General features: G+C 43.2%; 2 protein-coding genes across 3 annotated transcripts; one reads left to right on the top strand and one right to left on the bottom strand.

Moving 5' to 3' along the window:
- The first annotated feature begins 378 nt into the window (after nucleotides 1-378).
- RBM47 (RNA binding motif protein 47) lies at nucleotides 379-158620 on the top strand. 2 transcript variants are annotated; one of them, XM_036257437.1, is made up of 8 exons: nucleotides 379-474; nucleotides 624-783; nucleotides 61827-61914; nucleotides 124994-125116; nucleotides 148845-150004; nucleotides 150848-151051; nucleotides 153646-153827; nucleotides 157627-158620. In XM_036257437.1, the coding sequence occupies exons 5-8, from the start codon at nucleotides 148876-148878 to the stop codon at nucleotides 157861-157863; spliced, it is 1752 nt and encodes a 583-aa protein (XP_036113330.1). In that variant the 5' UTR covers nucleotides 379-474; nucleotides 624-783; nucleotides 61827-61914; nucleotides 124994-125116; nucleotides 148845-148875; the 3' UTR covers nucleotides 157864-158620. The 2 variants fall into 2 exon arrangements, with proteins under 2 accessions (XP_036113330.1, XP_036113323.1); XM_036257430.1 differs by having other exon boundaries at nucleotides 150845-151051.
- Nucleotides 158621-203064: 44444 nt separating this feature from the next.
- CHRNA9 (cholinergic receptor nicotinic alpha 9 subunit) lies at nucleotides 203065-234647 on the bottom strand. The gene is made up of 6 exons (XM_036279674.1): nucleotides 234521-234647; nucleotides 226452-226568; nucleotides 226017-226162; nucleotides 224364-224518; nucleotides 207143-207675; nucleotides 203065-203659 (listed from the first exon to the last, which is right to left on the bottom strand). Exons 1-6 carry the CDS (start codon nucleotides 234558-234560, stop codon nucleotides 203118-203120), a joined length of 1533 nt encoding a protein of 510 aa, XP_036135567.1. The 5' UTR covers nucleotides 234561-234647; the 3' UTR covers nucleotides 203065-203117.
- Between the last annotated feature and the right edge of the window lie 1136 nt (nucleotides 234648-235783).

The following is a 235783-nucleotide window of genomic DNA, read 5'->3' as shown; positions in this document are numbered from 1 at the left end:
CAGAAACTGAGGGTGGGAGATGTTTTTAAAAAATTGCTCATGGCCTTGCTACTACTGGTGAATCTAGAGCCCACTTCTAGCTCTGATCACACCGTCTCCTCTTCAGAAAAAAAGCCATAGTACAAATGATAAGAATATTAATAATAGTAGCTAATGCTATGTGCCAAGCACTTGTTCCAAGCTCTTTGTATGTATTAACTCATTTAACCATCAAAAAACATTTTGGACTAGTTCTTCACTAAAGTAGCCCAAAGAGAAACAGTACGTTTTCTTTTTCTTTCTTTTTTTTTTTTTCTCAGTTGAATGACATTGCAACCCGAAATCACAACTCCGTTTTAGGTTCCTGGTGGTGCCTGCTTCCTCTTCTAGTTTGTTTAGTCACAGAATTCGATTCCTGTTGGCCGATTACGCGCCTGCAAACAAGCTCAGCGCTCCATTGAAATGCGTGAGGCTCCTTAACTCTTGTGTAAACAGGTAATGCGAAGGGGTGGGGCACAGATTGCGGGCTTCTTGGGGATGAGGATGGGGGTGGGAATTAGAACCAACTCCCCAGAGATCAGGAAAGCTTAAGGGAGGGCTTGGCTCCTTTTAAAAAATTCAGTGTTTTTTTGTTCCCTTTCTAGAAACCAGCTGTAACTTTAGGGCACAGCGCATTCAATTAAGCCACTTCTGAACCAGCTTCACCCAGGCCCCAGGCCCTGCTGCGAAGGCCCCCGGCAAAGGTCAGGCCTCCGTCCGCGTGACGTTCCTTCCTGCGCTGGTCCGAGCGGTGCTGGGCTTCAGGTAAGGCCACTCCGGGAGGTCCCCCTTCCGTCGGCTCCGCCGCGCTGCTCGCTCTGAGCCTACCTGGTTGCCGTCTTTCCCAGGGGCCAGGACGGGGGTGGGGTGCTGCTCGGCTCGCGATTCCGCGGCAGGTTCCTTATTCCTCAAACATGGTTCTGCTTGGTTTCTCTGAGCCGCCCGAAGGGGGCCGGAAGTCTGTTTCGGACATGTGTCCTCAGGTGGAGCAGGTGTCACTTCTGGGGGCACGTCTGGTTGTCTGAAATGGAAGTGACTCTTTGAGCGGGGAGAGGAGCCTGTCCGGGGAGGTCCCCACAGCTCCCATCAGGCAGATGTATTTTTTAACCTTCAGCAGAGGTATCTCGGCTCCTAGAACAACAGGAATGTGGCACTGGCCTTCAGCCAGTGGAGGCTCAGCGAGCAGGATAAAATTTCAGGGCAGATTTACGGGAAGTTGCCGGTGTTGAGAGTAAAAATCTGGTTTGGTGAGTTTAAGGGAAGGGAGTAAACGAGAGACAACCTTGCTACTGTGAGGCGAACGGCCTGGGCGGGGGAGGCGGCGGGAGGAGCGAGGAGGGAACCGGGAAGAGCCCGGAGAGCAGGCGCCGAGCGCTCCCCGTGCGCAGCGCCGGAGGCAGCGGGGCTCCCGGCCGCCCGTCTCCCGGGGTGCGGACCCCGCGCCGCTCTGCCAGCGAGGTCGCCGCGCGTGCAAGGGCTCGCTCCCGCCGGCAGCGCAGCCCCGCAGAGCTGCGTCCCGGTTCTCGCTCCTGCTCCCCACTTTGGAATGTGCATCTCGGGACAGTGAGAAGCCGGGCTCGGGGGTTTGTCCTCGTGGAGCGTGTCTCCCTGCAGGTTTCCAAGGTTAAACAGTTCTGACAAACTGCAATTCCCAGGGCCCGGGAGTTAAGCCTAAAACGACCTGTTGCTTTAAGCGGCGCGGTGGGGAGTAGCTGGACACTCCTTATTTTGGTTTTACATTAAAAAGAGGGAGGCCGAGAAGATGTGGTAGGTTACTTGTTAGCCGTGTAAATTGCTACCGGGCTGTGAATGAATGGTGTTAATTTCTGAAGTGGGCGACTCCAAATACATAACAAAGGTAAGGTGGTTTTTGGTCATCCTTCCAACGACTGTCCCTTCATCTTACATTTGGACCCTATTTTGGAAAAAAATGTTTTTCTTTTTTTCTTCTCTTTAGCCCTTATATCTGCCACCTTCCTTTTTTTTTTTTTTTTTTTTTAAATGCCCTCTTCAGTCTTTGGTGGAAAGCCCACCTTCCTTTTGACTCTGGTATATCTAGTGGGAAAGAAACGGGTTATAAAAAGATTTTAAAAGCGTCAGCTTTTGGAAAAGCAGAAAATCATATTCAGTCATCCACATCATGTTTCCTGTGGTGATGAAACCTTTTCCATACAAGAAACAGATTTTTGTCACCCTTAAAAACACATGATGGGGCCATCCGGAGGCACAGGTGACTTTTTAGACTCAGATTATTAAGGTGAGATTGAGGAAACAGGATAGCCACCTCATTTAAATGTTAAGGACGGTGGGAGGAGAATGTCTTGTAGTAATGTATTTCCAAAGGAACACTTAGTTGTTTAAAGTTAAAAAATACAGTCTGCATAAAAGTGTAGGACTGATGAACTATGACAGCTGACCAATCACTAGCCACTGAATAGTTAAGAAACCAGTTACAATAAAGGAAATGGAATTTTTCAAATAATTGATTTTTTTTTAATTAGGTAAAAGTTTATGCACTCTTGAGTACTGTTCCAAGGCACTGGGGATGTGGCTTCTTGAGGCTTATAAAAGTGACATAAAGATAGTGTCTTTAAGGTACTTCTTATAGGCCGTACTGCTTTGTAGAAAAAAAATCAAGTAGTTTTGTTTATTTCTTCTAGCGACTCACAGTTTTCTTTAGCAGGGATGTAGATTACAAATGTGTTCTTTAAAAGTTTTAATGATGGAACAAGAATTTTTTAGGGGAGAGAAAGCAAACGGTTGACAATACAAACATGAAGAGGTAGCCGCAGTTTTAAGCACAGTTGCAACTAGACCAAGAGCACTTGAGAATTTCAGGTGCGGATTCTAAAAGATGAAAGGTTGTCAGCAACCCCTAGACAAACCAAAGTACCCAACCGAGGCAATGAGATAACACTTTGTGGGAGGTTGAGTCGCTATTAATTTGAACAATAATCATCGTTACATTGATGATTTCGAAATATTGGAGGGGAGCAAAGCCAACCCAGTCTGAAAGGGAAATCAGGAGGAGGGAAAGAAATAAGTTTGGGGTTTTGTATCATTTCTTCTCCACCTCACCCTTCACCCTGTTCTGACATACATCCCGCTGTCCTCATTGGCTTATGTACTGGGTAATTTAAACAGAGATAAAAAGGTTAAAGTAGATGAGATTCTTTGCCTACAAAGTGAGTTTGTTTTCCAAATTCTATTCTTGATCTGGAGATTAAAAGTAAATCACGTCCCTAGTGATTGAGCCATGGGAAAGTACTTGACTATTTCAGACAAGTTTCCACCTCCACATTGCAAGTCCCTTCTGATTGCTCAGGACCAGGCCGGAGAATGGATGCAGAGGTGCTGGTGGGGGGAGGGAGGTCTCGAAAAATAGATCCAAGGTTCAAGTGAAACTGTGATTAGATTCCCAGAGAAATCATATTCCTAGGGAAAAAAAAAATCTTACTCTGAAGAGGGCTTTGATTTGGGATTCATAAGATTTAGAAAAACGATACATTTTTCATGACTCTAGAATTGTGTGCCAAACATTTATGAAGTTACAATGAAGGTATAATGCAGCTTAGAAAGTGGTTGTCAGAATGATGCCAAGTTAAGGTTATATTGGAACATTTCAGCTGCTGGCCTGATTAAGAGAGATATTTTTCCTCTTGGGAGCAGTCTCCGTGTCTTATGATGTTGATTTTCTGGTTTAATATCGTAAGAGGTGTGTATTAGTCAAAACAATCACCTGCTCAGAGTAATTACTTCAGAGAGCAACTGGAAAAAAGATTTTCAACAATGACAATGCAGATGACTTGTTTTATGAGATGGGGGCCTCTAGACTCTCTGGAGAAGAACTGTGGTAGAAATAATAATAATTAATTAATTGCTCAGTTGCCGCCTCAGTTTGTTGGAAGCTTCTCATGCTGGAGGGATTTAGGGGGAGATGGCACCCTGCCACTTTTCGTGTGTGGTCCTGAATTATCTTGTCAGTAAAACTTTACTCCCGAGACCATCTGAGCTTGATTTCTGATCGTTTCTACTTTTGTCCTTGCTGCTTTCCCTCCCGTCTGCCCGCATCTGTATGGGGGAGGGGAGACGGGAAGATACCCTCCCTTCGGAGTCAGTGTACCGCCTCTTTTCAAGAACCTCTTATATTTTGCCCTGAAAAGGGGGCAAGGGAGGAATTTTCCAGTGACAGTAGAAGGGGAGAGAGTGTCTGGAGGAATAAATGACCAAGAAACAGGTGAGTTGCCAACACTGAGTAATGCACAGTCCCCCAGAAAGCTGCCGCGGAGAGTCTCCATGCCCTCTAATATCCAAGGTGAGCTGTCCAGTGGAGGAATTTGAGGCTCATCCTCCCACTTTTTGTAACTCAGATGCTCCCAGTGCACTGCAATAGATAGCTGATTTGAATGAGTTAGAGATACCATCTCTTGGTACAACCAAAAGTAAACTGATTACAAAAGGCACAAGCCCCTCAACCTCACTCCCACTGTGTCTTTCCTCTACTTTCTGCAGTGATTTAAGGACAACTGAAGAAAAAGACAAAACCCACAGCTCAGTTTCCATACCTTAGGTGCATAATACGAGCATTCTTTTTGTTGTGAATATTCCGTTTCTGTCATCATATGAACTTAGTTCATGCAAAATGATTTGTGAAATGTGTTTCGATGTATATAGTTTATGTGTCTGTAAAATACAAAACATAAGAAAAACTGATACTATCATAGAAATCATTAACTACAGTTTGTAGTTGTTTTTTTGGTAAACCCTATCAGTTTTGGAGAGGATCATTTTAGAAATCAAAAGTACAATCCCTACCTTATTGAAGGCCATTTCAGAGCGATGACATCAGGACCAGTGCTACTGTAACCCTGAAAACTCTGTGATTTGGGAAAATAACAGCCGTTTGGTCTCAGCAGTTTATAAATAAAGTGTATATTTATACTTTCTATAAATAGCTATTTGTATTAATCAAGAAAACAATCTCCACTCTCCTCAAATCACAGTATTTGTCTTTGAGGATACTGTCTGTTTGTGGTTCTTTATAAACGTGGCAGCCCAGTGCTAAGACCAGAGTAAGTGCCCGGTGTATGTTGAAGAAAGAGGAGTTGTTGACAGTGTTAGCCTCCTGTTTGTGCTTTGCTTTATAATAGTCATTATTGCTAATATGGAAGTTTCCACCAGCTGGGGAGAAAGACAACCTGATCCCAGAAGCCACAGATAATCCACACATGGGTGAGCAAGAGTTAACTATATGTACCAATGGGCAGCGGGTGGGTGTACAATGAATGCGGAGCATTGTGCAGGTGAAACAGGAACAGGACGCCTCTACCTGACCAAGGAAATGCCAGCCTGGAAAAATTATAACAAAAAGCATTCAGCTTTCAGAGCACCGAGACCCGGCTCGATCACTCTTGGAAAACATTTCACATCGAGCCAGAAACAGAGAGAAAGCACTATTTAATAAAAGGAAGAAGATTTTTTTCCGGTGTTCAGTCTCTTAGATCAATTTGATTGCCCTTCTGAAAATGTATATTTGGGCCTTTTGAGACCAGGTGAAATATTCATGTTTCTAAAAGTAAGGATTCATGCCCATGATAGCACTGTGACTTTTGAAAAGATGGCTTAAATAACATTTCATTTTTGTTTGTTGTCATTTATTTTTTAAAATAGTAATATGGTTCTTGGTACACCAAGCTCTTGCCAAGATTAGGACCATCTTCTCAGTAGCCTTAAGACAAAGTTGCCTTTGTATGACTGCAACCGGGAGGCTTTGGTGACACAGAAAACTCAGTGGGGCCCTGCAGCTTATTATGAACAGAAAAGTCAGTGGCCCCATGTTTTGGCTGTTGTTTTGTACTCTCCCAGCTAATATCTGTGTTGTAGTTCTCCAAGCAGCTGATCTTACTACTTTAGACTTGCCAAGGAAGGAAGTGGTGGATGCGGATTTACCTTGGAGTTTAGTTAGATTATAAAAGGCCAGCCCTGGCCGGTTTGGCTCAGCGGTTAGAGCGTCGGCCTGCGGTCTCGAGAGACCCGGGTTCGGTTGCCGCTAAGGGCTTGTATCTCGGTTGCAGTTTGTCCCCCGCCCTGGTTGGGTCGTGTGGGTGGCAGCCACTCGATGTGTCCCTTTCATGTTTCTCTCTCTCTCTTTCTCTTCCTCTCTCCCTCCCACTCTATCTGAACAAAAAATGGAAAAATGTCCTCGGGTGAGGATGAAAAAATAAGGGCCAGAGCTGCAGCGTGCTGATGCAGGGGAGAGCTCAGCTCTGTGATTACTGTTCCCGGTTAATCAGCACAATTTGATCACATGTAGAAAGAAAGAAAATGGGGTTAGCCAGAGAGAAAATGACAGTTTTGGGGGGAGGGATGACTACTGGCCCTACATTCAAACTGCATGGCAGAGTGACCAAGAGCAGAGACAGCCTTGGTTCAATTCCTGTCTCTGCCCCTTATGCGCTAGGGGACTCGAGGCAGGTTACCTTTGGCTTTTTTTTAATCCTCACCTGAGGACATTTTTGCATTTATCTTCAGATAGAGCCAGAGGGAGAGAGGGAGGAAGAGAGAGAGAAAGAAACATCGATGTGAGAGAGACACATCAAGTGGTTGCCACCCACACGACCCCACCAGGGCAGGGGACAAATCATGACCGAGGTTCATGTCCTTAGCGGGACTCTCCGGTCTACAGCCGACGTTGTCACTGCTGAGCCAAACCGGCCAGGGTAAGGCAGGTTACCTTTAAAAAAAAAAAACAACTCCGTGACTCAGTTTCCCCAGTCATAAACTGCCTACTGACAGAGTCTTGTAGGCATTGAAGTAATTAATCTTTATTAAAAAATTCTTTTGTTAAACTCTACTTGGCATACACTATTATATTAATATAAAGTAATCTATTGTCTGAACAGAGCTTAGAATGGTGCCTGGCATGTCCTCCGTGTGATGTGTGTATAGACACCATGTTTGAATGCATTTCTGTGTTTGAGTTCTTTTCTCACTATTCTACTCCATGTACGAGTTGTCTTTTGTGACCTCTTCTGCTGGTTGGAATCCACGATTCTCTTCCTAACGTCACTCTTTGGCTTTGACCACATGGCCACTGCCATTGTAGGCAGGTACTGTTTTGCTGTTCATTTTGGTTTCTGCATTTTAGCTGTATGGAGAAAATGTTACTTAGAATCAGGGAGGTGCCTTTTCCTTCCTCCATACACTGTGTCTCAGAACCAAAAGAATGATGCTATGTATCTGCCAGGTAAGAGACTGCCAAGTGTGGGGCTGCAGACAGCTCAGATTCTGAAGATGGCTGATGCCAAGTAGAAATTTTCTGTGTGAAAGAGCTTAATGCACCACATTTGAGTAGTTCTTAGTATGTCTTTCATTGGTTAGTATTAACTAGTCATAATCATAATATACAATATAGGACTTTCTCCGAACTGCCACAGTGCCTTATCTGTGTACTTCTCATGGCTCACTCACATCACTTCTTACTTCAGATCATATACTGTTTTCCCTACCAGATGGAAATTACGTTCCTTAGAGGCAGGATTCGTGTCTGAATAAGATTTGCATCCCTCAACGTCCCTAGTTTATAGTTGAGTGCGCATAAAATAGCATAACAATGTCTTTGCCCAAATACATTACCATTTATTAGATAATTAATAGAAAAAGGTGTGTATGCTCAAAATTAGGGAAAATGAACACCCACAACAAAATCCAAGAGCCGAAGGACAACATAGAGGTCCAGGAGCCCCAGTGGCGTGTGTTCCTGGTGGGCTGGTGTTCCCTCGGCTGTGGAAAAGAGGTCAGGAAAGACGGTGGCTGAGCCGGGTGGAGAGAATTGCCTCTGGTGAAATCCTATTTGCAGAGCAAAGGGAACTCAGTAACAGGCTCTTCCCACTTGACGCAAACAATAGTTTGGCCTAGGGACCGCCTTTGCTTTTTGCCCTACGTGGCGGGTTCCAGGATCCACTGCAGAGTATACGTAAATTTGCCAATGAATAAACTACCAGCTCAGAAGGTCCTGGTGAGTGGAATTTGTGCCCCTCCACCCCCAGGAATGTTTTTCCAGCTTATTGAGATATAATTGATGTATAACACTGTAAGAATAATGTATACAATGTGATAATTTGATATACATATATAATGAAAAATAACTATTCTGAGGTTAGTTAATACATATATCACTTCACATAGTTAACTATTTGTGTGTATGTTGAAATTTTAAGATGTACTGGCTTGCCCTGGCCGGTTTGGCTCAGTGGTTAGAGCGTCAGCCTGCGGTCCGGAGAGACCCGGGTTCGGTTCCCGCTAAGGGCACGTACTTCGGTTGCAGTTTGTCCCCGGCCCTAGTTGGTCGTGCGGGTGGCAGCCACTCGATGTGTCCCTTCACGTCGATGTTTCTCTCTCTCTCTCCTTCCTCTCTCTCCCTCCCACTCTATCTGTACAAAAAATGGAAAAATATCCTCGGGTGAGGATAAAAAAAAAAAAAAAAGATGTACTGGCTTCGCAACTTTCCAGTATCCAATAGAGTATTTTTAACTATAGCCACCATGCTGCACATTAGGTCCCCAGAGTTACTCATTCTTATAACTGGAAGTTTGTATCCTGTGGTCACCCCCCACCCCCCCCACACACTCATCCCCTGGCAACCACTAATCTGTTGTCTAGTTCTGTGAGTTTAATTTTTTAAATATTTAATTTTTAACGGAATTTGTGCCTTTCAACGGCAGTTGCTCATATTCACAATCACTTGAGCAGCTGAGTCCAAGCCTGGGAAGGCAGGGGTCTTGGAATATTCTGGTACCATTCCCACTGTGGAACCCAGGAGTCACTCCCTCAGTGGGAACTGTGGGAGGCACACAGATCCTGAAATTAAATGTTAACATCCATGTTGTCACACGTCCTAGTAAGGTGTGAAAGGTCTTGCCCTTTTTCCATTGGCTATAGCTAGTGAATGGACTAGTCAGTGGAACTGTAGAATCTACTTAACTTTTTTCCTGCTTGCATCTCTGCCCTCACCTTCACCTCTGTTCTTGACACAGGATCCAGAGCAACTCTTTTAAAACAGAAGTCAGATCATGTCAGTCCTCGGCTGAAAACTTTCCAGTGCTTTTCCATCTCTCTCAAAAGCCAATGAGGCACTCACTCTATTTCTAGTCTAATTACCTCTTTAGTCTCAACGCCTGTCACTCACTTTTATTCACTCTGCTTTAGCCAGTTTCATGCCTCAGGGCCTTTGCACTGGCTGTTCCCTCTCCCTGAACCAGCTTCTCCAAATATTTGCATGGCTCACTCTTTCACCTCCTTCAGGTCTTTGCTCTCCTCCCCCTATCTAAACAGTATTTTCTCTTTCCTGCTGACACTCTCTATCTCCCCACCCTGCTCCATGTTTTAAGTACCGAATACTTATTAGTGTTTAGCATACTATATGATTATATGGCTCATTGTCTCTTCCCCACTAGCATGTCCGCTTCATTTATTGATGTATTTCAAGCATCTTAGTGCAGTCTGCTGAAGAGTAGGCACTCAATAAATATTTTTAGAATGAATGAATAAAACACAGGTTTTTACACAGCACAAGTATGACTAAAAGTGTCATATAACTTGTGTGTTCTACTCAAAATACAACCACGGACACACCTTTCTGAATAAGCATGGATTTCCTCCCACACCTCTCCTATTAAGCTGCTGTGTTTTCTCTGATTTCATTATTTTCGGTGCCACCTGGAGCCCTTGATGGAGGCCACTGACTAAGTAATAAGCAAGACAGGTTGGTGTGGGGATGGCGCAAACATTTAGCACTTCTCTGTGTTTCCAAATCAAAGCCTGATCTTTGGCAATCTTTGTGATTTCCAATTCTTACAGGGCTCCATTTTGAACCAGTCTTGTGAATTGCATGCCCTACAGATAAATACACTTAACCAACTCTTGTTACTGTATTGTTTATCACTTTTTCTATTGTCATTTAATTATAATTAACGATTGTTCTGAAAGTTAACTGTCTGGACAAGTTTTTTTTAGCTATCTCTTTTGACCTTTGAGATGTTGCCAAATGCCAACTGTTGCTACAGGATTCCATCTAGATTTTTCTTGATTGCAGAGCTTAGGTAGGTGTGTTTTTTTTTATCCTCACTCGAGGACATTTTTCCATTTTTTGTTCAGATAGAGTGGGAGGGAGAGAGAGGAAGAGAGAGAGAGAGAGAGAGGGAGAGAAACATCGACGTGAAAGGGACACATTGAATGGTTGCCATCTGCACGACCCAAACAGGGCTGGGGACAAACCGCAACCGAGGCATGTGCCCTTAGTGGGAACCAAACCCAGGTCTCTCTGGACCGCAGGCCAATGCTCTAACCGCTGAGCCAAACTGGCCAGGGCTCAGGTAGGTGTTTTAACTTGACCTGACATGAAACAGGAGTGCTGGTATCCTTGTCTGAGTCTTCAGTGTTTCCCCAGATAGCTCTGACCTCATTCTCTCCTTCTGTTTAATTACCTTGGTTTGACAAAATTATATTTCTTGATCTTTGACTGTACAGCTCCCTCTGTATGTCCACCTGCCTTATTTAGATCCAAAACTCAGCACTGGAAGGGGCTTCCCCAATGGTGGGTAGAATCTTGTGACTACTAGGCTTGGGGACCCTAGAACCAGTCATGAAGGTGAGTATATACTCCAGGAAGGTTCTTTGCAGTAAAAAAAAAAAAAAAAAGATAGTATATAAATTCTGCTGAAGTTACATGAAGATCCTGGTTATAGTTGTTTCTGACTTGTTAATCATGGCCTGTGGCTGATGTAGAATTATTGGATATTTTTTCATTTTTAAATTGATTTGGAAATTATTATCACAATTGATAGTAACTGAACAATTTATTAAGGAATTTAAAATAACTAAATATACTTAATGAATAGCAAATATTTAGAGTACTTTTGTAAATCATTTCATTGTCTATCATATGTACCAAATGGGAAATTAAAAATGAATAGCATATAGCCCTGATTGGTTTTGCTCAGTGGTTAGAGCATCGCCTGTGGACTGAAGAGTTACGGGTTCGATTCCAGTCAAAGTCACATACCTCGGTTGCAGTTTGGTCCCTGGCCCTGGTCGTGGTCATGTGGAAGACAACCAGTCTTTCTCACATCGATGGTTCTCTCTCTCTCCCCCTCCCACTCTGAAAATAAATGGAAAAAAATCCTTGGGTTAGGATTCTTTTTTAAAAAGTAAAAATTAATAGCATATAAATGTTACATTAGATCTGTCTTTAACAGTATGCTATGTAGAATGAGCTGGTGAGTTAGAAATTACTTATGAGTTAGAAAAATATATCAAAATATAGAATGAGTAAATAGGTACACTTGAAAAAATAAAGTTGATTATGAATTAAACCAGACATTGAAAGGACTACTTCTGTAATGTAGATAGACTCGACTGTTACTTATTGAGCAGCTGCTATGTGCCAAACACTAGCTACTAGGTATGTAGTAGAGAATAAAAGTTCTCTGCTGTCATGGGGCTTTCTTTGGAGATGGAGATGGGATTCAGCACTCTGAAGGAGACAACAGGTACTAGACAATAGTAGGTGAGACTCTTAACTGGAGTGGTTTTAGAAGGCTCCCCCAGGGAGGTGACGCTGATGGACAGAAAGATCCTTGCCACACGGGGTAGCATTCGTGAAGGTCCTAAGGCTGGAAAAAGCTGGGCATGTTGAGGGACATAAGTGCCGGGAACAAGGAACAGATGGGCTGACACCCAGATGTGGGCCCTTCAAGACCATGGAAGAGAGTTTGTATGTTGTTCCTTCGAGCCCACTGGAAAGCCATGGAGAAGGGCTTGCGTGTTAAAAGATAGCTGACTACTGGGTGAGCACTGGACTGGAGGGAGGCTGTCGCAGCAGACAAAGCATGAATGTTTGAGTTTCTTTTTGAGGGACCAGTGGAGGAAGAAAGAAGCTGGTCAAATGGATGCAATTTCTTTTGTACATCCATCTGCTGTTTTACAGCCTCGGTTAAGCCCTGGCAGGAGTTTCACTGATGGCTGGCAGAAATAGCAAGATGTAATGATAACCTAGATGGAGGGGTGAGGGAGAGAAATAAGAATTCTGACTTGAGTTACTGGGTGCAGTGGGGGAGACTGAAGGAGAACAGGTTTGAGGAGGGCAGAGCAAATCAAGAGTTCAGTTTTGGGTGTTGTTACTGAGATGCCTGTTAAACATCCCAAGGAGATGTCGTAGGTTTCCCTTTCGTGTCCAGCACCTCCAACAAGAACAGGAGGCATGTCCTGGCCGGTTCGGCTCAGTGGTAGAGTATCGGCCCACGAACCAATGAGTCGCGGGTTTCATGCCGGTCAAGGGCATGTACCTGGGTTGTGGTTTGAGCCAAACCGGCCAGGACATGCCTCCTGTTCTTGTTGGAGGTGCTGGACACGAAAGGGAAACCTACGACATCTTGGGATGTTTAACAGGCATCTCAGTAAAAACACCCTGGTCAGGGTAGGGCCGTGCAGGAGGCAACCAGTCGATGTGTCCCTCTCCCATTGGTGTTTCTCTCTCTCTCTCTCTCTCTCTCTCTCTCTCTCTCTCTCTCTCTCTCTCTCTCTCTCCCTTTCTCTCCCTCCAGCTCTATCTGAAGATAAATAGAAAAATATCCTCAGGTGAGGATTAAAAAACAAAAAGAACAGAAGGCTTCTTATCTAGGCAGCTATTTTGTATTTCAGTATTTCTCTCTTTCTCACTTGGTCCAGATTTACACATATAGATAAGGTGTGTGGCCTTTATTCCTTTATTTATATAATAATCTCAAATGGCAAAATAATATTTCAATGCTAATTGAGCATCTACCATGTATAGGAAACTGTGATGAGGGATGGGCTAAAGGATCAAACATTGAAAATCCTTCCTTCCTCCCTCCCTCCCTCCCTCCCTCCCTCCCTCCCTCCTTCTCTTCACTCCCTCCCTCCCTCCCTCCCTTCCTCCCTCCTTCCACTCCCTTTCTTCCTCCTTCCCTCCCTCCCTTCCTTCCTTTTTATTTAGTTTATTGAGGTGACATTGGTTCACAAAACCATGTAGGTTTCAAGTATACACTCAACAAAACATCATCTGCACACTGCATCGTGTGCCCATCGCCCCAAGTAAAGTCTCTTTTCATCCCCATTTATTCCTTCCGTTAAAAAATCTTAAGTATATGCCCAGCCATGGTGGCTCAGTGGTTGAGCCTCAACCCATGCAGCAAGAGGCCGCCAATTCGATTCCTGGTCAGGGCACATGCCCAGGTTGGGGCATGCAGGAGGTGGCCAGTCGATGTTCTCTCTCATCGCTGTGTCTGTCTCTCTCTCTCTCTCCATTCCTCTCTCTCTAAAATCAATAAAGGAAAAAAAAGATCTTAAGTATAGTTTGAGCCCCAAGCATCTTCTAATTCAAATTAATCCTATATATAATGTTGAAACGTTAAACGTATATCTGATATTTATAGTATATATTTAACATTAATTTATGTATTAATATAAATATATTTAATGATCTATAAAATAGGTTTCATTCAATATATTTAATATATTATATTCCATATATTTATATTCAATATATTTAATATAGATTACAAATTTAATATGTATCAAGGAACATATTTGATATTAAGACAGTATAAATCGTGCATGAACAAAAATTCACCCACATTACAAAAGACAAAAGAAAATGTTACAGGATGAAACAGTGGATATCCTTGTGAGGGATTTTCTTGAGTTACAGTCGCCCAGAGGCACTCCACTTTGTGCTGTAAATATTGACAATAAAAATGGATCCATTTAGAACATGCAAATATGTTTTTTCTTTTCCTTCCCTAACTTTACGAACGGTCTGCCACGCTTCTGCATGTTACGTGAGTGGAACCTGGAAGCCAGTACAGACTCACTGTAAACTATGGTGCGAGAGGCCGATTGATTTACCCGGTAAAAGCAGTTTTTGAGCTGGGGATGGTTGTGGATGAGGCACAGCCTCTTGGAGCTTAGCGGAGTGGAAGCTTATCTGTGTACAGTACCACCACGGTGAGCCCTGCCGCCGGCAGTGATTATTCTGAAAAGAAAAAAAATGACTGAACATATATTTCCAAATTTGTAGGAATAAAATGCTATATTTTGGTCTTAAGCACTGGAAAACTTCAGTTCACAAAAGTAATATTTTAAAAAGTCATAAGCCCTGGACAGTTTGGCTCAGCGGTTAGAGCGTCAGCCTGCGGTCCGGAGAGACCCGGGTTTGGTTCCCGCTAAGGGCACGTACTTCGGTTGCAGTTTGTCCCCGGCCCTGGTTGGGTTGTGCAGAAGGCGGCCACTCGATGTGTCTCTTTCACGTCAATGTTTCTCTCTCTTCCTCTCTCTCCCTCCCACTCTATCTGAACAAAAAATGGAAAAATGTCCTCGGGTGAGGATAAAAAAAAAAAAAAAAGTCATAAACCAGTCGGGGTGGGTAGACATAGGAGAAGAGGTTACGATGGGTATAGTTTTGTAATCATGGCTAGTATGTCAACACCAGTGGAGCCTATGAGGTGTAATCAAATTTATTGTCGCTTAATTGAGCCAAATGGTGTACTTTTTGGTTTTGCATAAGATGGGTAAGTTTCCAAAAGGATACATAGTACCCGAAGGTTTCCCATTTATTCAAATTCCATTTTTAATGAGAAAGTTTCTTTGGTGAGGAGCTGTTATAATGTGTAGCTACAATAATCTCAGAGAAAGGAGGAGGCTTCTGTCTGAGTAATTGCTGAAAGGCTATCTGTACCTAAATATTTGAAGTTGGAAGTTAAAAACAAAACAGTGATGACTAATAATGATGGCTGACATTGAATAAGCACTTACTGTATGCTAGGCATGGCCTTATTTAATCAGCAAAACCACTCTTAGGAAGTAGGTCCTACTGTTATTCTCATTTGGCAGCTGTGGGAATGAGGCACTGTCAGGTCAAGCAGTTTGACCAGGGTAAATAGTGGTCAGGATTTTAGGCTGTTGTAAGGCTTCCGAAGTGAAGTCTGGGAAAATCCCTGGACCAGAACCTCGTCTTCTTACTGAGATCTGTCACTGGCTTGGCAGACAAGTGACCGTGGACATGGCACTTCTCGTAGTGTGGCTTTCAATGTCCTTGCTCTTAAATTTGGATAGAAGGGAGGGGAGGTTTTGGACTAGACATGTTTGCACAGCCCCAAATTTCTCTAATTCTAAGTCTTTTTACTTTTATGGTTCAAATCTCTCAAAGATTGTTTTCATAAGGAGAGATCAGGGCAGGGGGAGGGAACTGAGGGGATGGGGTTAGAAGGGCAGTCACCTGGCACTCAGTCACAGGAAGGGAATTGCTAGGTTGGACGGCTTGTCCAGATCTTACAAAGTTCTTACAGACTTGATTCCTGAGTCCTATCAAGATGGTGAATATGGTTGGCATATGGGGTGGTTCTCGACCCGTGCTTCTCCGCTGGGGGAGATTGTCTTCCAGGAACATTTGGCAGTATTTGAAGACGTTACTGGTTGTCACCATCCAGGAGGGGCAAGGTGCTACTGGCATCTGTGGGCAGAGGCCAGGAATGCTGCCAAACATCCTGCAGTGCACAGGACAGCCCCTCAAATAAAGAATTATCTGGCCCAAAATGTCCACAGTGCCAAGCTTGGGAAACCCCGTTCTAGGCGAGTCTTCGCTTTCCACGTCCACTGCAGTCTTGCACAGCTTGAACTAGTAGTGTTCAAACTTTCTTTTGTTTTTATACTTACCTCTTTCTGAAGATCCAGAATCCGAGAAGGAATTTGGAGAAGGAGGTCAATGACAAAGTTGGATGGAACTCTTCTTGGAGAGCAGGTGTTCACCGGCAGTCCTCAGTTCAGTTCACTGTCCCCTTTCCATGGGTTCGGTGACTAATGCCAGTCACTTCGCTCCTTCCTTCCCAGGTTCTGAGAATTTTTCCTTGGGTCCTACTAATGTCACTAAAATACTTCCAGAATTTGTTAGACTTTTTTATTTAATTTAATTTAATTTTTTTTATTTTTATTTTTACTTTTTATCCTCACCTGAGGACACTTTTTCATTCTTTGTTCAGATAGAGCAGGAGGGAGAGAGAGAGAGCGAGAGAGAAACATCGATGTGAAAGGGACACATCGAGTGGCTGCCACCCGCACGACCAACCAGGGCCGGGGACAAACTGCAACCGAGGTACATGCCCTTAGCGGGAACCGAACCCCGGTCTCTCAGGACCGCAGGCCGACGCTCTAACCGCTGAGCCAAACCGGCCAGGGCTTTATTTTATTTTTTTGAGTGGTGTCTTGGTATTATAAATTTGTAGCAGAGCTGGGTTTTGAGAAAGTTTGTTAGTAGAATCTTTTCAGACCTAAAGATGCCTTTAGTTGAAAGCTTTAGTTTAAATAGAATGAAGCTGTTCTATGTTTTATCAAGTCTGTATCTTAAATTCATTTAAAATGAAAAACCTTTGTATTGTGCTTTAAACTCTGTGGAGAGAGAAGAGCCATAGTAAACAAATACATGCTGGTATAGAGATGCATTGTCAACAGCTTTGGAAAAACAAAAAAAACATTGAAGGATGGCTAGAAATGAACTCCATGTACTAGGCTGACATTTCCCTCTGAGGAAACATTTTGGTCAATATTTGATGTCCTGTAGATTTGGGAAAGAAAGATAAATGCATTTAGGTTTGTAGTTGATCCTGACTGAGGGGAAGCTGAGTTCACGTAGTTTCCATAAGAAATCTGTTACAACTAAAGAAAATGTTGTGTTACACCAGGTCAGGTCATTTAAGGTCAAAGAGCTCTACAAGTGTTCTGGTGGGTTAGGGCATTTTTTTCTGCCTCTTTTAGGCTTCATGGGATATACAACAGTCCCCCTTTATTCTTGGGGAATACATCCCACGACTCCCAGGGGATGCCTGAAACCTAGAATAGTATCAAACTCTAAATATAGTGTTTTTTTCTATACATACTCACCTTTTCACTTTAAGGAAGCACTTTATGGTTTCTCTTTGGCATATCCGAATTGCCAGCATCACTACTTTTGGGGGCATTTTTAAGTAAAATAAGTGTTACTTGAATACAAGCACAGTAACACCTAGACCTTCAGCATGATCACCAACATGACTACTAAGTGACTAAGGGTGAGAAGTGTATATGTTTTGTCAATATGCTGGACAAAGGGGTGATTCACGTCCAGGGTGGGACAGAGTGGGACCAAGTGAGATTTCACTGTGCTTCTTAGAAGAGCACACAATTTAAAACTTATAAATTGTTTTCTTTCCTGGATGTTCCATTTAATATTTTTGGACCGCAAGTGACTGTGGGTACCTGAAACCTTGGAAAGCAAACTGCAGATAAGGGGAGACTGCTGTGTTTTGGACAAGATAATTCGTGGAATTTCTAGTTACACTCCTTGAATGTCAGATCCAGGCCCTAGATACCATTATCTCTTCTCACCCATACCTTATGGATCCACGATTAGTGAGTTTATTTAGATTCTGGAGGACTTATCTCCACTTCTCCGCTTTCTACCTTCAGGAACAACTGGTTCTGTACTTCACTGCCTCTTGTTAAAGTGCTTACTTTTCTTCCCTCTAAAGCCAACTTCAGGCTTTTAGAGGAACTGATTTAACTGCATCCTGTTTCCCTTGACCCTTCATGCTTTTGACATGCGAGTCCTATTTCGTCTCAGGCTCCATCTTTCTGTTCTGGAGGCTACTTCAGGTGTGTGGAAAGCCAACCCACTGCTTGATTATCTTAGTTACTTCACAGATGATATTGAATATGTGTATATCTTATCCATGATATTTTTGACCTGATGGACAAATTGTCTCAATTAATCTGTGATTTTACCCAAGTCTTAAATAATGCTTTGAAGTTTGCTTCCAAAACTCTTCTTGAAGATTCCATGTGCTTTTTTGGCCTTTTGGGGAGTACTAACGCTATCCATTTTTTTTTCACTGAGTGTATACAGGTCCTGTATTAGGCATAGGAGACACTTAAGGAGCTCACAGACAAGGCGAGACATGTGAGCAAAATTTCTCTTTTGTGCTTGCTTTTTTTTTTAGAACACTTTTTTTTCTTTATTGATTTTTTTAGAGAGAGAGGAAGGAAGAGGGAGAGATAGAAACATCAGTTGGCTGCCTCCTGCATGCCCCCCACTGGGGATTTGGCCCACAACCTGGGTATGTGCCCTGACCGGGAATTGAACCAGTGACCTCTTGGTGTGTGGGTCGATACTCAAGTGCTGAATCACACTGGCCCAGCATTTAAAAAAAAAAAATCTATGTGAGAGAGACACATTGATTGGTTGCCTCCCCCATGACCTTGACTGGGAATCGAACCTGCAACCCAGGTACGTGCCCTTGACCTGAATCAAATCTGGGACCCTTTGGTCCAAGGGCAGATGCTCTCACCACTTAGCCAAACTGACCAGGGCTCTTTTGTCCTTTCTTAATGGAAGTGTTTATTCACCCATGGCTTTACTGAAAACCATTTAATTTGTGCCTACATTTACCTTCTAAAAATAAGAAAAGATCTGTTTTAAAGGAGTTAGGGCCTAGTACAAACAGAAGGACACATTAAAAATGAGTGTTGTAAGATATTCTAGATGCTGTTAGGAAGCAGTAGCCAGGGAAGAGGGAGGCATTCAGGGAGCTCCTAAGACCTTTAATAACTTAACATTTACACACATGTGTTAGGTGCCTGGTGCTGTTCTGAGCACTTCATAGAGGGTAACTCATTTAGTCTGCCTAAAATCACTCTGAGATACATACAGTGCTCTGATGTTACAGAAGACGGAGGCACAGATAGGTTAGGTACTATAACTAGGAAGGGCAGAGCCAGAGTTTGAACCCAGATTTGAGCTTGGCTCCAGTTAGAGGTGATTCTTGAATGAGTCTTGGAAGAGATTCAGAGATATGAAAACAGGTAGTTGGCATGGGGTGGGGGGTGGGGGTGGGGGATCCTTGAACCCAGAGAGAGATGAGGCTGAAAGGGTGTGGGGAGAAACCAGACCACAAGGACTTGATCTCATGGGCTAAGTATGTACTTTATAGAAAGTATAGAAAAATGGAAACTCTAGAAGGAAAAGTCACCTGGGCTCCCACCTCTCAAAGAGCTACATTCGCTTTTTGGTACTTTTCCTTTAAGCTCTTTGACCGTGTTTGCATTTTTTCACATAGTTGGCCTCAAACCATACTGCACTTCTATATACGACTGTCCCTCGCTTTGTCTCACGTAATCCTCAGAGCGTTCCTGTGATAGTCACTGGCCCCCCTTTGCAGAGGAGCACACTGGGGCTCCACCAAGAAGCTGCTTAGTTCACATGGAGCCCACAGTTAAACCCAGGAGTTCTAAATTGAAGTTCTGGTCTTTTCTCTGCCACACCTGCCTCCCCAGCAAAGGTGGAGATAAAAAGAAGAGGTAGGGCAATGTAGCCAAACATCGCAGGGAGCTCCCGTGTCATGTGGCACCTTGTTTTTCCAAATCAGTGGTGACAGCAGGATTAGCAGACGGACGGGAAGGAATGTACAGGGAAGACACCGCTCCATTCCATGGGGCCACGTTTGTGGGATTTCTGCTGCTTATATTTACTGCGTAGCACGTGCTCATCCAGTGTGGTTTCTGTGCCAGGATCTTAGAGTTGTACCTGCTTTACTAACAGTGGCTTTGGCAGGACAGTGATGATCAGAGCAGAGATTGTTATAGCTCCAACAATATCTAAATTCAGGATTTCCATGTTTGCCCGGCACAAATAAGCCAAGTTGACAGGAGAGAAAAAAAATCTAAGTCTAAGCTTGTTTCAATCTCAATGGCAAAAGAAAGGGCTTTTCATGCTGGTTTGCACACGGTCTTAATACTCAACAGGGGTTGCTGCCCCTCGGCCCCCGCCCCCCACCCCTGCCCCAGGCCAGGGCATAGGAGATCTTTTGCTACTGGGTTGGTACTTTAGAGCATTCACATTTAAGGAAATAAATGACTCTCCAAGTCTTCTTGTCCCTCAAATGGTAATGTTCTGTTTATTTTATTGACAAGCATTTACTAGAACAACAATTGGATACTGGTCATTCTGCTAAATTCTGGAGAATTGTAGGTGGACAGGACACTCTTCCTGCCCTTAAGTTACTCCCACTCTAGTAGAGATGGCTGACCTGTGCCCACCTGCTGCACCGTAACTAGGCATGTGATCGCAACAGGGAGCCCAGAGGAGGGGGGACAGTCAGGGGAGAGAGGTGGTCTTTTAGCTGGGTTGTCTCTTAGTTTTTTGGGGGGGAGATATAATTCACATAACACAAATTTCATCATTTAAAGTGTAAAATTCAGTGGTTTTTAGTATATTCACTAAGTTGTGCAACCATCACCACCATCTAATTCCAGAACATTTTCATTACCCCAAAAAGAAACCCGTGCCTGTTAAGCACTCACTTCCCATTTTCCTCTCCCCTACCCCCTGGCAACCACTCATCTACTTTATTTCTCTATGTATTTGCTTCTGGACATTTCATGTAAATGGAATGGTACAATATGTGATCTTTTGTGTCTGGTTTGTTTCAGTTAGCATTATGTGTTTTCAGGGTTCATCCATGTTGTAGCATTTGTCCGTACTTTATTCCTTTTTATGGCTGAATAATATTCCAGTGTATTGATATACCACAGTGTGTTTATCCATTCATCAGTTGATGGATATTTGATTTCAGCTGGATTTTGAATGAATACAAGGGTTTTTGCCAGGCATAGAGGAAGGGTGCATTTTAGGGCAGATAAAACTTATCAGTTAAATTAATGCACACATATGGTATGTAACAGCACTTACTGAATACGAGGCACATTTTGAGCCCTTTCCAAATACTAACTTTCTGAGTTCTCATTACAACCCTGTGAGGTGGCATATGAGGCACAAAGAGGCAGAACTGTTTTCCTCGGTTACCAACCGGTAAGTGGAGAGCGTAGGGGCCGAATCCAGGCAGTCTGGCCCTGAAGTTGATCTCCGAGCCACCCAGCTCTGCCACAGAGGCAGGGTCATGGGCAAGGCAAGCCCAGTCTGTGGAACTGTCTAGATAGGATTAAAGGGCAAGGTGGGGTGCAGGAGAGAGGACTAGATGAGGCCGGAGGCCAGGTGTCCTCCACTCAGCTGTAAAAGACAGCTGACCTCATCATTTCCTGGGAAAACACGGTCCTTAGTTCCCCATCTTTCTCTTTGGTTTCCCAACAACAACAATTTCCCACTACTTTTATAATTTCCTCCATACTTGTATTCCACCTATATCATTGTCTGATTAATATTTTCCTTTATCAATTCACTGTCGTGTTGCTTAAATATATTTATTTGAAGTGGAACTTTATCTCACTACCTTAACTGGAAAACTGCTATTTTTCTAATGTGTATTAAAATAAACCAAGCCATTAAAAGGAACTACCTTCACTCATTACCACCTAAAAGCGGCTTGCACACCCGCAGGGTGTGTCATACATACAGTATTGAGAAACTGGGGCTTGTAGGGGGGTAAGGTTCAAACACTGCGAACTGGGACCTTCAAAACCTGGCTTCTGCTTCTACCCCACTTCCCACACTTGGCACCTCATGTGGCTGTCACATCAAGTGGGCTTCCCTCCTCCCTGGGCTCATGCTTTTTCATCGCAATATATTGTTCCTTTGACAGTCCTACCTCTCTCCCTCCATCTTTTTTTAGGACCAGCTCAAATAATTCCTCCTCGTTTAAGTCTTCTCACAAGCTCTGGGTTCCTGCAGAACCTGGCTCTGAGATGTCGTCTCTTATGTTGCTGTTACTTGTTTAGTGTGTCCCTGTCAGATTGTGAGGTGTCTCGAGGCTGTGGACATTATTTGTTGAATGAATAAATAATCAGTGAGGGCCAAAGGGAAAAGACCTTAAAAGTGGTCTCGAATGCAGCATTCCTAAATCATAGAGTGTTTTGAAGCAAGCAACATGATCAGTGCTGTTTTTAACAAAATTAAGTGTGGTTGGTTGTGTGGAAGTCAAAGTAAAATGCCTGGAGCCAAAAATAGGATCCACTAAAACTGAAAACATACATAATGTTTGAGCCAGCAACTTGACTCTTAGGAATGTACCCAACAGAAATATGTACATCTGTTCACCAAAAGATAAGCCTAACAATGCTCTTTGCAGCATCATTGGAAAGATTACCAACTGGAAGCAACATAAATATTCACCAGTAGTGGAATGAATTACAAAAAACAACCTGTGGCCCTGGCCAGTTTGGCTCAGCGGTTAGAGCGTCGGCCTGCGGTCCGGAGAGACCCGGGTTCGGTTCCCGCTAAGGGCACGTACTTCGGTTGAAGTTTGTCCCCGGCCCTTGTTGGTTCATGCGGGTGGCAGTCACTCGATGTGTCCCTTCACATCGATGTTTCTCTCTCTCTCTCCCTCCCACTCTATCTGTACAAAAAATGGAAAAATATCCTTGGATGAGGATAAAAACAAACAAACAAACAAAAAACCAACCTGTGGTGTATTCCTTCAGTGGGATGCTCTCTGTCTAATGAGAATAAACAACTCTTACTGTATGAAAAAATGTGCTCAAAGCTCACAAACATAATGTTTGGTGAAAGAAGCCAGACCCCACAGAGCATCTACTGGCAGATCTCCATTTATGTAGAGTTCAAAATCAAATGAATCTGTGGAGTTAGAAGTCAGGATGGCGGTCAGTCTAGGGCAGGGGGCTATGAGGGACCATGACGGGGACTTCTGGGTGCTAATGGAACATGCGTGTTCAATTTGTGAAAATTCATTGAGAGTTACTCTCTGAACCTGTGCATTCTCTGTTCATATGCTATCCTTCAGTGAAAAGTTTCTATTTTAAAAAATGGGAAGAAATGAAAGGGATTAGCAAAAAAGAAAATACTTTTTTAATTAAAAAGCCTTGTTCCAGAAATAAATAAATAAATAAATGGTAGGCTCAATGGAAAGTAAATGAGAAGCTAATAAAAGAGAAACTCGTGGTGAATCTCGGATCCTGAGCTGCTGCTTCTCCCAGTTTCCATTTGGCTCAGCTCTCTTGGGATTTTTATCTGCCACATTTTAGCTGTAAAAGTAATAGCTACTAACAGTTGTGTTTTGTTTTACAACATTTAAATCATATAGAGTGATTCTGTTTCATGTTTAGAAATGAGACCCAAAGAGATTTCTCAAATTGCCCTAAGTCACAGGACTAGTAAGTGACTGAGCTGAAACTCTTTCCTCTAAGGCCCGTCCAGGACGCAGGGCCGCTGAGCTGGGCAGCGGGACTCTGAGTCTCCAGGAACAGCGAAGAGCAACAGGCTGGCAGTAAGTGCGGGGAGAGTGGTGGGCCATCTCCGTAATAAACCCATAATGGGAGTTTTGTAACTGCTTATTTGAAGCCCATAAACAGGCAAAGCTATTTTGGCCTGTAAATTCTATTAATTGTTCTTTCGCTGCTTTCCTGCTTGTGTAATTAGGGGTCTTCAGTACAAGTTAAATGACCCCAAGTTAACAAAAAGAGAGCACCCTGGTCTTGATTGAGTGGTGATGGAAAACCATTTGGCTGCTTTCAGCCGACACAAACTTTCCATGAGTGGTCGTGGAATTGTCTAGCATGTTTTCAGTTGGACCGGGCCGCGGGGACTTTCTGGTTGGACATTCCACCCAACGCAGGAATGTCTCTGCAGCATCAGTGATCATCATGAGCTGATAAATATGTGCGCTGAGCGCTTCCCACGTAAAAGATTCCTGTTCTACAGATGAGCAAATTGACTAGAGAGGTTAAGCAACTTGCCCTAAAACACAGTTATAGCAAAACAGATGCAGACACCCGGCTTTCTGACTCCAACTTGGGAGGGTTTCTGGCTGTGCTACTTCACCGCGTCCACCTTGGCCTTGCAGTCCTGCAGTGGTGGGTGCACTACTGTTTCCCTGAGACACTTCAGGCTGGGAATGGAAAACCCTGCGAGGAAGCTCTTCCTTAGACTTAGCTGGAATCTTCTTCCTCACAACTTTCACCCGTGGGGCTTAGTTTTGCTCTCAAGAGTAATACCACTTCAGCTCCCTCTTTGGGGTGAAAAGCCCCCCTCCAGAAACTTAAAGTGAGGGGTTACATTAGTCTGTAGTTTATCCAGAATGATTCGTGGGCTCCAGTTATTTCTTGGTGTACAACAAATTACTCCATATCTCAGTAGGTCAAACGCCCACCAGTGAGTCCCTATCCTTGGCTGGGAGATTCTTCTGTAATACCTGCGCCAGCAGGGATGAGTGGGTGATATTCAGTTTGTGGCTAATCCGGCCTGAGGATCCTTGGCAGGGTCAGTCTCGGGCCTCCCCATACGTTCTCTCCTGCAAATCAGTTGCACTTCTTACACGTCAGCTAAGCATTCCAAGGGTCAAAAGGACGTCAAAGCTGCTGTCTCTTCAGGCCTGAGCTTGGAAGCTGAAAGGGTCACTCTCAGGTCAAAGCAGGCACAGGGCCCACCCAGTTCAAGTCGAGGGACGTAAACCCCACCTCTCAGTGGGGGGAGTGCCATTTTTAATGTGCCAGGCTAAGGATCAGCCTCACTTAATCCCCGCGTTCCTGGGTTGGTACTGCCTATTTGGAGTTGGGAGTCCTCCTGCTGAATGTTTTATTTTTTCTATTTTGGGGCATTTGAACTTTGGGGACTTTTTTTCCTAATAATTATTTTAGTTCTACAGCATAATCTTTATCAGTACAATTATTTGCTGAAGTTAAGGATGATGAGGCCATTAGTATTACCGAGGCTAGATCCTCCTTCAAACCTCAGAAGAGGGGGTTGGGGTGCGGGAGGGGAGAAATAAACCACAGAACTTATGTGCATGTATACGTAACCATGGACATAGACAGCAATGCTGGGGACAGGGCGGGTGGGGAGGGATCAGGAGGAGGGTGTCAGTGGGGGAAAAAGAAACATCTGTAACAAAAATAAATTAATTAAAAAAATTAAAAATAAAATAAAAAAGGATAGGTCCTCCTTCAGACTGACGGACAGGACTTTCCGACATAATTCTTTTGCAGTAGAGGAGAGAAGGATGCTGGAGATTGGGCAGAAAAAGAATGTAGTTTCTCTTATCCAATTACATAATTTTCAGTTTCTCTGCCCCACAGAGCATTTGTGACATTTTGATTCTTTAAAACCGCATTTCAAAGTTCTGTACATTTGGTTAATAATATGTATACTTTGTTCCCCTCTGGAAATTGAGGCAACATTCAGGGGGTTATTCTTCCACCTATATTAGCAGAAGGGGTTAACTGAAATTATTTCTAATCTTTTGATCCTTGTCACACTGCTCTGCTATGCAATAATACACTAAAGAATTTCCGGGAAGCAACTGTCGGGGTCCAATGTAGCGCTCTGCGTTAATGAGTTTTGTGGAGTTACGTTAAACTGACCAAAAGGTGCTGTTCTGGGAAGCAGAAAACGTCGTATGCAACAGTGAAACCGAGATCCTTTGGATACGAGCTGTCAGTTCATTGTTGCCAGGTGCCCAGTTTTTTTCCTGCTTGAGGTCTTGAGGAAAATCTTGAATGGGGATTTAAAAGCTGAAATAATAAGTTTTTCATGGACAAATGTTGACATTTGTTTATTAATTAATTTTTAAAAATTTTCTTTATTGATTTTAGGGAGAGAAGAAGGGAGAGGGAGAGATAGAAACGTCAATGAGAGAACATTGATCAGCCGCCTCCTGCATGCCCCCCTCTGGGGATCAGGCCCACAACCTGGGCATGTGCCCTGAACAGGAATCGAACCAGCGATCTCGTGGTGCATGGGTCAACGCTCAACCACTGAGCCACACTGGCCGGGCTTAATTTATTTTTTATTGACATAGTCATTACTGCAAAAATAGACATGAACCTGACAACCTCATTTCATGTCCCCTTTACTTTGTTTTAGTGAAATATTTCAGACCTACTGAAAAGTACAGGGAATGGTACACCAGAACCCCTGTGTCCATGACCCAACATAAAGAATAAAACATTAGAGAGCTGATTGGAGCCTTTTGTGAACTTCACCCTTCGTCCCTTCACAGGAGTGGTTTCTACCCTCAATGCAGGAGTCATCATTCCCTGTTATGTTTTCTTGCCTCTGCTACATGTGGTGTATACCCATAAATAAACGTAGGCTTTTACATTCTTAATAGTTAGGGGAGAAAATAAAAAGAAGAATAATCTCTTGTGATACTTGAAACTTATATGAAATTCAAATTTCAGTGTCCATAAATAAAGTTTTATTGGCACACAGTATAAAGATGCGTTGCCTATGGTTACTTTGGTGTAACGTGGCAGATTTGAGTAGTTGGAACTGAAACTGTATGGTCAGCAATGCCTAAGATATTGACTCTTTGACCCTTTCCAAAAAATGCTTGCCAACCCGTTGTCTAGCTTCTGCACACACATACACAAAGTAAGTAAGCTGGCTAGAGACAGATTGGTATGCAGGTGTATGTGCCTTGGCCAGGAGAAGGCTGGAGTGGACAAAGCGCCTTTCTGTAATAACCCAGAAATTCTCCCTTCCCTTTCTCTTGTCTCAGGAGACCAACAATGATTGAACTTTCCCCTCCCAACCCACCCCCTGAATCACTAGATCTCATTCCTCTGCTTTAAGTTTCTTTTCCTCTTGTCATTTTCCCACCCTTAGGCCTATAAACCCAGCAAATTCCATGTGTCCTGTGACAGAAAGAACTGCTCCAAGGATAGCCACCTCTCCCTCCCGAAAGCTCTTGGCTTACAGTATGTGTTGCCTGTGTCTGATTGTGCACACTGAGTTCCCCTGTATTTCCCTTGTCTTCTGTCTCTTAAAATTCTGGCTCATGGCACATCAAGAGGTCACGTGCACACTGTTAGCATATAGATAGGTGGAGGTCAGGAAGAGGAAGTGAGCAAATGATCTTTTAAACAAAAGCTATATAAAGAGTTGAAGGTATTTCAGTTTATTTTGCAAAAAAGAAAATAAAAATAATAATGATACCTCTCCCTTTTTTCTTTAACGATGTATCTTCCCCTTTCCCAAGCCAGAATTATGCAGATAACTGCCCCAGTTGATTATTTCCTTTGCCGTAGTAGCTGGAGAGTGAATAGTGCGGAGCAGCCCGGGGTGCCCTGTGTGCCGTGCTGAGCTTTGTTGGCTTTGGAGCCAGGCAGTCGGTCTATCAACAGTCAGACCATGGAGTTCTTCTCAGAGAAGAGGGGAATGGCCATCTCCGGTATCTGCCAAAAAAGATAGAATACAAAGAATAGTAATACCTGGTCTTCAACCTCAAGGTGCTTTTTTTTTTTTTTTTTATCCTCACCCGAGGACATTTTTCCATTTTTTATACAGATAGAGTGGGAGGGAGAGAGAGGAAGAGAGAGAGAGGGAAATATCGATGTGAAAGGGACACATCGAGTGGCTGCCACCCGCACGACCAACCAGGGCCGGGGACAAACTGCAACCGAGGTACGTGCCCTTAGCGGGAACCGAACCCAGGTCTCTCAGGACCGCAGGCGGACGCTCTAACCGCTGAGCCAAACCGGCCAGAGCTCAAGGTGCTTTTAAGTGAGCATGAAATAAAGCAATGAACAATAGAAAAAAATGACAACTACTCCAGGCTAAGAAATCAAAGTTTAGTATGATAAAGGTTACAAGAGAGGTACAGAAAAGGTATTGGAGTGGAAAGGAGGGAGAGAGATTTCCATTCTGGGGACCATCTGAAGGGCTTCTTGAGGAGTGGCAGGAAAAACAAGGATTCGGATCAGTGGAATTTATAGCAAGGAAATTCTAGGCCTTGGGAACAGCACGAGTAAAGGTACTGAGGCAGACAGATAATCAGGTTACAAGCGGAGAAAAGGGCGTGATTCGGTTTGACCTGTTTGCAGGGAAATAGAGGGAGAGATGGGAAGGAGATGAGGATTAAGGTCTGGTTAGGCCAGGCCTGGAGGCCAGGTGGGGGAGTTTGGTAGCTATGATAGTTTATACACCCCTACCAGCAATATGGATACCTGTATAATGATAGCTTTTGGGTCTGAGCTCTGTCCTCAGTTCTAGAACACTGCCATGCCACAAGGCTTTGACTTTTCCTTGCTTGGTCCAATGTCACTCTGTGCCTATTTGCTATCTTGCTACAAAAAAACGTGAAAGAAACTGGAACATGCTGTTTTCCAAAACATCTCTGAAAGAGCCAATCTGCGAAGCATTGCACAATGGCCCTCATCTCTCCATTATCACTTTCAAATCAAGAGAAATATCCCTGACTATAGTGTAATATGCTTACTCTTCCACAGCTCTAGCCAAAAAAAGAGGCCAGAGTGGAAATTTCCATATTTGAAGTGGGTGGAGGAGGGGAGAAGAGAAAAACGATTTCCCGAACGATTCCCTTAGATTGGTGGGGATACATGTCAGGGTTTCAGGTGCATCTAAAGTGGCTTTCCTTTAGTCAGGTGTTATTTAAGATTTCTATTTATGAAGACTGTTCATTGAATACAAACGTTCTTTAATGTTTTTATAATAAATGTCACATATTGTTTTCATTGATACTAAAGTGGATGGGGAGGTTATTAAACTAGACTAAAGTCTTGTATGCCATTCACACTCCGGGTGTGAACTGGGGCATCTGCAATGTTATACAACCATCACTTCTATCTCGTTCCAAATGTTCCCATCACTCCCAAGGAGACCCTGTGTTTAGTTAAGAAGAGACTGCCCATCCCACTTTCCCCTAGCCCCTGCAACCACTAATTTGCCTTCTGTATCTATGGATTTACCTATTCCGGATATTTCATACACATGGATTATTCAGTAGGTGTCTTTTATGTCTGCCTCTTTTCACTTAGCAGCATCTACTGAAGTCTATCCACGTTACAGCAGGTAAGAGCACTTCATTCCTGCCTATACCACTTTTTCTTTATTCTTCCATTGAAGGACATTTGCGTTCTTTCCATGCTTTGGGCTGTTGCTTTTCAAGGTGACCACAACTGAGCTAAGTACCATTACCAAGTGAGGCAGTGTGTCTTCAGCCTGCAAACCGGGGCCCTTGCCCAGGAACAGGGCCTCTATCAGGACTGCTTAGTGACTTTAGCTAACAGGTTGTAAGTGGGCAAAATGAGGCCCCCAAGAAGTGCTGTGTTTGCTCTTCCATGTACTGTTGTCTTGCTCAATCTTTTTTCTTTTTTAAAATTTTCCTTCTCTCTCTTTTTTTTAATCCTCACCTGAGGCTATTTTTCCGTTTATCTTCAGATAGAGTGGGAAGTGGGGAGAGAGAGAGAAACATCGATGTGAGAGAGAGACATCGATTGGTTGCCTCCCGCATGTCCCTGACCAGAGCTGGGGACCAAAACGGAACCCAGATACATGCCGTTGACTGGAATTGAACCCGCAACTCTTTGGTCCACAGGCCGACTCTCTAACCACTGAGCAAAACCAACCAGGGCTGTCTTGCTCAATCTTTAACAATTGAATCAGTTGCCTATTTAAAATTTAAGATACACACACACACACACACACGACTTTCTGTCTTAGAAAAACAACACGCAGCAACTGCCCTGTGCAGTGGAGTGTGGGCGCCCCATTCTGCCCCTTGTGATTGGGGAAGTCCTCTCTGGAGTGTCATAGCCTCCACCTTTTTTTAGTGAGGCCAAAGGTCAGACCTTTTGAGTTGCTGTTTTTTCTAGTAATGAAGCTAGAGGAAAGTGAAAGATGGTCTCTACCAAAAAGAGAAAGAAACGAAAGTAGCTGCTTCCCGTGTTGCCTTCCTTGTCCCCACAGGCACTCAGGACCAGTGTCCTCCATCCTACCTGGTGCCCATCACCTTCCAGAATTAAAAAAACCGCAACCTGTTATTGAGATAGAATTCACATTCCATATAGTTCACCCACTGAAGGTGCACAATTCAGTGGATTTTAGCATCGTCACAGGTATGTACAATGATCACCACAGTCAACATAGAATATTTTCATCACCTCAAAAAGAAACCTTTTGGCTAGTACCCCTCTATCCCCCTGCCCTCAGACCTAAGCAACTGCTAGTCAAATACCAGAATTTTTTTTTTTTGGTATGTGCCCTTAGCAGGAACCCAACCCGGGTCTTTCTGGACTGTAGGCCGATGCTCTAACCGCTGAGCCAGACCAGCCAGGGCTACTTGTTTAATTTAATTAGCAATCCTAATTAATGGGACATCCTCCCAAACCCCCTGCCCTGAGCATCTCATTTAATTTCTATGGCTACCTTTGAAGGGTGTCATTATGCCCATTATATTATCAAAGAAACCTCTGAGGGTTAAGTAGGTGCTAGGGAATGTCTTTCAGTTGTGAGTGAAGGTACTGAGAATGCCCACCCCACTTCTCAATATTTTATTTAGTGAAATGAAGTTAAAAATAAACTCTAGCCCTGGCCAGTTTGGCTCAGCAATTAGAGCTTTGGCCTATAACCGAAGGGTCTCGGGTTCAATTCCTGGTCAAGGGCACTTGCCTGGGTTGTGGGATTGATCCCCGGCCCCTGTCCGGGTTGTGTAGGAGGCAACCATCGGTGTGTCTCTCTCACGTCGATGTTTTTCTCTCCTTCCCTCCCTCCCTTTCTTTCTACCTAAAAATCAATGAAACGATATTCTCGGGTGAGGATTAACAAAAACCAAACAAACAAAAATACCCTCTAAAACATGCCGGGGGGGGGGGGTATAATTCATAGCAGTGGAAGGAAAGGGCACTTCCTTTGTCTTCATTATGAGTGTCCATGCCCCTCACCCTCCCTCCCTCCCTCTCTGTAGCACCTCAGGCCCCGCACAGTCTTAACACATGTTTATCGAATGGGTGCATGTTTGGAACCACAGGAATGGGTGAAGGGAGTCAGGGCCTCTGGTCTCTTCCTTCCTGTTAGTCCTCACCCCTGCCCACAGCTCCTCCCCAGCACAGCCTGTGGTCCCTGCACCTCAGCTCTGGCCCCTTCGGACTCTCCTCCCAACTCAGCAGTGAGGATTTCCCCAAACACACCACAAGCACCCCCAAACTTAAGGCTGTGAGTCTTCGTCCAACTGCTCTTCCCTTTGTCTCTTTCCCTCTGCTTGTCTCACTAGATACGAAATCCTCCTCATCCTCAGCCCCAGTTCAAGTCCTGCTTGCTCTGCAAGGCCCTTCCCAACCACCCAGCGCAGCAGCCTCCGTTCTGAACGCTGTGAGCTCTCCGTGTACATCACAGCGTTCGTACTTAGGTTGGTAGCTCATATCAGAGCTGGAAATTCCCTTTGGTAAAAATATTCAGTCCAAACCCCCCATTTTATGGATGAGGACACTGAGGCCCAGGGAAGTCATGTGATATGCCCAGGGTCACACTGTTAGCTGAAGTATTTGTTCATTGCCTACACACAGCTGTTCTGAGTCTCCCGCCCATCCCTTCATGCTGCCTTCTTGCCTTCACCTGCTGCTGTATGTATGCACTGTTTTCTGGAAGGAAACTCAGATAAAAACCTTAAAAGGGAACTCAGATATTCCAAACGGGCGATGGAGGGGGGTCATCAGTGAGAGAGGGGCCTGATCCTCCTATCTGTGACTCTCTTGTTTCCGAGGACCACCTTATCCTTGGACAACGCTCACCAATTACTATTACCCACCCCACCTGTCTGTTCGCAGGCGCTCCACTCCCACTAGACAACTTGAGTCCAAGCTGGATAGAGGATGCTCGAGGGGGTGGAATAAACAGAAAGTTATGTGCAGACTACAGACTCTGATGAACTAGAGAAGGCTGTTCCATCTTTGCTGGTAGTTGGGCCTCTGCTCTAGGTCTCTCTCCCTCCCATCTCCATGAAACTGAGGTGGCTGCCCCCGCCCCCATTACCCAGGAATACCCTCCAAAAGTCTGACTCCACACCCAAAAGAACACCCCAAATTTCAGGAATTTCTGTTCCTGGTAGTCAAAGGCTCATCTTCCAGATTCTCTTCTTTTTATAATTACATTCTTTAGGGACACCCCTCCCACCCCCAACTACTCAACAGAGTTCATTATCCCAAACCTAAACTGTGAACCTGGAAGCTTACAGCACATTTACCCCACATTCAACATGTCAGCTGAGGAGTGGGAGGTGCCTTTATGGTATCTCCCTAACATGTTAAGTCCCTAAGATGTGTGCCCTCTCTTTCTGACGAATCCTGGCCCGCTAGCCTTTAGCGCAGTGCTAGGCATTTACTGAGCACTTGAACCTAGTGGATTGGACACATCAAGTATACTTTAGGGAAGGAGCTTGGGGGTGGGGGAAGAGGTGGTTGTGGGTAGAGATAAAGAATGCCACCATGCTCACCACCTTCCAGAATACTAAAATGCCTACTCCACTTTTGTTCCCCAGAATGTATTTATTTATTCATTCATTCACTTATTCAACAAATGTTTTTAGAGTTCCTGTTGTTTGCCAGGCATTGTATTTGGTGCTAAACATCAGCACTGAGTAAAAACAGCCTTGTGTCTGGCCTGAAGAGCTTTGATGGGTGATCTGTCATGATTTATTAGTAACAGCAGAAGCATGGTTAGTAAGCCATGCCTGATCACTGCCGAAATACTTCTGTCTTCTGGACAGGCCTGGATTTCCTTGGGTTTCGTTGTGAAGAATGATGGGAAGACAGGTGTTGCCCAGAGAAGCCCCACTGATGTGGTTCCTCTGGTTAACTAGACTACCAGTATGAAGCAGGAAAATAATAGGCAATTGTGTAATGTACGCACTTCTTTACACAAGACTTTAAAGGTCAGTTTATTAGAGCCTAATGTAATAATTAGCTATATATGGAGTCATTTAGTTGTTTCTTCTGCAATAAATGTCGCAGTTTTTGATGATTGCAAACGTGTTCTGGTGCTCAGTAATGAGAAGAGGATACGTAAGACTTAGGCACACAGGAATTTGATCTTTTTTTCCCCCCTTTCATTTTTATTTGGCTCATAAATTTCATTCCATACCAGTTTTTTTTTTTTCCTTGTACACAGTAAAATTTTTAAAATAAACAGCAGCAACTCTGTTTTTCTAGCTGAACTAACATGGAAACTCATAATCCTCTTAGTTTTCTTGGTTTTGCACACAAGGATTTGTGGGATAAAATCTTTAAGTAGTCTGGTCACATGGACTAGGTATTCATTTAATGGCCCCAAGTACAACCTATTAGGAAAGCAAAGTAATGAATTAATAATGTTCCTCAGTTGTTTTCTGGGCCTTCTCAACTGGAATGGGAGCGGCAGTTCGTATTCTAGTGGGCACTCCGTGCAGCTGTCTGACCGTTCCATTGGGAGCACGTGAACACAAGCGAGCAAACAGCTGCTCTGTCCAGAACAACAGCCACTAACCAGTTACTCGTGCCTTCCAAAATGTGGCTAGTGTGACTGAGCTGAATTTTTCATTTCAATTCATTGAGTTTTAAAAACTGAGGCGGTGTGAAGTATTTTTTTGTTAAACTCTATTGGGAAGCTTATAAGTATGTTGGAGCCACTTGGATGTGTAGCTCTACTTTTTAAATTGTAAATGTTTTATAATACCCATTATTTCTGATGAAAATTTAGCATCAAATTGGGATGTGCTATAAGCATAAAATATACACCAAATTTTGAAGACCTGGTTAAGAAAAAAATGCAAATGAACAATCTCATTTAGTAATTAATTTTAATTTTCTATGTTGATTATATTTTGAAGTGATAACGTTTTAGATATGTTGAGGTTAAAGAAAATAAATTAAAATTAGTGTCAGCTGTTTTTTGTACTTTCAGAATGTAGCTGCTGTACATGTGAAATCATAAGTGTCTCTCATGATGTTCATACAGAAGAGCTCTGGTCTGTTGGGTCGGAACAGAAGGTTCCGTGTCATGGTCCACAGGGTTCTCACCAGTTTACCTTGTGAGAACATCATAATGAGCTCCGCTGAAAACTGGAACAACAAAGTCTATGTGACATCGCAAATCATAAAACAAATTTAATAATTTGGTTTCTTAAGCTTGTCAAAGCCAGGTGGTCTTGGATACTTTTTTTTTTTTTTTTACAAAACTGTACCATATATTTAATTTTACTTATTATGGAAGAAAGTTCATAATTTAAACTTTGAAGTTTTAAACAATTCAGATGGTTAAGAGAGCCATTCAACACTATGGTTAAATGAATGTAGTTATAGATAACATTGTAAAGCATGTAAATAAGATTTTATGCTACGAACACCACCGTGCTTGTTTATAAGCTTAGGTTTTGGAGTCAGGAAGACCTGGGCTTGATTTTCATACCTGCCGTTTTCTGGTCGTGTATCCTTGGGCTAGTATTTTAAACTTGCCAAGCCTTGGTTTCTTAGTCTATAAAATGGGACAATAACAGTCCCTACCTAGTAGCATTGTTATGAGGATGAAAAGTTATAACCCACATAAAGTACCTGGCATATGGGCTGCGCTCAGTTGTTGATAATTGTTGTTGATTGTGAAGTTTTTGTTGTTGTTATTATTATTGGCCTGATAAAATTCCCAACACTGTCCTCAAGCACCCTATCTGCTCTCTTGCCGCTGTATCCGGACGCCTCTGTAAAGCGGCCATTCATTTGCAAGTTGTTAACATTATTTTAGTGTTAAAATTACTTGCTCTCCTTGTGCCTATACTTGACCTTGTGTTTTCCTTTTATCCTTTCTTGTTCTTTGCCCCATTCTGCAATTAGTCTTTGATCCCAAAGTTTCTCTTACTTTGTCCTGCCCGTACTGGGCACATTCCATCTCTATTCAAGCTTTGTTTATGAGTATGTTTTAAGCACTTACTATGTGCCTGACTCTCTGGTAGGTGCTAGGAGTACAAGACGAATAACAAACTCCTGCCTTCAAATGCTTACTACTAGTCCAGGGAGAGAATTTATAAATAAGGACAATAAATGTCACAGGTGTCCGGATAGAAGTTGAAAGAGAGTCCAGTGTGGGCAGGGACAGGACAGAGACAATGGCTTCCACCAGGTGGTGGTTGGGAAAGACTTCTTAGAGAAAGTGACAATGGAATGCTTTTGATAAATGAGCAGGAATTGAGAGTAGGGCTAATGTTGGAGAAGAAACAGGCAGAGGGCCCAGTGTAGACACAAGAAGCAGTGTGAAACCAGAATGACGTGTTCAGCAATATCAATAGTTTGTAAAGAATAGCTGGGTCAGAAAGATGGAGTTGGGAGAAAACGCTGGACTGCAGGGGGTGTTGGGGGCAGGGAACCAACCCCAGAGAACTTGGTGTGCTGTGCTAACTAGCTGGCAGCGAGTGACACAGTCGGATCCCAGTTGTGGAACCTTCACTTTGACAACAAGGGCTAGAGCTAGAGGTGGAACCCTGTAAGGAAGCGGTGGTGAGAATCTGAGTGAAGAGCCTGAACTGAGATGTTGGCTGTGGGGGTAGAAAGAAGGGGGATGAGACATGGAGACTCAAGGTAACTATGGTGGTGATGGATGTTAGACTGACTGTGGTATTCACTTCACATTACATACACATAGCAAAGAATCGTGCTGTACATCTTAAAGGAACACAGTGCCCGATCTGGTGAATTTGAGGGGCTGCGAGGAGAGAGGGCCAGCAGGCAGCTGGTCTCGGGCTGGAGCTCAGGAGAGAGAGCTGGGTCCCCAGCTCTGCAGCTGCTGTGGCTGCTGTGGCTTCTCCTTCTCACTCCTGTAGGACAGGCCACACCCCCACCCCACCCCCAGCCCTCTCCACCCACACACCTGAATGCTCCCAGGTTGTCTTAAACCACTTGCTGTTGGCGGGGTTGTGAGCTCTCTTTTGAGGAAGTAATTTAATCTCAGTGCTCCCTGCCCCTTCTCACCCTGTCACAGGCAGATGGTACCAATCAGGAAGGAGTTTCCTCCAAGAAACCAAACCAACCATCTCTGTGTGATGCTCTCTAATTCTGCATCTTCCCACGTGTCCCCCTGCCACGCTTAGCACTCTCCAGTGGCATTTCCTTGTCTGTAGACTAAGACCCAAACTTCTTACCATGGCTCCTAAGGCCCTTTGCCTCTAGATGCCTGGCCACGTCTCCAGCCCGGCTCTTTCTCCTCTGCCTCGGTCACCAGATTCCAGCTACAGACTCCTGTTCCTGGTATTAAACACAAAACAAGCAAGCAGGCCAACTTGTTCCTGCTGCAGGGCCTTTGCCTGTGTGTGCCTAGACTGTTCTTCCGTCAGATCTCTGCTAGGCTTGCTTCATTTCTTCATTCAGTTCTCCGCACGGATATCTCAGAGCGGCCCTCCCTCCCCACCCCGGTCAGGCTCCCTGCCATTGCCCTGCCGTGTCTTCCTCACGGCACTTGCCACTGTCCGAGGTGGTCGTGTTTACTTGTGTATGGTCCGGCTCCTCCCTCCAGGGTGTGAGGCCGTGGTCCGCACCTGTCCCCGCACCTCGCCTGGTCCTGACACACAGCAGGCACTCGAGGGATTTGTTCTGCGAGCTTGAATCTTGTCAAAACATCCCTAAATTAAGGTGTTCTTCTCCCAGTCACTTCAGCTCAGTTGTTTTGAAACAAACACTAGTGTCTGGAGTGACTGTATCTTTTTTTGGGGGGGGGGCAGCTCTATCAGTCAGGTTCCCAACAGGAAACAGATGTACACTCAACAGGATAATTGAGGAGAGACTATTAAAGGGATTATCAAGGTTTAGGGAAACCAAGAAGGGACTGTGAAGCGCCGCCAAAAACCCAGGGCACACAGTTCCTCGGAGGAGGCCTTGGCAGGAGCCACCTGCTGTCACCTGGAAGTCAGGGAACGCAGGGGATACATGCCCTGACCTCCTCTGCTCCCAGTCTCTCATCTTCTGCCTGTGTCCCCATTGGCCTAACTCGATGGGGGGCCGAGGGCACGGGAGCCAGGTCCACGTGGATCAGCCTCCCGCAGGGGAAAAGGGGGCAGAGTACAAGCTGAGAAAATCATATAATGTGTCCATGCCAATTATTTTGCTCCTTAATCGAACACTGTTTTGTATTGTTATTTATTTTATGTACTTATACGATTCCAGTGAGGGGAAGGTATTTGAGAACAGGGAACATGATTACAACTCCTTTAAGATTCCAGAATGATGTGATAGGGGATTATTCCTCAACATGTGTGAATTTTGAGCCCAATCGAGTAATGTGTGAACTTGTGTAATGAATATGGTTTACTTGTTCGAATGCATCATTTGTGGCCACAGTCATGAAACTTTATGTGTGTCCCGGGTCAGACAACAATCTCTGTAGGGATGGGGATGATTGATGAATGTCTCAGGGCACTCTCTCTGCCTCACTCACTCCACTCTGAGGCTGGCAATATTCCTAGTGCTAGTGACGCAGCATTGTCCTGTCAAGTAATGTATTCTAGGAAGGGGAAAAAAAGTTATTTAATTTGAATTTAAAAAACAAAGCTAAGTCCTAATATAATCTGTTCTTTACCATCTGTTGAGACCATCAGTTCCCACATGTAACAAAAAGTAATAGCCTCCTCTTTTGAGCTCCCGCTGGATACCAGGCACTGGACTCTCCCTGCCATGAAGCCCAGTATTCTCATGCAGTTTTGTATTTGAGATAGACGCACGTCGTCATCAGGAAAGGTAGCTTCCCTCCGAAGCCGCGGGCCAGCTGCTGGCTGCCTGCGTAGGTGCCCTCCGACTAGGACTGCAGGTCCTCGTTTGAAGCCTGCGGGGGGGAAGGGGCCGCTGTGGAGCTGGTCAGCGAAGAGGGCAGGACAGAGGGTGGTCACCAGTCATTCTCTTGCTTTGCTGTGCCGTGGGAAGTAAGCCACTCGGAGGAGCACGAGTGGTGTGGAAAGGCCAAGATGAGGCTGCTGCCGCCGCCAGTGAGTGCAGCCCCCCATTGGTTGATTCGCCGGGGGGGGGGGGGGTGCTGGCAACCACAATTTCAAGCCCCTTATCCTTCCAACTTGTAAATCAACTGTTACTGTGCTTGTGGCCATAGGGCCTCCACCATGTGTCTGAGGTTCCTCTTTGGGTACCCAAAGGTTATCCTGTGGTGTTCTCAGGAATTCTTGGAGCCCCGAAACCAGAAAGAAGATTTAGAGATTAGGTTCCAAATGAGGAACCCAAATTCATTAGTTGTGCAGCTTGATTATCTTTCATATGAGAGAAGGTATCAGAGACTTGGAGGAGGAAAACGAGAAAGAGACAAGGATTCAAGCATACAGGTAAGTCACTTGGATTCTAAGATTGTCTTTTTTAAAGTAAAAGTAACCCTGGCTGGTTTGGCTCAGTGGTTAAGCATCGGTCTACAGACCAAAGAGTTGCAGGTTCGATTCCAGACAAGGGCAGGTACCTGGGTTGTGGTTCGTCTCAGCCCTGGTCGGGGTTGTGCAGGAGGTAACTAATTAATGTGTCTCTCACATTGATGTTTTTCTCTCTCCCTCCTGCTCTATCTGAAAATAAATGGTGAGAATTGAAAAATAAAAAGCAACTCTGGCCAGTTTGGCTCAGCGGTGGAGCGTTGGCCAGCGAACCAATGAGTCGCGGGTTCGGTTCTGGTCAGGGGCACGTACCTTGGTTGTGGTTCATCCCCAGCCCTGGTCGGGGTTGTGCAGGAGAAAAAAATAAAAATAAAGTATAAATAAAGTGAAAGTAAACAAATTTAGGAAATATCATTGAGGTGAAATCATTTGACTTTGCTAGCTAAACAAAGTTTAATGGAGATAGATTGTTTAGTGGAGAGAAGCCCTTGATATTCAGCATGTTGGCATTTACACAGAATTAGAATTTGGGGGAACTCTAAAAACATTTCTGGGTTTTAAAAAAAACTACTAGATTTTGCATACGATTTTCTGCACAGTAATGATCAGGGTGGGAGAAAATGCTTTGTATTCCAGCTGGTCAATAATTACCCTAAAGTCTACTTTCCCAACACAGTAACTCCAAGGTCACTGGGGGAAAATGGCAGTAACGAAAGACCCGCAGGGAGAAATGCTTCGTAGGTTGCCCCGGAGCTGCTGCTGGTTAACGTGGATTTACTCATGTGTGTAGCAAAGTGCCCTGACTTGAACAACCTCCACAGAATGGGCCCAGGGAATTATCTAGTTCTCCCTGAAGTCAGATCTGATTTATCATGATTGCTTTTAAAAGTTACAAAATCTTAACTTCTGGACCATCTGAGCTAGTGGTCTTGTTTAATGGAGGGCTGTTTTCATTGGTTGCAGCCGTGCTGTTTTGAGCTAAGCACTGTGCACCTGGCATTGTGCCAAGTATTGGAAGGTCATCATCTTGTCAGTCCTCACGGCACAGGGTGTTGTCACACCATGTACATGTGGAGGAACAGGAACAGAGACCTAAGGCCCTCTTGGTACCCTAAGTAGCACGGTAACTCTAGAAGTTAAGGTGAAAGAGAAAATTATAGAAAGGCCCCTAAACATAAGCTTTTATGTAAGAACAATGACATTTAAGTAGGCTCTGACACTAGGTAAGGATATAGAAAGAAAAAGCTAAGAAAACTGAAAATGACTAGAAGGAAGTCAGTGGAGTCAGAGGGAGACCATTTATTCAATAAATACCTGTTAAGTGCGGGGGTGTGTGTTGATTTCTTTTCCAGGGAAAAGCACCAATGGTACTGCATCTATCTAATCGTAAGATTTGTGCTGAAGTAGGAGAAAACCCTAGAGCTTGAAAGTGTCTGTGATAAGGCTGAGATTGGGGCTTTTGGTTTCTTGTTTAGCTACATTCCTGTCTATTTGCACCTCTAAGGTTATTCCAGACCTTTTTTAAAAAAAAGCGTGAAACACCATAAGAGAGGATCAGGGAAGGGAACATAGGATTTTTTATTGTTTTAAAAAATTGGGACCCAGAAAGAGAAAATAAACAGCAAAGAGAAACATCTCCATTTTTTCATAGAATCTGACCAGGTGCCTGTTATACCATCTGCATTTGTCTGGACAGTCCCACGAACTGTTTCTAGAACTGTCTTCCTAAAACTATTAACTCCTGGGTCTTTCTGAGGCTGCCTGTTAGGTGCTGAGTCCAAAAGCAGGCTGTTGGTCAAAGCCCTCATTCGTGAGCAGGCACTCCTCAGTTTGAGGAAGTCCCTGTGGCTGCCCGTGTCACCCCGGGGTCACTAGCATGCAGAGAGCCTGAGTGGACGCAGTGATTGGAATTCAGCCTCTTTCCCAGAACTGAAACTGGTGTCATTTGTTGGCTCAGCACTCGAGGAAGGGCTGTTCCAGGAAGCAAACCCAGAAGGAACTAGAGCACAGTCATGTGCTCATGAGTGACCCCCTCAGGGTTTCTACTCCAGCACGTGACCCTCAAGCCACCAAACGCATGGGGTGGGGTGGGGGTAGGGGTGGGCTAAAAGTTAATGGTTCACTACAGCGAGGGGCACCTTATCTGATCAACTCTGTCTTTCTTCTGGAATGGCTTAAGTAACAAGCAGCGTCCAGTGTTAACTTGGGAGCCAGCCTGCCTGAACCGGAGAGTTATTTCATATCATTCTACCTCAGTTTCTTCTTCTGTAAAATGGGCATCAGAATAATAATACTTCATAAAATTCTGTGAATATTATGTGAGCGAACACACGCTCAGTGCTGATGACAGTGTCTGCCACATGGTGATTATAAATGTCCATCCAGAAGGAGAAGCAGCCGTCAAGTGCTAACCTTAAACACAAGTGATTTCTCATGATGACGTTAACCCATTGCGTTTATTTTGTATTATTTTGTTAGTTTGTGGAATGCTTTCCTATATATTATGTCCAGTGATCAAAGGATAGATAGTAGGTGAATATGTTCCACATTGATAAGAAATAGACTGATGAGAGTCTGATCCAGGAAAGATAAGGGGAAAGGCCTCCAATCTCAAGCAATGCATTTCATTGCCTGGGGTGCCGCCCCAGGAATTCAGGAACCGTGGCCCCACCAATGCCGATTGCCTGCGCTGTCTCTTAGCAAGCTGTGTGACCTCCAGAGCAGAAGTGTATCCCCGGCTCCTGTCCAAGAGGAACCTGGACAGGGAACTGGGTGGGCGTAACTGGGTGGGGATAGAGGAGGATGAACTGTGACAAGTCAGAGTCCCCAAGAGACTCTATCCTTCCCACTGGGCTATTTGCCAAGAGGCAGCCACCAGGCACAGAGAGCATCTGAGAGATCAAACCCCTTTTTTCCCTCCCAGAGCCTGCCCTTTGGAAGCTTGTTTGTTATGTGTGAGACAAGGCACAGAGAAAACCTTGAAGGAAACCAGATTTCTCTCTTCTGGAGAGAAGAATTCCAAATGGCCAAATGGCACTGTGCTCTTGGCCTACAGAGTGGCCTCACTTGTCCCCTCAGTGCTAAAGCCAGGACAGTCCCGGGAAACTCCGCAGGGGTGGACCACCCTGGCATAGAGTGGACCCTGATCAAGTGACCCACGGCAGATTCAGAGCAAAGCCGTTACTCAGATTCCAAGGCTAGGTGACTTGGTGAGATTCCTTATAGGTAGCTATGGCAATAGCCCCTTGTGAATCACAGTGCTGTGGGGCCAGGGCCCTCCCTAACCGCACCTCCCACCAACCTCAGATCAGGGTTTCCCCCTGGTGCAGCCGATACTCTAAACTATTCGTTCTAGTTTTTAATGGAAAAATAGTCTCATGCATTCTAGGATGTTTAGTAGTATCCCTGGCCCTCTACGTCTAGATGCCAGTAGCACCCACCACCAAAAATATGTTTAGGCATTGGCAAATAACTTCTGGGGTGGGGGAGAAAAAGGACCCCAGTTGAGAACCGTAATAGCTCCCACATTTTAGGAAAATGACCACCTGATCATCTTTGTTACCTGTCTGACTTACTCTTAATTTTGTGTCCCCCCCCTCCTAGTTTTACTTCTTCCAATATTTTGATAGCTATCTTGCTCTTTTTTCCCCTTCCTATCATATATGATCCTGTGGTTACTTATGAAATTCTCAAACAGACCCACAGAATCATTTCTTTAAAATTTTTTAGAATCTGGAAATTCTTTCTTGCCTTAATTTCATTTGTCTCAGTAGGATGGGTCCCCTGAGGTTGAGTCCCCTGAGGTTCACTGGAATCAAGCAAATACGAGGCTTCAAGGTTCTTAGAAAAAGTATAAAACCGATTTTTTTCAAAACTAGAAAACTTGTTTCTCTCATGGTACAAACTTTGCCCAGGCTATTTCTGAAGCAATGAAATTAAAGTTATATGCGGTCACTTTAGGAGGAGTTTCTCACCTTATTAGAGAAGATTTTATTTTATTTTTAATTTTTTTCCTTTATTGATTTTAGAGAAAGTGAGAGAGAGAAAGAGATAGAAACATTGATGAGAGAGAACATCGATTGGCCGCCTCCTGCATGCTCCCCATTGGGGACTGGGCCCACAACCTGGGCATGTGCTCTGACTGGGAATCGAACCGGTGACCTCCTGGTGCATGGGTCGACACTCAACCACTGAGCCACACCAGCCGGACTGTTGGAGAAGATTTTAAATGTCAGAAGTCTAATAACCCACAGCACCTATAGAGAGACTGCAGAACTGAACACCATCTGCACGATCGAGATTCTTCCACCTGGTCGGTCAGCACTATTCGTTCTAGTTTTTAATGGAAAAATAGTCTAAATACTGCTCTTCAGTTGCTATAACAGCTTTGTGGCAAAACATCATCTGCTTGACCTTTTAACCTTTAACAAATGAGTGTATGAACCAAAGCTGTCTAATACTATTTTTATAAAGTCTCGCAGAAATAGAAATTCTGATTATCTTTATTAGTAAACTGTACCAATTTGTAATGACCCTCCAAGTCAAAATTTCTTCCTTGTCTTAACCACTGAATATAATTTCCTTTTTATAATGTTGACTTTATTAGAACAAACTTTAATCTAAGTATAAAAATGATGCAGGTCACTAAAGAAACAGAGAGGAACACGAAGGAGAAAATAAAACTAATCTGTCATTTCACATCCCAGAGATAATTGTGCTGGAATTATACATCTTTTTATTTTATTTTATTCTTTCCTTTATTGATTTTTAGAGAAAGAGGAAGTGAAAGGGTTGGCCACCTCTTGCACACTCCCCACTAGGGTTTGGGCCCACAACCTGGGCATGAGCCCTGACCAGGAATTGAACCGGTGACCTCTTTTATTTTATTTTTATTCTCACCCGAGGACATTTTTCCATTTTTTGTTCAGGTAGAGTGGGAGGGAGAGAGAGGAACAAAGAAAGAGAGAGAAACATTGACGTGAAAGGAACACATCAAGTGGCTGCCCCCCGCACGACCGGGGACAAACTGCAACAGAGGTATGTGCCCTTGGCGGGAACCGAACCCGGGTCTCTCTAGACCGCAGGCCGACGCTCTAACCGCTGAGCCAAACCGGCCAGGGCTGAACCAGTGACCTCTTGATGCATGGGTTGATACTCGACCACTGAGCCACACCAGCCGGGTGAAATTATACGTCTTTTTTAAATGCATATGGTGTATGCTTATCAGGTTAACTGTTCTCCTGTTCAGTTCTTGCTAGGGGTAGAAAACACTCACAATTTTGTGGTTAATTTTAATTTATTGTACCTTTAAATGAATAAATAAGGAGTTTCATAGGAAAATTAAATGAACTAAGAATGCATCATGATGAACACAACACTTTTGTATTTAGTTGTTTTATTCAAATAAACTGGGCATGGGTAATAGCTATTAATTTTTTAGCTATCCTTTTGGGAATGTCTTGATGCTATGTCGGCAAATATGCTCGTAGCTTCTACTCCTCCCCTCCATTCCTCCAAAGGTAGACTATTAGGTGAATAGTTTTACAACTTGTTTTTCTTCACCTGGCAATATATTTTGGAGATTTCTAAATCTCAGCACATCGAGAGCTTCCACGTTGACTTAAAAAAATGATGACATAGTATTCCATTCTGCGTATTTACCATAGTTTATTTAACTAGTTCACAGTTGACGGTTATTTGGTTTGTTTCTAGTCTTTTGCAATTAAAAAAAAGGCAACTAAATTATTTTGTACACTGTTATTTTGCAAGTATTAAACATATTTGTAGGATAAATTACCCAAAGTACAGTTGCAAGGTTTAAGAATGAAAGCAGCCCTGGCCAGTTTGGCTAAGCGGTTGGACCGTCGGCCCGCAGACCGGAGAGTCCTGGGTTCAGTTCCCACTAAAGGCACGTACCTCGGTTGCAGTTTGTCCCTGGCCCTGGTTGGGGTCATGTGGTAGGCAACCACTCGATGTGTCTCTTTTACATCGATGTTTCTCTTTCTCTCTTCCTCCCTCTCTCCCTCCCACTCTATCTAAAGATAGATGCAAAAATGTCCTCTGGTGAGGATAAAAAAAAAAAGAGTGAAAGCAATAGTAATTATAATGGATATATATTAGATATAGTAATAATAATAGATACATACATAATAAAATACATGAGTGTCCTCCATAGGGGTTGTATCAATATGCATATATTTCCATCAGAAATGTAGCCCCACATCTTTCCCAGCATATTAACATGCTAATAAGTTGCTATCAACTTTTGGATTTTTGCCACCTGATAAATAAGAAATGATATTTCAATTATTTTCAATGTCTGTGTTTTGCAACTATCCACTCATATTCTCTGCGCATTCTTAATTGGCTTATCGATCATTTTCTCATTGATTTGTATAAGCATTTTACATATTACAGAAACGACCTCTTTGTGTTGTGAATTATGGATATTTTCCTGTTGATCATTTATCCTTTGATTTTGTTTGTGGTTTTAAGAAATATTGTATAAACTTGAAATTATGAGACTTACTATGGCTTTGGTTTATGAATCACAGTAAAAGGTCTTTCTCGTGCAAAGTTATGAAAGAATTCTCTTATGTTTTCTTGTAGAACTTTTGTGGCTTAATTTTTTCCACATTTACATATTTGATCCATTCGGGATTTATACTGGTATGAGATATGAGGTATGAATCCAACTTTGTTTTTGCTAAATGACTGTCTAGATGTCCCAACACCAAGTCCCGTCTATTGGAGTATACCTCTTTCATCGTCTATTAAGTTGCCATACATTTCTGGATTTACTGTTCCATCCCTTTGTTCCAACTACTCCTGTGTTGGTTTTCTGTGTGTTGTATAGTTGTCTGTGTTTTCTTGTTCTGTTTTTCTCTCCATCAGTTTGGAATTCTGACTTAAAAAATATATTTTCAGCATTTACCTTAGAAGTTTCTGGACTGCTTTTAAGTCTATTTACCTACTTTCTGACTTATGGGCTACTCTTGCCATGTTTAAATAGTATTTTTAATTTATTGAATCTTTGTTTATATTAAAACCCCATAACACATTATCAGGAAGGTTTTATATAGTCAATGTTTATTTAAATTTATCATTTTTATTGCTCTTTATTCTATACTGTATTCTCTGACTTCACCTCTGGACCGTTTTCCTTCTGCATAAAGAGTGTCTATTTGCACTAAACTGTCACTATTTACTTGACCGAGTATGTCATTATTTTCAGCTTCATTTTTGAAAGGCTTTGGATAAGAATGGAATTCTAAGCTCGTAGTGTTGGTTTGTTTTCCACCATAATGAACACATTCTACTGTTTTCTGGCCTCTTTGTTGGTGCTAATAAGGCAGTTGTCAATATAACTATTCATCTTTCGAAGATAATAACTGCATTTTGTATAATAAGCATAGTTATTATAGTCTGTCTAATAATTTCAATATCTGGAGTCCCCATGAGTTTAATTTTGTTTTCTATGTTTTTGCTGATTCTCACTCATGTTGTCTGGTTCTTTTTGACTGGATGCTGGATCTTGTATTTGAAAATATTTTTATGGAAATAATTTGAGGTCTAACATTAACTTAAGTTCCTCCTGGATCACACTGTTTATTGATTGGGGCTTTATACTATATTTTAATATCTGATAGTGCTAGTTGCCCTTCAGGCAGAAATGCCCTGGTTATGAACTTTGGGATTAACCTGTCTACTGCCCGGTCCCCCTTCCTTAAAAAATATAAACACTCCATTATTATATTTTTGGAAGTGAACACATTAAATTTATATATCAATTCAAAATGGCATCATGTGACGTTGCATCTTTTTATCCAAGAGTATGGGAGAGAAGACACTTCAGAGAAGAATGTTGTTCGGATTCTTAGGTATAAATTGTCTTCATTTGGGGATTTTAGAATCGTTCTCCAAGATCATAGTGGAAGCCAGTATTAAGGCCTTATTTAATATAGAAACAATTATTTTAGATTGCCTCATGTATAAAGCATGATAACTTTAGGAATGTTGTGATATTAGATTTTCAGCCTTTTGAATCTCCAAATGCTGGCTTTTGATTTTGTACCTTTTTCGTCTTGCCCCATCCCCAGTCATGGTGGACAACAAAAAGCCTTGACCTTTATCTTTATTCTACTGGGCTAGCCCTACATTTCTCTGTTTTTTATGGACACCGATTACACTTCTTTTGTCAAATGCATTTGCTGTGCTATACACCATAGTATGTGGTACCCTATAAGTATGCTTGCAATGCTGTTATAGCATCTTGGGGTCACAGTGTTGAAGAGAGTAGGATCTGGTGTCTGTCTGAACTGGCTTGAAGTCTTGGCTGGGCCTCTCTCCAGTCTTTTAACCTTGGGCTAGATACTTAACCTTTTGAAGACACAACTTTCTTCTCTGAAAAATGGACATTTTCAGAAATCTTCATCAAAGTGTTATTGAGAACTTTAAATGAAAAGAACTTACAGTGTGTTCAGTAATAGGCACATACTAAGTGCTGAATAAATTTTAGCTACAATGCATCTGAGGTTCAGGCACTTAAGTAACTTCTCTAAAATTCCTACATTGTTAGGAAGTGGGAGAGAGCTTTTGTTTCTTAGTCCAGTGTTCTTTCCATGGTGCCACCAGTGACTAACAAGAATAAAGAATAGCCAAGGTGTATGGTCCTTGCCAGGTAGGCATCATTCTTAACACTTATTTATGTTAGGCCAGTTTATCCTTATGAGCCAGAAGGTAGGTATTGTAATTATTCCCATGGACAAATGAAACTGAGGTATAAAGAGGTTAAATGGTTTACATACGACTAGTAAATGATAGAGCTAGGATTTAGACTAAGATGTTAGCCTCAAAACTGGCTTCGTAGTCTAGTTTCTAATATGATACAGAGCTGCTGGTCAGTGACATTCCGAGAACGAGCCCCTGGCTAACCCAAAGTTCTAGTTGGGGCTGGTAATACCTCCCACGGGGGCACTGCCCTATTTTTGAAGCATTTCTCGTCAACAGTGTGTAGTGTCCTCCTCCAGGTTCCTCTAGGTTTTCTTTATTACTTCTGTCTCCCTCCTCAGTCTGCTTATCCTTTTCATTCTGTGATCTTATTGTTTATCCTCTGTTTTTTCTTCATCCGAATCTATGTGTTTTGGGTTTACTGTGAAGAGGATGTGAGCTGAGGGGGGGTTCAGGGAGGCTAGCTTTAACTCAACACCTACTAAACGTCAGACACGGTATCAGGTGCTTTCATGTCCATGTGCTCACCCTCATTTTGCAGCTGAGAAAACTAAGGCCCAGAGCATATCAGGATAAGTCAGCCATGCTCACACCGTTGGAGTGCACCGGAATTCAGATCGCAGCCCAGGTCTGTTTCTCAAGAGCTACGTCTTCCCAGGGCTGACTTTGTACACACTGGTACAGCCATGCTGGGTTTTAAAGACTGAAATCTTTCTGTGCCTCTTGGTGGATAGCTGCTGCCCCAAGCCTCCCATGTGTCCCCATCACCACCAGCCTGGACTCCTTGGCCCCTTCCCCGGGAACCCTGATCTGCCCCTGAGCCAGCAAGTGAAAGGTTAATGTCCAGCGCGGTGGAGGCACCAAGGACCCGCTCCAGCTCCAAGGCTGGCGCGCAGATGTGTGCGGCGCCCTTGAGGTCCCCCTGCCCCTAACCACACTGCCGTGTAGTATCAGGTGTCGTGCTGAGCACTGCTTAACATCACTGGGACAGCTCAGGGTGAATGAGAAAATAACTCCACAGCTCATTAATGAAACTGCCGTTTGCGATCAAATCAGAACACTGTGGAGGCTTAGCGGAGTTCATCGCCTCCTTGGTAAAGTACAGGATGAAGGACGTAGCTGTGGACAAATGGATTTCCTGTCCTCACCAAGACTGAGGCGCTAAAGGGAGCATTTCCTCAGCCCCTGCCCAGTCCCTACTTCCAAACCTACCCCAGCCGTGCATGCCAGGGCCCTCTTTCCAGGCTGCCAGGCCCCAGACCCTTGCTCAGAAGCTTCACTGCCCCTTTCTGTGCCCCCTCCATTCACCAAGGAACCTCAGGCCTCCGAGGCCCACAAGATTGGTGTTACTTTTTTTTTTTGTGTGGTTTGTGCCCCTAGCAGGAACTGAACCCGGGACTCTCTGGTCCACAGGCTGACGCGTAACCGCTGAGCCAAACTGGCCAGGGCAAGATTGGTATTGCTTTTAGAATCATTTCTATTGTATTTGGGCAAAAAGATTATTTGGCAGGGCCTGGGGTTGTGAACATCATTTCTAACATTCTTTCTTTGGAAAAAGGCTTTCTATGTTTCAGAAAGATATTTATAACTGAAGAGTTCTGGAAGCGAGATTGGGATTGTTCTTATATTCACGAAGGAAACTATTTAGTCTCTGTGTCCCTCTTCCCCAAATCCTGTTGTTTTGTGGTTGATGACAAACAACAGATGCTACCTGTGCTGTTCATTTCTCTTTCTTTAAAGTCATACTTTCCTCAGTCTTCAGGGATGTCCTGTTCTCCTTGGGATGGGCTAAGTAGCAGTAACATAGACCCCGATATATCAGTGGCTCACCCAGTAGGAACGTATCTCGTCATTCCTGATGTGTGTGCGGGTTGGTGGGGCGGTTCATGCTCCTGAACTTCTTTGGACATCCAGACTGAGAGGCTGTGCCTCTTCCAGGCCATGGTGCCCAGGGATGCTGGGCATTGCTCTCCCATCGGCCAGAGGGCGAAGAGTGCTGGGAGATTTTTAGGGCCAGGCCCCCATTGCATCATCACGGCCACAGCATTTCCTCCCCATCCACTGTCCAGAGCCCAGTCACTTGGGCAGACCTCACTGGGGTGCGGGAACTGTGGCCTCACTGTGCTCCAAGAAGGGAGCAACCTGGACACCTTTACTTTCATGTCTTTCAAGTACATCTGCCCCTGACCCTTGCGAACAAGTCCTTCTGAAGGTTTTACTTAGAAGCTGTGCCACAGCAGTTCTATTGCTCTTTTTGTTTTAATTTCGAGAAGTAGCCTCGGGTGGCTCGGTCAGTTGGAGCGTTGTCCCACGCACCAAAAGGTTGCGGGTTTGAGTCCCAGCCAGGGCACACACCTAGGTTTCGGGTTCAATATCCTGTCAGGGTGCGTGCAGGAGGCAACCAATCGATGTTTCTTTCTCACATCGTTGTTTCTCTCCCTCTCTTTCTCCCTCTGCCTCTCCCTCTCTCTTTCCTTCTATCTTAAGTCAGTAAAAACATATCCTCAAATGAGGAATTAAAAAAAAGTAGCCTTGGTTACACACCCACACTGGGAGGAGTGTTTATTACCTCTGCATTAGGGAAGCCCAAAGGGTAGACCAGGTGGGAGGTTAGCATGTGGAAGAGTCCACCAGGTTTCACCTACTGGACACTCCTCTCTCCAAGAACCATTCTGCAGGCAGTGGGAGAGGCCTCAGGTCTGGGCGTGATGAACACTGACTGGTGGTGTGACCTTGGGCAAGTCACCTGTCTGGATCTGTTTTCTTATCTGCATCAACTAGTAGATAATCTAAGGTATTTCCCTGTTTTAAGAATTTGGCCTCTGGTGATCCTGCATAATTACAACACAGCCACACCATTTGGAGAGCATTTTATAGCTTTTACAGCCATTTAATCATTTTTTAAAAAATAAAAAAAAAGCACCACAGAGCATCAAAGTGTTCCTTGCTTAAATGTGATTTATGAAGCAAAAAGATTTATCTGGAGCCAGCCTCGTTGAATGGTGAACAAGTCAGAAGTCAGTAACCACACTAAAATTTACTTTTGATTTTAGCAACGGAGAAAGAATGCCAATCTAATATAACACATGGATTCATTCACTTTGGCTAATTTTTTTTTTTAATCCTCACCCGAGGACATTTTTCCATTTTTTGTTCAGATAGAGTGGGAAGGGAGAGAGAGAGAGAGAGAAACATCGATGTGAAAGGGACACATCGAGTGGCTGCCACCCACACGACCAACCAGGGCCAGGGACAAACTGCAACCAAGGTACATGCCCTTAGCAGGAACCGAACCCCGGCCTCCCTGGACCGCAGGCCAACGCTCTACCACTGAGTCAAACTGGCCAGGGCCACTTGGGCTAATTTGAACCCACCTGTTCATGCTGCCTGATCACTGAACGTCCCTCTCTTTGGGGTGCGGCCTCTGAAGCTTTCACTCCCTCCAAATAGGACTCTCACCCCCTGGAGTGGATTCTTTACTGATGTTGTCTCTTTTAAGAAGAATATTGCTTCTGAGCGGTCTTCTGTATTGAACTACTCCGCATGAAAAAATATGTTGTCAGTGAAACAAGTTTTTACTTCCACGAAGTAGTCACACACAGGAAGGAAGCATTTTTGGGGCAAGTTATGTGTATGTTACCGCTGTAAGGAGCAGCACAGCGTGCACCTGCGAAAACAGTGTGGAATGCTCGTTTGCCGAAAGCACTGGGCTGAGGGTTTTGTTAGCTTTCAGAATATCAGCATTAACTACCTAGCATTAACTGATTGTCCGAATATTATGTCATGTGGGATTTTATGGGATTTAATGGGACAGGATCTAAGTTTCTGAGACTTTACTAAGTAGGATTTTGGGCAAAAGAATATAGAAAAGGGGGCCTTGGTTTGAAAATTAAAGCTGTTGTACAATTCTCAAAACATTTTTTTAAAAACTTTGAATCCCAGCTTTCTCCCACTGCATTGAATATAGAGCCTCTGACTGGCCCACACCCACAATAGGCTGAATCAGTGGCCAGGGAACTATGGCTGACAGACTTGCCCACTGAGTGGAATTACCGGGACACTGTTTAAAATGGGAGATTTCCAGACCATTCCTTTGGTGGTGCCGGTGCAGCAGAGCCCAGGACCGGGAATCTGATGTTTAACAAGCTCCCCAGGTAATTGAGCAAGCTTGGGAAACACTGCTGTAGCGCAGGGGTCCCCCTGTTTCAGAAGGGGTCTCTCTGAGGGGCACTGTGGGCATAATGCTCCTGCTGTAAGGCCCAGAGGCAGAAGGTCTGGGCAGACACCTCGCTCGGCGATGGCTTGGAGCAGGCCCTCCGCTGACACTTGCTGACTGTTGAAAGTAAGGTTACTTTGGGAAATGAGCACATTCACTCTCAACCCCGGGTGGACAGGGAATGGCAAGTCATATTCGGAAGACATCTGGGTGAGCATGGAAGTAGAGCCGGGGAGGAGAGCGGTCTAAAGTTTAGTAGCACCCGCCTCCCTGGCCTGGTATAATCCCAGTTGTTTCACAGTCGGCTGATCGTGTCTTTCTTCCGAAGGGCAGTGCGTTCCGGAACTCCTCTCCCCATCTGTGCTTCCTGGGCACTGCCGGCTTGGACCTGTCCAGCTTCTCCTAGGCTCCCAAAGGAGGACCAGCCTTCCTTCTGATGGCCACACTATTGCTTTAATCACATTAATCTCCCAGTCTTGGGGCCAGGCAGACCAGGTGGTCTTTTTCTGTTGACTGCATATCTTTCCATCTGGTGGATCTTGAAGATGATCCCTCCAGGGGCTTGTTCCTGGATTGTCATCTGCTTACAGATTGTAAAATATACAATTGATTTAATACTAGCTTTAAAAGTAAGTAAATATATACATTGGCCATCTGAGAGATGTTAAAATGTAAATTTTGGTGTATTATAGAGTAGAAGAAACAGGTTTCAAGTTATATATAGAAGAGCGGACCATGCTTTGTGGACCTCTAATAAGTGTTACGGATTGAATGAATGAATGAATGAATAGAGATCGCTTTCTCCTAGTGAAAGGCTCTCTTATTTTAAAACAATGGAATCAAGGCAGAAAAACCAAGGTTTGAGTCTCAGCCTACCTCTTAGAAGCCCCCCTTTTTTAAAAAAACAACAACAAGACAATCTCCCTAAGCTTCAGTTTTCTTCACTGAAAGTGGGCTTGACAGTTTCCACCTTGTTTGGTGGTAGGGTTAGAACCAGACCATGGTCTGCTTTAATACAGTGTCTGGCACATAGCTCCTGTGAAAAACATGGCAAATACTGAAAGAAAAAGGAACAGCATCAACTTTTGACATGTGGTGCTCAGCAGTCAAAGAGGACAGAGGTCAGTACACTGTACAGATTATAGTAAACTTGAGGTGCACAGGGATGTGGGGAGGGTCACGGAGCAGGTGGGGCCACCACCTCCTGGCTGCTCAGGCTTGTGACATAAGGGTGGCACAGGGGGAAGCTGGGAACGCCAGGCATCTGTCATTCCATCCAAGCAATTGATTATTATCTTGAATTAGATTTAAAAATAAAAAATGGAACCTGCAAAGAAGGCTTTGAGCTCCATTGGTCATCTGAGGTTGGGAAGGAAGTGCTGGGCCATTCGAAGTCTCGCCTCTGAAACACCTGTGCCTTGGGGAACGGGGAGATGAGCACAGCTCAGAAATGCCGTGCCCTTGTATTCTGAGGGCTGACCTCCGTGAGTGCTTAAACATTTTAGGGCATTTCTGCACTTTATATGGAGTGCATGCAGATTCTGCAGGTGATGTTGGAGAAACCTTTAACTATCAGTAACCCTGGCCATGTTAGGAAATTCCTAACAGGAATCTTATTCTCGGGGTGGTTTGGCTGTGTTTTGACAGCAGCGTTTCGGCTGACTGGTCTGTTTTTTAACCGTTGTGCTTCTAGGAGGGCAGGTAGAAGATAAGAACAGGATAATGCTGAAAGTGAGTGCCGGGCTCTGGGGGAATACTTCACAGACCTGCTTGCTAGTTCATTAGCATCTATCATCAGTGATTTGACAAAAAAAAAAAGGAGGGAGGGGCGAACATTAAAAACTGCTTGAAATATATAGATTTGAAGGGAACACTGAGTTATCTACTGCATCTGTGGTTTGTTGGCCTGAGAGTCAGGGCTGGCATGTTTTGTGCTGCCAGCAGGAATGAGGAATTGAGAAATCAGGAACAAGTGTTCTTTCTACCCTGCAGTAAAGGGCCTGACTTGGCAAAGCGACCGAAATCCTACTTTTGTGCCACCAAGAGCCTTTCTGATTTGGGTGGGACCTGAAGGATGGCAGAGGGGATATTTCATGAAGCTAAAAAAGAACTTCACCAAATTAAGATTTTTTTCCTCTGCCTCTGTGTTGGTCACTCACATAAACAAAGTTAGAACCTGTGTCTTATATATAATATAATACTCTTTCTTCCCGGGCACTCAACTAATTTTTTAAAAATTCTAGACAAAATCTTCAGTGTTCACTTCAGACTACCTTATTTGACACTATTCTGCACTTTGGGGCTTCAGTTTCCACACCTGCAGTGATACCTGTTTGAGCACTAAAGCAACCATAAAGAAAGCATCGATGCCAAACACTGGTTAGGGAGCTTTGGGAAAGTCAAGACAGTAGGACAACTTATGCTCTGTGTGCCACTAATCTAGTTGGACAGGATCTAACCAGGTTAAAAGTTAAGTACTAAGAAGGATAGAGTGAAGTAACCACCCAGGGCTACAGAGATAACATGTCACTGGGCAGCACACTGAGTTTCCACCCAGAACTGCCCAGGCAGTAGGGCTTCCACAATTCAGAGGTGGGCGAGGACCGCGTGTGTGTCTGCTGGCGAGGTGCCGCCAACAACGCCTGGTGTTCTCTTGTGCAATTCAAGACTCAGTCATTCATTTGTTCAACAAATACTTATGGAGCTCCCAGGAAGTATCTGATGCTGTGCTGCGTGCTGGGGACACAGAGGTGATCAGAGTAAGAGTCCTGCCATCTTGGAGAGTATAGTCTGGTCAGGACAGCCAGACAGTCAACAAATGAACTCATAAGTAAGTGCTGGTCACGAATGCTATGAGAGAAGGCGTACACCAAGGCACGAGAGAGAATGAAAGGGGGGAACAATTTAATTTGGGGCGTTGGGAAGACTTTCCTGAGGAAGTAGTATTTGAACTGAGATCCAGAGAATGGAGTCCACCCTGAGTACTTGAACACTGCTGGGCCAAATTAAACAGCATCTTCTTTTACCACAAATAATTAGTTTTAGGCAATAGAAATAAAAGCCAAAACACAATTACCATTGTTCTGCGTTCTGGACATCAGGGAAGTCAGTTGGCAATGACCTGTTCTTCCATGCGCGCACAAACACCCCCTTTCTGCTTACACAGTCACCCTCTCCACCCCCAGCTCTCCCACCTCGCTCTGCAGAGTGTAGGAAAGGACGTGGCAAGATCACCCCAGATCCCTAGCAGGGATCCTTAGCGTTCCCAGGAGCTCCTGGCGAGGCGTTCAGGGAGGTGTATGTTTTAATCACCAAATGCTTTGTATGCCCTCTTCCTGAATGTGGCCGTGACCTCTTAGAAAGCCCACTGTGTGGGTTACCAGCCCCAAGCCCTCATTTAGCTGGGGTCATCGCTAGTCCCAATCAGTCTTCATGGGTGACAACACAAGTCTGCCCCAGCCGTTCACCTCGCTGAATCTTATTTCCTGGAGCCACATCAGAAAAATAGTTGAGGCAGTAATTGTTTTTCAGGTCACACCGACATCATCGATTGGAGAGGCAGGATAATGGGCCCTACGCACACCTGCAGATGTGGATTGCCTGAATTGCAATCCCAGCTTTGCCTACGTGTGTGAGCCTGGACAGGTTTACTGCTCTGCGTAAGGTAAATCTGAGACATCCGGGCCTGAAACCCGCTGGGTCAGATGTGCTTTGGAATCCAGACTATTTCAGATCTTAGAAAGATAGATAATAGGTTAAACACACTCCACGTGGCTTAATACCACTCCCTAGCTGGGTCTGGGGCAATGTCCTCTATTCAAATACATCACTGTTTCTTCAGCAAAGCATATGGGTACGCAGACCTCCTGGACCAAAGGAGGTCTGCAGAGAGTCTCATTTAGAGACTAGAGTCTAGTTTGGGCTGCTCACTGATTTTTTTTTTTTTTTTTTTTGATATTTTGTTCAGATAGAGTGGGAGAGAGAGAGAGGAAGAGAGAAACATCGACGTGAAAGGGACACATTGAGTGGTTGCCACCCTCACAACCAACCAGGCCGGGGACAAACTGCAACCGAGGTACATGCCCTTAGCGGGAACCGAACCCGGGTCTCTCTGGACCGCAGGCCGACGCTCTAACCGCTGAGCCAAACCGGCCAGGGCCTGCTCACTGATTTTTGAACACGACTGGGTTTTTCCGTTGTCGTATCTCTCTCACAGGTGAGGTGTTTGGGGCGGATTCAGTGAGGAGATGCAGGTGAAGTGCTGAGCAGGGAAGGCACCGTGCACGTGTAAACTGTTGTTACAAAGTGAACTTAGTTGTTATCGAACCAATAGGCTGACTATAAACTGATCTGCACCGTCGTTTTCTTCTGTTCTTCCTCCCAACAAATGGGCCATGACTGTGCCGGGCACCCTGCTAGGTGCTGCAGGAGAACAAATACGGGCCACTCCGGGCCCCTGCTCGCCCGGTCATGGCTCCCGTGGCCAGGCACACCGCCAGCTTCTGGTCCCCGCCTCTCTGGGTTTTTGTTTGCTTTGCATATCCCACGTTTTCCTTGGTATTTCCAGGCTGGGCCATTGGAGTTATGTTAGAATCAAACCAGCCCCCAGGCACACTCTTGTGCCTCGCATGTTGTCAAGCTGCACATTAGAAAGAGGGAGGACAGGAAGCAAAGGCACATGACACAAGTAACTGGCAGTGGTTCTGGGGTAGGAAGTCACAGCTGAGGCAGCAGTGAGCAGAAGTACCGTTCAGTGGAAGGAGCACTAAGAGCGGGGTTGAGGGCGGTTGTTACCCAGCGCGGGGTGCTGAACCCCTTCTTTAAGCAGAGTCCGTGCCGGGTCCCGGGATGACAGAGATCAGTGTCGAGCGTTTGCTGTCTCTGTGTGTGCCTGGAGGTACCAGCCAACCTCTCTGAGCCTGTGGACTTATCTTCAAAACACAAGGGCTGCAGTGGGTTATAACTGAGGCCCCATTTTACCTTCCCAAGCCTGCATCCCGAAGAATTACTCAGGAGAGCATGTTGTCAGCCACTGTCGGCCACTCTGGAGTCAAGTAAAGGGTGTGAGCTTTTCTTGCAATAGGAGAGACTTGAGGCAGACCTGAGTTAGGACTGCAGATAGTGTTGGAACATACTTTATTAGGGTTTATCATCTCCCCAAGCAGAGTTATCAGGCTCTGCTTCAGGAGAAAAAGCCCCTTCTCCCACGAAGCTCACATTTCAGTGGGGCAGAGAGAGATCATAAAAAGTGAAAAAAAATGAGTACATAATGGAATGTCAGATACTAATAAATGCAGAGATGCAAAAGAAAGACAGGACAAAGGAGAGAGAGTGCAGGGGGGTGATGGGGGCTGTTGTCAATGAATGGTCAAGGAAGACTTCCTGGAGGTGATACTGGAGTGGAGACCTAACTCCAGCTGGGGAGAGACCTGTGGCTGGGAAAGGAAATTGCAGGTGAGAGCCCCCGAGTGCTCAGGCAGGGAGGTGAGACCATGCGGGCCCAGGAGGACCAGGGCCCAGGAGGACCAGCCGGATCAGCCCGCATGCTGCTGGTGTGTGTGCCCTGAGGGGATGAGGGAGCAGGAGGGAGCTGGGAGGGGTTTGGGATTGTATGATTGTATTCCAAGTGAGAAGGGGAAGTGACCTGACCTGATTGCTAGACTAGGGGACAGTCCTCTAGGAGTGAACAGTCATCTAGGAGGGTGAGCACAGCCCTGCCGTGAGTTCCTTCAGTCCGTCCTCACGCTGGTCTGGACTGGATGCATTTTTAACATCGCAACAGCTGAAATACAGCATGTTTCGTCTATACCCTTATCTCTTCTCTCTCTATTTCTTCACAGAAGGCCTTGTATAAAGACGAATTGCTTTCTAAAGAGAAAACGTTGCCATTTTTTTCATGCTTGTGCCATTTTTTTACCGTCCTTTTTAGTGCAACTTTTGGAAGCTATGCTCTTGGATCCTCCCCCCCCCTTTCCTTCTCGTCTCCTTCCTTCTTCCCTCCCTCTGTCCTTCTTTCCTTTTAGTAAACAAATGCTTAATGTTTCACAGGACACCTGGATTCCCCACGTGCCCGTGTTCATACAGCCCGTGTTTTGAGTTGTATTCACTTGGTTGTTGTAGTTTCCTTTGTGCAAAGATACCTTGGAAATATTGAATAATTTTCACAGATGGTGGGGTTGAAATTTCCGTCGTTCTCCTTGCGCTCACCCTGTTTGAGACACATGCTTGCTTGTGATACAGTGTGTGCTAGAGCACGTTAAAATTAACCAGCAGTTTATTTGTTTTCTTTTTATTGATTTTAGAGAGAGGAAGGGAGAGGGAGAGAGAGAGAAACATCGATGAGAAAGAACATGAATTGACTGTCTCTTGTATGCCCCCCACTGGGGATCAGGCCCACAACCTGGGCATGTGCCCTGACTGGGAATCGAACTGGTGACCTCCTGGTGCATGGGTCGATGCTCAACTACTGAGCCACACTGGCTGGGCTTAACCAACAATTTAAATGGAAATAAAATGTCTTTGGATTTCATCAGCCTCAAACCATATATATTTTGTGGCTATTCTCTTAGTTATTTAAAGCTCAGCTGCGACACAGCCCGTAATGGCCCACGTGCTCTCTTGTGTGGAAGCAGCCAGCACACCCTCTCGGTTACCTTGAGAAATGTGTGGGCTGGCTGGGACTGCCATCCTGTTAGCCTGATAACTGCCCACTTTTGTGCTCAGGAAATATATGTCAAAGCCACAAGAGGGCAGCTTGTTCAGTGAAACTAGGGGTGGAAAGTGTTGTTCTTTAGACATAAGGTAATAAGGGTGAATTTTCAAAATGTTTCTTGCATAAGCAAGCTCTCGTACATTCCCAGCCAGCTTCATCCCATCAGAGCAATTATGTTTTTGGAAATTGAAAGTTTTTTTTTTTTAATCCTCACTCCAGGATATGTTTTTATTGATTTTTAGAGAGAGACAGAAACATCAGTCGGTTGCCTTCTGCATGCCCCTCGCCCAGGGATTGAACTCGAAACCTAGGCATGTGCCCCGATGGGGACTCAAACCTGAAACCTTTTGGTATATGGGATGACGCTGCAACCCACTGAGAGACCCAGCCAGAGTAGAAATGGAAAGTTTTAAGGCAAGTTCTTTCATGCAAATCTGTTTCCCCTTCTCTTTGGAATATAAATATCCATTTTTCTATGAATTCTCCTTCTTTCCATCTTCCATCTCTTCCACCTTTATTCAATCTTTGTTGAAGTTTAATTTACATATAATATAATTCACACATTTGCAGTGAAATTCGGAACACACATAGCCTTGGAATCACTGTCCCAATCAGACAGAATTCAGTCTGTCTAGAAGTACAGTCAGTCTCCACTTGCAGGTCCTACCCCTTCAGTCTTTAATCTTTGAGAAAATTTTACCTGAGACAAAGCATTTTATAAATTGAAAATCACGATCATGTACAAATATGAGGGCCCTTTCTAAGAGGCTGTGGGCGAACTCTGGAGAGATCAAGGAAATAAATAGAGGCTGCTCCTTCCCAAGACAATTACTGATGTCAGTTTTTACTCGGTGGTTGGGGTGGTTGGCTTCATCTGGCTCAGATTCATGGAGAGGGAGAACTGTTCATTGCACAGTCACTAATTATGCATTTGTTCTTTAAAGTTTATTTCTGCTTTAATAATTGTTAACATCTGCCATACTTAAGTACTCATTGGTATTAATGAGATCGAGGAATCCCTATGGGGGAAGTGCCATTATTATCCTATTCACAGATAAGGGAGCTGGTACAGCCACATAGGGCTTTGACGGATGAAGAGTGAGTAGGGTTAGTTTCCTGATGTGAAATGTAAGATACATTAAATTAAGAGCTTCTTAAGCAATGCATGTTCTCATTGATCAAAGTAGCCAGCTTAAAAAACTAGAGCTTCTCTTACACACATAGTGACCTTGGGCAATGTCACCCAGGGCCATGGTTGAACGCCATGAGGATTCCAATTCTGCATCTTTGACCTTGACCAGCAGGCATCCCTCTATCAGTCTCCCTGGTTCCTGCCTTCACCTTCTGATGGGCTGCTCTGCCCTGAGCCTCTTCTGAGTTGTGGTCAGAGTGCTCCTTCTAACGTGGAATTTTGGCAGTGTCACCTTCCTGATGAAAACTCTCCAGTGGTTTGCTGTGCAATCGAATGCGAGCGCCCGGTTCCTTGCCTTGTCCAGCGGCACACCATGCTACTCTCCACTGCCCACCCTCAGTCCAACTTGTCATTGTCCAAAAATGTCATGCCCTCTCTTGTCCCTGTACCAGGAACTGACTGTTCCTTCTGTCTAGAAAGTGCCCTCTCCTCGGCCGTCATCCCTGGTTTACCAGATAGACTGTACCTCATCCTTCAGAAGCTGGCTCACATTTTCCTCGAGCAATCTTGACAGACTTGGAATTGTCTTCTTCCCGCTTTCCACGGCCTTTCGCGTATTAAGCTGCTGTCACGTTGTTTTATGATGTTCTCGTTGCTTCTGTGCCCTGCTGATTTGTACCCTCCCAGAGGGCAGCAGCTCTGTCTCTTCAACTTCTAGCCTAGCTTAGTCCCTGGACTGCCTATCCAGACCGTCACCTAGCGAGAAGGCAGAGCAGACACCGTTTTATTCAGCACTGGTAGGCCCGGCATCTGGCCTAGGGCCTGGCCTGCAGCAGGTATTCAATCCATATTTGTTGAAAACGTGAATAGTGGGTACTTTTAAACATCAAGTGTTGGTAAGTGTCAGATCCACTGGTTTAGCCCAGAGATTGCAGCTGAAGGGTATTAAACCACGAATATATTTTGTATGGCCTCACAGTATTGTACACTTTTAAAATGGGATGGCTGTAGCTGGAACGTGTCTTCTGTTCACCACTGTCTACACCACCGCTATTATCCTGCTCTTTGCCTACTTCACTCATTTGTTGCCTGCTTGGTCCTGGCACGTAGGCTGCGAGGTGCAGGGAGAGGGGCAGTGTACTGTTGTTATGCAGAATGCCACAGGTTGGGTGTCCTAAACAAGAGGAGTATTCCTCACAGTTCTGGAATTCTGGAGGCTGGAGGTCCAGGATCCAGGTGTTGGTGGGTTTTGTTTCTCCTGAGGTCTCTGTCTTCAACTGGCAGATGGCCACCTTCTCACTGTGTCCTCACATGGTTGTCCCTTAGATCGCGTGTGAACATGTCCCAATCTCCTCTTATAAGGACATCAATCATACTGGACAAAGGTCCACCCATGTGACCTCATGTCATTAATTAACTACCTCTTTAAAGGCCCTATTTCTAAATATAGTCACATTCTGACATACTGGGGGCCAGGGCTTCAACATATGAATTTGGGGGGGACACTATTAATCTCATAACACGCAGGAACACGAACTCTCAAGTACTGTGGCCTCTGCCTTGTACCTGATGCGTGTTTTATGTAACACATCAATCAAGAGGAACGCAGGGACCATCAGAGAGAGCCGTTTGCTTACCAAGGCAGAACCTGGACCGACATAGCATGCACCTGCTCAGACACCTGACCTATACGCTGATCACCTGGATCCTGGGACCATGTTCATGTTTCTTAAACAACTGGCATTGAGTTGATACGCCAGGTAGAATTTAGGTGCTTTTCAGTTTGGAAATATATATCCTTTTGTTCTGTTCACTACGAAAACTGACATGTGGGCTGCAAACCTTCTTTGTCCAGGGTCCAGTGGACAGCAGAGGGGAAAGTCAGATGATGACATGGCACCGCCTCCATTTGCAATAAGCAAACAGCTAGGTCCTTTATTACCCTTGAAACTGGCATTCGTGACACAGGTTGGACTCAGAGAAGCAAGTCAAATGCCAAGTTTCTGTGGGTCAAAGTTCCTGCAAGAACTGTACGTTAATCAAAAGCTCAGCCTTAGTTAATTAGGCCGTTGGGTTGCGCAGAACCTTGGAACAAATGATTACTGAGTTGTCCGGCAGGCGTTAGCAGAAGTCAGTATTTTACTTCCCAGAGGTAGGTTGTGGACTCAGGATCTTTTTTGGAGAGGGCAGGAGTGAGACTCCTGTGGAGTTTTATTCATTCTTCATGGGGAACTAGCATAAGAAAGTCTTCCACACAGAGCTTAGCTAATCAAGTGTATTTACTTAAAGATGAGCTGAATAGTTATGGGATATTAATTATGAGCAGAAAAGCCAGCTATGTAGGGCTACCAAAGGTAAAGGAACATTTAAAATATTAACTGCTCACAGTGCTTTAAACAGTTTTGAGTGTTCGGTGATTTAATTTAATGTGCCTCTGCAGAAAGAAATTTAAATGCATATAATATTCATAGCTGCCTTTTGTGAATGTTTCCTTTCCTATGGGGCCCCAAGGGCTTCATATCTGTCGTCTTATTTATTATGACAATGTCCTTAACAGGTGGGTTACATGAGGCCCATATTAGATGAGTTAAAGGAGGCTCAGAGAGGTTGAGTAAAATGCCCAAGATCACCCAGCTCGCAAGCAGTAGAGCTGAGTTTTGAGCACCTGGGCAAAACTGGTGATCTTCTCTTTCCTGTTAACACCACCTCTTTATACATTTCCCTCTTCTCTCTTTGTCAGAGTAAGATTTTCTTCCTTGAATGTCCTTTAGCTAATATGAACCTGAATAGTATTTCTTCTTACCCCCTCCTCTGTTTTGTTTAATGGTCATTAATCGCATACTCTTGATGAGCGGTCTCTGGTTCAGTTGTGTTATCTTTTCCATTTCACAGTTCACATAACAGAGGACACCATCGAAAGGACACCTGTGTCAGGTCACGCAGCAGAGATCAGCCAGTCCTAGCTCACCGAAGAGGTTAGGTAAGTCAAGCGGGCTACATCTTCTCCTCAAATTAATGTAATCCAGGGGTGGAGAAAAGTAGGTGAACATTGCACAGTGACATTCAAATGCTAATCCCCACTTTTTTTTTTTAAACCAACACATATTGTTCTGCTTCTGGGTGTTTGCTTAATTTACTAAGCCACAGTGCTCTGTATGTTTATAGGGGTGTAGATATGTCTCCCAGGGATTCCACAGGCACAAACAATGACAGAGGCTATATTTGCATGACTTAGCTTAACCTCTTTTAATAACGACTTTTTCCTATAGTGTTTACTGCATTTTGTCAGCTCTAGAATGCATTCCCCGCCCCCTACACGGACATGTCTGAAATTGGGAGACTCAGACTTGGTGAAACACTGCATTCCTCTGATAACCCCAAATGACCAGCGTTAAGCGTTGTCTACCTCCTATTTTTCACAGAGTACAAATGCTTTTTTTTTTTTTTTAAAGGTGGGGAATGAATATTCTTCTGTTAAAGAGTGAATCAATAAAAATTCTGTACTTACCAAGGAAAGAATTCAGGGTTCTAATACTGAGAGAAAAACTGATTCCTTTCAGGGGCTTCAGGTGATGGTTCTGAGATTAGTAGCCCTGGGCCTCATAAACGGCACTGAGGGCGCTTGGAACAGCCGTGCGAGCTCACGGGCAGCCTCCTGGGCCACAGGCCCCAGAGTCAGACACCCTTTTTTATTTTATTTAATTATTTTTAACTCATCTTTATTGTTGAATTTATTACAGATGTTCCCCCGCCCCTTTTTCCCCATTGACCCTACCCCCCCCCCTTCCCCACACTGTTGTCGGTGTGCATTGGTTATGCATATATGCATAGAAGTTCTTCGGTTTATCTCATCCTGCCCTCCCTCCCCTCTTCCCTTTGAGGTTCATCGGTCTAACAACCAATTTGTAATTCTTAATTCCTTCATTTTTTTCACCCACCTCCCCAGCCCCCATTCATCTGGCAAGCAACAAAGAGTTCTCTGTATCTATGAGTCTGTTTCTGTTCTGATTGCTCCTTTTGTTTGTGGATTAAATTGTTGATAGATATGTATTTATTGCCATTTTATTGTTCATATTTTTGTTCTTCTTCTTCAAGAAGACCCTTCAACATTTCATATAGTACTGGTTTGGTGGTGATGAACTCCTTTCGCTTTTTCTTGTCTGGGAAACTTGATATGCCCATCGCAGAATCAGACACTCTTCTCCAAGGCCGGGTTCCCCTCCAGCAATCCACATCATAGGACTTGCGACTAAAATACTGTGCTGTGCCTTCAGAATGATCGGGCAGCATCTGTGTGTGAATGAGTTCAAGTCCACATTCATGTTACATGTGTGGGAAAATAGCATCTTTAGAGAGTGAGTGCCACAGGTTGGGCAGAATTTCCCAAGCCACATGGGCCTGGTTTTTTATAGGCTTGAAGATTTGCAGAACCTCCCTTTTGCAGGGCCTCATGGGGACAGAACACTAATCCTGAAATCAGTAGGGATACAGGTAAATAGGGTAACAAACATTTCCTGAGCACCTGCTATGTGCCAGGCTCTGTGCTCGGCACTGGGTAATGCAAGGTGAAGGGAGAAAGGATTGGATTTCTGCCCCCGGAAGCTGGTCTTGTAGTCAAGGTGGACATTAAATAATGAAAGAGTAGTGAGTGGGTTGAAGAAGTGTAAGGAGTTAAAGGACTTCAAAATCGGAGGCCTTAACCTAATCATGGTGGGCCAGGCAGCCGTCAGGGAAAGGTTTTTGGAATTCAAGTGGTATTTTAACTGAGATCTAAAAGGAGAAGTAATAGTTTACTAGGCAGAGGGAGACTGGGGGCAGGTGGTGGTGACTGTACCAAGTGAGAAAAAGCCTTTCATGAGGGTCTCAACAGGTGGTTCCAGGATTAACTGTGAACCTAACGGGGAAGGGACAGTGGCTTCAGATGAACAGAGATGTTGTAAGAACTTGGTCCAGCCTGGCCAGTGTGGCTCAGTGGTTGAGCTCGACCCATGTACCAAGAGGTTGCTGGTTCGATTCCTGGTCAGGGCACAAGCCCAGGTTGTAGGCCTGATCCCCAGTGGGGGGCATGCAGGAGGCGGCCAATCGATGTTCTCTCTCTTCAATGTCTCTATCTCTCTCTCCCTCTCCCTTCCTCTCTCTCTAAAATCAATAAAGAAAAAATAATAATAAAAAGAAGTTGGTCAAATTCCTGGAAGAATCATTAAAACCCCTTAGAAATTGCTTTCAAACTGATGATCAGATTTTTTGTTTTGTGGTTCAGACATAAATTCTTTCTTTTCTATCATCATTATTCCCCAGAGCTGGGTCCCAGGTCCTGTTTTCCTGCCAGTCTGAATTCTCTCCAGACCTGGTTCTGAATTTTTCTCACCTACCTCCAACAGAGAGGAGATCAGCTTCTAGTGAGAGATTGTTTTCATCAACAAATGTGTTGTTTCTTTTTCTCTCCTTTCTTGATGGCATCAGGGAAGGGTGATCATTGGCATGATTCCCTGCACCCAAAGGCCAGATTTGTAAAAATAGATGGTTTAATTAGAACAGACGGAAGCCAGCTACTTGACCCTGCTTCCGCTTTTGGATCATTATGAGAGTCTCAGGTTTCAAATCGTAGTGCTCTACGTTGACATTTCCTATCAAGAGTGCTGCTGAGCTGAGGCACGCCGACCGACAACTCCACTGACAGATTCAGAAATGTCTGAATGTGCATGTCCGCACACACCTGTGCACAGGACCCCACTTCCAGTGAATTGGCCATCTCAAGCTTGCTGGTTTCTTAATGTGGTGTGGTCATTTTTTTTAACTCACCCAAGCACATTTTTGCATTTATCCTCAGATAGAGCAGGAGGGGGAAAGGAGGGAAGAGAGAGAGAGAGAGAGAGAGAGAGAGAGAGAGAGAGAGAGAGAGAGAGAAACATCAATGTGAGAGAGACACATTGAGTGGCTGCTACCCACATGACCCCAACCAGGGCCGGGGACAAACTGCAACCGAGGTACGTGCCCTTAGCGGGAAGTGAACCCGTGACTCTTGTCCGCAGGCCGACGCTCTAACCACTGAGCCAAACCGGCCAGGGCAGTGTGATCATTTTTTGAGAGGTCTCTTGAGTGTAGGGCCTAACCAGAGCTAGCTAGGTTTTTTGTTTGTTTGTTTCTCTTATTTTATTTAATTTATTATTTTTTATTTTTTTGGTATGTGCCCCTAGCAGGAACTGAACCTGGGACTCTCTGGTCTGCAGGCCAACGCTCCAATTGCTGAGCCAAACTGGCCAGGGCTGTTTGTTTGTTTTTTTTAAGACAAATCTATTTAACAGACCTAAAAAAATTTTTTTTGTGTTGGGGAGGAGGTATTTACCACAGTCTGAGATAAGATTGGTCTCTTTTCCCCATACAGAAGGAAAGAGAATCACTGCTATGATTTTTTTTTTTTAATTGATTTTAGAGACAGGGAAAGGAAGAGAGAGGGAGAGAGAGATTGGTTTATTGTTCAACTTATTTATGCCTTCATTGGTTGCTTCTTGTATGTACCTTGACCGGGGATGAACCTGCAGCCTTGGCGTATTGGGATGACGCTCTAACCAACTGAACTACCCAGCCAGGGCCTGGCTAGGATTGATATGAATAAATTTGAACTTTTTAGTATGAACTTTTGGTGACCTCTTTGGCCAATTCTCTTAAAAAGTCAACGTCTAGATCATTACCTGATTTTATTCAAGCCACAGAAAACCTCCATGCAGATATGGGCACCAGAAGTCTGATAGGGAAGATTCCTAGGAAAGGTGAAGGGAAAAAATCATGGAGTTCTTGAGGCAACTTTAAATAAAATAGCAACATATATATATATTTTTATGGTACGTGCTCTTAGCGGGAACTGAACCCGGGACTCTCTGGTCTGCAGGCTGATGCTCCAACCGCTGAGCCAAACCGGCCAGGGCAATAAGCAACATATTTTGAACACTAATCCTTTCCTACTCATCATAACCTAGATTTCCATTCCAAGTAAGTTAATAAATTAAGAAGTGGGTATTGTTTGATCTGCACATTGAAAATGCAAGTTGCTTTGGAAGAGGAGGAAAGGTGGGCTGTTTGAGACATTTTCTATGGTGGGTTCTTCGTGCTTCTAAAGTGTAGCTGTCATTCAGTGGTCACAGATCTCTTAGCAGGAGATTCCCCCAATCCCTAAAATTTACCAGGAGATGTACATTTTAGAAAACGACCTTCCCATCTTCCCCCCCGCAAGAAGGCACACTGTAATTCACTGAGGACGTAGGCGAGCTTCAGGAGTTGCATAACTCCTGTGGTCCCTGTGCAGGAAACTTACCACAAAGGTCAAATGAATTGAAACAGATTCTATTTTGTTCAGTAGCCACTAATAGGGACTTGTCACAAAGTGACACCAGGATGCTGAAGGTAATCCTCAAAAGCAGATTCTAAATGTGATATTTCTGCTTTTCCTCCTGAACATAGAAGAGATGTTTTTCCATCATGTTACTTCTTGCTATTTACTTGGTACCATATAACTTATTACTGCACAGAGCGGGAAATAAAGGCCTGTCATTTAATTTGAATAAACCTACAAAGGACCCTTATATGAAAAGATATGAAAGATACTGGGGTAGATATATAAGGGATATAAAGATGATCCTTGCCCCAGAAGAGTTTAAAAATAAAAGCTTAGGCATCTAGTTAAGAAGAAATGTTAGCAATAAAACAGGAGTTAGAACAAGCAACCTCATAGCTCAAATATTTAATGGCACATTTGAAAATGCAGTGGAAGTTAAGGGATCCTAATCTCTATGCAGATTTACCAGAGAGTATACTCACCACCCTGTTGTCTGGGCCTCTCGCTGTTTTCTGATCTCTGATCTTTGATCCAGTTGAACAAAAGTGCTGATCCAGGTATGGGGCCTAGTGGTGGTGAGAACTTATGCAAAAGTAACCCTGTTTATAACGATCCAGGTATAATGACCACAGTGATATAAGCTGAAGACCTTTCCAAAAAGACTTGGTGTCAGAATAACTGGGCCCAACTCATCCATAGCCTTTGTGGTTACAGTCAACCATGATTTCATACCAAGGCATTTCTGTAACTAAGATGATCCTGAGGTCTGTTTTCAGACCCAAATGTACATAGGTTTGGGAAATTGGTTTTCACGGAAAATAACAAGTTTTCATAGGTAGTTTGCGGTTAATCACAAACTGGATGATTTGCCCTTTGAAAGTTATATTATTCACATAGACAAAAGTGTCATAGGCCACTGGGTCCTTTGACAACCTGCTCCTTGCTTGATGACTTGCTGTTTGCAGAACAAGCTAACCCATTTTCAAAACCGAAAAGTGAGCAGAGGCTGTGGGCCGTGTCTTCACCAACAACATTATGGCTGACAAGCGGATGTTCACCTACAAAAGGAGGACTGTCTTCTTAAAAGGAAGAGGCTTGTCCCCACCATGGGCAGGGGAAAAGGAAGTGTGGGCATCAACAAAACGTGTGTCTTTTGGCAGAGTATCAGGCCGATGGTGGCATTATGCTTTGTGGGAGGATGTTTGGTGCTGTGGAAAGCAAGGAGAAGACTCCAAGGTTATGAGGCTGAAATCTGTGGCTAAAGTGAGCATCAAACCTTTAGGCAAATTTCATGGGCAACACACGCAAATGTCAGTTTCTACGAACAAGGTCTTCACATCAGTCATTAGACATGCATCAGAGTTAGGCTGAGCTAAGGCCTCATCCAAGGCTGTGTGTTGCTTCACACAGGTTGCCCCCAGGTGTCAGCAGTTACTTCAGCAACTGCAGACAGAAATAGAACGTGTGACATTCACTTCGGCTATACTCCTGGGTGTCTACGCTGCCAAGAAATAACAGTAACAGAACAACCAGATTGCTTTAGTCAAAAATGACAAGAAGTCTGTGTCTGCAAAATAAGTGGGATCCTTTTGAAACTAAGACCAAGGTCAGCAAATTATAAGGGACATCTTAAGGAAAGCATGAAGTGGTTATTGAGGACTCAGGCTAGAGTGGAGGGGGGCTGAACACAGACTTTTAAATCTAGGCATGTCAGTACCTACTGATTTTGTCCATTTCTGTTTGTGCAGACAGCCCTCAAATGATTCTTAGAATCAAAATGTTGGAGTTAAAAGAAACCCTAGAGGTGATGATGAAAATAAATGATAAATAATGATAACATTAATTGAGCGCTTACTATGTATCAGGCACAAAAGAAATCTTTCACTTGCATTATCTCTTTTACTTGTATGTCCTTATTTAATTTCTACAGTAATCTCATAGAGAAGATGTAAGTCAAACAAGGAAACTGAGGAATGAAAGAGAAGGTGGCACTTGTGTAGGGCCGTACAGTTAGTGCATGGCAAAGCTGGTCCACACACCTAGGTCAGCCTGAGTCTACACTTTTTAACTCCTGGCCCCTTCGAGGGCCAAGTGATCCTCGGGAAAAGGCATGTTCATTGACCAGAGTTCACTAACTGGTGAGAGTCCCTAGGAGTTCTCTGAGGCATGTCTTTTTCAGTGAAAAAGACAAAGAAATGTATTGAAAATAAAAGATCCTATACTCCGAAGTAGAAACTGTATGTAGTTAAATATGCAAGTTATAAAGGTGGGTTCTGTGTTGGCTTCCAGTTCCCCTTCACTAAGGAATTGCCTGCAACTCTTTTTATCTTTTAATAAGTGTTTTTATTCTATTTTTTATTTATGTAGAGAGAGATTTGTTGTTACACCAACTAATGCATTGATCGGTTGATTGTCATATATGCCCTGATAGGGGATGGAACCAGCAACCTTGGCATATAAGGACAACGCTCCAACCAACTGAGCTACCCGGCCAGGGCTTTGTATTACTTTTTTTCAGAGAGCATAATTTGTGTTCTCTACCAGCTGTTTTTGTTTTTGTTTTGCCTATTGTCTGAGGAGATGGATGGGGCCTTAAAAACCTTTGGCTCATTGGAAGACACTGTCCCTGCTTGGCACAGTCCTATGTGAGAATAGATTCCCTGTTTACACGGCCTCGTACCTGTCCTGGGACCTACATCTGCACATCCTCCCTACAACCCTGCTCAGAGTATATAGTTTAAGTCCGGCTGGTGTGGCTCAGTGGTTGAGCGTCAACCCATGCACCAAAAGGTTGCAAGTTCGATTCCTGGTCAGGGCACATGCCCAGGTTGTGGGCCCAATCCCCAGTGGGGGGCATATGCAGGAGGGGGCCAGTCGATGTTCTCTCCCATTGATGTTTCTCTCTCTTCCTCCCTCCTTCTCTCCCTCCCGCTCTATCTGAAGATGAATGCAAAAATGTCCTCAGGTGAGGATTTAAAAATAATAATGATAATAATAAAATAAATAAATAAATACATATAAAAAAATAAAAAAAATAAAAAAGACCAAGGGAACATTTTTGTCTTATGATAAGCCCAGCTGTCTATCTGTGATGTTCCCTTAGAATACACATAGACATACATATACATGTATTTTAGTTCCACTTTAGGTCTTGAGGTGGGCTCTCAATAATCTCATCTGGCCCTGGCCAGTTTGCTCAGTATTTAGAGCATCCACCCACGCACCAAAGGGTTATGGGTTCGATTCTGGGTCAAGGGCAGGTACCTAGGTTGCAGGTTCAATTCCCTGGCCCTGATCAGGGCGCGTGTGAGAGCCAACCGATTGATATCTCTCTCACTTCTGTGTCTCTCTCTCCCCCCCTCTCCCTCCTCCTCCTACCCCCCCATAGAAAGAGGAAAAAAAACCCTTGAAGAAACCACATAAAAATGCCAATAGTGGTTGAGTTCGAATGATAGAGGTCTCGTTTAAAATTTATATTTGCTTTTTTGTGATTTATACATATTCTTCAATAAACAAGTATTACTTTCCTAAAGAAACACTGAAAACCATTAATGGAGTAGCCTCCTACTGGTCTCTGAATGTACATATGCATTACGCAACTTATTCTGTGGCTTGCTAACAGATTTGCCTTCCTAAAACATGTTTTTTTTCCAGTCCTTATTCTGCTCCTATTGCTCTTGAGAAAAGTCCAAACTCCTAGAATCCAAAGGTCTCCTTAATCTAGCCCCACCCTTCTGCCGTCCTTATCTCCACCGCACCCAACACCATCCTCCCTTCCTGCCGCCAGCATCCTCCCATCTGGAGCGGAGAGCTCTGTCCAGACCCTTTGCCCGTGCCCTCCACGAGGAGAGCCCACGCTCTGTCCTTTCCGCCTCACCTGTCCAAATGCCGTCTTTCCAGGTTCAGCTCAAGTGCTTCCTCCTCCACTCACTTTGTCCACTTGTGTCTGTATCTGGGATGGCAGATGTGTTTCGTGTTGTGTATCAGGTTCAGGCCATTGAAAACATGTTGCGTGGAGACTCCTGAGAGCCTGTCCTGCTCAGCGGGAAAAATTCTGTGATCAGTCGTGGTTTCTGCCTTAGACATAAGAGGGAGAAATGACAGACTGTGTCTTACACATTTTCCATCCAGACCTGTAATCCTTCTTTTAGACCTGTGAAGGCCAATATGGTAGCCACTAGCTACATGTGGCTATTTAAATTTAGATTTCTTAAAATTAAACTCAATTAAAACTTCACCTCCTTAGTTGCCCACATTTCAAGTGCTCAAAAACGGGGTGTGGCTGCTGGACTCTGTTGTACAGCAAAGGGAGAGACCCTTTCTGCCATTACAGAAGCTTTTGTTAGCCCTGTTTTAGCCAAATAGTTACATAACCATTCCGGATAGGATGCACTGTGTGTGTGTGCCTTGTTTTCTCAGTGAGAGCAAAGCACCTAGCCAGTACTGGGTATGTTGGAAATCATTTATAAGTATAGCTGAACTTTTAGTACTAATTTGGCAGTGTGCGTGCTATAAAATAGGTGGTAGAAAGAGAACTGATTTGAAAATCAAGAAACCAAATTTCTGGCCCCAGGTTCCCTGCCAGTTAGTATGTGACTTGGAATATCTCATTGAACCCAAGTAGGTCATAGTTTCTGTAAGTGTGAACAATTATAAATTAGACTATATCAGAGAATTCTTTCAGATTTGGAATTTTGTGGTGTATATGGAGTGCTCACTGAATTTAAACCAAACTGTGCACACACACACACACTCACTCAGAATAAAAGCTAGCAGGTTAAAAAATATTCTAGATAATTTTAAATACCATTTGTTTAATTTTCCAAATATATGACTGTCATTTGAGGACTTACTTCTCTGCTAGATCTATAGCTGAATTCTTTTTTGAAGAGGATCATAGCAAAGGTGAGATGACCCCATGAGTAGAGAACATCAGACTTGGGCAAGTGTGGTGGAGGATTAGGTAGCCTTCGTCAGTGAGAAGTTGATGTAACATCTACCTGATGTTTAACACTAGATTCAGCAGCCAGGCTGTAGGCAGAAGCCACTGCCAGTAGATGCTGCTCAGCCCTCGCCATTGGTCCAAGAGAGGGCTCAGCAAACTATGGCCTGCTTTGCTGTTTTTGTGTGTTTTGTATGTAGCTAAGAATGGTTTATACATTTTTAAGGATTACAAAAAAAGAAAAAGAAAGAACAATATATCACAGAAACTGTATGGCCTGCAAAGCCTAAAATATTTACTCTCTGGCACTACACTAGCCACTAGTGACCTTCATGTACAGATAGAACCACTTTTCAAGGGCAATCGCTTTCTGAAATGTCATCAGGGCCTGTGGCTCAAGCACAGTGAAATACAACTCCTTGTGACTGTGCTTTGGGGAAGCCCCAGACAGGGAAAGGCAGCGGCCTGGTGGGGAGCAGGCCCTTGGCTCTGTTCTGAAGGTAGCAAGTGAGTCCTTGGATCCAGAGCCTGTGTGTTCTGGTCTTGACTTTGGAAGTTTGATGAGTCAGTTCCTGGCTGTGTCCTCCTTGACATTCAGCTTTCACAAGAATAAATTCTGAAGGCCCTTTGAAGGGGAGACTTGCACGAGTCCTTGGCCTCCTAACTTTATCTGAGGCTGGAGCCCAGCCTTGCAGCTCAACGGATTGTTTTTCTCTTTCCTCCTGCAGACACCCCTTTGGGCACTTGAGGGATCTTGACTGAGTGGGCAGATAAAGGGCCTAACTGGAGGCTCGGGGCAGGGCTGGGCCAGGATCTGAACTGATACTGGAGCCTGTGCCAGGTGGGTCTGAGAGGAACTGCAAAGTTGGCAGTTTTAAAAGTGAAAAATGATTCTTTTCCTCGTCCTTTGAATACCCCATGGCCAGGTGTCCCGGCCGCTGGGTTTCCCCAAACCTTCTTTCTACCTAGGCCTGCTCTCTCCTCCCCACCAGCCTTGGTTTCTAAAATGCACCTTTTCTACAATGATCTAACTCTCCGGGTTGGTATCCTTTGTTTTCTGATGAACCCCCTTTTCTTCTCCCCTTGTCCCACTCTCTCCTCTCGGCTATTTCTCAAAGTTTGCAAGGATTTTTTTACAATCTTTTTATTATTATTTTTAATTGCCCTTGGCTTCTGTATACACAACTACTCTTAGTATAATCCAGTGTGCCTCATCTAAAATCCAAATTTACAAAACAAAAAAGATTTAAAAGGTAAATCTTTCTTTTGTTAAAGAAATTTCTCCCAGAGCTGGTCAGGTAGCTCACCAAGGTTGCAGGTTGGATCCCTAGTCAGGGCACATGTAGGAATCAACCAGTGGATGCATAAATAAGTGGAACAACAAATCAATGTTTCTCTCTCTCTCTCTCTCCCCCCTCCCTTTCTCTCTCTCTAAATCAGTTTTTTAAAAATCTTTCCCATATGAAAGATTAGTATATCTCTCTCTGCCTTGTATGTTTATCACTTTCCACATTACATTACAGCCATTGGAAATTGGGGAAGGAACCCTACTTGGCTGCAGTCTAATTCATTTCTGTATTTGCAGATCATGTGGCACAGTGAGGTGCATACCCTTGCCCCATGCTGGATCATAGAGCTAATTTACTTGCCCTGGTTTGTGTACTGTCGAGCCTGAGCTCCTTCAATGTATCCAGTGGCCTGGGTCATGATCATACGAAGGACAGGGCCCTGGCTCACTGGCAGCAGCGGATGCATTTGCTTCAGTTGGTACAGGTTCTTTTGGAGAAATTCCCAGCTAATTCTCAAGGATGGTTCTAGCTCAGCACCAGGCTCCCAGTGGCTTCCAGTTAACAGGAGTGAGCAGTGCCTGTGCACGTTGCTCCATTCTAGAATTCCCAGCCCAGAACAATGCTGTTGTCAGGCCCAGAGAAGCACCTATGAGGAAAGTCGGCCCCAAGTAAAAATGCTGATAGAATTCCCTCACACTGTACTTTACAGCCTTGGTTTTCCCCCTTGTTCTGGTAGCAGAACACACAGCTATGTGACACGGAAGATAAGCCATAGAACTTGATTTGCTAAAATTGGAGATGCAAATAGGCAGAGAAATCTATCACCTTTGGGAATCCCCGTCATTCAGAATTCAGTGCAAGCCGAATAGTTAAAAACTAAGATTTTGGTGTCCGAGCAGGTGGGTTCCAGTCTGCCCTTCCACCAATAATTAGCTTTACTTGACTTATTTGGGTTTCTGTTTCGTCATTGATAAAGTAGGGATTATAGTAGTACTCGCCACGTAGGATTTGGAGATGACCGAAGAGGTAACATATGTCATGAATTCAGCACTGGGCCTGGTACACAGCCGGTGCTTAGTAGATGGGGTAATTAGCGTTTCAGCACAAATGTGAGGGGCAGTGTTTCTAAAATGTTTTGGGCTCAGCACATCTTATCAGGCAGACGCTCAATTAGATATAAAGTTCAGATAAGCAATAACTTTTTTTGTTCCGTATCAATATGTCCCAAATATTGCATGGGTACTTATACTACAGTATCATTTGTTGTTGCCTGTCCAAAACTCAAATTTAACTGGATGCCCTGCATTTTTCACTGCTAAATTTGGCAACCCTATCTTTACATCTTAAAAATTATTATATCATCCTGGCTAGTTTGGCTCAGCGGTTGATCATCAGCCTAAGGACCAGAGGGTCCCGGGTTCGGTTCCCGCTAGGGGCACGTACCACAAAAAAAAAAAAAAAAAAAATTATTGAGGAACCCAAAGTGCTCTTATTTATGTGGGTAGTATCTAAAGCTATTTATCACATTAGAAATTCAAACTAAGAAATTAAAAATATTTATTAATTCCTTCAAAAATAACAATAGGGAAATCTTACGTTGATATAAATAAATAACATTTTATGAAAAACAATGTATTTCCAAATAAAGGAGAAGGTGAGAAAAGTGCTTCATTTATATTTCTGCAATTCTTTTTTTTCCCTAAATCTCTTTAATGACTGGCTTGATAGAAGTCAGCTGTGTTCTTATAGTTGCTTTGCCTTCGATCTGTTGAGATATGTTATTTTCATTAAAGTATGTATTGAAAGGTTAGCTTCACAAAGATGTATTGTTGGAAAAGGGAGGAGTTCTTTAGTAGCCTTTTCAGATAATTGTGAACATTCTTCTTTGACACTAAACCCAAACTGGAGAAGAGGTAGTTTCTTAAATGTCAGTTGCTCTATGGAATCTGAAACCGTATCAATGAACTTTTCATGCCCTGCTACCTTACAATCCACTGGTTTATCTTGTACTTTGAATAGATCTTTTACCAATGCATGGCATGATTCTGTAACATTATGAATTGGTCACTTGGAAAATACTGGTTTACCGAATTGTGACGATCTTTAAAATATTGACACATTTTATTATACAATATTAAAAAAATCACATTTGTTAATATCACAACTAATCTCATCAGAAAAGCCTTTTTTTATTGGCAAGCTGTCAAGCTCATAGTAGTGAGCTCAAGTTCTCCAAAATTTTAGCTTTTGCTTGAAATCTCTAATTTTATCATCGGAAACAAGTACCAGCAATTGTGTTCTTTGAAGTGACTTCATTCATTGTCCAGGAAGTGTCTGTGAAATACACAGTCTGAATCGCCACAGTGTGTGGGTCATTTGTGAAAACGATGTTCTACAACGAAAGCAGCTGTAGTCCACTCTAACTCAGACAGCCACACCGCTGACTTTCCTTGGCTGCCATCATACTTCGGCGTGTAGCAAGCCTTCTTTATCACGCTTTCCATTTCATCACAGAGAATATTAAGATATATGCAAAAGTCAGGATATAATAAAATTAATATTTTCCTGCTCCCTCAAGTACATTCTTAAGGAAAACTAGCTCTTAAAACAATAAAGTAGCCCTGGCCGGTTTGGCTCAGCAGTTAGAGCGTCAGCCTGTGGTCCCGAGAGACCCGGGTTCGGTTCCCGCTAAGGGCATGTACCTTGGTTGCAGTTAGTCCCTGGCCCTGGTGGGTCGTGCGGGTGGCAGCCACTCGATGTGTCCCTTTCACATCGATGTTTTTCTCTCTCTCTGTCTCTCTCTTTCTCTCTATCCCTCCTACTGTCTGAACAACAACAACAAAAAATGTCCTCGGGTGAGGGTTAAAAAAACACACAAAACAATGAAGTAACCCCTTTGCATGCCGGTGACGGAGAGCACTGCGCTTACTGAAGGTTCCGTGCCACTGCCTTACTGGGGCTGAGGTGCCAGCAGTTCACCCACCACGGCCTTTCACCATTAGTGCAAACGCCAATGCAGTGGAAAAGGCAAAATATTAGACTTATTACGAAAATAGTTATGGCCTTGCAGACCTCTGAAAGAGTCTCAGGGTCCCCCAGGGGGTCCCGGGACCTCACTTTGAGAACTACGGGTCTAGCAGGTGTTGTCCCAGCGAAGACAGTGCTGGACAATGTAGACTCATCATGTGTTCCCCTGGCCCGTTCCAGCCCCTTCTTCCTAGGGCAGTTTGGGGAACACCACGAGCGGCTGGGACCCTGCTTAGGCTGGAGTGGGTGATAAGCAGCCCTGAGGCCACACTCAGAGGCTCTCTGCAGCTCTGCCCAGAGAGCTGAAGGGGCTCCGAGTGACTCGTGCCAAGGCCTTCGGCAGGTTCTGGGAGTCTGCGCAGCTCCCAATAAAATCTTACCCCCCTGCCGCCTCCTCCTCTCCTATCTCCTAGTGTCCAAGGGAGATCAAAGTCCGTTTCAGAATCTGGAACCATCCTGCAGACCAAATTCATGCTAAACTCAAGGATATCCAGACTAGAAGTAGGCCCCGGGCGCTGACAGGGACTGGACAAGGCCCAGGGAGGTGGAGCGGCCGTCTCCAGAGGCCGGCCATCCCGCCCTGTCACCACTGTGTGCTGGAGTTCCAGGCCCTGCTCCCGCTGGCTCGCCCAAAACAATGGAGCCAAAGCGTAACTTACGATCGCGTGACGAAAGTGGGGGAATGCTGTTATAAAACTTTCATGCTGTATAGAAGGCACCGTTCTTTCTCAGGGCCGCAGAATTTAGTCTCTAAGCAGCATGACACATCATATTTGAATATAGTAACACAACAAGTACTGTATGTAACACAGTGCCTACAGGAATTTTACCACCACCTACAGTGTTTGAAGTCAAACGTCACATGTATGGCTACAGAAAAAAATGAGCACAAAGGCTTACCTGAAGTGGGGGATTCCATACTGCCTATGAATAGATTTGTTAATAGATTTCAAAGTGAACAGGACAGATTGTCTTTGGGATAAGAAGCAAAGGTGAGGGGAGGGTGGTGAGGAGGCCAGGGGAAAGGAATAGAGTAGGTGAACAGGGCCACACAGGTTCCCAGCACAGAGCATCAGAAAATGCGCAGGTGGCTGTTGATTCGGGCCACAGATGTCCCTGGAGTGGCCAGCTGCAGAGGGTGGCTCGGGCAAAGAGCAAGGAGAGGCGGGACCAGTTCACTGTTGTCAGCTGTGTGCCCTTGGGCAGCCTCTCCAAACCCGCCTCCTCCTCTGTCCAATTAAATTAAATGAGATACCACATGTCAAGTACCTGGTAATTGTTGACATTTAATAAATGATGCTTATTTCATAGTGTGACATGATAGCTTATTTGCTATCTTGTCTTTATAACCCACTTTTTTCATGCTCTTTGAATTAAAAAAAAAAAGGCAAAGGCAAAGCAACCCTAAACTCTCAGGCCCCCCACTTACACATGGAGTGTAATCCACTGAGCACTTGGGCTATGCAATATCTTCACATTTTTCTTCATTACAATTCAAATATGTTCCTTAACAGTAAGCAGGGACCCCATGCTGTGGGCGGAGAGGTGGGCGCTCTGGTGGTCTAGACAGCAGTTGATGTGCACACAGATACGTGACCCAGGAGAGGCACAGATAAGGAAAGACTCCTAGGCAGTGAGTTACCCCCAGTCATGCAGATGCGTCGCATCGGAGGTGTGCGCCTGTTGGGATTGCCTACGAAAGGCACACAGGGACAGCAGTAGCCAGGAGGTAGATTACAGGGGTCACGTGAGGTAGACTCGAGCAGCAGCATAAGAGGTAGCCCGACCCAGAGGGAAGAAGGAAGAGCTAAGAAGAGCCACCCCAGAAGGAAATACCACGACTGGCAGGAACTGATGAGATCAGGTTGGGACTGTAGGGACCTGACAAGAGGTGCATTTAAGGGCAGGGGGTCAGTGTTTGAGTGGCAGCAGGCGGTCCTGCCTGTCGGGAGAGCTGAGCGTCTGTCTCAGTCCCACCAGCATTGCCCCATGACCTCGGCCACTTGTTGAATCTTTCTGGATCCATATGCTAAGAACATCTGCCTTGCCTCCCTCCCTGGGTTTGATATGCTGCATAAAATAACAGAAGAAATGGGAGGGTGAGAGCTCCTCTTGACCACGTCCCTGTCATCTCTTAGGGAAGTAAGGCAGAAAAGGAAGGAGGGAGAGAAGGGGGAAAAGAAAAGGAGAAGGGAAGGAGAGGCCGGGATGAGGCTAGAGGCAGGAGCAGAAAATGTGCAAGCAGAGGAGAGGGCAGGTGCGGCTGGAGGCCAGGGAGGCCCCTCACCACGCCCGCCCGGAGGCAGAGGAGGCTGGTCTGGGATCCCACCCAGGGCAGATTAGTCAACAGACCGCAGGGAAGCAGGTCCATTGCCCTGAGTCACAGCACCAACCTGAGGCCTCTGAATGAGGAAACTGAAAACAAAATGGGACCCATACACGGAAGGTAGGGGACACAGGGAAACGACAACAACCCTTCAGATGTCCGGAAAATGGAAAGAACTGCTCTGAGCCGTGTTCTAGGCTGTACATTGGCACGGCTGTCAGTTCTTTGGAATATTTTCCCTGGAGGGGGTGGGGACAAGAGCATGGGTTTTCTTACCTGCCTACCCTGGCCTGAGTGTGACTCTGAAACCAAAGTTCATTCTTCCTTTTCTAGATGCCTTTGGTCTCCTTTGAGCAAGTAGGTTTGACGGGTGCTAAATAATTCTACTTTCTTATTTCTCAGACTGTCCTACCCTCGGTAGGTATGTCCTGCCCACAGGGGTCTCGGACGCCAGCAATCCCTGCAGTTTCTGTAAAACCAGGCAGATGATCCCTGGACACCCTCTCTTTATTTTGTTAACCCTGGTGGTACCAAGAGGCACCTGACATTCTGGGTATGCTAATAACTCGGTGCCAGCAAGTTTCTGTAATCCTCCAGTTGTAATTGTTAACTTGAATGGAATGCAAAACTTCTGGTTTGGAGCAGAGTTGGTTTTTAACTGTGAATTTACTTGAAGGATGTGGAAAATGGGGAGTACAGTTTGTTTATCGTGGAAGAGGGTTTACGAAAAGCTTTTTTGAATTGCAGTTGCTCTGATAAATAGACATATATGGTAAGTGAACAGTTACTGCTGTGTCTGCAGACTCACCGGTGAACTCGACGCTTTATTAACTCGCCTTCGACACTTTTTCAGTGAGCAAGCCCAGGCTTGCTCGGAGATTAGAACAATGAGCTTATCATAAGGCTGCTTTAAGAAAACGCACACACATACACACACACACACACACACAACTCTAACACTTCTGGTGTCACGGTTTACTTCTTCAAGTCCTGCCTGCTGCTTACCTCTACCCCTTGAAAGTTTGGGATTTTTTTCCCGTGTTAATAGAGCCCGCCTGGTGATTTGCATCCTGGTGATTTGCATCATCATACATCGCAGACGATCTATGCGACCATTATATTGTGTTCTCTCAATGGTGTTTGCTCTGAGGGTGGGACACGAGGCTGTTTAGTATCTTGTAAAACATTTACCAAAAGCACTGAGCCATGGTTTTGAAGGGCATTCCCTTGCCAGAGTGTGGGAGGAGAGAGCAGCCGCGGAAAGAGAGCTCCAGGTGTTTGCCAGGTACTTGTTTCGTATTTTAGTGTTTAGAAATGTTTAAAAATTCAGATTACATGTGATTGGGGTCCCCTTCTCCTGAAGGGGCCGGGACGGTGCCGGGAGGTACGGGGCGAAAGTGATTTCTCTGCAAACGACTGTTTTCTCAGTGTCTCAGAGCCCCGGGTAACCGTGCTCTTCGGTTTCAGGCAGACGTTGTTTGCAGTTTTACTGGGCAGGAGTGCGCGTCAGGGAGAGGGAGTCACCCCTGCCGGTGCCTGAGGTCTGTCAGCGCCCGGGCAGATGTCAGCGCTCGCTCCGGCAGAGTCCACGCCCGGGCGCGGTGCCCAGGAGGCGACGTGGAACCCTGTGATTTGCACTTCAGTGTGCCCCGTGACTCCTTCCATGGAAGGCTTTTGCTAAATGGTGGCTCTGGTTTCATGAAAATACTTCTAAACTTTTTTTTCCTTCCTCCACCCCAAACCCACCTCCTTCTGTTAAATTTCGACGAGAGAACAAATTAAGGTCAGCTTGAAAGACGGACTGCTTCTTACCTTCAAATCTGTGTTTTTAGAACGCATTCGGTTTCTAGGAATGACTTACGCTGGTCATAGATCGTTTTGGAGAAACTAATGACTCAACGCATCTTGGAAACACTGCGTATTTATTGTCTAGCTTGTTTTGTTGTAGAAAATATGAACATATATGATAAAACTAGAGCCTTGATCAAATGTTTGCCTCTGAGCAGTTATAGTAATGATATCCTGGGTACAGATACTTCAACCATATTATTAGTGGCTAAAACCCAAACTGCAAATAGGAAAATCTAGAAGAATAGTCCCGGAGTTGTCTGTGGTGGTCACTCCTGGGGATAGGAGTCGCACTGTCACACATGCGCTGTGGCAGACACTGTCTAATGGCAGGAGACGTAAAAAGGAAGGTGGCACTAAAGTTTAAGAGCCCACTGATTATGAAAGAACTTGATTTGGGTACAATTTTGCCCAGTGACACTGTTAGTAAGAGGCCAACAGTCTTTTCTCCTGACAGGTTCCCAGTCCTTACAAGACAGCCTGAAGAAATCATTGTTTTAAAATGAGAGGAAACTTCCTTCAGGGGAAAAACTTCTTGTGTGTTCAGGCAAATAGGACTACATCTAACAAACTGTGGAGGTCCAATGACATCGAGTGCCCTCGAGGGATGTTTGAGCGTTTGTTTGTGTGTGTCCAAAAACTGAGCCGAGTAGCCAGTCATTCCTCTACCTGACCACTGGAAGTTTGTCACTTCTGGCCAAGTAAATTAACTTTTTCTTACCGCTCAGATTTCGAAGTAGAGGTAAGGATACTTGCTGTCTACATGTCTGTCTCATAGGTGCAGTGATTTCGCTCAATCCTTGGACCAGTGAAGCTCGTACAGTCATGCCACTGTCTCTAACAGAGAGTGATGCAGTTTTCAGTTTGAAATTTTATTGGAGGAACAGAAAGACTCTGGAGAAAAGTCTAAAAATAAAGCACTTCCAGATGCTTGTCATTCCTCATTTCCCTTTATTTTACTGGGAAAACCCTCATGCAGTGCCATTTCTTTGTTTAGCTTTTTCGAGCGTCAAGTCTCAGAGATCTGTATGGAAGTGTAAGAAGCCGAGATCACCGAACGCTACACTGATGCCCCTCGTTACAGGGGTTCTTGCAGTTACACGATAGTTGGCTGATCGATCAAGTCACGTATCAAACTAAGCCCTGAATGACTTTGCCCGTATCTCCAGCATTTTACACTGTGCTGTTATTGCATATGGTATGGTAATAATGCTTCTCTAATCAGGCTGGTTTCATAGGCATATACTTGAGTACAGTCTCTCTACAAAGGTTGTTATCTGTTCTTCTGTCCTTTAAACTGTGAGTTCTTGATTTGTAATCTGTCATGAAGATGAACTCTCTGGGGACAATAATGGGCCCCAAATGAGGTGGTTTGCAACTTGCAGTAATGCCCAAGGGGTCAGGGCAGTTTGGGCTTGGACAGAGCTGTCACACAAAGGCATGGCTGGGTGACGGTCTTACAAGGTGATTTTGGAGACTGTGCCAGCAAAGCCACATTCATGTGAGCCTGGGGCAGAACCGTGAAGGCAGCATGGAGGAATCCTCAGAATGACATGTGCTATCTCGGGCTGGTTTTGTTATGGTGAAATAAACACCAAGTATGTATAGGTTGGCTGAGCAATTGACTACAAATCCGTCACTTGTCTAGCGACCTAAGGTCTTAAGTAAGGCAAAAAACAGTGCTCACCGCAGCCAAAATCAATGCCATGAAGTCCACCAGGGCCTCACTCGGTGCCTGTTGACTCTGGATTTAAACACCTTAGAATCCAGTTTCAGGTTTCTCAGTGCACAGTAAATCAGAACGCTTCCTCTTAGTTGGCTAATGATCATACATGGTTCACTTATTCAGTCGATATTTAGGTCTCCCTCTAGGGCCATATCTCAGTTCTTAAATGTCATTTCCTCAAGGTGGCCTTCCCAAATCCCCTAAATTAGGTCCAAAACATCCCCCTTTAAGATAGTTATCACACTTGTTTTATGCTAAAATGTAAATCCCCTTAGGTCATGAGTGTCTCATTCACCACTGTATTTCCAGTGCTCAGCACATAGTAGTCATTCAAAATATACGTATCAAATATATGAATAAATGAATAAAAGAAAGTAAATGAGAAGGACCAGGGTGGTTAGAGGCAGGTATGCAACAGTGGAAAATAGCCCCAGAGAACAGGGGAGGGGCAAAAACTACTGTCATTCAGTAGGGGAGCAGGAACCCTGAAGCCGTCGCCCCATTTCAGCCAATTCGACCAATAAAAGTTTCTAAGGATAACTTTGGTTCCCCAAGAAGAATGTGCTCAATAGCGCCTGTTTAAAATAATGGTGAGGACTACAAATCATTTTATAAAGATTTTTATTCAAGAAAGTTAACAGTTTTCTTACTTCAATGTTTAAGTTCAATTACTTAGAAATTTGCATATATAACTAATTCTTTATTCTTATCATTATGAGGTACCAGTGAATACATTTCTCATGTAAATGTAAAAAGAGACTGGAAGAATGCATAAGAGAAAAACTTCATGTAATAAGATTAAATCAAATAAGTGCTTTAAAAATATTATTTTAAACATTATATATTGAGGTAATAGGGCAGTAAAATGCACAGCTTGAGTATACAGTTTGATGAATTTTCATATATAAACATGCCTGTGTAACAACCACTCAGGTGTCAAGGTAAAGAACATTTTCAGTGACCCAGAAGGCTCCCTTGTGCCTCTCCTCCATGTTACACACACACACACACACACACACACACACCCATCGAAGATGACCCCCCTGTATCTGGCTTCTTTCACTCAGTGTTATGTCTGAGACATGTATCACATTGCTTCATGTAGCTGTAATTTATTTTTCCATTGCTGCATAGTATTCCTTTGTAAGAATGGACCACAATTTAATAAATCTGGGAGGAATTAAAAACATGACTATATGAGCTGAAAATCATTCTCTGTGTGTGCCAGCTCTTTAAAGTTAAATGATCTCATAAAGGGTGCGATGGAAATATCACCTGAAAGGGTGGAAGGAGAGGAGTCTATTTCTGGGAGTGTGTGTGCTGAGCGCTCTGCACGGGCTGTTCATTTAAACTGGAACCACTGCCCACGGAGCGACTGCCACTGCTTTGCAGATGAGGAAACTGAGCCTGAGAAAGATTCCTGATTTCACAATTGGGCTGAGTTAACCACACAAATGGTTAGTTGTAGCAGACAGACATCCAGTCCTGGCAAAGACGATGCCAGAGGGTTGCTGAGGGTTGCCACCTCACTGATGAAGACTGGGCTGGTATCACCAGTGCAGCCATTGACCTGACATTTCTTAGGTCATCTCTCTCTCCCCTGCAGAGTTTGTTTTGTTCTGAAAAGAAGTCTCTCCTGTGTGTTTTTATATTCTCATCTTTCTTTAGGAATATGTTTTTTTGTTTGTTTGTTTGTTTATAAATAATTTATTTTTAGATGTACATGGTCTATTCTAAAATCTGTATTTAGCAGCTTTTGAGGTTCTTTTTAATGATCAGGTTTTAATATCTGTGCATAAAGATGAATTTCGAGTTAGAATTGCTGAGAAATTTTCTGGAAGGCAAATGTCACGTCTTTCAAAGTGGGGTTAGAAGTGCTTTAAATTCTAACTCACAGAAGGCTCTGCATACTGACCCAGTACGCGGCAAAGTATCTGATTCAACTGAATATCTCAGAAATGACCAAAGTTTCAAAATGCCCTTTTCATTGCCACCTTCCTGGATATTCCATTCTACGAATACATACATTCACAATCCCATTCTATTCTTACTTCATTAGGTACCAGAGACTTGTTCAGAGTGTCTTTCTTAAATTTTAAAATGACAAAAGGGAATATATACCTTTTAGATTTTTTCCTAGTTGCTACTGAAAGAAGTTATGTTTTTAACTTTGCATTAATATCATAAGGCACACCAGTGTGGCCAGATCATCATTTCAGGGAGATAAAATGATCAGCCCACCCTTTGCCCTAAGGAAGACCAGAAAATACCCTGTTAACGTCTCAGTCAAATATTTCAAGTCAGAAATAGAAAAGAAAGAGATGCCCCGATTCTTTGCTTCAAAAGCTTTATTATTTTCAGTTAGTAAAAAGCCCCTTTCTTGAAAGCAGTCATCAAAGATTTGATTTGATTCTTGTTAACTTGATGAATAATCACAGGAAGGATACCTTGTATTTGTATACCTTTAAAAATACTTTCTCAAATAATCTTTATGGTTACCTTTACAAACATTCTGAGATATAAAATATCCTCATTTCAGATATGAGAAAGCTGAAATAAAGCAGCTCTTTTCCGTATGGCACTTACTTGTCTCACAAATGTGCCCGTCCCTGTGTCACTGTATTAACTGAGATACTGTGCCGTGTGTGAAATATCTGGCAAAGCACAGTGTCCGGGGCATCTGGGATCTGAGTTTCTTTCCCCCTCAAATAGGATTCCCTGGAAGGAAGTTTGCACATGTGAAGTCAAAAGGCTGAACACTGTCATGTGTGACTTTTTCTTTTCTTTAAGGATTGTGAAAGGCCAACATTTAAATTAGCCATTGTTGAAGTAAGTGCCACCTCCGTGTCAATCACAAATGCAAACTTGGACTCTGGGCAGAAACAAAGGCTTTCATTCTGCTTTTCCAATAAAATGGCTTATTGTCAAGCTCTAAGAAATGCCTACGCTTTCATTTTGAAATAAAACATGTTAGAGTAGCCCAGTGGTGTAGCTCAGGGGTTGAGCATCGAGCTATGCACCAGGAGGTCCTCGGTTCGATTCCCGGTCAGGGCACGTGCCTGGGTCACAGGCTTGATCCCCAGTAGGGGTCGTGCAGGAGGCAGCCAGTCGATGTCTTCCTCATCACTGCTGTTTCTATCTGTCTCTCCCTCTCCCTTCCTTTCTCCGAAATCAATAAAAATATATTTTTTAAAAAATGTTAGAGCAGTTCTTGTGTACAGTCCCTGCCATTGCTAAACAGTATGTCAGAGAAGGTAAGATTGTATAATAAAGGTATAAAATGTGGGCTTCTGCACACACATACACCCATAGACATGGTTGAACATAATCCCATTTATGACATGATTAGGGCTTTATTTACCACATAAAATGATAGTCAAGTATTTTAACAGGAATTTTGAAACAAAATAAAATTCCATAGAAAAAATGATCAGGCTCTGAGGGAATGGGGCCCTGTGGAAGGAACACGTGACCAGAGTCGAGGATTCGTCCACTCTGGGCCTTCCTCTGGACTAGTTCTGTGCCTTAGAGAAGCTTCTTGCTTTTAGCTGCTACCTCATCTCTCGTACCCTCACGTGTTGTTCAGGGGTGTTCTGTTGTTTGCATAGTGAAAAGTTTTGTTTTGTTTTTAATTCTAGGAAATAATGTTGATTTGGATATTGTACTATTATTATATAGAAAACTTAACTATCAAAAGATCCTAGTATCTATGAAGTTTATAGCCCAAGCCCTCTTTACCTTTGCAATAAGAAAAATTACGGAATCTTCTTTTTATTCTGAAAAATAAAAAACAACAACCTCTTTCATTTTTGGAATTTGTCTTCAGAAGTTGGCGAATTGCCCCTCCCCCCAGCACTCTGGTCAAGAACCTGCTGTTTGCAGATATCTCACCAATGGCCTGTTCCGGGCCGTAGAAAAACTGTGACCACAGTAGGAATTCGAGTGTAATGAGAACAAATTAGGTTAATGGTGATCATTTTTGGTGAGGAGAGATTTTCAACACAAAGAAGTAATCCAGAATTAAGAATTCTCCTAATTCATTATTCTAGTAACAAGTTCCAATCACAATGAGAGGGAAAATAGCAGAAAAATTTTTAAAAAGTAGAAACAGTCTAATTTACAAAAGAGAAATACTGGTGTATAACACGAGGAAGAATGTCAGCCTCACAAATAACCTACAAATTAAAACAACAGTGAGGTTCCTATTTCCCTGCCATGAAAGAATCTAATTTACTCATATGTGTCTGGGGGCCACACGGATTGGTATGCCCTGGCAGGAAAACCAGTTTGGCAATGCATATTAAGAAATTTAGAAATGCTTAACCCAGTCCTCACACCAATGGGATTCTGTTAGGAATAAATCATGCAAAATATTATGCAAAATAGAAGAATCAGAACCCCTAAATTTCCAGCGATGATGAGGTTTACAATTTCATGTTTAATTACTCATATTTCTATCTCAGCTTCTCTTTCTTCCCTGTGGTCTTTCATAAGAAATTGTCTAGCTGAGAGAGAGAGAATGAGACTGTGTGTGTGTCTATTCCTCCCTCTTCGTTTATGGATTTCTTGTTTCATCAGAAGAAGCATATAAAAATGTTATTTCTAAAAACAATTACTGAAATTCAAACTCTCCTGCTGGCAGACCTACAAGATAATGATAGTAAACACTGGACAAGGCGAGGACAGCAGAAAGCGGTGACCCTGGGGGGTCGTTGCCCTTTCAGTTACATCTACTAGAAGGACTTTTCAAGCTCTTGGACGCTGGGCTTTTTCAGCATGTCCAGGACTGGCATCATTTGTGCCCATGGCTCTCCCTTCACATCCCCCTCTCCTGAGGGAGCTGCAGTTCACCTGTCACGAGTAATCCTCGTGCGTGACCTGAGTACACCTTCGCCTCCCAATTCCTGTCACCTACTGCTGGCTGTCGGCACCACCAAAAATCTCTCCAGACCGCACCTTCAGCTAGCCTCCTGCTGCTTTGAGATCGCCTTGCAGGGAGCGTTCCCACCCGGTGCAGACTCATCATGCTTCTATTACACATGTTTTGCCCTTTCAACCTTACGTTCTGATGTCAAGTCTTTGTAGTTCTTGTTTCAAAGACAAGGTGTGAACGAAGCAGGAAGATATAAATACCAGATTTTAGTTGCTGGTATGTCTGTTCAAGCTTAACAAATTCAATTTTTTCAAGTTCTGTGTCATTGAAAATGGATTCACATGCAGTCATTAACCTCTTTCCCAGCCACCCCCCCTCCCCCCAGAGAGATGGAAATACCATCTTCGCTGGGGAACACATTTTTCAACAACTCTTGGGGAGTTCCAGTCCACTTCCTTCTTCATGCTTGACTTCCCCTCAATTCAAACCAGGCTGTATTCATCGAATGAAGGTCTGTACTCCTTTTTGAGCAGAGAAACAAGGGCACATCAAACAAATATGCTTGGGAAATATGTCAACAGTGGTTACAATGCAACAGGTGATTTGTGCAACTTGGCATCCCCACCCAGGGAGCCAGACAGGCAAACCTACTTCAAACGTATATTAAAAACAGTTACAAAATGCCCAAACTTGACCTTGTGTATATTCAGTCTGATGAACTCACTGGCCAGAATCGGAGTCTTGCTGTAGACCATGTTGGTGTCAGACTGTGTGGACGGACACCTGGAGCTGGGGGAGGCAGGAGATGTGTGGAAGAGCACGCGTGTATGCTGGGCTTGGAGTGACGCTGTCTGCAGTTGCTGGAGGTGGTTCTGTGGGTCCTTAATGTTGGTGTCGGGAAGGGAATTCTGCCTCTGGAGAGGCAGAACTAACACTGAAAAACACCACTTGAGCTACTGAGCTTCACTTAACTTTCATCTTACTCTTATTTATTTATTTTTTTAAATGTATAATCCTCACCAGAGGATATGTTTTTATCGACTTTAGAGAGAGGAAGAGAGAGAGAAACATTGATCCATTGCCTCCCATAAGTGCTGCGACCCGGGATTGAACCCACAACCACGTATGTGCCCTGACTGGGAATCCAACCTACAACCTTTTTGATGTACAGGGTGATGCTCCAACCAACTGAGCCACAGACCAAGGCTCATCTGACTCTTTATTGAATTTTGAAAAAGGTGGCCAAAAATTTTAAGTGCATTAAAATGGAAAAGGCATTGATTACATTAGCTGCTTGTCCCCTACCAAAGTGGATACAACATTTCTAAGACTTACTGGTCTAACTCTGCCCAAAATCTCTTGTCCAGGAGCTCCGCCGTGAATCTAGCTAGACCTGTGTTTTCTAACGTGATAACCAATAGCCATATGCAATGCGCCTAGTTCGAGATAATTCATTTAAATGAAATTAAATAACTTAGTTCATTGTTTGTACTAAACACATTTCAGATGTTCAGTTGCGTGTGCTCAGTAGCTACTGTATTGGACAGTGCAGCTATAAAATGTTTTCCTCATCACAGAAAATTCTGTGGACAGCACTCATCCAGACACTTGTTTTTAGGATCTGACAGTGTGAAGTATGGCCTGTGCATCCCTCAACCCTCTGAGGTCAAAACTGTGAGCAGGAGAATCTAGATCTGTTTTACAGACCACCCTCTTCCACATCTTCTTTGCCATACAACCTTCATTATAACCATTACTATATTCATGTTTTTACGTAAGTATGGCCTCAAGTTGCAGTGATCAAGGTCAATTTTAGATTATGCTCAAATTAAGACTGAGAGTGTTTCCCTGTGTTTGTTTTATTCTTTTTTTTTTTTTTTTCTTTATTGATATTACGGAGAGAGAGGAAGGGAGAGAGAAACATCCATGAGAGAGAATATCGATTGGCCGCCTCCTGCATGCCCCCCAATGGGGATTGGACCCACAACCCGGGCATGTGCCCTGATCAGGAATCAAACTGGAGACCTCCTGGTGCATGGGTCGATGCTCAACCACTGAGCCACATTGGCCGGGCTCATTCTACTCTTCATGATAAACGATATCATCAGCTGGTCTTGTGTGCACATGTGGACTCTGAGCTAACACTTCACTCCCCTGGGATCTCTTTTTGTTATTGCTGTTACTTTCTGACCTTGTGAAATGCAATGAAGAGCGTAACTGTTACCAGAAACCAGTTTAAATATTGACCTTGCAGACATTTCTTCAAAACTTAGAACTTGAGCCCTGGCCGGTTTGGCTCAGCGGTTAGAGCGTCGGCGCGCGGTTCAGAGAGACCCAGGTTCGGTTTCCACTAAGGGCACGTACCTTGGTTGCAGTTTGTCCCCGGCCCTGGTTAGGTTGTGCGGGTGGCAGCCACTCGATGTGTCCCTTTCATGTTGATGTTTCTCTCTCTCTCTCTCCCACTCTGAGCAAAAAAAGGAAAAATGTCCTCCGGTGAGGATAAAAAAAACAACAAAAAACTTAGAACTTGAGTTCCATAAACAAGTGAAACCTGAATAAGAGATGTGATATAGAACTGAAGAATGTCAAGGATTGTGGTCCATGTTTTCTGTGATGGATTTGTTACCGGAAAGTGTGGTTAAAGGGAAACCTAGCAAACCAATTTAATTTTAAATGTATTGAAGATGCATAAGAGAGTATTGGGATAGATCACTTTGTAAAGAAAAGGATTATTTTGTTAGATGATCTAAACTACCTTCCATTTCATCTATTTGGTAAATTCAGAAGCTCACGTGTTGTGTGGTTATCTTTTTAAGGTTAAGTTCACTAAATACAAAACTAAGTTAAGTTGATGAAAATTTTATTGGTTATATTTCTCTTTAAACATTTTTTCTGGTTTCATTTCTTTTCTTTTTTTAATATTTTGATTTTAGAGAGAGGGAGGAAGAGGGAGGAAGAGAGAAACATCAATGTGAGAAAGAAACATCGACACTGGGGCTCAAGCCCAAAACCTGGGCGTGTGTCCTGACTTGGAATCACAACAGAAACCTCCTGGTGCATGGGCTGGCGCTCCACCACTGAGCCACACTGGCAGGACTGGTTGCATTTCTTAATGTCACAACCATATGTGTTAGAAGTGTTTAGACATAGGTAGTAGCTGTGGAGATTATTTTTTCCCTAAAGGTGTTTTAGGGTATTTTGCCAGCTTTCTGTTAAAAAAATATTTATTGATAGTTGTATTACTATGGAATTTGTAAAAGAGATTCATTTATTGAATGAATGAATGAATGAATGAATGCTATTTCTAATTTAATATGAATAATCCACTGATTCTAAGACCCACAGTTACGACCTGGGTGTTCCTAATTTATTCAAAGGAATCATTACAATTTTTAAAATTTTAGTAACTAATTGAACTTAGATTTACTTTAATTTTTAAAAAGGAAATTTATTATAACAGTACTTTTAATAAAAGAGGAGTGATATTACATCAATGAAAGAATGTTTTAATTTCACGTCTTTAGAACTTGCCATTTGATTTTGGTAGTCTTAATATGTGTGTACTAATTGGTTTCAAAAGAGCATTTAAAAATTTCAAATATACATTGAAGTTTAGAGGGAAAAAATATAATACATTCCAATATGCTCATTATACAGATTTAATAGCTATTAAGATTTTGCTACACTGTGACATCATTCCTACCCCCTTCATTTTTAAAGTTTTTTTTTATCCTCACCCGAGGACATTTTTCGTTTTTTTTTTTTGTTCAGATAGAGTGGGAGGGAGAGAGAGAGAAACATCGATGTGAAAGGAACACATCGAGTGGCCACCACCCACACAACCCAACCAGGGCCGGGGACAGACTGCGACCGAGGTACGTGCCCTTAGCGGGAACCGAACCTGAGTCTCTCTGGACCGAAGGTTGACACTCTAACCGCTGAGCCAAACTGGCCAGGGCTAAAGTTTTTTTAAAGCAAATAAAATACATCTACTATTTTTATTTCTAGTACTTTAATATGCATCTTTAAAAATATGGAGATATGCCCCGTGGATTGAGTGTCTGCCCATGGACTGAGAGGTCCCAGTTTGATCCTGGTCAGGGCACATCCCCAGGTTGCAGGCTGGATCCCCAGTGTGGGGCGTGCAGGAGGCAGCTGATCGATGTTTGTCTCTCACGTCGATGTTTCTATTTCTTTCTCCCTTCCTCTCTCTCTAAAAAATAAATAAAAATATGGAGATATATTTATATAATCACAAGGTTATGATCATACCTAACAAAATTAATACCTTCTTATCATCTCATACCCAGTTCACATACACTTCCCAGTTGTCTTAATTTCTTTTTACAGTTGGTTTCTTCATTAAGGCTTCCCAGAGAATGCTTAAAGTCTCTTTTTCACCAACATTTTATGATTATAATGTCAAACATACAGCAAATTTGAATTTTATAGTGAGCACTCACTTACCTCAAACATAGATTCTGCCTTATTTTGCTATACTTGTTTTATTATGTATCTACCTATCATTCTATTTCTCTATTCATTAATTCATTATATTTTTTGATGACCTTCAAAATAAATTGCTGGACATTGGACACATCCCCTGAAACACTTTATTAACTAAAGTTCAATATTTGTTTTCAGTTTTTAGACCCCTTTTACTCCCAATAATGTCTTATGCTAATGAACTAGTGAGCCATGATGTTGCATGTATCAGTAATTTCTTTCTTTCTGTTACTGAGTAGTATTCCATTGTATGATGTATCACAGTTTGTTTAGCCATTCTCCTACTTTTTTTTTATCCTAACCCGAGGACATTTTTCCATTTTTTGTACAGATAGGGTGGGAGGGAGAGAGAGGAAGAGAGAGAGAAAAACATCAATGCGAAAGGGACACATCGAGTGGCTGCCACCCACGCGACCAACCAGGGCCGGGGACAAACTGCAACTGAAGTACATGCCGTTAGCGGGAACCGAACCCGGGTCTCTCTGGACCGCAGGCCGACGCTCTAACCGCTGAGCCAAACCGGCCAGGGCAGCCATTCTCCTATTGATAGATGACTATAATGTTGCAAGTTTTAGGCCATTATAATTAACATTGCTATAAACATTCTTGTACAAGACTTTGTAAACTTTGTTTTTATTTCTCTTGGATAAATACCTAGGAGTACCAATACATTTTAAAAATAAAATAATAAAGCTTTTTAACTGTAACATTAACATATAGCATAATTCATTATTAATCTTCACTATTCTGATGTTTAAAAACTTTACCTAGTTGGAAAAACAATGCTCAATTGTGAAGAGCATGCCCATGAGATTGCAGTGTTTCATCAATAAAGTGGAACTTTAAAGACGCTTAATTCTAAAGACATTAGTGGGCTCTTGAGCTAAAAGAAAACCACTATCACCATGCCACTTGAATTATAAATTGATTTGGAATTAATCGTAAAATGAATTTTACATGAACTTTGGATTTGAAGAAAGGATATTTGACCTTTAGTTCTATCCTATTACTAAGTAGTAGCTTTGTCTCCTTGTGAAATAATCCAGTCACAACCAGGAAATGAGCTGTTGAGCTAGATGATCTCTAAGGCGTGGTGCATTCAGCAAACATTTCTCAAGTTTGTGCTAAGCTTTGAGGACACAGGCATATCTTTTGGTCTTCAAGGTGTTTACACCAGAGAGGGGCTAGATGGTGTGCTCCCCCTGTGAAATGTCTCATATTGCTGTTGGGCAAAGCACATTATAGTCAATAGATGAATGAATGGATGGAAGCAATGTCAGGACATTATAATATGTCTACGGCCACCAATGTCTATAACCAGCTGTAATGTAAACATAATATGTGTCTGCTGTAATAAAGATTTAGTGTGCTTGGGAAACAGCAGAGGGAAATGATTCAGTAAGATGTGATTCTGAAGTTGAAACTGCTTCCTCATGGAGTTTTTAGGGAGAAAAGAGTCTAAATAAACAGCAAAGTCTCATTTTTCTTTCTTTAAATTGAGGTAAAATTGGTATATAACAAGTATACATAATTATTCGATCTTTGAATATACTGCAAAGTGATCACCACAATAAGTTGTAAACATCTGTCATCATACAGTTGGCCCCCTTCACTCATTTCAGCCTTTCTCCAACCCCTTTTCCCTCTGATAGCCACTCATATGTTCTCTATGAGTTTTTTGTTTGTTTTGTTTTTTGGATTCCATGTATAAGTGAAATCATATGGTATTTGTCTTTCTCTGATTTACTTCACTTAGCATAATGCCCTCAAGTTTCATCCATGTTATCACAAATGACAATATTTCCTTCTTTTTTATGGCTGAGTAGTATTCCACTGTGTAACTATACCACAGCTTCTTTATCCATTCATCCATTGATGGATATTTAGGTTCTTCCCATATCTTAGCTATTATAAGTAAAGCTGTAGTAAACATATAAGGGTGCATATATCTTTTTGAATTAGTGTTTTTGTTTTCTTTGGATGAATACCCAGAAGTAGAATTGCTGGATCACATGGTAATTCTGCTTTTAATTTTTTTAAGGAACATCCATACTGTTTTCCATAGCAGCCACATCAGTGTAGATTCACACCAACAGTATATGATGGTTCCTTTGTCTCCACATCCTCTTCAACACTCATCTCTTGTCTTTTTTGTAATAGCTATTCTAACAAGTGTGAGGTGATATCTCATTGTGGTTTTCATTTCCATTTCCTGATAATTAGTGATGTTGAGCATCACACGTGCCTGTTGGCCATCTATATGTCTTCTTTGGAAAAATGTCTGTTTAGATCCTTGGCCCATTTTATTTATTTATCTTTCATTTTATTTTATTTTTTTATCCTCACCTGAGGACATTTTTACACTTATCTTTAGATAGAGGGAGAGAAGGGGGAAGAGAGAGAGAGAAACATCAATGCGAGAGAGATACATCGAGTGGTTGCCACCCACACGACCCCAACTGGGGCCGGGGACAAACTGCAACAGAGGTACATGCCCTTAGCGGGAACTGAACCCGGGACTCTCTGGACCGCAGGCTGACACTCTAACCGCTGAGCCAAACCGGCCAGGGCCCATTTTAAAACAGATTTAAATCAGATTGTTTTTTGCTATTGAGTTCTTTATATATTTTGGGTATTAATCCCTTCTTGTGTATAAGATTTGCCAATATTTTGTCCCATTCAGTTGTTTGCTTTTTCATTTTGTTGATGGTAGCAAAGGCGCATTACTGGTGCAGTAAAACTTCATGCTATTTCCATGCACCTAAAAATGTAAATAAATGACAGTTTATAATTAAAAGGCCTTCTTCTTAATGTATAAAATCCATATGCTGTGGATCATAAATTTTACCCACTTTGATTTCTCTCTAGTTTGAATAGTTAATCTAACTTACCCGAAACTGTGAGAATATCTTCAGCTTGTAAAGATGCCAATCACAGCCATGTTTATGCATTGTGTTAGAAAAGAAAATCTGTTTGTGCTTCATGTTTCTTAAAAAAAAAAAACGTTTTTTAAATCCTCATCCGAGGATATTTTTACATTTCTCTTCAGACAGAGTGGGAGGGAGGGGGGGGGGAGAGAGAGAGAGAGAGAGAGAGAGAGGAGAGAGAGAGGAGAGGGAAACATCGATGTGAGAGAGACACATTGATTGGTTGCCACCTGCACAACCCCAACTGAGGCCGGGGATGGACCGCAACCAAGGTACGTGCCCTTAGTGGGAACCGAACCTGGGACTCTGGTCTGCGGGCCGATGCTCTAACCGCTGAGCCAAACTGGCCAGGGCTGTGCTTTATGTTTCTAGCAATTATATCAACTGTCATACTTAATTTTGTTGTTGTTGTTGTTGTTAATTCTCACCCGAGGATATTTTTCCATTGACTTTTAGATAGAGTGGGAGGAAGAAAGTGTGAGAGAGGGAGAGAAAGAGAGAGAGACACTTCGATGGAAGAGACACATTGATGTGAGAGAGACACATAAATTGGTTGCCTCCTGCACAGCCTCAACTGGGGCCAAAAATTGAACCTGCAACCCAGGTATGTGCCCCTGACTGGGAATCAAACCCAAGACCCTTCGGTCTGAGGGCCACTGCTCTAACCACTGAGCAAGACTGGCCAGGGCATCATACTTAATTTTTAATAGAATGTTATACTATTATTTAATTTCAAAGGATCCCTAAGGGGAATTTCCTGATTTACCAATAATTTAAGTATATGCAGGTAAGGGAATTTAAAGAAGCATCAATGTTAGGTAACTGGTATTTTGGGATATGTATTACTAGAAGGTCCACTGCTGATTATATGCCCAAACCAAGTGTATATTCACCAAACTAAGCAAAACCAGCTTGCTCGATGAAGTAAGTTCAAACTGAAAATGGACATTAGAGTATTGAATGTAGGCTGGTAACAGTTCTTGACATTTGTCTCTGCCTTTTAGAGTTGGAGAACTTTTAAAAATAAAGAGCATGTTCATAATATAAAATGAAGGGAAGTTGTTTTGAATGTGAATTCTTAGGTGTCATTAGTTTTTAAATAATCATATAACCGTATTTGCACACAAGAGTCCTTCGAACAACGCCAGCCAACGGCTCAGGACAGCAGACACAGACATGATACCAGCAGTGGTATTCAGCTGTGACCATTGCAAAGAGGCTCTCTCTATGAACAAGGTCATTTTCTGTAAGTTGGTACTAGAGAAAGAGAAAGAGATTGAGAGAGATCTGATCACTTTTCAGAAGTTAAAAAAGTAAAAGAAACTTCTAGGAGGAGCCTTTTTGATTGGAGTGTCCTTTGTCAGTTGTCCATTTGAAGGCCAGCACTTCTCTTCGAAGATATGTCAGATTAGCACCACTCCTGTTACACCAAAAACAACGAAATGCCCTTTTCTGTAGGGCAAAGAGGAATAAAGTAAAATTTTACTAGGAGGGAAAACGGCAGCTTTTTATGAGTCTTGGAGAGTATGTTTGTTGAACTGGATAAAGAAGATGAATAGAGCCCGGCTGGTGTGGCTCGGTTGGTTGCGCATCATCCCGTGTACCAGGAGGTCTCGGGTCGATTCCGGTTGGGGCACATGCCCAGGTTTTGGGCTCGATCCCCAGTAGGGGGTGTGCAGGAGGCAGCCGATGGAGATATTTCTCTCTCTCTCTCCTTCTCCTTCTCTCTGAAATCAATAAAAACAAACAAAAAAGAAGGTGAAGGGATTAGCTAAGAACATACGCATGCCCCATGGACATGGACAGTGGTTTGGTTAAGGCCCAGGGAGGGGGAGGCAAGGGTGGTGGAAGTGAGCAGATGGCAGGGAAAAGTGGGACACCTGCAATTAGGGCAAAATTAAACATTTTTAATTTTAAAAATAATTAAAAAAAGAATAGGAAGAATGAATTGGTCAGGTGAAATTACTCTGTGACCTACTTGGTTACCCGATCCACATAAAAATATATACCAAAGAAGAGAGGTGCAATGAGACCCCTTTATTAATCAGGGCTTTTGGTTGCAAGTGACAGAAATCAAATCCCAAACATTAAGGAATTAATTAACAAATAAATATATCAAATTAAATTCTATACATCAAATTATATGCATACATAGAGGATGGGCCAAAAGTAGGTTTACAGTTGTGAGTATGCAAAACAGTTTATTCTTGTATTATTACTTATTAATTATTGTATTATTTTCCATAGGAATAACTGTAAACCTACTTTTGCTTCACCCTGTATATATTAACTAGAAATTTTAAAGGATGGACAATGACTGGGTCAAAGGTCATCAAGATTTTTCTTTATATATGTCTTAGTCTGTTGTCCTCTCTGTTAGTTTTATTTTTTGGAAACTTGAGGCTTATATTGTCCACATAACTCTCATCCCTAAGGAAAACCCTATAGTTTTCTCATCCCCAGAAGGACTCTGATTCACGTGCGTGGTGCCACACCTGAGGCTGGGACGTGGAGGTGGGTGGGCCGGGGACAGTAGGTCTGCTCCTGGCCTTCCTTCCCCGTGCAGGTGCTTCGTTGATCTCTGGTTCAGGAATCTCCACGTCTAATGCCGCGGACTCCAAAGTTGGATTACACCATGTTCCTTGCCCTGGCAAGGATTTACTGACTCTCGGGGTTGTTTATCTATGCAGCTAAGCCTCCTGATAGCTGGTGGAGGTTTTATCATTTCAGCAAGATTTTTCTCTCAGAACACCGAGTACTTGACCTGTCTCTATTGAGAAACTTTATCGTTTCCTTTTCTTTCTTTCTTTCTTTCTTTCTTCCTTCCTTCCTTCCTTCCTTCCTTCCTTCCTTCCTTCCTTCCTTCCTTCCTTCCTTCCTTCCTTCCTTCCTTTCTTTCTTTCTTTCTTTCTTTTCTTTTTTTTTCTTACCAAAGGGAAGCTTATTTGCAAATATCTAGTTCTAGAAATTAGTGTCAGAGTACAGGTCTGATAAGGAAGGAACCAACATTATCAGCATTACCTCCCTGTTTTGTTCCAAGAGCAAGAAAACCTCCCGAGCAATTATTGAGGGGAAATAAATGTAACAAGGCTTTCTGCCATATGTTACAGTTATTAAGGGCCTGTTTTAGCTTCCCTAGTCATTTGTACACTTGTTGAAAGTTTAATTTTACATCTCTTGTCTGGTGCTACATAAAAGGAGGTCAATAAAATGTATCAAGGGATTGAAAAAAGAGTCAGATTTTTTTTGTACCATTTTACGGGATGTTTTACTTTGCCAAAATTAGAATTTTGGGTTAAAATTTATAATATTAACCCCAGGACATCCACATATATTTGTTATAATATACATTTATTATAATTAATATCTTCCTATATAATGCCTACATACTATAATATATAGATATAATTAATATCTTCAAAAATAAAAACTGATGCTCAGCTTTCTTTAGTTGAATTAGGCTTTGATACTATTCTGGCCAGATTGGTGAAGAGCCCTTTCCAGTACAGCTGTTTTTCTTCTGAATTCCCAGAGTCCTTTGTGGGGAAAGAACTTCACAGCCTTTGAGCGTTGCTGTGTGCCAGGTGTTCTGTGGACACGTTGCATGGGTGTCCCGCAGCCCCGCCCTAAGCCTCCTGCTCAGCCAGTGAGAGAATTTTTTTTCCTTCATGATACCATCTATCATGGTATTTCCTTCATTATTTCCTTCATGATACCATCTATCATGGTATTTATCATACTGCATTGTAATTCTTATTTGTTTATATTTGTGTCTCTAGCTAGACTATGAGTTTTTCGACTACAGAATCTAAGTCTTCTTCAGGTGTGTATTCTCAGTACCCAGCTCACAGTGAGAACTCTAGAAATATGTGACCTTCATGTTACAGAGTTGACATCTGAGGCTTGCCCAAGGTTCCTACGTAGAAAGTGATAAGGTTACTTGAGCTCATGTCTACGAGCCTCTAAAGCTCTTTTCCTTTCTGCTAGTCCACTCTGGGAAAGCAAGCTTGGCCGGGGTGATGAGGATGATCCAGGAGGGGAAGATGAGGCGGAGTTGTTACTTGCTGTGGCAGGAAGGGAGGGGAGGTAGTTATACATTGCTCAGTTTGGCAGTGGTCTGACACCCGGACTCCCATCCCCAGCACACCACACACTCACACACACACGTGTGCACACAGATACCGTGGGGGGCCTTCGTCTCAGGAGTGCCGAGTGAGCAAGGACCCGAGCAAGCATTTCCTTGGAAAACTGTAACAAGGAGCTGGAGCACTAAGTCATCCACTTGGACATCAAAATATCATTGTCATAATAGGACCCTCTCTGTAATGTTATTGTGTAGTGAGAGTTTTACCTGTTAGGTTCTAGTCTGAAAGGAAATTAGGGAATAACGTGTAACAGGAACATCACCTGAATTTTATTTCTTGGACATGATGGTTGGAAGGGAGAGATTTAGGGGAACCCTTTGAAATATATCCTGAAGTGGGAGTGGTGATGGCAGCATCTGCCATATGTCCACTCTCATGTGCTTGGCTTTTTTTTTTTTTAACAACAGCTTTATTTGGGAAATAATTTACATATCATACCCTTCACCTATCCAAATGTACAATTCAATGGGTTTTAGTATATTCACAGAGTTGTGCAACCATCATTGCAATTAATTTTAGAACATTTTCAAAACCTCCCTAGAAAAATCTCTGTGCCCATTACCAATCACTTCCCTTTTCTTCCCACCCCCTACTCTAGCCCTATACAACCGCTGAGTCACTTTCTGTCTTTGTATATTTGCCTATTCTGAACATTTCAAATAAATGGAGTCAGTACAATATGTGGTCTTTATGACTGGCTTCTTTCACTTAGCTTAATGTTTTTAAGGTTCATTGATGTTGTAGTGTGGATTAGTATCTTGTTACATGTATCACTGAGTAGTATTTCATTGTATGAACATTCCACATTTTATCTATCTATGTATTTGTCAGTTGGTGGGCATTTGGGTTGTCTCTACTTTGGGGATATTATAATGCTTCTCTGATCATTTATGTACAAATTTTTGTGTGGTCATAAGTATTCACATCTCTTGGGTATATACTTAGGAATGGAATTGCTGGGTAATATGGTAACTCTGTGTTCAACCTTTTTTTAAAAAAAAATTTTATTTTAAAAATTATTTTTATTAATTTGTTTTTGTTATAGATGTTTTTCCTTTTTTCCCCATTGACACCCTCTTCTCTATCCCCCTCACCCCATCCCCAGCTTTGTTGTCTCTGTCCATTGGTTATGCATACATGCATATAAATTCTGTGGTTTATCTCTTCCCCCTCAAAACCCCCACTTCTGAGGTTTGTCAGTCTGTGTCCTACTTCTACGTCTCTGGGTCAGTTTTGTTCATCAGTTTGTTTAGTTCATTATATTCCACAAATAAGTGAGATCATGTGATATTTGTCTTTCTCTGCTTGGCTTGTTTTGCTTAGCATAATATTCTCCAGGTCCCTCCATGTCATCTCAAAGGAAAAGAGATTGTTCTTTCTTACAGCTGCATAGTATTCCACCTTTTAAGCAGCTGCCAAACAGTCTTCCAAAGTGGCTGCACCACTTTACATTCCCAGCTAATGTGTATGAGGGTTCCAATTTCTTCACATCCTTGACAAAACTTGTTATCAGTCTTTTTCATTATAGCTACCCTATTGGTTACCAAGTAGTATCACTTCATAGTTTTAATTTGTATTTCCCTGATGACTAATTATGTTGAGCATTTTTCTTTTCTTTATTGATTGTAGAGAGAGAAACATCCATGAGAGAGAACATCGACTGACCGCCTCCTGCATGGCCCCCACTGGGGATCAGGCCCACAACCTGGGCATGTGTCCTGACTGGGAATCAAACTGGCGACCCCTTGGTGCATGGATCGATGCTCAAGCATTGAGCCACACTGGCCGGACTGTTCTTTTACTTTCTTAATAATGTCCTTTGAGGCACAAAAACTTTCAATTGGTGAAGTCCAGTTTATTTGTTTCTTTTGTTGCTTGTGCTCTTGGCATTCTATCTAAAAGGTGGTTTTCTGATTAAAGGAATTTCCACGTCTAATGCTGCGGACTCCAAAGCGTCATGATGTACACTCTATAGTCTTCTAAGAGTTTTACAGTTTTAGCTCTTAGATTTGGATGATTTATGATTTAATTTTTGTATATGGTATGAATTAGGGATCCAACTTCATTCTCTTGCATGTGGATATCCAGTTGTTCTAGCATCATTGCTTCAAATGATTATTCTTTTCCACTGAATGGACTTAACACTCTTGTCAAAAACCAATTGACCATAGATGTATGTTTTTTTCTGGACTCTCAGTTATATTCCATTGATCTTTATGTCTATCCTTATGCCAGTACAATGCTGTCTTAATTACGTAGCTTTGTAGTAAGTTTTGAAATTAGGAAATGTGAGTCCCCCAACTTTGCTCTTTTTCAGGATTATTTTGGCTATTCTGAGCCCCTTTAATTTTCAAACAAATTGTAGGATCAGCTTATCAACTTCAAAGAAACCAAGTGGAATGTTTAGGAGATTATGTTGAATACATACATAGATCAGTTTGAGGAGTACTGCTATCTTAAAAATATTATATCTTTTATCCATGAACACGAGATGCTTTTCATTTATTTAGATCTTCTTTCATTTCTTTCAACAAATGTTTTATAGTTTTTATATTATTTTATTCTTTTTGACAGTCTTTTTGACAAGACAGTCTTATATCCTGCCGCCTTGTTGAACTTGTTTTAGTGAATTCCTTAGGATTTTCTGCATATAAGATCACGTTGCCTGTGAATATATGTAGTTTTACTTTTTCCTTCCCAGTTGAATGTCCTTTATGTCTTTTTCTTGCCTAATTTCCCTAGCTAAAATCTCCAGTACTATGTTGAAGAGATGTGGCAAAGAGTGGGCATTCGAGTCTTGCTCCTGATCTTAGCTGTGCATTTTTCATAGATGCTCTTTATCTGGTTGAAGTTCTCGTGGTTTTCAGTATGTTGGATGTTTTAATCATGGATGTTGCATTTTGTCAATTTTGTAAATGTCTGTTGAAATGATTATATAGTTTTTGTTCTTTATTAATAACGGTATCTTGCATTTATTGGTTTTCCTATGTTAAAACCTTGCATTCTTAGAGTAAATCACACTTGGTCATGGTGTATAATCCTTTATATGTTGCTGAATTCAATTTGCTAGTATTTTGTTGAGGACTTTTGCATATGTATTCATAAGAGAGATTGGTGTAGTTTTCTTGTATCCTGATTTTGTAGTAGGGTAACACTGGCCTCATTAAATTGAGGTGTTCCATCCTCTTCTATTTTATGGAAGAGTTTATGAAGGATTGGTGATAATCATACTTTAAACATTTGGTAGAATTCACTAGCTAGTTCTTGGGTTTTTCTTTGTGGAAAATAAAATTTTATTACTAATTCAATCACTTAATGGTTTATGAGTCTATTCAAATTTTCTATTTCTTCTTGAATCTGTTTTGATAGTTGTGTCTTTCTAGGAATGTTTCTGATACAACTAGGTTATCTAATATGATAGCATATGATTATTTATAGTATTCCCTTATAATCTTTTCTAAGGTCAGTAGTGATGTTCCTTCTTGTATTCCTGAGTTTAGTAAGTGGAGTCTCTTACTTTCTTGGCCATTCTAGCTATAGGTTTGTCAGTGTTGTTGATCTTTTCAAAGAACCAACTTTTGGTTTCATTGATTTTCTTTATTGTTTTTCTTTTCTCCATTTCCTTCATTTCTATTTAAATCTTTGTTCTTATTTATTTCCATTCCTCCCGTCTGCCATTTCAAGTTTAGTTTGCTCTTCTTTTTCTAGTTTCCTGAAGTGGAAGGTTAGGTTGTTGACTGCATTTTAATTGCTGTCTTCTTTATCTCACAAGACATTATGTGGGTGTGAATGACCAATGCTGAATCTGAGTCAGTGCCTTCGGACCTTCTCCTCTGGGGACAGAGTGACAAGGCTACTGAATACATGAACCAGGTACACAGAGATCAACTGATGAAGCATTGGTTCCTCACTATATGGAGTCCCTGTGGCACTGTGGTTCTGGGAACAAAACATGGGCTCTTGAGTCTGGCTGCCTGGGTGTGAATTCTGTCTCTGCCACTTAATAGCTGTGAGACTTTGGGCAATTTACTTAAGCTCTTTAAGCTTTAATTTACACATTCGTAAAATAAGCAGAATGATAGTTACTACCTCCTAGTGGTGTTGTAAGGAATAAAGGAACTAGCATGTGATGTACTTAATCCGGAGTTGGTATATGGCAAATGATTAGTAAGGATTAGCTATTCTTATTTTGTTGTTGTGGTTGTTGTTAGATCAGATGAATCTCTGCTAAGCTAAGTCTATGTAAGGTAGCTACAGAGTTGTGAATTGTGTTTCCATTAGTTAGTACTTCTTTGCTGACCTCTTCATGACCTCACCTGCACTTGCTAATGATTGAACCTCATCTGCATTTGCTACCAGGTGCTGAGACATAGTCCCTGCTGGGGTGGGGCGCCCTGGATATCACTTTCAAACGAGATCTTTTCTCAGAAAGATCACAGACTTTACTTATTTGATCAGCCATCCAGATTGTAATGATGATATGAGAACAACAGCAGGAAATATATTTTCCTAAACAAATTCGAAACAAAATGAGGATGGGAGTACCATAAATTATGAAAATGGTATCACTAAAAAAAATCTAATTTTAGTATTATGGTAACTCAAATTCTCCTCTTGAGGTGGGGGTAGAAATACCCTTCTCCGAACCCACCAGAGGAGCTTACATTCAAGTCTTGTCATTGCAGCTTCAGGAATTAAAAAAAGTATACATTGTTGTTCTCATCCTTTGACCACGGAATTCACCTCACTTTTCCAAGAAGAAAAAGGGTGTGGATCAGTCCTGTTCCGGAACCTTGAGTTAGCCTCCTTTCACATTTAATATAGCTACCTCTCGTTATTTGTGAATGGTATTAGTAAGACAATCTTCAAACCTTTAAGCAAAGCAATATTTTATTAACTGTAGCTATATCTTTTGTGTTATTACCATTTGCATATAAATATTAATATTTAAAGTTAAAACAATAGGCAAACATTACTTTAATAATAATAAATTACTTCTCTTCCTGAAAATGCAGACTACTTTCATGCATACTGTATATTTTTCTCCTCACAACATTTCCGAGGTTGATATTGGGAAATAGTTATTTCTATTTTACCTATAGGAAAAAAATAAAATATTCTAAAGAGATCTTTCCCAAGATTTTTAAATGAGAAGAGCAAGTACAACCAGTACTCAATGAATCATCCCCCCTCTGTCACTTCCACTGTTCCTCTTCCTTTCTCCCTTCCTCTCTGTTTAATCATTAAACTCTTTTATCAAAAGCATCTCTAAATAGTAGAAGGGATATGGATTCCCCCTTCTTTTCTCTGGCTCTGTAGGTGCAGAGAAATTAGAAAAGATGGACTAGGGGGAAAATGAAGAAAAGAACTCAGCCTACAAATTGATAATTAGCTTTCTTTGGTATATAAATCAAGAAGATAGATGAATTGTCTCCAAAGATAGGTGAAAAGTACATTTGTTTTCTGGGAGACTGAATTTAGTATGACTAGTCAAAGATATATTAATAATAATTAAATTTCATTTATTTCTTCATATATGGATCATGCCATTCTTGTTCTTTGTGTAGCTGTGTTTACAAATAATTATATAAGGATGTGAAAGACGGGGCCCATGAGGTGCTGAGGACACTGTTGCGCCACAGGTTCTACATTAGACAAACAGGGCGGCCTGGGATCCGCAGCGATACACATCTCTCTTTAGGGTTATGGTTTAATCTTAGTAATCAGTACATTTCATTGGCTGTCTACTCTTTTCCAAAACTTTTAGGCCACTAGCACTTTATGTTATTTTTAAAGAATGCCAAGACATCAAGTTAAGCCACATGCACACTGAGACAGGTATAAAGGTGTGTGTGTGTGTGTGTGTGTGTGTGTGTACACTATACAATGTATCTAGACACTGGTTTTTAATAGGAAAGAAATAGATGATGTAAAGGTAAAATCACTAACCACAAGGAACATCTCAGTTCCTGAGACTGTGATTCATTCTAGTTCTTTTTTGTATCATTCAGTTTCATCTGCCAATCCTCAGTAAAAGTTCCACTGTGGTGTAAAAGAGTGAAGAAATGACCCTTCACCACCCTCAGGTGCTCATGGTATTCCTTCCTTCCTGGGAGAGCGTAGGAATTAATTTTTGGTGGCTATTGGAATTCTCCGACCCTTTCGCTCCAGTGACCTCTTAAAGAAGTACTGGCAATGAGTTCTGGGATCCAAAATGAATTCAAATCCCTGCTTGTTATTTAGATTTCTATTTAAAAATTCAATTTGAATAAAGTTGAACATATTTTTTATGTCTATTGGCCATAGAATTTTCTTTTTATGGAAATTTTCTTTTTCTATTTATATATTTGCTTATATTTTTATTGCTTTTGTAAGAACTCTTGTATAATTAAGAAAATTGACTCTTCATTATATGTGTTGCAAACCCACCTCATTTGTGGTTTGTCTTTTATTTCATTTTAATAAATATTTCTAAGTTCCATTTAATGTTCAGTTCTTAATAGAAAGAAAAGTTCAATTTGAAATTTAGATAAATTCTCTGCATCAACCTTAGCCACTGTGTTTGGTTGTTTTTCAACCTCAGTTCAATTATTAACTGATATGTCTTCTGGAACATATGTATGTGCATATGAAGAGTCTAAAATAGAGATATATTGCCCTGGCCGGTTTGGCTCAGCAGTTAGAGCATCGGCCTGAGGTCCGGAGAGACCCGGGTTCGGTTCCCGCTAAGGGCATGTACCTCGGTTGCAGTTTGTCCCCGGCCCTGGTTGGTCGTGCGGGTGGCAGCCACTCGATGTGTCCCTTTCACATCGATGTTTCTCTCTCTCTCTCTCTTCCTCCTGCTCTATCTGAACAAAGAATGAAAAAGTGTCCTCGGGTGAGGATAAAAAAAATAAATAAAATGGAGATATATTTATATAATAAATTTTACTTCTTATTTCTATAAGAGAACTAAATACCATTATCAATTAATCATGATTTTTTTTGTAGTTTTACTTCCAATCAATGCATTAGTGACAACCACTCAAAAGAAACTTAATAAGCACTTACTGTTAATTACACGCTTCCATGCTTGAGGGATATATCTACGTTCTCTTCATAAAAGTATATTTTCACAGTAATGTGTGTTTCCAATTTTAAACGTCCATTTGAGTAATTACAAGGACTCATGACACTATTATTTTCATTAATACTTCACATCAAAGTGATTTTCATATAAATATTTTTATAGTTTCACTTGGATCTTGGGACTGATGACTCCAGTGTTGGCATTTCTGAAAACATACTGTTAATAAGCTGTTCCGTTGTCATGTGTGGGCTCCATGTCTGGAAACAAAGTGGAGGACCGTGGTGCTTGCTGAAGCCCCGAGGGGCCAGGGGCGCACCTCCAGTCAGAAGCCCGGGTCAGGACTGGAACTGAAGAGCGCACACTGGCATCGGACAGGGCAGCTGGTGACGCGCTGTCCTTCCCCCCGATGATTCCACGGTGGTCCCCAAACAACTAAAGGGATTGGGCTTCGAGGTCTTCGTTTCACAATGACTCTCTTTTTTTTTTTATTAATTATTAATTAGAGAGAGAGAGAGGGAAACAGATTGATTTGTTGTTCCACTTATTGATGCATTCATTGGTTCGTCCTCATATGTACCCTGACCAGCGATCAAACTCAAAACTTTGGTGTAGTGGGGTGGCGCTCTAACCACTGACCCACCCGGCCAGAGTTTACAATGATTCTTAATAAGCTAATGTTTCTTATGATATATGGCTCCATGTTGTAAGTCAAATATATTTTACCAATGGTTTGAAATTGAGCACCCAATTTAGTGAATTTCTGTGTGTATTCACTGGGCAGCGGAGAGAGGTTGAAATCAAATGCCTTGGATATACTCAGGAGTACCTATCATCCTGTCGTGCAAGCAAAGGACAGCTATGTGAACAAACTAACAAAAACTGACTACTGGTCTATCTCAATTATTTGGATGTATGTTTTAATTTTCAAAATTTGGATTTAGAGTTTATGTACACTAGAAGTATTCGCTATTTAGGCAATGTTGTGATGAAACAGGAATTTCCATCCATTTTGCAAGTCTGGTTGCCGATGACAAACACACTGTTGACAAATGTATAAAAAAGGAAGGCATGCTCGGAGCAATGCGGCAGGGAGGCTGTTTGCAGAAAAGTATATTCCTGGATAAGAAGCCTTCCGAAGGAGATGATTCCAGGGGAGGTTAGGAAGGAAAACAAGTGTCTAGAGAAAATAGGATGGTAATCCTGGGGATTTTGCTTGTGGGTATGTGTCTCTTGAGGTTGAGAGGAACAAAGGGAAATTACCAAAGATTTGCAGTTCATGATCAAAAGCTTGTAGTGTTATGGATGACCAAGGATCACATCAACTTCCCTGCGTGGGGGTAACATGATCCCAACCATACTCAAGGCAGACGGTTCGTCTTACTGCCTCAGGATGGTTACAGGGAAAGGAGTTTTCAGGGAGGAAAGCAAAGGGGCGGAGGTGGGAGGCTGTGCGTGGTTAGTGCTGAACTCAGTGAGGAAAGGAAAAGGCAGAACTTAATGCTGGGCTGGAAAGGAGCGAATAGGGGCTAGCACAAAGAGATTTATTTTATCAAATCGTTTTAATTATTCTGATGATCAAAGTTATATATGCTGAAGATATATAACATTAGTTTTTATTCCATAGTATCAGTTGAGATCACACGATACAGGCAGTTTTTATATACTGCTTTCTTAATCCTACATAAAACCTTTACTGATGACATTAAAATTCTTCATAAATATAATTTTCAGTGGCTTATGTACCACCAATATTAACTCTTCCTTTAAGGTCAAGCATTTGGGTCATTTCAAATTTTTTATAAAAAATTCTGAGATAAACATCTCTGTATGTAAACTTCATTTTTTGTTATTTCTTCCGGATAGAAGCTTAAAGACATAATTGCAAAGTGAGGACAGTGACTGTTTTCCAAGGCTTTTCATATATATTATAAAGTTTGCTTTTTTAAAGTTTTTGATCAATTTATACTTATCTTACTGAAGAATGACATTTTAGCATTTTTCATTAAAATATTTGCTAATTTTATTGGTTAAAAATGACACTGTGTATAATATTTTGCTTTAATATACATTACTTGCTTCCAATGTAAGATTGAACACTTTGTTGGGTTAGAAGGTTCATTTGTAATTTCTAGAAGAGAGACTTTAAAATATAAATACAATGTATGTGATGGGTAAATTAACTGGTATTCTTCATGTTGTTAGCTAACAGGACATCTAAATTGATTGAGTAGTGTTTTGTTTTGTTTTTTTAATGGAAGAATGGAAAACAAGGGCCAAGTGATGTAACTGCGGAGTGGGCACGCAGGGGCGAGGAAGGAGACCCCAGACCACGGTCAGTGTTGGGGACAGAGAAGGAAGGTCAATAATGAAAAATCTGCAAAAGCAGATCATAGTTATGAGGGGAACTAAGTAAGAACAGGGTCATGAAGCCCAAGATGAAAAGAGTGGACTAGAAAAAGCAGAAAACTAACTTAATGGCCGGATAGTGGGCAGAGGGGAGAGAGACCCGCAGAGTGGAGAACGAGGGAGGGGCCCACTCATTACATCCTCCAACTCTGCTTTCCATGAGGCCTTGGGAACTTCCCAGGAGTTTTCTGGTCAGGCTCTTATTTATACACTTCTTGGTTTCTCTCAAATTTGACAGTGTCCAGAGTATAGATCTTTTGTATAACCCTTCCTTCCTACCCTAGTGTGTGTGTGTGTCTCTCTCTCTCTCTCTTTTTTTAATAGTATAACTTTGAGTTTATTTATTTATTTTTTATGGTACGTGCCCCTAGCGGGAACCAACCCCGGGACTCTCTGGTCCATGGGCTGACGCTCTAACCATTGAGCCAAACTGGCCAGGACAAACCTAGATTTTTAAAAACAACAATCTGCTGCCTGATGACTAGCAGCACCCACACTGTATACCTGTTGATGTTTTTACTGCTTATAACTGAATGCAATACTATAAAAAACCTTTTGTCCCTTATTATCGATGTGGTATTATGGCACTACCCTTCTCTCAATGCTGGGGTTAAAAATATTAGTCACCCTGGCCCTTATGGTTTGGCTTAACGGTTAGAGTGATGGCCGTTGGACCAAAGAGTCATGGGCTCAATTCCAGTCAAGGGCACGTACCTCATTGCAGTTCGAACCCTGGATCTGGTTGGGGTCGTGTGGGAGGCAACCAATTGGTGTGTCTCTCTCACATCGATGTTTCTCTCTCTTCCCTGCTCTCTCTCCTTCCTTCTTTATCTGAAAACCAATGGAAAAATATACTCTGGTGAGTATTTAAAATAAATATATATATTAATCACCCTGGACACTGTCATTCTATGTGCTATCCATTAACCAGCTCTGTCAACTCTGCCTTTAAAATACAACTGAAAGTCACCTTCTCGTCTCACCAGCCCAGTGTAAACTCACCAGTCTTGTGTAAACCATCCATCACCCCATCCACTGGATGACCGAACAACCTCCCAAACCACCCTCTACTTCCTCTTCTGCATGCCTCTGATTCTTTCCCACACCACAGTGATGCTAAGAAAAGGAAAATCAGAGCACATCACTTCTCTGCTCAGACAGAGCTCCCTCCAATGGACCAGTGGAACCCGGAGTCCGCACATATGAGGCCTCGCCGGACGCCTGCCTGCTCCGCTCGCTCAGCTGCCCTGCCCCTTTCCTGCTCTTCTTCAGGTTCCCCAAGCTGACCCCCCAGAGTCTCGCCTTCATCTTCTGGAATGCCTTTTCTCTGGGTCTCCAAACACCAGGTCTCTGCTCGAGAAAGGACTTCCCTCACCAAAACAGCCCCCATTTTTTACCTCCTAACCCTGTTTTATTCTTCCTCAAAGCATGTATCACTCTACTCCCTGAAAACATACATATTTGCTTATTTATTATGTTTCCCCAACATAATGGGAAGGACCTTGTCTTGTCTCTCTTGGTCACCACTCTGTCTCCAGGGTCTAGAGCAAAGACACACACAGGAGATGATCAGTAACCATCTGCTGGATGATTGAATAACCCATTTAACCAATTCAAAGTCGAGTGTCTCACAAAGTTACCATTTACTCATAATAAACTAGGTTCATTGTGTCTAAACTAGTTGCTTCAGTGCTATTTTATGTTGTTCTTTGCTTGAACACACACCTTACTAATTTTAGCACCCTGTTTAAACTGACCAGCCTTGCAGTTGATCTTTTAAAGATGTGCTCGTGTTTCTAATTAATGACTTAACCTGTGCTCACAGGTGCACAGTAGCCAGTTTTAATCCGTTAGATTTTCTTTTTGGCATGATTTCTATTATTTTCATATTTCTTTTAAATTTTTTTAGGACATCTACTTTTATGTTCTCAAACATGTAAGAGCTCATTTTAGAAAGTGATAAAAGAATATGTTGAGCAAATAAGCTTAAACAACTGAACCCAAAGATCTTAAGAAAAAAGTGTTCACAGTCTTCTAAAGACAACAGAACTGCCCGGCCAGAGGGATTTAGTGGATTGAGCATCCTCCCATGACTGAGAGGTCCCGGTTTTATTCCAGGTCAGGGCACATGTCCGGGTTTCGGGCTCCATCCCCAGTAGGGGGCGTGCAGGAGGCAGCTGATTGATGTTTTTCTCTCACATTGATGTTTCTATCTCCCTTCCTCTCTCTCTAAAAAATTCAATGAAAACATATTTTTAAAAGAGACAATGTAACTTACTTAGTACCTTGCCATTTATTCAAGCCTCTGACAAGATTCAATTTCCTGGTTGATTAAGGTATCAAATTCTCAAATATATTATGGTTAAGGTTAATACCAATATTGGTAATACCTAATTCTTGAAATTCAAAAAAAAATCTCCAGGAAAAAGGTGTTGTGTTTCTTTTTTAATTACAGAGTGAACAGAACAGAAACACGCATATCTGAAAGCTGTAGGGTTGGTGACTGCCCAGGTTGTAACCTAGTTCGACTGTAAGTCAGCAGGCAGGTCCCCGACCTTTCTCACAGTGAGCTTTCCCCGTGGGCTCCGGTCAGCGGGGCAGTGCTCTCGGCCGGACCCCACAGCTCTGCAGCCACACAGCACGTGGCGCTTCGTTTCACCTTGTATTTTATTGTTCTAATGGTCTGACATTTAATCGTCTCTCCAAAAAGATGATTAGCTCCTTGTTAATGGAGATCACATCAGGGTCCAGGTCTTTGACTGCATTTCCCACCCCTACCCCCACCCCCTGTGCTTGACTCTACCTTGGATTCTTTTTGGAAGTGCCCAGTAAACACCTGGTGGAATGGAAAAGCGCTATACTTGGCAAACCTGGAGTGCTAGGGGATTCCTGTGACAGTTTTGAGGAAATTAGTACAACACATTTAATTATTGAAGAGCAAAACTCACATGAGCCTTGGCTAACCCACACACTTCCTGAGCTCTCGTTAACCTAACTACCCGCTCTAAGGAGGGGTCTCCTCTGTTACATTATGACTTAATGTAGCTGGCTTTTCTCTAGCCAAAGTGCAGCACAGGGCTTGGACTTGTACACATTATTTATGACTTTGTAATAGGTGTCTCCTCCCCACCTACATTCACTATTTATCTGAACTTCCTCTTTTAAAAATAAAGTCTGTTAAACTACCACGAGACATAAACGACTGGTAATTGCTTAGCTTATCAGACACTGCAGTTTGCTATGTTAGAGGGGCAGAAAGGAATCACTATACAATCTAACAGGTTTCTGAGAATGAATGATGAATGCTGCCTAGAACCGAGGAAGAGTTTGGGGAGAAAATGCAGAGAACTGTCTTTAGATTTAAATTAGATTTTGTGGCTTTTTAAAGTTACGATTTCACACCCCAGGCATTAATGGTTTTCCTACCTGGCTCCAAAGATACCATCTCCAAAGTTCCAAGCTTTTCCTGTAAGTACAGAAATGCCTGTCACTAGGGGGTCAGAGAAGTAAGGTGAAGGGTGGGTACGTAAAGAGAAAGGCAGGAGTTAGGAAGAAGGAATGAAGAGAGGGAGGAAGGAAGAAAGACAATCTACTTACCGACAGGTGGTAAAGTGTGATCTCTATGAGCCAGAGTCCCTGGATTGAAATCTCACTCCACTGTTTGCTACCTTGTTTGCTAACTTGTTTGTCTTGGGCAAATTACTTTATTTCTTGTACCTTAGTTTTCTCATCTGTAAAATGGGACAGTACTAGTACCTACCTCAAAATGTATTTGTGAAGATTGCATGTGTTAATATATGTGAAGCACATAGTAACAATGTCTTGTGTCTGACAAGGGCTATGGAGAGGAGTTAGCTACAGTTATGTTATTGCAGACTGAGGCAGTGAATTTTAGCGAGTCAGGAAATTTCGATGAAGATTCTGCCTTGTGCCTCCTCACTCATCACTGCCTCATGACACCTTGGCAATGTTGGATGTAATCAACACGATGCTTGAAGTGTGTGGGCTCTTGACTCCCATTTCACAGGAGAGTAGAGAACACGAATGACTGTGCTTTTCTGACACATTTAAATTTTAAAGTAAAAAAAGAAATGTTTCTTGCTCGAGTAAAGCTTGGGAGGGAAGGAGGCGGATTTAGATGGGGTGGGTTATACTTCATCTAATTTATTGGAGAGTTCTCCCAGTCAGGCTACATCCAGGCTACACAGTAGGTACAATAGCATGTAATATTACAAAGCTGCTGGATGAACTCATCCAGTATCGATGCTGGAACCCTCGATGCTGAAGGAAGGTTGGCAGTCCTGACCCACTCCCAGCTCTGTCTTCTTCCTCTCTCCGAGTCCGTGTTCCCTGGCAAGGTGACTATTTCTAAGGGTTGAGGACTCAGTCATATCAACCAGGGTGGGCCTGAAGGCTGACTACAAGGGGCGAAGGGGTGGGAATGAGCTAGAGCGAGGCTGCCCGGCGATCCCCGAGCAGCCCAGCCTGGCCGACGTAAACCTTCTGAAGTGCCTGCAGCCTGAGAAAGTGATGCCGCCTGACTCTTACCTCAACACAGTTCTCTGGACCTCTTTCCACAGCCCGTGGCCCCGGCTCCCACTGCTGAGTAGAGGTGTCTGCTGCCTCGCCTGTGTCCACGTGCAGTAGCTACTGCTGTGGACACAGGAGGTGCTTGACACAATTGAAATGAGTTTAGATATACGCTTGGTTTAAATGCATATCCCACTAGGAATAGAATGTGTTCACAAACTTAATTTTTATAGTAAGTACTAAATAATATACTTTCCCGTGAGAGGCTCCATGAGACACCTGCCCGTCCCCAGCACACATTCTTGTCCCCGAGCGCATTCACAGCCTCACTGGTGTATGTTTACTCCTCTATGCATTCAGTGTCTTCTCCCCTACGAGTCCACAGGGCTCAGAGTGCAGGGATTTTTAGCTGTTTTGCTCACTGCTATCGCCCCAGCACCTAGAACAGTGCCTGACATTTAAAAGGTGCTTGATAATATTGACTGAGTGAATGAAACACACACACGTTAGTTACTATCATAATTTAACTCTTTAAAACGATTGTACCAAATGAGAGGATACAATTTAAAATTTTTAAATGAAAGCTCTGTTCCTAATGTCCTGGTAGATGAACTCTTCATCCCAGATGTGGCAATGCCCCTTATTTCCTTCTTCCTGCTGATGCCATTCATGGGATAGTTAACAAATGAACTGGAACTGAATACTATGGTAGTTTTAATCACACAGGTCTATGAAATAATACACAGGCTTATAAAAGCAGAGAAAGACTTTTGGCCTAACATAGTGATGGAAGAGGGCGGGAGAAGGGGTGTACACAGTGCGTACAGTGACATTCACCGCCTGCCACTATTGGTGTTTTCATGAGTTTATTGATTATCTGTCTCCCAACCAGAAGAAAACTCTAGAGGGCAGGGATTTTTTTTTTTTTTTTTTATTAAATGTTGCATCCTGCCCTGGCCAGTTTGGCTCAGCGGTAGAGCATCAGCCCGTGGACCAATGCATCCTCGGTTCGATTCCAGCCAAGGGCACATACCTCGGTTGCAGTTCGTCCCTGACCCTGGTCAGGATCATGCGGGAGGCAGCCAGTCCATGCGTCCCTCTCACGCCGATGTTTCTCTCTCTCTCTTCTTTTCTCTCCCTCCCTCTCTACCTGAAGATAAATAGAAAAATATCCTCGGGGGATTAAAAATAAATAAATAAATATTGCATCCTGAGTGCCTAAAATAGGAAATACATTAGTGTAGAACTTCAGTGACTGTCCAAGAATATTGAATGAAGTATGAAAGAGATCAAATCCCAAAATAAGAAAACAGTGCATATTGCTGAGGCCAACCCCTTGTTACAATGTTGCCATTCTTCTGGTGGGTTCTGTGTGTCATACACATTCTTTAGGACGCTCATATGTATAGCCTACCCTCATCTCTTTGAGCTTACTTTTCCAATGCTGGTTGGTTAGTTTCATGGTCAACTATTACTGCTGACACCACCAATACAGTTTTATGGCTTTAGTGCCAGTGGTTGACTCCTCTTCAGATGGAAGATAGTACTTCTGTGTGTGTGTGTGTGTACAGTATCTTCATCTTATGCTTTAGTCATGCATCAATACAGTAAATAATTTCAGCAAAGGTTTTCTAATTTTAAATAGTGTAAAATCTACTACTGAAAAATTATATACTATTACATAGAAAGCAGACACACATTTACTTGATCTTTACATCAGCTATTTCTTAGCCTTTAGATAAGTTAAAATACTAAAAAATATATCTAATGCCCTCTTAGTAGGATGTAAAGGTGACCTTACTAGTTATTACTTATATTTAAAATAGACCACATAACAATTTCCTGCTTTCAGGTTGTATATTCACCTTGCTTCCTCCTCTCCCAGAAGTGTGGTTCCTTTTTTCAAATCTACCGTAGAGCTTTTCTGGGCTCAAGCTTCTATTTTGTGCCTGTTTTTGTTTTTTCTTTTTTTCTGCAGTCTGACCTCAGATTTGCATGCTGTCACTTCACTGTAAAAACAAAAGTGGCGTGTTAAGACAAAGGATCACTCCTCCAGGGGTGACTTAAGCCTGCTGTAAGTCAGATCTATCAGCAGTTAAGACAGCAAAGGTAGCAGGACGTGTCTCCTATGCTGCCATTGGGATACATCTGTCTTTATTCAGGGCTGTGCAGTAGGGGCCAACGTCTCTGGCAGTTGGAGAAAGGGTGACTTTTACTTGTTCTGTGTACTTTTTTTATGTCTACTTTTTTATATTGTTTGAATTTGTTGTAACTAGTATGCTTTTTTTTAAAAATAAATACCATATCTTTAATCAGAACCTAGAATTTTAGTTTTATATAATATTTAACATGAGTGTAATCTTAGACTTGTTCTGGATTTTGACCCTGTACTAACCTTCTGGTATTTTCTAGTCACTATTGATAGCTTTAGATTATATTATTTGCGAGTAATAAAACTGTCTCTTTAAAAAACAAACAAACAAAAAAAGGTAGATAAATGGATTTAAAGCTTTTTTGTTTACTCTGGCCTTTTTGCTTCCCATCCAGGCTACTTCAAATTGCTAAAGTTTATAGAATTTAGTAAGGTGAACAATTATAGAATAACCACTAAGGGAAAACTGGAGACCACCACTTTGGAATTTTTGTTTTAGGAAGAGTTATGGATTTCTTTCTCTTTTTCTATGCTGTGGAGTTCATTTTGTTCCTGGTTCAGAAGGTCTCCGATCCCAGAGGTAACACTGCTGTCAGGAGCCCTCCTGAGTCCCTCTGCTCCCTGTCCCGACCTCCCCACTGCCCGACTCACGGACTCGACCTCTACATGAAGGTTCTATCTCCTAAGTGCTTGAGAGGGTGTATTTCCTCTGCTTAAGGTCTCAGGTCCTTCTGATCCATAGTCATGTACAGACTGATTTTATTTCCTTTATTATTTTTATTACTTTTTTATATTTTTTTCTTGACTTTTTAGAGAGAGAGGAAGGGAGAGAGAGAGAGAGTAACATTGATGTGAGAGAGACACATCGATTGGTCGCCTCTCGCACAACCCTGACCAGGGCAGGGGACCAAACCACAACCAAGGTACGTGCCCTTGACCAGAATCGAACCTGCAACTCTTTGGTCTGAGGGCTGATGCTCTAACCTCTGAGCCAAACCGGCCAGGGCATGTACGGACTGTTTTATTATCAATGAATCATGTTGTACCACTCCCTTTTCTTCCTGTGCCCCTTCTATGTTCTCCCACTTTTTATCAGTAAATCCATTTCCAGCTCCAAATTGATCAAGTAAAACAAAATGAGAGTTTGATTTATGCTTTATTTTTGCCTCTATCCTTTTTCTCCCAGGCTTATCATAAACATGATTATTGGTAGTGATTGAGAGGAAAGATAAGGGGTACTCATTCCAGATCATTTACCCCAGAAATAATAAGAAAAAAGGCAATATTTGCTAAAACTATAACTGTTCGAGAAACCATAGTAACATTTCCTAAGTACTTTCTCTAAGCACTTTACATGTATTCATTCATTCAACCCCACAACAACCCAGGTGAAGTAGGAATTATTCTTTTTCTTGTCTGCATCAAGCAGTACAGGTAGTGAGCACCCGTTTTATTCTAGGAAGGTGAACTTAAAAAAGCATTTCTTCCCTTTTAGTCAGTATTGGTGTTTGAATAAAATATTTCAGTTAAGTTTCCTTCTCTGTGAAATGCCAGAGCTTCTGTCTTTTGGGGCCTTTTGCCCCAGTAGCATTTCCATGAAGTTTTCAGGCTGCTGTTAAGCATTTTGTGTTTGGCCATTTTAACACCTCCCTTCCCTGTGTACCACCCACTCAACGCTCAGTGCAGGTGCCCTTAGCAAATGACTCCCAAGGCGCTTAAGTGGCCAAAGCTCATCGACCAATGAGGAGCCGTATGGCCTATTAACAGAGTTACGCAGTTCCTGGGATCGGGAGCGAAGGTTGCTTGAGCAAAGCTTTTGTTACTATTAGCCTGTCGCATCCAGAGTTCAGGACTGGAAAGGTAGGGGACACCTTATTTGCTCTAATTGTAGGAGAGGAGGAGATGGTTGTGTTTGGTTAAAGTCATTTAGATCAGGTCGAACAAACAAATGATCCGTTTTGTTTGTTTTTAATTGAAGGCAAAAAAAAAAAAGTGAAGTTTGTGAGAATTTTAAATACTGTACAGTTTACATTACTAGCAGCAAAACCGAAATTCTTAAGTTATGAACATTTTTTTTAAACCTGTTCATCTAGCACCTCTTAATATACACTTATAAAAGCTAGATCTTTGCAAAGTCATTCTTTCATAAATTGCTGCTATTTCAACTATGAGACAGAAGCAGGAATTTGTCAATAATGTCCACATTTGTTTTCCACGGTCATTGCACAGTCCGTCTCTAAAGAAGAAATCTGTGATTTTAAGATATGAGATAATGAAAAATAAAAAAAGTTAATGGAATTAATATTATGATAATTACTACAGAAAGGTGAGCAACAATGACATTTTCTCTGAGAAAAGTTCTGGTATAAGAAGACTCTTTTATCAATCTCAGTTTTAAACCAATAGTAAAGTTTATGAAACGGAATTAGTTATGTGTAGATTATATGCTTTAAAGACCACAAATAAGTTTTACTTTCATTATAAAGAGTAGTTTAGTTATATTTTATATACTACTTGAGATTTGTTCTAATGTTAACTCATAGAAGCAAAAGAAATAGAATCATTTGCTTCTTTCTACCTGGAAATGGAGCAACTTGAATAGCATTGGAAGCTAATGCTCAAAAGAAAAACCTTCCTTATTATGAATAAAATGATACACTAATGTTGCAACAAAATGTATACATAAGAACTGTATAATGTTATTATTTTCATTATTCTACATCTAATGTTTAGTACTAGACAGTAACTTTGGGGTCAAAGACAAGTATAACTGGTTCCCCGTTATTGCTTTTTCTCAAAGATATGAGTTGATATGAGAAATATGAGTTGTATGTTATAACAGAAGTTAGATAATACATTTGTTTAAAAATATAACATATGAGAGATGGTACCATTTGGTAAAAATTTTTAAAATATTTAGTTAAAACTATTTTTGTCTAATTCGTAAAGAGAAGTTTTAGCACACGTATCACTTTTAAGTGTTCAATGATTTAAGTTATTTCACGTTCCCCCTTTCCTTATTATTTTTACATACTCATTTAAAAAACTTGCATCCTGAAACTTTTTACTGTTATTAGATCTGTTAAAAAGCCATTTTATGGTAAGTCACTCTGAAGATCTGCCTCGCAGCCTCTTGCTCTGGCTGACTCCTCTGGGCGGTCATTGGGGTTGACCAGCAGTCACAGAGTTAACTATTCACAGCCAAGAATACCTCTGGCCATCTTCTCCAGTACAAGTAAAGGCTGTTTCTCAATTCCGAGCTGAGGGTCAAAGGTCTTAGACTAACTTCACAGATCAGAGGTCAGGCACGAATTGCTGCAATTTGTAGTTCAATTCTGCCGATATGACAGAATTTCACAGCTATGATGATTGCTTTTTTTTCCACTTCTGCACACAGGCCAGGCCAGGCAGTTAACAGCGTAATTTGTACAAGTCAGCCCTTGCCACCTGAGTTTAATGAGTAACTAGCTGGTTCCTTAGGTTTCACTGGTACAAGGTGCATATTATAAAAAGGGTCAAATGTTAACGCACAAAGACCGAGGGGGGTGGGGAGTAGGAATCATATGTAAAGAATTAGTAATTTGTATTTATTTTTTAAATTCTTTGGTGTGCATGTTAGTATGTTCATTTTCTTTGCTGCTAAAAGAGGTAGAAATGTTTGTAAATGTAACAAGAAAGAATGGTCTGATTAGACTCTTAGGAAGGTGGTTCTCAACCTTCCTAATGCCGCGACCCTTTAATACAGTTCCTCGTGTTGTGGTGACCCCCAACCATAAAATTATTTTTGTTGCTACTTCATAACTGTAATTTTGCTACCCCTTAGGGGTCTTAGGTGGCCCCTGTGAAAGGGTCGTTCGACCCCCAAAGGGGTCGCAACCCACATGTTGAGAACCGCTGGATTAGAGATTATTGCCTGAGCAGTAGAAGGTGAAATTTCAGACTCTGCTCCTTTTGAGGGTCTCTGAGATTCCCAAAAGCTTTTCAAAATGTGACAGCTTTTCAAGAATCTAGGGAGCAAATTGGATAACCAGCGGTTGCTGAGCCTATAGTTGTGAGTCTCCGACATTCTCTACTCCTCAACAAAAAGTCTAACTCCTTTATTTCTAACCCCGGTTGAGAATGTCTTTTACTATTTACTGTTTAAAGTTGAAGATTCTTAGACGCTAGGCCTTGACAGTCCACGGGTTTTCCATTCACAGTTTTGAGTTGTAAATCATTCTGGAGCTGCAATGTAAACACAGTCAAACCTCCAGTGTCTCCGTCTCAGACTATTCGGTTCTCCACCGAATTGTTCACGGAAAAAAATGTGTCCATTTTGGAACAAAACTTCAGTTCTTGACCTGGCGTCCCTTTCATGCTGACCCATCAGCATGACAAAAAGTGTCTCTCAGGCCACAAACAAAGGAGAGAATGCGAGTCAGTTTACCACTAAACCTTGTGTTTACATCTCAGGAAATTGTGAATGTTTTTCTTTTGTGGGTTTTTTGCTTTTGTTGCTGGTGAAGTGGACAATTAGCACAAATTTAAAACACAAAGAGGCCATCAAGTGTGCCGACCTTGCTGTGTGCAAGTGCTCGCAAAACAGCGAGCACAGGCCACTGCGGAGGTGGACAGCCGAGGTTAGCAGGTGACAGCATTTCGGAGGCAGTGGTATGTGAAAAAGCGGAGATTGCTGTACCCCTGGAGTGAGGGCTGAGAGTGATTCCTTTAAGGCCAGTAGGGGGTGGCTCGATAAATTTAAGAAAAGAAGTATTTGTTCGTAGATTAAACAGTACATTAGACATATCCTGTATATAAGAAAGGTTAAAACAGGAATCATTTGGGGGTCTGAAACAAATTAATTCAATTTGCATTATTTCCAAAGGGAAGAAAATGATTCGGTTTTTGAACACGTTGCTTCTCGAACAGCCTTCCTGGAACGAATTAGGTTTGAGAACAGGTTTCTCTGTGCGTGTCATTCACCGTTATTGTTATAGCACAACTTCCCTGCCAGACCCCGGTGCACAGGCAGCCGGCTTCTTCCACAGAGCAGAGCGCTTGAGAGCACAGATTCTGGTCTCCCTGTGCCTCAGTTTCCTCATCTCCAGAATGAAAAGAACCGTAGAGTTGGCCTCATGGGGTTGTGGTAGTGATTAGATAAGACAATGCTTAGTACAAGAAATGCTTAGCACAGTGCCTGGTGCGTGATAAGCACCCACTAAATGTCGGCTATGACTATTACTAAGTTACGTAGCTTGTGAATAAGCCTAGCCGGGAATACCCCACGCATCATCCCAGTGTGGTTTAGACTTGGTCTTTGCTCTGTTCATATCACAAGGGCCACCAGGTATGGCCTAGTTGGGTAGGTTTTAGGGTGCATTCCTTTTGAATATCATGGCGAAGTGTATTTTAAAATTCCGGTTTCAAGTCCAGCACTCTTTCAGATGCTATCTTTTTTCCACACTAGCTGATTTGCTGTTGCACAGACGCTGTAGAAAGAGAAATCCAAGCCATCTGGTTTCTGACTTGTTTTCGCTCTGCCCTTCAGTGAGAAACATCGGAGGAAAAAAAAAATTTGTGAGTGATACCACACCAGTGGGCTAATTTTATCCCTGATGATGTGTATTACACTTATGAGAATTCCTGCTTTCCAGAAATGCCAGAAAGGAAAATCTTGAAAAGTATTTTTTTTTTTCATTGTATTTCTTTATTTTATTTCAATGGCACTTAGAAGTAGCATTTAAATAAAAACATAATTTTTACTACCAACGACAATATAAAACTGATGTGCTTAGCATTAAAAAGGTAATGTAACATCTCACATTGATTGAACACCCACTGGGTGCTAGGATGGGGGGGTGGGCACTGGAATTATGGTAGTGAGTCAGACCTAGATTTTGCCCTGGTAAAGTTTACAATTGACTGGAGGTGACCACTATTATACCAACTGTTGAATGGTTAAAGTATATAAAATTGCCAGTAGTCTACCATTTTTGTCCTCCAAACCAGCAATTGCATGTGATTCAGCCTAAGCTGGCGAGGCAGGGGGCTGCAGGGGTGAGTGTAAGCAGGGCTGGAGGCTGGTGAGGCAGGGGGCTGCAGGGGTGAGTGTAAGCAGGACTGGAGCCCGGCGAGGCAGGGGGCTGGCAGGGGTGAGTGTAAGCAGGACTGGAGGCTGGTGAGGCAGGGGGCTGCAGGGGTGAGTGTAAGCAGGACTGGAGCCCGGCGAGGCAGGGGGCTGCAGGGGTGAGTGTAAGCAGGACTGGAGGCCGGTGAGGCAGGGGGCTTCAGGGGTGAGTGTAAGCAGGGCTGGAGGCTGGCGAGGCAGGGGGCTGCAGGGGTGAGTGTAAGCAGGACTGGAGCCCGGCGAGGCAGGGGTCTGGCAGGGGTGAGTGTAAGCAGGACAGGAGGCTGGCGAGGCAGGGGGCTGGCAGGGGTGAGTGTAAGCAGGGCTGGAGGCTGGCGAGGCAGGGGGCTGCAGGGGTGAGTGTAAGCAGGACTGGAGGCTGGCGAGGCAGGGGGCTTCAGGAGTGAGTGTAAGCAGGACTGGAGGCTGGCGAGGCAGGGGGCTGCAGGGGTGAATGTAAGCAGGGCTGGAGGCTGGCGAGGCAGGGGGCTGCAGGGGTGAGTGTAAGCAGGACAGGAGGCCGGCGAGGCAGGGGGCTGCAGGGATGAGTGTAAGCAGGGCTGGAGGCTGGCGAGGCAGGGGGCTGGCAGGGGTGAGTGTAAGCAGGGCTGGAGGCTGGCGAGGCAGGGGGCTGGCAGGGGTGAGTGTAAGCAGGGCTGGAGGCTGGCGAGGCAGGGGGCTGCAGGGGTGAGTGTAAGCAGGGCTGGAGCCCGGCGAGGCAGGGTTTGAAGCCCTGGGAACAGCTGCAGAAGAGGGAAAGTGACACGAGATGAGTCTGACAAATAGAGCCCGTCGTCCTTGTTGGACTCACTGAGAACATTGACTTTGTCTACAGCAGTGGGAAGGCTTAAACAGGAGGGTGATATGATCAAATTGTGTGTTTCTAAAGGGTCACCTTGGCTGCCCTGAGAAACTACACTGATTGCAGGGATCAGAGCGGCTGGAACGAAGTCCGCGGGCAGAGTCCTGCCGTCATCCAGGTGGGAGCTGGTGGTTGGCAGTTTACAAGATGTTTCAAATGGAGTATCTTGTCCTGTCCTTATTTATTTATTTATTTATTTTCTATTTTTTTGTTCAGATAGAGTGTGGGAGGGAGAGAGAGAGAGAGAAACATCAACGTGAAAGGGACACGTCGAGTGGCTGCCACCCATACGACCCAACCAGGGCCAGGGACAAACTGCAACCAAGGTACATGCCCTTAACGGGAACCGAACCCGGGTCTCTCAGGACCGCAGGCCAATGCTCTAACCGCTGAGCCAAACCGGCCAGGGCGTTCTGTCCTTATTTATAACAGTTCTTACATGAAGTGTCAATATCAGCTTCCAGCCAGTGGCGTGGCCATGGTGGGGGTGCTGGAGGCAGTGGGAACTAGCCCTCTGTTCCCCGGCTTCTCCCCATGGTCTCCTGGCAGCGGTAGGCCCGGGTACCAGCATCCCTGGGTGTGCGCAACTGGTTTCTCTTCAGAAACGATTTGGGCCCGGCTGGTGCAGCGCAGTAGTTGAGCGTCGACACATGCACCAAGAGGTCGCCGGTTCGATTCCCGTTCAGGGCACATGCCCGGGTTGTGGGCCCGATCCCCAGTGGGGGGCATGCAGGAGGCGGCCAATTGATGTTCTCTCTCATCGATGTTTCTATCTCTCTCCCTTTCCCTTCCTCCGTCTCCAAGATCAATAAAGGAAAAAAAAAAGATTTAAAAGAAAAAAGGAAAGAAAGGATTTGCTTTTAAAAAACAGAATTCTCGCCCTGGCCGGTTTGGCTCAGCGGTTAGAGCGTCCACCTGCGGTCCGGAGAGACCCGGTTCGGTTCCTGCTAAGGGCATGTACCTCGGTTGCAGTTTGTCCCCGGCCCTGGTTGGTCATGCGGGTGGCAGCCACTCGATGTGTCCCTTTCACATCGATGTTTCCCTCTCTCTCTCTCTTCCTCTCTCTCCCTCCCACTCTGTCTGTACAAAAAATGGATAAATGTCCTCGAATGAGGATAAAAAAAAAAAAAAAAACAGAATTCTCATCCCTTGGTGATAGAGGGTGGGGATGAAAAGGTTACTTTCGCCGAGGTTTATGGTGGAGAGTTGAAAAGCAAGCAGAACGTGACTTGATATTAAACTAGAACATCTTTTTGGAAAAAGTACATTTATTACTTTTATGTATTTTTTATACCCTGCCTCATTCCAAAAATGAATTTTAAACAGCTTTCAAAACTACATGTGGTATGACAAGAAGAGAAGGTAAAAAACAGGTAGGCAAACCAATATGATGTCATCGGTGTCTTAGGTCCAACAAACCTTTGCTAAAGAGGAACTCAGGATCAGTTCCTAGACTCACCCCCCCACCACCAATAAAAACAAACCAAGTCTTCTGCTCAGCGTAGCTTTTCCTTCTAGGTCTCTAGAAAAATGTCCCCATTGGGTCTTCATAAAGACTCCATGACACAGTGAGCAATCTCCATTCCCATTTTACAGAATGAGTGAACGAGGGGGTTGGAGTGAATTAATTAACCCAGTTCATGTCTGGAAACCATTTCTTATTAGTGTACCGAGTGACGTGATCTTTGGTAGAACTGTCCTCCACAGTGAAGTCAGACTAGCCTAGAGCTAGACTTCTCCAAGTGCTGCCGTGGGTACCTGCAAGGTGAAGCCACAGGACAGCAGTGGTATATGGGTTGTATCTGAAGATCTTTATGACAAAACAACATTAAAATTTTTATGAAATGTGTTTGGAGTCATTCTGGAAACAATTGAACCTAAGTGTTTCATTTTGGGGAAAATTGCTGCTTCTTTAGTAGCCACGAGAGGCACATCAACAACCCTTCTTTCCTTCATAAAGATATAGTACAAAACTTTTATTTAAATATCAATAATAAGCTTTCCCTTCATAGAGTTTACATGTCCATCACCATGATAATATTCTTTAAAGGGGGAAACTTTGCCATTATGCAAAGAGAGAAAACTCACGATCTGCACATACAATATGTGCAAAGTATGGTGCTTTATAAGTATTTTTTTCTGTTCTCCATATCGTTCTGCAAGGAATTATTGCCACTTTATGGATGTGGAAACTGAGGCTCAGAAAAGTTGAATAAATTTGTCCCGATTCCCTTAGCTGCTAAATGAAGAGTACTCGAGTCTAAATTTTACTCTGTTGCCTCATCAGGGTAGGATGAATTTCAGGACACAGCTTCTGATTCATACATTTATTTTTACTTTTCAAACACTGATGTGGATCGTTAGGTGTTATCCAGGGTGCAGCTTTTAGGGAATCATCGACACAGACCTGGGTGTGGATTATACAGTTTAAGCAGTAGTTTAACAGCTGTTACTCTGTGATTTATTTGAGGGTGCGGTGCTTTTTCCCCCGGTAAATCATTGATAATAAGGATTAAAATCAGCTTCTGGTTTGGTTTTATTGCTTGTCTTCCCATCAGGCTATGGATCCCATTGAGTGCTTTGCCAGTCGTTGCAATATAAGGATAGTTATGGCAGGATAATTTTGGAGCTGCAACTGTCCTTAGGGGGCCTTCATGGCAGGTTCCAAACTGTGCTCTCTGTGGTCCTAAAGGTCCTGTGGGGCCCCCACACGCCCCCGTGGTGAGGGAGCAGAATCGGTGGTGTGCTGGGGGTCTCCCCATATCATCCTCTGCTTCCACTCCAGCCAGCTCCTGTTTTCTCGGTTTTGTCTCTGCATCTAGGTACATTTTTGGTGGAAGAAAGGGTGCTACACCTAAAGAAATGAAGGAAAACAAAAGTTAAAAACCAGTTTGGAAACTACTGGTCATCCAACTCCTTATTTTCTTTTAGGGAAATAAACTTTGGCTCAAATAGGTGAGATGATTTGCCTAAGGGCATAGAAAAAGTCACGGCAGAACTAGAATTAAACTGATCAAACCATCGTGTTCTACATTTTAAATATATACAATTACATTTGTCGATTATTAATTTCTCAGTAAAGTTGGGAAACATTTTTTTAAAAACAGCTGGTCTTCTAAGCTACTGAATGAATAGTACCCGAGACTAAATTTCATTCTGTGCCGCCGCCCTGCCGCATTGAATCTGGGATGTCTCCTGAGGGCTCTCAGTAGTTGGGAGGGAATATTCTTAAAGTTGGGCAGATTATGTGTCCAGATGTAAAATAAAGGTAAAAATTTTGTGCTTAGGATATATTTTAATACACTTACCTTGAACTTAAGTCTCCTGAATTTGAATATTTTCTGTGTCATGACTTTAAAGGTGCTTGATCCTAGTGCCCCGAATCCTGTAGGACCCTCCGTGCAAAGAACATTCTCAGCAAAGCCTCGACTACACATTTCAGGGTAGAATTTCAAGTCACTTTCATAACAACTCTAATCAGCTGGTAGTGATGGTCGTTCTCCTTTCGGTGGTTTTGAGACCCTCTCTGGTGGTTTTGAGACCCTCTCTGGTGGTTTTGAGACCCTCTCTGGATTCTGCAGGAAGGAGGGAGCTAATCTATCGGTGATGTGGAGCAAAGCCCTCAGGTGGGGAGGGGCAGCCAGGAGCTAGAGTTACCATCCCTGTAAAAGGAAACACCTTGTTTCTTAAGGGTCTATATGCATAAAATGTGGGCTGTATCTGTATTTCTTCCTAAACATGTATTGTTCATCTTGAAGTCATGGGTGCTTTAAAGAAGCCAAAGGGAAAAATATAAGAAATTGGTCATTTTCTTATTACTGTTCCCTGTTCAAGAACAGTAAGAAAAGAGAATGCGTTTCTTGGTTTGTAGAGAACTTGATAGAGTAATGGTAGTCCATTTTTTTAAAAAAGAAAATGGCCCCAAATTTGTAACGCATGTATGAAAATTATATTGAAATAGAAAACATTCCTAGCAATTTTTTTCCCCATAGGATTTGCTTCGCTGGGCACTCCAGAAATTGAACCAAGAAATCCCAAGCAAGCTGCCTGAATTTCCCTGCGTGTTCTTGTTCTACCTCCTGTAAAGGACCAGACAAATCAAACGGTGGTTTTGGGTGAGTACACCAGCTGGTGTAGGAAAATCATAAATTTTTATTCCTATCAACCAAGATATCTGCTGCTTAGACAATGTGCACCTGGGTGTCATTCTGTGGTGACATGAGTAGTTTACAAAGTCAGTCATTTTGAACACACAATATAAATCCTTATTTTTTTGCTTAGTTTATATCTGTGTGGCTCAAGGGGAAAAACCACTGCTGCTATATGCATGTGTGAGCATCTTAGGAGTTAAGAGATGAGAAATAATTATGTGTTGCTTATAATTTGTCTTTTTCACCCCCCAAATAGAAGTCAAGGGTATTTCAATCAGCATTGTTTTCCCAAAGTGTTGGGCACAAGGAAGGGTCCTTTGTACAAACTACAGAAAATGATCATATTTTCTTGAACAATCCTCATACCTTTTCTTTTTCTTTTTCTTTTTTTTTTAAATATTTTTTCTTTATTGATTTTAGAGAGAGAGGAAGGGAGAAGGAGAGAGAAATAGAAACATCAATGAGAGAGAACACCAATTAGCCGCCTCCTGCATGCCCCCCAGTGGGGATTGGGCCCACAACCTAGCATGTGCCATGACTGGGAATCGAACTGGCGACCTCTTGGTGCATGGCTTAATGCTCAACCACTGAGCCACACTGGCCGGGCCCTCATGCCTTTTCTATATATATATATATATTTTATTTTATCCTCACCCGAGGACATTTTTCCATGTTTTGTTCAGATAGAGTGGGAGGGAGAGAGAGGAAGAGAGAGAGAGAAACATCGACATGAAAGGGACACATCAAGTGGCTGCCACCCGCACGAGCCAACCAAGGCCAAGGACAAACTGCAACCAAGGTCCATGCCCTTAGCGGGAACTGAACCCGGGTCTCTCTGGACCACAGGCCAACGCTCTAACCGCTGAGCCAAACTGGCCAGGGCCTCATGCCTTTTCTAACCTGTTTCCTCATCTGTCATACCAGGTAAAAGTAACTGGCATGTCAGACTCTAGCTCATGACAGACCCAAGAATTACAGCATAAGTGGATACACTTTGACAACTATATACTTCTCTACAGATAGAAGGTATTAGCATTCTGTGGGTGATATTTGTAGCACACAGTGGCAAGGATGGGAAGCATAAACGAAAGAAGTAACTTGTATCATCTTCACCCAGAACCCCGCATGGCCAGCCCCCCCCCAGGTCGCAGCCACAGCCGCAGCCACAGCCACAGCGCCCACATAGCTCTGAAAGCAGAGGCCATCGATCCTCGTTTGTCAGGGAGGGGTCCTGGGGACACTGATGTGCCCAACAGCTCTGCACTCCCACCCCACCCCAAAGAGTCCTTCTTTTCACATCCTCTGGGCTGGATCTGGACATAGTCCACTAAATTCAGGGACTTGGAAAGCCAATTCTTTTTATTACAGTTTTTTTTTTTCTTTTTATAAACATCTTCACTAAAGGAACACTGGAAATTACAGAAAAAAATATAAAATTACTTATAATACCACATTCCAAAGAAATCACAATTGACATTATGGTGTATTTCTTTCCTTTTTTTTTTTTTTTTTTTTTTTTATCCTCACTCGAGGACATTTTTTCATTTTTGTTCAGATAGAGTGGGAGGGAGAGAGAGGAAGCGAAACATCGACATGAGAGGGACACATCAAGTGGCTGCCACCTGCACAACCCAACCAGGGCCGGGGACAAACTGCAACCAAGATATGTGCCCTTAGCAGGAACCGAACCCGGGACTCTCTGGACCGCAGGTCAACGCTCTAACCGCTGAGCCAAATCGACCTTTGTTTTTAACAAAATATTTCATATAGAGGGGTGAGCAAAAGTAGGTTTACAGTTTGTATGGAAAAAGACATGCAGGTTATGATTATTACAATAGCTTTGTAAACACTGTTTCGTGTGCTCACAACTGTAAACCTACTTTTGCTTACCCCTGTATATTCTAATACATAATTTCACAAGGTTAACATAATTTATTTAGCCTTTTCCATACTATTGAATGTTATGTTTGTTACATCACATATAAATATATACTATTATATTCATTACGTTATAAATACCACCATAGTGAACATATTTGACTATAAGTTTTACTTGTGTCTCTGACTATTTTCATGGGGTAAATTTCCCTAAATGCAATCATTGGGCTAATGGGAATGAGCACTACAAAGCTCTTGATATATTCAAACATCCTCCAGAAATAAACCAAATTATACTTGTCCTCCCATTACCTAGGACATTGTTCATTTCACTGCACACATGCAGTGATTGAGTTCTATCACTTTAAGGAAGTTTAAAATCATAAATATTTCTACTGAGACTCAGGAAATGAAAGCCTGTTTCCTCCCCCGGCCCACCCCAGCCCTCACCAGCATCGGGTCTCTGAAGCAGAAGTCGGTGTCCGTCGATCGACTGTGCTTCAGCATCACACTCTCGGATCTGCTTGTGGGGAAGAGCACGTGGAGGCTGGCTCTCATTCACTGGGCATCGTCTCCATTTTTTTTTTTTTTAAATCCTCACCCTAGGACATTTTTTGATATTTTTGTTCAGATAGAGTGGGAGGGAGGGAGAGAGAGAGAAACATCAACGTGAAAGGGACACATCGAGTGGTTGCCACCTGCATGTCCCAACCAGGGCCGGGGACAAACTGCACCCGAGGTACGTGCCCGTAGCGGGAACCGAACCCGGGTCTCTCTGGACCGCAGGCCGACGCTCTAACTGCTGAGCCAAACTGGCCAGAGCCCATCTCCATTTTTGTTCATTTCTGTTCTATGTGCTTCAGGAGAACAAAAGAATATATTTTCATTGTCTATGAGAAGCTTAATTTAGCTGGGAGTCTAAAGAACACACTTAAAAAACTTATCCTTGGATAGGTCACTGTTTCTTCTTCTTGTCTCTATCTAAAGAGTATCTGAAGTGGTTATTAGTAGAAAGATGTGAGTACACACTGTGGTGAGAGCAACAATAAAGGTCATCATGTAGATGTCTGAACTTGACTGTGAGCACCATGATGTGTTCTGTCACATCCGTTCTCCAGCAAAGAAAGCACATCAGTTTAGGAGAGAAAAGTTTCTCTGCATTCAATACTAGGAGCATTTTTCAAGTTAATTATTTCTTTTAAATGTGAAAGAAAAGAAATAGGAAAATACTTCAATATAGCCTCTAAGGTTTTCTTTAGCTCTAACATCTATAATTCATAAATAACAGATAAACTGCCAAGGGCTTGGGACCCCCCAAAGCAAAGGAATGGTCAGTAGGTTTCACAGAAAGGTTTGTAGAATCATGACTACAATTTTAAAGGAGATAGATTCTATAGATTCGTTCTGTCTAATCTTCATCCTCACCCTGGTACCAATTGTCCCCACCCCCAAACACACACACACACACACACACACACACACACACACACACACACACTCTAAGTCTATACTTGGAACACACCAAACAGGTTTAAGGGCTAAATAAGTTTTTGAGCCCTGGCCAGATAGTTCAGTTGGTTAGAACATCGTGCTGATATGCCAAGGTTGCAGGTTTGATCCCTGATCAGGGCACATATAAGAATCAGTCAATGGATACATAAATAGTGGAACAACAAATCTCTCGCTCTCTCGCTCTCTCTCTCTCTCTCTCTCTCCCTCCCCCCCTTTCCTTTCTCTCAAAAAAAAGTTCATGAATATTTAGCTATCCTTCACCATTACCACCAACACCTGCCAGAAATGTTAAAATTATGTGACTAAACTACTGAGCTTGTACTGAGGAATTTCAGGGAGACTAGGCCAAACTTTGTGAGAACACCTGCCACCTGCCAACTGATCTCTCTCTCTCTGAGGTAGACTGCCCCTTGCATGTTAACATAGAGTACATACTTCATAAATATTTTTTGGATTCCTTTCTATTCAGATTTTTTGCCACTTTGTAATACCGGTTTGGCTTTGTACTTTAAAATATATATATTTACATTTATGTTGGAACAACTTCCAATATCTAAAAGCATGAAGGAATTGTAGTAGTTCCCCAAACTGGCTCTACTCTTAATCTTGGAAAAACAGAAACACTCTTTTATTGCATTTCACACAGTTACAAAGTCTCATTTGCTAATATGTTGGTTATGTGTCTTTGCAATCTGAATTGCAAACATGAAGAAAAAGCCGTATAGCCTAGAACATAATTTTTCCAATCATTTTTCCATCTTCTCATAAAAATCTACATTTCTTTTTATTGTTTTATTTCATATAATAACTGCTGGTTTTCCATGACTATTTTTTACTTATTGTGGTAAAATATGTATAAAGTAATATTTACCATTTTAACTATTTTTATGAATACAGCCGGGGCATTAGGTACATTCACATTGTTGTGCAAATACCACCATCCAGTTCCAGAACTTTTTCATCTTCCCAAATCAAAACTTTGTACCCATTAAACAATAACTCTATTCCCCCCCCCCCCAGCTCCTGGCAACCACCTTTCTACTTCCTGTCTCTATGAATTTGACTATTCCTGGTATATCATATAAATGGAATTACAGCCCTGGCATATTTGACTCAGTGGTTGGAGCATCGGCCTGCAGACCAGAGAGTCCCGGGTTCGGTTCCTGCTAGGGGCACATACCAAAAAAAAAAAAAAAAAAAATGGAATTACACATTTGTTCTTTTGGGTCTGGTTTACTTCATTTAGCATAATGTCTTTGTGGCTCATCCATGTTGTAGCATGTGCCAGAATTTCCTTCCCTTTTAAGGCAGAATAATATTCTAATATGTATACATACCACATTTTGTTTATCTATTCATGCATTGATGGACATTTGGGTTATTTTCACCTTTTGGCTATGTGGATAGTAATGCTATGATCATGGGTGTAGAAATATCTGTTTGAATCCCTGCTTTTAGTTCTTTGGGGTATATACCCTGTAATGGAATTGGTAGATCATATGATAAATCTATGTTTACGTTTTTAAGGAACCACTGTATTGCATTCCATAGCAATTGCACCATTTTACATTCCCATGAGCAATGCACAAGGGTTCCAATGTCTGCACATCCTTGCCAGCATTTGTTATTTTGGTTTTATTTTGTTTGTTGTGTTTTTTGTTTTGTTTTGTTTTGTTTTTAATAGTAGCCATCTTAATGAGTGTGAAATGGTATATCATTGTGGTTTTGATTTGTGTTTCGCAAATGATTAGTGATGTTGAGCATCTTTTTATATGCTGGTTGGCTATTTGGGTATCATCTTTGTAGAAATGCCTCTTCAGCCCTTTGCCCATTTTAAATCAGTTGATTTGTTTTATTGTTGCCTTGTAGGAGTTCCTTATATATTCTGGATATCAGTTCCTTAATATTTTAAGGCATTAGTTTCTCCCATTCCACAGACTGCCTTTTCACTCTGCTGATAGTGAGTGTCCTTTGAGTCACAGTAGTTTTGCATTTGATATAGTCCAGTTTATCTATTTTTCTCTTGTTGCCTGTGCTTTTGGTGTCATATCCAAGAAATTAAGGCCTAATGTAATATCATGAAGCTTTTCCTATATATTATCGTCCAAGAATTTTATAGTTTTAGCTGTTACATTTAGGTCTGTGATCCATTTTGAGTCCATTTTTGTATGTGGTGATGGGAAGGGCCAGGATTCTTCGTAAAGAGGTACTTTTCAGTCCCACTAAGTCTCCGCGAAGATGTGTGCCATCCATTGAAGCAAATGGCACACCTTGACAGCTAACGTTCATCCTCACTACGTTTCTAGCTAGTGTAGGCTTTGGCGGTTTCCCACAGACGGGTGAGGGAGCTGAGCTCAGCGACGGCCCTTGTAGCTGGGATACAGGGTGAGGCAGCGGCTGGGTCAGCACGCCTCTGTTGTAAACATGCTAAATGAAATCCCCAACAAAAGAACAGCAGAGGTAGATAGTGTTTTAGACTAAAAAGAAAAAACAGTGTGTGACATATATGTACCTCCATGTGGCAGCAGAGGGAAAGGGGACACATCACACTGAATGTGACGTGAATTTTTGAGCTACAGTCAATATGTACTTACTTTTGCACAAAAATGAAATCTCTCCTTGCTGCTTCAGAGAAGCAAAACTAGTGTCGCCACAGATGTGTTTCCAAACAGTTTTTCTGAAACAGTTACCCTAGTTCTGTCGTCGTGGACGATATAACACGGGTGGGTCTCCCGAGCCCTACTTGCAGAATCTGGAGGAGTAAGAAGGAACTGCCGGGCTGTGTAAACCGCCTGTCCCCGTGTCACCTGGACCAAAGGTCTGCGCCTGCCTGGCTGCTTGCTGTTGGCTTTGGAGATAACAGCCCCCGGGAATAGAACTCGGGGCGGCAGGATTCTTCACACAAAGTAGATTCTCAACATTAGAACACAGTATGAACAGTTGGGTGTCCAAATCCCAAATAAATTAGTGTTAAATCTACTAAGACTCTGGCTTCAGGACCTATGAGAAACAAACTGTGACACCCCCCACCCCACCGCCACTTTTCGTGAGGACAGGTTTATGAGGAATAAGCTCTGTTTGCTGTCGTAGGTCCTCATTTTCTCTTTGCCATGAAAGGGGATTTGGAGAAAGAGGAAATAACTAAGCCAATTAAATTTTCTGAAGCAGGTGGGATAAGATAAACTGTGCTTTCTAAAAACATCTTGCAAGCCTGGTATGGTATATTTCCCCTGAAGCATTAAAGTCATTTCACACTTTATTAACTCAAAGAATATCCAGTATTTCTCTGTGAGACGGGAGTAAATGACTAGCTCAAATCAGGGACATTTTTACTGGTGTTAGTTTTTCAAGTGAAATATTAGCTCAAGTGCACACAATGGAAGTAGAGTACATAAGACGTGAACAGCAACCGTACTCCATACTAGTCCCGGGAGGTTAATATACCTGGAAAATCTAAGCTTCCTGACACACGTTTCATTCTAAATGCACCGGGTTCAGTAGAACTCTGGATATATATTTCTGTTCCTTTCCATTCTTTTTAAATATGTTTATTGATTTTATTTTTAGAGAGAGAGAGAGAGAGACATCGATCAGCTGCCTCCTACATGTCCTCCTTCCCTCTCCCTCCCTTTCTTCTCCTTTAACAAATAAGTATCTTTCCTTGGAATAGAACAATTTGGTCTTTTCCAAATTCCTGCAAATTCTACCTCAAAAAAATGATAAGTTTAGCATTTAAGTAATTCGTAATTGACAAACTCTTTTCCCATCCTTAGTTTTAAACTGTATTATTACATTTTTTTTTTTCAAATGGTGAATGCCTGTTAAAAACTGGTGTGTGTGCTTTATTGAAACAATGATTACAGCAAACGGCTAATCAGACAGTAGCATTGCTGTCTTCCTGTGCCTTACTCTGGGGTACTTATTAACCAAGGTCATTACATTAAAAAAAAAATACAGGGATATTAAATGAGAATTGAAGATGAGAAAGAGAAAAGGTAGTAAGAGAAGGAAAAGGGGAAGGAGACAGGAATGAGGGGCGGGATGGCAAGCAGGGGTGCTTTGTTCCCACTAAAACGTGTGCTGTGCCCCGTCTTGTTGCCTCTGCACAAGAGGTTGCTCCTCTGGGTGGCACACCCCCTAGAAAGTGGAGCAGTAGGTAAGGGAGTGACATTATTGGATGGAGGACCTTGGATTTCATAGACAGACATTTGTGAACTTCTGTATTATATTGTTAGTATCAGATTAATTTGGGATCTATTTTCCAAAAGACCCACCACTGCTGGTAGAGGACTAACTGCCCAGGAGAAGAGAAAGACCAGGGAGAAAAGGATCCTACCCAGTGGCAGTGCGCATGAGCGGCTAGGCACTCTAATGCCCAGCTTCTAGAAATACCTGCACGGAAAACGGGGATGGAAACTGCCTTTGGTCAGGCACTGTCGTTGTGCCTGTTTCCGTGTGGCATAAAATCTCTGCCAAATCCCAGAGACAGTGTAGCAGAAGCTGAGTATATCGACTAAGGCAGAAAAAGTCATAGAGTTTTACAGCTGACCAGTGCCTACTTTGCCAAGGAGGCTCTAAGGAGGTTACCATTTCTGTTCAATGTAGTCCATCAATGGTTGGTAGCTTCCCTCTTGACACTGCTGGTGCCCGAGCTCTGTGATAGGAACAGCAGGTCCCATACCAAATGGGCCCCTTTCAGTCACACAGACACACTGCTGGACAATACTTGGAATGACTATTTGTACACAGTTCTGGATGTAGGTAAACCAAACAAGTTAAATATAAATAGATATATGAAAAACAATTTCCAAAGCAATTTACTGGTAGTTATATATGATGATAAAGTTATTTTTCTTATTGTGTCCTATCATGTTTCTTATAAAAGATAATGTTCATTCATTCATTCATTTTGTTGTTGAAACATCCTTTCCTTCTGTGCTAGGCACTGGGGAACCAAAATTAAGATCCCTGCCTCTGAAAAGCTTCGATCACAGCTAACAAAATAAGCCATATTGCTTAAATTTTGTAATACATTTCAAACAGTGTAGAAGAAGGTAGAAATAGCCTCAAATATCTAAAATCACTTCATAATAGAAGGAGAATTTTACTTTTTTTTGTTATTAAGGTACCTCTCTCAGATGGCCCCATTTCTAATAAGGTCCTTTGGAAAGAATGAAAAACAAATGTAAGTTGCTAAAACATATTCACAAATACCCACCACAGGATGACCTAAGTTTCTTCTCAGACCAACAAATTCATGGTCTTCCATTTGTTTTCATGTTTTTATAGTAAAGAATTAAGCTATTGGGAATTAGGGTTTAACCTTAGCCAACCTTTTGCTAGAAGAACCTGTTTACTTGTTTCTTATTTTGTGTGTGTGTGTGTGTGTGTGTGTGTGTTTTAAGTCCAAATAGCACCAGGGAACAAAGCTAGAATGCTAGGTAAAGGGAGAACAACATTTAAACATTTAATGAATAATAAGCAAATGTATTTTCTGGATTAGTTTCAAGTTGCACGTTAATGATATTGTCTTTGTCTCCCACTAGAAAGTTCACTTCCTTTTATATTTTTTCTCATAAAGAGCCTATTACAGTCATATTGTCATGAAATATTATTGTACCATTTGAAAATATTTCTAACTTCAAAAATACCCCACATTCAACTTAAACATTTATAGAAGAAAGTAACTCATGACTTATTCAACGTTGAGAGTATTCCTGGCCAGATGCTATTTAATCACTGTAACTATTGCCTTGAGATGTACAAGTCAGTGGAATACAAGGCTATCAGCATTAAATAGGATCTGTTTTTCTAGCAGATTTTGTCGCGAAGTCACAATTGAAATGACTAATAGTAACCAAATCAAGTCTGAAGGTCACACCTATAACCGAAGCTAATGTTTGACTATGTCACTCTATTTCAGGAGCCTTTGTTTCAAGACAGGCAATTTGTCTTTTTTCTTACAAAGAGACCTATGAAATTTTTTCTTGTATACCACCAGAAGGTTATAAAAGGACATATCCTGTAGAGTATGTACTCGTGAAGAATATGGCATAGTAATAATAGACCGTACTAATACTATATTAATACATGCAAACTACAAATATAGTTTGAAATTGGGAAGAACAGCATTTACACATCATACAGACGGAAAGCTTTTGTGTGGGAAAGTTCATTTTCCAAATCTCTTTTGGCATAAGTTCAAGAAATCAAACAAATGAAAAATGCCCTTCATACACAAATTTTAGAAGTTTTAAAAAGCTTTTTATATGTGGATCTCTACTGTATATGGATTGTTTGGGTTTGGTTTGGTTTGGTTTGGTTTAGAATATAAGTAGACAGTACTATCAGATAGAAGTTAAACTAGTTATGATCACTCCAAAGATAAGGTTTCTTTATTAAATTATAATCCCAGCCCAGCTGGTGTGTCTCAGTACTTGAGTGTCAACCCATGTACCAAGAGGTCTCAGGTTCAATTCCCAGTCAGAGCACATGCCCAAGTTGTGGGCCCGATCCCCAATGAGGGGTGTGCAGGAGGCAGCCAGTTGATGTTTTCTCTCATCGATGTTTCTAGGTTTTTCTTCCTCTCTCACTCTAACATCAATAAAGAAAAACATTTTAAAAATTATAATCCCAAATTTATCATGATCTAGTTATGTTTTCAGATAGGCACATGATCACCTTTGTTCTCAGTTTTTCCATCAAGAAAATGGGACTGATACTTTTGCATAGTATTGTCCATATACATAGATACACAGGGAAAGTATATACAGGAAAGATAGATGATAGATGATAGATAGATAGATAGATAGATAGATAGATAGATAGATAAGCTTGAATCATATTCTAAATGGCATGGAGGACTTACTATCTAAAGAAATTTCTTTACAAATTAAAGAATATTTTTATAATAGAAAGAATCATCCATGAAACTGCCAGTTCATATATTCAAATGCTGGCACATAAAATTCTTCTGAGGGTATTGTGCCCCGGTTTCTTTCTTAAACTTCTATTGGTAATTTTAATATCTCATAGATAATAGACAATATTTAGGACCTACTACATTCAGTGGCTAGGAAGAAAACATTATACTAAGTAGTATAAAAAATATAATACACAGTTGGACAAATATCAAAAAGAATGTAGTATTAGCTTTTTGTATAAGCATTGGTTTAAAAAAGTGCATCATTATAATCACGCATTTCACATGTACTGTGTCTTAAAGGACTTTTCCATATAAATACAGAGGGAACTAGCTATATAAGTTCCCTTCCAGTTCATTCACAGCTTTTTGAAAGTAAATTCCCCAAGATTCTTTAACTTTTGAAATCATATTGTCAGGCAGAAAATCTGTGATTCTAAGCTGTTACTATATAGTTCTGTGTAAAGAGACGATCCTGGAAACACACCTGCTATTTTGACCAACTGAGATGAAGATGGCGATGGTGAAGAGATTTGAGCATTTACTGTAGCCAAGTACTTTTCTAAGGATCTTCCATGTACGATCTCATTTAATCCTCATATTGTGGTGACACTGAGGCTCAGGGAAATTGAGTGACTTGTGTGACAACACTTGTTTATCCAGCGGGGAAGCCACTGTCTGAAGGCAGGCAGTCTGGCTCCGGGACCTGGTGGGCAACCTTCATCCCCGCTGCCTCATCGTAGTTCATTCTCGCTGAAACATTTGGATTATGTAAATTCTAGTCCTTAAATATTTCCATTGCAGAATTTAATTCAATACATTTTTAAGTCTAAAACATATGATTTGAGCATGTAATTTTACTTCCTAAAGGGCCAGAAATAGGCATGGAAGAGTGTGCAGGACTCAAAGCTCAGAAGCAGGGTGGTGAGGGCAGTGGGCATGTGGGAGAAAGGAGTGGTTTCCCAGCAACCGGACTGTGGGTCTGTGCTTGCATTTCCTTCCACTACATCAGCCCGTGTCCATTCTCACTGATAGTGGTTTTACTGTCAGCACTGGCTGGGGCCAACCCGGCTATCAGCAAGAAAATAGCAAAAACAGAGCACCGTGGTAGAAAGAGCTTGGGCTTCATCATCAGCTGAGTGACCGTAGGCAAGTTATTTGATCTCCCTGAGCCTCAAGCTTCTGACCTTTATTTATTTTTTATTTTTTTATTTTTTTATCCTCACCCGAGGACATTTTTCCATCTTCTGTTCAGGTAGAGTGGGAGGGAGAGAGAGGAACAGAGAGAGAGAGAGAAACATCGACGTGAAAGGAACACATCGAGTGGCTGCCACCCGCACAACCGACCAGGGCCGGGGACAAACTGCAACCGAGGTACGCGCCCTAAGCGGGAACCGAACCCAGGTCTCTCAGGACCGCAGGCCGACACTCGAACCGCTGAACCAAACCGGCCAGGGCAAGCTTCTGACCTTTAAAAGGGGGAAATAATAGCTATCGTTTATCAAATTCTTTATATATATATGAAGTCCTCACTTCATGTCATCCATAGATTCTGTGATTTTAAGCGTAACTCTTTATAAGAAAACCAACTTTATCATAGGCTAATTGATAATCGAGGACCTTGGCTTTGTCCTAAGCTCTTGACATATATTATCTCATTTATTCCTCATGGTGATGTCTTGAGATAGTGTTTATTAGTACCACCTTCTCATTTTGCAGATGAGGGTGATGAGAAACTAAAACTTTAAATAACTTACCAACAGCATACAGCTACACAGTTGAAGAGCGGGGTCACAGGCCAAGGAACTCTGACCCTGGAGCATGGGTCTTTTGCTGTAAAGGGCCAGACAGTAAATATTTTGGGTTTTGCAGGCCACACTGTCTCTGCTACAATAACTCAACTCTGCCATTGCAGCATGAAAGCAGCCACAGATGTATGTAAGTAAAGGGGCATGTTCCATAAAACTATAAAAACAGCCAGAGGGCCTAGTTTGGCCCATTGGCAGTGGTTGTCTGATCTCCCCCTCTAGAGTCCGCATTTTAACCGTCAACTCGTAGGGATGTCATAAAAATCAAATAATTTCCTTAAGGTGTTTTATACGTATAACAAGTGGTAGCTACCATTAACTCAAGAATTTTTAAACTGTTCATTACAGAAGCTCTTTGAGAGATGATTTCTAGTCCATCTCCTTTCCACCAGGGAGAATGCACTGAACTCACCTGCCCCCTCAGTGTCGCTCGCTTCTTAGCACGTGAGTGAGATACAGTCCACGGTCACTTTTCCAGAAATCCAGGACATGCCGTGGGGCCGTGTCCTCCTCTCAGATCGCCTCACTGTGTCAACGACAGCAGTCAGCAGACAGTCTGACTCCTAACGATGCTCAATATAATGGATTTTTATTTTCCTGATTCAATCCATTCATTCATTACAGCATCCTTGCCTACATATTATATTTGCAGTAACGTGACATATAACTTCATGAGTTCTGACGTGTCGGAGGATACGGAGAGCTCCACTCCTGCAGATGTTCCATCTCTAAACGTAATGAAGCTAGGCACTGGCAGGGGTTCCGTCCTGTCCACCTGTCACTCCTCAGGTTCGGTTTGACCCACAGTCTGTTATTGCTTGTACACTTTTACTAAGCCACTGTTGTAGCTTTGACACTCAATAAAATGATTGTTGAAAGAACGGATGTGACCCCGTAGGGTTGAATAACCTATGTGGCTGCCCATCTTTGCTCATGGTGGTCCCTCTGCTCTCTCTCCCTCTCCCTCCTTCTTCGTCCACCCTCGGTAGACTGAGACCTCCAAGGACTGTGCAGTGGCCATCACTGTATTCCCATGCCCCTAGTACAGGCTGACATCCAGCACATGTTCAGTCAGTGTTTGAACAGATGAACACATACACAAATATTCTTAGTCTAGCCTAGCAGATCATTGTTGCCTAAGGGTTAGGGAGGTTGGTTTTACTACCAATGAATTGACTGTTCCATGAGCACATTTTTATTTTATTATTATTTTTTCTTTACTGATTGAGTTTTTAGAGAGAGAGAAAGGGAGAGGGAGAGAGAGATAGAAACATCAATGAGAGAGAACATCAATTGCCTGCCTCCTGCGTGCCCCCCATTGGGGATTGGGCCCACAATCTGGGCATGAGCCCTGACCAGGAATTGAACTGGTGACCTCTTGGTGCATGGGTTGACGCTCAACCACTGGGCCACACCAGCTGGGCCAGGAGCACATTTTTAGTGATTGTTCATAGTATATCTTTAAAAAAAAAAAATGGAACCAAGAAACCTCTGAATCTTAAATGAGGCTTTCTACTACATTGTTGAAGAAGAAACCATCAGTGACATATGAGCTAAGTCCAAGACTTTAAAACCAGATTGTCAGCAGTTTTCATGTGTCCACGAAGCCAAAGGGCCTGAATTTAAATGAGGTATTCTTGTACAGCCTGATTTCAAAAGTGGTGTTGGTGTGACCCAGGCTTGGCGGTTTGTCTATGATGACACATCAGTTTGACACCAGAATCAATCTGATCGGGCTTGATGGTGGTTAATTGTTGGGTTTGAAAAATTAAATTGATAGGTTTTCAACCAAATTAAATGGGCAGTTTGGCATCATCGAGAAAGTACCTTGGACCTTTGAAAAGTATTGCACATTTCTCAGTCTTGGCAGCCTTCGTAATAAGAGCCAGATCAAGACTTTGAGCCCATGCTGGGGGTGGAGAGTATATAAAATAACAACTTCTCCGACTATTTAATTTAGTACATGCGATGTGAAAGTATATCATCTGCTTATAGCGCCAAGACTTGATTAGTAATTCTCAAGTGAGCAATTTTTGGTGGTTAAAATGGGGCTGGGAGGGCTTGGGCATCCAGGGGAGCAGGCAGGGGTGCTACCGCGCACAGGACAGCCCACAGCATGGATCATCACTCCCAAAATGTCAATAGGGAACAAGGGTGAGAGACCCTGGATTAAATGACAACTAAGCCCATTTGCAGCTCAGATTCTGGGATTTTATGAAATTAGATGCATAGGTGAAATACTTTTATAAATTGCAAAACACTATATATTTATAATGAAATAAGCCATTGCTGCTTCTCCTCTTCCTTCTCCTTTCTGCTATCTGTCTGCTGGTCAGCCTTTCTGTTCTTTGACAGATCCTCAAAGGTTTAGGTCAAAGGAGCCAAAATAAGGGGGGAAACTAGAAGTCCCTCCTCCTGCTCACTCCGAGTTTGGGAAGATAATCCAGGAGGCAGATGTGTGCTGGATTTATGGGTTTCATTATTTTCAGCATTACCCCATCAACCTGTTGAGAAAGTGTAAGTGTGTAATGCTTATTTAAAGGGAACAAGCCCTGGCCAGTTTGGCTCAGCGGTTAGAGCGTTGGCCTGTGGTCCAGAGAGACCTGGGTTCGGTTCCCGCTAAGGGTGCGTACCTCGGTTGCAGTTTGTCCCTGGCCCTGGTTGGGTTGTGCAGGTGGCAGCCACTCGATGTGTCCCTTTCACATCGATGTTTCTCTCTCTCCCTCTCTCTCCCTCCCACTCTATCTGAACAAAAAATGGAAAAATGTCCTCAGGTGAGGATAAAAAAATAATAAAAGAAAGGGAACAAGGTAACAGATTCTTACAGGTATTGATTGGTGTGTTGTCAAACACCCATAGACAAGCCCCTCCACCTACTGGGGTGAGTGACTTTACCCCTGGGAGGAACCATGGCAAATGCCTCATCTTCAGAGAAATGCCTGGGGAAGTGAGACCTTGGCTCTGCCTGTTTACTGAGCACAGTCGTTCATTGAATGATGTGCTTGGCGTCTGAAATCTGTACAGGCATCGACCCAGCGTACAACCCGCTAGGGATGAACTCTTCTCTCGTGAGCCAGGAGTGGACAGAGGTGTAGCCCAGAATGTCATTATCCACTGCCTCTTTTTTTTTTTTGGTACGTGCCCCTAGCTGCTAGGGCCTAGTGGGAACTGAACCCGGACTCTCTGGTCCGCAGGTCGACGCTCTAATCGCTGAGCCAAACTGGCCAGGGCCCACTGCCTCTTTACCCTCTCGGAGCTTTACCTAAATGAGAGCATCCTGGAAGGGCTTTTATGTGTCCCAAGGGTCGTGCCTGCAAACAGAAGGTTGCCAGCTGAGACAGAAAAAGAAAAGAACCAGAACTTCTGTCTTCAGCTTATTGTTTGGGCCCCCAGGTCCATCCCAAGCCTTCTGCCTCCGCTGTGAGCAGAACTCCTTTCACAGGTTCAGAGGTAAGAGACACGTCCCCCTGCCAGAGGCCTGCCTGCTGGGCCAGTGCTCTCCCTGCTGTTTACTCTCCTGGGTGGTGGCAGCTTGGCACAGGGCAGGAAGAGAACCGCTCGGGTGAGGCCGACTCTTGGAAATTTTTTGCAGGAGCTGGTCTTCAGTCCTCACCCCCCCTCCCTATTTGTGGATTAAATGCCCTTTAATGCTGATATCAATCATCTGAAATGGGTGCTTTCACTAGAACCATCTTAGAGACGAGGTAATTCACCTGGGATGACACGGATAGCAAGTAGGTGGTGCCATCATGATTTGAACTTACATGTCTTTGGCCCCAAAGTCTTTGCTCTTAACCTGTATGGTATGTATTCTATTATATCTATACACTGTGTGCCTAAGAAGGGACTATTAGGAAAAACAAACGTTTTATGGTAAGAATAAGAGAATTACCTCTTGAATAATACATTGTAAAACCTTCCATTGAATTAAAGTCCAGCTAGTGCAGGAAGACGCTGCTCCCCACTGAGTGTATCTTCACGTTGCAATGTGTCCATTGGTCAGCAAATAACTCGCCCAAGAATTGTAAATTGCATATTAATCTCAAATACACACACACACACACACTTAGAGAAGTGAGCCAAGGTTAACCAGTAGTTTGGATAATTCTAGTGTAAACGCATACCTGTTTTGGATCCTAGGTAATGACAGGTTGGTAAACATCAGAAATATCTCTCAATACAATGGTATCCTTTGCCCTCTTAACCATCCCAGTTCAAAGTTAAAATCCTACTGGAAGGTACTCTGAACCAGTGCTAAGAAAGGAATTCAAATCCTGAATGATTTTTGCTTTAAGTCTGAGTTAATCCTGAAATTTTATTTTACCCTGACAAGCTCAAACTCAACCTCAAAGACAACAAAAATTCTGGTTAAATAGTTTAGAATAATAATAGCTTGGTTTTGAAAGAATATGTTTCTGTTTGTTTTATACGCCAAACTGCCTAAGTGATTTGTTTCAAATACATCGCCTTGTTTGTTTAATGCTAGCAGCCGTCAGTGTTCACTAATGCGTTTTTAGTGTATGTGTGAGAACGGCTGTGGATTGGGACGGTCCTGCCTCAGGGGCATTTGGCATCCACCGGGATGACTGATTGGACCTTTTGCATCCATTCAGCAAGTCTCTTCAGGTTCATTCTGGAAGAGCCTTTGCAAACTGTTACAGCCAAAGGTTAGATGAGAAGCAGGTTTCCACTTGGATGCCTGAGCCACATCACCAGTGGAGAATCACACTGCCAGACAGCTTTCCGCTCTGCATAAAATCTGGGAGACTCTGGTATACCAATCTATACCAGAACTCACAGGCTGGGCTCCTCATACTGGCTGGTTTAAAGCTGACTAAAATAACCTCTTGCCTGTTTCCCTGTAAACAAAAGAATCCTACGTAGCGGCCAGATTCTTACAAGTTCAAATATCTTTTATTTTATAGTTCGCATTTCTTATGCTAAGATTTCTTGAGCATATAGAGCTAGGTTCTGCACTAGGAGCTTTACAAGCAAGGATCACTGCATTCACTCCTCACCATGACCCTATGGTAAGGCTCACTCAGGGGCAGCAGGAACTGACTTAAGCCAGACTGTAAGGTTTCAAAGACCAGCTCTGATGCTCGTGAGCTGAAAATCTGCTTAGTCTCTCCATCTCAGTTTCTTTATAGATCTTAATATCCCATACAGACATTGTGAGGATTGAAGTGAGCTAAATACATTATATAAAGAGCTTAGCACAATGCCTGGCACATAATAGGCATTCAATAAATGTTAGCTATTTTTGCCACCATTTAAAAGATGAGAATGTTGAGACTTAAAGTAGTTAAATGGCATTTTCCTAAATTCACAACTAGTAAGCAGAGGAGCCAAGATTTAGAACTAGGTTTCTCTGACTCAAGAGACTGTGTATTTATTCACTGGGCTAGGTAGCTGAAATCAGACTGTCTGATCCATTTAAAACTGTCATATGCTGAATGGATAAGATTGGGTAATTCTGTGCCATTTATTTAGATTTTTTGAATAATTATTCACATAAAAGTTTCACTTTATAAAGTCAGCTTGCTATTCATTGTGTCTACACCTCTATCCCAAAGAAAATACTGTCATTGAAAAGGTAGTACTTTTCACTACTCTTCAATCAGCCCCCCCCCCACATACACACGCACACACGCGCATGTGCGCACACACACATATTTACACTCACCTTTCACCTTTTTTTTTTTTCTCCTCACCCAAGGACATTTTTCGATATTTTGTTCAATAGAGTGGGAGGGAGAGAGAGAAAAAAAAACATCAACGTGAAAGGGACACATCGAGTGGCTGCCACCCGCACGACCCAACCAGGGCCGGGGACAAACTGCAGCCGAGGTACGCACCCTTAGTGGGAACCAAACGCGGGTCTCTCCGGACCGCAGGCCGACGCTCTAACCGCTGAGCCAAACCGGCCAGGGCACCTTTCACCCTTCTAAGGAGGATTTTTAAATCATAATTTTGATGGTGGCTAGGTTTAACTGGGGCTATAGCCTTATGAGAAAAAAATTGGTAATATATTGAAGCACAACTTTTTGTTGTTGTTGTTTACTTTTTTTATTTCTTTATTGATTTAGAGAGAGAGGAAGGGAGAGGGAGAGAGAAATAGAAACATCAACGAGAGAGAACATTGATTGGTCGCCTCCTGCATGCCCCTCAATGGGGATCAGGCCCGCAACCTGGGCATGTGCCCTGACTGGGAATCAAACCGGTGACCTCTTGGTGCACGGGTCAACACTCAACCACTGAGCCACACCAGCTGGGCGAAGCATAATTCTTAATTCCTTTAACTCTGAAGAAAACTCTATAAGGACAAGATGAATTAGTGTCTGGCACATAGGTGTTCAGTAAATATTTGTTGGATATATGAATAAATGGACACAAACTCTTCTATCTATATCTCTTCTGAAATCTTAAAAATTATTGTTTATAGATGTGTTAGAGCTGAGTCAACAACCTTTACCAGATAACTTTTCTTCCAGGCATCATAAATTGGACCATACAGTTCAACAGAACAGCTTAGAACGAGGGGGAAAAGATAGGTCAAGAAGACTGTCTTTAAAACATGTTAGGATTAAAAAACTTGTCCTGAAACTGAGTCATTGCTCCGCAGAGGAAACAGAAGGGAAGGCGGCTGTAATACTTAGCGACAGAAATCGATGTTATTTATCCTCAGGGATGTTCTCTGCACATCTCCTGAGTAGGAGTTGTCAAGCTTTTCTAGACCTGGTCAGATAGTAAATATTTTAGGCTTTGCAGGCTACAGAGTCTCTGTTGGAACTGTTCAGCTCTTCCAGAACTATTCAGCTCTGCCATTGTGGTGTAAAAGCAGCTGTAGATTATACTTTTTTTTTTTTTAATTTTTTTTTTTATGCTCACTCGAGGACATTTTTCCATTTTTTATTCAGATAGAGCTGGAGGGAGAGAGAGAAAGAGAGAGAGAAACATCGACGTGAAAGGGACACATCGAGTGGTTGCCACCCACACGACCCAACCGGGGCCGGGGACAAACTGCAACCGAGGTACGTGCCCTTAGCGGGAACCGAACCCGGGCCTCTCCGGACCATAGGCCGACGCTCTAACCGCTGAGCCAAACCAGCCAGGGCTGTAGATTATACTTTTTTTAAAAAAAATAATAAAAGGGTGTGGCTGTGTTACCCAACAGAACTTTATTTACAAAAACAAATAGCAGGCCGTATTTGGCCCATGGCCATAGTCGGCCAAGGCCTAATCTAAATTGTAATAACTTACACATTCTGTCACCTCTCTAAGAGAAAGGTCATGTTAGCTGTGTAGTTCCCCTTTTTAAGGCATTAAATAAATTATTTTTTTATGTGTCTAAGCCTTGGGCTCAAATTCTATGTGCAGCACACCATATAAATTTTCAACTATGTTATATCAGCTATGAAGATAGGTGAATATTCAAGTTTGTAAACCACAAAACTTCCTTAATGTGTTAAACTGACTCAATGTACCATTTTAAATGGCTTTCAATGAAATTCTAATTTTATGGAATTTTATTTTTGTCCATTTTACAACTCTGAGCCTTATCACTTTTGGTTTTTTTTCTTAGTTTTTAAAAATTGTGGTAAAATATAGATAAGAAAATTAACAATTTTAACCTTTTTTAAAAAAGATTTTTGAAAATTGATTTTTATAGAAAGAGTAAGGGAGAGGGAGAGAGAGAAGTATCAATGTGAGAGCAACACATCCATCGGCTGCCTCCTGCACGCCCCCTACCAGGGACTGAGCCCACAACCCAGGCATGTGCCCTGACCGGGAATCGAACTGTCAGCCTTTTGGTGTGCAGGACAGTGCCCAACCAACTGAGCCACACCAGCCAAGGCACCATTTTAGCCATTTTTATTTATTTATTTTTTCCCGAGGACATTTTTCCATTTTTTGTTCAGGTAGAGTGGGAGGGAGAGAGAGGAACAAAGAGAGAGAGAGAGAGAGAGAAACATCGACGTGAAGGGACACATCGAGTGGCTGCCACCCGCACAACCGACCAGGGCCGGGGACAAACTGCAACCGAGATACACGCCCTTAGCGGGAACCGAACCTGGGTCTCTCAGGACCGCAGGCCGACGCTCTAACCGCTGAGCCAAACCGGCCAGGGCCAGCCATTTCTAAGTGTACAGTTCAGTGGCATTGAGTACATTCACATTGTTGTTCCCATGATCCCTAACAAACTCAGTAAACACCGATTCCCCAGTCTCCCTTCCCCAACTGGCAACCACCATTCTGCTTTCTATCTCTATGAATTTGACTATTCTAGGTACTTCATATAAATGGTATCATACAGTATGTGTACTTTTGTGTCTGGCTTACTTCACTTAGCATAATTATTTTCATGGTTCATCCATGTTGTAGCATGTGTCAGAATTTCCTTCCTTTTTAAGACATAATAATATCCCATTGTGTATATATACCACATTTTGTGTATACAGTCATGTGGCCATGGACGTTTGGTTTGTGTCTACCTTTTAGCTATTGTGAATAACATTGTGTTATGATCATTGGTGTACAGATATCTATTTGAGTCCCAGTTTTCAATTCTTTCGGGTATATACCCAATAGTGGAGTTGGTAGATCATGTCTAACTCTCCGTTTAAGTTCTTGAGGGACCACCACAATGTTTTCTAAAGCAGCTGCACCATTTTACAATCCCACCAGCAATGCTCAAGTGCTCCAGTTGATACAAGTAGCTAAATCCCTGGCACTGGGAATATAGAAGACTAAAAAGATAAAACTATAGCCAAAATGAGATGAGCTTGAGAGTGTGTTGTAATATTCTACCTATACAATTACTAAAACTGAAGTGACAAATTCAATCCTGAACATCCTAATGGCCAAAGAAAAAGGGAAAAAGGGCCAGATGAGGAAAGTTCAGGGGGAAAAGGGCTTTTCTTGGTTCATAAGTATAAGAAATAAGCTATAACTATTTTGAATGAGATGATTATGTTACTAATACCACCAGATCTCAGACTGAAAACAAACAGAATTTTTGGTGAATTTAACAGGGTTGGAATTGAAAATGACTCCCATAGCCTGACCATTATAAGAGTTTTATGTGTGTGAAATGGTAGTTTCAAAGTACAGTTAGGAAAACAAAATGTCAACTCCACATAGCTCAGCAGAATGATAAGGTCTAGCTATTCCTTTGGACTTTAGACAGTGTTTTAGTAGTACAACACACAAGATCTTGATATGTACTTAGCATTTCCTTCCCAAGGCAAAGATTATAAACACATAGCTATTTATATAAATAGTCTTCTTAAGAATATATCCTCACCTTCCATTGGAAAGGAAGAAAAGATCTTCATATTCAAATCTGATATTGAAATTTTTGTTTCAACTTGAAACTATAGGAATTAATGTATTCGTTTTCAAATGAATAATTTTTAAAACCTTCCTGATAACTGGATATGTTGTCAAACCAGCTTCCAAGCATTTGAAGAGCAAAGAAAATAAAACTAAGAATAGAAGCCATATCAAACAGCTGTTTTTAAAGAACTGGAAAAGTGTCAGAATTACTCTAAATTGAGAGAATTGGTCTAAAGTTTTACCCAGAAGTTTGGATGAAAAATAATAATGACATTTCCTGAGCATTTACAGTGTTCTGAGCACAGTTCAAAGTGCTTTGTATATACTGAGTCACTCCTCTAGACTTAAACCATCATCACCATTCCCATTTGTTGATGAGGAAACCAAGGCAGGGAGCAGCTAAGTATCCTTGCCCAGGCCATACATCAAGGAAGTGCTAGAGCTAGAATTCACACCCAGACATGCAGTCTGGCTACAGAGGCCACACCTCTCCACTAAAGTATACTGCATCTAGATGTTACACAAATAAACCCGTGAAGTATTGGTTTGGCCAGCTGGCAGATAAACATCTCAGATTTCTGTTGTGTCATTTTAATTTGTTTTTTCTTTAGATGAATTTAACTGTCCTTCAAATTTCCCTTAATACTCTTGTATACAATTCCTAGTGGTACATTTAAAAGATAATAATAAGTGATGCTCCAGGTTCTAGTTAAACGATGAAACCTTAGCAACCATTAATTTGTATGTCTTTACAAAGAGTTTTAGGACTATGGAGAGATGCTTATAAAATGAAGTAAAGCAGCAGGATATAAATTTGTTAGAAGCCAAGCTCTACCCACCCACCCCCAAGAACCTGTTTTTTAAGAAGGTGGGAAGTTTAATTTGGGCTATCACTGGGGAAGAATTAGGAATGATTTCTTATTAACTTTTCTTATTTGTCCATAAAATTTGCTTGCATTCTTTTATAGTCCAAAAAATGAAACAACTTCATTTTTCAAAAGGCCGATTGGAGCTTTTCATTAAAAAAGCACAGTACACAGCTCCTAGTGATAATCTTATTGTATAATTTAAAATCATTTCCATGTTTCCCCTGAGCTGTATGAGTGAAGGTGGTACACTTTAGACCTGTACTGTCATATGTGATTCTAAATTAATTAATTATATTTAACTCTAAATTAGTTAAAATTAAATAAAATTATAAACTCAGTTTATCAGTCATGCTAGCCCCATTTTAAGTGCTCAGTAACCATGCATGGCTACTGGCAGCTTTTCATCATCACAGAACGTGCTATTACACAGCACTGGGTTAGAAGAACACAGAACCTGGGGCTAGACAACTTGGAATCAAGTCTTGGTACTAGCTGATACTTGCTGTGTGACGTGGGCAGTTTAGTCAACCTCTCTGGGCTGATTTCCCCACAGATAAATTGGGACTAATGTTAATATCACTTATCATGTAAGATGATTAAGATCAAATAAGATAATGCATGTGATACTTCTCTGAAAACTACAGTGTGGTTTACCAAACAGTGCTGCTTCACAAGTCTCCTGGTTTGAACTTAATCTCTTTGTGGAATTTTGCTTGAATGGCACCACTAAAATCAGTTAGCTGCTCTTTACCACAGCTCCTAGGCCACGTCCTTGGCAATGTGGATGTTCCATTTCTTCCTTGTAAAAAGCTTCAGCACACAGCTCTGTATCTGTCTCGTATATCACCTCAAAGTTTTTCTTAACAAAGTAAATACATTGCTCTGTTTTCATTCCTAAATGACAAACACTGTCTTAAAAAAGAAAGCAAAGAAGGAGGCTTTCTGCCAAAGAAATAAATGGGGATAAAATGCTATAAGTGAAAGGAAATCAGTCTGAATTGACAGTAGAGGAGTTAAGCAAAAGATGTTGCTGTTTGCTGCAAGAACGTGAGGTTTTCACTGACAATTACAGCAGGTTCTCTGTGCTTCAAAGCTGACTAAGCGGAAGTACTTGCTCATTCATTCTGAATGTTTTTTTCCGAGTCACTTCTGGTTTTTCGTGCAATACCAGTTGACTAATTTCGACTATTTTAGAGCTTCTGCCTTTCCAGAGAGGTCTCCATCTTCTTTCTCTTTTAACCGCCTACTGGTTAAACATGAGTCTTGTATGTCTGCAAAAAAGGGGGTGGCGCGGGGGTGGGGGAGTCAAGGTCTGGCTCCACTTGGTGCAGATTCCACGCTCACCCTCCCTCTGCCTCCCCCAGGTTTACACCAGCTGTGGATGCCTTTGACATTATGACCGCAGAAGACTCCACTGCAGCCATGAGCAGCGACTCGGCCCCCGCGTCCTCGGCCAAGGTCCCCGAGGGCGTGGCCGGCGCGCCCAACGAGGCGGCGCTGCTGGCGCTGCTGGAGCGCACGGGCTACAGCATGGTGCAGGAGAACGGGCAGCGCAAGTACGGCGGCCCGCCGCCCGGCTGGGAGGGCCCGCACCCGCAGCGCGGCTGCGAGGTCTTCGTGGGCAAGATTCCGCGCGACGTGTACGAGGACGAGCTGGTGCCGGTGTTCGAGGCCGTGGGCCGCATCTACGAGCTGCGCCTCATGATGGACTTCGACGGCAAGAACCGCGGCTACGCCTTCGTCATGTACTGCCACAAGGGCGAGGCCAAGCGCGCCGTGCGCGAGCTCAACAACTACGAGATCCGCCCGGGCCGCCTGCTCGGCGTGTGCTGCAGCGTGGACAACTGCCGCCTCTTCATCGGCGGCATCCCCAAGATGAAGAAGCGCGAGGAGATCCTGGAGGAGATCGCCAAGGTCACCGAGGGGGTGCTGGACGTGATCGTCTACGCCAGCGCGGCCGACAAGATGAAGAACCGCGGCTTCGCCTTCGTGGAGTACGAGAGCCACCGCGCCGCGGCCATGGCGCGCCGCAAGCTCATGCCCGGCCGCATCCAGCTGTGGGGCCACCAGATCGCCGTGGACTGGGCCGAGCCCGAGATCGACGTGGACGAGGACGTGATGGAGACCGTGAAGATCCTCTACGTGCGGAACCTCATGATCGAGACCACCGAGGACACCATCAAGAAGATCTTCGGCCAGTTCAACCCCGGCTGCGTGGAGCGCGTCAAGAAGATCCGCGACTACGCCTTCGTGCACTTCGCCAGCCGCGAGGACGCCGTGCACGCCATGAACCACCTCAACGGCACTGAGCTGGAGGGCTCCTGCCTCGAGGTGACGCTGGCCAAGCCGGTGGACAAGGAGCAGTACTCCCGCTACCAGAAGGCGGCCAAGGGCGGCGGCGTGGCCGAGGCGGCCGCCGTGCAGCAGCCCAGCTATGTGTACTCTTGCGACCCCTACACGCTGGCCTACTACGGCTATCCCTACAACGCGCTCATCGGGCCCAACAGGGACTACTTCGTGAAAGGTTAGTGGGGGCCGTTCTGCGGGGCGGGCGTCCGAGAACCGTATCTGCTAGGCGGGCGATGTCGGGGTGCTGTGGCTATAACTGAGCTGGTGGTCGCCGACCCCCGACCCACCCCCATTTGGGTGTTCATTCTGGGGTCTTGTCTTTGTGAGCACTTAAGGCGCTGCTCACTTCTTTAGCACCGAGAGAAATGCAGATTGCTCCCATGTATGAGTGAGCGGTGAAATCAGGGGGGCATGCAAACCCTTCTTGCACACTGCCTTTTGGGGATTTACCCAATTGAGGTCTAGTCTCCAGGTACTTAGGTTAACACCCACTTGTGTTTGGGGAGTAGAGGGCACAATATTGTTGGTTGCTCTTTTTTTTTTTTTTTTTAAATCATTGGCTACGTACAATAAAACCAAGCGTTACATTGGTAAACAAAATACCAAGATTCTGGGTCCTGCTCTCGGATTGACTAACTCTGTGACTTTAGTCAGTCTCTTCAACCACCCTACACCTGTTTTCTCATGCATAAAATGAGGAAGATAAACCAGCAGTTCCCTCCCCGTTCTAACTTTTTTACAATCTATGACGTTTTTCTTTGTTGAAGTTGCAATTGCAGTCCTAGAAACTCACCCTGCAAGTTCATCTCTTGTATCAAACAGACATCCTTAGGATGTGAATCTAGACTGGACTAGAATGTGTGAAGCATCTTGACCAACTCATCGAAGAGCAAAGGTGTAGCCCCTGCAACTTAGACTCAGGCCAAACATCTAAACGCCAGGAACCTTGAGTTAAGGTCTGCCTCCTGTACTGTCACTGTTGGTTGCTCATCATTTTTTGTGTTGTTATTATAAGCAGGCAGCATAAGAGGCCGGGGTCGAGGTGCGGCTGGCAACAGAGCCCCAGGGCCCAGGGGTTCCTACCTCGGGGGATATTCTGCCGGCCGTGGTATATATAGCCGATATCATGAAGGGAAAGGAAAGCAGCAAGAAAAAGGATTTGAACTTGTACCGAATTTGGAAATCTCTACTGTCAATCCAGTTGCCATTAAACCTGGTACAGGTCAGTATAAACCAGAGCAAGAACACATCCATTCAGCTTAAACCCCAACCCTCTCTTTGAAGTGACCCCAAGCCTACCTCCGACTCTTGCATATGGGTTTCTCTTCTCGAAAGTGGCCAGATTAAGCAAAGAATGCTGCCTCCTGGCTGTTCTTAATCTGGAACTTAAGAGGATGGTCTAACTTGGACCATGTTCTAGTAAAACTTTCTGATAGTGGGTTTTTCAAATGTGTGTCACTAGTTGTTAGGCTTTTTCTCAATCTATAACAGTCTGCAGAGTTGGAGTGGGGTTGGGGGGGGGTGGAAGAATATGAGGTTCTTCTGTATCTTTTATCAGCTAAAAACTGTCTTTTCCTTACTCAAGCTGATTTCTACTCCAGCCTTCAGAAGCCAGAGGGTGCAGCTCATTGCCATTCTGAGAGTTGTAGAAAATTCCCCTTCTGGAGTAAATAGCTCTACTTGTCCCTTGTCACAGACTTAACTATCCAGGACCACCCAGGAACAAGGGAACAAGGCAGTTGCTAATTGCCTGGATTCCAATTCCCAGCACCGATTCCAATTTCCTCCTCTTGCTGGATCAATAGATTGGGAGTAGGGGTGCTCAAGTGATTCAGACCAGGGACCTTGAACTTGGCTTTCACCCCCAGGCCTCACAAACCAGTTTGCCAATGTTGTTCATGCCCGTTGGTGAGACAGGTCTTTCTGACCCTACCCTGCAAGGAACTTTAACTTCACTGTGTGAGCATAGCATAAACTCCCTGTTAGCACACACTATGGAGAATCCTGTTGTCGATAATCAGAGTGATCCTCCTCCTCCAGACCTCTTCCCGATTGCATTGAGGGTAGATTGAAGAGCTCGTTGGAGAACTCTCACTTCGAAATTCAACTACTCTGATTTTCTTCTGGTTGAGGGTTGTATGCTCCTTCTAGCTACTGCAGTCAGGGACTCTGCGCATTTGGGGCATAGGTTTGCATAGGCCACATAGGGTTTAAAAGCATTTTCCCAGTAGAGCTTCCTTTTGAATTAATTTAGTGATGTGATTTGGGTTTTTGTTTGGGGAGGTTTTTTTGTTCTTGTTTTTTTGTTTTGGCCTGTGAAAAAATTCTGCAATTTCTGCAATTAAGTGACTCCTTAGACTGGATTTCCTTGTAAATGCCATTGATGTTATAAGCATTGTAAGACCGATCTTGTACCTTTCTGTAGTCCCATTAAATGGAGCCTGGAGACAGAAGTTGTCACTTCTACTTGATGGAAAAGGGATTCCTGTTGGCATGTTGCAGTAGCTTAAGATTTAGCTAGAAAAAAAGAACTCTTAAACCATCTTTAAGTGCATAGTTGTGTTCTGGGGCCTAAGGTAGAAATTCCTGGGGGGTGATAACCAGAACCAATAGAGTCACTTAGCACAACCCCAGTGTAGCTGAAAATCATAACCCTCTCTGGGCCCTTTCCCCTTCACCTCTATTTCTGTTTGATCCAGAAAATTAGAACTTTTTATTTTAGGAGAACCACCAGTGCAGTGGTGAAGTGTCTGGACACAGGACCATATGGTTGGAAAGGCAGGTAAAAGATTTGGTTAATGTTTTAGGTAGATTTTATTGAATGGCCATGCCCTTGTTTAGCCTACAGTGAAACTTGTCTCTTTACCTTATTATCAAGTAGTTTTTATTAGAATAAATGTATCTACAGTTGGAGAAAAACCATAAATGAAAGCATATTTTGGTTATGCATTTCATATTCTTGCTTATCCTCACAATACACATATACACACCATGCACCCACCCACACAACCCCCCCCCCCCCCAAAATCAGGGCTAGTATATTTTTCTTTTTACCTCTCTTTGTCTTACACTGATAGTCAATAACTCCTATCTGTTTGACTCTCTGGTTGAAATGAGTTTGGACTTGACTCACAGAAACACCTTTGAATTGGCAGGTCCCATCAAAAAACCAGTCACACTGCTTTGCTACTGTGAGTGGACATTAGAAAATTCAGGATTTTGTCACTTTTGATTGTGTATTTTTCCTTGAGTCAGTAATGTTGAACTCTGAAATGCAGGTTGGGGAAGCTGTACACAGACCTCAGGGTTCTCAGAATGAAACCCCCAGCAGCACCCGCTTTTGTGTCAGGCTGTGAAAGGGAAAGGCAAGCAGTCTGGCAGTGGAGGGGCGAGTGGGGGGCTCACTGTCACACTGTTGGGCCGCAAGCCTCTGACCTCCCTTCTTATTTACTCAGTTAGAAGGCCCTTTCTTGCTCTATAGGACATTAAGATTCAAAAAGAGTAAGATTTTTCTGTAGAAGCCGTAGAAGGAAATGGTGCAGAAACCTAACTCTAGACGTTTCTTCCGTGATAATCTTTTGGGAGCCTCCATCCCTGCCCACGTGGTTCCCTTTGAAAGACCAGCCAGGGGAGTGTCTGCCAGCTGCCCGCTCTTCCTCTTGGGTAATACCTCCTCACCTGTACTGAGAAGGCATAAGTCAGCAAGGGAGAAGCCCATGACTGCCAACCTTGGTTTTTAAAAACATCGAGAAAGCGATGGACCTTTTTAAGTGACTGAAGTGATGGACCTGTGTTTCCCTCCTACTTCTCTTGCAGTGGCCATCCCTGCCATTGGGGCCCAGTATTCCATGTTTCAGGCAGCTCCCGCTCCTAAAATGATAGAAGATGGCAAACTGCACGCAATGGAGCACATGATCAGCCCCATCGCTGTGCAGCCGGACCCCGCCAGCGCCGCCGCCGCCGTCATTCCTGCGGTGTCAACGCCACCACCTTTCCAGGTAGAGTTTCTGCCAAAGTCACTGTCATTTGTGTGTGAGGCTTCCCTTTTCATGAATTCATTTACTATTGCTATTCAGCAGGAGAATTTATTGTGTGCCTTCCGTAGTTAGAACTATGGAATTGGGTGACAGAAAAATATTTTAATATAAATCATAACAGGACAGGACAATTTTAAATAAAGTAATAATTATACTACCCTAATATTATCACTGTATTAAAGATGGAAAGCAATATGCAAAAATGACGTGTAATTTCTCAGTGTCATAATGTTGTACTTACTGGCTTTTTTTATGACACTGGATAATTTTTAACTTGGGTTCTTCTTGTTAAGGTGCTGACATACAGAATCCAGGAAGACAGTTCCCATTTTCACATTCCAGATTGCAGTGCGATGGAGAATTTTTTTTTAAAGAACTCTTCCCTCTGTATGAATATATACATATGTATGTGTGTATATGTATATAAGCATGTGTGTACATGGAGAGAGAGAAATATCTGTGGAGACAGAGATATGTGAAACTTCATAGACTCTGCCCTTAATCATCTCCTCCGACCATATCCAACTGTTCTGTGTCTCTCCCAATCCAGTCTCACCATCCCTGCGTCCTACCACCTTTGCTCACAGTGTTCTCGTATCTGTGGTTTCCTCCGTCTCATCTCTTCTGCAGAATCTTTCCCATCACCTCACTTTGGAAGTCTTATTACCGACATCATTACTTGGCATATGACTGACAATGGCCACATAGTACGTTTCTTTGTATTTTCAGTGCACATCCCACAGGGAATACCTATGGGTGGTAAGTCCTTCATCCAAACAGAAAGAGGGTCTTGTTAATGCTATTCTTTGTGAGGCAGTGCAGTCAAATACCTTCTCAGTCAACAAGCACAAATACTCAGGCCTGGGATCTCTTATCTCAGAATTATCCAGGGAACAGAGATTTTTAGACTCAAAGCTCAGAAGATTCCAGTTCATAGAACTGAGCTGCAGTTTCACGTTTTGTACAAGCTCCTCGGTGATGCTGAAACCGAGCCAGGCTGAGAACCTTTGCAGCGGGATTTGCATTTGCCCACTTGAGCACCAGTCCTGACTGCATTATTCAGCAAGGTTAAAGTTTATTCATCTACCAGTATGCCATCGCGTATTCTCTAACTCAGGACTTCCTACAGCCAAAAAAAAAAATTGGTTGTAATTGACTTTGTAGAATGACAACTAAGTGTCAGTGACCTACAAGCAGTACTTGATAGAATGCTGGTAGTACTTTCCAATTCGTCTTTATTGAGACAGTCGTGAACTGTCGTCTTGGGCAAGTAGCGTCAGTTCTGCTCAGGCCAGACTCCAGGTGTCTTACTGCAGTGAGGAGCGCACTTGTACCTCTTGCCAGTCTGCGCTCAATGGCGCCTTCAGAGTTTTTGTTTGAAGCCTTTGCTTAAGAATTTGCTCAATGTACAATCATCAGTTGATTCCTTTGGAGATTATTCCCTCAATATATTCTGCAGAACGCCTGGTACTACATACTTTTTTTTTTTTACCTAGAATGGCTTCTCTGGGTGTGTTTGGCCTTGGTGCCCTCAAATCCACGTGCTCTGTGTCCTGCCCTCTAGGGCTTTGACCTGGGGCTCTGCCTTGTCCAATCCCCCACCCCCTCTGTATGCCCTGCCTAACTGCAGCAGAGGAAGGAACATTCTAGGCGCTACTGGTTGGTGAATGAACACATTTCTGAGCGGCATAAGTTCCCAGCACGCTTCCAGAACCTTCCTGTGGAACACCTTCCATCATCCTTTGTCTTCCAGGTGCCGTTTTATATCCAGAATTTTATAAAGCCTTAATAAGTAATACAGAAGATGCCTGCTGGTGTCTCGTTGCTGTCTCTGTGTCCTCAGTCTTTACCACCAGTGTGAGGTGGAGGAGGAGCAAAGATGACCATTCCTCCTTGAGTTCCCCACAGTCATCCCCACCCCGTCTCACACACCTGAGCCCAGGTGTTGGCTGGACTGTAGCATATGGAAAGGTTTTCTCTGAGATCACGTCCCTGCAATTACCTTCCTTTGTGCGTCTGCCATGAAACATATGTCCACACATTTGGAAAAGATTGCTCACGTCTTCTTGTGAACCATAGCCTTCCCAGTGCCAAAGCTCCTCTCCTGGGCCGTGAAACCTTGCCAGAGAGATATTCGCTGTTGTAGGCTATAGGAAGCAAGACAATGTCGGCTTTTAAAGCGCAGCCTCCACAGTCACGATGCCACTGCTGCAAAGCCGTTGCACCTCGTGCAGGTCATTTAGCGCATCCGACCTCTCCAGGTAATCGTAGTACCAGCTTCGCCAGCGGCTGTAATGATTCCATAATGTCATAAAATAAGGCACTTAGAATAGTGTCGGGCAGACCATCATCTCTCAGTTATTATCATCAGTTAATTATTATTTTGGTTACAATTGGAAAAAAATGACTCTTAGGTTATGACATTCCTTTGAGCAAAATTTTGTCACTCCAATCTGCAGATTTTATAAAGGAATGATGACTTAATTCCTTTATAAAAATGCAGGAGGAGCCTGGCCGGTGTGGCTCAGTGGTTGAGTGTCAACCCATGTACCAAGAAGTCGCTGGTTCGATTTCTGGTCAGGGCACATGCCCAGGTTGTGGGCCTGATCCCCAGTAGGGGCGTGCAGGAGGTGGCCAGTCGATGTTCTCTTTCATTGATGTTTCTATCTCCCTCTCCCTCTAAAATCAATAAAGAAAAAAATTTTTTTTTAATCCAGGAGGAAATCACTTTTTAAACCTAATTCTCCATTTCATATATCCTGAATTATCTGAAGATGGGTGAGACATGGAGACCATAGCAGCATTTGCTATAGGGCATTCTGTGAAGATAGAGGGCTCCAGATAGTTTGTTAAATATATGTCTTATTTTACCAAACATCCTCTTCCCTGTAGCAGCAAACACTTTGGGAAATACTGAACCACATGCCCTGTCTACTCCTATTTGCTCTGAAAACATAGCATGTTACACTTTCAAGTAGAGAAGAGGAAGTAGCAGGGACTTTATAGTCAGTGGTAGCATCTGCAGCGAGGCAGCTTTAGTGAGCTTGTTTTTCCTGATTCCTGCTCATGTGACAACTCCTCCTTACCCTTCAAAACCCAGCTCCACTGTCTCTACTCCTGAGACACTATCTCCAACTTCCCAGGTTAGTCTTTTCCTTTTCTAACTGTCCACAATTTGTATGTATAGAGGTGTTATATCTTAGGTGGGAGATGGTTGGAACCATTCCACTTGTTGAAAATTGTGTATTGTCACAATTTTTTTAAGAACAGCTTAAGAAGCTTCCCCTTTGGAGATCTAGATACATTTCCCCATAGAGCTGTCAGTCTGTGTCTTTGCAATACCATGCTCCTTCTGTTAAGTATGAGTTGAGACAGCCTGCACGTTATCTTTGGTTCCTGTTTTAGGAAAATTTTTAATGACAGTGGGATCAACTAAGTAAAGGGTAGAGTCTCAACCCCTTACTCTAGCTGACTGAGTGGAACGGTGGGTAGAAGGTTCCAGAATCTTTACACTTTCCTCTAGCATTCTGGTTCTCCCTTTCTCCTGTTGCAAGTGAATGCGCCTTGAGCATGCAACTCCACCTTACCTTAGTGGCTCTCTTCACAGGCCTTCAAACAAATCGCTGTGGTTTGTTGACCCCTCTGCCTCCGGGCCCTGAGGGTGGACGCCTTTGCTCTCACCTCTGGGAGTGGAAGGAATGAATGGAGTTCTTCAAAGGCTGGATGGCCCCTGAGTAAGGATTCTCTCTCTCCTCCGCAGGGCCGCCCAATAACTCCAGTGTACACAGTGGCTCCAAACATTCAGAGAATCCCCACTGCCGGGATCTACGGGGCCAGTTACGTTCCGTTCGCCGCTCCGGCCACGGCCACGATCGCCACGCTGCAGAAGAACGCGGCAGCGGCCGCCGTCTACGGGGGCTACGCGGGCTACATACCTCAGGCCTTCCCGGCCGCTGCCATCCAGGTGCCCATTCACGACGTCTACCAGACGTACTGACTGGGGCCAGAGCCGAGGCAGACCACCACCACTGAAGGAACACTTTACTATTTATGAAGAAAGGACACGGTACATTGATACACCTATGAAACCTGAAAGTGAAGAATGTAATCCGATACCATACTGAAATATTTTATACACATGAAGTTTTCACTAGTTTTTTAAAGACTATTTTCAACTTAGCAGGCCTGTGTTCATACATTTCTAAGAGACTTGCAATGGTTTGTGCCTTGATACCATCTCTTAAAAATTTGTATGCCGTAGTACGTTTGTATAGAGGTTTTTGTTTTTGTATTTTTAAGGATATATTTTCAGTATGAAGGTTATTTTCTTAACTTCTGCACTCCAGAGATTTCTATTTTGTAGTACCTTCAATAATATATCAACTATATATTAAAAAGCACACTTGAGCAGCTAGGGAACTATTTTGAAAAATATATTCAATATTTAAAGATTCAAACAATAGTGCTTTAAAAATACTACATAAAACATTATTTTAAAGATTATACTGGAAAGTGCAATTTTAAAATAAGTAAAACCTCTATTTTGCTGGCATTAAGGACTGACGGTGTTACCACGTGTTATCCATGATGGTTCTATTTTTGTTTTTTGTTTTAATTAAACACTCAGTCTCTCCTTAAGCCAACATTGAAAAGACTTGTCACACTTCTGAGTCCGAACACTGGAAAGCTCTCTCCTGCCACCATAACCCGGGGCCCCTGCTCATTCTCCACGTGTCTCTGCTCTTCAACTGAATGTTTCCTCCTACACCCCACTCATCCCTCCCTCCCACCCCCAGTCCCACCCCGTCCCACCCCCCGTGTGGCAAGTCTAGAGCAAATGAATTACTCTAATCGAGAAAACATTCATGGCTTTTATATTTCTTCATGGGTTTTTGTTGGGGTATTTTGTTTTGGTTGGGGGTGTATTTTCAATAGCAGAGTATGCGTAAGCACAAGATTTTATTAGTTTTCATAAGACATCTTTGCATAGCTATTTAATTGTCCAATATAAAACTTCAGTTCCTTTTCTAATGCTTTTATTTTATTCGTTTTTGAAGTATGAGTTTGTAGAGACGATGAATGTTATTGTAGCAAGGCCCCCAGAGACTCTTGTTGCAGAGAGTAATGCTTCTAGTTGCCTTACCATGTTCCATGCAAAATGACTGTGGTTGCCAATGGCGTTAGACATATGTTTATTCAACAGGGCTTTCCTCGGTTGCTGTGCACTTGGTAGGTGAACTGCTTTGGGGCCATGCATATCCAAGAGGAGGAGAGACTTGCAGGAGTTAAGAGATAGTTTGTAAATATCTCCTAATGCTCATTTTTAGTTTTTTTTTATGTTGCAGAAGTTCATGGTATATAGTTTAATGCAAGATGAAACCATTTTATTTCAATGTTATTAAAACCTTTGTTTCATTAGGAAGTAAATATATTGTTGCAGTGTTTTGTGCCTGTTTAAAGGCTTTTGTTTAGCAGAGTGAATGTAAAATACAGTAAAATATTAAGATTATCATCTACTTTTGAAATACATCAACTTGGAATTTTTGTAAAGGCTCTATCAAGGAAGTGAGGTGTGCAATAAATAGCAAGTAACACAATTGTGTTTTTATGTAATATTAGGGACCATAAAATCTTTCCACTCACTGAATTTTTGCTTATGGCTGAATTCTTAGTTGTGGATTCATAATAGGATCATGCCTCTAGCAAATATTTTAGTTTTGTTTTAAATTTTAAATTAAGAGAGTCCCAAATGCACCCCCCCCCATTTAAGGTGGGATGAATTTTTTATATATAAGCAATATTTATTTATTGTGTAAAATTATTGAGTGCCTGTGAAGGCCTTTAAACATTCCTAACATTTCTTTCCATCGTTCTTAAATGACATAAAGTCATTGTGCAATGTTTCCTGATGATGTACCCCGCAAGCTGCACCCAAACCAAATCTGTGGGAATGAGTAATCCGACCAAATGAAGTTTGAATCAGACCCTCATCCCTTGACTTTGCATGAAAGAAGTGGTCTCCTTCCAGGGTAGGATTGCCACAGAGGTTCACCAGGTGAGACTCTGATCCAGTGGTCTTACTGTATTTTACATGTGCCTGTAAATTATTTTGGGGGAAAAAGGTGATAAAAAGAAAAGAAAAAATGATATCTTAACATGGCAAATACCAAACTACCTTAAAAACCAATGTTGGTGACAGCCAGTTAAGTATCAGTGAGCCTCTTATCTGTTTCTATTTCAAACCCATTCCAGGTACACTACTGAGGTAAGTTTATAACTTGAAATGTGAACTTTTTTTTTTTTTTTAGGGTTAAGAACAAACTATATAAATGTAAAAAAAAAAAAAAACAAAAAAAAACTCTAGAGTTCTCTGTTTTCAAACATACCAACAGTTCAGTTCTCTTTAGTTGCTTTGTATTTGAAAAACTTTTAAATTTATTTAGATCTTGCTCCATTTACAATACATTCTTAGGATGTATGTAGTAAATAAAGCTTTCTTTAAAGCAATTTCAAGACCTTATTCTAAATTGTGTTTTCTTTATGTCATATTAGAGACTCATAAAACCTCTTCCCCTCCCCCCAACAAAATTAGAAAAACCCTTAACAGCATAGAAGGAATGAACTAATTCAATCTTTTCAGCTGGAGAAACCAGCAGGTTGCTATCATGTGTTTTCATTTGGAATTACCACTGAAAATGGGCTACATAGTAAAAACTGAATTGTTACTGTATCAAACTTGAGCTCAGGTGGTTCAAAGTTGAACCTTCAGATACTACTCAGCATCTGGATTGGAATAAGATGTGGCAAAGCCTGTCACAGCTGTCATTACTTAAGTTTGTTTATAATCCCAACAGCTTTACACTGAACTCTCCATGGAGGCAGTGGATGTGACACTGAGTTGTTGGGTGATTTCATGAAAGTGCTGGTGTGACCTGTCGGTCACTGAGTAGGAAACCAGAGACTTCTGTTCCTCCTTTTCCCCATACACAGCGAGGTTAGCAGAACACTTCCTTCCCTTTTCTCTCAAGGTCATCACCAACGTCAAACAGTGTCCATGAGCAAAGCCAATCAAATGAGCCAAGGGAAAGTGATGGGTTGTCAATAGAATTACTCCTAAAAAGCGCCCCGTGTAGTTTTGCCGTTGATTAAGAATTTTACCATCCAGCAGGTGTGGCTCAGTGGCTGAGCATCGACCCATGCACCAAGAGGCCTCCTGTTCAATTCCTGGTCAGGGCACATGCCCAGGTTGTGGGCCAAATCCCCAGTGGGGGGCATGCAGGAGGCAGCCAGTCGATGCTCTCTCTCATCAATGTTTCTATCTCTCTCTCCCTCTCGCTTCCTCTCTCTCTAAAATCAATAAAGGAAAAAAATGTTTAAATAATAATAATAATAAAAAGAATTTTACCTTCTTAGTCTTGAGCTGCCTGAGTTAAGGCCTCCAGACCCACATTCCTTGGAATACTAACTTCTGCTTCCTCTTAAGAAGATAAAGGCCTTTTTAGAGGCAGAAGAGGCTGGGAAACTTTCCCAGATGGCAGATCATTGGGCAGTATTTTCAAGGGCAACAAACAAGATCTGCTGATTCTTTCTTGTCCTAGGAGAAAAGTACAGATGCCCTTCCCATTGCAGAATCACGGAATTTGACCAATCTCATTGGAAAAAGAGAAGGAACAATCGTACAGAATGTGTATTGCACTCTGCCAGGTGCCAGGCTTTGTTCTAGGTGCTGCGGTGCCTACAGCATGAACAAACCAACAAAATCTTGCAGGCACAGCGCTTACATTCCAGTGAGAGAGCACAGACAAAGGAGCAGGTAAATAGCACGTCAGGTGGGGGTAAATGCTACAATTATGGGATTCATTAGGCTCTTTGGCTCAGGGGACCTCACAATAACTCAGTGAAGTAGGCAGGGCACATAACGTGACTGGCCAAGGTCACACTGCTGGAAAGAACCTGGACTGAGACCTGCTCAGACTCCCGTTCCCAGATTCTTTCTAACAGCACACTGACCCTGGAAATGGATAAAACCAGTCATGCCAACGACCTACTTCAGAATCCAGAAAAAGGCAAGAAAACATTTTTTTTTTTTTTAAGTGTAGCTTCTTTTTTTGTTGGCTAAAAAGTGTGTTTTCATATGGAAACTGAAAGTAGAATGACTGGAAATGCCTGTCCTCAGCAGGGAAGATGTAGCTAAAAATGTGTACCCGGGTAGATTGAAGTTCCATCCACAGGCTGCCCCAGAGAGGGTGGAGGAGTCGAGAACTGTCGCGGGATTCTATACCCTCTGATTCTTCACCAAAATGTGTGCCCCGTGTTTTATTCCAAAAATAATCTGTCTGACAACATACACAAACATGTATTTAGTTGAAAGAACAATTAGAAAACAAAGTTCTATTTCTCTTTTCTGGTGAAAGATAATCCGACGGACAGCCCCACATTCATCGGTGGCACGGTGCTGGGTGTGTTTTGATAGCTGTCGTAGACTTTACTGGTGACCAGGCCCCATTTTAAGGGCATTAGGGTATTTGGCATTTTAAAAGAAATAGTATATTACTTCAAGTATCATGTGATATTATCTTTCTTTCGTCTGTGGGCACTCAGCCTTTGTATCAGAATCATTTTGGGGGTCTTTTAAATGCAAAATGTGGCATGCCTGCTTTGCTGAAATATTTTGACACCATGACCCTAAGAAAATTACTGGGTATGATGATACCAATATGCCCACTCGATCCTTGCCCTACCACATCCATGACACATTCCCCAACTCTGACCACTCAAGGACAAGGGCAGGATTAGATTTAAATATAGAATGAGATTCAAGAGATATCCACAAAGTGTTTTGCTAATTCCCAGTACTAAGCTGTGAGACTGGAGATAGTCTTTTCTTTGTCTCTTTGTCCTCTTTTTCCTCATAAGTTTACATTTTCTAAGTGGGTGCTTAGCTATTTCCTCACTCCTCACACCAATAAACCCGGGAGAAATGTGATTGCCCAAATATTTACCTCTGTGAGCAAACACCATGGCCCAGTGGAACAAGACTGGGTTTGCAGTCAGGGTGCCTGGGAGGCGAAACCCCAGCTTTGCTACTTTTCAGCCACGTGACCTTGGAAAAAAACATCTCGCCTGTCTGAGCACCAGCTTCTTAATGGGTAAAGTAGAGATAATAATCCTGACCTCATAAGGCTGTTGTGAGAATCAGATGAGTTAATGAATCTTTTAAAAGCCTGGTGTGTTGTAGGCACTCAACAAACCCTTCCCTTCCCTTCTTTACAGACCGAGTGTGACTGTTCTGCTATAGTAACTCTGTTCAGCCTTCTAACTGCAGGCCTTTTGATTCCTTTTGTTTCTATGTATCCAGTAAGCGTTTGTTGAGTGCCAGCTGCGTGTCAGCTCCGCGGAGGCACTGGAGAGACAGTGACCCGCAACGTCAACCTCTCTGCCTCCAGAAACTCAGCGGCCACAGGTTAGTGGGGCAGGTGCCAGGGGACACCCACACGGGCTGGGCCAAGGGGTTGAGAATGATCTGGAGTAGACATGGCATCTGAGCTGTGATCTACAGGATGAGTAGGAGTTAGGGCAGGTAGGAAGGAAAGAGGGAACAGAGAGTGCCAGACCCAGAAGAAAGCAGGTTGTCTGTGCAAACGGCGGAAAGAAGTCTGGCTGCCTCGACGGGGAGAGGGCGTGGAGTGAAGGAACGTAACCTTTGTGCAGTTCGATGTTAAAGTGGTTTCTGGGCCTGTGTTAACTGCGCAAGAAAGAGGATCGGTCCCTATAATAGGGAAGTGAGAAGAACCCTAAATCATTTCTCTTTAGGACTTTGAGTTTCTTTCAGAAAAAGGCAGGGCTCAGCACTTATCTCAACTGCAGGATTGTCTGGCGACCAACAGCGCTTTGCCTCGGAAGGCTCCCCCTGGTGGGCAACTCCCCCTGGCGGGCAACTCCCTCCGGCCTTCCCGGCCCGCGTGATGCCCACCAACCCGGATCTGCTGAGAGTTGGTAGAGGCAGCCAGGGCTCTTAGGGTTTCCCACACTTTCCTTCCTTAGGATCCAGGTTCCAGCCTCTGGGATCATTGAGCAGCTACATGTGTGGGCCAGGGTGTTCCCACCGTCCCTCTGGTAGCCCTGGAGGAGTGGAGGGTTCTCAGCAAAGGTGATGGAGGCCTATAGTCCTCCAGGTGACTGAGGGCTGAGGAGGGTCCCAGGTAAAACCTTCAGAGGCACCCTGGCTTCCTCATTGGGATTATATTTCCTTGCAACTCCATTCCACACAATTATACCCACAATCAAAGCAACCCTGCATTTGCAAGAAATATGACCTTTCCTGGGCTAATTTTTAGCTACCCTTCTTTCTTGGCTTGCTCTACTTTGTTTGTCAAAAATCTTCATTAATGATTAACCAACCACGAGATTTAAATAGTCCTTAGTCATTCTGAGGCAGGTAAGACAGAGTTGCTGAAGCTCAGTAGTTTCTGAAATGACCTTGCCGGGGCCACTGGGTGAAGACATTTTTGATCTCATGGTATTATGATAACACAGGGCCCATGCAAATGTAGTTTTGCTAGATTGTTTTCCTTTCTTTTTCCAGAACCTTTATTCTAAACAGTGGTGGCACCAAGGAGTGGGACCATCAAACATGGTCTTTTGACACTCTCTCAATCTTGTGCAAAGTGCTTTGCAAACTTAGCTTCCTGACGGGCCCCTAAGTTCCCTTTTCCAAATGAGATGCTCCTCGAAGAAGAGAAATTCTGGAAATGCAACTGATTCTAAATATACTCTAGCATTTACGGAAGGAAGGAAGTATTCTGAGCATAAGAGATAATAACAAAAATAACTCCAGAGCTAAGGATGAGGATGAGGGGTAACTATATTCCACCCATTTTGTAAGGACTTAAAGTCATTTGTTTGTTCTAGAAGTTACACTGATCTCCTAAAAGAGTCATTTTACCATAAAGGTCATTGGAAAAGAGAGAAAAAAATCGTTCATGACAGACCATGGGTACAAAACCTGGAGTGTCCAGGTCCTGTAGGATTACATATACACTACATATGGTGTGTGTGTGTGTGTGTGTGTGTGTGTGTGTGTGTGTGTATATATGTCTTTTTTTCCTTCTTGGTGGCTTCCAAATCTCTTGCACGCTAATGTCCCCCTTTATTAAACTTTCCTGTCAGGAGAGAAAGGAATGAACTAATTCACACTGAAGTGAGTCATTTGTTTTTTACTAAACCTCTTATTCAATAAACTGAGGAATAAAGCTCTAATTTTGGAATTTAAGGCCATAGCCAGTCAAGTAAAGAGAATTGTTTTAAGGGTAAGGAGGTCCACCTGCCCATGACATTGTACCACAAAAGCCGCCCAGTCTAGGGAGCTGAGCTTAGGAATTTTGAGTTGCCAAGGGCCAAATAACTAGATCCTCTGGAGAGTTCATTGAACAGTGTTAATGACCAGTGTCCCAATTATGAGACATGCTGAGTAAAATCCTGGAAATACTCTAATCAAAGAACTTTCCTTATTCTACAACATGAATATCATTAGCTCACCTGTCCACCAAAGGCTTTCTTCATCTCTGTCTCACGTGAGCCTCATGACAATCCTTAAGACAATTACATAAGACATTCTTCTCCTGCTTTTCTTCCTCCTCTTCATTTGTTCATTCATTTGTTAATTCAACAAATGTTTTTCTGAGCTTTTAAGTGTGTGTCAGATGACAGTGGGCTGGACTAAAGCACTAACTAGCAAAGGAGTTAGAGATGAAACGGACTCAGATGTTAAAGTCAATAAATGCTGGTGACTGGTCGGTGATGGAGCAAAGAAAAATGAAGAATAACTCCTGAGTATCTGGCCTGGGTAATTGGGTGGATAATGGTGCAATTTTATATAGCTAATATATCACTGTGCTAGGCATTTTACGTGAATTAACCCACTGAACCCTCTTAACAACTCCATGAGATAGTAGTATTCTTGTCCCCATTTTATAGACAAGGGACCTGAGGAATAGAAAGGGTAAAAAAGTTGTTCAAGGTCATACAGCTAGTAAGTGACAGAATCAGGATTTAGACTCAGGCAGTCTGAATGTAGAACCCACATTCTTAACCAGTACCAGTGGATTACAATGTACTGACATGGAGGGTACAGAAGGAGTCGTAAATTTGGCTGAGCACAGAACAAGACCAGCTCGGGACATGTTGAGCTTGAGATAGAGCTCGTGTAGAGGATCCAGGCGAAGTCCAGAAGGTAGTTGGACATGGGGGTGGGGAGTGGCAGGGAAGAGGGGAGCTAAAATTCTGAGTTTTAAAAGTATGACCCTTTATAACAAAATAATTACTTTTGGAAAATTTCAATGGATGTATTTTTCACTCGCCCTAAATCATGGGATCAATGGGATACAGTGCTTCTGGGGAGAGTCAGCCAGAAGTCCAAGCCATTCTTCAGCATTGAGTATCAGCTCCTTTCCAGTCTGCAGTGAGACGATGGCTTTGAAAATCATATCAAAAGACAAGGAGAATTCTGTCCTGGCAGGGGTTCGATTCCTGGTCAGGGCGTATACAGGAAATCTACCAATGAATGCATATATTAGGTGAAACAGGTCAGTGTCTCTCTCTCTCTCTCTCTCTCTCTCTCTCATCAATTTCTTAGAAAAACATAAGTAGAATTTCTAAGTTGTGACAGCTCCTTTTTAAGGACTAGTTCTGTCAAGTCAGCCCATTGAGCATTGTCATGATTGTTGAGCTGAAAACACAGGTATCAGGTAATATTTACTGTGATTGATCAGCGTCTATTCTGATTGGTGGATTCTGTGTCATGCCCACCCAACAGGAAAGGAGAAGGAGGAGGCAAAATCTAGGAGAAAGGACAGGAAGTCAGTGACAAAAAATCTGGGTCCATTATGAAAAAACTTGACAAGTGGGTGAGCACGGATTTTTAAAAATGTTTTGGTGTAGAGGAGCAGGGTGAAATAAAGGTTCAAAGAGGGTTAAAGAGAATTGTAGCCAGTGTTCTGCTTTCCTGTGGCATCCAACATGCATGGAGAGGCTGAATGACTACATAGATACACGTGAGATAGTGCAACTGGCTCTGGGTTCCCCACAATCGTATGATGACGTGTCCCCACATGCAGCCCCACCCCTGCCAGGCCCCAGCTTCCCAGAGGGAAGGATAACTAACCAGGGTGACCCACAGCAAAGGTTGCCTTGGACACCCAAGGCAGGGCCGGGAGGAGGATACGACTGAGTCTCTAAGGGTCTGCAGCCCCAGCACCATCAAAGGCTCTGGGGGGCTAGATATCGCTCAACTTCTTGTTCATGGCCAAGAAAACCAAGTACAGCTTCTCTGGCCACAGATTTCATTGATCAGCACCAGGATCAAACACTCAGGGATCAGATTCGGTCAGCTCACTGCATCAAACAGCACGAAGATCCAGAGCTTCTGGACTCCTGCCACGATGTTAGGTGACCTCCCTGCAAACACGGCCCATCTGAAGGAGGAGGAGCCGGAGGGGAGAACGAGCTCCAGCAGGGAGGTAAACTTGCATTTGATTGACATCGTACTTAAAAGATACCTTTTACTCTAAGAGAGATTAATGTAAACCAAAAAAGCCTGAAGTACCTTTAATTGCAGGACTAAGTGTTGCTGTTATCCTGGCTACCCAGAAAAACAAAGGTGCAAACTATTATATGAAACAAAGAAAGCTCTATTTTCTACATCAGAGTGCATATTATTAATAAGAAAATGATCCCTTCTCCTGATGTTTCCTTTTATGTGTGTTGAACACAATACCTGGCCTTTCTCTGCTTGACTGTTTTCTTTTTACTCCCAGAGTAATGGATTCACACCTGCTTGATAAATATGGAAGTAACTGGGCTTTGAGACCAAACAATTTTCTCTTCCTCTTGGCAGAGAGCCAACTGGCAGATAAGTTCCTCTCTGTTCTTCCCCTCCTATATCCTCCCAGACCTAGCATTGCCTGTCACTGGGTGGGGTAAGTCTGCCTAATTTGGGGACTCATCAATCAGATCCATTTGGCTCTCATGCCAACCTAGGTCCTCCAACATCCTCCAGTTTCCTCCATCAATAACAAACATGATACTTTTACCTCCATTTTTTAAATTGAGGGCAAAATTAACATTATGTTATAAAATTTACTGTTTTGTTTTAAAGTATACAATTCAGTGACTTTTATTACATTCACAATATTTTATAACTATCACCACAATACAATTCCAGAACATTTTCATCACCCCCACCCCCTCCAGAAAAAAACCTATACCCATTAGGCAGTCTCTCTTCGTACCCTCTACCTTCATTTCCTGGCGACCAACGATCTGCTTTCTGTCTCTATGGACTTGCCTATTTTGTATATTGCCTATAAATGAAAGCATAATATGTAACCATTTGTGACTGGCTTTTTTCTCTTAGCATGTTTTCAAGGTTTATTTATATTATTGCATGTATCAGTACTTGACTTCCTTTTATGCCTAAATAATATTCCATTGTATTGACATACCACATTTTACCTTTTGTCCGTCCAGCAGCTGATGGACATGTGCATTGTTTCTACTTTTTGGCTAGTGTGAATAATGTTGCTATGAATATTCGTGTCCAAGTTTTTCTTTGAACCCTGTTTCTATTTCCCTTGGGTATGTACCACATAGGAGTGCACTTGCTGGTCACACAGTAATGTTGTGTTGCATTTCGAGGAACCATCAAACTGTTTTGCACATCGGCAGCACCACTGTAGTCTCACCAGCGATGTATGCGGGTACCGATTTCTCCACACCCTCGCTGACACTTCTTGTTCTTTTTCTTTCTTTATGAGAACCATCCTAGTGGGTATGAAGTGGTATTTCATTGTGGTTTTGAGTTGTGTTTCCTTAATGACTGATGATGTTGAGAATGTTTCTATGTGCTTGTTGACTATTTTTATATCTTCTTTGGAGAAATATCCATTCAAGTATTTTGCTTATTTTTAATTGGGTTGTATTTTTGTTATTGAATTATAAAAGTTCTTTATATATTCTTTTTAAAAAATATTCTTTAATTGATTTTTTGAGAGAAAATAAAAGGAGAGGGGGAGAGAGAAAAAAAACATCAATGGGCTGCCTCCTGTGTACACCTATGGGGGATCAAACCCAAAACCAGGGCATGTGCCCTGACCAGGAATTAAACCAGCAACCTTTTAGTGCACAGGAAGATGCCCAAGCAACTGAGCCACACCAGCCAGGGCAGTTCTTTATATATTCTTGATACCAAACCCAGTCAGACATACACAATTTGCAAATGTTTTCTTCTATTATGTCTTTTTACTTTCTTGTTAGTATCTTTTGATGACAAAAGTTTTAAATTTTGATCAAGTCCAATGTATCTATTTTTTCTTCTTCTGTTGCTTATGCTTCTGGTGTCATATCTAAGAATACATTGCCAAATCCAAAGTTATGAAGATTTTTCCCCATGTTTTTTTCTAAGATTTTTCTAGTTTAGCTCTTACATTTAGATCTTTGATCCATTTTAGTTAATGTTTGCATATGGTACCAGGTAGAGGACCAACTTCATTCTTTTGGTTAATTTGTTATCCCAGCCCAATTTGTTGCAAAGACTTTTCCTTCCCTATCAAATGGTCTTGGCAGCCTCGTCAAAAATCAATCGTACATGTATGGGTTTGTTTCTAAATACTCAATTCCTTTTCATTGATCTATATATCTGTCCTTAAGTCAGTACCACACTGACTGGATTACTGTAGTTTTGTAGTAAGTTTTGAAATTGGGAAGAGTGAGTTCTTCACCGTTGTTCTTTTTTTTCAAGACTGTTTTTCACTATTTGGGGGTCCCTTGCAATTTCATATGAATTTTAAGATCAATTTTTCCATTTCTACAAAAAATAAATAAAGCTGTTGGGATTTTGTATTGCATTGGGTCGGTAGTCTTAACAAAATTGTCTTCCAGTTTATGAATACAGATGTCTTTCCATTTACTTAGGGCTTTCTAAATTTATTTCAGCAATATTTTATTGTTTTCCTTGTACAAATCTTAGTTAAACTATTCCTAAGTAGTTTTATTTTTAATGCTATTGTAAATGGAATTGTTTATTTTGGGATTGTTCATTGCATCTGATTTTTCTGTGTTGGTAGTATACATTTTAACTCCTTGTTGTATTTCTCAGTTTATTCAGAACATGGCAGGGAAAAAGAGATGCTATTTATTGGAGCCTTTCAGAAGCCAACAAATATGCGTCGTTTTGGTAGCGGAGGACATGGAATGAAGGTCAGACAGGAAGAGGGTGCACAATGACAGAGGAGGGGTCAAGAATAGCACTTTGGTGAACACCAATGTTTAGGGGCAGTTAGAAGAAAAGTCACCATTCAGGGTCTGAGAAGCAGCAGGGAACTATGTGTTTTTTTATTTGTTGCTATGGCAAAGTTTACACAAAGCTTAAAACAATAACGAAGCCATGTCTGCTTTCTGTGTCAGGTACTAGCCTTCTGCCTGGTATTTGACAGCAGTTTTGCCCAAAAGAAGTCTGGAGACCATTAAATTACATTGATGTGTTCTTTTAGCCCGAAGATTTAAAGGTTTGGTGTCTGTGATGAGGAGGTATTGGGACAGGACACTGGTGTGCTAGTATATGTTTAACAGCTGGTCCTCCAGAAAGATAAAGCCCTGGTGTGTAGCCTTTGCCCATTTCCATGGCATGAATCGTCCCAGCAGGGCTGACTTCAGGATACCAACGTGCTATCACTGAATGCAGAGCTGGGGAGGGAGCGCAATACTCCAGCTTTACCCAGTATTTCCACCATCCAGATAAAATAGACATAAATAACTCTTACAGCATAAATCATAGTGGCAAGTTTTGAGTATTTTTACCTTTGTTTTTAATGTAATTTATTTTATCATAACTTAATGTAATTTGGCTTTTAATAACGGCACGTCTGACCATCGGCTCACAAAACTCCTGATAACCAAACCATCGGCTCCCGTGAGCCAGCGCGAGAAGGCAGCGTCGGCGGGCGAGAGGCCCACGCTGAGCCAAGGGCCTCCGCAGACGGGGCACTGAGGCCAGACAGACCTCGCTCGGACTGGTTCTGAGAACTTGGGCAAGTCACTGAGTCTCAGTTTCTTCATCAATTAAATGGATGATAATATTCCCTCAAGGTTGTTATAAAAATGAAAATAAGTACATAGAGCCATACGAGATGTTCAGAAATGCGAGTTCAATGTCCTTTTCCATGGCTTTAAGCAGAGCTTCCATTGTCCTTTGTACACAGACACTTGAGAGTCGCCCAGGTACAGCGGGGGGGTAGCACGTCCACACTGGGTGGTGTGCGCGTGAGGACACACGTGCAAATACATCTCACTCACAGTGCACTGTGCTCGGGCAGAGCCCTGGACGTCCTGCCCCGGAGAGTTCGGAGAAAGGGAAGCAGACTGTCAGCCTCCTGGCAACCCTAGAAATCGGGCTGTGACATAATCAGACTGTGATTACGTGTCCTCCTACAAGGTCTTCCTGGCTCCCCAAGTCTACTCCCGGCTGTTCAGAAATGGACAAGTCTACCCTTTACCTTTCCAGTGCGTTACCTAAGGGAGTGAGGGTTCGGCCCGAGACAGCCCGGGACCAGTGATGAGTCAGCCGCGTGGCAGAGCGCGCCCGGAGGAGCGTGGGTGTGGGCGGGGAGGGGAGCACCGGGTCAAGGGTTCTGGCTTTGCAGGGGGCTGTTGGGACATGAAGGAAGGGATACCGAGCAGCAATGCGAAGGAAGGGTCCAAAGGAGACACAAAACCAGTCCTGCCCCACCTCCCAGAGCTTCTGGGGCCTCCCCTTTGGACTCACCCCTTGAGAAAGCGGCCACCCCCGTCACTGTTCCGTGTGCTCCCTGCGAGTGCCAGGGTGTGTTAACCAGGAAGTGGCCACAGGGACTGGCACCTGACCACCTTCAACCCGCCTGTCAACATTTTGCAGCCTCTTTGGAGAAGCCTGTGGAAAGATGAGCTGAGAAGTCTAATCCTTTCACCCCGGGGAGGCCAGGAGGACTTCCCCCTCCCCCCAGTACCGGTCACTTACAAAACAGCAGTTGTAACCTGTCAGGCATGTGTTAGTTATGGAAAATGCAGCATTCTAACATCCCCACCCAAACAGGGTCTTACTTCCGAGAGTGGTGGCCAAGAGTGTGCGGGGAAACCTGGCTGTGTGCTTCTGGGGTCCCTAGGCAAGTCCCCTGGCTTCTCTAGGCTTCCGTGCCCTTTCTGTAAACCAGAGCTAACAGTACCCACCTTGCTAGGTTGTCATGGGGTGACATGATGCAAGGAATGCTCCGCCCAGTGGTAGGTAATATAGTAGTAGGTGCTCAATGAATTGGAGCAACTGATGCATCATACTGCCTGTGTGACCTCGACAAGTTATTTCATCTTTCTGGGTCTTAGTTTCCTCATTTGTGTATTTGGACCAGGAAATCTCAGAGGTGTCCCTGTTCTAGAATTCTATTATTCCATGACAAACAAGAGTCTTTGCCCAGCCCTGGCCCTGCCTATCTCCAGCAAGAGATTAGGCCATTTGCTTTGGCTGTTGCAATGCTCAGATAGCAAAGACCTTTGACAGAGGCTTATGTACTCCTCCCCTTGCACAGAGCTCCAAGGCTCTGGGGCAAAGAGCAAACTAGGGTTTTTCTCTACCCACAGGATTATAAGGGGGGACAGGGTGCTAGGCAGCAGGACCTGAGTGCAGAGAAAACAACGCCCTCAAAATGATGCCAAGAGGGGACCATAATAGGCATGTGAGCATTTGCTCGGGGACCCAGCATCGTTACCTGGGATTTTACCCCCAAAACAGTGGTGGTAGAGAGGGAGTGGCACCGCTCTGCACTTCTGAATAAAATTGCCCTCTGGACTCTGGTTGAATAAGGCAAAGGCTCGTCTTTCTGATTGAAGCCCTGTGAATGATCATAATAAAGTGAGACAGGGAGTCCGGCTGGTGTGGCTCAGTGGTTGAGCGTTGACCCATGCACCAAGAGGTCGCTAGTTCGATTCCCGGGCAGGCCACATGCCCAGGTTGTGGGCCCAATCCCTAGTGAGGGGCATGAAGGAGGCGGCCAATCAATGTTCTCTCTCATCAATGTTTCTATCTCTCTTTCCCTCTCACTTCCTCTCTCTCTAAAATCAATAAAGGGGGAAAATTAAATTAAATGAGACAGGAAAAGAAATGGGTGGATGAAGTCAAGCCTATATCTCTGGGTTGGAAGAAACAGAGGGATGGGTTGAATGCAGGTGGAATCCCATTAATGTTCTTAGCCCTGCCTCATGGTTCACACTGTCCTAGTGTCCTTAACTAGGGTTTGTAACGGAACACGAATTGCGTGCCTTGGACACAGAACAGAAGGAAAGTCTTCTCCCCAGACCTGGGTCTCTGATGTGGGTTCAGGCTGACTTACTCCCAGAATACCTTGGGTCAAGCCCCATCTCCATTAAAAAAACAACCCTATGATTCTGCGTAGGGCACATTTTCTGCCATCTGTGTCTTCCCAGAGCCTCGTTTCTTAGGGGCCTCCCCTGACTTCCTGAGTGGTTTCCAGATGCCGGCTAAGGAGCTAGTTTCCAGCTGGCAGAAATGATTGCTCATTAAGAGTATTCACAAGACCTCAGGCCGTCGGATGGCAACTCACAGGGTTTCTGTCACCCTCCCAGCTGGAAGGCCTCTGCTAAATGGCGGATTTCCTGAAGTTTTTTCCTACACGTCTTGGACTGTGATCAACTTTCAAGGTCATGTTTCAGTTTTTTATACTGTCCTTCAGTTTGTGCCACTGGTTCCAAACCTCCTCATCAGTAAGAAAGAAGCATCTGTCACAGAAAAATGGCTTGAGTGGGCAAGGGACACCCCACACCCAGCCACAATCCAGCTGCCCTCTTTGTGTGCCTCTGAGCCTCTGTCTCCTGCCCGAACTCAGGTCCTGCAAGGGACCTTAGAGATCACACGTGCCCACGGATCCGTCGTGCCCTGGCCACACTTTTATACACTCAGCATACCCTCAAACAGGAGAATCAGCCTTGTAGAATGCCCTTCCACTTTAAACAGTGTGCCCAACCTAAAAATTAAATAACGGTAACCAAGGTTACCCCAATGCATTTAATTTTTTTTTTAAAAGTGTGCCCATAGTGAGCTCCAGAGGGGAGGCTCAGTTTAACCATGGCACCCTCACTTGCACAGTTCTATGATCTGGGCAAACCAGGAAAGGTGAGTGTATTGGTTTTCTAAGGCTCCCATAACAGAACACCCCAGACCGGGTGGTTTAAACAGCAGAATTTGTTTCTCCCAGTTCTGGAGGCTAGAAGTTCATGAGCAAGGCCACGGCTGGTTTGGTTACTCCTGAGGGCTTTTTCTTTGGCTCGCAGATGACTGTCGTGTGACAGCGTCCTCACATGGCCTTTCCACTGTGTCCGTGCACCCCTCATGTTTCTTGGTGTGTCCAAATGCTGTCTTCTTATAAAGACACCAACCAGATTGGGTTTAGGCCTCCTTAATGCCTCACTTTAACTTAATCACCTGTTTAAGGGCCCTATGTCCAAATACAGTCACATTCTGAGGTTTTGAGGCCTAGGGCTTCAGCATACAAATTTTGAGGGGATACATTTCAGCCACGACAGTGAGCTTTCCTGCTTTCCTTTGTTGTGGAGGAGGAGGAGGAGAACATACTGTAGACTTTCAGAGGAATATACACATTCAGGAACTATCCAGAGGTTAGCAACTAGAACCAAGAATGTAAAATAAGACAAAAAGTTAACAAAAACCTCAGATCACCGGGCCTGAAATAGAAAAGGCTGTTTTCCTTTCATTTAAATACAGGAGGCAGGCTTAAATATGCCCACTGGACAACTCAAATGTTCAGGGAAAATATTTCCCTTGTGTTGTCATCTTCTATAACTGTTGTTACTTGCTAAGAAAAAGGAGAAATATAACTGAATGCCTAATCCAGCTTCAATCTCAGTTTAAATCAGTCACTTAATTGGTCCCTTTTTGGTCCTGCTCAGGGTCTATTTCTCTCTCTCTTTTTTAAATAATTTTTCTTTATTGATTTAAGGGAGAGGGGGAGAGAGAGAGAAAGAAAAGCGTCAATGAGAGAACATCCATTGGCCGCCTCCTGCATGCTCCCCACTGGGTCTCAGGCCCACAGCCTGGGCTTGTGCCCTGACTGGGAGTCAAACTGGCGAGTTCTTGGTGCATGGATCGACACTCAACCACTGAGCCACACGGACCAGGCCTCAGGGTCTATTTCTGCTGGCTTCTCCCCTATTCTCCCTAAGGGGGTGTCTGAGCCTTTGGCCCATGGCATCGTGGAGAAGAAGGCAGCTTGGTTCTGTGCAGGCCCTGGGATGGGTCCTTGTCTCTGAGGGCTCGGCTTGCCCCACCACTGATGTCCACAGCTGATGTAGCTCCTGGTCTGGGCTCCCTGTCACCTGTGCCCTGGCTCCTCCCTCATTTCTGAGGCTGCGGAGCCTTCGGAGCTCCACCTCTGCCCCCTGGTACCCCTGGTGGCTCTGTTCTCACCAGTGGGAATAGAGGGGGCTCAGACTGTAAAGTGAACCCCTCTCTCCGCCCAGCATGCAGCCTGGCCCTCGCCCACGCTGGATTGCCCACTCTGCCCTCGACCCATCTCAGAGCAGAGACTGCTGCAGGAGTTCTCCTCACAGCCTTAAACAGGTGTGGGAGGGGACCTGTCTTCCCCGCGCCTCCCAGCTTATCTGACATGCCTTTCAAAGGGCCACCAGAGCCTCGGGTCCATGGCCTCCTCTTCCCGCCCCGCCCCAGGACAAGAAGAGACAGTGAACTCGTCTACTTCCTGGGCTTTCTGGTGTCTTGGCCCTGACCTAGGCCCGAATGGTGGACGCTTACCTCCTCTGTCCTGTCAGAGAAGCTCTCTGATCCAGACCAACTGGGAGCTGGTTATTTAGAAAAATATTTTCTCTCACCCCAAGCCTAGCATGCAAGTCATTGGCCTGCTGTGAGACCCTACTGCGAATGTCAGAAACTGAATGCTAATTCCCTTTCTCTTGGAATTCCTTCAGGGAGTATTCTGTTCCCTTCCCCCATGAAAGGGTCCGGCAGCCCGTGGGGGACACGGAGTCGAAGCACTTGGCTCTCCCTCCCTCCACAGCGGGGCGCGGGCTTGCGGGGCAAAGGCAACCCCCAACGCTTCCTTGGGTTTTTTTAGTAAATGCAAGAGAAAAAAGGAAGGAAATTAATATTTTGAAGATAACAGCTAATTAGTCCCTTTCTCATAGACTACAGCAAGGACGATTTGGGTTGAGGTGAAGCGGAGAAGTGCGGAGCAGTCTGGGAGGGGGCGGGGAACCATCCTGGGAACTGGCTCCCCAAGGGCAGTGGAGACCAAGGAGGAGCTAAGTGACCTGGCAAATCTCTCCTGGCTGCCGCTCCTGCCTCCCGGCCAGAGGGGCCCCCAGAGGGGCCCGGAGGTGAGGGCAGAGCGTCTCCTCTGGAGTCAGTGTGTGTGCGTATGTGTGTGTGTGTGTGTGTGTGTGTGATTGAAGGGGCCTCACCCAGCATCTCCTCTGGAGTCAGTGTGTGTGTGTGTGTGTGTGTGTGTGTGGTCAAAGGGGCCTCACCCAGCACCTCCTCTGGAGTCAGAGTGTGTGTGTGTGTGTGTGTGTGGTCAAAGGGGCCTCACCCAGCATCTCCTCTGGAGTCAGTGTGTGTGTGTGTGTGTGTGTGTGTGTGGTCAAAGGGGCCTCACCCAGCACCTCCTCTGGAGTCAGTGTGTGTGTGTGGGGGGGGGGGTGGTCAAAGGGGCCTCACCCAGCACCTCCTCTGGAGTCAGTGTGTGTGTGTGTGTGTGTGTGTGTGTGTGTGGTCAAAGGGGCCTCACCCAGCACCTCCCCTGGAGTCAGTGTGTGTGTGTGTGTGTGTGTGTGTGTGTGTGGTCAAAGGGGCCTCACCCAGCACCTCCTCTGGAGTCAGTGTGTGTGTGTGTGTGGTCAAAGGGGCCTCACCCAGCATCTCCTCTGGAGTCAGTGTGTGTGTGTGTGTGTGGTCAAAGGGGCCTCACCCAGCATCTCCTCTGGAGTCAGTGTGTGTGTGTGTGTGTGTGTGTATGTGTGTGGTCAAAGGGACCACGCCCAGCGCTGTGGCTTCTGTGACACTGGAGATGCTGTGGGGGCAAAGAGGCTGGTTCCACAGAGAGCCTATGAAATCCTTCTCAGAAAAAGATGGAGCTCCGTAAACTTCAGGAGACTTGGAGGCTTTGGGGAAGAAGAAAATGAGAAAAGCAACAAAGATTCCTTTACCCCCGGAGACCGGGAAACAGGATTTGGGGAGAGGGAACCCACTCCACCTGAGGGCCTGCTTGGTGACCCCACGGGAGCTGACAGACAGGGCGTTAGAGAAGGCTGCTTGGTGTCCCATGCCTGTCGCCAAGCACAGAAAGGGGCATCGGTGCCAGCCTCCTACATGTATTGAGCAGGTTCCCTGAGACAGCGTAAACCCGCACCCAGGACCTGGCACATAGCGAGTTGTTAGTAAGTGACAGCCGTTTTATAACTGCCATCGCTTTTAGTGAAACCCCGAAAAACAATACAGGGAAGGCGGAGTGGGAAACCCTGCACGAGACTGCTTTGTAGGGCCTTCCCCCGCCTTCCGTGTAAAACCAAGGAGCAAAGACATGATTCTGAGGCTGCAGCCTGCGTCAAAACGGAACACAGTCTAACCAGCACCGTTTGGGTTTTTACCAAGAAAATGACAAGGATCTTTGACCCCTCACTGTAGGGTAAGGATCGCATGCTGAGAGCCCAGCCCCTCAACTGTTCTCTTGTGACCTCAGAACAATCAGAATCCTCCAGCTGAGTGATCTGGGGCAATCTACGCATGATACTGAGTGGGAGGGCTCCGGGTTGAGTAAAGAATGGAAAATTCCCATTTCTATTGTGGCTCCATAGCTGGTGAGTTAAAAATGAGCAGAAGGGATAGAAATAATGCAGACTGGAGTTAGGGGTGGGAGAACCAGGAAAGTCAGGGACCCAGGAAGTAGAATGGAAAAAAAAAAAAAGACACTTGAGTTAGAACCATAATCGCTGTGATTCAGCAGCTCACGAGACCTTCATGCCCCTGATGTCTCAGGTAAGGAAACTGCGGCTGGCCAAGTCAGATGACGGGCCCAAGTCCATGGTTAACAAGCCCAGGTCTCCCGCGCTCTTTCCACGGCCAGGGATTAGCAAGAAGACACTCGAAGAGAAGAGCCAAGAAAGAAAGAAGAAAAAAGGTCATTTCTATCCAAATCCCCAGATCCATGATTGGTTAGATGGTAACTAGCAGCTCCATGAAAGGAAACTTGACTCCGGTAACTGCGGCCAGGAGAGGCCCTGGGAATGGAGGCCCAATGTTAAAACAACAAAAGGTTGGAGTGGAACAATGGATGGCAGGACTCCAGGTGCCTGAGGGGAGCAAATGCACCTGTTCAGGTTCTGAAGCCTAACAGGACTTGAGCAGCCCCAGCCCCAACAGGAGATACGCTACAGGAGGGTAGAGCAAAGGGCTTGGTTGAAAACACTCACTTGACAACACTATCTACACTATCACATTAGTGGACTTCTATTTTTTCTCTTGCTGCCCAGCATCCAAATCCCCCACCCCAATATTGAGGGCTCCCCCATTGTGAGTCAGAGCACTCTTCTGGTGCCAGCATCTCAAGAGTTAACTAGAGGATATGAACCCACGGTAACTATGCTGTCTCTTTGGATTGGTAGCCAATGCCACAGAGTCCAGAGCAAAGAGGCAGAAATCCTCGCCTTTCTTGCCCTCAACTGCCAGAGACCACACAGGTTCTAGGCCACCACTGCCGAAGGCTGGAATTATGCAAAGTCAAAAGAGCAGTGATGTTGGATCCGTGGTGGCCGCTGAGGTGGTCTGGCATTAAAAGCAATGTTCAAGGTTAGTGACCCTAGTTGGCAATAATGATGGCATTCTCACCGCATTTCTTTCACTTATTTTCCACCATTGTTGGCCAGCATCCAACCACAGCTACCTGGCCAACCTGCTGGCACCATTATTCTTCACCTGCACCAAGGAGTGTCACAAGGCTGCGGCTCCGCTCCACTGTGACTCTCACGAAGGCAGATGTCAGAGCATAATGGAAGATAAAAAGCTTCGCAGTGGGACACATACTGAGGAAACACATTACAAAACCGTCTGTTGTACTTGCTAAAATCATTTATATGATGTTGGGGGAAAGACTGGGCAGGACAGTTCAGCCTCTGGGCTGCTCTCCGTGACCCACAGTCAAGTTGGAGGTTTAGAAACTTGCCCAGGGTCACACAGGTAGCCAAGTGGCAGAATGCTTGGAAGCTGACAGGTTCCATTGAGATTTGAAATGTCAGCAAGAAAAGAGGCTTTGGTTCCCTTTAAAAAGAAGCATTAGATGCTAAAGGTCTGGTCTGGATTATACAATCTGTACCAGGACTTCTTCAGCTCCATGAACAATGAAGCATTGAATGAGGGAGAAAAGGAGTTGAGAGCTGTTTTCTGTTTGGGACAAAGAAGACAACCCTGGGATTTTAAAATCCTGCTGAGAAAGTTACATAGCATACTATCTCCCTGCTTATCCATGCTGATCCTAAAACAGGAAGAAGGAAGACATCCATGATAGATATAGAGAGGTACCTTCTGAGTTTCTGTTAGGCTCCCATTTCCTAGGTCCAAGCCCTGGGCACGCCTCTTCTTCTCTGCAACAGGCCCCGGGGATTTACCCTGCGTTACAAGAGAACCACAGGCCCAGGAAGGCGTCCCTCATGCTGAAACCCATGATACTCAACCTAGATTTAATACCTGACTTCATTGTAGTTCCAACCTCTCCCAGAAGTAGAATCTTAATCAACCAGTCCGGAATTTTTAGTCACGCGTTGGTAAAAATAATCCCTCCTGTAGCCCTCTTCATCCCCCATAAGAAGAGGCAATCTGTGTGATAAAACCCTTGAATTCCCCCCCCCAAAAAAGATGCCCCTTTCTTTCGGAGCCCCCTTCTAGTTGCTGGATGGGATGCTGCCGAATTCATGAATCACTTAAGCCAATTAGATCTTCAAATTTACTTGGTTTAATATTGGTTTTTTTTTTATGCCTGTTTCCATTTCCTCTCTAAACCTGTCCCACCCCCTCTATTCCCCAGAGTTATTACCACTCCTCCAGCCTACCCCACAATGGCTAAAGAGTAAGAACATCTCATTCCATCTGCCCTCCCAAGACAAATACAAGCCCTTGTTCTCTTAAGGATTTTCTTCCTAAGTTTTCAGGAAAAGGAACAGCTACAAAGCTTAAGAACTAGGTTCCCATAGTCCTGATTCTCGCACGTTGGACCACGGCAATGCTAACTATACCTAACACTCACCAGGTTTAGCAGGCGCAAGTTCACTGCATTCCCAACAACCCTATGCATTTTATTATTGGGAATGAGGCTGGGAGAGATTATGTAAGTTTTCCCAGGTCAGTTAGTAGTTAGCTGCAAGATTAGAATTTGAACCCAGGTCTGTCTGATTCTATATCTGGTGCTCTTCTTTTAAATTGTATTTTATTTTTATAATGCCCACTCCCATCCCTGTTTCTCTCTCTCTCTCTCTACTTTATTTTATTTCTATTAATTAATTTTAGACACCCTCCTCCGGATCCCAACCCCCCACCCCCATCCCCAGTATTGTTGTCTATGTCCATTGGTTACGCATACACGCATATAAGTTCTTTGGTTTATCTCACCCCTCTCCACCTCGCATCCCACCTCTGAGGTTTGTCAGTCTAAACCATACTTCTATGTCTCTGGGTCTGTTTTGTTCATCAGCTTATTTTGTTTATTATATTCCACAGATAAGTGAGATCATGTGGTATTTGTCTTTCTCTGATTGGCTTATTTTGCTTAGCATAATACTCTCCAGGTCCCTCCATGTCATCTTAAAGGATAAGAGATCTTTCTTTCTTATAGCTGCATAGTATTCCATTGTATATATGTACCACAGCTTTCTTACCCACTCATCTATTGATGGACACTTGGGCTGTTTCCAGATCTTAGCTATTGTAAATAGTGCTGCTATGAACATAGGGGTACCTCTATTCTTTCTGATTGGTGTTTCAGGCTTCTTAGGGTATATTCCTAGAAGTGGAATCACTGGGTCAAATGGCACTTCCATTTTTAATTTTTTGAGGAAACACCATATTGTTTTCCATAGTGGATGCACCAGTCTGCATTCCCACCAGCAGTGTACTAGAGTCCCCTTTTCTCCACAACCTCGCCAGCACTTGTTGTTTGATGATTTGTTGACAGCATCACAGGTTTGATTTCCAGTCAAGGACACATACCAGGGTTGCAGCTTCAATACTCAGGGCCAGACAGTATTGCTCAGGAGGCAACCAATCAGTGTGTTTCTTTCACATCAATGTTTCTCTCTCTCTCCCTCCCTCCCTCTGTCCCTCCCTTTCACTCTAAAAAAAAATAATAATAAAATAAAAAATTCAATGGAAAAATATTCTTGGGTGAGGATTAATAAAAAATAGCAATAATAATTTTATTTTTCAATTATAGTTTACATTTAATATTATTTTGTATTAGTTTCAGGTGTACAGCACAGTAGTTAGACAATCATACACTTTACAAAGTGATCCCCACCCTCGATATGTTCAGTGCTCACCTGTTGCTGCACGTAGTTATTACAATATTATTGACTATATTCCCTTATACTTTACATCCCTGTGACTGTTTTTAAACTACTAATTTGTACTTCTTGATCTCTTCACCTTTTTCACCCAGTCCTGCAACCCCCCTGCCCCTTTGGCAACTAGCAATCTGTTCTCTTTGACTCTGTTACAATGTTGTGTGTTTCTTTTGTTCTTTAGATTCTACATATAAGTGAAATTATATGCTATTTGTCTTTCTCTGACTGACTTATTTCACTTAGCACAATACCCTCTAGGTCCATCATGTAGTTAAAAAATGATAAAATTTTATTCTATTTTATGGCCAAGTAATATTCCATCATATATATATATATATATATATATATATATATATATATGCCGCCACTTTTTTATCCACTCATCTACTGAGGGGCACTTGGGCTGTTTCCCTAGCTTAGCTATTATAAATAATGCTGCAATGAACACAGGGTGTATGTATTCTCTCAAATTGGTGTTTTGGGGTTTCTTCGGATATATATCCAGATATAAAACTGCTGGGTCATAAGGCAGTTTCATTTTTAATTTTTTGAGGAATCTCCATACTGTTTTCCATAGTGGCTGCACCAGTGTGCATTCCCACCAGCAGTACATGAGGGTCTGGATAGCTTTTTTAAAGTATCTAAAATAGTAATATTGGTGTTTGGATATCAGAAATAAAAGTGGAACAAATCGGAAGTTTCCCCAATATGAAATGGAAATCAGTGTAACACTAGTAAAAGCCAGGTGCCCACGTGGCCAAGTCTCTGCACAGAGTTGTAACAGAGGGAAATGAGGGCCTCTCTGACTCCATCTTGTTCGTGCCTACTTTGTTCCCGTGTCCTTCAAGTTAACAGCTTCTGCTCATTCTTGCATATAGACATGCTAATCATTAAAGGGATTGGGCTAGTGGTTTGAGCTTTATAAAAATAACCCCTTCCCAGAAAAAGCCTCTCCCAAGGAGATAAGGGAAGTATGTACAAAAATAATGACTGTTTAGCAGAGATTTGCATGAATCTCATGATCAGACTCACATTAACTAGAGTCAACAGACTGAAAACAGAGAAGTTGCAAGTCTCCCTCAGACCCCTGCTGGCGTCCAGAAGTCTGCGATTGTCAGTCACCTCTTGCCCTCCTGTTTCCTCCTTCCCTTGATATAAAACAAGCCTGAATCCTGTACTTTCTCAAGATGGTTCTTTAGGATGCTAGTCCACCATCTTCTCAACGCACTGGCTTTCCAAATAAAGTCACTTTCTATGCCCCAGAACCTTGTCACTCGACTTATTGGCAGTCACGCAGAGAGCAATGTGAGCTTGGACTCAATTACAGAGTCACATCCTTTGTGGGGCCACTGCTTGGGTTTTCGCCATTGCCCACCAAAGACTCACTCTGTCTATGGAGGGAGTTAAATGCTCCACTTTTTAGGTTAGCGAAGAGTCACTCACCCAAACCAATACTCTCAAATAGTCCTCACCAACTGTCAGTATTTATAGTCCACATGGCCTATTGCCATAGTTGTCTTTTTTTTTGATCCTCACCCGAGGACATTTTTCATGTATCTTCAGATAGAGCAGGAGGGAGAGAGGGAGGAAGAGAGAGAGAGAAACATCGATGTGAGAGAGACACATCGAGTGGTTGCTACCCACATGACCCCAACTAGGGCTGGGGACAAACTGCAACCGAGGTACATGCCCTTAGCAGGAATTGAACCTGGGACTCTCTGGTCCACAGGCCAATGCTCTAACCACTGAGTCAAACCGGCCAGGGTGCCATAGTTGTTTCTTCACATGTTCTTGTCGATAGGCCCCCAGCTGCTGGAGACGAGGAATGATGACATTCTGACATATCATTCATACACCAAAGAATCTTTTTCTTTTGTCTTCATCATAAACAAGTAAATTAAAACAACGTCGCTTAAGTCATAAACTAGTGGATTTGAAATTATATTAAACCAATATATAAAAGACTCTCTCATAATTCCCCAGCCTCATCTCCAGCCAGACTGGCCTCCTTGCTGGTGTTCAAACACACCAAGCGAGCTCTTCCTTGGGGTGTTGATACTTGCTGTCCCTCTGCCTAGACTGTCCTCAAGAGTCACATGCCTCACTCCCCACTTCCTTCAGGTCTTTGTTCAAATATAGCCTTATTAAGAGGCCTTTCCAAGTACTTGATCTAAAGAAACACGCACATACATTTCACCCCATTATTCTCTATCTCCTTTACTTTGCTTAATATTTCTTCATTGCATTACTGACTCTCATGGACTCTCAGCCCCACCAGAATGGAGGCTCCATCTAGGCAGCACATTTTCCTGGTTTGTCCACAGCTATATTCCCAACACTTAGAGCAGTGTTTGACACAGAGGGAACTTAATAAGTCGCTGTGAATGGGTGAGTAAATGAATTTCTCATCTGCAAAATGCCAGCTCAACCACACCAGCTTTTTGGGGGTGGGGTGGGGGGTGAAACAAAACAAGTTATCATCAACCAAGATATATCCAACCAAGGACACCAAGCATAACTTTTAACTTGCTAAAGAAAGATATTAGTGGATAGAAAAAATATACCCTCTCTCCTCCCTCTTCTCCCCACTTCCCCAGCCCTACTCTAGTATATCTAAAACAAGATGAACTCCAAGCAATGTATGCTAAATCAATCCTGATTGGCCCCCTGGTGAGGCGCCCTGCTCCGTTTGGCTTTGAGAAGCAAAGGCGCAGGGTGTCTGTGGACCAGTGCCGTTGAGAGCATCTTCCGCAGGCTCCACCCATGTGGGAGGAAGCCATACGATCAAGACACAGTGTAATGCTGTACACCTGAAACTAATATAACATTGCATGTCAACTGTAAATGGCAATTTTTTTTTTTAAGTTTTAAAGCAAAAAAAGTGTAAAAAGATGAAATCATCTGGCATTACCCTCTGACCACCTTAAACTTTCCAGAGAGGCAAATAGCAAAGGATAAAATCTAATAGACTGAGATGCTCTCTTAGTCTAAAAAAAAGTGTTTCGAGGACTTCCAGTCAAGATGGCAGGGTAGGTAAATGTGGTATCACCTCCTCTCACAACCACATCAAAGTTACAACTAAACTACAGAACAACCATCCTTCAGGACCACCTGAAATCAAGCTGAATGGAAGTCCTACAACTATGGAATTAAAGAAGCAGCCACATTGAGACTGGTAGGAGGGGCGGAGGGGACGAGCTGGTCCCACACCCACATGTGGCAGATAAAAATCAGGAGGACACCTCGGCTGGGAAGGTCCTTCCTGAGGACTGAGGAGTCCCTGCCCCACACCCAGCTCAGGGTTCCAGTGCCAGGAAGAGAAGTCCCCATCACTTCTGGATGTAAAACCAGTGGGAACTGTGGCTGAGGGAGGCTGCGGCTTCTGGAACCCCAGGCAGCTCCTTTTAAAGGGCCCGTGCACGGACTTACTTGAACTTGCTCCCTCTGAGCTCAGAGAGGAGGCAGCTTGAAAGTCGCCAGAGACATATGGGGAAGAACAGAATTGTTTGGCCTCATGACAAGAGGCAGCTTTCTCTCAGACAGACATGCTGTCAGAGACCTTTGTTCCTTTGGTGAGCCCTTCCCCAGGGCAGCAGACAGCCGCCAAATCTGGGACTCCAGCAACGTTGCTCACATTGTTGGCCCTGCCCCGGTGAACTTTTGGCCCACCCAAGCTGTTTCCAAAGGCTTTATCGTTGGACTGGCCTGTCTTGGATCCTACTTCAGAGTTTCCTAAAATCTCTCAAACAAGCAGCATCTGGTCTCAGCAAGCCCCTTACCTCTCACTAAGTGGCCCCAGGCCTGGCACTAGAAGCAGACAGCCTTGGTTCACAACTTGGCTTTTCCTGGGCACCTCCAAGCCCAGCACAAGAAGCTGCCATCAGCAGATCACTTTGTGGCATATGCCTGGTGGTGCCAGATAGGACACAGGCAGTGGCTGACCTTGTCCCAGAGCCAGCACACCCAGTGGACATCGTCAGACCACATTGAAACACCACCACCCAACCACCTCCACAAGTTACATACTCAATGAGTGGACTCAGTGGGTACCAGAGCCCTGATGAAGTAAGTCTTGCTTTGTGTGGTGGGCCCCTAGGTAGTCAGAGGCCAGTGGTCAATGGGCACAGCCAGTCCTTGCAGCTGATCAGCCTGAGTAAATTCCTCCCACTGATGTGACAACAGCAATCAAGACTCAGTTACAACAGAAGGATATATAGTCCACACTAGGAGTGCACCTCAAGAACTCAGCTGGGGTGAGCAGGGAGGCTGTGCCACTGGATCCTACAGGACACCTACAATAATAGGCCACCCTATGAAGCCTCGGAGACATAGCAACTCTACCTAATACATAGAAACAATCACAGGGAAGCAGTCAAAATGAGGGGGCAAAGAAACAGGTCCCAAATGAAAGAACAGAACAAAACTCCAGGAAAAGAACTAAACAAAATGGAGATAAGCAATCAATCAGATGCAGAGTTCAAAACACTGGTTGTAAGGTTGCTCAAGGAACTTAGTGAGACATTCAAGAAACTTGGTGAGACCTTCAAGGAACTCAAGGAGACCTCCAAGGAACTTAGTGAGAACATCAACAACATAAAAAGGACCAGTCAGAAACAAAGGATGCACTAACTGAAATAAAAAATAATTCATAGGGAATCAATTGTAGAGTAGGTCAAACCAAGAAGCAAACCATAGATTTGGAATATAAGGAAGCAAAAAACACCCCATAAGAACAGCAAAATGAAAAAAGAATTATAAAAAATGAGGATAGTGTAAGGAGCCTCTGGCACAACTTCAAGCGTGCCATCATTCGCATCATAGGGGTGCCAGAAGGAGAAGAGAGAGAGAGCAAGAAATTGAAAACTATTTGAAACAATAAGGACAGAAAACTTTCTTAACTTGGTGAGGGTAACAGACATACAAGTCCAGGAAGCACAGAGAGTCCCAAACAAGATGAACCCAAAGAGGTCCACACCAAAACACATCATCATCAAAATGCCAAAGGTTCAGGACAGAGAGAATCTTAAAAGCATCAAGAGAAAAACAGTCTGTTAACCTACAAAGGAGTTCCCATAAGACTGTCAGCTGATTTCTCAAAAGAAACTTTGCGGGCCAGAAAGGAGTGGCAAGAGATATTCCAGATGATGAAAAGCAATAACCTACAACCAAAATTACACTATCCTGAAAAGCTATCATTTAGAATCAATGAACATATCAAGAGTTTCCAAGACAAAAATGCTAAAGGAATTCATCACCACCAAACCAGTATTATATGAAATGTTGAAGGGTCTTCTTGAAGGAGGAGAAGAACAAAAATATGAACAACAAAATGGCAATTAATACATACCTATTAACAATTAAATCTACAAACAAAATGAGCAAGCAGAACAGAAACAGACTCAGATACAGATAACTTTTTGTTGCTTGCCAGATGAGTGGGGGCTGGGTGAAAAAGATGAAGGAATTAAGAAATACAAATTGGTTGTTAGATTGATGAACCCCAAAAGGAAGAGGGGAGGTAGGGTGGGATGAGATAAATCAAAGATTTATGCATAACCAATGGACACAGACAATAGTGTGGGGAAGGCAGGAGAGGGGCAGGATTGGGGAGGAAGGGGTAAATGGGGGAAAAAATGGAAGACATCTGTGATACATTCAACAATAAAGATGAGTTTAAATAAATAAATAAATAAATAAATAAATAAATAAATAAATAGTGTTTCTCATTATCTGCCTTGGTCTTTTATAACCTCCATTAACTGCCTCCCCAGTTCTCTTATTGGATCTGTGGACAAGCAACACTTGCCCCCAGGGCTTCTCTTCTTCCCTAAAGTCATATTTCCCGCTTTTTGTAATTTTCCTGCTTTAATGCCTTAGTAATATCCTGAGCTCAGCGCTCAGTGCCCTGCCCACTCAGCTGTCTCATGAGCTCTCAGATTTGGCCTTTTCCATTCCTGATGTGCAACACTGCTTTCTCTTCCTCTGTCGTTTGGAGATTAGGAGGAAATCTGTGAGCATCCCTACCCTGGAGTTTTCTCCTGTTGCACGCGCGTGTGCGCGTGTGTGTGTGTGTGTTTGAAGACTCAAAATAGTTCAGAGATCATGCCAATAATGATGATGATGCCACTATCCTCTGCAGTGACATCTGGCATTCACTGAACATTCCATCCACTGTGCTCAGCAACTAGATACATGTGTCCTCTTAATGCTCACCCTGTGGTTGAGCACTATTATTACAACCATTTTACAGATTTAGATTTAGGGAAGGAGGTTTGATTTAGGTCACTTAACCAGTAAATGGCAGACACACACCTAAAGCAATGTGCAATTCCAAAAATGATGTTCCTAAACTTTCTGCTGGGTTTTCAATGTATCCATCAAGCATTCCAATATTTTCACTCAAACATTCCTTTAATGTTCCTCAAACATCATCATCATCATATCTTGAAATGACATCTTATAAATTTCCTTTACAAAGATTTCTCACAATCTTAAAGAATGGAGCATGATGTCCCCTCCCTACAGACAACTAGGCTGCTTTGTGGCTTGCTTGTGCCTTCTCATAATTTTCTCCAGGAGGTGGTTCACCCCAAACACTACCTGTTTCCCAGCACACACAGCTTCATCTGCCTTCTCTCTTCATGAAAGCCCTACACCCCGAGTTGAATATAGATCATTTTGCCGAAGGCTTTGGTGGAACAGAAGCTTATTAGTGGCAGAACAGGAGGCTTGAGGTTATCAGAATTCATTGCTGTGAAGACTGGTGATGAGACAGTATAGTGGGATATATTCAAAAGTAGAGGCTCTGGCCCTTGCTGGTTTGGCTCAGTTGTTAGAGTGTCGGCCTGAGGATCAAAGAGTCGCAGGTTCAATTCCGGTCAAGGGTGGTTCAGTCCCTGGCCCTGGTCGGGGTCATGCAGGAGGCAACCAATTGATGTGTCTCTCTCACATCAATGTTTCTCTGTCTCTCTATCTCTCTCTCCCTCCCACTCTATCTGAAGATAAATGGAAAAATATCCTCAGATGAGGATTAAAAAAAAGTAGAGGCTCTGGAACCCAAGTGTTAGACTGGATGGAGGGTGGGGCCTATACCCTCGCAGCTTGCACCCTGGTCTCCAGTCCCCTTGTTGGATCTGTGGAGATGTGGGCTGGAACCTTCCTGCCTCGCTAGCAGCCTCCAGCCTGTCACAGGGACTGCCCCTAACCCAGGGGTGCTGGAGCGCCTGCATCCTGAAGGAAGATCCAGCTACTAGTTCTAGGTGAGGATTCTCCCCATGTGGAGAACAGCGAAGAGCATAACAGTGCCAACCACCAGAATGAGGAGCCCATAGACGTCAGCCAGCTGCAGCATCTGTGAGCTCCAAGTCCCCAAGGAGGGCTCAGCACACAAAGTGCTGGCTGGAACGGCGCTTTCCTCAGAAAGAAGGGATGCAGTAAGATCAGCGTCTGTAGGGTGTGCCGTTCTCCCTTGACCAACTGGTCCCAAGGCCAGAACGTGCAAAGGCCCTGGGGCAAAATAGCAGCTTCATGTGCAAGGAACAGTAAGGAAGTTGAGTGTCTAGAACAATGTGAGCAAAGGAGAGGGTAATACAAGTAAGGTCAGAGAAAGGGGATGAAAGCCAGATGGTACAGGGCTCTGTAGGCCACTGTAAGAACTTCAGCTTGAACTTGGAATACACCAGGAAGCCAGAGGAAGACTTGGGGAGAAGATGGTGTAATTTGATTCATCGTTTCCTGAGGCTGCCTTAACAAAGTACCACAGACTGAGTGGCTGACCCAATAGAAATGTTTTGTTTTTATAGTTCTGGAGGCTCGAAGTCTAAGATCCAGATGTCAGCAGGCATGGTTTCTTCTGAGGCCTCTCTCCCTGGCTTGCAGACGGCTGCCTTCTGGCTGGACTCTCACATGATCTGCCCCGTGTGCTTGCAACCCCTCAGGTCCCTTCCTCTACTTACAAGGACACCGATCAGCTTGGACTAGAGCCCGCCCTAATGCTCATTTTAATGTAATCACATTTTAAAAGGCTCAATCTCAAAGTACAGTCACATTCTGAGGTATTGGAGGTTAGGGCTTCAACACACGAATTTGGAGGGGACAGACACATTTCACCCACAACAACTGACTCACATTTCAAAAGCATCATTTTCACTGTCAGGCTGAGAACAGAATCTAGGTTCTCAAGCGCAGAAGCCAGGAGATCAGTTAGAAGGTCATCACAACCACCTCGACAAGACCTGACAGTGGTTAAGTATGTATCATTCCTACACTTTGTCCCACATTTCATTGTGAAATATAACATAAAGACATCCAAATATATAAATGAATAGCTGGGTGACTGTTACAAAATCAGCACCTATGTAACTAGGTGAAAGAGTAAAGTATCGCCAGCACCTTGGAATCACGAGCTTCTTTTAAACATGTTTTTGTCTGGATATTTTCCCTCAAATCCATGTAGTACTATTTCTATCCATTTTTTTTTTCCATTTTTTTTATTGTGGTAAAATACACATGCCATAAAATTTACCATTTTAACCACTTTCAAGCACACAGTTCTGTGCAAAGTGCAGTCACACTGTTGTACAGCTATCACCACATCCGTCTCCAGAACATTTTATCCTCCGTACTGAGCCTGAAACCACCCAGCGCTCCCTTCCCTCGGCCCCTGGCCACCACCGCTCTACTCTCTGTCCCTGTGCATTTGACTGCTCTAGCTAGGTACCTCCTATAAGTGAACCACACAGTGTTTGTCTTTGTTATGAATCACTCCTTAAATGTAAAAAGATTGTTAGCACTTACAAAATAGATAGAACTCATAAGAACCAGTCCTACTTGGTGAAAATCCCATGATGCACAACAATGAACAATTCAAACATGATTTAATCAGCTCACGAAATGTCTCAACTTGACAAGACTGCAATTCCTTGGCACGGGCATATTTTTTTGTATATTCCTACCAGCCCCAAGTTTCCTGAAACTGTTTGAAGGGCTGTGGAGCAGAAGCTACAGAACAGGAGGAAGGTTTAGGGATGTTAAAACATCACCACAGCCCTGGACGGTTCGGCTCAGCGCTTACAGTGTCGGTTACAGTGTCGGCCCTCAGACTGAAGAGTCATGGGTTTGATTCCCAGTCAAGGGCACATACCTCAGTTGCAGGTTCAATCCCTGGCCCTAGTCAGGGTCATGTGGGAGACAACCAATCTATGTGTCTCTCCCACATCCATGTCTCTCTCTCTCTCTCTCTTCCTCCCTCTCTCCTACTGTATCTAAAAATTAATGGAAAACTATCCTTGGGTGGGATTTAAAAAATAAAAAGAACCATCATCACAGTGTGCCTGCCATCTCACCCCAAATGACCCTTGGCCCAGAAGTGCTCATAGCAGAGCAAGAACTACATAGGGCTATCAATAATTAATCATACCATAGCTGTTATCTATTAAACACTCATTGTGTGCTAGGTCACATTTGAAGCACTCTACATGCACGAACTCATTCAATCCTCACAGCAGGTCTGTGAGACAGATACAACCATTATCCTCATTTGCAGATGAGGAAACCGAGGCACAGGGAAACTGAGTAATCTGCTCAAGATCACACAGATAGTAGGAAGTGGAGCTGGCTTCAAACTTAGGCCATCTGGCTCTTTGCTCCTGCTTGTCACAGTGGTTCCCAAATGTGAGTACACACCACAATCCCAAGAGGGCCTGTTGAAACACTGACAGCTGGGCCCTGGCCAGTGGAGCTCAGTGGTTAGCGCGTTGGCCTGAGCACCGAAAGGTCTAGGTTTGATTCCTGGTCAAGAGCATGTACCTGGGCTGCAGATTTGATCCCTGTCCCTGGTTGGGGCATGTGTGGGAGGCAACTAATGGATGTGTCTCTCTTGCATAAATGTTTCCCTCTCTATCTCTCCCTCCCTCCCTCCCTTCCACTCTCTCTCTAAAAAAAAAAAAAAAAAAAAATCAATAGAAAAAATATCCTCGGGGGTGAGGATTAAAAAAACACTGGGGCCCACCCCAGAGTTCCCCAGGTTTCTGACTTGGTTCTCAGGTGGAGCTCCAGAATTTGCATTTCTAACCCAGTCCTAAGTCTGCTGTGCTGCTGGTCTGGGGCAACACATTGAAAATCACTGCTCCCAGGAAGGAGTCAAAGGCAACTACTATGTCCTGAGCATCTATTATGAGTCAGGCACTTTAGAGGCTACTCTGAGGTTGTTCCCATTTTCCAACTGAGTATTTGAGGATCAACAAAGTTAAGGACCTGCTCAGGTTCACAGGATGTGCAAGTGCTGCGGTCTGTGTTCAAGAGCAGTCCTCTGAAAGCCAAAGCCCTGGTCTTTCCCAGCCCTGCCTCACGGCACAGCTGGACTAGGCTCTAGGCTGCTCTTCAAAGCAACACTCCGCAAATATTTGTCTGTTTTTGTTTTTGTGGAGGCGGGAGGAATGGGTTTTCTATTAATAGAACTGTACACACACATATCTCTTTGTGTTCAAAAATAGAATTGTGCACTGAACATAACCTAACATTTAAAACCGTGGTAGTGTTTTTCATCTAGACTATTCTGTCACTCATAACTAGGTAGTATTTGGTCATTCACAGTCATTAAGGATGACTTAATGGACGTAGTTTCGAAGACTTGTTCAGTATTTGTTAAGTTGGTTTCTTTTTAAATTTTTTTAAATTTTCATGTTGGCATACTTTTTCCTTTGTTTCTGAAGTTCTCGTTCTCCCTTCCGTGTTCTTACATAATTTATCAAATCAGATAAATTCTGAGACAACTAGTCAAGCGTTTAATTTCAGACTTTCAGTTGGCTCTAGGAACCAACTTTCTATTATTTTTGGCTGATTGGGCTTAGAGTGGATGGATGTGCAGTTGGGCTACTTGTAACATATGTGCCCAGAGAAGAGTTTCTTTCTTTCTCTTTCTCTCTTTCTTTCTCTCTTTCTTTCTCTCTTTCTTTCTTTCTTCCTTTCTTTCTTCCTTTCTTTCTTCTCTCACTCTTTCTTTCTTATCCTCACCCAAGGACATTTTTCCATTTTTTGTTCAGATATAGTGGGAGGGAGAGAGAGAGAGAAACATCAACATGAAAGGGACACATTGAGTGGTTGGTACCCGCATGACCCAACCAGGGCCGGGGACAAACTGCAACTGAGGTACATGCCTCTAGCGGAAACCGAACCCGGGTCTCTCTCGACCGAAGGCCGACACTCTAACCGCTGAGCCAAACTGGCCAGGGCCAGAGAAGAGTTTCTGCTCCTCCTTCGAGGTTGCCATCTACTTTGGTGAGATAGGGACACATTTATATTTGTCCTGTTACAGAAAGAGTGATATGTAGATAACTGGGTTAATTGGTGCCTTATTTTCTCTCTCTCTTTTTTTTTTCCAACTTTGTTGTGGTCTACATGTTGGCTATCCAACCAAAATCTTTCTCCTCAACAGATCCCTACTGTTGTTCAGGTATTAGGAGTGCAGCAATGAAGTGAGAAAAAGTGGAGTCTCCCCAGTCCCGGGGAAGAAATCTGATTGTTCTAAAACCAGCCATGCAACAGTATGAACTAATCTCTGTCAGTGATTGGTCTGGGGATGTACATGTGACAGACAGGTTCCGGCCAATGAGATATAGAAGAAACACTGTTGGGGCTTCTGGGAAAGATTTTGCTCCCTGATGAAAGTAAGGAAAGTTATTCTACTTATTCTTTCTCATAGAAAATTGTTTTATAGCTCTTGTTATATTTGTAGAACATTTTTAGAACAGCAGAAGCGCCCAGCCGGTGTGGCTCAGTGGTTGAGCATTGACCCATGCACTAAGAGGTCACCAGTTCAATTCCTGGTAGGGACACACGCCCAGGTTGGGAGTGCAGCAATGAGGTGAGAAATGAGTGTGGGGCATACTAATCAATGTTCTCTCTCATCAACGTTTCTATCTCTCTCTCTCTCTCCCCCTCTCCATTCCTCTCTCTCTAAAAATCAATAAAGAAAGAAAACTAGAATAGAAGTTAGCGCTTAATTTTCTTAGTAAGATTTGAACCAAATGTTAGAACTGGTCCCCACACAAAGATAGACCTCCTAGAGTTCTGTATTTTTGACCCTAACATCATCACCCAAGATGGGGCAGAAATTGAAATGCTGAGGGTCTACTCCTAGACACAAAGAACATCTGGATGTGTGCCATCTCTCTACCTAGTAGCTGGTGTCTGGACCTTGACCCAATTATCTTATGTGAGAATCGCAATTGCTATATGTTTTACAGCTAAATTACACAGGAAGGCTCAGAGAATCTAATAGCTTAAATAACTTCCCACAAACCCAGCCATTAAGCATTTAATGTAGCTGGTGCAGAACAAGATAAATCCCTATCTGTAAGTATGTTTTCTGGATCGCAGGGACACCTGTAGGCTACATCTAGGTACTTGCAACTGTTCAGTTACTACCACAGTCATGTGCCACTTATTAATTGAATTAATTCACAAAACAAGGACTATACTATCAACTTGGGCCTGGAATTCATTTCAGCATAGCCCAGACTTGAGGGAGGGAGATGGGGGAAACAGGGTTGGGGGGGGGGGGCAGAGCCCTGCCTCAAATCTGTAAGATCTTGAAACAAGGTTATTCCTTTGCTTTGAGTTTATATATCAACCTTCTAAGCTTGGACCTGCAAGTATAATTGTTAGTATGTAAATGAAGTCAGCAGACTCCAACCATAGCCTTCAGTCCAGAGACAGGGCAAAGAAAATCTTTCCTCAGTTTATCGTCAGAAAGGGGACCTCACAGACAAGAGTTTGTCAAAATTCTGTTCCCCTAACCAACCAGACTTTCATTGTCTCCATGTGAACACTGAATTATCTTAGAGTTTATGGTTCTGAATGACATTTCTTGTCTCTCCCTCAGCTATGTTTCACTCAGTCCCCTTCAAAGCATTCTCACACTGAGTTTTTTATATCCCTACTTGCCAATATTTAGTCAGATTAACTTCTTGTACTTGCCTTAAAGAAAACAGTCGATACATGGAATAATCTTTTTGAACCAAAAACACTTCATTCTTCTGTGTTTCCTGGAGTTAGGGTCCTTCTTTCATTTGAGAATGTATGTTCTAGTCTTGAATAATTCTAATCCTTGCACTTTTAACCTGTGGTGAATTATTTATTTCTAAATGTGATTATGGTACATACTGTGCAAAGTAGAAATTTTATTACATTTGGGTTTCTCTGACCTGGTTAAGAAAGATGTACAAAAGAAAGATCTTTTGTTACATCTCCCATGATCCCTAATGCCATCCTTAACTTCTCTCCTAACTACCTCTCTTAATATCATTACTTGACTCCCCTCAACTGGCATAAATTGTTGGCTACAAATCAGTGTACACTTCGCTTTTATTACATTTTCCCCTAACGCACTAAAATCTTATTGCTTGTTCTATGAATTTTTCTTTTAATATGAAGATTCTATGAGTGCAATCTTATTTGCAAATAGGGTCTTCTTTGCAGAGGTGATCAAATTAAGATGAGATCATACTGAATTAGGGCCCTAAATCCAACGGGGAAATTTGGACACAGACACAGACACACAGAGAGAACGCCATGTGGGGACAGAGGCAGAGATCGGGGTGTAGCACTGCAAGCCAAAAAATACTAGGATTGTAGGCAACCACCGGAAGCTGGAAGAGGCCAGGAAGGATTCTTTCCTGGAAACTTCAGAGAGATCATGGTCCTGCAGACACCTTGACTTTTTTACTTCTAGCCGCTGGAGCAGTGAGACAATACATTTCCATGTTTTTAGCCCCCAGTTTGTAGTACGTTGTTACAGCAGCCCTTGGACAGGAAAACAATGCCAATAATGACAAAATATGAAGATAAATAGGATACAATTTTTGTCACCAAAGTCCTTTCAATCTAAGAGAACATAGCTGCAGATATTTTATTAGAAATTTTCAATTATAAAGTTTTAGTGTGTCATAAATGTAAATATAGAAATTTGTAGACTCTCATAGAGACAACACAAAGAAGGGAGTAATTAACAAACTGGGAGTACAGGCGTTTTGCCAAAAATGTGAATTTTAAAAATCTTCTTTATATACAGAAGCACCCTTTCTAGTGAATCTTTTCTCCGTTTCCCTTTGGCTGCCTTCCTTCTCTCGTTGCCTTTCAACCCACATCAACCAGCACCCGCCTACGCCAGTCAGTCTTGTTAATACTCGGTATTCATTTTTCTCCAAGTTTAGGTAATTAATCAGATTCATATAGATATATATGTTTGTTATTGTTCATTTTTAAAAAGTGTAATCAGCCCTGGCCAGTTTGGCTCAGCGGTTAAAGCGTCGACCTGCGGTCCGGAGAGACCCGGGTTCGGTTCCCGCTAAGGGCACGTACTTCGGTTGCAGTTTGTCCCCGGCCCTGGTTGGTCGTGCGGGTGGCAGCCACTCGATGTGTCCCTTCACGTCGATGTTTCTCTCTCTCTCTCTCTCCCTCCTACTCTATCTGTACCAAAAATGGAAAAATATCCTCGGGTGAGGATAAAAAAAAACAAAACAAACAAACAAAAAAAATAAAAAGTGTAATCATATTGTAGATATTTTATGTATCATTCTTTTCTTAATAAAATCTTGTAGGAACCCTTCCATTTCAGTCAACATAGCTCTAAATTATTCTTTTTTAAAAAAAATTTTTCTTTATTGATTTTAGAGAGAGAGAAAAAGAGATAGAGGGAGAGAGATAGAAACATCGATGAGAGAGAACATCGATTGGCCACCTCCTGCGCACCCTTCACTGGGGATTTGGCCCACAACCTGGGCATGTGCCCTGACCAGGAATCGAACCAGCAACCTATTGATGCACGGGTCAACACTCAACCACTGAACCACATTCGCCAGGCTAAAATATTCATGTTATTGATATTATTTATATTCTATCCTGTAAGTATACCATATTTTAGCCATCCCTTTTCCTGTTGATAGGTGTTATAAGCATTGTTTGAATAGACATCTTCGGATATATATTTTTGTCTGCTGCTGCTTCTATTTCTTTCTTTTTTTTTTTTATCCTCATCCGAGGACATTTGGGGCTACAGCCAAGTCCATTGGAGCTGTTTCCAGGTCTGTAGCCAGGACCACAGTTGGTGAGTGTGCCACCTGGACATGTGCCTGCCTTCTCAAGATGGCTCTCCTCAGCCTTTGGCTCCGTCAGGGCTTCCAGTGTCCTGTCTGGACCCCACACGCCTCCACGTGGCCGTGAATGGCTGCCAAACTCCTGCTGCTCAAGGGGACACCTGTAAGGCTCTCCTATTCCACCGTCTTGCCGATGTCCTCCTCGTTTTTCTTACAGGATTTATACCGTTTTATTTTGTTTTTTATATTTAGGTTTTTAATCCATTTTGAATTAATATTTGCATCTTATTGAAGATAAGGTTCCCATTTATTTTGTTCAATAGATAGACTCACCCCACTGATTCAAACTACCCTCATTGTCATGTATCAAATTCTCACATACGCTGAGAACTTCTGAGTTCTCAATTCACATTTACTGATGTTTGTTTCTTTCCTTGTTTGCTTTAGTCTATTTCTAGCCTAATCCTAATTTGATGTGCTTATCATGGCTCCAATACCTTCTCAGGCAAGTACCCCTCATGGTCTTCTCTTGTAGATTTTTCTTGGCTGGCATTTAGTATAAATTATTCTGTATAAACTTTAAGACTCAAGGTCTCAGGTGAAGGTAAATGTCTAGCTCAGCCTGAATCACATGCCCGGGGTGGGAAGCCAGCTCTGCTCCTTCTTTTTGAACCATCAGCCACCAAAGGTCTTATTTCTCTCCCTCTTCGCATGCTGAAGACCCCGGTTGCTCCCAGAGGTTTCAGACTCTCACAGCAGAAAAGGTCTGATTACTTCTCTTGCAAGAGATGGTAGGGTAGTTACTTTCTATGCCAAAAAGATCATTTATAACCTCAGAATGAACAAAGGGACACCTCTTAGTGGAGCAGCAGAAAAGAAAGCACACCTATACACATTTTTAATCTCTGCTATATCATATTAAGGAAGTGGGACTCTATCCAACTTGTAGGTATTTAGTTAGCCATTTAAAAGTTTGAGGTGGGAGAGTCACAAGACCAGTTTGGCAGAGGTGAAGAAGATGGAATAAAAGGGGACGAAACTGGAGACAGGAGGCCAGTTAAAGTGCTACTGCAATAGTCCAGGCAAAAATAACAAACACCTAAAATAAGGCCACTGCTAGGGGTATAGCCAGAAGAGGACAGATTTGAAAACCACGTAGCAGGTAGAATTGACAGGATCAGTGACTGGTTTCAAGTTGGGTTAGGTAAGAATCCAGACCGCTGCCTGATTTTTAGCCTGGGTGGTAGAGTTGGTGCTGGTTCAGCTAAACAACACAGAAACACAGGAGGAAGGGTAGACGGGTGACAACGTAGATAGTGAGTTTAGTTTGGAACATGTTGAATTTGAAGGTCTATGAGGTGTTCGAGTGGTGATACTCAGTTGGCATGAAGATTATACTGGGTTTGGAACTAAGCAGAGCACAAGACTGCACAAGTGGTCTGAGAACCATCAGGATATATGCAGCAGTAGGAGGCATGGAGTGGGAGAGGTGAGGATGGAACACTGAGGGCCCAAAACTTTAACAGAAAAGGAAGAACTGAAGGCAGCCAGGGATTCTGAGAATGAGTCATTTAAGAAGCAGAAAGTGGCCCGACCAGTATGGCTCAGTGGTTGAGTGTCAACCCATGCACCAAGAGGTTGCTGGTTCAATTCCCAGTTGGGGCACATGCCCAGGCTGTGGGCCCAATCCCCAGTGGGGGGGCATGTAGGAGGCAGCCAATCAATGTTCTTTCTCATCGATGTTTCTCTCTCTCTCCCTCTCCCTTTCTCTCTCTCTAAAATCAATAAAGAAAAAAAATTTTTTTAAAAGAAGCAGAAAGTGGTAATGCAGAATATAAAAAGAAAAGGTTCAAGAAGGAGGAAGTGGTCAGTTGTGTTCAAGGTAGCAGAGAGGCTCAGACTCAGACGTAGCCCGTGGATTTGGCAATTACCAAATAGTGAATTTGACTAGAGCAGTTTCAGTCGAGTGGGATGAAAAGAAGTTAGGTTTTAAAGGCCGAGTGAAGTCAGAGTGAGGCGATGTGCTTGATGTCTCCCCTTTGTCGGTCCAGATCCACGCTCTCGCCCCTTCACCACTCTGCTCCATGTCCCAGATGTAAAGCAACATCAAAAGACTCCTGTGACTCGATTGAGTCTGGCCAGCGTTGAGCCCTGGAGATTGGAGGGAAAATGGAGAGAATGGTGGGAATATATAGTCCCGCAATTCCTTCCTTACAGAGTTGCGGCATGCACTCAACCCAAGGCCACAGCTCTCTCCAGTTGGGTTCAGGTAACCACCCCCTTCTGCCTCCTTTCAACCCTCAGAGCAGTAGTAACTCTGCTCTACTAGTTGTGGGGGTTCTACCATCCCTGGTGCTCCTCTACATGCCCACGCCTTTACAAAGAGTTCTTCATTAAACCTTCCTTTAATTATTCTAATTTGAATACACCATCCATGTCTTGCTGGAGCCCTGAATGGTGAGGAGAGAGACCTTGCCTGGGGATGATAAAGGGATAGAAATACGTAAATACGCCATCACAGGGGAGGCTTTACTACAGGGTTTATTTTTCAAGGGTTGGAGAGGCTTGGCTACATTGACAAGCTTGTGAAGATTTTACAGCTGGGATCTACTTCACAGGTGTGATCTGAGAGGAAGGAAGAAATGAGCAGAGAGCTCTTTGTGAGCCTCTGGAGTTGATGACATTACCAGGGGCCTCACCACGGTTGCTCAAGACATTCTAAAACCTGTGTTTCTGGTTTGACCAAGACAGTCCCTCTGCCAGGGTTGCCTGTGGCTGGTTTGGCAAGTGCTGGTGTGAGCAATGAGCTGATGGAAAAGTAGACAGTCTAACGAAGGAGAAAGAACAAAGGTCAGGACCTCAGCAAACCCAGGCACACCTCAGTGCACCAGGACAGTCAGACTATAAAAGGAGTCATTAGCATGTTTGAAACTTTGCAAGGCGCTGCCTGACCCGGCCTCGTTCTGTGTCTCTTCGGGCCACTGATTCCATCGTACGGCTCGGTCTCTCAGGCCCTTTCACTTCCTCAAATACTAACAAGCCCTGCTCTGCCCCGAAGCTTGAACTCTGTCCTTCCCACTGCCTGCATCCTGGCACTTTCCCAGCTCTTACCCTGGCAGCTGCTCCCCAGATCTCACATGGCACCATGTCCTCAGCGGGCCAACCGCCCATCCACGCCAGTGCCCCTTTGTTTCTCCTTCAAAGCCCCGGACTCCTCTCTCCACAATCACATCTTAGCATTTACTGGGGTGGAGCATTTATTTAGAAGTCCTCCTATATTTTTATAAGCTTTTTGTTTGTTTTTACATCTAACTCTTTAATCCATCTGGTATTTATTTTTATGGATTGGATAGAATAGGCACCCTGTCACAGTCTGCTCCTGTCTAGCACTTCGTTCGACCCTCCTCCAGCTCTTCCTTTCACTCATCCAGTCAGCCTTGTCGCCAACTAATGACCCCGTGCTGTGCCCACAGAGGATAGAAAGAGAGTATCCTTATCACAAAGGATAAGAAGAGAATAATGACAGAGCTCCAGGGCAGCAGACCTGTGACTGGAGTGATGACAGTTTAACAAGGTAAATGCTTTAATGACGCATGATGGTTCTAAGCTTCCGGAATTCTGGCAAAAAAAAAATGCGTTTTCATTCATTTGACTCTCTCTCAGTTTGTGGCACCGGGTTCTACCCAATGAAATCACTTAATACTGAATAAATACTTTAACCATTAACTTGAATATACACTTTTTTTTTTAAGCTTTCACTTTTCTCCAAAGTTCGAAATGTATGTTCAGCTACTTACTAGATATCTCCACCAGGATGTCCTATACGCGCTTCCAACTCAAGATGTCCTAAACAGAATTCTTTCCTCCCAAACCCACCTGGTCTTCCTTCATGCCTCACCTCAGTTGTCTGAGATAGAAGGCTCAGAATTACTCTCGGTGCCGCTCTCTCCCTAACCCCATGTCCAATCAGTCACCAAGTTTTGTCTATTCTAGGTCATAAATACATTGTGACTCATTTTCTTATTCCCACTGTCTTGGGCTAAGCTTTCATTATCTCTTCCCTGAATTGGTAAAATAAATACATTTAATTAAATAAAACATTCCAACAGATCTCTCTGCTTCTTCTGTTTTCTCTGTACAGTCTTGTAGTTACCACCACAGTCTTATTTCTGAAACGTAAACCTGACACTATCACTCCCAACATTTTCAGGATACAGTTTAATTTTGTTTTTTCAGCATGGCTCGGTAGAATCATTTCAATCTGGCTATAGTCAAATCTACCCCAAATAATCTAAAATATGGAAAAACTTATATACACAGTTACTCACTGGGTCCTATATTAGTTTTCTATTGCTGTTGTAAAAAATTACCACAAATTTAATGCCTTAAAACAACACAGAGGAAAAATGTAAAGATTTCTGGATTTTGTAACTATAGATTTATTTTTGTGTAGATGAATAATCTTTGTTTAAGTCGTGGTCCATTGGTTTTTCTGTTATTTGCAGCCAAATGCAATTGAACTGATAAAAGTAATTTTGTAATTAAAATAGAGAAGAAAAATGATCTGATTCCGAGTTACATTTCCCCAATTCCTTGTAGTTTATTCCATGATAAACTAAGGCCTCTGTTCTTCTAAGCTCCGCTCACACTCTTTTCCTTAATGCCTTCTAATGCCTACCCTACTTCTTTCTCTGTCTAGCAAACTCCTACTCATCCTTCAAAGACCAGCTCAAATATTATAACCCCACAAAGTATTTCCCAAGCTTTCCCTCAGTTTCATCATCATTGTTCCCATGGCATTTTGTCCATGCTTCTATGATAGCACTTTCTACACTATATTGTATTTATCTATTTTCTTGACTGTCTTCTCTAATGAACTATGAGCAACATGTGAGCAACTAGAGGGTTAAAACCACGTTCTGTATTTGTTCCCTCCAAGGCTGACATAGCACTACGTATATAGGAGGTGCACAATAAATGTTTTTCAAATAAGTAAACACAAGAATAAAAAACAATGTCTATATGTTTAAACCAAATACCATCCTCTCTTTCCTGAGATAACCCCTGACTTCTCTCCGCTTCTGTTCCTCTGTTTGTTTTTCATTGGTAAAAGAATAGTTGAGGAGTTGGAAATTAGGAAGCAGGTATTAGTACTTGGATCATTTTAATCAAGCAGGTACTGGGGGAGGGGGGGTAATTGAAAACGCATTTTATTGAAAGTAGGAAAAAAGTTGAGAAGCATAGGAAGTATTTTAGGGCAGAAATTCAGAATTCAGAATGAGAATCCCTCAGTCTCTCCTGTCCTAAATCTCCTGACCTGCCACGGCTAAAAGAGATGTGTCTTTAGCAGACCTGGCCCGAACTCAAAGTCACAGTGCTGAGGGTTTGAATCCCAGCTCCACTTACCACCTAGATGGATGCTGAGTAGGTAGGTTACTTATGTCCGTCTTCCTCTGACACAGTTTCTTTCTGTGACAAAGAGGACTAGAAAGACCCACTTGCCTAACTCACAGAAGATCAAAAGGGATCAGCCGTATGCATAAGATTTGCTGACAACCAATGCAAATGTGAATCATGTGGCTTCGTTACATGTAGGAGAAATGCAATACATGTTTGGTGAATGAATGAATGTATGAGCCCAGTTCATTGAAAATCTTATTTAAATCAAAGACTAAATGCAGAAACAACTAAATGCAAAAACAACTCATTTTTAGGGTTTGTAAGAAAACATTACCAACATATATGACATCATCATTACAAAGAAATCTCTCTTCCCCATAGTTGCTGATCCTTAGACTTTCTTTATATGAGACAAAAATGTTGTATTCCATCACTTGAGATATGGCTTGAAATACACCATGCCTGAGAAAGGTAACATCAAGACTGAAATCACATTAAGGAATATATGGCTGTTTTCCTTTTTTAAAAAAATATTTTTTGTTAATTTTTTTTTTCTTTTTTAGATAGAGCGAGAGAAACATTAATGCAGGGATGGAACCCTGAACCGGCAACCTTTCAGTACGCGGGGTGATGCTCCAACAACTGAGCCACACTGGCCAAGGTGACTATTTTCCTTTTTTAAAAGCATGTTTTAATAGGGACTAAAGAGAAAGTTTGTTTTGTGTGTGTGTGTTTAACTTTTAGGCAGTAATGTAGTTTACTTTGTTATTTGCATTGCTGAAGGGGGGAATCATTGTGTGGCCTAGAAGCCAGCCATTCACCACTGTGGTCGGCCCTGAGTCCTCTATCTCCTCCATATTCTTGCCCTTGAAATTGTGGACCCGCCTAATTTAACCTGACAGGTACCCATAATATTGATCTCAAGTTAAAAATAAAAAGTAAAGACAACATAACACTTACATTGTAAATTATATATATATATGTATATTTGTGTATATATATTATATGTGACTTGGAAGAATTATTAGCATAGAGCACAGACAATTCTATTAATTTCTCCCCACATACCACGTTCCCACTAATCTGCTCTTGCTATGATCAAAATCGTCATCACAAACACCATGATGAAAAATATCCACATGAAGAATCGGTCTATGACTTTCGCGACCTTCTTCCATTCACTGCCCTTGGAATTGGTGGCTTTGTGGTCTCTGAGGCACTTGGCAATGTATTCGATGTTCCTCGTCAGCACCTTGTAGCGTGCACAGTAACTGTCAGCATCCTGCGGGTTCTCACCCTGGTACCCCAAGTCATTCTTTAAGAGTTTGTTCATGCCCTTCTTTCTGGGCAGGTCTTTGTTGCTGGCTGTTTTCCGATTAGGCTCTGGAAGTTTGCCATAGACCTTCCGGAGGTGGTCCCGCTCCTGGTCGTGGCGGGGGCTGAGGCAGCTCTCACCCACGTCGTAGACGAACAAGATCCTGGACATGTATTTCAGTATAACCACCCTGGCCCAGTGTGGCACGGGCCGGGCCTCGGCCCCGCAGAAGTGGATATTCATCACCATGATGGTCAAGGCAGTAGAGGCTGTGATCAAGGCCATCGTGGCTATGTAGTATTTGCCTGAAAAACATCAACAACCAAGTCAGCTTAAGACTGTCCTCATGTTTGGCTCAAAAAACAAACGCTTTTTCTAAGGAAGCTATATTCACTAATGGTACTAGTATAGACTTCTGAATCAAACTTCCTAGGTTCAAATCCCAGCTCTGTCGCTCATTAGACTTGTGGCCTGAAACGAGTTATATAATCCTTCTAGGCCTCAGCTCCTTTCTTGGCAAAATGAACATAATAATGGCATCTAACTCGGGAGTATGGTGAGGCTTCATCGGGGTGACACATGTCGAGTCCTCAGTACTGTCCTTTGCACTAACTTAAAAGGTCTGTAAATGTTTACTGAGATCATAATGTGAAAAACTTTCACTCTCAACAAACAAACATTTTGTATTTTCAGATCTCAGCCAGTTCTCAGAATTGTCTTCAGACCTCCTTAATGTGAAAGTTCGTTACTGTTGGATAAGAAGAGACTCTGCGTCACTATGTGATTATATAATAAAGTGAATATTCCTGGGAAAAAATTAAGGAAACAATAAAAATAAGAGTAAAATTTATAAAATATAGAACAAAAGACCAAGAAGATGAACAAAATCAAAAGGAAGCTATTTGCAAAAGTAATGAAATTGATCGACTTTTGATGACTAGGATCACTCACAAAGTAGAGGCAGGTGGTAGTGGGAGGGGAGGGAGGATGCAAAGGAGAAAATAACAGAATCCAAGTTTAGAAGACAATATAATAATCATATAGATACCTGTATGAGCATACACTTGAAAAACTAGACGAAATTTCTAGAAATATATTAGATGTCAAATGCAATATAAGAAGGAAGAACGCTTGAATAGAAATGTAATTAATCAAATACCTCTACCACACTCCCCCCAAATCCTCTAGGGCCAAAAGGTTTATGAATTTTACCAAACTTTTAAGGAACAAAGGATTTATTTTATTTAGTTGTTCCAGAAATAGAAAAAGAGAGAAAACTGTCAGGCGCATTTTATGAAGTCAATTTAGCATCGATTCCAAAAGTAATAAGAAAGAAACTAATAAGGCCATTTCACTTATAGACATATTTGAGAAAGTCCTATAAAAATTATTAGCTAACTAAATCCACTGGTGTCTTAAAATGATAATTCAACATGATAAAGGGAGGTTTAGTTCAACATCAGAAAACCTAATTCAGTATATTAATGGAATAAAAGAGAAAACTCACATGATTATCTTAACAGATGAAGAGTGGATTTTATAGTATTCATCATTCACTTATTATTTGTTAAAAGCTCTGAGTAAACTAAAACTAAATGGAACTTTTCTTAATATGGTAAGGGCCCGGGGCCAGATGCCTAGATTAAATGCTATACTTATAAAGAAAATTTGAACACATTTCTATAAGACTGGAAAAACATTTCATAGGTGCCACAAATAAATTGTGATTGTTAATAAATATTCTCAAGATATATGTGCACTTGTCCTAAAAAGTATACATTTTATATTTTCACAGAAACAGAAGTAGTAATGCTTGCAAAATTCCTAAGACAGGTCCTGAGACATCGCTTTTTAGAAACTGAACCAGCTTACTGTTGAATGTCACTGTTAAAGAAGAGAGGGATCTACCCATTGATGCTGCCTCAAACAGGGTTATGATTGGATGTCATCACTGTCCATCAATTCTGCCTGTTAGAAGAGGTAATGAAAAATGTCAGTACACCTCTTCCTCTTTATTAGTGGTGGAGTGGGGGCTACAGAACCTTCTGTGTCTATTTCTTTAAAAGGTATGTGTGTCGCCCAACCAGTGGGGCTCAGTGGTCTCGTGTCAACCCATGCACCAAGAGGTCACCAGTTTGATTCCCGGTCAGGGCACATACCCAGATTGGGGCATGCAGGAGGCAGCCAATTGATGTTGTCTCTCATCAGTGTTTCTCTCTCTCTCTCCCTCTCCCTTCCTCTCTTTCTAAAATCAATAAAGAAAAAAAAAGGTGTGAGTGTCTATATCTATGTGTCTGTGTTTTGCTTGGAGAGATATAAGAAACAAACCTCCAAACAGAGAAACCAATGTAGTGATGTCTGAATATTGGATAATACTATATTGGATTCAGTAGAGGGTAAATAGTCAATGCAATATCCCTTTCATATTGGTCTCTAAGTCTCTTGTTCTGAAATTTCTCCTCATTGCCTACGTTAAGAAACTAAAAGTTAGATCTAGCTTTTGATTTGGGGAAGCATCTTTTACAACACATCATTGACACAGAGATGTTGGAAATCAGTGGTATCCTTGGTGGCAGGTACTGAGGTGTTAGGGGGAGATCTCAGAACGAGGTAGGTAAAAAAAACAGGAGGCAAGAATGGAAGTCTCAGTCCACACTCTACCCGTAGGGGGACTTCCATTACTGCAGATGTTTTAAAATGTGATCTACTTTAGAATCACCTCAGATTCTCAACTCTTGCACAAGATTGCTAAATTAAACTCTTTGGGTACAGGTGCATTTTAACAAGCCCTCCTATTACACCCAATAAAGGTTGACTATTATTCTATTAAGGGTAGATGGGAGGTTTAAAAAACCAGTTTATCATTTCTATCACGTTTGACACTCTCGCCAAGAAGAGACCCCTTGGGATGTGAAAAGATGAAAAATAGTCCCTGTTGACTGGGTATTCATCACAGGCCAGGTTCTGGGCGGAGCAATGGCACGGAGGTAGCAGCTGCATGAATTTTGCTGATGAAAGAGCAGAGACTCAAAGATTAAGTAACTTGTCCAAGGTTGATCAAGGCATGAATGGTGAGGTCAAAGTTTCTTTGACTTCAAAATCAAGGCCTTAAACTATAAGCCAGTGGTTTTTGTATTTGAACAGAAAGGGTTCAAAATCACCCAGGAGCCTTGTTTAAACAGATGCCAGCCCTCATCCCCAGAGTTTCCAATTCAGTAGGTCCAGGGTGGGCCCTGGGAACTTGCACTTCTAAGACAATGCTGATGCTGTGGCCTGGGAACCACCCTTTGAGGACCACTGCTCTAAACTAGATTGCCCCTGACTCTTCATTTGGGTCAACCTGGAGACCACAAGACCGGTTTTGTTTCCAACAGCCACTTCCATATTCAAAGGTGCCAACTGAAGATACTAAATGAAGAAGGTTGCAACCTGTGTTGAGTGTGAAGCTGGCCTAATCGTTATAAGTTAAAAGGCACAGCCCTGGACAGTTTGGCTCAGCGGTTAGAGCATCAGCCCACAGACCAAAGAGTCTTGAGTTCAGTTCTGGTAAAGACACGTACCTTGGTTGCAGTTCGGTCCCGGCCCTGGTCGGGGTCTTGCGGGAGGCAGCCAGTCAATGTGTCTTTCTCACATCAATGTATTTTCTCTCTCTCTCCCCTACTCTATCTGAAAATAAATGGGGAAAAAAAATCCTCAGGTGAGGATTAAAAAAAAAAAAAGTTTAAAGGTACAGATATAACCCCAGTCACTACAAAGTTAAGCTCAAGGCGTAAGACACTTGAACTCACCTATCAAAGGGACATTTTCTGAGGCCGGCATGATCTCTGCCACCATGAGCTGAAAAACAGTCATGGCCAACAGGATGGTCACTCCCAGGGAGACCTTTTCCCCAGAGGCTGCGGGGAGATAAAAACTCAAGGGAGCCAGAAAAGATATGAGGACGCAGGGGATGAGGAGATTGACGATATAGAAGGAGGACCTCCTCTTCAGAAGGAGAGTGAATGTCACATCGGGGTAGGGCTCAGAGCAGCAGCCATAGGAGACCACGTTCTTCACGGCAGGCATGCCATGGACCTCCCACTCCACATCTTCAATAAAGTCGGAGAGGTCTCCGCTGTCCAGGGCAGTGAATATGTCCACCTGATTGCCATTGTAGGTCCAGGAACCAAAGGTCAGGTTGCACTGCTGGCTATCAAAGGGGAAGTAGGTGACATCCACCACACAGGAGCTTTTGGTGATGGCTGGTGCATCCCAGGTGATCAGCCCATCATATCGCAGGACCACATTGGTGTTCACAGGCTCAGAAGATTCATCGTCAGCCCTGGAGGTTTGAGGAGAAAAATGAAAGTTTGCTAGAAGAACTCACCAACTTCCTGCTCCAGACAGCTTACCACCCTTTGCCCATCACTTTAATGTCTTTGGCAATGGGTCACTATTCTATCACTTTGGTGTCAAAATCTGGAATCCACTCTAATTTTCTCTTTTCCTCTGTCTCCTGTGACGAGTGAGGGGCAAGTTGTCTTGAATTCTTCCTTTGAAGCATCTCTGCTCTATGTCTCTTCCTCTCTATTCCCAACGCCACTCTCTTGGTCTAGGTATAACAATTTATATATCCAGACAAAAAGTAAACTTGCTGAAGCTAAAATCTGAAAGAGAGGCTCTACCTACCTGATTTTGTTAACTTTGAGCACAAGAATATTAAAATAACTTTTCGCTGTTAGAAGAGTTGTACATATTTATTGTAGAACATTTGGAAAACAAAAAAAAAATTCATTCACCCATAATTTAAAAGATAATCATTTATTCTAGATAAATTTTCTTTTTGCTTTGTCAATATTTATGCCTGGCATTTTGGGGTGCAGAATTTTTATTTTCCTTTAGGGAATAACTCTTTTTCCACCGCCATTGCAAGGCAGATGGACTATTGATCAAGTCATAATAGGAGTTATGGCCTGTACAGCCAGCCAGCCAAAGATAAGTGTATAGGAAGGTAGCAAACCCTGATCTCTCTTTTCTCCCTTTATTGCCCACTGGTGCTCCCCGTTTGCCAAACCCAAGCAGAAGCCAGAGGGCAAAGGAGCCCACTGTCTTAGGAGTTTAAAGACATTCCTATTTATTCACTTCATGACAATACCTTATTTTCTCTCCCTGGTTTCTCTGATCACATCATTTTATAGCTCAAAACTTGCAGTGGCTTCCTATTGTCCACCAAACACTCCTAGATGTTTCATGATCTACTCCCATCCCGCTTTCCAGCCTGATGTCTCCCACAGTCTCCTTCACTCACACTCCACCAACCAAGGCTGAAACCCTGACACATCCATGAGTTTCCCTCTTTTACTCAAACCCTTTCTTCTATCTATAATATTCTGCATGTGCAAATTTAATGCATCGTTCAAGACCCACCCTCTACAACCCTAGTGAATGTCAACTGTAACTGAAAAATGAAATTTAATAAAAACACATTTTGAAAATGACCCATCTCTGTGAGAAGCCTTTGCTGCCGCTCCAGTCAGATGAAATGTCCATCTGTGAAGGGCCCTAGCACTTTATTTCTGTGTTACAAGGAAGTTACATTTTACCCTGCGTTATAGTTTTTTACATACATTTCTTATTAGACTGTTCCTTGAGGCCAGAGACTGAGTTTTAAAATCCTCATTTATTCCCCTCAACAAACTATAGAATGCCTTGCACAGAAGAAAGATTTAACACAGAAAAGTAGGTAAGTTGGTAAATGTGTTGGTTGAATAATTAAGGCTCATTCTCCTTTGTCACGACATCATAGAAATATCACAGAAAGATTTTTGTTCAAAACCTGGCTCAGGTTTTATAACCTCGAGCAAGTTACATCTCTATCACTCACTTGTAAAAGTAAGGATTGTAATATCTTAAAGTTTCTTCTTAAATTTTATGTTATTTAGTTAACTACATGTATTAATTTCTGGTTGCTATTGTAACACATTTCCACAAACAGTGTCTTAAAACAAGACAAATTTAACATCTTTATAGTTCTAATTTAGAGGGCCTAACTCCTAAAATCAAGGTGTAGACAAGGCTGCATTCCTCGGAGGCTCAGAGGAGGATCCACTCCCTTGTCTCTTCCAGCTTCAACAGGTGCCTGCATTTCTCGGAGCAGAGTTCCTTTCTTCCATCAATTTGACCTCTGCTTCCTTCTTGGCATCTTCTACTCTGACCTTCCTGTCCCTCTTTTATAAGGACTCATGTTTACATTGGGCCAGGATAATCACCTCATCTCAAATCTTTAATTTAACCACACCTGCAAAGTCTCCTTTGCCATATAAGGTAAAATAGTCACAGGCTTCTAAGGCAAGAGAAACAAAGAAAAAAATTAATATATTGGACTTCATCAAACTAAAAAGCTTCTGCACAGAAAAATAAATAACCATCAAAATGCAAAGGGAACTCACTATATGGGAGAGCATAATTGTCAACAATACATCAGATAAGGGGTTAATTTCCAAAATATATAGAGTGCTCATACAACTTAAAAAAAGGAAAACAAAGAACCCAACTGAAAAATGTGCAGAGAATCTAATAGACACCTCTGCAAACAAGACATACAAATGGCCAAAAGACATATGAAAAAATGCTCAATGTCACTAATCATCTGAGAGATGCAAATTAAAACGACTATGAGGTATCAACTCACACCTGTCAGAATGGCTGCCATCAACAAATCATCAAACAACAAGTGCTGGCGAGGGTGTGGAGAAAAGGGGACTCTAGTACACTGCTGGTGGGAATGCAGACTGGTGTAGTCACTATGTAAAACACTATGATGTTTCCTCAAAAAATTAAAAACAGAAGTGCCATTTGATCCAGTGATCCCACTTCTAGGACTCTATCGTAAGAAGCCTGAAACTCCAATCAGAAAGAATATGTACCCCTATGTTTATAGCAGCACTATTTACAATAGCTAAGATCTGGAAACAGCCCAAGTGTCCATCAGTAGATGAGTGGATAAAAAGCTGTGGTACAGGATTCTAAAATGGCGGTGGAGTGAATGGAAGCTACACAGACCATCTCCCAGGAACAAACTGGAATTACAACTAAAATAAAGACAAATCGTCGGGAAAAAGCAACAGAAAGGCAGCTTGCGAGGACCATATAACCAGGGACACTGAACTGATCCTGGTAGGATTGTGGAGGTGTGAGAGGGGGGCTGGGAGCCCACGGTCAGCAGCAGCCTTAGCTGTGAGCAGTGCCCTCGGGGATAAACTCCCAAGAGGTTCCACAGCACAGAGCTGGGACAGATGCTAAAATAGCCACAGCCACTCACCTTGGGCTCCGGCAGAGAGAGGGTGGACTGGACTGGAACTGTATGGGGACACTCGGGATTTGGAGGACGCTCAGAGCTTTTGCTGAGTTGCAACCACCCAGGATGGTGGTCATCTTACTCCTTCCCAGGGCTCTAGGGAGAGGTTGCGGCCCCTCCCTCGGAGATTCAACCCCACCCTGTGGGCCACTGAAATGCAAATTGAGGCTCATTAACAACCAGCATCTGCCTCACCCTTGGGAAATCCCCTTATGCTGAACACCTGAGGGAGATTTTTATTCAACTGAGAAACCAAGGCTCTTCAAGTAACCTTGACTAATAGCCTCCAGGCAAAAAGCTAGAGAATAGCCTTGGCCAGTTTGGCTCAGCGGTTAGAGCGTTGGCCTGCGGTCCGGAGAGACCCGGGTTCGGTTCCGCTAAGGGCATGTACCTCAGTTGCAGTTTGTCCCCGGGCCCTGGTTGGTCGTGTGGGTGGCAGCCACTCGATGTGTCCCTTTCACATCGATGTTTCTCTCTCTCTCTCTTCCTCTCTCTCCCTCCCACTCTATCTGTACAAAAAATGGAAAAATGTCCTCGGGTGAGGATTAAAAAAAAAAAAAAAAAAGCCAGAGAATAACTGAACCATTTCTGGGCTTGCAACTCTGCCCAGGAAAGTAAGACTTGATGCCCAGGAAAGTAAGACTTGACAGTGGTGTTTATTTCCCCTGTGGGTGTTGGTGGACCCATGCTCATCCAATCCCAGTAGAGGGAGCCACAAACAGCAGAACACCAACACCCACAGGGGAAATTTGGCAGGCTCCAAAACCCACGGAGATAGCCAAAATGGTGAAACAAAGAAACAAATACCAAATGAAAGAACAAGAGACATCTACCAAAGATGAGATAAATGAAATGCAGTTAAGCAAGTTAACAGAGCTAGAATTCAAAGCCATGATCTGGAGGAAGCTCAACAGCATGAGTAAGGATGTCAACACCATAAGTAAAGACATAGAAACATTGAAAATCAACCAACTGGAAATTAAAAACCACCAAGAAGAAATGAAGAATGACATAGCAGAAATAAAGAACACATTGGAAGGACTAAACAGCAGACTAGAGGAAGCTGAGGACCAGATCAGTGAATTAGAAGACAAGGTAGAAAAAATCAACCAAAAGGAAAAAAACAATGAAAAAACAGGAAGACAGCTTAGAGAACGGTGGGACAACTGGAAACATAATAATATTTGCATCATAAGAGTCCCCGAAGAAGAAGAAAATGAGCAAGTGTTAGAGAATATATTTGAAGAAATAGTGACAGAAAACTCTCCTAATCTGGTGAAGGAAGCACAGAGAGCCCCAAGTAAGAAGAACCCAAACAGGCCCACACCAAGACACATAGTAATTACAATGCCAAAAATTAAAGACAAAGAGAGAATCCTAAAAGCAGCAAGAGATAAGCAACAGGTTACCTACAAAAGAACCTCCATAAGGCTATCATCTGATTTCTCAACAGAAACACTACAGGCCAGAAGGGAATGGCATGAAGTAATCAAGGTCACAAAAAACAAGGATCTGAATCCAAGACTACTCTACCCAGTAAGGCTGTCATTAAAAATAGAAGGTCAAATAAAGAGCTTCACAGACCAAAAAAAAAAAGGCTAAGGGAATACATTAGCACCAAACCAGCACTGCATGAAATGTTAAAAAGGACTGCTGTAATTAGTAGAAGAAATAGGAAGAAATATATAACCGCACTAAACAAAAAATATCAATAATCACCTTAAATGTAAATGAATTGAATGCTCCAATAAAAAGACACAGAGTTGCTGATTGGATAAGAAAGCATGACTCATATATAAGTTGTTCACAAGAGACCCACCTCACAACAAAAGACTCATATAGGTTGAAATTGAAGGGATGGAAAAAAATCTTCCAAGCATTCAGAAAGGAAAAAAAAGCTAGGGTAGCAATACTCATATCTGATAAAAATAGATTTCAAAATGAAGACCATAACTAGAGACAGAGAAGGTACTACATAATATTAAAAGGATCTATCCAACAGGAAGATATAACCTTGGTAAATATATATGTACCCAATATAGAAGCACCAAAATATATTAAAAATCTTCTGGAGGACTTCAAAGGAGAAATCGACAGCAATACAATCATAGCAGGGGACTTCAACACCCCGCTGATATCACTGGATAGATCCTCTAGACAAAAAAGTAGCAAGAAAACAGAGACTCTAAATGAAGCACTAGACCAAATGGATTTAATAGATATCTACAGAGAATTATACCCCAAAACTACAGAATTCACATTCTTCTCAAGTGTACATGGGACATTCTCAAAAATAGACCACATGTTAGGAAAAAAACTAAGTCTCTACAAGTTCAAGAAGACTGAAATCATATCAAGCATCTTCTCAGATCACAATGGCATGAACTAGAAATCAATTGCAACAAGAATATGCAAAGACATTGGAACACATGGAGCCTAGATAGCATGTTATTAAACAATGAATGGGTTACCGAGAAGATCAAGGAAGAAATTAAAAATTTCCTGGAAACCAATGGAAATGAACACACAACAACACAAAATCTATGGGATGCAGCGAAAGCAGTTCTGAGAGGGAAGTTCACAGCACTACACGCCTACCTCAAGAAACAAAAAAAGTTTCTAATAGACTAACCTCACAACTTAAAGAACTAGAAAGGAAAAAAAAAGAAAACCCCAGAGCAAGTAGAAGGAAGAAAATAGTAAAGATCAGAGCAGAAATAAATGACATGGAGACCAAAAAAACAATTCAAAGGATTAATGAAACTAAGAGCTGGTTTTTCAAAAAGATAAACAAGATTGATGGATGCTTAGCTAGACTCACCAAGAAACAAAGAGAGAGAACTCAAATACACAAAATCAGAAATGAAAGAGGAGAAGTAACAACTGACACCACAGAAATACAAAGGATCATTAACAAATACTATGAATAATTATATGGCAACAAACTCAACAATCTAAGCGAAATGGACACATAGTCTCTCAAAACTGGACCGGGAAGAGATAGAAAACTTGAACAGACAAATAACAACTAAGGAAATTGAAGACTCTCCCAGCAAACAAAAGCCCAGGCCCAGATGGCTTCATGTGGGAGTTTTAACGAACATTCAAAAAAGAACAGCCCTGGCCGGTTTGGCTCAGCAGTGAGAGCGTTGGCCTGCGGTCTGGAGAGACCCGGGTTCGGTTCTGCAGGGGGCACGTACCTCGGTTGCAGTTTGTCCCCGGCCCTGGTTGGGTTGTGCGGGTGGCAACCACTCAATGTGTCCCTTTCACGTCGATGTTTCTCTCTCTCTCTCTCCCTCCCACTCTATCTGAACAAAATATCGAAACATATCCTCGAGTGAGGATTAAAAAAAAAAAAAGGACTAACACCCATCCTCCTCAAACTATTTCAAAAAATTCAAGAAGAAGGAAGACTTCCGAACTCATTTTATGAGGCCAGAATAATTCTAATTCCAAAACCAGAAAAAGACACTACAAAGAAAGAAAACTACAGACCAATATCCCTGATGAACATAGATGCCAAAATCCTGAACAAAATACTAGCAAATCAAATCCAGCAATACATCAAAATAACTATTCACCATGACCAAGTGGGACTCATCCCAGGGATGCAAGGCTGGTACAATATTTGCAAATCAATAAATGTGATACACCACATAAACAAAACGAAGAATAAAAACCACATGATCATATCAATAGACGCTGAAAAAGCATTCGACAAAATCCAGCACCTATTTCTGATAAAAATGCTTAGCAATGTGGGAAAAGAGGGATCATATTTCGACATAATAAAGGCTATATATAAAAGACCTACAGCCAACATCATACTCAATGGGCAAAAACTAAAAGCATTTCCTTAAGAACAGGAACAAGACAGAGATGCTCACTTTTGCCACTCTTATTTAACATAGTACTGGAAGTCTTAGCCACAGCAATCAGACAGGAAGAAAAAATAAAAGGGATCCAAATTGGAAAGGAGGAAGTGAAACTGTCACTATTTGCAGATGACATGACATTATACATAGAAAACCCTAAAGACTCCATCAAAAATCTACTAGACTTAATAAATGAATTTGGCAAAGTAGCAGGATACAAAATTAACGTCAAGAAATTGACAACATTCTTATACACCAGTGATGAAGTCACAGAAAGAGAAACTAAAAAACAATCCCATTTACCATCGTGGCAAAAAAATTAAGATACCTAGAAATAAACTTAACCAAAGAAGTAAAGGACCTATTTGCAGAAAACTATAGAACATTGAAAAAAGAAATAGAGGAAGATATAAAAGAGTGGAAGCACATACCTTGTTCATGGATTGGAAGAATTAACATCATTAAAATGTCCATATTACCCAAAGCAATCTATAGATTCAATGCAATCCCCATCAAAATACCAACGACATATTTCACAGAACTAGAACAAATACTTCAAAAGTTGATATGGAACCGAAAAAGACCTCGAATAGCCACACCAATCTTGGAAAAGAAGAACAAAAGAGGTGGGATCACAATACTGGATATCAGGTTATACTACAAAGCTACAGTAATCAAAACAGGAACAAGAACAGGCATATAGACCAGTGGAATAGAACAGAGAACCCAGAAATGGACCCAAGACATTATGCTCAATTAATATTTGACAAAGGTGGCAAGAGCATACAATGGAATAAAGACAGCCTTTTTAATAAAGGGTGTTGGGAAAATTAGACAGCTACATGCAAAAAAAATGAAACTAGACCATCAACTTACACTATACACAAGAATAAACTCAAAAAGGATAAAAGGCTTAAATGTGACTCATGAATCCATAAAAATCCTAGAAGAAAATGTAGGCAACAAAATTTCGGACATCATACACAGCAGAATTTTCACCTAAGGCAACAGAAACAAAGAAAAAAATGAACACACGGGATTACATCAAACTCAAATGCTTTTGCACAGCAAAAGATAGAATCATCACAACGGAAAGACAACCCACTGTATGGGAGAGCATCATTGCCAATGATACATCAGATAAGGGGTTAATTTCCAAAATATATAGAGTGCTCATACAACTCAACAAAGGGAAGACAAAGAACCCAATTAAAAAATGGGCAGAGGACCTAAATAGACACCTCTCCAAACAGGACATACAAATGGCCAAGAGACATATGAAGAAATGCTCAACATCACTAATTATCAGAGAGATGCAAATTAAAACAACAATGAGGTATCACCTCACACCTGTCAGAATGGCCGCCATCAATGAATCATCAAACAACAAGTGTTGGTGAGGGTGTGGAGAAAAGGGGACTCTAGTACACTGCTGGTGGGAATGCAGACTGGTGTTGCTGGGGGCAATGCAGACTGGTGCAGCCACTATGGAAAACAATATGTTGTTACCTCAAAAAATTAAAAATTGAATTGCCATTTGATCCAGTGATCCCACTTCTAGGAATATATCCTAAGAAGCCTGAAACACCAATCAGAAAGAATATATATACCCCCATTTTTATAGCAGCACTATTTACAATAGCTAAGATCTGGAAACAGCCCAAGTGTCCATCAGTAGACGAATGGATAAAAAAGCTGTGGTACATATACACAATGGAGTACTATACTGCTGTAAGAAAGAAAGATCTCTTGTCTTTTGAGACAACATGGAGGGACCTGCAGAGTATTATCCTAAGCGATACAAGCCAAGCAGAGAAAGACAAATATCACATGATCTTACTTATTTGTGGAATATAATGAACATAACAGTCTGGGGAATTGGTTAGACCAAGAGACATGGAAGTAGGGTACAGACTGACAACCCTCAGAAGAGGGGGTGGTGGGGGGAGGGGAGAGATAAACCACAGAACTTATATGCAAGTACACATAACCGATGGACACAGACTACAAAGCCGGTTATGGAGTGTGGGGGATGGGAAGGGGGGTGTTAATGGGAAAAAAAAGGAGAAACATCTGTAACAAAAATAAATTAATAAAAAAATTAAAATAAAAAAAGCTGTGGTACATTTACACAACAGAACACTATGCAGCTGTAAAAAAGAGAGATCTCTTATCTTTTGAGATAACATGTAAGGACCTGGACAGTATTATGCTAAGCGAAATGAGCCAATCAGAGAAAGACAAATACATGATCTCACTTATCTGTGGAATATAATGAACAAAATAAGCTGATGAACAAAATAGACCCAGAGATAGAGAAGTATGATTCAGACTGACAAACCTCAGAGGAGGGGGGTGAGGTGGAGAGTTATGAGATAAAATAAGAACTTATATTCATGTATGCGTAACAAATGGACATAGACAACAATGCTGGGGGTGGGCACAGGATCGGGAAGAAGGTGACTGGGGGGGAGAAGAAATATCTGTAACAAAAAAAATTAATAAAAATTGCACACATACAAAAGAATAGTCACAGGCTTCAAGGATTAGGATTGGACACTTTGCAAAGCCCCAACTCTGGCCAACACATAGTAAGTGTCCAGTATATGTTACTTTCTTCTTTTCCCCTTCCCTCTGTAACTAACTGGGTTCCATGTTCTCAACTAGAATATGAAACAATTAAATGGACACGATTTCAAAATGAAGGTCAAGAGAACAGCGTGACCCTAAGTCTTAGTCTATAAGGGCCTAAAACAGTGGTTCTCAACCTTCCTAATGCTGCGACCCTTTAATACAGTTCCTCATGTTGTGGTGACCCCCAACCATAAAATTATTTTCATTGCTACTTCATAACTGTAGTTTTGCTGTTATAAATTGCCATCGGAAATATGTGTTTTCCGATGGTCTTAGGCGACCCCTGTGAAAGGGTCGTTCAACTCCCAAAGGGGTTGCGACCCACAGGTTGAGAACCGCTGGCCTAAGAAAATATTTCCATTGTTTCTCTCTTTTTTTCCCTTTCCTCAGCTACTTTGCTAGTGCCCTTCAGGCAGCCCCTCCTCCTGTGCTGTAGCCAGGCAAAGACTGAGCTGATTCTAGTCATCTTGCACTTGAGCTAAGAATCCCACCCAAGAACTAGAGGGGTACGCTGGCATAGAAGAGAACAGCCAGTTCTTCATTCACCAGAGAGAGCCTGCACCCTTAGCAAGACTTGTCTGTTTACTCAATCTCACAATCCACCCCTGTTCCATCTCTAATGTCTTCATCTTTCAAGTATCCCTTTGTGCTCTTCCATATTATGAGGAAATTCCCTTCTCTTCCAAGGCTGTCTTCTCTTGGGTACTGTGCTTCCTTTCCTCCCAAGTCTCCTTCAGGATTTCACCTCTCTTGGTCTCTCTTATTCTCTCTGGTTCCTCCAATTCCTTCCCAACTTTGTTCCTAGGTCTCTACAACCAACCTCCCTTCTTCCCAGGCTCTTCCCACCAGTCTCCTCTCTTCCCACAGACTGCTCTCAAGAGTAACTGACACCTGCTGATGTTACTTCCCCATCTGGCTTGCATTCTTGCAATTTGGCTTCTTCCCAGCATGTCCTCCTTCAAAGGTCCATTAACAGGCAAATCTAAAGACCTCTTCTAAGTCCCTATCCTGTTCAACTCTTCCCACGCATTTCACACTGTGGCCTATTCCTAGCATCCTTTCTCACTTGGTTTTTACAACACAGCTCTCTCTCTCAGATCTCCTTCTACCCCTTTATCCATTTCTTCTAAGTGTCCTCTGTAAATTTCTTCAACAAAAGAGTTTCCTCAGTTTAATGCTCAGCCATTTTATTTCCTTCCTTGAGTAGTTCTATAAGGGGTTCAAGAGCTTCTAATATCTCTATCTCTGACCTTCTGTCCAGGTGTAAGACTTGCCTTTGCAATTTCTTTATTGGTTGTTACTATGTGTCTGTTCATTTGGTCCCCCAAACTGAACAGGTCCCACACCAAACTCGTCATCACTTTTTCCAAACTTGTTCCCTCTTCCTCCGCCTTTATTTTCAGTCTCACCCAAAAGTTTTGCCATCCTCTCAATCACCTAGGCCAGCGATTTTCAACCTGTATTACCGCACAGCACACATAAACTAATTACTACAATTCGGCGGCACTAAAATTCCGATCTGACAAAAAATAGGTATAATTTTGATTCATTCACACCAGATGGCTATTGTTGTGTTGGCTGCTGTCATTTTTTATTTGACAATCTAAGGGGAAAAAAGTCAGTGCCCCTGACTAAGTCAGGTGTTGCGGGTATTGCATGCTTTAAAAATTCTTGCAGCACATTGATTGAAAATCACTAATCTAGGCTACTTAACTGATATTTTAAAGCTAAATTCTAGAAAATCTTTCTGGATACAATAGGACACTCAATTCCTCACTAGGTCTAAAATCCAAGTATTAAAACCCAATAATTAGAATGCTTCCTTAATAATTGCACATTTGGAATTTCTATAATGCTCACTTTACCTAATCTAAAAATGTCAGGAATACTTGTAGCCACTTGCACTAACTGTTATATTGCCATATACTTATACTAAACTATGTCACCAGAAATTTGAGCCCCAATATATTTATCCCTTTACTGATTTGGTAACAGAGCCAGTATCTGCTGGAACTATTATATTCCTGAAGAGCTCACTACCTCTTGGGAAATTTTATTGCTCAAGCTATTAGTTATTATTTTTAAATTGCTTATCTTTAATTTCTACTCACTATTTTGGATTTTCTCCTCTGGAAATTTTTCTCTCTTTTCTCTACCTTATTTTCTCTACCTTGATTGCCTGAGAGAGTCATCAAGTCTTCCCAATGATTCTTCTCTTCCAAACTAAGCATCATCAAATTCAACCAATACTCACAGGAAGTAGCTTCCAGGCCCATCACCATCCCAATCACTCCCTAACAAGTCTAGCCCCATGGTGAATCTAGATGTTAACCATCTTTCTCCTAAACTATCTTTATCATACCTGACTGGATCACCTGCTTTATATCTCTTATCTTCCCCCACACCCCACCACTCAGGAAGCCCATTTCATGGTCTACAAGGTTCTATACCAGCTTCTGGGAAGCAGTGACATTATATCTGGGATCAGAAGATTCGGTAGGTCTAGGGATTCAGCTAGAATGACCAGGGGCAGGAAAGTGACTATAACTGGGAGGTCCCTCCTTTGTCTGATCATATAACTCTCTTCAATTCTCATTTCACTGGTTGAAAAAATACAAATGGGACTTCCGGTCAAGATGGCGGCGCAGGTAACTGCAGTATTGTCCTCCCACAACCACATCCAAGTTACAACTAAACTACAGAACAACCATCATTCAAAACCACCTGAAATCAAGCTGAATGGAAGTCCTACAACTACGGAATTAAAGCAGCAGCCACATCCAGACTGATAGGAGGGGCGAGGGGCCACGACAGGTTGGTCCCACACCCACGTGTGGCAGATAAAAATCAGGAGGTCCTCCCTGAGGAGTGAGGGGTCCCTGTCCCACACCAGGTGCCCCGCTCAGGGTTCCAGTGCCAGGAAGAGAATCCCCATAACTTCTGAATGGAAAAACCAGCAGGAACTGAGGCTCAGGGAGGCTGAGGCAGCTGGAGCCCCAGGCAGCTCCCTAAAGGGCCCGCGCACGGACTTATCGGACTCTCTCCCTCTAAGCCTGGAGGGGAGGCAGCCCGAGGGGCACCAGAGACATACAGGGAAGAACTGAGCTGTTTGGCACTGGAGCGAGGGCTGGAGAGGGGGCTTTCTCCAGACAAACGTGCTGTCAGAGGCCTTTGTTCCTTTGGTGAGCCCTGCCCTGGGACGGCAGACAGTCACCATATCTGGGACTCCAGCAACCTGGCTCACACTGGTAGCCCCGCCCTGGTGACTCCCTGAGGCCCCGCCCCACCCAACTTTCAGGCCCACCCAAGCTGTTGCCACTTGCTTAACCATAGGATTGTCCTGTCTTGGATCCTGCTTCAGGTTTTTCCTAAATTCTTTCAAATGAGCAACATCTGGTCTCAGCTAGCCCCATATCGCTCGTTAAGTAATACACAGAAACAAACACAGGGAGGCAGCCAAAATGAGGAGACAAAGAAACAGGTCCCAAATGAAAGAACAGAACAAAACCCCAATAAAAGAACTAAGCAAAATGGAGATAAGCAACCTAACAGATGCTGAGTTCAAAATACTGTTTATAAGGATGCTCAATGAACTCAGTGAGAACCTCAGTGAACTTAGTGAGGGCCTCAAGAGCATAAAAAAGGACCAGTCAGAAATGATGGATGCACAGTCAGAAATGAAGGAGGCATTAACTGAAATAAAGAATAATTTACACAGATTCAATAGTAGAGTACGTAAATCCAAGAAGCAAACCATCAATTTGGAATATAAGGAAGCAAAAAACGCACATTCAGAACAGCAAAAACAAAAAAGAATCCAAAAAAATGAGGATAGTGTAAGAAGCCTCTGGGACAACTTCAAGCGTTCCAACATTTGTATCTTGGGGGTGCCAGAAGGAGAAGAGAGAGAACAAGAAATCAAAAACCTGTTTGAAACAATAATGGCAGAAAACTTCCCAAACATGGTGAAGGAAACAGACATACAAGTCCAGGAAGCATAGAGAGTCCCAAACGAGATGAACCCCAAGAGGCCCACACCAAGACACATCATCATCAAAATGCAAAAGGTTTAAGACAAAGAGAGAATCTTAAAAGCAGCAAGAGAAAGGCAGCTAGTTACCTACAAGGGAGTTCCCATAAGGCTGTCAGCTGATTTCTCAAAAGAAACTTTGCAGGCCAGAAGGGAGTGGCAAGAAATCTTCAGAATGATGAAAAGGAAGAACCTACAACCAAGATTACTCTATCCTGCAAAGCTGTCATTTAGAACCGATGGCCATATAAAGAGTTTCCCAGACAAGAAAAAGTTAAAGAAGTTCGTCACCACCAAACCGTTATTATATGAAATTATGAAGGGTCTTTTTGAAGAAAAAGATAAAATATATGAACAAACAAAATGGCAATGAATACATATCTATCAACAATGGAATCTACAAACAAAATGAACAGGTAGAACAGAAACATTCTCATAGATACAGAGAACATTTTGTTGGTTGCGAGATGGGAGGGGGTTGGGGGAATGGGTGAAAAGGGTGAAGAGATTAAGAAGTACAAATTCATTGCTAGACTGACAAACCTCAAAGGGAAAGAGGTTGGGGGGGGCGGGAAGAAATAAACCAAAGAACTTATATGCATAACCAATAGACACAGACAATAGTGTGGGAAAAGGCGGGAGGGGGGCGAGAGTGGGGAGGAGGGAGTCAATGGAGGAAAAATGTGGAACATCTGTAATACATTCTACAGTCAATAATATAAATTTTAAAAAAAGAAAAAGAAAAAATACAAATGACATCCAACCATAACTATATTTAGAGTTGCCTCTAAATATTAAAACTCTGATGTTATTGAGAAGGAGAATGCAACAGAACTGTTTTGTGACAGGAGGGCATGGAAAATAAAAAAGACAACCCAGAGGAACAGAAAAAAGTTGATAATGGGGTGGTGAAAAGATTCCTGTGTGTGAAAGGATGGGGAACAGAACCCACACATCTCAAGGGAAGGATAATGGGGAGAGAATTTACCAAAGCCAGAGTAGGTATGTGTGAGCTCATGGACATATAACTGGCTTTTCTGATGAGGGGGTCTGGGGTAGGCTTAACTTAGGTTTCCAGACAACTTTGCAAAGAAGTGTTTCAGTAAAGCTTGCCCCTGCTCCAGCCAATCAGAGCAGGAAGGAAAGGAGAGCCAGCATCGTTTGTTTTCTCGGAGGAACTGTTAGAACTAATAGAATGCGACAAGTGATCTACGTAAACTGTATTCTCTGATTACTCTCCTGACCCCTGTGGGTGAGAGGAGGTAAAGGGTAACATGGCTCATTCTCACCTTGTCTGTGTGTGCGTGCGGGAAGTGGGTGGGCGATGAACTGGAATAATAAAGCACCAGCACTTGGGTGCTATCTTGCTTGGGAAGGAATATGGAAGATTCTTCTGGCCACTCAGAGTGGGGAATGATCAGCACGATCGAGGCCATGAGCTCTGAGTAAGGAGTGAGGCTGAAGTCCAGGCTGCAGCCACCAGTGCTGCTTCCTGACGGGAACCTCAGGCCCACTAGCAGGCTGAGCACTCTCTTAGCAGAGCCCTCCTGCGCTGCCCCTCATTCACCTTGTTCTGAGCCAAAGGGAACATTTCCCAACCCACAGAACTTGAGTTTCGGAATAAAAAGAGATAGAAGCCCCTTTGACAAGGGTGGGACAACCGAGCCTGAATTGTGACAGAACAATCGGGTTCCTTATTGAAATGTGCTCCATTTCACCAGCAGCACAAACATCTGGAACTTATAAAAATGCAGAACAGCCCTGGCCAGTTTGGCTCAGCAGTTAGTTGCCTGTGGACCAAAGTGTCTTGGGTTCAATTCCAGTCAAGGGCACATACCTCAGTTGCAGTTCAGTCCCCAGCCTTGGTTGGGGTTATGCAGGAGACAACCAATTGATGTGTCTCTCTCACGCCAATGCTCCCCACCCCACAACCCCGCCGCCCAACTCTATATGAAGATAAATGGCAAATAAGTATCCTTGGGTAAGGATTTTAAAAAAATGCAGAACAGACTGGCCGGTGTGGCTTGGTGGTTGAGCATCGACCCATGCACCAGGAGGTCGCCAGTTCAATTCCCTTTCAGGGCACATACCCCAGTTGTGGGCCCGATCCCCAGTGGGAGGCACGCAGGAGGCGGCCAGTCGATATTCTCTCTCATCGATGTTTCTGTCTCTCTCCGTCTCCCTTCTCTCTCTAAAATTAATAAAAGAAAAAAAAATTTTAACGCAGAACAAAAAACTCTACCCCAGACCCGCTGAGTCAGAATCTGTATTTTAACTAGCTCCTGTGCACTTCACAGTTTGAGAAGCATAACCCTCACCTACCCATTTACTCAAGGCCCCTTGCTCTGAGACCAGCCAGCTGGTGACCTTATAATCTAGTTCATCCTCCACTCCATACAAACTCCAAAATCCACAGGCTAGCTGCTAGCCGGCCCATTCTGATTTAACCTTAGCAGTATCATTGTTATTGATACGGGATCTCGGTGAAGGGATCACCACTCTTATGGAATGAATCATGTCCCCTCAATTCATATGTTGAATTCCAACCCCAGCACCTCAAAATGTGACCTTATTCTGAGTAGAGTCATTGCAGATTAGTTAAGATGAGGTCACACTGGTGTAGTAGGGTAGACACTTAACCCAACACGCATCCTTATAAAAGGGACATGCGGGCAGAGACAATACAGAAAACACGCCATGGGAAGTGAGGGCAGAGATGGAGTGACGCTGCTACAAGTCACGGACCAGCGAAGGTGGCCGGCAACCGCCAGACGGCAGGGGAAGGCCAGGCACAGCTTCCGCGCGGCCCTCAGGGGGAGCCCACCTGGCTGGCACTCGATCTGCACTTCTAGCCTCCAGAGTGTGAGCTAACACATTTCTGCTGGTTAGGACCCCCTTTGTGGCACTTGGTTTTGGTGGCCCTAGAAAACGAAGAGAGCCTCTATACAGGGGAATGTCGCTCTAAGCTTTCATGAGCTATTATTTTATCATCTAAGATGTTATGACGATCATTTCAGGGCCTAGGAACAGAAATTGATACTTGACTTACACATGTTAAATATTCCTCCTCCGTTATGTTTAAATTCTGTTAAATCAACAAGTTCATTCCCGAGAAACTGCTGTCTTGCTCTTACTTGTTATACAGGACAATGTCCGGCCTCCACACCAGGTCACTGGGGATCCTGATGGAGTCCAGTCCATCATACTGGTCTCGATCCCACGTGAGATACGCGTCGTTCCAGATTTGGCGGATCCACAAATAGGCCGTCAGAATCTGGTTCCTTTCATCCTGCACAATGAACCCAGATGTGATTTTGTTCGGTGGACACCTCAGCCAAATGGCCTCCACCTCCAGACAACTTGTTCTTCACACGGGAATTCCAAGAGCACTAATCTGTTTTTCATAAGTAAGTGGGACTTTCTCAGTCTATCCCTCGATGCACTGCCAACACCATATTTTTTTCTACTTCATTCAGTGTTTGGAATGTCAAGTGGACAAATATTTAAGTCATCAGATCTTTGCATGAAATCAACTGCCCAAATTTCTCCAAAAAATGATCAACTGGTGATTCATGTGAATGAGAACATCAGGAAATGTTTACAATGAGCAGAAAAGTATTTTAAGATTCATAACTTTGTGTAATTAAACACATATAAGGCCTTGGCCAGTTTGGCTCAGTGGTTAGATTGTCAGCCTGCGGACCAGAGAGTCCTGGGTTCGGTTCCCGCTAAGGGCACTTACCTCGGTTGTAGTTTGTCCCCGTCCCAGTTGGGGTCATGTAGGTGGCAACCACTCGATGTGTCTCCTTCACGTCGATGTTTCTCTCTCTCTCTTCCCCCCTCTCTCCTACCCGCTCTTTCTGAAGATAAATGCAAAAAATGTCCTCAGGTGAGGGTAAAAAGTAAAAATAAAAAATAAATTAAAAAACACATATAAGAACTAAATAAGGTATGTGGTCTTAAAACACCACCTTTGTTTTTATTAATTGAAATAAAATTCACATAACATAAAATGCACCATTTAAACCATTTTAAAGGGGCTTTACGTTTCAACCATTCAGTGGCTTCCAGAATATTCTCAAGGCTATGCAACCATCACCACTATCTAATTCCAGAACATTTTGTCTCCCCAAAAAGAAAACCTAAGACCATTAAGCAGTCATTCCCGACTCCCCTGTCCTTTCCACGGCCCCTGGCAACCGATACTCTGCTTTCAGTCTCTATGGTGTTGCTTATTTTGGACATTTCCTAGAAATAGAATCATATAATATATATCACCATCTTTCTTTAGATGATCTAAGACATTTACTATTGATGTCCAGGATAGGAAACACTTAGTGAAATTAACTTTGTAAACCACTTCCTTCCCCTGGTGTCCCCTTCCCCCACCAGCCTGCACACAGAGCTGTCCCCTTCCCCACCAGCCTGCACACAGAGCTGTCCCCTTCCCCACCAGCCTGCACACAGAGCTGTCCCCTTCCCCACCAGCCTGCACACAGAGCTGTCCCCTTCCCCACCAGCCTGCACACAGAGCTGTCCCCTTCCCCACCAGCCTGCACACAGAGCTGTCCCCTTCCCCACCAGCCTGCACACAGAGCTGTCCCCTTCCCCACCAGCCTGCACACAGAGCTGTCCCCTTCCCCACCAGCCTGCACACAGAGCTGTCCCCTTCCCCACCAGCCTGCACACAGAGCTGTCTGTTCCCTTTCAAGTTCCCAGGTAAAACACCCCCTTGGACAGCACTATTAGTTTCTTCTAAGCAAAAAGTCACAATTTTGTGTACTCACCATGTCCTTAATCTGAGAAAGTGTAATCTGCAGTGTGACGTTCAGGACATTCTCTGTGTCTTCTACAGGACGAAGAGCATTGGAATAATCTTCAAAAAGGTCATTGAACAACTTCTGAGCATATTTCCCATCTGCCGTTTCTACAACTGCTCAGAAAGAGGGACCTGGATCAACATTCAGTGTCGTGTGTATTTCAAGGCAAAGAACAACAGACTGAGGACCAGAATTGGGGATGACCCTGCATCAGCTGGGGACAAGCTTTGGGTGGATGAGAGCTATTTTTCCACCATCCCTACGGGGATCAGCGGGGGTCAGTGAGAAGCATGGACACTTCCTTGCAGTGAGATCGCTGGTTCTGTTTCCCGGCCCACCCCACCTCCCAACAAAGAAGTGACCCAGATGAGCAGAGATGGTCGCCCACCCTCCGTCTCTTACCGCTCAGTCTGGAGGCAGCAAGGTAAATGCAGCAAAGGGAGATGCAGCCGTGGGGCCAGCTCATCTTCGGTCTGAGCCGCTGTAAATTCCCAGCCTGGCAGCGTCTTCCACTCCCCTCTGCGAATGGGAAAGGTTTGGGCACACAGATCCTACTGGAGGGCGGGGGGCAGTCTCACAGCAGATGGGAGAGTTCAGGTTTGCAGGGCACACAGGGCCCCAGGTCCTGAGGTCCCGCCCCTCCGTAACCCGAGACTGGCAGCGCCAGCAGCTGAGAGGCAGGCCCAGGTGAGTTAGGCCAGGCAGTGCTGCTCTGGGAGGACCCTCCCCGCGGAGGTCCCTAGCCCCCCTCAGCGGGCACATTCAGGCCACACTTTCAGGGGAAGACAGGTAGGCACCCAACACCCCCGAGATTCCATCTTAAAAGAAGGGGTACTTTCTACACCTGCAGCAGGCAGATCCAGCCTGAGTCTGGGGGCTAAAGGAAGCTGAACGACCCGGCCACAGGCCAGCCATCTGGGCAGCCCTGTGCGCTTCGAAGCAAGAAAGAGCAGCGGTTCCATGGGCTCCAGACCAGACTGGCTTTCCTCTTTGCCTTCTGCTTTTCATCCCTGCTTCAGTTGTCCCACTGGGCATGATCCCGGGTGTACGTGTGAGCCCATGTGTGAGGGGGTTTGGATAGGAGAACAGCACTCACTCCCTGCAGAAGCAGCAGCACTGTGATTTGGACCCCGGTCCGAAGGCCAGCCCAAACCCTTCCTACCTCTATAACACTGAGCCTTCCTGAACTAGACCCTGGAAAACACTGTGCTCTCTCTCCTAGAGTCACCAGGATACCATATGCGAAAGCACTTTGAAAATTGTAAAGCACCATGTAAATGTTTGTGATTTCCGCCTTGGATCAGCCTTGCAGATCCAGAATTTCCATATTTACCGAGTCACCCAGGATTCACTAGCTCTGAAGAAATGCTTCAAAGGCTACTAATCAAATCAGCATGAGAGTGATTAATAATTAATGAAGGTATTACCAAGGATGATATCCCTTTGCACCGAATGTTACTTTATATAATTTTACAGCCTTTTCTCGTATGTGATCTGATTTTGCTCCCACAGACGACCGTCAGTTTTCAATGGCCAGAGCCTGCCCTCCTCTTGCCTGGGAAACTGTCTTGGAAAACCAAGTGAAGATCTTTCGGTTGCCTGGAGTCGAAGCAAGGACAGTGGATAGCTGTCACTGGTCAGGTGACAGCCAGCCCACTCAGCCTGTCCCTCCTCAGGAATCTATCCTCCAAATGGAATAGACACGCAAGCCGTCAACTAAATGTGTTTCTTAATTGCCTGCGCCCTTGTGTTGATTGTGAAGACATTCTTTTCCCAGTTCCCTAGTGTGCCTCACCCATTAAATGACACAATTTCTAACGCCAGCGCTTGGGCCTCTTTCAACAAACCTCTGCTCTGGAACCTCGGAGGCTGGAGGCACTTTTAACATTGAATTGACCGTCTCCTTTTCACATGGGGAAACTGAGGCCCAGAGATGCCCAGTCGCTATCTCTCGCTTAGCTCCAAACTAGAGAGAGAGACAGACAGAGAGACAGACACCTGTAATGTGGTCCCGTAGCTTGCAAGACACTAATGGAAGAAGAAATCTACCAAATTCACTAGAGTTCAGTAAGGCTAAAAATCAGGCAGATATGCTTTAAATGGATTTTCTAAAATGTGAGCTCAGACGACAAAAATAATCTGAATAAACCTCAGCCATGCAGTAATTTAGAACTTCCTAAGTGCACCCCATTTCCTGAGCACCCATTAATTTAGGCTGGTCCTACCTACTGGCACGTTCATTCAGGCTCACAGAGCACCAAACTACTCCAGTTCGGGAGCTCATGATTCTCATGCCAGCAGCTCCCTTCCCCAGCTCATGGGTAGACTTCTGCCCCTACCACAGTTTGTGCAAAACCATCCCCCGAGGGAGTATACTCTGGCAAGAAACAAGAGACCCGCGTTCAGAGAATTTCTGGAGAGCACAATGATCCTTTCAACATCTACACTGTTTGAGAAGCAGCAGCCCCTTGCCACACTCAAGCAGTCCAGCCATTTCAGATTTGCAGGGAGCCAGATCCTCCCCTGTGGACCAACAGGCACTTGTCTATTCCCAGATATGATATTAAGGTATTAGAGACATTTCATAAGATCGTAATATTTTTAAACACATTTTTTATTATATAAGCAATGCATGTCTAGTAGAGAAATATTCGAAAGCGTAGAAAAGCACAACACAGAAAAAGAAAGGTCATCCGGAAGAATCCAACCAGGCAGAGATAAACAGGGTTTGTGCAGCAGCTATCTTTTCAAATGTTCATGGGACGTACTGTCATGGCCTTGAGATCTGGAAGGACACAGAGCATGAGCAGAACTCTGTCTTGCTCCTTACAGACCATGAGCACACAGAAGTGCAGAGGATGCTTCTAAATACTCCTCCTGCTCTCATGGGACTGCACTGTAGTTCACACATGGTCTACCTTGAAGGTTTCCCATCCTCTCCTGCCCCTCTCCCCTCCCCTCAGGGTTCCTGCTCAACCCATTTTGGTTGAAGCTGCTGGGAACCCTTTGCCCTGTGGGGTCCCGTCTCCTGGAGCACCCCTGGCTCCATTCCAGGAGGCTGTGTTCCAGTCTCTTGGAATAGATCCCCTGTCTGACGAAGAATCCTAGTGAATTCTTCTGCTAAAAGACCCTCTCCCGTAGCAGAGAGCAAAGGATGAGGACAAAGTGGTGAAGAGGACAAATACCTTCATTCTGCTACCTGTGTTTTTAAATAAAAATTGCAAAATTCTAACGTAATGTTTTATAAAGGACCCCCCCCCACACACACACACACACAGAATAATAAGGCATGGATATTTTCTCCATTTCTTTAAATCTAGAATCAGAATATTTTTAACCCCTGAAGAGCTCTTGAAGAACCATCTAGTTGAGCTTCCTTATTTTACAGATGGAAAAACTGAGGCCCAGAGAGGGGTAGATGGGAGAGGATTGTGACTGTCCATGGAGAGCCAAGCCGGAGATCCTCAGCCCCCTAGGAGCCGGAGCTCTCTGCAGAGGAGAGCTGTCCTGGGTGCTCAGAGCTGAGACAGCTGCTAACCACTGCTTCCCCACTCACTGAAACCTCAGGCAAGGCCCCATGGGCCTCCATGCTCGAGGACCTGGTCACTGCTACTTTCTAAATTTGCTGGATTCATCCTGGGCATGTGCCTCGAAGTTAAAAAGTCAAAGTTTTTTTGAAGGACTAGTCTCCCAAATCGTTCACCATGCACCAGAGTCCGGCTAAGGGCTGGTAGCTGGGATGCCAAGTCACATCCAAAGGACTACCCACTAAGGCAGAGTTTCTTTCTATCTTTGGTTTAATAATCAAGAAAAGCAGTATAGCCCTGGTCCGTTTTGCTCAGTGGCTAGAGTGTCGGCCTGCGAACTGAAAGGTCTCGGGTTCGATTCCCAGTCAAGGGAACATACCTAGGTTGCAGGTTTGATCCTCGGCCCCAGTTGGGGTCTTGCAGGAGGCAACTAATCAATGTGTCTCAAACATTAATGTTTGTCTCTCTCCCTCCCTCCTTCCCTTCCACTCTATCAAAAAAAAAAAAAAAAAAAAAATCAATGGAAAAAATATCCTTGGGTGAGGATTAACAAAAGAAGAAAAAAAAAAGCAGTGTAATGTGGAGTTTAAAGCATAAATTCTGGAGTCAAACTGCTTGGATTCAGGCCCACCTGCCACTTACTGTGTAACTTTGGGTAGATTACTTAAACTTTCTGTGCCTCAATTTCTTTATCTATAAAATGGGAACAATTAAAATAGTGAATGCCTCTTAGGGTTGTTTTGAGAACTAAATGAGTTAATATATGTGAAACCCTAAGAACAGTGTTTGCCCATAAAAAGTGCTAAATAAGTGATTATTAAAAGGGGGAAAATGCACCCAGCATTAAAAAAAAAAAAGAGCATGTAACCTGTAGCCACAATTCTATTTATCTAGTATCTATCATCTATCTATCTATCTATCTATCTGGTCCTCACTGTCCTCCAACCTGATCCCCTGCCCCCTCTTCCTCTCTCTTCTTAAAAGACCATAAGAGGATAATAATTTTACCTGACAAGCAGTTTGTAGTATGGGTGGGAGAATATCCATCCTGGCACTTTCCTGTTGTCTTTTTTTTTTTTTTATCCTCACCCGAGGATATTTTTCCATTTTTTGTACAGATAGAGTGGGAGGGAGAGAGAGGAAGGGAGAGAGAGAGAGAGAGAGAGAGAAACATCGACGTGAAGGGACACATCGAGTGGCTGCCACCCGCACGACCAACCAGGGCCGGGGACAAACTGCAACCGAAGTACGTGCCCTTAGCGGGAACCGAACCCGGGTCTCTCGGGACCACAGGCCGACGCTCTAACTGCTGAGCCAAACTGGCCAGGGCTCCTGTTGTCTTTTTATTGCAGTGTTAATATTATTGCCAATTACAGTCTTTACTTAGTTTTGCAGTCTTTTCCATCCCCTCATCCACCTTGTGAGTTAGCTGGACTAAATCCACCACAGAGGTACCCGAGCTTTTTCTGTAAAGGACCAGACAGCAAATGTTTTCAGCCTTGCAGGTCACGTGGTCTTTGCAGCACCCAGTCACGGGAAATGTGTAAACGAATGAGTGTGCTGTGTCCCAATAAAACTTTATTTACAAAAATAGGTGGCCGGCCATAGTTTGCTGACCTTGAAACAGGTCCTGAAAACCTGAAGTCCACTGCAGCTGGAGGAAACGGCGCTGGGGCCAGCTCTCCAGATGAAGACAGAGCACAGCTGAAGGAAGAGTCATGCCCACCAGCTTGAAGTGGGCAGACTGGTGGTGAGGCCGGTACTGACACCGAGAGAAGCTCAGCGGGGTTCACTTTAAACCGTGTCCCAGCACAAGCTCCTGGGGGCCCCAGGTCCCTAGAGAGAGGGAGCTCTCGTGCAAGAAAGCAGCCAGGAGCACGTGGGAACAGAGCGCAGGGCAGCCCCACTTGATGTCTGGAGGCTGGGCGGCCTTCTCCCTTCCTCAGTGTCGGACCCAGAGATGGGAGCAGCTGTGGCCACAGCCAAGCCAGGGGTCGAGAGGAGTCACAGCGGGGAGATGTTTCTGCAGTACATGCGTCCCCTCAGAACCCCCTGAAGCAGGGCCCAAGTCACGTCCCTGGGTGGGATGCCAAAGAACGGTTCGGTTTCTATTATGGTGACTCCTATCTCTCAGTTGTACCCAAATCCATTTGGCATGGCAGATGCGGCTGAAATCAGAACAGAAGGGATTTCGGAGGGAAGGGAGGGAGAGGACCTCCTAGGAAACGGAGAGCAGGCTCCTGTCCCAGTGCGGCGCTGGGCCCGCAAGGTGTTCACGCGGGCTTGGGCCGCTGGTTCCTCCCGTCGCCGGGCAGGCTGGGCGCCTCCCTCCGCGCTCCTCGGGCAGTGTCTGCTGCAGTGTCTGCTGCAGTGGGCTGCAGTGGGCTGCAGTGTCTGCTGCAGTGGGCTGCAGTGGGCTGCAGTGTCTGCTGCAGTGGGCTGCAGTGGGCTGCAGTGTCTGCTGCAGTGGGCTGCAGTGGGCTGCAGTGTCTGCTGCAGTGTCTGCTGCAGTGTCTGCTGCAGTGGGCTGCAGACTCTTCCCGGCACAGCCCAGCAGGACAACCTCTCCTGGTGCATCTGTGCAGGGTGAAGAATATGCCCAACTCCCAAACTTTTCTAACCATGACATGAAATGGGTGTCATCTGACCTTCTCACACAGCCCACGTCTTAGCTTTCTAGGGCCGTCCTCCCAAAATGTCACAGACTGGCTGGCTTACACAGCAGAAGTTTATTTTCTCACAGTTCTGGAGGCTAGAAGTCTGAGGTCAGGTGTCGACAGGGTTGGTTTCTTCTGAGGCCTCTCTCCTTGGCGTGTGGATAGCCACCCTCTCCTGTGTCTTCACATGGCCTTTCCTCTGCATGTCTGTGTCCTCATTCCTCTTCTTTTAGGGACACCAGGCATATTGGCTGAAGATCCACCCCAATGACTTCACTTTAAGTACCACTTTAAAGAGCTGATCTCCAAATAAAATCACGTTCTGAGGTACCAGGGGTTAAGACTTCAACATATGAATATTTGGGGACACAATTAAGCCCGTGATGCCCTACAGTCAATCTGTCCACAAATCCCGGCTGCTCCACCTTCACGACATACCTGGAGTCCAGCCACCTGTGCCCCCTTCACCACATCATCCTGGTTCAAGCCATCGCCAGCTCCCATCAGCACGACTGGGCTTGCGTCCTGACAGCAAACATTGCTCCTATTCTGTTCTCCATGTGGGGGCCAGGGGCTTATTTTATTTTATTTTTTTAATTTTCATCTGAGGATATTTTTGCATTTATCTTCAGATAGAATGGGAGGGAGAGAGAGAGAGACATCGATGTGAGAGAGACACATTGATTGGTTGCCTCCTGCATGGCCCTGACCAGGGCCGGGGACCAACTGCAACCAAGGTACATGCCCTTGACCGAAATCGAATCCACGACTGTTTGGTCCATGGGCTGACACTCTAACCATTGAGCTAAACCGGCCAGGTGCTCATTTTAAAGCACAAGTCCAACCACGTCACCACTCTGCTCAGCTCTCTCCAGTGGACTGCCACCTTCCTTGGAGTAAAATCCAAATCCTTACCCACAACTATAAGGCCCTGGACTTCCCAGCTCTACACTCGCCCCCCAGCTTACTGCCCTCCAGCCACACCAGCCTCTTTGCCATTCCACAGACACACCATGTCACTCCTGCTCAGGGCCTTGGCTCTTTCTGCTCCCTCTGCCTGGGTGCCCTTGACTACGTCCTGTTGGCTCCCCCTATTCCTTCTTGATTCAGCTCAAATGCCACCTTTTCAGAAGGCCCTGCCTTGACAACTCTACCTAAAGGATTGCCCAACCCCCTGTCCACTTTCTCTGCTTCGCCTTCTCACCACACTATGACCAGCTGATGTGTGTGCATGGGTGTGCCCTCGCTTGCTTATTGTCTAATCTCCCTACTAGAAATTAAGCTCATGAGAGTGGGAACTTGGCCTTGTTCCATGCTGTACTCTCATATACAGAGAAGATAATTGATTGATTGAATAAATGAATAACATCTAAAATGAGAAAAAAATCTAAGGAATCAAAAAGTGGGGGGAAAGGCCAGCTTTCAGACAAAAGAAGATGGATATATTTCCTATGGTTTATAAGCCTACCAGAATCTTTTTAGCACTCATGGCTGGGGGTTCTTTTATAGCCTTACATTGCTACAGCTGTATTATCTTTTCACCTGTGTCAAAACAAAATCCCTCGAGGACATGGATCATCATTTCTACTTCTCTGTAGGTAGCCTGTGCTTCAGTCATAGTCCTAGCTCAACAGGAACAAGCACCAAGGTCAGTTAGCAGAGTCTGCCATGGATGCAGGAGGGCATGGAGGCTCCTCCCCAAGTCTCTGCTGACCTAATGCAACAGAAAGAACAGAAGACATGGGTGTTGTCCTGTGGTCCGGGTTCAACTCCTGAAACCACCACTCACTAGTGATGTGAGTTTGAGCAATCACATAATTTCTTCAAGTTTCAATTTTCTCATTTGTAAAATTAAAAAAAAAAAAAGTTAATTATAATATTTACCTAAAAGGGTATTGTGAGGATTAAAGAGAAAGTTTGAAGTACCAAGCACATACTTGACATATAGCAGGCTCTCAATAACTGTGAGTATGATTCCCTTGCTGACCCACGCAGGCTCCAGTCGCCAGCAGAGGCTCCATTGGTGAAAGGGAGCCATTAGCTGCCGACAGAAGAGCCAAGATCGTGAAGAGTTTTGAGCAGGTGATAAGGGATATGCAGTTTTCTGGGTCAGAAGAAGAGCTGATATCTGATACAGGGTATCCGATGTGTCCAGGTGAATGATCCAAGGACTGTGGCAGGCTCTGGTGTCTGCGCCTTGTCAGAGGGCACATACTATTCTCCCTGAAACCCCCTAAGGGAATATATTTGAAAGTCGTAAAAGTTTACAGAGTTGTACAGACGATACCTCCTGGCTTCCTCGTAGTCCTGGGTTCTTTCTCCACCATGTGCCGAGGAGCCCCATCCAGGACATCCTTTTGGCCTCCTCATTAGGCCATTTGCTTCTTGAAGCTTTTCTGAAATTTTCCTTTGTCCTTGAGTTTCTGATCCTTTTTCAACTCAGCCTGTTCTCACTCCACTGGCTTTACTTCCTCTTTTCATTGCAGCTTGTGTGGTTAGAGTTGCACAACATTTTCCTGCATTTACTGTCACCATCCCTCTGATGACAATGCATGAATTAGATGTAAGGCAAGGCTCTACAGACTCGGGGAGGAGGCAGGAGGGGGCCCTCTTCTGTTAATAGTAGTTAAACTTCTAGGTTGCTGATTTTCATGAATAGGAAAGGGGAGATTCAGAGATAGCACCATGCAGACCAAATCATACCCTTCCTAGTTCTTTTGGGTTATACCAGCTACCAACATTTCCACCAACATCCCTGCCTGCCCTGGTCCTGGTAAATGGGAACAAAGGGACGTGGTACAACAGGGAAGAAGGGAGAAGGGGCTTTCACACTGAGCAGGGCCCCCCTCCACCTCCCAGTCCCACCTGTCCTCAGTGCCTCAGGCCCACCTGGGAGAGCAGTTCCATGGGAATGACAAGCATGTCTGAGAGAAAGGAGGGTATGAAATGCAGGAGAAGTGGAAGATTTCATTCCCAATTCTTTCCCTCAAGGCCACTTTTATTTTTTATTTTTTTATCCTCACCCGAGGACATTTTTCCATTTTTTGTTCAGATAGAGCGGGAGGGAGAGAGAGAGAGAAACATCGACGTGAAGGGACACATCGAGTGGCTGCCACCCGCACGACCAACCAGGGCCAGGGACAAACTGCAACCGAGGTACGTGCCCCCAGCGAGAACCGAACCCGGTTCTCTCTGTACCGCAGGCCGACGCTCCAACCGCTGAGCCAAACTGGCCAGGGCTCAAGGCCACTTTTAAATGTTTTATTTTCTATTTCTCTTTTCATTGATCATTGCCATTGACCTAGACTCCTTACACTTGATCCAAATGAGAGGAGACCAAGAGAGCCACAGGAAGGACAGGGGAAACCATGGGAGTGGGGGTGGGGAGTAGACACACATTCACTGACCATGAATGAGCCAGGTCAGGGACTCGGCCACAGGGGACATTTGCTCTTTCCAGTGCCTTCTGCAGCCATATTGGAGCCTGAGATAAAAGGGGAAATCAGTAATACTTAGTCTATATTTATAATTTTGATGTTTTTGTTTATCA

Source organism: Molossus molossus, unplaced genomic scaffold (assembly GCF_014108415.1).
Source record: "Molossus molossus isolate mMolMol1 unplaced genomic scaffold, mMolMol1.p scaffold_m16_p_1, whole genome shotgun sequence".
Lineage (NCBI taxonomy): Eukaryota > Metazoa > Chordata > Mammalia > Chiroptera > Molossidae > Molossus > Molossus molossus.
Note: the sequence above shows the minus strand (reverse complement) of the source record. Positions and strands in the feature narration are given on the sequence as shown.

Excerpts from the sequence above, each read along its gene's own strand:
- RBM47 (XM_036257430.1), top strand. The coding sequence starts at position 148,876 with ATGACCGCAGAAGACTCCACTGCAGCCATGAGCAGCGACTCGGCCCCC. Across the intron at positions 150,005-150,844 it reads CAGGGACTACTTCGTGAAAG|CAGGCAGCATAAGAGGCCGG; the intron begins GTTAGTGGGGGC and ends TGTTATTATAAG. Across the intron at positions 151,052-153,645 it reads TGCCATTAAACCTGGTACAG|TGGCCATCCCTGCCATTGGG; the intron begins GTCAGTATAAAC and ends CTTCTCTTGCAG.
- CHRNA9 (XM_036279674.1), bottom strand. The coding sequence starts at position 234,560 with ATGGTGGAGAAAGAACCCAGGACTACGAGGAAGCCAGGAG. Across the intron at positions 226,569-234,520 it reads GACTACGAGGAAGCCAGGAG|AGGGGAGTGGAAGACGCTGC; the intron begins GTATCGTCTGTA and ends TCCCATTCGCAG. Across the intron at positions 226,163-226,451 it reads TGCTGCCTCCAGACTGAGCG|TTGTAGAAACGGCAGATGGG; the intron begins GTAAGAGACGGA and ends CTTTCTGAGCAG.